Consider the following 288358-nt stretch of genomic DNA (forward strand, 5'->3'; position numbering starts at 1 on the left):
TTTCAAATAGGGTAGAATGAAAATCCATAATGCTTTGCCACTTTAAAAACTTCTTCCTTCTTCAAGAGACTCCCAGCAACTAACACTGGGATCCCGCTGTCACTGAGGGAGGAATGACAGCTGGGCACGTCAGTAATTTGATCGCTCCTTAAATTCTGCCTCGAAGAAGCAGGGATGGGATTCTAATCTCTCAGCCACTCTCCCTGCTTGCAAACAAAGTTGGAAGCTTCCTTCCTGAATGTGAAGTCCACCCTTCTCCACTCACGCCCTGTGAAGAAAGGCTCGCTCCAGCACTTCCTGTTGAGGGTGGTTTATCTTTACTGTATTCCCCAGTAGGAAGTCAATCTGAGAGAGATATAAACAGAACAGCTCAGAGAGAAGGAATTTCTCCAAGCAGAAAGAACAAAGCACAACAGCCTGAGCAGAGATTATTCCTGTGCTGATCGTCTATTTTGAGGTAGACCCTGGGTTTTGTTTCAGAGATTGAAAGACCATCAGCTACTGATAAAGATGGAATGGGGAGATCCATTTCTCTGAATTCAGGAGCAGAAGAGACTCTGCTCACATGTCTCACGCACCCTTTGTTTCTTTCCTTTATTCTTGTCCCCTCTTCCTTCATTTCTTCCACAACTGTTGAGGTAGAGTCGGATCATGTGACCTGTTCATGGCCTCTAATTCTCCACCTGCAAAGTGGCAAGAGGGACATCTGAGGGTTTCAGATATTTGCCTTGTTCAGTGTCAGCAGAATCCCTTGATCTGAAAGGTCAAAGTGAAGAATAGAATGGCCACTGACACCTGTCTTGGATACAAGGCAAGAAGTTGATCTTGAACTCACAAGTCTTAGGTCAGCCATTCAGCAAAATGGGACGATGTCCAATGTATCATTTTGCAGAAGTATGGCAAGGTCATCAGAAACCTAGACCATTTCTTTGGAGGGAGGAGACCACTGGCTCCCACCAAACTGGTCCAGAGCTTTTGAATTCCCTTCCACAGGTGGCTTCTCATCTACACGTTCACATCTTCTCCATGAAGCCTTCCCTGATTAAGCCCTTTTCCCCCCGCTCACTCTTCCTTCTGTGTCATCTATGCACTTGTATCTTTGACCTTTAGACATTGGATACTTGGCCCACCCCCAACTCCACAGCACTTATGTACATAGCTTTAAATTATTTATTATAAATTATTTATTCAAATAAATATCTGTCTCCACCTCTAGGCTCTAAGTTTATTTTGGGCAGGGAAGGTTTGTTCTCTTGTACTCTCCCAAGTGCTTAGAACAATGCTCTGCACATAGTATGGACTCAATAAATACCACTGATTGATTGAGTCAATGTTGGAAGAGGACAGGCTCAGGTGAAAAGAAATAACAAGGCAAACTGAGACTAAAACCACAGAGCAAGAAAAGAAGCAGTACATTATCCTTAAGGGACCAGAGTCCCTGGTTTCTCATCACTTCAGGTTGTTGCCTTAAACAGGCACACAAGCTTCCAGATGGTCTAAATATTGCTCAAGGGCCTCTGTCCACCCTGTTCTCACCGGATGGGGCTTCTCCTGGCAACTGGGGGTAGCAAACCGTGGTCTCAACGTGGCCCAGGGGGCCTTGAGACTTGGTGGCCTTCAGTGATGTCTGGGAACATTTCTTGAAGAGGATAGAGTCCTTAAGAATATTTTGGGCAGACCACCAATCACCCCACCTTCAAAGCTCTTCTAGAATCACACCTCTTCCAAGACGCCTTCCCTAACTAAGCCGTCATCTCCCCCGCTCGCTCTCCCTTTTAAATTGCCTATGCACTTCGATGTGTACCTCTTAAGCACTTGACATTCACTCCACCCTCAGTCCCACAGTACTTATGTACTTATCTGGGTAGTCTGCCGTTTCCTTTATCTATTTATTTTAATGTCTAGAAAAAGCTCTTTGCGGGCAGGGATCATTTCTACCTATTCTATTGCATTGTACTTGCCCAAGGACTGAATACATTGCTCTCATCTATCACCCTGCCAACCTCTCGCCCATGCCCTGTCTTCCTCTTCATAGCAGATAGACAATCACTCTCCCAACCTTCAAAGCCTTATTAAAAGCACACCTCCTCCAAGAGGCTTTCCTCGACTAAGCCCTCATTTCTTCTCCTCCTACTCCTATTGTGGGGCCTTTGCACCCTTCATTTACCACTTCCTCAGTTCCACAGAACTTATGTACATGTCCATGATGTATTTATTTACAGTAGTGTCTGTATCCCCTTCCAGAATGTAAGCTCTTTGTGGGCAGGGAACATCTCTACCAACTCTGTTACATTGTACTCTCCCAAGCACTTGGTACACTGTTTGCACAAAGAAAGTGCTCAATAAATGCAGTTGATTGCTCTGCACACAGTAAGGACTCAATTAAAAAAAAGATTGATTTGTATTTCCTAATGCACCCCCCCCCCAATTCCCTTCACGAGGAGAAAGTAGGAATCATCTTCTGAAATGTTGATCATTCTGCTGGGGCTGACCCTCAGCTCTAACTTCATTCAGAGGATCCTTTTAAAGAAACACTCTAGATTAGTGTACTTAGAGGAACACTTTATTATGACCAATGAATGAGAGTCCTTTGGAGGAATGTTAATCCTCAGAAGGAGGGTGAAGTGGAATTGGAGAGTGATTTAGACATTTGAAGTGGCCCTTGGAAAACATTTAATCCTTAACCGAGTTGTTTCATCTGAGGAATTTTTTCCTCTGTGATTGTGTCCTCCTGCAGAATTACTCAGTAGTGATCATTTATCCAGTGGATTACAGTCCTTGTGACACTTCTGGAAGAACTCTGATCCTTGGAATAGGGTCCTAGAAGACTGGTCAGAGACTAAGGACTTTGTAAACGGAACTCTGAAATGGCTAGAATCAAAGCTGCAATGAGGGCAGTTTGAAAAATGTGGTACAAGACAAGCTTGTCACAAACACGTTTTCTCATTAAGGTTCATTAATTTTTATTTGTAAATTTTAGAGACCCTGTTATACAAGAGCAAAATGAAACCATTCTTTAAAACATCTATGCTTTGAAACACAGAATACATTTTACCCAATGTTTGAATGACCTTCTTTTATCCATCTTATCCACTTGAAATCCTCGTGTTTCTGAAATGATCAAATAGAGAGTACTTTGTTTAATAAATATTTCTATCCAACACACTTATGAACTTTCTCCAAGGCTCTTTTTTTCTTTCCTCTTTGTGAGCGTTTTCAACTTCCCTCTGTATTTGTTCATTCATTGTCTTCATCTTTTTGCTAAAATCTTCACTATTTCAACTTTTCTTGACATTTCCTCCCCCTCGGAGTTAATTGTTTGTTGTCCCCCCGCTTTGCCCTTCATGGCTTTCCTCTATAGAACAATACCTTTGCCTTCTGTGGAAAATCTCTGGGCTCTACAACCTTCGCCAGTTGCTTCTAGGAGACACAGTTCACTCCATATAGGCGAGTTGGTGACTTACACTATGAGCCCCATGTGGGACAGGGATTGTGTCCAACCTGATTACCTCGCAATAGGTACAAAGTGGAAAGTGGCAAGTATTAAGTACTATGCACTTAGAACAGTGCTTACTTAACACCCTATTAAAAGCTGAACAAATATTTTAAAAAACTGGCAAAGCAGATCTCAAATGGTTCTGCAGCCTACCCGGTATTTTCAGCAAATGTTTTATTCTTTATGCTCAGGAACTATTACAAGCAGCTTCTAATTTTGCACAAGCTTATAATCACCAGATATTTTACAGTTTTAAAGTGTCTTTATTATTGCTGGTACTTATTTTGGTCACAGCCTACTTTCTGTTTGCCTTGGGGTAGGGTAGAGGCAGGTAGGTAAATGAGAAGCATCCTTGACTGCAAAAATGGAGACTTCCACCGAGACTGACAAATGAACCTTGATCCTGTGATTTCAGGACTGAAAATCTGCTCCGAGGATTAGATTAAAGCGTTGGTGGTTTGCCCAGGGCCTCTCCCACTCTCTCATCCCTCTGGTCATGTTCGCACTGGTCGAGGTCATGGGTTCTGATACCAGATCCGCCACTTGTCTGCTGTGTAACCTTTAGCAAGTCATTTCACTTCTCTGTGCCTCAGTTACCTCATCGATAATAGGAGGATCAAGACTGTGAGCCCCCTGCGGGAGAGGGTCTATGTCTGCCCCGTTTCACTTGTATCCCCCCCAGCACTCAGTACAGTGCCTGGCACATGGTAAATGCTTAACAAATACCACGATCATTATTATCATCCGGTGATGCCCAGGGAGAAGGTAGGAAAAATCCTTGAAAGACCAACCCCGCAGAAGAAACCAAAAAAACAACTTTGGTTTGAATCTGTCTTTCTGATAAGCACATTTAGAAATGAAATTGCCATTCAACATTTTCTGTATCAAATCATTACCTCTATGTTCCATCAGCGATCCTGCAGGAATCTGATGTTAACTGAGGAGGTATCCATGGGCCTTGTTTTCTGGGGGAGTCTGATCTGCTGCCCTTGCGTCCACTTCGGTCTTTTTCCCAGCCCTTTCTGCTCTGGCTTGTTAAGAGGTGTCCCTCTGCTGCAGTCTTTTGGAACTTGCTGTGCCGAAGCCGACTTCGAGTTTGGGAAAGTGGAGGGTAAAGGGAATAAATGAGACAGAAAAAAACACATCATCGTTAAAAACATAAAAAGACACAAATCTGTCACATGGCAGAAATGATCCCTTCATTGTTATGGTGATTTATTGAGAAGCTAATTTTAAACAAGCTTTTGCTTCCAAAAGCACCAACACAAAAACAAACAGGAAAACAGCCCAGTGGACAGAAGCTGGTAGCTACTGAACTATTAAAGCAATAATCTCATTTGCTTTGTAGTATAAAAAGCAATAAATGGCTGTTTACCGTCTGAGTAAACGCAGGATGAATCGGGAAAGCGGGTTATTGTTTATATGCTATAAAGCCGTGAAGATTGTGGCAATCATACAATAGGCCACAAGTCGAAAATTAAACTCAGTGAAATTAAACACCAACAAATTTAAAACAAATAAAGAAAATACTTTCATTTTTCCCACCCCCACGCAGCACATAATTAACCTGAGGAGGGGAAATTATTGAGGCAACCAGGATAGTAAATTTGAAAAGAAGGACTCAACATCTCTGTGAATGAATGGGAAAACAGTCATCAGTCACACTAGTGTAGCCCAGCACAATAGCTTGGGTGTTTGTGTCTGGGGCCCAGGGCCTGAAAGTAATTAGACCAGGGCTAAAAGAAACCATACTGGGGGAAAGTAGGCATTTTAATTAAAGTTGAAATTATGACCCACCAAATTAGTACTGTGTTGTTGTGTTTGAGGGGACTAATGTGCACTGCCATTAGCTAAGTCATCATCCTAGTGGTGGAAAGGGTAGAAGGACCAGTTAACGTCTGGGAGTCCAGTCCTAATTCTCCAAGATTTGTGGGAGAGCCTCAGGCGGGACTAGGCGGGCAAAGGTAAGGGCCAGAGACACTAAACTTGTTCATGAATGCTCTTCCCCAGCTTCGCGCAACCCTTCTATCTTCTCAGCACTCCGTGAGTGAAACCTTGGAGACAGCTCTGACTCCTCCCTCTTCTAGGGTCCCTAAAATCAAAGGATCATCAAGTCCTGCGGACTCTCCAGGAGTGTATTCCTCACCTTCCCTTTCCCATTGCTATCCTAGCCATTCGCTAGGCTCTAGTCTCCTCACATCCCTAGAGTCAGAACCATCTTCCAAATTCTGGACTTTCTGCCTCCAACTTCTCTTCTCTCTATTCTATTCTTCACCCATGGGGAAGAATCACCTTCCTTAAGTAACAGTTGGGTCGGCTCTGAATCTTTCTAAGGCCGTCTGTGTGTAAATCCTTTATGGATTGGGTCGACCATTCCGGGTTGACCATTTCAAACCAAGAAATTTTCCCAAACCGCCGGGAACTCGGAATAGTTTCAGGATGTCTAGCTGAACAGTAATATAAATATGTTACAGATACGTACATAATTTAACTAGCATAACTTAACAAATACCACAATGAATGAATCAATCAATCATATTTATTGAGAACTTACTAAGCACTTGGGAGAGTACAATACAAAAGAGTTGGTAGAAACGTTACAAATGAAATATCGTTAAAGCACCACCCCCTTTTTCCATATCCTGGAAGCCTCACTCTGTTGCCACCCTCTCCAGTGGACTTCCAGTAACCCCAGGTTCACTGCTAGAGGAACTATGCTCTCCCTGTAAGCTAACTGTGGGCAGGGAATGTGTCTCTCTATTGTACTCTCCCAGTTACTCAGTACAGAGCTTTGCACACAGGAAACACTCGATAAATACAATTAAGCGAATGAACGAATAACAAGGACAAGGGTGGCAACTGATCGGGCAGGGTACCAGTTTCTTGGACTCCCATTCAATCCCAATCTTTTCTTATTGCTCCTCATGGGGGCAACCTAGGAGTTTGGTATGCCTAATCGACCCTACCCCTGGAAAACCCCTATTAAGAAGCTAAAATACCCTGTACTTATATAAAGGGCCATATGAATATGTTGATATTCTCTTGAACTACTGGGCCAGGGTGTTTGGGATAAAAGAGGGTGTAAGTGTCCACTCCCCTCAACGTAGGGCAGGGTTACATCCTGCTGGTTTCCTAGTTTATACTCTGGGGAACACCCAGTTGGACGCTTCACAGAACAGAGAAAGAATGGGTTGGGTCCAATATAGTAATACAGTAATGCCAGAAACATCTGCCTTGTGAACATGTCCCAAGTACGTGTGTAAACCTATGCAAGGAACTCTACTATAAGCAATGACACATTCCATTCTTGGATTTAGCACTGAATTAGGCTGAATCATTATCTCTGTAGGCCTCCTCTGTAGGCACCATTAATTTTTTTTATGGTATTTATATGTGCTCGCTATGTGCCAAGCACTGTACTATGCACTGGGTTAGGTATAAGGATGTCAGATTGGAAAAAGTCTCCGTCCCTCATGGGGCTCCGAGTCTTAATCCCCATTTCACAAACGAGATAGCTGCGGCACAGAGAAGTGATTTGCCCAAGGTCACATACCAGACAAGCGTGGAGGCGGAATTAGAACCCAGGTCCCTCTGATTCCCAAGCCCATTCTCTATCCACTAAGCCTCACTGTTCTACACGGTTTAGCCCTGGAGATTGGAATCTACGGTGTGCAGGATTGGTATCTATGCTAGCGTGGCTCAGTGGAAAGAGCCTGGGCTTTGGAGTCAGAGGTCATGGGTTCGACTCCCGGCTCTGCCACTTGTCAGCTGTGTGACTGTGGGCAAGTCACTTCACTTTTCTGTGCCTCAGTTCCCTCATCTGTAAAATGGGGATTAACTGTGGGACCACCTGATTACCCTCTATCTACCCCAACGCTTAGAACGGTGCTCTGCACACAGTAAGCGCTTAACGAATACCAACATTATTATCATCATCATCATCAGGACTACCCCAGGAATGAAGAGGGTTGGTTAGTCAAATCTGAGAGATAGAGGAGTCCAATCTTCCCACCAGGGGGCATTACACAAAAGGAGAGAGGGCCGGAGGTGGAGGGCTGTTTCCTGATCAGATTAGGAGATAACCTATAGCTCAAACTATCAGAGGGAGAGTCCCCTTTGCTTATCATATTAGCAGAAAGGGAGAGAGGAGGCTTGAAAGCAGGGAAATAGACTTGGATAGAAGAAGGACTTTGAATAGTTGATACGAATAATATGAATAATATGAAAAGGAACTTCATTCCCCGATAATTTGAAGCCGATAGTAATCGGATGAGCAGAGAATTTAAGAAAGAACCCAAGTTCTCCTCGGGGGAGAATGCAAACCGGGCTTCAGTAGTCAAAGTGGGGCGACGCTCAGAGATGCCAACTTCTTGATCTCTTCAGTTGGTAAAGTGCCAGCTCACAAAACTTTTATGGTTTGTCGTGGTTCATCTATTATTCCAGATTAATAAGAGGCACAAGCATAATTTCTACGATCACCCATTCCCCGTGTTTTAAGGGTCATATTAGGCGGAAAGAGATGGCATCCTGAATTCTAAAAAAATGAAATCTGGCAATCCTGCAGTGATAAGAGTTTGAACAGGCTGATCTAAAAATGATGAGAACATAAGGCCCGTAATTGTTTGAGACAGCAAAATATCAAGATGGTTTAAGAAAATAATATGACAATGTTATGGGAAATTTCTTGGAAAAAAAATCACTGAATTTCTAAATGCAAATCCTTCAGCTCAGAGTGATGGATCGATCCTATGAAACTCTACTATAAACACGAAGCGGGAATGGAGAGGGGCTGGCGCTGACGAGAATAGAAAGGATTTTGTTGGTGACGGTTCCTAATATCCTTTGAAGGTTTATTTGCGGACGGACAGGGCTCGGGTATTTTCAATTTGATTCTTTGGGCGGGTGGCCTCTGTAAACACGTGCCCTGCCGGGGAGAATGTAGGAGTACTGACCCTTGAGATCGAAGCCATCGTGGGCCAGACCCTGTTTCTCAAAGTAAGATGTGGTTTTGGCTGTCCTGGGGAAACCACTTACACCTGGTTTGCTTCAACAGCGCTGGGCAGGATATGGTTTAAGACCTGGCACATCCTGACCAAGCGTACAGATGTCCTTGCTCTCAGCACAGGCTTCCACAGTGAAAACCAGGCACAACCCTTGCCCTGTTTCACCCTCCCAGCCACGATTCAACGATCTAAGCGCAACATTATTTTTGACGTCAAGGGGGCAAAAGGGGGTTGGGGGGGACTCTTTGGCTGCCTTTTTTTAATTCTCCTCTGTCTCATATCACCCCCACCACCGTGACTAAATCCTGCTTTTTCTCAATTCCCCCTTCTCCCTGAAATTCTCAGCAGAAACATTTTGGATTATTGATTTAGTTCACAGGTTCAACAACTTGTTTTTATACATATTTCATTACATCTAGTCATTGGCGGATTTTCCAGGGGGAAAAATCAGAAATTATCACGAAGACTGTTTGTTTACCTTGCCTTTCAGCTTGCCTTTTTCCCACATGCTCCTCTCCAAACAGGGAGCTTCTAGTCGGGGCCATGAGCTGGCTGAAAGCTGCCAATGGGCGTGGGTGAGAAAAATAAGAAGGGAGAAAGAGATTCTGTCTCATGAAATACACCGCTGGACTCTAGGGAAACAAATTCAGGTTCACACAAGAGTCTTCTCTTGAGCTAGTGGACAAGGGAGAGTTGGATCAAGTGAGGAGGTCAAGGTTTTGGGAAGCACGCAGGTCTCTTTAGGTTTGTGAAGTAACAAACCTGAAATGAAAGACAAGGGTCCTGGGATAAGGGACCTCAAAATATCAATTCCCCAAGCCTGGTGAGGGCAGGGAAAGTGTCTGCCAACTCCACTGCAGTGTACTCTTCCTAGCGCTATGTACTGTGTTTTGCACATAGTGAGAAGCAGAACGATATAATGGATAGAGCACGGGCCTGGGAATCAGAAGGTCACGTGTTCTAATCTGAGATCCACCACTTGTCTGCTATGTGACCCTGGGCAAGTCACTTAACCTGACTGTGCCTCAGTTCCCTCATCTGTACAAAATGGGTATTAAGAGTGTGAGCCCAATATGGGACAGGGACTGTGTCCAACCTGATTAATTTTGTACAAATCCCAGTGTTTGGAGCAGTGCCTGGCACATAGTAAGCACTTAACACATAGCATTTTTAATAAGTGCTCAAAAAGTATCACGGATGATGATGATGGGATTTATCTGCTGTCACATGAAAGATTTACCCCACCAAATGCTACAAAGCCAATGTCCTCTAATGGATGGATAGAATGATGCTTACTCCCTCCCTTCACCCTGCAAAAGCCAGATGCATTTCTGTCTTCAGAGGGAGCTTATGTGTGCCTGGAAAACAGTGTGGGAAAACCAAGGCAGAGAAAATAGATAACTCATCTTTGAGATCTGAAAAGTATTTCCAGAAACATAATAATAATAATAATGATAATAATAATAATAATGGTATTTGTTGAGTGCTTACTATGTGCAAAACACTGTTCTAAGCGCTAGGAGGGATACGAGGTTATCAGGTTGTCCCACTTGGGGCTCACAATCTTAATCCACATTTTACAGATGAGGTAACTGAGGCACAGAGAAGTTAAGTGACTTGCCAAAGTCACAGCTAGTGAGCGGCAGAGCTGGGATTAGAACCCATGACCTCTGACTCCAAAGCCTGTGCTCTTTCCACTGAGCCATGCTGTTTCCCCAAGGCCAGGGTATACTTCTGTTGTTCATTCTAAAATTTGTCTGCATTTTACCTCTATTTCTGCCTACCTGTGTATCATTTAAATTGCATATTTTTGTGCAACCAAGGATAAACACACCCACAGTAAATTTTAAGTAAAGGAACTCTAAGTATGTGTCCAAGAAGATATGCTACTTTTTGTTTATCAACTTTGTTTTGTTAAGATGTGAATCCCTTTCCATGTATGTGTATACATATATACATATGTATATATATATATATATATACAATTGTGGGTTTTTGAATCCCAGCTCTGCCACTTGTCCTCTGCGCTTAAAAAATACCATCATCATTATTTTATATATATATAATATAAATACATATATTTGTATATATGCATATACATGGCACTCCCCTCCTTAGATGAATTTCTTAGAAGTACATTTACAGATAGAAACCATGAAGAAAGAGGCTGAGGAGACTCAGTGTATTAAATTTTCTTCTCCACTTCAATAAGCCAGACGATTTATGAGCGAGATATGCACATCATCTGAATATGAATTGAGGAACTGATTAATAAGTTCCCATACACCGAAACTCAGACAGCTGTTTAGGGAAGTGCCTGCTCCCTTCACTTGAAGCTAACAAGGACATATTCGTACCAGAGGGTCTCCATGTAGATCCTTAGATTCATTCCATTACTGAAGATTGGTTTAAATTGCAGCTGCTTTTGGATGGTTAAGAGCTAAGCTTCATCGTGTTCTCACTAATCTCTTCTCTAATGCTTGTTGTTTAGTGTATTAACAAAGTTGTGTTCAGTGTAATTTTCTAAACAGGATCCCATAAGTGAGCTGAGAAAAGTCTTTGTACGTGTCGAATTCATTTTGTCTTGGCAGTGTCTCTCTTTGTAGGTCTCAGTGGATCTCGATAGATGCAGTTAATCCCTTGCTCTCTCTGTCTCTCTCCCTCCACGTCTCCCCATTATTCTCTCCTTCTCAGTTCTCTCTCCCTCTCTCTGTTTTGTTTTTCTCTTCTCCACCCACTGGCTAATTCAGCCTCACTTCCTCCGTCCTCACAGGCTGGCTCTGGAGCTCAAGCACAATTTACTCTTGGCCGCTGAAAGCTGCAGAATCGCCAACTTTGGCAAAGGGAGTCACTTTTCCCAAAATGAAAATCAGATTCTGAGGGTCAAAACAAGGTCTTCCTCCTGCCAATTCCTCATGAGGCTTGAGTGGGGAAAAGTGGCCACTACAGGACTGGGTATTTCGTTTCATCTTGGGCCTCAGCAGAAAGGCCAAAGTGTAGAATTTTTCTTGGGTTTGGGCAGAGGAGCTGTGATGGAGCCTGAAATGATCTGAAGTAATTGAAAGGAGCCCTCCTCAGGAAACCTGAGGGCCCTTGCCTCCACCTGACATTACTATAATCCTTGAGTTTATTTATGCCTTCATTTTCGTTGATTGATTTTTCTCTCCGCTTAATTTACGTATCTCATAAAAGTGGGGCACATCAGAGATTCTCTCAATTAATCAATCATTAGCCTTTACTGAGTACCTACTTAGGACCAGGCACTGTATTAAGCACTTGGGAGTGTACAAGTCCCCTGTCCTTAATGAATGTACAGTCCAATTTCTTTCTCTCTTCCTTTCTTCCTCTCTCCCTTTCTTCCTCTCTCCTCTCTCTATTTCTCTTTTTCTTCCTCCTTTTTTTATTTTTGCCACTGTCTCTCTGCTCCCAAAAGACGCACAAACAAAGCTGTTGGTTGTGTTGTCAGTGTCCCCAAACAAATATTCCAAGTTAATCCTGGTATGTTTTCAGTTTCCTGGTTTGTCTTGGGGGTGAAAATCTAGACTCTCTCATTTTTATCTTCTGTAGGTGTCAACAATAAAGAGTTTGGTCTTTCCAGAAAAGAAAGACCAGTGACATTACTTTGTTTCTCTGAATTGGACTCAGAGAAAGAAGCATTGCAGCCTAATGAAAGGAGCGCGGGCTTGGGAGTCATAGAACCTGTGCCACTTTTTTTATGGTGGTATTTGTTAAGCGCTTACTATGTGCAGAGCACTGTTCTAAGCGCTGGGGTAGATACAGGGGAATCGGGTCGTCCCACGTGAGGCTTCCAGTTTATCTCCATTTTACAGATGAGGTCACTGAGGCACAGAGAAGTTAAGTGACTTGCCCACAGTCACACAGCTGCCAAGGGGCAGAGCCGGGATTCGAACCCATGACCTCTGACTCCCAAGCCCGGGCTCTTTCCACTGAGCCACACTTGCTTGCTGGATGACCTTGGGCAAGTCATTCAACTTCTCTATGCTTCCATTTCCTCATCTATAAAATGGGTATTACTTGCACTCCCTTCCCCTTTGACTGTGAGGCCCATATGAGATAGGGATTGTGGGCAACCTGATCATCTCCTATCTACCCCAGTGTCTAGTATGAGCTTGGCACTCAGTAAGCAGCTGAAAAAAAAATTGCAATTATTATTAGAACAATTAATTTATGAATTCCCTTTAAAATGTAAATGATTCCAGGGGAAATGCTAAGACTTGACTGTATTCTTTTGCCAAACTAGTATTTGCCAGAAATGCTAAAGTTTTCATATTTTTGCCTCCGTATTTAACTTGGCAGTTCAGATCTTAGTTTACCACGATGTAGATGAAAAGGGTCCGATGTAGTGTATTTATGAAAAACACAGTTATAAAACCTGATAACTTGTTCTCTCTCCTACTTAGGCTGTGAGACTCACGTGGAACAGGAACTGTGTCTAATCTGATGGTCTAGTGAATAGAGCACAGGCCTGGGAGTCAGAAGGTCATGCGTTCTAATCCCGGCTCTGCCACTTGTCTGCTGTGTGACCTTGGGCAAGTCACTTCACCTCTCTGTGCCTCAATTCCCTCATCTGTAAAATGGGAATTAAGACCGGGAGCCAGAGGTGGGACAGGGACTGTGTCCAACCCAATTATCTCGTACCTACCCCAGCGCTGAGAACAGTGCCTGCCACATAGTAAGCCATTAACAAATACCATACTAATTATTATTATTATAGTAATTGTTAAGCGCTTACCATGTGCCAAGCACTGTTCCAAGCACTGGGGTAGATAGAGGGTAATCAGGTCATCCCATGTGGGGCGCATAGTCTTAATCCCCATTTTACAGATAAGGTAACTGAGGCACAGAGAAGTTAAGTGACCTGCCCCAAATCACACAGCTGATAAGGGGCAGAGCCGGGATTAGAACCCATGACCTCTGACTCCCAAGCCCGTGCTCTTTCCGCTGAGCCACGCTGCTTCTCCGATAATAATCATTATCATTATTATAATCATTATTATTATTATTATTAGGACGGTGCTCCGCTCACGGTACGCTTATAACAAATACGATAACAGCGACGTGAAAAGACCACTCGGACGGGAGGTGGGAAAGAGAAAACATACTGAATTGGCTTGCCCGGACGGACACGGGTGAGACCGTAACAAGGCCTAGGCAACATTTATAACTTATGTCTCGATGCTCCTGCTGCATTTGCTGCTGCTAGGGATTGAGGAGGTATGATTGGCAGAGGCTGGAGGCTGGCATAGTAACCCGGAGCAGGGGAAGAGAGAGTGATCTCGTTGAAACTCGTTGGAAAAAAGTCAGTCACGAAATCGGTGCCCGAGCCAAGACAGATAATACCAAAATCAGTCCTTTCCTCTCCTTTAAAACTGCAACCGTTAATCCAAGCATTTATCCTATCCCGCCTTGATTACTGTATCAGCCTCCTCGCTGACCTTCCTGCCCCCTGTCCCCACTCCCATCCAAACTGCACTCTGCTGACTGAATCACTTTTCCACAGAAACATTCAGACCAGGTTTCCCCACTTGTCAAGAACCTCCAGTGGTTGCCCACCTACCTCTGCATCAAACAGAAACCTTACCATAGATTTTAAAGGACTCAATCACCTAGCTCCCTCCTAACTCACCTCGCTACTCTCCTATTACAATCCATCCCACGTACTTCGCTCCTCTAATGCTAACTTTCTCACTGTACCTCGATCTCGTCTAACTCACTGCTGATTTCTCACCCACGTCCTGCCTCTGGCCTGGAACTCCCTCCCTCTTCCTGTCCTATAGGCAATTTACTTTCCCACTCTTCAAAGCTTTCTTGAAGGTACATCTCCTCCAAGAGGCCTTCCCTGATGAAGCCCTTTTTTTCCTTTGCTTCCACTCCCTCTGCATCATCCTGACTCATTCCCTTTATTCATCCCCCCTCCCCTTTCAGCCCCACAGCATTCATGTACATATCTGTGATTTTTTTTATTTATATTGATGTCTGTCTCCCCCTCTAGACTGTAAGCTCATTGTGGGCAGGGAATGCGTCTGTTACATTGTTACATTGCAATTTCCCGAGCACTTAGTACTGTGCTCTGCACCCAGGAATCGTTCAGTAAATACAACTGACTGACTGATTGTCTGACACACTGTATGGTAGAGTTGAGCCTGAGAAGTAATTTAGGACTTATAACACTCTCCCAATAAGAAGTTTCCATGAGAAGGAGGAACTCTGTGTCTGTGTGTGTATCTATGCATTTGTGAACTCTGTGGTGGAGAGAGGGCCAGAAAATGGCCCAATAAAAGCTTAATCCAGCAAGATGGAGAAGCATGTGCCTAAGGCTTAAAGTAAATTAGACTGGGCCTAAAGAAATTTAATAAACTCTGCCCTTCCTTTTCTATTTTCTTCCTGTTAAGTTTTCACGGGAATTTGTGGAGAAAATTGAATAATAGGTCTACACCAGGTGAGCGTGTTTTTCCCGAATAAAATTTTCAGAAGACACGACTTGTTCTGCCGTGGTAGGCTGAGGTAGGCTGTATGCTTAGAAACTAACCAATGGTGAAACAGAGGTAGGGATACCACAATTGTTCAGGGAGGCCTACACCCCCAGGCCAACCTCCGTGCCTCATTTTCCCAGGGTCTTTTGAGCCATCTCTCAGTCTCCCATCAACCCTGTCACCCACAGAACTTAAACAGTAACATTGGTGGGTTGAACCAATGGTCCTTCCCATGCAGGATTCTGCCTTCAACAGTGTCAAGGGGTTTTGTTTGAAGGAATCAACCTTCAGGACGCCTACCCTAAGAGGGATGGTCATACCACTTATCATCTCTAACTCCCCTCCTCTTCTCTGCCCTCCCTCCTAATACCTCACTGGGAACTGAGAAGCAGTGTAGCCTAAGGGATAGAGCTCAGACCTGGAAGTCAGAAAGACTCGGGCTCCAATCCTGACTCCGCCACTTATCTTCTGTGCAACTCTGGGCAAGTCACTTCACTTCTCTGGGACTCGGTTACCTCATCTTTAAAAAGAGGATTAAGACGGTGAACCTTGTATGGGATAGAGCCTCCCTCTAACCTGTTTAACTTGTATTTAACCCAGTGGTTAGTACAGTGCCAGGCATATAGTAAGTGCTTAACAAATACCATAAAAACAAAACGAAAAAAGCCTGCTCGTCCAACTATTTATTCAAACCCCTTTTGAATGTACTTCTATTTTCTGTTGCCACAACTTTCTGTCGTAACAACTTCCACATGCTTGCCGCCCAGAGCGTGAAGTGTTTCTTTTTTTTTATTTTCATCTGACTACCTTTAGACTCCGATGGATGTCCCATTGTCCTGGTGTTGGGGATTTGGTCAACAACAACTCCGGGTTTCTTCTAGCCTCCCCCTTCCTGTGACCAGCATAGGTAACTTAATCCAAGCAGTTGATGTTAAGATTATAGGGGTGGAAGACGGAAAGGGCAAGTCCACCAATGCCCCCAGCAGCAATTAGGAAACGGGATTGCAAGCTCCTTGAGAGCTGGGATTGTCTCTATCAACTCTACTGTATTCTCCTGATCGCCTAGAGCAGTGCTCTCTACAGAGTGAAAATTTGTTTTTGTAATGATACTCGTTAAGCATTCACTATGTGCCAGGCACTCTAATAAACACTGGGGTAGATACAAGGTTGTCTGGTTGAACGCGGCCTCTGTCCCGCGTGGGGCTCACAGTCTTAATCCCCTTTTTACAGATGAGGTAACTGAGGCACAGAAAAGTGAAATGCCTTGCCCAAGGTCACACAGCAGGCAAGTGGTGAAGCTGGGATGAGAACCCAGGCCCTTCTGATTTCCAGGCCTGTGCTCTCTCCACTAGGCCGTGTTGATGTTCAAAATATGTCGCTGACCGATTGATCAAATAGTCTTCGAGCATACCTCTGCCGCATTCAGTAGCTCTGCCACTTGTCAGCTGAGTGACTGTGTGTAAGTCACTTAAATTCTCTGTGCCTCAGTGACCTCATCTGTAAAATGGGGATTAACGGTGAGCCTCACATGGGACAACCTGATTACCCTGTATCCACCTCAGCGCTTAGAACAGTGCTCTGCACATAGTAAGCGCTTAACAAATACCAACATTATTAAATACCATTAGGGTTAAGTTTTCTGAGTTAGAAAAAGGGTGGGGGAAGTATGACGATCCATTTGGTTGAAGTGAGGGATAGAGCGTGGCCCGGTGGATAGACCATGGGTCTGGGAGTCAGCAGGACCTTGGTTCTAATCCCGGCTCTGCCCGTGGTCTGCTGTTTGACCTTGGACAAGTCACTTCACTTCTCTGTGCCTCAGTTACCTCATCTATAAAATGGGGGTTAAGATTGCGATCCCTAGGTTGGACAGGGATTGTGTCCAACCTGATTGGTTTATATCGACCCCAGCGCTAAGTACATTGCCTGGCACCTAGTAAGCACTCATCAAGTACCATAAAAATAAATAAAAAGTTTGGTCAAGTACAGAAAGCACCACTGCATAAAGACCAGCTGCCTTGACTCCCAGATTCTCGGTTAGCAGGAGTTTACTACAGTGCAGCAGAGTTATGACAAGTTATGATAGGTAAAGTCTGTCTGCACTGTATACATTTTAATGGTCAAAGAAGTATGTGCTCCTTCATTAGATCATAAACATTTTGATGGTAGAAATGAAGCCGACCAATTATAACGGAGAAGCAGCGTGGCTCAGTGGAAAGATCCTGGGCTTGGGAGTCAGAGGTCATGGGTTCGAATCCCGGATCTGCCACTTGACAGCTGTGTGACTGTGGGCAAGTCACTTTCACTTCTCTGTGCCTCAGTTACCTCATCTGTAAAAATGGGGATTAAGACTGTGAGCCTCACGTGGGACAACCTGATGACCCTGTATCTTCCCCAGCGCTTAGAACAGTGCTCTGCACATAGTAAGCACTTTACAAATACCAGCATTATTATTATTATCATTACTAGAATAGCCATTCATTCAATTGTATTCACTGAGCGCTTACTGTGTGCAGAGCACTGTACTAAGCGCTTGGGAGAGTACAATAGAGCAATAAAGAATCACATTCCCTACCCACAACAGGCTTCCAGACTAGAGTGGGGGAGACAGACATCAGTACAAATAAATGAAATGACAGTTATGTACATAAGTGCTGTGGAGTTGGGAGGGGGGGAAGAGCAAAGGGAGCAAGTCACGGTGATGCCGAGGGAGTGGGAGTTGAGGAAAAGTGAACCTCAGTCTGGGAAGACTCCAATAGCCCTGTCAACATTTGCGGCTCCTGTAAGCCAATCCTACCGTTTGACCGATTAAGGTGCATAGACTCCTCATTATTAGGAAAGAGGAAGCTCCTCCCCCAGGGACACCGAGAAGGATGTCTGGCGAGGTGATTTTCTCCTGACGGTGCCACTGTCTAGCTGCATGATTTATGGAGAAAGGATAAAGCTAATGATGCCTCGCAGGATAGTGCACCTTCTTCAACGCCCCAAATGCTTTGCAAATCCAATCTTGATTCCCCCTCTCAGCATACCTCAGATAGGGGCTGGGCATCCATTAGTAAACCCATTTTCAAGGGGCGCAAATGAGGCACACGGAGATAAAAAGATGTCAAAACCGCGTATCATTTCAGTGCTGGGCCTAAGCTCCCAAATTCGGTATTCCCTAATTCACAGACCTGGGATGAATATGTAAGTGGGGCTCTAGGAATGTCTGAGGAATCCACCACGCCTATATGGCTACAGAGTCAAGCCCAGAGGGTTCAAGAGCAAGAAAACCTGAATGAACTCCATCTCTGGCCATACTGAGACAGGAACTCAGGACGTTCAACGCTCCCCATCGACCATTCATTTTCCTTGTGATCTCAAAGAAGTCATTCAATCACTTGTCCCGTGGTGATACATTTAAAGTACCAATGTGGCTCACACTTTCCTATCCATCCAAACTGTTACCACATTAATCGAAGCACTTATTCTATCCTGGGTTGATTACAGGATCGGTTTCCCCTCAGCCTCCTCCCACTGAAATCCACAGTTCGCCCTCCCGCCCAGATCATTTTTCTACAAAAACATTCAGTTCATGTTTCCCCACTCCTCAAGAACCCCCAGCATTTGCCCATCCACCTCCAAGTGAAACAGAAACTCCTTCCCATCGGCTTTAAAAAACTCCATCGCCTCTCCCACTCCTACCGTATTTTCCTGATTTCCTACTACAAGCCAGCCCTCACACTTCACTCCTCTAATGTCAACCTCTTCACTGTACCTCAGTCTTGTCTATCTTGTGGGCAACCCCTCACCCATGTCCTGTCTCTGGTCTGAAACTCCCTACCCCCTCCTATCTGACAGATGATCGCTCTCCCCACCTTCAAAACCTTAAGGAGGTTTTCCCTATTTAAATCCTCATTTTCTCTTCTCCAAATCCCTTGTCACCCTTGCTCTTGAATTTGCACCCTTTATTCACCCCACCCTCAGTCCCACAGAACATCATGGCTCACTTGATAGGGCACAGGCCTGAGAGTCAGAAAGTTGAGGGTTCTAATCCCGGTTCTGTCTGTTGTCAGCTGTGTGACCTTGGGCAAGTCACTTCACACCTTTTTGCCTCAGTTACCTCATCGGAAAATGGGGATTGAGACTAGGACCCCAATGTGGGACAGGGACTGCGTCCAACCCTAACTTGTGTGATTCTACCCCAGTGCTCAGTACAATTCTTGGCCTACAGTAAGCACGTAACAAATTCCACAATTATAGATGCAATTTATTTATTTATTTTAATGTCTGCCCCCCACCCCAACCCCTAGACTCTAAGCTTGTTGTGGGCAGGGAATGTGTCTATAAACTCTGTATATTGTATTCTTCCTGTTCTCTGCACATAGTAAGGATTCAATAAATAAGATTGATTGATTGACCCTTTACTGACAAGAGTGAAATCTAGACAGGGAGAAGGGGTGCTAGGTAGGATCCCCATGCCAAGCAGCTTCTCCTCCCATTTGGAAGTTCTCTGGCACCTGAGAAGAGAAGGGGAAGATGGATGGGGGGGAAGAAAAGAGGAAAATGGGGCAGGGAGATTTCCCAAGCATAGCCTTTCTTATAAGCATAATTCACTTAAGGATCTCTACAGCTGTATTTCTACAATCTGTCATTCACCTGCAATGAAACACAGCCTATTTCCTCATGTGGACTTCCAAATGACACAGAGACCTTTGGGTAAAAACGCTCTGATTTCCTCATATGTAAAGGTTGGGCATTTCCTCGGTCTACTCTTGGAGGGATTATCATAGGTAATTAAACATACTTCATTAGCAGAAATATCTGGTGCCAAATCTCTCTTTTAGTAATGACTTTGGAATTGAGAATGCAGATGAAGCATTAGGGCAGATACACGGCAGACAAGTGGCAGAGCCGGAATTAAAACTCACTACAAACTGAGTTCCGGTTGCTCAGATCTGACACCACTAGAATCAAAGGATTGAAAGTAGCATGCCAGAAGTTGTGATCCTCCAAAGGTGAGGAAAGGGTTAAGGCAATATCTATCCAAACCCTGACTCTATGGCCCCAGGGAAGAAGACCTGGATTTGTCAGGACAGACTTGACCTCAGTGAGGGATCATTAAGCTTACCTAGTGAGGACCTCAAGAGACTTGAACACATAGTCCCATCCCTTGGGGTTATGCCACTGGAGTTAGACTTTTAGCTAGTGACCAGCTGGGATTCCATTTCAGCTTTGGTTATGGATTAGTCCTTGGAGCTCTTGGCCACGTGATTCTTTGCAGATGACTCTTGGCTATGCTAAGAATATGGAGCCAGAGAGAATCAGTGTGGCCTAGTAGATAGAATGTGGGCCTGAGAATCAGAAGGTCCTAGGTTGTAATTCTGGCCTTGCGATTTGCCTGCTGTGTGACCTTAGACTTATCTATACCTCAGTTCCCTTATCTGTAAAATGGGGATTAAGACAATGAACACCTGTGGGACATGGACTGAGTCCAACTGATTAGCTTTTATCTCCCCCCAGCCCCACACACATGTGCTCAGTACAGTGCTTGGCACCTAGAAACCACTTAACCAATGCCATCAAAAGAGCTTCCTAAGTAGTCTGAAAGAGGTAAAAGAGATCAGTGATTGACTCCTGTCTTCCCTCAGGACTTAAGCTCATTGTTCTTTTAATTTCCAAGCCTACAGATCAACGGGGACCTTCAAACCATACCCGAATGGATTGGCCATTTTGCCCAGGACAGTTTGGTTGCTCCTTAGAAGTATCTCCATCAGCCTCATTCACTTCACCTCCTCCAACTGGAGGGTTTGCCCTGGTCGGTGAAAAGAAGCAGAGTTCCTTAGAGTGCTGATTCAGGCCACATACCATCTGGCTGGGCCCAGCTGGCACCCTGTGAAAGTTCTGGCATGGACCATTCACGTTGGGAACACCAGCCTGGCTTCTGAACAATTTGTAAAGCACGTTGTCAAGATGGAGAATTCAATTTTGATTTTGATTATGGTTATTACTGCATTTAAAAAGCCTGAATCCTTCCAAGATTTCTACCGATTGTCCCAGAAAGAAAACATTTTCATTGTGTGGCCATGATTGGGAACACATGTACCAGACACACCCCACTTAGCTCGGCTTGTCTCCCTCTCTTTCCTCCACTCTCTTCCTTCTCCTCTCCCTCTCCTTCATCTTCCCTTTCTCCAACCTCTTTCTCTCCTTTCAGCCCCACCCTGCCCCGTGTTACCAATTAAACAGAAACCAAGCCAAATTTGGCGTTTCCTTTCCGGACTTGATTGCGGAGGCCGGGTGGATTAATTACCTGAAGAAGCTCTGAATTCCCTTAGGAGCAATCAATAGTGGGATGTGGGGTCAGGCTGCTTGAGGAGACATGACTAATTTAAATCTCCACCCAACCAGGAAAGAAATTAATTTTAATGGAAGGCAGTGTGGTCTCGGGTTGGAGGAGGAGTACGAAGGGGAGGGTAGGAATTTGGGAGTCCTGTTTTCTATTCCTAGCTCTGCTACTAACTTCTCTGTGAGACACTGGGGAATTTTGACTCGCTTATTGAGGGATGTTGGTAGGTTCCTCACATGGAATCTTCCTCCAGGTTTAGAGGGTTTTTCATGGTCCTTGCGGGGTAGGGAATAGGTAACAGAGGAGACCTAAGTTCTTGCATTAATTATCACCATGGGGTGTTACCAGCATCAAGTTGCAAAAGAAAGGGGTGCATTGTTCTCATTTTTTTTTCTGCACAGAGTTAGCTTGAGGAGCTAGGTTCAGTAGGAGAAATTCTCACTGGTAGCCAAAATGCCAGTATTTTAATAGTTACTTCATCTGAGGTTCTTAGACATTAAGTTTAGGATGGGATTTATTGCTGGAAATGGCAGAGATAAGTCCATGTAGCCTCGGCTAATCAGACACACACACACACACACACACACACACGAATATATTGAGAGAGCAAGAGAGAGAGAGAGTTATATTTTTTTAATTCCCATTTACTTAAAGTAAACAAACAGAGAAACCAGGCCCTCAGCCCCATTACTTCAATAAATAATTGTAGGTTTCTAGATTTAGAATATTGATTTAAGCAGTCCTTTTCTTCTAGAAAACTCTGTAGAGTAACCACCCACATGCCCCCTTCCTACTGAGCTAACCGGTGCAGAATCCCCTCCCGGAAGTGGAAACCCACAACGCCCATAAGTGAAATGGGTCTCAGGCAAGGAGATATCCTGGACTGGACTAGGGTTGACCTTCAAGTGGTTAGTGAAGAGGAGAAACTCACTTGCCACAAACAGCAGTAAAATTCCAGCTGCCCTACAAAGGGTCAGTTGATCGGTATTTTCACTCAACTGTGCTTTTCTTTTTAATGGTATTTTTAAAGTTTTTACTTTGTGCCAGGCACTGTACTAAGCACTGGGATAGATACAAGCAAATCAAGTTACTCCCAGTTCATGTCCTACATTGGGCTCACAGTCTAAATCCCCATTTTACAGATAAGGTACCTGAGGTACAGAGAAGTTAGGCAATATGCCCAAGGTCACTTCTCTCCCTTTCTATCCCTCTCCCCGTCTCCCCGGAACTTGATGAAATCGGTATCGTTAGCCTGGGAGACCCACGAACTTTGGAAAAATAAACAGCATGGTTTGGGGTGGGGGTTAGAAGTGGCTTAGTGGAAGACAGAGTGAATGAGAAACAATCATAGATTGCAGGTCAGGATATTATATGCCCCCATTTAAAAGAAATTTTATGGAAGATGGTCTTCATGGGCCTAAAACCTATATCCTAAAGAAAGGATCAAGGAGGCTTGTTCCAATCATCTTTCCTTGTTCTGTAATAAAAATGTATTTTTTTCCCAAGAACAATTTAGTATGGCCAATAAAAGCCAGGCTAATTTCTAAATCAGCATGTAGCCAAGTCAGCCACCCAGTAGCTCTGTCCTTGGGCAATATAACTGAAGTGCACACAATCTATACTAAAGCGATCAGCTTCTCTCTGGCCTGCCAAGGGGATGCGTTAGCTGAGCCCAAAATATGACAGGAGGAAATTTATGTGCAACTTTTACACATAATATCTCATTATGACTCTTCCCAATCTTTCAATTTTAAAAATAAACGGCCTTTGTAATGATTTTACCAGGAGGACGTTGGAAGTAAGATTGAAAAGGAAAGAGGAAAGTGGCTTGGAGACTGTTATTTCTTTCTTTTCTCCTCTTCTCATTTTTTATGGGGTTTCCCTACCCCCTCACCCATTTTTTTTTTCCTGAAGATATTTCCACTCAATTTAGAAAGAAATGGAATTTTTCTTGGTCAGGGTTTTCAAATCACAGAACGACCAACTTAATGAGGTCTCTGGCAATAGCAAAATCATTTCGACTGGTTGGTAAATAATGAAAGTTTCCACCTAGGTGGCAGTTGCATTTCAACTCAACCTTGGGAGTTTCAAGTTAGGCCCCAAGTCTTCCTCATTCTCTCCCCAAAGAAAAGTTGAGGGGGACCACTGAGGCTGAGGGTTAAATGACCAGGGTTTGCCATGATATAACCAAATCCCTGTTGGCCTTCCACCCTTTTCCGTCTATTCTTGACAGAGAACAGGCCACGGTCAAAATGAGGTGCAAAGATCAAGGGGCAAGACTGAAGAAGCAGTCAATCCCCTCTGCCCCCGCCTCCCAAACTGGGCCATTTTGACCACTGGAAATCACATGGGTTCTGTATGTTGTTTTTAAGGTGGTACACCGTGTTTTTTTTCTTTGGATCTCGGCGGAAATATGTCATTTCCTTTCTTCCAGAAGAATCTCCCTTCCTTTTGTCCACTGGCTCTCCCACCCTCACCCTAGGCATCTCCCTCCTCTTTATCCTCAGTTCTAGTAGAGACGTGGGTATACCAGGAGTTAAATGTGCAGTTAAGCAGAGACTCTGGTCTCTTGTAACCCCAGAGACTATTTCTGCCCTTGGGAGTGGCCGTGATTTATTCACTTAAATCACAAGGTGGGAGAGGAGGGAGGACAGATCAAAAGTCTGACCCAGCTCCCTAAGTGGCCAAGGTAAATTTCCCTCTATAGCATATTTAGCAAATGATCCTATAAACCCCAGACGAATCTATCAGGGAAGGCAAAAAAATGGTCTCCATTGTCTGGTGAGGAAATCGCAGCATGGTAGGCTCTGGGAGCCCCCTCGGCGGAGAGGGGTAATTTCCTTGGCTTTACCCCTCTCTAATAAATCACTGCTGCAGAGTCTGTGTGGCCTCTCTGGTTGGTCTAGGGAGCAAGTAACCAGAACTAAAAATCCTGTAAGGTGATGCCAAGCACTGGAATGCCACCACACCCCTGGGCAAGCTCTCCACCAGCTTTCTGTGGAAATGAATTCCGTCTGGAAGCAAATATCCCCTAAATGCCCAGAAATATGCACATTGGACCCGAGTGTGTCTTTCTTGCTTTCTGGCACTAAGGTCCCTCAAGTGTAGTTGGTTACTCAGAATTTTATAAGATACAGCACACATGGTTTCATCATTTTTACCCACGCCGAAAAAAAACACATACCTTCTCCACAAGACGTCCACACCCAGGCACAGGGCCCAAAGGACCACACTCTCCAATTGTTCTGATTTCCTCTAACTGCTATAAAAGTGAGTATGTTTGAAATAGCATGAATTAAACCTTTTAAATGTAATGTTTCATTTATTTAAAATGGATCCGGTTTCATGGCCTCTATTTCTTTCACTGGAATTCCTGCCGATGCAGGGGCTCACAGATTTCTTTCCCTCCCAGATTCCAATCCCTTCCTGACAATGGAGAAAGTTTACCCAGGTTTGTCTCTTCTGGCCCTGGTCAAGGTGGTAGGGAAATTGTTGTTCGGAATCATCAGTATCGTTATTATTATTATCATGTGAGAACCAGAGTGGCATAGTGGATGGAGCATGGGCCTGGGAATCAGAAGGACCTGAGTAAAATCATGGCTCCACCACTTGTCTGATGTGTGACCTTAGGCAAGTCACTTCCCTTCTCTGTACCTCTGTTACCTAACCTGTAAAATGGGGAGTAAGACTGAGAGAGCCCCATGTGGGACGCAGACTGTGTCCGGCTTGATTAGCTTTTATCTACTTCTGTGCTTGGTATAGTGCCTGGCACGTTGTAAGCACTTAATAAATACCTTAAAATAGTCAATGTCTTAAACGCTTACTTTGTGCTAGAGCACTGTGCTAAGACAAGTACACAGTTTCATTTCGGACTCAGTTTCTATTCCATACAAGGACAGAATCTAACAGGTAGGGAGAAGCTGCTGTCTCAGTTCTGCTGTACATGTTAGGAAACTGAGTCACAGAGAGGTTGAATGACTTACCCAAAGTCACCCAGCAGGCCAACGTCAAAGTTCAAGACTAGAACCTGGGCCTCAATTCCTAGTTCCATTAGGTCATATTGCTCCCAAAGTATTTTTATGCCGTTGATACAGTGTTCCCTGACAGTAGAAACCCATTTCTCCTTGTTCTCAGGGGCGAACACTTACCTCTGGGACTTATTAGCCAATGGATAACCCAGCCAGAGACTCAGAAACTTGTTTCTGAACCTTTTCGCAAAGGTCAACTGAGAGATGGAGGAAAAAGGGAGGTCACATTGCAGATGGCCAAGTTTCAAACCCACTTGGATCACATGAATCTGAAGAGTCAAACTGAACTTGAGACCCTGGTGAGGTTCAGCTTCTATTTACAGCTGGCAAAACACCACTTCCTGTTTCTAAGAAAGAGCAATGTTTAAGGGTACTGTGGACATCTTGCACAACCTCAGACTGAGTTATTAGAGGCTGGTGGTGAGAAGTTTGGGGTCAGGGTCAGGAATCCAAAATGATAATGATAATAATAATAATAACATTTGTTTAGTGCTTATTTTGTGTTCTAAGGGCTGGGGTGGATACACGCAAATCGGGTTGGACACAGTCCCTGTCCCACATGGGGCTCACAGTCTTAATCTCCATTATATAGGAGAGGTAACTGAGGCACAGAGAAGTGAAGTGACCTGCCCACAGTCATACAGCAGACAAGTATCAGAGCTGGGATTAGAACCCAGATCCCTCTGATTCCCTGGTCTGTGCTCTGCTCCACAGTGACTCTTTATCCACCTGGGTCCGATGACTCTTTATCCACCTGGGTCCGACTAGTCACGGGAAGAGTGAGAGCGATAGGACAATAGTCCTAACCACCTCCACATGGCTTCCGAGTGTGTGTGGAAGAAGGAACTGAGCCAGTTAGTTCAAACAATAAGGTTTCCTGGAGAACCGATCCAGATTTCCCAGGTTACTTAGGACAAGGGTGACCCATTTAGAGAACCATCCTAATCAATAAATAAGACTGTGAGCCCCTCCTGGGACAAGCTGATAAACTTCTATCTCCCCCAGTGCTTAGAACAGTACTAGTCACATAGTAAGTGCTTAACAAATGCCATAATTATTATTATTAATAATAATAATAATAAATCCATAGTATTCATTGAGAGCAGAGGACTGTACTAAAACTTTGGGAGAGCACAATATGATAGAATTGGTAGATTTGATCCATTCCTTCAAGGAACTTACACTCTAGTAGAGGAGACAGGCATTAAAATAAATTCCAGGAGGAGAAGCAGCAGAGTACAAGGATATGTACATAAGTGCTGTCAGGGTGGGGTGGGTAACTAAAGGCTAAAGGATACAGTCTCAGTCATTCAATCATATTTATTGAATGCTGACCTTGTGCAGAGCACTGTACTAAGTGCTTGGAGAGTACAATATAACAATATAACAGAGTAAATAGACATATTCCCTACCCAGTCTAGATGGGGAGACAGACATTAATAGAAATAAATAAATCACAGAAATGTACATAAGTTCTGTAGGACTGAGAGCAGGGGTGGTGAATAAAGGGAGCAAATCGGGACCATGCGGAAGGGAGTGGGAGAAAAGGAAATGAGGTCTTAGTCAGGGAAGGCCTCTTTGAGGAGGTGTGTTTTGAAGGTGAGACTTCAAAGGATAAGGTTCTGAAGACGAGGTAATTGTCTCTCAGAGGTGAAGAGAGAGGGCGTAGTTTGTAGATGATGCAGAAGAGAGGAAGGATAGAGCAGGGAAATAAGAGGTTAGTCAGGGAAGGTTTCTTGGAGGAGATACCATTTTGGAAGGACTTTGAAGGTAGGGGGAGTGATGGTCTGTACGATACTGAAGCGGGAGGGAGTTCTAGGTCAGAAGCAGGACGCTGGTGACAGATCAGCAGCGAGATAGACAAGAAGTTGGTGTTAGAAAAGCCAAGTGAAAATTTTGGGTTGTGGTAGAAAATCAGTGAGGTTAGACAGGAGGGGATAAAGTGATTGAGTGCTTTTAAGCGAATGGTAAGGAGTTTGAAAGGGTGGTGGATAAGCAACCACTGGAGGTTCTTGAGGAGTGGGAAAACACTGATTCAATGGTTTTGTAAAAAAAAAAAAATGATACAGGCAGCAGAGTAAAATATGGATGGGAGTGGGGAGAAACAAGAGGTCAGGAGGGCAGCAAGGAAGCTGATCCACTAGTCAAGGTGGGATGGGATAAGTGCTTGGAACAATGTGGTGGCAGTTTAGATGGAGAAGAAAGGGTGGATTATAGCATTATTGTGAAGGTAGAACCAACAGGATCTGGTGACAGATTGAACATGTGGATTGAATGAGAGAGATGAACTGAGGATAATGCCAAGGTTACAGACTTGTGACGCAGGGAGGACGGTGTTGCTGTCTACAATAATGACAAGTCACAGAGAGGAAAGGTTTTGGGTGGGAAGATGAGAAGCTCCAATTTGGACTTAAGTTTGAGGTTTAGGTGGGACTTCCAAGTAGGGGTATCCAGAAGGCAGGAGGAAATAGGACACTGCAGAGGAGGAGAGAGATTAAGGCTGGAGACGTACACTTCAGAATCATCTGCACAGAGATGGTAGTCGAAGCCATGGTAGCAAATGAGTGTTCCATGGGAGTGGCCGTAAATGGAGAATAGAAGGGGTTCCGAACTGAGCTTTGAGGGACCCCCACGGGGGTAAAAGGCAGAGGAGGAGCTCACGAAAGAAACTGAGAATGAATGGCGAGAGATACAGGAGGAGAACCAGGAGAGGACAGTGTCAGTGAGGCCAAGGTTAGATCACGTTTTCAGGAGAATTCATTCATTCATTCAATAGTATTTATTGAGCGCTTACTATGTGCAGAGCACTGTACTAAGCGCTTGGGATGAACAAGTCGGCAACAGATAGAGACAGTCCCTGCCGTTTGACGGGCTTACGGTCTAATCGGGGGAGACGGACAGACGAGAACAATGGCACTAAACAGCGTCAAGGGGAAGAACATCTCGTAAAAACAATGGCAACTAAATAGAATCAAGGCGATGTACAATTCATTAACAAAATAAATAGGGTAACGGAAATATATACAGTTGAGCGGACGGGTACAGTGCTGTGGGGATGGGAAGGGAGAGGTGGAGGAGCAGAGGGAAAAGGGGAAAATGAGGCTTTAGCTGCGGAGAGGTAAAGGGGGGATGGCAGAGGGAGTAGAGGGGGAAGAGGAGCTCAGTCTGGGAAGGCCTCTAGGAGGAGGTGATTTTTAAGTAAGGTTTTGAAGAGGGAAAGAGAATCAGTTTGGCGGAGGTGAGGAGGGAGGGCGTTCCGGGACCGCGGGAGGACGTGACCCGGGGGTCGACGGCGGGATAGGCGAGACCGAGGGACGGCGAGGAGGTGGGCGGCGGAGGAGCGGAGCGTGCGGGGTGGGCGGTAGAAAGAGAGAAGGGAGGAGAGGTAGGAAGGGGCAAGGTGATGGAGAGCCTCGAAGCCTAGAGTGAGGAGTTTTTGTTTGGAGCGGAGGTCGATAGGCAACCACTGGAGTTGTTTAAGAAGGGGAGTGACATGCCCAGATCGTAGGGGTGGTTGAAAATATCAAAGGCAGCTGAGACGTAGAGGAGGATTAAGATATAGTAGAGGTCTTTGGATTTAGCGAGAAGGTGATAATAGGTGAACAGGAGACCTGTAATTCAGAGTCTGCCTTGGGAGTCATCAGTCACTCTGGTCAAACAGTCAATCAAGCAAGGATATTCACCGAGTGCTTGCTGTGTGCAGAATACTGGACTAAAGAAACCGAAGTGTCAGTGTGGGCGAAACACTTTGGAAAGATTTCTTTATAAGAAGTAACACTTTCTGAGGTCAGATCGTCAATGAGAAAAGTGGTTTGGGTTTGCAAGTTATTCATTTGTTGAAAAAATGTCAATGCCTTTTGGGGAAATTTGTAGGGGTGATTGGAATTATCTGGTGACTTCACTAACAGTGCTTTTTGAGGGGCCGGCCAAACTTGCCAGTGCTTAAGGCCTAGCACTCTTGCTCTGGGATGGCTGTCCCTAGTAAATAATGGCAGAGAAAAAACTGTGCTCCAGATAGATGACCACTTGCCTGCTGTGTGACCTTGGGTAAGTCACTTTACTTTTCAGTGCCTCAGATTCCTCACCTGTTCTCCCTCCTACTTGAACTAGGAGTCTCTTGTGTGACAGGGACTGTTTCTTTATCTACCCCAGCGCTCAGTAGAATGCTTGGCCCCTAGTAAAGATGAGTCAAATACCACTATTATGGAGCTCGCTTCAATTTAATGCTATTGAAGTTGAAAAGAATGTGTGTTTATCAGAGAGAAGCAGTAAGGTCTAGTGGAAAGAGAATGGGCCAGGGAGTCAGAGGACCTGCATTCTAATACCAGCTCCACCGTATACTGCTGTATGACCTTGGGCAAGTCACTGAACTATGTCTCCTTTCCTCAGCTGTAAAATGGGGATTCAATACCTGTTCTCCTTCCTATTTAGACTGGAGACCCATGTGAGACCTGGTTATCTTTCGACTATCCAGTGCTTATGCAGTGCTTGAAACACAATAAGCACCTTCAAACACAATAAGCACTTCACAGATAGGATTACTATTATTATTACTATGGGAGATCCTTTCTAAAGCACCTAGACTCACCAAAGTTTAGAAAGGACCAAGCCTACCTCATTCCAAACACTGCTAAATACAACAAGACCCTACATTCCTTATTTAAAGAGGGGGTAATAGAACACCACTCCAATTTTCTTCAACAGGACATATTGCCAAGTGAGATGGCAGGAATGAAGCAAAGTGATTCACTTATGTTTCCTTGTTGAACTGCCAGGCAGACCTTGGGCTTTACCAAAAATGACCTCGGTGAATAAAGTTAGGAAAATAGCTCTGATTACAACATTGCTTTTTTACAATTTTTTTTTTAAGGGAAAATCAAATAAACTTAACCTAGGGTTTCTTGTGGGATGTTTTATGTTCTTGTTGTTGCAGTGTAGACTGTTTGCCAGTGAAAACATAGAAGGGACACAAATGTGATACTAGAACGAGTCCTTTTATTAGCCCGATGGAGAAAACAATAACAGAGCTTTGGGAACATCAGAGGTCCTTCCCTCTTGCTTTCTCGGGGCAGAAGGCAAAACCGCAGTTTGTATATTCCCAACCATCCTAATCTTGTTAGCAGCAGGGACTCACGATACTGAGCTTTCATTCGACTTCTTCCCCCGCGAAGAAAGAAAAAGCTTCGTAAGAACCGAAGCATCTGACATCCGGCCGAACAAAGTTACATTTTCATTTGCATTTTCTTGTTTTATTGGAGGAAAGGAAAAAGAATTGGGTGTGGCTGGGGCACTTAATTTTGTTGGAGTCACACACCAAGATGTTTCTTACAAATAGCTATTCTCATTTATTTTCTATACATTAAAAAGTAGCATGGCCAAGTGGAAAGAGCACAGGCCTGGGAGTCAGAGAACTTGGGATTGAATCCCAGTTCCATCACTTTGCTTCTTTGTGACCTTGCGCAAGTCACTTACACTCTCCGTGCCTCAGCTACTTCATCTGTAAAATGGAGGTTTAGACTGTGAGCCCCATGTGGGACATGGACTGTGTCCAAACTGATTGTCTCGCATCTATCCCAGAGGTTAGTACAGTGCCTGGCACATAGTAAGCGCTTAACAAATACCGTTAAAAAAATGTTCTTTCATCTTAAATGCCAAAGGTAACAAACATATAAGTAGAGAGTAAGGAAGCTGACAGAGGAGTGGGAAGACGTTTCTGTGATTTCAGGATCACGGGAGTGCCTGGGAGAGGGACCAGTGTCAGAAGTGGTTTAGGGCCATTGGAATTGAGATCGGAGTTCAAACGTTATGCATGGCTAGGCAGATGATGCTCTGGAGATGGAAAAGACAGAAATGTGAGATGTTGGATAGGAAGTGCTCAGTTTCCAAGGGAGACAGAAGGGCATCTTTTGCCAAATAGTTATTTCGGGATCCAGTTGACTATTTCCTCCAGGAAGGGATTAATGGATGCAAATTTCTATGTCAAAGCCCTCTACTACAATTCCTTCTGGGACCCTCATGACAAATATGGGATAAGGTGATCATTAGTCCCAACTGTCAGATAAGGAAGTTAATAATAATAATAATGTTGGTCTTTGTTAAGTGCTTACTACGTGCAGAGCACTGTTCTAAGCGCTGGGGTAGATACAGGGTGATCAGGTTGTCCCATGTGAGGCTCACAGTCTTCATCGCCATTTTGCAGATGAGGGAACTGAGGCCCAGAGAAGTGAAGTGCCTTGCCCACAGTCACATAGCTGACGAGTGGCAGAGTCAGAATTCGAACCCATGACCTCTGACTCCCAAGCCCGGGCTCTTTCCACTGAGCCACACTGCTTCCCCTAGCCACATTGCTTCCCCTATTAAGTTAAATTATCTATTGATCTATTCAATTAAAGACCAGGAAGGCTAATAATCATATTATACAATTAACTAATAAATGAGGCTTCTGCCAACTACCCTTGCCAGAGAATGAATCCCAGAATGGGGAAAGATGGTCAAGGAGTGATGTGGTAATGGGAAGCTCAACGGTCCAGAGATTGAATCGAGCAACATGGTGTATTGGATCGAGCACAGGTCTGGGAGTCGGAAGGTCATGGGTTCTAATCCCCAATCTACCACTTGTCTGCTGGGTGACCTTGGACTCGTCATTTCAATTATCTGGGCCTCAGTTACTTCATCTGTAAATAGGGGATTGAGACTGCGAGCCTCACATGAGGCAGGGACTGTGTCCAACGTGATCCGCTTGTATCCATCCCAGTGCTCAGTACAGTGCCTGGCACATAAAAAGTGCTTAAATGCCACAATCATTATTAATGCCTTCTTAATCACTCCTACAGTAGGATGAGTAAGGTCCCATCTCAATGTTCACAGCAACCGGCCATCAGGACAGGGCTCAACAGAGGCCGTGGGAAGAGCAGGGGAACCGAGAGGCAGTTCGAGAATTGACATAGGCCCTGCTATCGATCAATCGTTTTTATTGAGTGTTTACTATCTGCAAGGCATTGTACTAAGCATTTGGGAGAATACGATTCAGCAGAATTAGCGGACATGTTCCCTGTCCATAACCAGCGCTTAGAACAGTGCATAGCACAGAGTAAGAGTTTTACAAATGCCATCATCATCATTATTATTATTATAACAACTCCTGAAGGTGGTGGTTTTATATACATACATTGCACCATGGATTGCTATTTGTACTTGAGCTTTCTTAGCCGCACATGCACCCACCATTTAGATTTCACGTTCAGAGGGCAGATATCAGTCAGTCAATTGTGTTTCTTGAACATTTTCTGTGTGCAGAGCACTGGACTAACCACTTGGGAGAGTACAGTATAACAATGTAAAGACACATTCCCTGCTTACAATGAACTTACACTATTGCACCTTTCCACACACACGTGTAGAGAAGAGCATGGGTCTGGGAGTTTGAGGATCTGGATTCTAACTCCAGCACCAACTGCTTGCTGTGTGACTTTGGGCAAGACACTAAACTTCCCTGGGCATCAGTGTCCTCAACTGTAAAAAAAAAAAAAAAAAAAAGGAGATTGTTCTCCTTCAATCTCAATCATTTATTTAGCAACTGTTGTGTGCAAAGCACAGTACTAGGAGTACAGTACAACAGAGTTGGTAGATAACATGTCCTCTGTCTACATTCTTGCTTCCTTGCTCCAACAAAGATGGAGAGGAACTTGCACAAGGCAATGGATGGCTGTTCCGCTCCTCCTGGTGTGCTAACAGCTACTTTAATAATGTGGCATTGGACCCATAATAATTATGGCATTGATTAAGAACTAACTAGGTGCTAAGTGCTGAAATTCAACACTGGACCTGTTGTACAGGGGGCTCTTGGAAAAATCTTATGCCCATTTTACAGATGAGGAAATAGACGCCCACACAATAAGGCAGGGGCAGAGCCGGGATTTGAACTCTGCTCTCCTGATTCCCAGGGCTTTCCATTAAGTCACACTGCCTCACATCTCTACAGTAGGGACACTGCTGCATGAGGCTATCACAGCAGGGCAAATCAGACAAACGTACTGCTAAAAGGAGAGAATCGGAACGGTGAAGAAACAGAGCTGGGGGTTGGGGGGTGATTATAAAGTGGTCTTCTGGTACAGTGGCAGGAGGGCCACAGGAGAGCAAACAGTTAGCTAGACTAGAATAGGGAGGAAGTTATTTTAATCAGCCTTCTGCCCTGCTGCCGTTCCCAAAGAGCTATTCGGGACTCCCTTTTGGGGTTTCTCGCACCAACATTGTTCGGGAACCTTTGAACACTCATACCTTTCTTCAAAGCCAAACTTGGACACAGTGGTCGATTCTTCTGGAATATGTATTTTTTGATATAGAATGAAAAGCCCTTTAATTGAATATATTAGAAACCTGGGGATCATAACCTAACTTGGAATGGGGCAAGACGCTCATAATGTCAGTGTTTGATCCACGGTTTTACTCAGGAGGCGCTGTAAAAGGACATCAAGTTTTCTTAAGGAGCCGGGGATAAGGGAGAGTGGTGGCCGAGGAAGCGGGGGATTCTGGGAAAGGCCTCAGCCCTTGACCTCCAAGAGGGCCGGCAGTGCTGTTCCTGGACAGAATAAGGAGCCATCCGGGAGTTGTTTCAGAGAAGGTCAGTGTCAGGGTCTCAGGAAGACGGGAAGTGATGATTTTCATTATTCGTGAGAGACTCTAGGTAGAATCCAGATTCTTTCTTGGCTAATGCAGTACTCGGGATAGATTAGTTCAAGATTTTGTGCAGTCCGACCACTTGTTCTGGCAAATAGCCAAGAGTCCGCTTGAGCCCTTCCATCCACCCTTGGGTCTCAGATCCTGCTCCTGCACCAACCTCCCCAGTAGCCATTTTTTAAGGGATTCGCTAAGCGCGTACCGTGTGTCGAACACTGTTCTAAGCGCTGGGGTAGGTACAAGTTAATTAGGTCGGACGCAGTCCCCTTCCCTCATGGGGCTGACAATCTGAGCCAGCCACCACTGTGGATGGTGACCTAGTTGGAGAGACCACAGACCTGGGAGATAGAAGATCTGGGTTCTAATCCTGCCTCCACCACTTGTCTGCCTTGTGTCCTCAAGCAAGTCGCTTACCTTCCCTGGGCCTCGGTTTTCTCATCTATAAATCGAGGACGAAATACGTGTTCCTCCTCGATCTTGGATTTTCAGTTCCATGTGGGACAGGACTATCTAGAATCAACCCCAGCACCTAGTACAGTGCTTGGCACAAAGCAAACCATTAGTACATTTCCCTGTTATTATTATTACATGCACAATAGATCATGACGCTCCTGACACCCTCCTTTGAAGATGGTGAGGGAGTGGGTGCTAATTACAAAAAGTCTAAACAAGTCAGAAAGAAATATTTCTTGGGCCTTGGTTTGGAAACACTCTGGTCGCTCTATTCTGCTTGCAAATAAGATAGACAAACGGTAATATAGCGCTGCGATTATAGCCATCAGTGAGATAAGAATAAAATCTGCCTCATTTCTCCCCGACAGGGCTGCGTCTCGGGGATGGAAATGATTATTTCAGAGCTGGTGCTTGCTTCCTCTTGCGAAAGCATAATGGGACTTAATCAAGCATCGTAAAGTATTTCAAGATCTTGGAAGGAAAGATGCCAGAAAAACGCGAACGAGTAATACCCAGCCCCGACTGCCCCCTTCGCATCCAGAGGGGTGACCGCGACCTGCCCCGTGAACCCCAAGGGCTAGGTTGTCCTGGAGTCAGCAGCCTCTGGGAATGGGAAAAAGAGTCGGCACCCTCCGAAGTAGGGCTAGGAAGTTCGGCTTGGTGGTAACAGCATAGGAGAGGTGGCGGAGGAGGAGGAAGAGGGAGCACTTTGAGAGTAGTGATCATTTCTACTTACTATTGTACTCTCCCAATCGTTCTTCCCAGTGCGCTTCCCAAAATGCTCAAGAAATACTACTGACTGATTGACAGAATGAGGGATGGAAGGAGACATAGAGGAAAAAATGATCACGGAAAAGGAGTGAACATGTGGCTTGGTTGGAAATTCTCGCTAGACTAGAAGATCGTTTAGGGGAGAGATCACGTCTCCCAGCCACGGTGTAGAAGCAGCGTGGCCGAGTGGAGAGGGCAAGAACCTACAAGTCAGTAGGACCTGGGTTCTAATTTCGGGTCTACCACTTGTCTGCTGTGTGACCTTGGACAAGTCACTTCACTTCTCTATGCCTTTAGTTCCCTCATCTGTACATTGGGGATCAGCACCATGAGCCTTATGTGGGACAGGGACTGTGTTCAACCCGATTATCTTTTTTCTACCCTAGAGCTTTAGTACAGTGCTTGGCACATAGTAACTGCTTCATAAATACCCGGTTATTACAGTTATTAGTGTATTGAATTCTCACTAAATGCTTAGTATAGTGCTCTGCACAAAAGTAAGTGCTCAAATACCACTGATTCACTGATAGATGGCGAAGCATATGTTCTAAAGGTATTCCTTCACTTTCCTTCTCTGAGACGCTTCAATCAAACTGGTAGCCACTGGTCATGTCATAAGCCTGAAAAGGGAAAATGGAGGGATTTGAAGCCTCTAGGGTCCCTGTAGCCTGGATCAGATTGACCAAAATCTTATTCAGCAAAGACAATTCCGGTGACGTGGTGAGTAGTTTCCTACCGGGGCATGGTGTCCCGCAAAAGACTGTGAACATCAGGAAGCAGTGTGTCCTAGTGAAAACAGCACAGGCCTGGGAGTCAGGAGGACCTGGGTTCTAATTCTGCCTCTGCCACTTAATAATGCTGGTATTTGTTACACTTTTACTCTGTACTAAGCACTGTTCTAAGCACTGGGGTAGATACAAGGTAATGCCCATTTTACAGATGAGGTAACTGAGGCACAGAGAAGTGAAGTCAATTGCCCAAAGTCTCACAGTTGATAAGTGGTGGAGCTGCGATTAGAACCCACTACCTCTGACTCCCAAGCCCAGGCTCTTTCTACTAAGTCAAGCTGCTTCTCTGCCACCTGCCCGCTGTGTGACCTAGGGAAAATCTATTCACTTCTCTGTGCCTTAGTCACCTTATCTGTCAAATGGAGATTAAGACTGTGTACACCATGTGGGACAGGGAATGTCTCCAACCTGATTATCTTAGTACTGTGCCTGGCACCTAGTAAGCACTTAACAGATACTCTTTAATTAAAAGGAAAAAAAAGAACCTGTTCTTGTATCTCTTCGGTACCGTTATTGTCATCATAAATGTGAACCTCCAAGGCAGTTAGACCATCATCTTTGAGGAAAGCCTCCATCTCTATCACATTAGTAGAATATTAGAACCCCCTCCGTATGCTTTCTTTCTTTTTTTTTCCTAAGAGGAGAGAAACTTGTTTCCCTCCCCTAGTCTAGTCAGTGGCCATCTCTCTGGTCTCCCCTGCAGACCTCCAGGTAGGTCTGTGAAAGGAGTGTGATTTGCACAAGAGACATTTGGTTGGCTTACAAATTTGTGTGTCCCATCAATTCTACCAATCCTGAGGTGAAGGGTTTAAGCTACCATCCAACCTTGATATACAAATTTCATTCAATTGTATCTGAGCACTTACTGTGTGCAGAGCACTGTACTAAGTGCTTAGGAGAGTAAAAAATACCAATAAACAGGCACATTCCCTGCCCACAACAAGCTTACAGGGTAGAGATTTGTCTGAGTGTCCTATCAATTCTGCCCATCCAGAGATAAAGGGGTTGAAATATGATCCGATATGGAGTCACCACCCCCCTGCCCATCATATGATGCAATCTGATGCCAGTCTGTGCCCGCCCCTGGCATCCGGCCCCTCTGAGCCGGACTGCGGCGCTTCCTGAGCTGGGGTCCGCCCATGCCTTGGACCACTGCTGGCCTGCGGGACTTTTTGATCATTTTTTTTTGTTAATAAAAAGAAATCCAACATGAGGCTTCTCATTTTGTCTCCCCCACCCGTCCCACGGGCAGCAGGACCGTTCTGAGGATCAGGGACAGAGCCGCTTTGATTTGCGCTGCTTTCCTGCTCAGAGGGGGAAGGAAAGGGCTGACTGGTGAGTAGACAGATGCCGTCTGGCCCAGTCGGATGGACCTTTCTGTCCCTGGCTCAGTGGTGGAATCTCCTTTGACTCACCCAGCCCTTCTCTGCGACCAACTGGGGGAGCCACTGCTGCAGAGGCTCAGAATGGAGGTCCCCTCCATCCCCGCACTGGGTAACAGTCTGGGAAAATGGGCCACAGTGAAGAAAAATGTGGTTTCTTGCTTCTCCCACACCAGGCCACTGCTCTGGAACCCAGGAAAATGAGCCAGGACAGTGGAGGAAAACACATTTTCCTGCTTCCCCAGTTCCTGTTACAGTTCCAGAGCCTGGGAAAATGTGAGCTGGGACAGTGGAGAGGAGCACACACGATTGGGCTGTGTTATTATTATTATGGTATTTAAGTCCTTACTCTGTAGCAGGCAGTGTACTAAGCGCTGGACTGGATACAAGCAAATCGGATTAGACACAGTCCTTGTCCCACGTGGGCTCGCAAGTCTCAATCCCCATTTTAGAGATGAGGTAACTGAGGTCCAGAGAAGTTAAGTGACCTGCCCAAGATCACAGCAGGCAGGTGGCGGAACTGGGATTAGAACCCACGACCTTCCGACTCCCAGGCCCGTACGTTCCTTCCTCTTGAGCTTCACGGAATGTTCCACCTCCCCCTTCTCCAGAGCGACCTTCTGCTTGGAAAAGTAGGCGCCCGAGCATTTCAAACTATGAGACAGATCTAACAGTAACCTTGAGAAGATGCCTGTTCGCCATCTCATCTTTTTTTTTTTAAATGTTATTGGTTAAGGGCTTAATATGTGCCAGGCACTGTATTAAATGCTGTGGTTGCTACAAGGTAATAGTGTTGGACACAGTCCCTGTCCCACATGAGGCCTCAGTTTTAATCCTCATTTTACAGATGCCATAACAGAGGCACAGAGAAGTTAAGCAACTTGCCCAAGGTCACAAAGCAGGCAAGTTGCAGAGCCGGGATTGGAACTTAGGTCCGTGCTCTTTCCACTAGGCCTGCTCTTTCAAAATCCTTCATGAAGGATTTCACCCAAATGACATTTCTTAGAACAAAATGTGCCAACCTGTCATGGAACACTGACAGTAATTGGTGGAAGCTGGACGCTGGTTCTTTCTCTTCCAAGAGTCATCTTCCAATGTGCCCCCGGGTTTTTGTCTGGCTTTATCATTGACACCGCTTCCCTTCCTAATTAGGCATCTTCTCCTGGAAATGTTAAATGTAGCTGGGAAAGAAGACTTTGTTTTGCATTTTTCCACTTGGAGTTGTTGCACTTTGAAGACAACATTGTAAAAATTCAGTTTACCTAAGGACCTTGTGGAACCCGTGATGCTGAAATATTTCTCCCTCTGGTCCTGACGTCAGATAGCAGTTATCCTGCAGGACTCCTGTTCCTGTATCTTTGCTCATGAAGCTTGTAGATTTAGCCCCTTCGGAATGCCACCCTGAATCACAGTTGCAATGACCTCGGGAAGTTAAGGAAGCAGCGTGGCCCAGTAGAAAGACGCTAGGCCTGGCAATTAGGAGACCTGGGTTTTAATGGCCACCACGTGCCTGTTTTGTGTGATCATGGGCACTTTTCATCATATGAAAAATGCTAATTAAATTCCTGTTGCTATTCTTAGAATACAAACTTTGTGTAGGACAAGGACGGTCTCTGATCTGATTGTGTTATTTTTTCAGGACTTTGCTGGACACATAGTTAAGGCCTTAACAGATATGACAAAGTTTATCTGTGGGAAAGGCTCCTTCAGTCTCTCCTTCATCCTACCCCTTCACCTTCAGGTGAACTCATGGTGTGGGTCATGCCTTACACACTCTCCCTTCCTCTCCCTGGTTTTCCCATCACTGTAGGCAGCACCATCATCCTTCCTATCTCACAAGGCTGTAACCTTGGAGTTGTCCTTGACTCCTCTCTCTCTCTCTCTCTCTCTCTCTCTCAACCCCCATATTCAATCCATCACTAAATCCTCTCCATCCCACCTTCACAACATCGCTAAAATCCAGCCTTTCCTCTCCATGCAAACTGCCACGGTGTTAATACAATCACTTATCCTCTCCCACCTTGATTACTGGATCAGCCTCCTTCCTCCTGTCTCCTCTCACTCCAGTACATACTTCACTCTGCTACCTGGATCACTGCTCTACAGAAAGATTTAGTACGTTTCCCCGCTCCTCAGGAAACTCCAGTGGTTGCCCATCTACTTCTACATCGAACAGAAGCTGCTCACCATTGGCTTTAAAGCACTCAATCACCTCACCCTCTCCCACAACCCAGCCTGCACACTTCACTCCTAATATATTCCTCTAATGCCAACCTTCTCATTGTACCTTCATTTTTATTAATCTTGCCGCTCTTTTGCCCACAACTTGCCACTGTTCTGGAATGTCCCCCCATCCTCATATCCCACAGAAAATTACTCTCCCCCACTTTGAAGCCTTCTTGAACCTCCTCCAATAAGCCTTCCCTGACTAAGTCCTCTTTTTCTTTACTTCCAACTCCCTTCTGCACTGCCCTGACTTGTTCCCTTTATTCATCCACCCTTCCCCCCAGTCCCACAGCACCTATGTCCATATCTGCAACTCCTTTATTCATATTAATGTCTGTCTCTCCCTCTGGACTTTAAGTTTGCTGCGAGCAGGGAATACGACTGTTCATTGTTATATTGTACTATCCCAAGAGCTTAATGCTGAGTGCACTAAATACGATTGACTGACTGGCTGACAAAAGCCACCTCTTCCTTTAGACAGTGGAAGAGCATAGCTAGGTGCTTCTGCTCTGATTAGTGGGGATGTGATTCTGAAAATGGAAATCTAAATTTGGCTGGAAACATTTTTGGTGAGAGGCAGCAGAAGACCCAGCCAACGCCCACATTACAGCCCTGGAGGTGTCAACAGGACACTGACCTACAAACGTGAACACAAAGAAATCAAACACCCATTAACTATACAACTCCAGGCAATTTGTAAGGAACAGGGCGTGCCTGGGATTCACATGGATGGGTTTATATTTGTTTAAAACATTAAGGAGTTTCAGTGGATAGAGTATGGTCCCGGGAGTCAGAGGACCTGGGTTCTGCCACTTGCCTTTGTGACTTTGGGCACCTGGAAACTCGGCACTGTTCAAGAATGAACGTGTCCCGGGAAAAATGCAGAGATCTGAAACAGATCTGTAGTTCCAGGTTTTGCCTACTATGGCTATGCTGGCCAGTTGTGTAGATGGCTAGCAACTTCAATAGCAAACTATCTTGGTAATTGTTATTAGAATTTAAGCACTTACTAGGTGCCAGGCACTGTATTAAACACCGGGGTAGATAAGAACTAATCATGTTAGACACACTGTGTGTCCCACAGAGGGCATACAGTCTTAATTTCCCTTTTATAGATGACCTGAAGCACAGAGAAGTTAAATGACTTACCTAAGATCACACGGCAGACAAGTGGTAGAGCCAGAATTAGAATCCAGATCCTTCTATTAGACCTGTGCTCTTTGCACTAAGTCACAGTGGAATGAACTTTCTCAGGACGCTAAGGTGGCTGGCAATAAATTCCTCACTAGGGCACGCCACACACCTTATTGTCCTGAAAGAGTTAATACATCTTCCCAAAGACCTAATTTATCCCAGGAGACACAGAAAGGCAATGTGGCCTAGGGAAAAAAGAATCAGGACATTTTAGGCACTAAAACTGCACTTTTTCTTCACCCTGTCAGGCTATTACCGAGTTAGGGAACTAAGGGAGGTTGAGGTGAAGCATCCTGGGGTGGAGGCAGAAATTGCTAGTTAGGGAAGACGTCTTGATTTCTGTATTCCAAAGACAAAACATAAATACAGTGCAGAAAGTTAAATCTCATAGGTGATGCAATGTCTGATGTAAGGATGTTCTTCTCGGGATTGCAAAAGCAGGTATAGATAAGCGTGGGTGTGGCAAAATACAGTAGTGATTTGCTCAGAACTGTTGTTTTGAATCGGTCAGTACCACCTTTTCTCTCTCTTTCTTCTCTCCCTCTCTCCCCCACTCTCTCTGGCTCTTTCTGTGCTTATTTCCAGGAATCAGCCTCTCATTAACAGCCAACAATTAAAACTGATTCCAGCCTAGGCTCCAACATTGGCCACTCTGGGATTGTCTTGGGCTCTCACCCTGTGATTTGCTTTAGCAAAAGAAATCAGAGAAGTAAAACTTTCACTTGATCCATAAACCATTCAGATACCACCTAAGGATCCCATGCAGCATTAATTTCATTTACGATTCCGTCTCTCAAATTAATTACCAAGATAGTTTGCTATTGTAATTGCCCTCCACCTATAGATCTGGCCAACACAGCTTGAAGCTATAGATTTCTGTATTTAATCTCTGCATCTGGGGAAGCAGCGTGGCTCAGTGGAAAGAGCCTGGGCTTCGGAGTCAGCGGTCGTGGGTTCGACTCCCGGCTCTGCTTAATGCTGAGTGCACAGTAAGCTCTCAGTAAGTACGACTGAATGAACATATACCATAATTCATATTATTTTTGTACTTACTGAGCACTTACTGCGTGTGCCGAGCATTGTACTAAGAGCTTGGGAGAGTGCCACTTGTCAGCTGTGTGACTGTGGACAAGTCACTTCACTTCTCTGGGCCTCAGTTACCTCATCTGTAAAATGGGGATTAACTGTGAGCCTCACGTTGGACAACCTGATTACCCCGTATCTACCCCAGTGCTTACAGCAGTGCTCTGCACATGGTAAGCGCTTAAATACCAACATTATTATTATTTTTATCTGTCCTGGGTCACATTCATTCTAGTAACCTCTTGACGAATAAACTAATTCTAGACTATAAATTTGTCATGGGCAGGGAATGTGTTACAATGTCCTCTCCCCACCACTTAGTACAGCGCTCTGCACACAGTACACACTTAAATTTGATTAAGCACAGCGTTTTCAAGTGCGCTGGTATTAGTGAGGAGAAACTCAAGTGGGATGTGGGATTCTCCCTTTCTCTTCATTCACTCAATCATATTTGAGAGCTTACTGTATGCCATGCACTGTACTAAGTGCTTGGGAAACTACAATAAACAATGACATTCCCTGCTTGCAATGAGCTCACAGTCTAGAGCGGGGGAGGCAGACATCAATATAAATAAATAAAATTACAGATACGTACATAAGTGCTTTGGGGCTGGGAGAGGGGAAGAGCAAAGGGAGCAAGTCGGGGCAATGCAGAAGGGAGTGGGAGACGGGGAAAAGTGGGGCTTAGTCTGGAAAGGCCTCTTGGAGATGTACCTTCAGTACGACTTTGAAGCGGGGGAGAGTGCTCGTCTGTAGGATTAGAGGAGGGAGGGCGTTCCAGGCCAGAAGCAGGACGTGGGCTAGGGGTCCGTGGCGAGACAGGTGAGATTGAGGCACGGAGACAGGAGAGATTGAGAGGTGGCAACTAGCAGTGCTGTTTTTAGGGTGGAGTGGAGAACATACTCCCAGATTCTCTCCTGCCAAAGAGCATGCGAGAATCATTATTAATATTAGTCACTAGCAGAGGAGTTTCATTCTGGTCACCAGATGGATATCTCCAGTCTTCCTACCAACTTCCACAGCTGCACCAACAGGCTTCAGAGACAGTGGCTGTTCAAGGAATCTTCTCCAACACTGACTGAAGGTAGAATTATAGCAAAAGCTACGGTTAGCATCTACTTGGGAAGCAGCGTGGCCTTGTGGAAAGAGCATGGGGCTGGAAGTAGGACCACTTAGGTTCTAATTCTGGCTCCACCAATTGCCTGCTTGTGACCCTGGGCAAGCCACTTAAACTTCTCTGTCCCTCTCTTTCTTCAACTGTAAAATGAGGATCCAATTCCAGTTCTCCCTCCTACTTAGACTGTGAGCCCCATGTGGGACAGAGACTATGTCCAACCTGATTAACTTGTACTTACCCCGGTGCTTAGAACAATGTTAGACACAGAGTCAGCACTAACAAAACCATAAACTATCTATTTCTATATTCTGTCTCAGGACCTTGGACCATGTCTCTTGGGAAGCTTGTCACAACTTTGATATTGAACACTGTGGTGAGTTCCCCCACCCAGATTGTAAACTCATTATGGGCAGGGTACAGGTCACCTAATTCTGTTGCACTTGCACTCTCCCAAGGGCTTAGAACAGTGCTCTGCTCATAGTAAGTGCTCCGTAAAAATACAACTGATTGATGATCATGTGTGACTCCCTTCTCTTCCTTCCCTATAACACAACACAAGGGCATTCTACTTCTCTACCACTAGATCTAAACTTGCTCTTTCCTCCTGCATTTGAACTATATCATATCGAAATCAAATGTTATATTTAGCCAAGCAAGCTGCCTACATTCGAACGCTTACTGAAGAACTGCTTTGAACCTTCAGTGAAACACTTATGGACCATCACAAACCCAAGCAGTAAGACAGATCCTTCAAAAACAATTTTCCAAAAACCACTTTCTCACAATCTTCAGAAGATAAGAAACCAGTGTCATTCCTAAAATAACATTATTTGTGATGTTCCTTTCAAAAAATGAAAACTGCAGGGAATGTGTCTGCTATATTGTTATATTGTACTCTCCCAAGTACTTAGTATTGCTCTGCACATAGTAAGCATCCAATATGATTAATTTTAGAAATCAATGTGTTTTTTTTAAGATATTCTGTTGGCTTACAAACGGCAGGGTGGGGAAAAAAATCACATTTGCCAAGTTCATAGTGTAGAAGGATCAAAAGGGATAAAATGCTACTTGCACATTTCTCAAAGAAAACCTAAAGATGATGGACCTCTCTACCACATAGAGAGCTTAATTTGGTCTTCTCTAGGATGGTTACTGAGGATTTGGCGGAGAAGTATTCCCTAAATGAACACTGGAATCCATTTCTGAAAGGACATATCTGCCTCATCAATTGTATGAAGGAGATGATTTTCTTTTCAGAAACACAACTCAGAAGATTGGGTCCACTCCTCTGTCCCCTCACCCAAATCAGATTCCAGGAGAGTGTGGGAGGAACAATGGGAGAAAGATAGCATCTGATTCTTAGAAAAACAAAAAGAGCAAGTGACCTACAAGTAAGAAATAGCCTGTCATTGTTTTCATTTCTGTCACTGGATGGGAATGCAAATCAAGGATGATTTGGGAGTGAAAGGGGAGGGAGAGTGGGAAAAGGAAGGAGGAGAAAAGAGATAACCTTATCCAAGTCCTGTTCTTTTCAGTATCCTTCCTCTGCAAGGACAAATGTGGGGGAAGGAAGTTGCCAATTAACAGATTTATGTTCTTCCCTGAAAAATATAGACAATTCCATCAGGTCCGCATTCCATATTTGTTTGCTAAATAGTTGAAAGGTGAAAGTGTCAGCTCTGAATCTGGAGTGCTTAGGCCTTGGCCTCCTGCCATACCTCCTACGGCTATGAAATTATCCTGCCTCAGGTTTTGGGTGAAAGGAGATTGAGCAAAGAAGGTGGTTGAGGGAATCTCCAAATCCCTCTCAGGTTCCCAAAAGTCTGTGGTCAATGCAATCATGGGTGGTAAGGGAGGGTCTCCCCTAATTGTTTGGAATTACTTGAAAGTAACATACAATTGTACCAATCAACCAGTCAGTGGTATCAGTTTATCCATGATTAAAATATGGAATTGAATTATAATGATTAAATTATGAAAAAAGTCTATGGTCTAAAAGGCAGCAGGCACAGAGTGAGCTTCTAGTTGGCAAGGATCATGTCTACCAACTGTACTAAACTGTACTATCCCAAGTGATTAATTCTATATCTGGGCACAAACCTAGTTGGAATAAAGAGGGGAGGGGAGAGAGAACGGAAGTGGGGAAGAATACAGAGAAAAAGGTAGACTAGGGCCTAGTCCATGCGTAATCAGCACGAGGAGGTTGGATAAGACGTGCTGAAATATGTATATATATATTTTAACTACTCTGGATTTTATGTATAAAATCCAGAGGACTTAACAGGAACACGCCCCAAGACTCTTCAACCTTGCAGAGCCACGGCTGAGAGGATGAGGATAGTGCGGTGCGGTACAAGCCATCCGGAGAAGTTGACCCGAGATTGTACCTGACCCACAGCGGCATCACCCTGACGTTTTAGCAGAATGGGCCCGTCTTGAAAGATAATGGGAAAAAAGAATTTCATCCCATTTGGGGAGGGAAGGAAGATTCTAGTGTGTCAGTCAACCACACCAAACTCCCTGTGGGTTTGCTTTCGACTTATTCACCTCTTTCTTCTAAGTAGATCGAGTAGCTGAATACTTACGGCAGGTTGCAGGAAGAGGGAGTCAATTAATTTTCTCCACGATATATACTTCTAAGAGCAAGAAACGTGGAGCCTGAACTTTTGATTGGAGCTTGGCTCATGAGCTGGGAGAAAGTTCTGTGGTTCAGGTGGTATCCAGCCCATTTTGTTCCACCAATTATTAAACATTTAATAGTATTCACATGGCATGGAAATGTGCTTATAAACTCCTGGTAATGGACTGTAACTTCGAGCCGGCTTTCAAACACTGGCTACGTTTCTCTTGTCCGGCCCTGCGATATTTACCAAGCAGTGTCGATCACTCATTTCTCCTGAGGAAGGTTGTGTAAACAGGTTTACAGGCATTTTCTTTCAAAGTCAATCGGCAAATTCTACACGATATTTTGCATACATCATGTAAACCGATTTTTACATCTTTGCTTCCTCGTTATTACATGGCATGTCCAAATAAATACACTGGACAATTACAAATCATGTGTAAATCATTAGTTTACATATGGAATGTAAACCTCATCCTTCACACCATGTCAGAAATTTCCTTTCCCGTAGCACTTTGTGATAGCCGTCTGTGAAAGGAAAAAAAAAAATCCCGGACATTTTCATGGTCTGCAACTCGAAAAGAAACCGATCTCTTCAAAGACATTCACACTCTTTTCAGTTTTATGGCGAGATAAGCCACCTTCCGAATGTCACTAATGCTTTCATAAGTCATTCCATCTCACCAGTAAAGATAAATGTCACAACAGATCAGCGACTGGCTAATAGCCTGTTACATGTTGTACATATCCAGTCCCTGTGTCATACAAATACCCACAGAAGGTCTCTCCCGGCAGGAAGTTGGGTGATAAATTTGAACTCTTCCCTACCAGCTGAGACACCGCCCTCTCTCTCACTTTATCATTCTTCACCGAGCACTTGTACTGAAACTGTTTCATAACTATGTGCATCGAGTTTTTGCTTTATCCCTGTTTGAAATGTAGAGCCTGGCACCACGACAAGCATAATAGTGTATAAAAGCACAATTAACTTATGTTCTCACCCCATTTTTTTTTCCCATTCTAAGGAAGGACTAGGGTTTCAGAGGGATCGTTTTTACTACAGTGCCAACCAGGTACCAACCTTCACTTTATTGGCAGTTCCCATCCAACAGGTTGCTCAATACCAATCTTGCCACTGTCACACAAATCTTGCCACCTGCCGGTGCATTTATCATGTCCTTAATAAAATAGTGCGAAGAGAGTCACTTCCCCAATGCCACTCTGCATTAAATAGCCAAAATAGTTTTCAAATGTCGAGATTCAATTTCCTGTAGAAATGCCTCTCTCCCATTAGAAACTATGCTGGCACTAATCTTTAAGGAATTTCTAAAGTTTATCTATGAAAACAGAGGGATAGTTAAGTTGCCCACCATCTGTTGAGAAGATTTTTTGTCAGTCCTCCTTGGTGTGCAGACAGACCAAATCAGTCAATCGAAGGAATTTATTGTATGCTTAGGTAATGCAGAACATTGGAAAGCCCTTGGAAAAGTGTAACTGAGTTAGTTGGTAGACATGATCCCTGCCCTTGAGGAGATTAAAATAGAGAGGGAGACAGAAATTAAAATAAATCATAGAGAATAAGGATATGTTCATTTAAGTGCTGCGAGGCTGGGGTGGAGTGAGCAAAGTGCTTATGGGATACAGACGTACGTACATAAGTGATGCAGATGAGAGGGAAAATAAGGTGGGGAGATGAGTGATTAATCAAGGAAGGTTTCCTGGAGGAGATGTGATTTTATTAGAGCTTTGTAGAGGGGGAGTTGGGGTGGGTGGATTGCCTGTCGAAAAAGAAGGGAAAGGGAGTTCTAAGCAAGAGGGAAGATGCAAGCAAAGGGTTGAGAAAGGTGAGACTGAGCCACATTGAGTAGCCTAGTGTTAGAGTTACACATTACTACTCAATCAAATAATAGCAATTGAATGTCACAGGAGGCTTAATCAGTCCTGCACTTTTAGGGAACAGATTGAAAAGTAATAAACAGCACCTGTCCTCAATTTTTTTAAAAATTTAGATAGGTATAAGTCATTCATTGGAATGCATTGATAAGTCCATATTTGTGTTTATATCCATTACTTTAGATAGTTACAGTTTCTCTGTGTGGGCATATATACATATATGCACAGAGAGGGAGGCAAAAGTTCTACTGAAATTAAATTAGACAAAGATTTTGTTTACCAACTCCATTGTATTGTATTTATACTTTCCCAAGAGCCTAGTGCAGTCTGCATTCAATAAACACAGATAACATTGGACACATTTCACTCAGATTTCCAAAAAGTAGAATCAAACTTTCACACAGGTTTATTAGAAGTACTGTGAGAGTTAGGATTAGAGTTAGGGCTAGGGCTGAGTCCAGGGTGAGAGGAGAAACTAGAATTTGAGTTCAGGAATAAGGGTTAACCTGACAGAGCCAGTTTCAGAATCCAGGTCCTGACTCGGAGGCCCGTACTCAATCCACTAGGCTATGCTGCTTCTCTAAGTACTGTGGGGTTGAAGGTGGGGCAAATAGCAAATATCCCATTCCCTCAGTGCCCTGCCCAATAGATGGCTTTTAGAGAAGATTGCATGGTGATCTAGAACTTATCCCAAATCACTGAGATGAAAAAAATGATACATTATCGAGAAATAGCAGTGAACAGTAAATATGAGCAGTATTCTGTGTTCAGAAGAGTGAGATCATCAAATTACTGCCATATCTTTACAACCTGTTAATTAAACCAATGCTTATCCATGTTACTGTCACAGCTCCCTTGAAGGAAAGAAATAAGCCGCAACTCCAAATTTCAGGAGCTGTAAATAAGAAAACACTGAGCAAAAGCCTGAAGGTGAAAACAAAAGCCACGAAACCGAGTTTACGTTTCACATTTTTGTTTTACAGTTTGGCCCTGTTTTATGCTCATAAACTTATTTCGAGCTACTGAGAGCTTTTATTGATTGTGAAAGATCGAAGAGCCTCAATTTCTCATATCACAAGTAGTTTCCTGATCACAGAATGTAAACACTTACCAAAAGAACTTGGGTAGATAATAGCACACATTCTTTATTTGCAAGTGAGCATTGTTCTAGGATTTTAGAAAGATGATAAAATCCAAAAATAAATTATTAACAAGAATTTCTGTTCTCGCCCTAGATTGTGAGCTCCATGTGGGACAAGCTCTGTATCCGATCTGATGAAATTGTATATACCCCAACACCTAGTACAGTGCTTGATGCATAGTAAGCACTTTACAAATATTATTAATAGCAATAATAATAATAATTATTATTAAGAGGGGAAGCACTCCCCTGTACCCCAGTTATGCTATCCTTCCCCAAAATGCTTTTCAATACACAGTTCTCTACACAAAGTAAACATTCAATAAATGTCACCGATGGACCGACAAACATTTCTTAAGCACCTATTGGTGTGTGGTCTTAAGCTAATATAGTCCTTTCCTTTTAGGGCAATATCGATGGGGTTATAAAGGACCCGGAAGCAGAGGCACAGATATCAACACCAACCACATATCAGTTAAACAAATTAAGCATTTATAGCTTGTGCCAGCCAAGAAGTAAGTGCACTTAAGGAAGGCTGGAGAGCAAAGAGTGAATCATGGGTAATGTATGTCAGTGGAAGATCATCAACTCTTTTGAGTTTGTCTTCTTGAGGTGGGAGTTTCTTTTGACCAACTCCCCTCACTCTCAATTCTGCCTCTGACCTATTGGTGACATCTTTTCTTCTGCCTGGAACATGTCTCCCCTCAGCTTTCCCAAAACGCATCCTCTCCTTTCTTTCCAAGGCGCCCAACGAGCCACCTGCTTGAGGAAGTGCAGTCAGATTAATCTCTCAATCTTCCTGGCTACATCATCCCATCAGACAGTGCAGCTACTAAGTCCCTTGTGTAATGATCTGCTGATTTAGTCACCTGTGCCTTTTTTATTTTTAATCTCAAGTCTCTCGCTCTTGACAACGGTATGTCAATTGATAACTATCCATCTCCCTCAGATTGCAAATTCGTGTAGGGTTGGGTTGCATCTTCTATTTCTTCCCTGTGTTCCCCGAGTCTCCAGTACAGTGACCTGTGTCCAATACAGTACACGTCCATCACGGTACGGTCTCGATAACAGTACATTCTGGCAAGCTGGAAGGAGAAGGATGTCCTGTGTTCAGGAGGCTCAGAAGCAAAAGTGAGATAATTGCATGATAGGGAGACTGGGTAGATTTTCACATTACCCAGTGAAGAGTTACTCGATGTATTTTTGGCCCACATCTTTTTATTTGGGGAAGTAAGTGCTTCTGCGACTGGGCTGAGGCCAACATTTTAACAACATTTTCATAACCTATATAAATGGTTGATATCTTGAGATCATGGTTTAGTCTGTCAATGACTATTTCAAGTAAATATTCATAGACATGTGCTATCTGCTTGCCTAGTGGCAGAGAGCCCATTTGGACAGCTGATCATTCCACCAATCCAAACATAGTAAATACATGCCAACTTCATGCATATGTGACAAGTCTAATTTTTTGTTGTGATAGTCTCATCCCTAGGGAAGCAGTGTGACCTAGCAGAAGGAGCACGGGCCTCAAAATCAGAGGACCTGGGTTCAAATGCTGCCTCTGCCACTCTTACTGAGAGACCTTGGGCAAGTTATTTAGCTTCTCCATATGTCAATTTCCTCATCTGTAAACTAGGGAATCAGTGTTTCTTCTCTCCAATCTAAGACTGGGAGCCCCCTGTGGGACAAAAAGTATGTCCCATCAGATTATCTTGCATCTACCCCAGTGCTTGGCACATAGTGTTTGTCAAATACCACAGTTGTTATAATTGAATTCAGCTCAAGAAGGCACTTACTATGGGTCAAATTCAGGCAGTGTGAAGCTTAAATTTTGGCAAGTTATTTAACAGTCCTGTCTAAAGGCTTGCTGGCTTTCAGGGAGTATGCTTTCTAGGACTAAAATGGGAAATCTTGTATTATATACCAGAGATAAACTAAATTATTATCACAAAATACTGGATTTGTGGGACTTGATGAAGCAATGTTTACTATAGTCTGGCTTTCAGCAGCAGGTGGCTTTATTCCCAACTGAACTATTTCAGTAGAAACTGCCATAAACTGAATTTTTCTGTAAAACCTGCCATTTTCACCGTGCTTCAATAATCGACCAAACTCGATTCGCAGAATTTGGGGCTGTGAAGACACTTAATGTCAGGGAGGCCTGTCTCCTTGGGGCCAGCTCTGAGCCACCCCAGAAAACCAGTTATCATTCCCCGATGTTCTCCCTCCTGCTTGGACTGTGAACCACTTGTGGAAAACCTGGTTATTGTGCATCTACCTCAGCGCTAAGAACAGTCCTCCACACCAAGTAAACTTTTACCAAATACTGTGAAAACAGTCGCTGACTTGCAACATCTCAAACTTTGCTGACACTCTTATGCCTCTCCCTCCCAGTAACTTGCAGCATCTCAACCTTTGTTTACATCCCTCCACCTCTCACTCCCAGCCTCCCCATTCTTGTCTACCAATCCTACTGCCAATCTGGCTGGCCTCCATCCTATTTTAGAAGAATTCAAGGGCAAGCCTGCTAGCTCTCTTCGACATATACACAAAGGACATCGGGAAGCTGTCAATCAATAGATATTATTTATAGAGCAATTACTGGAGGCAGAACACTGTTCTAAGCTCTTGGGAGAGTACAATTGATTTGGAAGATAGGATCCCTACCTTCCAGAAGTTTATAATCTAAAATGAAGTATTCTCAAAATGAAATGGATTAGACTGGAACCAAAAAAAAAGCCAATTTCAAATGTCCTTTTCACCAGGGCTTTCTTTGCCTGTTAAGTGGTAGATGAAAAAATGATTTGTATTTTTTTCCCCCCTCAAACTCCAAGCAGTTTGCTGGTCCTGGAAATGAATCCTGTGACATTGGTAATTCGGTAATCCCTTAAGGCCAGTATGTTATGGTAGGTTTTTGCAGTAACTCTTTTGGGGTGAAGGGGTGGGGGTAGGGGACTCATATTACAACTCTGTTTCTCATGCTATTGGACCATACCATCATGTTTTTCCTCCCCTTTCAAGCCTTGAGCAACCTCAACCTCTATCGTGTTTGATCTTATATGGGCTGTCATCAAATTTGGTGATCCATGGTGGCTTTTCTAAGTCATTAACCTTAATCAGCCTTTACCATCTTTCCATGTGATAATCAAGATGGCTGCTTTTCTCAGCTGAGAGAAGACTGGAGATGACCCGATTCCTTAACTGAATGCCATTTCATTTTTCTTTCTTTTAGAAGAAGATTGTAGGAATGTCTTTCTTTTTGGGTGTCTTTTTTTTCATTATCAAGTTTTTTTTTAAGTTTTTAAGTTACCAGGACTTTGGTTGAACTTGAAACTCCAGTACGAGTGGGACCCTTTCTAAGTTTGGCAACCAAATACTAAAGGATTTTTCTTTTGTCAGATTCCCTAAAGAGTGGTTTGTGAAATTTCAAAATTATAAACTAATAGGACTATTTTCAAGGAAATTCCAGTAATAGTGACTCTGCTATATTATATTCTTGCAAGTGCTTAGTACAGTACTCTGCAAACAGTAAGCACTCAATAATTACAATTGATTGATCAACACTTGGGGTAAGCCTCAGTAGGATATCCATGGAGAATAGAATGATAAGTTCTACTACCAGCAGGACAGGAGTTTGAATTATTTTTCAATAGTGGTGATGGTTAGCATGCAGCCATCCTCACTCTTTCTACTCATTACCCTGCATTGCAGGTGGCAAGAAGAGCACTGGCCATCTGTGTTCAAGGAGCAGATTATCTGTGAGATTTCAGCAACATCAGACATTACTGTGCCCTCCCCCATCCCCATTATATCAAAATCCATCACTGAATATGATGGAAAAAGAGAATAAAACTTGAGAGTTTCTTTCCACTTTCTTACAAACACCAGGGGGAAAAAAAAGAACAAGGATTTGCTAAAAAAAAACAAAAAAACCAGAAACAAAACAAGTACAGTTGTCCTGTCAACTTCTTTCTAAACAGTAAACCCACTCCACCTCAAGTACTGAGCATAATAATTCTACTTTCTTTATTCTCCCTCTTTACACAAACACACATTAATTTGAACACTAATCCCATAGACTACATCTTGCCAGCCTTAATCTTTCAGACTCATGGGCTGTAGAGAGAATTAAAGAAAATACACTGGATCCACCTGGTACCAAACAGTAATCGTTATTTAAATAAAGAAAATAGAGGAAACTGCCTTGCCAATAACCATTTAGAATTCCAGAGGCACTTACCACTTTTAAGCCCTTTTTTTGAAAAACTGAAAATCCATATGACATTTATACAAGGAAAAATTATTCTCTGCCAGTTGTACAGAGAGGAGCGTTAACCCTTCAGAGGTTACCGGCTGGTCATACAATGAGTTAACGGTAGGACCTCTGCATCTTTGACCCTCATGTCCAGTCACATCAGAGAAGCATTGTGTCCTAGTGGAAACAGGACGGGCCCGGGAATCAGAAGGCAGGATTTTTACTCCTGGCTCTCCCCTTTGCTTCCTCTGTAACTTTGTACAAGTCATTTAACTTCTCTGTGTCCCAGTTTTCTTATCTGTAAAAGGGAGGAGATTCAGTACCTGTGTTTACTCCTATTTATATTGTGATGCTCCTTGTGGGTCAGGAAATGTGTCTGACCTGATCATCTTGTATCTGGTACATTGCTTAACAGATTCCAAAGTTATTATTATTGACTGTAAACTCTCTGAGGGCCGGGACCATGTCTTAGAAAAGCAGCGTGACTTAGTGAAGAGAGCAAGGGTCTGGGAATCAGAAGCACCTGGGTTCTAATTGGGGCTCTGCCACATTAAGCTGTGGGACCTTGGACAAGTCAATTAACTTCTCTGGGTCTCAGTTACTTCATCTGTAAAATGGGGATTGAGAGTGTGAGCCCCATTTGGTACAAGGACTGTGTCCAACTTGAGTAACTTGTATCTACCCCAGTACTTAGAGCGGTGCTTGGCACATAAGTGTTTAACAAGTACCATAATTATTTCTAATGAACTCCTAAACACTACCCACAACAGGTGCTCAGTAAATACTGTTGATTTATTGATTACCATGGTGGTCCAAGCACTTGGTCACATTCCACCTGAACTAGCGCATGAGCCATCTTGCTGACCTTCCCAACTCCAGTGTCTCCCTAAACCATGCTTCACTAACCTTTTTTTGAAAATAACATTCTGCGCATGTCTCCCCACTCCTCAAAAATATCCAGTGATTGCTCATCCACTTATGCATCAAGCAGAAACTCCTTGCTATTGACATTAAGGGACTTAATCGGCCTTCTCCTTTCTACCCAACCTCGCTAATCTCCTGCTACAACAGCCCACCCACTTCACTCTTCTAAACACCAACCTACTTAGTGTATCTTGATTTCTCTCTCATCACTGATCTCTTGATCAAATCCTCCCCCTGGCTTGGAACTCCTTCCCTCTTCATATCTTGATAGAACTATTCTCTTTGCTTTCAAATTACTACTACTAATAATGATATTTCTTAAGTGTTTACTGTGTGCTAGGCGATGAACTAAATTTTGGGGTGGATACAGGCAAATTGGGTTGAACACAGTCCCTGTCCCACATGGGGCTCACAGTCTTGATCCCTATTTTACAGATGAGGTAACTGAGGCTGAGAGAAGTCAAGGGACTTGCCGAAGGTCACATAACAGACAAGTGGCAGAGCCAGGATTAGAACCCATGACCTTCTGACTCCCAGGCCTGTGTTCTATCCCTTATGCTGTAGTGAGCCCCACCTTTCCTGACCAACTGCTCTTTTCCTGCCTCATTTCATTCATTTATTCAATCATATTTATTGAGCATTTACTGTGTGCAGAGCACTTTACTAAGCACTTGGGAGAGTACAATAAAAAAACAGATCCATGCACTGCCCACAATGACCTTACAGTCTAGAGGAGGAGACACATTAACTTAAGTAATTAAATAAGTTATGGATATGTAGATAAGTGCTGTGAGCAGGGTGGAAGGTGTGAATAAAGGGAGCAAGTCAGAGCTTTTTGCCCTCCTTTACATATTTTAGTGACCTAGGTGAGTACCTCTTAAACACTTTGATACTCACTCCACAACATTTAGGTACGTATCCTTTTACGCTGCTTCCTTTATCTTTATCTGTAAATGAATTTCTCTCCCCCTAGATTGTAAATTCCATGCTACAGTACATAGTATAATCCAGTAGAAATAATATGGGCCAGGGAGTCAGAGAACCTGGCTTTTAATCCCACCTTTGTCACTTATCTGCTGTGTAACCTTGGCCAAGTCATTTAACTTCTGTGTCACAAGCCCCCAGTTCATACCTTCCTGGACCGGGCGAGCCTCGTAGAATTCAAACGGCATCTCTGATCATCAAGGTGATTGTGAAAAGTTTTTTACTTACCTTTATTGACACGTAAGGGAGTGACACATATACAAACTCACCCAACCAAGGGTCCAGTATCAGTCTGTGGTCAAAGGAGTCCATTCTGTTAATGCTTCTTCTTTCCGCTTCCAAGTCCTGCTGCCTTCTGCTGCTGTCAAGTGCTACTCTCATCCTGCTTCTGCTACTCTCAGTGTGCTGCCTTCATGCTTCTCTGCTTGCTCCTGCTCCTCTCCATGCCTCCAAACTACCTCCAGGTGCCCACTCAGGTGGGCCCTTTGCATGCCTCAAAGCAACCACCTTTTAACTAGCTGAGGAAGGGCAGCTATGGCTCTACGTAGCAGTCACTGATTAGTCCAGATCCGTTACCCGGTGGAACGGGGAGAGAAAGCCATACCTCCCTCCGTAATAATAATAACGTTGGTATTTGTTAAGCAGTTACTACGTGCCAAGCACTGTTCTAAGCGCTGGGGTAGACACAGGGTAATCAGGTTGTCCCATGGGAGGCTCACGGTCTTAATCCCCATTTTACAGATGAGGCAACTGAGGCACCGAGAAGTTAAGTGACTTACCCAAAGTCACACGTCTGACAGGCGGCGGAGCCGGGATTAGAACCCATGATCTCCGACTCCTAAACCCGTGCTTTTTCCACTGAGCCACGCTGCTTCCATGCTCCACCCCGTCACAGGCCGACAATCGCCCGTCTCAGAGAGAGCCCGTTAGTGCCTTAGCAAAGACTCTCCCTTGGTGTTGTCCATGGGCATCACAAACAGTCACTAACAAGGCAGCTTGTTGTGGGCTCACCACACTCTGTGCCTCATTCATTCAGTTGTATTTACTGAGCGCTTACTGTGTACAGAGCAACTTAGACTCTGAGCCCCATGTGGATAGGGACTGTGTGCTACTTGATTAATTTAAACACTTAAATATCACTGATTGGTTGATTGACAATTGACATAATTGGATGAGAAACCTGCCCCTTCCTCACCCTTTAGTTATGCTGCATCTTGGAACTGAAGATCAAAAGCTCAGCACTCCACAGTGAGTCTGCATTTTAGCACATTGAAAACTCCTATGGAAGTTAATAATAACGATAATGATGTCGGTATTTGTTAAGCGCTTACTATGTGCGGAGCACTGTTCTAAGCGCTGGGGTGGATACAGGGTAATCAGGTTGTCCCCCGTGGGGCTCACAGTTAATCCCCATTTTACAGATGAGGTAACTGAGGCACAGAGAAGTTAAGTGACTTACCCGCAGTCACGCAGCTGACACGTGGCAGAGCCGGGATTCGAACCCGTGACCTCTGACTCCCAAGCCCGTGCTCTTTCCACTGAGCCACGCTGCTTCTCTACCTTCTTGAACTTCAAGCTCCTAAATTTGCACTGTTCTCATTAAATGGACCTAATGAGGATTAAGCTTTCATAGCAGTTGCTTCCTCTCTGTCACTTCATGTGTTCATCATACCCAAGTAGGAAAGGTTAAACTGCCGAACATTTCACTGACAACTTTACGAAGGTTTGAAGTGTTTTTGAGAAGAGGGGCCGGGACCCTGGCTATGATCTTCCCCGCGACGAGCCAGCCCGGATGGAACTCACACCCATCTAAATCACGGAGGGGAAAGAAACAAAGGAATTCCATGTAAACTGGAAGAAGAGTAAAATGATGAACCATGTCTATGGTTTGACCACAACCTTTACTTGAAATAAGTTTTATTTCAATCATATGGTTTGAAAATTACACTCAAGGCCTGTCAGACATTACCCTCCTTGGTTTTATAGACAGTTAGTTCCACTTTAGCCAACTTTCATGGTATGATTATGGGGCATATGGGATCCATGTGAAGTACATGAGCATGTGATATCAGCAACTCTCACATGTTTCCCTTAAGCTGACAGGCAACTCCAGCCTTTGGCTACCACCGTTTCGGCTCTCTTTGCTTCAGGCCCTACAGAAGGGGCTGTGGCACGGTAGCTTGAAGTTTCAGCCCAAGAGATCATCTTGAACAAAGGGTATAGAGAGTCACTGATAAAACTACATTTCTTGTCTTGCCCTGTCTTCTCTCTCAACTTCCTTCTCCCCAGTAGTGAGGGAGATGTGTGCTGACGCACAATCTTACTCCTTCCACAGCCTTACTCCTTTCAGATAACTTGCGTGTATATCTCAGCAGACCCTCATCCATTTTCTTTTGTTTTTTCAAGACATCGAGAAGCCTTCTCTAATCCCTCAATTCTCGATTCACTCTTCCTTCTGCATCTTTTAATGTTATTTGTTAATGTTAGTTATGCATTTTTAATGCATTCTTAATGTTAAATATTAAGTTCTTTCTATGTGTCAAACACTTTCTAAGCCCTGGGGTAGCTACGAGTTAATCAGGTTGGACACAGTCCCTGTCTATCATGGGGCTCACAATCTAAGCGGTAGCCCCACAGCGGGTGCTCGGTAACTTCTGCGATTGATTAGTATGCTATTGTACTGTCCCAAGCACTTAGTACAGTGTTTTGCACCCGTTAAGCACTTGGGTTGAGTGACACCTTGGGCTGGTCACATAACAGACATGTGGCAGAGCCAGGATTAGAACCCAGGTCCTTCTGACTCCCAGGCCAGTGGATAGAGCACTTAGGAGAGCATGTGGAAGCAGTTTTGATCCCCGTCCTGGCATGCAAAGAGCATTCTGGGAGGAGGGACCCTCCGTAGCAGGAGGGAAGGTGACGTTTCCCACAGTTCTCTTTGAGGACAGAGATCGAGTCTACCAACTATCGTATCGTATCAATAAGTCAAGAAATCAAGGGTGTTTATTGAGTGCTTAAGGAGGGCAGAGCATTGTAAAACTCTTGGGAATGTACAATACAATGGAGTTGGTAGACACGAACCCTGACCACAAGGAGCTTATAGTCTAGAGGGCCAGACAGAAATTCACAGAAGCATGGCTTAGTGGAAGGAGTACGGGCTTGGGAGTAGGAGGTCGTGGGTTCTAATCATGCCTCTGCCACTTGTCAGCTGGGTGACTTGGGGCAAGTCACTTAACTTCTCGGTGCCTCAGTCACCTCATCCGTAAAATGGGGATTAAGACCGTGAGCCTCACGTGGGACAACCTGATTACGCTGTATCTGCCCCAGCGCTTAGAACGGTGCTTGGCGCATCGTAAGCACTTAACAAATACCAACATTATTTTAATTCTTATTATTAAATGAATTACAGCTAGGGATACTGTCTCAAGAGCTGAGTCCAGGGTTCTGCATACAGGAAGCTCTCAATAAATGAGATTCACTGACTAAGTGATTGACACAATGTGTCCCAAAATGGAATGCAGGATAGAGTCTGAAATTGGGGATTGTCCCACTTAATTGAGAATAGATGATGACAATGATGATGATGAACTTATTGGTTAAGCACTTACAGCGTACTAAGCTTTGTACCAGGTGCTGGCGTAGTTACAAGATAATCACGTCAAAAAGAGCCTCTGTCCCACATAGGGCTCACAGTCTAAGCGGGAGGGAGAACAGGTATCGAATCCCCAGTTTATAGCTGAGAAAACGAAGGCACAGAGAAATTAAGTGACTTACCTAAGGTTACACGGCAGTCAAATAGCAGAGCCGGGATTAGAATTCAAGTCCTCTGACTCCCAGGCCCACGCTCTTTCCTCTAGGCTACACTGCTTCAAATATAAGGATCGGAGCTAAAGAGCAGTACCGTATTCCTCAGACAGCACCTACAGGTGGAGGATAAATAGTAGTTTTTAGAGGTGGGTAGTGGAAAATGGGTGCCTCATCGCACGTAACTGTCCAGGAGGAATTGCGATTTTCAACAGTGCCACCTTCAAAGGCAAAGTAAACCTCTAAGCACTGTCAATTAAACATTCCTATTTATTGAATGCTTACTGTGTTCAGAACACTGTCCTAAGCCCGTGTCTTTGTTTTAAAAAGAAAACTAGGCAGCAAATAGTTCTGAGAGGAAGGAACAGACGAAGAAGGCTTTCCCCGAGTTCACCTCCGCAGAAGAGTCGAAGGACTATTTGACTTCCCTGGTCCCATTTTACACAGTTGTGGGTCTTTGTGAGACTATTGTCATGAGGAATGAGCCAGAATGAAGAAGTGATAATGATGTATGAAGTTTAATTGCTCATTTAATGAAGAAATTAGACACTTTTCAACTTTATGTTAAGCTTGCAATTTATTGCTGTAGTGTAGACTAATGTTCTTCTGGTAGAAAATGCACATATGATGGCCCCTGCATTTTTCACGGGCAAATGTACAAAGTGATGTCATTGTAAGCATGGCTTCCTTGTTAATGGTCCATCAAAAAGAAGACTCCTGGGCACCATCAGTGACTGATATTCTCAGGAAAACACTTTAAGACGTGCTATGAAATACCTAAAGACCTGCTTATATCACAAATAAAGGAAAAGGGGACAAGAAATGATTCGACTTATCAACGTGAAGCCGCAGGAGAGTGTCACGGAGTTGACTGTCTGGATCGTCAGTAGTCACTGTGGCGTAAAATGCATTCCACGCACTTGACAAACACAAGAAATTCTTCCAACGGGAGGAAAGCAGGGAGCTAACTGGGTATAGTCTATATGTTCTGAAACAAAGATCAATCGAAGCAGTGGTTCCTCGTGAAAAGATCACGGGCCTGAGGATCAGGGAACCCGGGCTCTAATCCTGCCTCTGCCACTTGTCTACTATGTGATCTTGGGCAAGTCACTTCATGTCTCTGTGCCTCAATTTCTTCATCTGTAAAATGGGGATTTCGTATCTGTTCTCCCTCCTACTTAGAACGTTAGCTACCTGGGTGGGACAGGGGCCGTGTCCGACCTGATTGGCTTGTATCAACCCCAGCTCTTAGAACAGTGCTCGACACCTAGTAAGTGCTTTACCAATACCAGCATTTCTGTGATTATCCGCATTGTTTTGATCCAGGTCAGTCCCTTGCCTATCCCCACAAGATCCCACAAACCTCTTGGCCCTGGAAAGTTTGGGCTCAGATGTCAGGCTAGAGGCTGGGGGTCTGAGACCCGGCCACGACTGGCCCTGGGCTAGAGCCCAGACTGGGACTTGGACATCACCTCTCCCACAGTTTACCGGACCATTTCTTCCCCGCACTCCGGTTCGGTCGCCAAGCCACAGGTTGCTCAGCTCTGACCGTAGATGGTCAACAGTGAATGTGAAAAAGACATCTTGCAGGGAGTCCACAAAGGGATCGGTTCGGACCGGGGCTCCTCCAAGCATCCTGAGAGTTGCCGAGTTCAGTTAGGAGGCAACGCAGCAGTTCATGGAGGAAGCCATCAATCTGAGAAGCAGCATCGTCCGTCAGTCAGTTATATTGATTGGGCGCTTACTGTGTACAGAGCACTGTACTAAACACTTGGAAGAGTACAACATAACAATAAACAGACATGTTCCTTGCCCGCAGCAAGTTCACAGTACAGAGGGAAGGAGCACTGGCCTGGGAATCAGAGGACTTGGCTTCTTTGCCTGCCACTTTCCTGGTGGACTTAACTTCTTTGTCCCTCAGTTTCCTCAAATGTAAAAAGGGGATTAGGCTGGAAGTCCCACGTAGGACAGGTACTGTGTCTGACCTGAGTAACTTGTATCTACCCCAGCATTTGGAGCAGTGCTTGACACATAGTAAGTTCTTGACAAATACAATAAACAAAAATACTACGGGCCAAGGCATCCAACTGAGAATCGCCCGTCCCTGAGGTAAGAGGCTGCTCGGCTGGTTGGGTGGGGCAAGGTTGGTGTGGACACTCCTCTCCACCTGAGGATAGGGAAGGGTCTCTCTGGTGAGTGGGGGGAGCAAGGGATGACAGATTTGGGGATTATTCTTTTTTTTCGGATGCCAGGTAGGGAGACCTCTAATGCCTCGCCCATTGCCTGGCATTGAAGAGCACCCCATTTCACATTCTCTGGCACTGAGGAGCACCTCCCCTCCTCAAATTCCCTGATGCTGAGGAGCACACCCCTCCTCATATTCCTTGGCACTGAGGAGCACCCCCTCCTACATTTTGTGATACAGAGGAGCAGTCCCCCACACACATTCCCCGATGCTGAGGAGCACTCTCCCCCCTTCTAATTTCAAGGTTCCGAAGGGTGCTCCCTGGCGTTTTCTGGCAGGGGGAAGATGTGACAGAGCAAAAGGGGACGAGTGCAGGGAGGAGGAAGACACAATCAAACATCTTAAGGGTTCACTGGAGTCTTAATCTGGCTCTACACTTGGTCCTGCACATGAGTTCCCTCTGCCTCAGGGAAGTCTGGGGGTACTGTGATGTCCATCGCTGGCCTGTTTGAGAGACGACACCTTTTACTCACCAGTTTCTCCTTGTCCTGCCTTGGAAAGACATTCTTAGTTCAGTCTTTTAGCCATTTATTTAACTGGGATCTTTATGTTCCCCAGATCATTTCTCTTCTTCCTACCTCCTTCTTGCCATCTGTTCTCTAATACTGAAAAGAATGATGATGGCTGCATTTGTTAAATGTTTACTACATGCCAAGTACTGTACTAAACACTGGGGTAGATACGTGATGATCAGGTTAGACACAGACCTTATCCCACTTGAGGTCAAGCAAGTTTCAATCCCCATTTTCCATGTGAAGCAGTGTGGCCTAATGAATGAAGCATAGACCTGGAAGTCAGAAGGACCTGGGTTCAAATCCTAGCCTCACCACTTCTTTGCTGTGTGACCTTGGGCAAGTCACCTCACTTCTTGGGGCGTCAATTACCTCATCCGTAAATTGGGGATTAAGAGTGTTAGCCTCTTGTGGGACAGGGACTGTGTCCACCCCAATTGATTTATATCTACCCCAGCACTTATGAGGGGACTGTTGCTCACGTGACTAGGCTCCTGGTTGACCCTTGGTTCTGCAGAATGGGTTAGTGGAAAGAGCTCGGGCTTGGGAGCCAGAGGTAGTGGTTCTAATCCCACTCCGCCACTTGTCAGCTGAATGACCTTCCTGGCTCTGCCGCTGGTCAGCTGTGTGACTGTGGGCAAGCCACTTCACTTCTCTGTGCCTCAGTTACCTCATCTGTAAAATGGGGATTAAGACTGTGAGCCCCACATGGGACAACCTGATTACCTTGTATATACCTCAGTGCTTAGAACAGTGCTCGGCACACAGTAAGAGCTTAACAGAACCCATCGACATTATTATTATTATTATTAAATACATACAAGGGAGGCCACCGGGACTACAGAGTCCAAGCCCTGATCAGAAATGCAGAATCAAAGCAGAGAGAACTGTGAGGTGGGAGGTGAGAGGCCAGAAGGATGAACCTACCCGGTGAGTCAAGCTTTCTTCAGTCTCCTGACTCTTTTCAATCCCCGTTCCTCTGCTGGACCGGTTGCTGGATCTGCATGTCTGTTTTCGGTGGTTTGGGGTCTTTAGGGAGCACTTATTCTGTGCGAAGCATCACGTTAAGCTTTGGGGCAAGCACAGGTTCATCAGATCAGACACGGACCCTGTTCCGTACGGGGCTACCCTAGGTGAGGGAAAATATATCAACCAATTAATCAATCAGTAATACTTATCGAGCACTTACCATGTGCAGAGCACCGTACTAAATGCTTGGAAGAGTACAACAGAATTAGCAGACCTGTTCCCTGCTCATTCCGGACTTACAGTTTAGAGGGATGCAGGTACGTGGGCCACGTGTCCATAGATTCAGTTATTTTATCATCATATTTCATTAAGCATTTACTTTTTGCAGAGCACTCTACTAAGGACTTAGAGAGTACCATACAGTGAGAAGATTCAAATGACAATACAGCCAGTAGACTCTCTCTGAACAGATGTTTTTTTAACCACAGCCGTGTTACTGATGAGGTTTTTTTCTTGCTTTGTTCCCCCCCCAGACAGGTCTTATGGGCAGTCAAAGTAGAAGGAGAAGAAGCAGCACGGAAGCCAACTAACGCAAGTCCATGTAACCCAGATACGTGCGGCTCACATTCACGTGAGCCAGACACTAGGCCCCCTCCCTTTGCCTGCCGTGGCCACGGGCTCGAGGGGCTCGGCACTGAACAGAAAAGAGGAGCAATGGTTCATCGTTATTAAAATGATGTGAAAGGTATTACCCAGCTCTATCTTTCTTCACTCTAGCTCGGAGTGAGTGTCAGATCACAGTGTAAACTTTCCCATCTGTGTTATTCTATTAACTGAAAAGGAAAGGATTAGCATGTGGTCTTGTCACATCTTGTGACCTGGTGCACACTGAGACTGGAGGTAATGTTAAAGCAAACAGCATTCTTTCTTGCAAGCCTCTCACTCAGGGGGCTCTGAATTTGTTAAAAAGTCAGAAATTCAGATATACATCAAACGAACCTGTACCTTTCCTCCCCTCATCATCGGTGCCCCCTGACCCGACTCCCCCCAAAAACCCAATCTCTGAAACTTCAGGCTCCTAAATACTCTACCTTAAAGAGGAGAGCAGAGAGAAACAGAGGGGAAAAAAAAAATTCAAAGGAAATTTTCCCTCTGTGCCAAGCTCCAGATGGAAGGGCCTTCCCACGGAAATACTTACGGGAGAAAGATCGCTGACAGAAAATGTTGCCAAAAGAAAGATGTCCTGCTCAGTGAGCTGGTTCCAGCTTAGTGGATGAGAATATAATACTTATATTAAAGCCCACGCTTCAGAGAGAGGCTGGAATGTGGGAAAAGGTCTTTAGTGGCATTGTGCGCAGTGTGGATCAGGGCTCCTTAACTGTGTGAATGAAAGGAAGTCAGTTGGCTACGCTTACTGGCATCTTTCACCTAGATTTTGAAAGAACTGGAAAGAGCAAGGGGCACAGCAGAGGGCCTTTCTTTGACCTTGGGGACTTTCTCTCATCTCTTTTTTTTCCCCTTCAACAGAGCCTTTTCAAAGACCCAGGCAAGACAGCTTGCTGGGTGTGGATGCGGGTTGGAGAAATCGTTTGGGTTCAAGCTGTTGGAGTGAACTAGGTACCAAGAGAAACTTTTCCCTGATGGCTCAGTTTCCTGCCAGTTTGCCTTGGCACCCGCTCTGTTTTTTCAAAAAAATTGAGAAAAGTTTTTTTTCTTTTTTCTTTTAGTTGTTGGTCTCCAGTTTCCTTTGAAAATAAGCAGCCGTGCCTGGGATGGATCAAAGAAACAAACACACACAGTTAATGTGGGGCAGTCAAGGCGGGCAGACAGCTTTGCAAAGTGAGGAACCAGGGTTTGGAGATCAAATATCTAAGGCTCCAGGAGGGCCACTGGGTGCCTTGTGTCAAGGATTTGAATAAGCAGGAAAACTGTCAGGCCAGTAAACTTTGCCAACCGGAGTCCATTTCCCCAACTCTTAGCCTCATGAGGTCTCACACCTAAAATGAGTCCACAACCTGACAACCTGCTGCGTGACCTTGTCTCCTAACTCTTCTCTGGCTCAGTTTCCTCCTCTTTAAAATGGGAATTAAACACCTGCCCTCCCTTCCCGGGTGGGTCGGGTACCGTGTCCGTCCTGATTTTCTTCTACCTGCCCTAGCGGTTGGTTCAGAGCTTGCCACGGACTCAGCGCTTAACAAGCACCACGATTATTGTTATTACTTTTATTGATGCTGCTATTAGTATTATTATCATTCTGGGAACGTCCATTTGAAGCCCCTCCCACAGGAAACTTCACTCCCCAAGAGAGCCAGAGCCTTCATGACTGCATCATGCTCTTCCTCAAATTTGGGTGGAGTCTGTTTCTGTTCTAACTGTTGCTGAACAAAAGCAGGAAGGATGATAGGCTCACTTTAATCCATCCTCCCCTTTGACCGCATCTCTTTCCTTAAATCTGATTTATAGGATACAAATATCTGGATGGTTACACCCTCCCCACGCCGTTGATTATTTCCGGGTATCCCCTCGGCCCCTCCACCCGATTTCTCGGCCAGAGAGGCCTGCCCGTTAGTGAGGTGACTATTTCTGAAGGGATGAAAAGATGGTAATTGCTTTTTGACCTCTTGTGGTTCAACTTGAACTAGGTGGAGGATGTAGCCTTGGGTTCCATGTAGCCTTCAGCATTCTCTCTATGGGCTTGAGCTTTAAAAAGAGGAGGAGGAAATGGGTGGCGCGGGGGCGGAGAGGAAACCCTGGAGAGGGAAAAGAGAGCACTTCCAATCTCCTCCAATCTCCTGTTTACGCAGCAATAGTTCAGATCATTAGCTATTCTGCTGGATTGTTCGGCACACGGATAACAGTTGAAGGACTGCTCTTACCCCCCTATAATTCACTGCTCGACCAAGGTTTATGGCTTGCTGTCATAATAAATGCAGACACTGTAATGTATCGAGGGTGTAATTCTTGGCTAAACAGAGAGCATTTTGCGAAAGGCCATGTGGTACAGGTTGTTGTAATATTCAAGACATAACCCAGGCTGTGGACCCACCCACTGAACTGGATTTTTCTCTTCTTCTTAGGCCAGGAATGAGGAATGGAGCTAGCAGATACTGTTAGAGCTTCAGGCACCTGGTCCCTGAGCTGAAATGGTCTCCTGCAACGCTGGCCCAGAAACATCTGGGGGACAGAGGCTGCCTGTTATGACAAGCTGGGTGGAGGCATCACGCTGAGGACACCAAGCTCATTTCCATGTGGAACCGGGGCCCGGTTTAACCCGCTGAACGCGGCCTGCTTCATTCGGAACGTTGGGCTTGGCTTCAGGGTGGGTCCGGAAGCCTGGGCCGATAATAATCACGATAATAGTATTTGTTAAGTGCTTACTGTGCGTCACTTCGTTAAACATTTACTAAGCGCTAGGGTAGATACAAGCTAATCAGGTTGGACACAGTCCCTGTCCCACATGGGGTTCACAGTCTTAATCCCCATTTTACAGATGAGACAACTGGGGCCAGGAGAAATGAAGTGACTTGCCCAAGGTCAACCTGCAGACAAGTGGCAGAGCCGGAATTAGAACCCAGATCCTTTTGACTCCTAGGCCCTGGCTCTCTCCGCTAGGATGTGCGAAGGCCCACTGGATGCTGGCAGCACAGGTAACGTACTTTTTTTTTTTCCTCTCTGCTTTATCTAGCAGGGCCTGCTTTGCTAGTCTAGTAAATAATCTACACTTGTTCTCATTTTAGGGTTCTTGAAATTCATTCTCACTACAGTTCTGAAAAATTGTACACTCCTTCAAGTTAACATGCTCCTCACTAGATTGCAAGCTCCTCGAGGGTAGGTATCATGTCTAACATCTCTACTGTAGCATGGCCTAGTGGCAAGAGCATGGGTTTAGGAGTCAGAGGTGGTGGGTTCTAATCCCGGCTCTGCCACTTGTCTGCTGTGTGACCTTAAGCAGGTCACTTAACTTCTCGGTGCCTCAGTTTCCTCCTCTGTAAAATGGGGATTGAGACTGTGAGCCCCATGTGGGCACTACCTGATTACCTTGTATTTACCCCAGCGCTTAGAACAGTGCTTGGCACCCAGCAAGCGCTTCATAAATACCATAATTATTATCATTATTATCCTCCCAAATGTTTAGTAATCTATTATTTATATTAATGCCTGTCTCCCCTCTAGCCTGTAAGCTAGATGTGGGTAGGGAATGTGTCTGTTTATTATTACATTGTAATAATAATAATAATACTCTCCCAAGTGCTTAGTACAGCACTACGCACACAGGAAGCACTCAATAAATATGACTGAATGAATGACTGAATACAGCCCTCTGCTCATAACAAGCAGTCAGTAAACAGCGTTGCCTGAGAAATGCAGTTATGCGTCTCATATGCACAGATAGGCAGAGATCATGTTATCAAATGATTGGGAGAAAAGTGGCAAAAGGAATGAGACAAACTGCTCATCCTTGGAAAAATACTGCCCAAATAATGACCTGCCCAGAGTACCTTCCTCCCGCAAACCAATGGAGAGCAAATACAAGTTCAGCACCAAAGATTAATAATAACAAATAATAGTAGTTTCATTCATTTCATTCAATTGTATTTACTGAGCACTTACTGTGTGCAGAGCACTGTACTAAATGTTTGGGAGAGTACAATACGACAATAAACAGACACATTCCCCGCCCACATTGAGCTCGCGGTCTAGACTTCTGAGTTTACGGTTGCCACCCTTCACCAGGACTCTCGGGATCATTGCGGATCGGGCCTGATTTTCAATCTTTAGCTTGGGATTGTGCAAATACAAGAGGTTCTTCATGAGCACAAAGCAAGAAACGGGAGAGGAATGACTAACTTGTTCCCAATATATGTCAATGAAATTACAGTTCTAATGGACTGTAAAATCCCAGAGGGCACAGAATAGGTATGAATCAGTGATATTTACTGAGTGCTTATTGTGTGCAGAACACTGCAATAAGTGCTTGGGAGAGTACAGTAATACAGAAATAGAGGACATGTCCCCCGCCTCTGGTGATCTTAATAATAATGTTGGTATTTGTTAAGTGCTTACCACGTGCAGAGCACTGTTCTAAGCACTGGAGGAGATACAGGGTAATCAGGTCGTCCCACGGGAGGCTCACGGTTAATCCCCATTTTACAGATGAGGTAACTGAGGCCCAGAGAAGTTAAGTGACTTGCCCACAGTCACACAGCTGACACGTGGCAGAGCTGGGATTCGAACCCATGACCTCTGACTCCCAAGCCCCGGGCTCTTTCCACTGAGCCACGCTGCTTCTCTTACTATAGTCTAGGTGAAGGTATCATTTCTGCTTTCTGATTGAGAAATGGTCTGTTTGTTGTTGGGGGGTTTTTATGGTACTCATTTTTGTTTGTTTGTTCTGTGTGTTTTTTAATGGCATCTGTTAAGCACTTACTATGTGCCAGGCACTTTACTAAGTACTTGAATAAATAGAAGCTAAAAAGGTTTGGACACAGTCCCTGCCCCACATAGGAGTCACAATCTTAATCCCCGCTTTGCAGATAATGTTAAAGGAGGGGACAGAAAAGTGAATCGTCTTGCCCAAACCCAGCAGACAAGTGGCAGAGTCAGGATTAGGACCCCGGTCCTTCCGACTCCTGGCCCGTGCTCTATCCACTAGGCAACACTGCTTCTCTATGCACTTACTCTATATCAAGCAATGTTCTTAGTGTTGAGGTAAATACAAATTTATCAGGTTGGACACGTGGGCCTTAAATTCGTGGGGCTCCCAGGTTAAGGCTGGTTGATTGGCCATCTTGTAGATAGTCTAACCTAGAAAGTTCAGGCCCCAAAGTGGATTTGAGGAGGGCAATGTTGCCGTGAATGCTTGTCCCAGGTAGTCTGGAACTCAATTTGGGGAGATTTTAATGAGGAGGGAAGAAGGCTCAATCTAACAGACATTACTCTGTCCTAATCCTCCTTGACCTGTCTTTGACACTGTGGATCACCCCGTTCCCCTGGAAACATAATCTAACTTTGATTTCTCTGACCCTGTTCTCTCCTGGGTCTCTTTTAACTCTGACCACTCCTTTACATTTTTGATTTGTTTTTTCTCTGGTTCCTCCTCTGCCTTCCATTGCTTAACGCTTAGAGTCTCTCATGGCTCAGTTCTGGATCCTCTTCTATTTTCAAGCTACACCAACACCCCTGGGGCACTCATTCATTCTCACAACTCAAGATGATAAGGTCTAGGAGGGCAGGGATTGTGCCTGCCACTTCTATTGTATTGTACTCTCCCAAGTGTAGAGAAGGTAGACAAGCAGTGTAGCCCAATGGATAGAGCATGGGTCTGGAAGTCAAAAAAACCCTGGATTTTAATCCTGGCTTCGCCACTTGCCCTCTGTGTGACCTTGGGCAGGTCACTTACATTTTCTATGTCTCAGTTAACCTCATCTGTAAAATGGGGATTAAGACCGTGAGTCCTATGTGGGACGCGGACTGTGTCCAACCTGACTAACTTGTATTTACCCAGTATTTAGTACACTGTCTGGCATTTAGTAAGTGCTTAACAAATACCATTTTTTAAGTGTTAGTACAGTGCTCTGCACACAGTAAGCACTCAATAAATATCATCGATGAATTGAATGATTATCACCTAAGATTAACACTTTCAAATCTACGTCCTCAGCTCTGACCCTGTCGTCTTCATTGCAATCTCACCTTTCCTCTTCCCTCCAAAACATCTCTAGATGGATGTCCCATCAGGAACTCCAGCTCGACATGTCCAAAATTGAATGTCTCATCTTTCCTCCGGATCCTCTCCTCGTTCTGACTTTCCCATCACTGTTGACAACACCACCACCCTCCTTGTATCTCTGACCCATGCCTTTGGCATTATTGATGACTCCTTGCTCCCTTTTGACTTGCATATTCAGTCAGCCATCGGACCCTGTTTTTTTTTTTTTTCCTTCACAACATCTCCAGTACCTGACCCTTCTTCTCCATCCAAACTGACACCTTACTGGTCCAAGCTGTTGTCATGTCCTGACTTGAGTACTGCATATCCTGACTTGACTCCTCGCAGACTTCCCTGCTTCTGGCTTCTCCCGTCTCCAGTCCATATTACACTTCGATACCTAGATTATTTTTTCTAAAACATCTTTTTATGCATATCTCCATTCTCTTAAAAATCCTCCACTGGTTGCCCATTCCTCTCGGTATCAAGCAGAAATTCCTGACCAATGGTTTTGAAGGACTCAATCAGCTCCCTCCCCTCTAGTTATTTCTCTCTCCCCTTCAACTACACCTCAGTTCACCCCTCTTCTCTAAAGCTGATCTACTCACTCTGTTTCATTTTCATCTCTCTAGCTCATTTTCTCTCTCCTGCCAGAAACTCCCTCTCCCATTGTTAAGCAGACCATATCAGTGCTTAGAACAGTGTTTGACACAAAGTAGGGGCTTAATGAATATTATTTAAAAAAAAAAAAAAGACCACTGCTCTCCCTATCTTCAAAGCACTTATAAAATTATAGTCCACCTAGAAGGTCTTCCTTGTTTTATCTCCCATCTTCCCAATGCTACCTCAATACATCATCAACTGTGTTCTTTAGTCCTCAAGCCAAAGGATTTGAATCCTCATTTTACCCCCCTCTCACTGTGAGCATTTATGTGCTGGGAAAGTAGAGTGGCTTGGGGCGAGGGCACCGACCTAGGAGTTAGGGGCCTGGAATACTAATCTCAGCTCTGCTCCTCACCTGCTATGTGACCTTGGGCAAGTCACAATTTCTCTGTGCATCAATTTCCTCTTCTGTAAAATAGGGATAAAATACCTGTTCCCCCTCCTACTTAGACTCTAAGTCCCACATGGAACACGGGTGTCTGACCTGATCGTCTTGTATCTATTATAATTCTAGGCACTGTTCTAGTTCTAGGCATAGTTCTAGTGCTTAACAAATACGACAATTATTGCTCTGTATGCTCACTGAGGGTAGGGATTATGCATACCAACCCTATTGTACTCACCTAAGCACCTAGTAATAATAATAATGTTGGTATTTGTAAAGCGCTTACTAGGTGCCCAGCACTGTTCTAAGTGCTGGGGGAGATACAGTGTAATCAGGTTGTCCGACGTGGGGCTCACACACTTTTAATCCCCATTTTACAGATGAGGGAACTGAGGCACAGAGAAGTGAAGTGACTTGCCCACAGTCACACAGCTGACAAGTGGCAGAGCCGGGAGTCGAACTCATGACCTCTGACTCCGAAGCCCAGGCTCTTTCCACTGAGCCACGCTGCTTCTCCACAGTGCTCTATATAAAAAGTGCTCAGGAAAATACTTTTAATTGACTATTGGATGTATATTTTTAAACTCATGTGCTTCCCCCTACCTGTAACTTATTTTAGTACCTGTCTCCCTTGCTAAACTGTAAACTCAATGTGGGCAGGAAGCATGTCAATTAGCTCTTTTGTTCTCTCCCCAGTGCTTAGTACAGTGCTCTGCACAGACTAAGCACTCAAAGAATACTATTTATTGATTGACTGAAGTTTGGGAATGGGAAAGGCAGCAGCTGGGATGGGGAAAGGTGATGGGAAAAAGACTTTCCACCCTCCTGATGTGCACCAGTCCTGGAAAAGCCATCTAATGTTGCCCACTCCCCAAGGCTAATGCTCTCCAGAACACCAGTACTTAGGTAGCAAGTTGTCCTTGAACTTGTAGAAATAATTACCTTTCCGTGTGACTAACCAATCACAGAGGGTTAATGGAGCACTATACTCAACATCTGGTTGAGTGCCAGATTTGGGGAGAATTCTGGTACTGGTTGGAGGGGGATGAGCAGAGATCATTCGGTGACTTTGGGAGGAATAATTTTGTATTTTAACGTATTTCCTTTCCTTTTGTTTCTGACTTTAGTTTTCTTTTTCTTTTTTTTTTTTCCACATCTCTGAAGAGTCAGGTTACCAGTGTGGATGTGTTCCAGGTTCTTTCATTCACTCTTCTGGGTGGGGGAGGGAGTTTACGAGCTGAACTCTGGCCCCCCAATTAAATTGAATGGAGCCTGCTGGGGCACTTCCCCCCTTTCCTTTGGTTTTCCCAGTCATCCTCAGGGCAACCGGAGTTGGCAACATGTGAGCAGATACTATTCAAGACTCGACTGGGAAATCCTGCCAGGGCACCTGTGTCCTGAGCTGGAGAGTTTCCGGCAAGGCCCTTCCGACTAGAATATGGAATGTGTCCAATTAATAGAAAGGTGATACTCAAGGTCAGGCCCTTATCAGAACGATCTTGGCGCTCGGGAGCTGGAAAATTGGGGCGCTATGGCTGTGTCATCGTCATAATCGGTATCAGTGGCAATTTTTGAGCACTTCCTATGTGCGGAGCACTGTACTAAGCGCTTGGGAGAGTACAGTGCAATAGAGTTGGTAGATGTGTCCCCCCACCCACATGGAGTTTATAGTCTAGATGGGGAGATACCCCAAGCAGCCTACTTCTGGTCAGAAATCATGTGGGAAGACCAGAACTCCCTTTCTTCTTGCCCTCTGCTACTTCCACTTGTGGTAAAGTTGGAAGCCAAAAAGTGCAGAGGCTTGTGAAAATGGAAATTAAAAAAACAAACAAAAATGAGTCATTTTGTTTGTCACATCATGAAGGTTTATGAGGGTTCACTGTGGCTTCTTGAGAAAACGCTCACACTGACTCTGATTTGTCCAAATCAGGTCCCAGTTCTCGAACACTAATAGCGTCCTGCTAGGTTTAACATAAAGACGTTGGAGAATTTAAAATAACCAACCTAAATAAGCTCTCAAATTCCCGTGTAAACCGGGTTTAAGAGTGGAAAATTTCTTTTACCTATTCTTTGGGTGGTACAGAAACCTAAAATTCCTATAGACTTGCTTCTCCCAGCCAAGTCAAACAAGGATATTGTCCTTTTAATGTCTTAAAGGCTCTGTTTTCTTGTAATGCCAAATGCAATATTTTTTTGAAAACACTACACCAGAAGTTTCCCAGCTGAGAAAACAGGCTGGTGAAAAATGGTTTCAGAAAACGAAATAAACCATGCAAAAGCTTTTCAGGGTGTGTGTATGAAACGAACATCTGGAACTGGGTTGTTAAATTGCCTCCTTTTCTCCCCCCCCTTTTTCTCACAGCTGTTTGAAAGAGTCCTGAGGGCAAGGAGATAGGTCAGGGGACTGAGTGGCACCTTTTTCCTCCCCATCCCTCTTGCACCTACGCAAGGAATCCAGCCCACATGTGTGTTTAATAAGTGGGCACAAATACAAGAAAAAATTATCTCAATTCCTGGTGGCTCTCTGCAGCTACACTAAAGGAAAAATAAACTCCGGATTTCAAAATTTCTCAAACAAAAACTTATGTTTCCAATAAAATCTTCCTTTCAACTGATGGTGGTGGTGGTGCATGCGTGCATGTGTGTGTGTGTGTTTATCAAGAACTGAACCGACTGTGCATTTCTCTTCATTTCTTTAAAAGGGGGCACCGGGGACTATTACATTACACCTTAGAGAAGGTGCCAAAAAAATCCTGCATTCACTGAACTGTGTCTTCCCATTGAGCTACAGAACCAAGGGTTTATTTTTAATGTGCTTCGATTTAGTTTCTGGTCACAGTTCTTTCCTCCTACTCAAGGAGCATGGTCATAACAAACCATTAAGAGGAGGACAGTTTATTCTTTGGGTCATACTACAGAGTTGACAAGAGGAGGGGAGATGAGGGGAAAGGTGATTGATTAGTTATTGTATCCATAAAGTGTTACTAAGTGTGGAACACTGTGCTAAGTGCTGGAGTAAAGATCACAATAATTGTGATAGAAGCACAGTTCTTGACAGTTATGTGCCAAGAACTGTACGATGCACTGGTTTAGGTACAAGATCCTCAGATCGACCATAGTCCCGGTACTACGTGGGGCTTACAGTCTAAGGTGGGTGGCAAAAAAATGGTATTTCATCTCCACTTTTTTAGATGTGGAAACTAAAATACAGATAGGTGACTCACCCAAGGTCACACGGCAGTTGAGTGACAGATCTGGGAATAGTACTCCAGTCCCAAGACTCCCAGGCCCAAGAAGATGTGAAGTGTTGATTCCTATAATTTCAATCAAAGTCCTTTAGAGAAAGGACTTTTCAGACACAGTGTCATTTGATTCTTGCAAGGAAGGAAGACCATATCAATTTCAGTTTTAGTTTTGTCTTCAAGAAACTGCAAATAATGTACAAGAATCTGTGTTTAGCCACCTTTACTATAGACATCAGTCCACCTTAGTTTTGTCCCTCTCCTCCTTCAAAGAAATCCTTAAAAAGTCACCACCTCCTGGAGGCATTTCTTGATCATTATCCCCACGAATCTGAGCATTTCATCCCCTCAGCCTCCTCAGCCTTCATGCATATCTCTGCCTATTTATATATTACTTATAATTTTATTGGGTATATTACTTTTATCTCTTATTCTCTCAATCATTACTGATTCAATCATTTTGGTCTGCTGTCTCGGGTCAGCCTATTGTGAGCTCCTTGAGGACAGGGATACCAATTAATCGATAGCATTTCTGGAGCACCCAGTGGGTGTAAAGCCCTGGAATAAGCACTCGGGAAAGTGTAATAGAGTTAGTAGGCCCTCTTCCTGCTCTCTAGGAGCTTACACCCTAGTGGAGAAGCCTAAAATCTAGTAGAGTAACATCTTTGAGTTCTTTTGTGTGTTTCCTAAGCACCTAATGCTCTGTAATCAGTACTGCTCAGTCCATATTATGATTTCGTCTACTCAACCACTGCGCAAGCCCTTCAAATCTCAGCAACGATACCCTAAGTGACTCAAAGGTCTAAAAACCTCTGCTATGTCCAAGGGAGTAGAGTTCAGGCCAAAATGTTTCACCACCCCCCAGTCATCCACATGACTTCCTGGGGGCTCAATCAACCATGTTTTCAATCAGTGGTATTTACTGAGTGCTTACTGTGTGCAGAGCCCTGTACTAAGTGCTTGGGCGAGTACAACATATAAGACATACTGCCCTAAATGTTCATACTGGAGGAGCAAATCTCACTGGTTAGGAGAGTGTCCAATAGAAGGCCAGGACAGGGTCTTGGTAGAGTAAAGAAAATGAGAGAGCTGGATTTTCCCCTGTCTTCCCAATGCATGTAACCAAGTGTGATGCATGTGGGAGAGTCCTCAAGAGTTGAATTTTTACCTCCTGATCATTTGCTTCTGGAGTCAGAGACTTGGGAAACCTCTGGATGATATTTCTCCATGGTCTCCGAGGTGGTCTAGAGGTCAGATGCAAGAGAGAATTGCTTAATCTTCTGGAGAATTTCAGCGGGAGGACACGGGTCATCTTGATCCGACTCCCTTACCCCCCACCCCAGTTCCTCAATTTCTCTATCGGCAAACTTTTGTGGGAGCGGTGTTAAGGCGAGGAGGTCCGACGATTCCACAAGTGGCCTCTGGAAAGCACTCAGTGATGCTGAGGAATAGACCGCAGGGGTACAGAGGGCGTTAGGTCAAGGGTCAAAGGTTGAATCAGGACTTTTGCGGGCAGCAAAAACAGCAGATCTGTCAGGTGAGCCAAGAGGAAGTCTGCTCCTGGCCCAAGCAGTAGGAGCTGTGCTAAGCTGTTCTCGGCTGGCATTGCTGTTACAGACATTACGGTCATAATTGCTACTTAGAAAGGAAATGGTGAACCATGTGTCAGAGTCCTAAAGCTTAAATTCCTTAAACTGACCCCACTGTTTGGCTCTGTTTCAGGTCTTCTGCCAAGCCGAGGGGAGTCCATACTGTTTGTGGCCCACAGACATTTCTTCTTGAGACTTCTCCCAAGTCCCTTTACCTGAGAGATGGTGATACATTTCACAAATAGGGGGGGAGGGGGGTCTATTTTTTTTCCTTTAAGAGGGGAAAGTTAACTCCACCTGGAAAACTGCTGAAATAAGAACCCTGAAAAACCTCCCTTTAAAAATCGCAGGCTCTCGGCTGCCAGGAAGGTGAAAGGAAATCCACATTGATTGGGTCTTAGTGCCTTACACGAAGAAACGCTGACTGAACAAAAAATGGGCCATTTGGGCCAGAAGTTCAAAGTCCTCTGTGAGTTTACACACTAGTGTCTTCTCACCGCCGGGTGTCCAGATGCAGGTTTTGCAAAGAACAATCCATTGCATTTGTAGAGTTTCTTTATTTCACATCAATTATCTCCTGCACGACAACCCTTTTCGGTAGGGAGAAGGTGTTTTAAGCCCTGTTTTACAATGAGAATACTGAGGCACGGAGAGGTTACTTGACCGTATGTTTTTTTATTATTTTTTTATGGTATCTGTCGAGCACTTAGTGTGTCAAGCACTCTTCTAAGCTCTGGAGTAGATGCAGGTTTATCGGGTTGGACACAGTCCCTGTCCCATATGGAGCTCACAGCCTAAGTTAGACAAATATAAGACTCGCCTAAGGTTACGTGACAATAGGTCAGTGGCAGAGCTGGGGTGGATCTTGGCAGACAGAAAAGATTGGGTCTTAAAGGGGTCTATCCTGTCCCTGTGAAAGGTGGCAGTCATTGGGAACGTTAATCTCATCGAGAGAGAATCAAAACTTTGCTAAAACTTTTTTGTTGTCAGCACATTATGAAATTGGCCAGGTCAGATCCCAACTCTTGAAATGCAGTGTCTTATATATGATTATGGAATTTATTTGAAGATGAACTCTCCCGTTGGGAACAATGGATGAGCCTCAGTCCATTAAGGACCAAGAGTATTCCAGAAGAAGTGACCATAATTCTATCTGTTTGTTCACCATCCCCCCGCATCCCTTCATCTCTGCCGGTCGTGTTTCCACCGGGGGGATGGAGTGCAATGAGGAAGTAGGGGGGCAACACACTGCAAAGTGTAAGTGTGGTTTTTTGCACACTTTAGTCAGCTGCAGACAGAATCAGGATTAGAATGCAGGTTTCCAGATCAGTGTTCTTTCCACTGAACTGAAAGCAAGCTAGTATTTATTAAGTGCTTAGTATGTGCAAGTGATAGACCTGAGAGAAGTAGATCGGACACCAGCCCTTCCCATCCAGGACTGGCAGTCTAGGAGGGAAGCAAAGCATGGATCTCCTCTCCTTTTTATAGAGGAGAAAGCTGAAGTCCCATTTTACAGAGGAAGACATTGAGGAGGGATCTTACTCGTGGTTCCAAACAGGTCAGTGGGACAGCTGGAATTACCCGAGGGGAGGTCTTCTGACTTCCAGGTCTGTGCTATTGCCCCCAGGCCATGAATTTCAGTCAGATAAGGCCGGATCACTGACTTGATAACCTTTCTTCCTGATTACTGAACAGATGCCGGGCTCCAACTGTCTCAGCATTTGGACTCAACTTTCTTACTTCTTCAATGAGGCACAGCCCCTCCCCTTTCTGCCTTCAAATAGACCTCAGCAAAGTCAACCAAATTCACAACATTCAATCTCAGGAACCTGTGCCCTAAAGCAGCCTTGAAAACAAGCAGTGGCCCATGAGCCCCGGGCCCGGCGAAGCTTGGGAACCAACCGAAAAGATAATTTCCTCTGCCTCTCTTTCCATTACCGCTTGCACGGTTTTCTCGAGCCTCTGTATTTGTGGAAGGCCTCAGAACATAAAGTACAGACAGGTGAGTAAGCTTCCTGGGTAGGCACTCGAGGAGCGTGGCCTAGTGGATAGAGCACAGATGGGAGTAAGAAGGACGTGGGTTTTAAGCCCAGCTCCTTCACATACCTCATCCGTGACCTTGGACAAGTCACTTAACCTCTCTGTGCCTCAGCTACCTCATCTGTAAAATGGGGATTAAGACTGTAAGTCCTATGTGGGACAGGGATTGAGTCCAACATAATTACCTCGTAACTACCTCAGCAATTAGTATAGTGCCTGGCCCATAATAAGCATTTAAATACCACAATTATCATTATTATTAACAACTATATTGCAGGGGGACCCTTTCATTTGACCTGAATTATATGTAAATTTGCTAGGGTTGCCCTGGTTCTAGCCCTTTTTCAACCAGTAGAAAAGTATGCCTAAGGTAGACACAGTCTTTACCGTCATCATCATCATCAATCGGCCTGGACTACTAGAAAGAGCATAAGCCTGGGAGCCTAAGGTCCATTTTTGATCTGAATCTGCGTGGAGGAATTCTGACTCATTACCTCTGGGCAGGGCAATGCTCGCTGGTGTTATCCTAGAACTCAAAGCAAAACGTGATTTGGGGCACTAGGAGAGCATTGGCAGACACGGCGCTGCCTAGACACAATGTGAAAGCTACCAATTTCACTGCCAAGTCTACACAGAAAACTCCAATGGCAACATACTGGACTGATGAATAGGTTTTCCCTGAAATTCCTCAACTTGTTGCCCAGCATGGCATAATGGAGAGAGAACTGGCCTGGGAGTCAGAAGGTCATGGGTTCCAATCCCCGATCCACCGTGGCTCAGTGGAAAGAGCCCGGGCTTGGGAGTCAGAGGTTGTGGGTTCGAATTCCGACTCTGCCACTTGTCAGCTGTGTGACTGTGGGCAAATCACTTAACTTCTCTGTGCCTCAGTTACCTCATCTGTAAAATGGGGATTAAAACTGTGAGCCCCACGTGGGACATCCGATCATCTTGTATCCCCCAGCGCTTAGAACAGTGCTCTGCACATAGAAAGTGCTTAACGGATACCAACATTATTATTGTCTGCTGTTTGACCTTGGGTAAGTCGCTTCATTTACCTGTGCCTCAGTTAGCTCATCTGTAAAATGGGGATTAAGGCCGTGAGCCCACGTGGAACAGGGACTGTGTCCCACCCAAATTGCTCGTACCAACCCCAGCACTTAGTACAGAACCGGCACATAGTAAGTGCTTAAACATATACCATAATTATTAGAGAAGCAGCATGGCATAGTGGATAGAGTTTGGGCCTGGGAGTAAGAAGAAGGGCATGGGGTCCAATCCTGGCTTTGCCATTTGTCTGCTGTTTGACCTTGGACAAGTCACTTAACTTCTCTGTTCCTCAGTTACCTCATCTGGAAAATGGGGATCGTGACCGTAAATCCCACGTGGGACAAGGGACTGAGTCCAACCCCATTTGCTCATATCCACCCCAGCACCTAGCTAAGTGCCTGACACATAGTAAGAGTTTAACAAGTGCCATAATTATTTCCCTACCACCATCTTGATGGGCTCTGAGGAAAAAAAGAATGAGGTGCTGTTAAATTGATGATGATAAATATAGGCGAAAAAGAAGAATTTAAGGGAGAGTTACTTTGTTTATGACCTTAAAGTTCCTGTTAATAACAGTGTTGAAAACCCATGGGGAAGGAACTGTTGATAACTTGATAACCAGGTGAGAGGGAGCTGAATGATCCTACCAAAGGAAAACAAAATTAATTCTTCCAAGGGGGAAAAAAGAAAAAGCCACTTCTCCCCCAGTGGGAAAACATAAATAATAATAATAATTCTTCTATTCACATGTGGGTTCAGCTATCTAAATTACGAATGCCAATTCTCATTCGGGTTTATCTGATTAGAACAAATGCAGAAATCTATTAGCATTACAGAGGGCTATCTTTTTGTTTATGTTAATAAAATACATTGTCACAAAGCTATATTATTTTCAACTTCACTCACTACAGGAATGAAATTTGTTAGCTGCATCATCTACAAACATGATGCAAGATCTCTTACTCGGTTCTTCTCTCCTCAGTGTCTCTCTCTGTCCCTCTTTTGTCTTTGGAGTATTAATTTCTTGATGAACAACTATTTTATATTAATAAAAAATCTAATACTCCAGGCAGCTGCTGAGAATTGGATGAACTCTTGCCCCAAGACATACTTGAGAAGACCCATTATCTCAGAAAACAACACAAACACCTTCATTCTATATCACAACAACCTAATAATTTTCAGGCATTCTGTGTAGCTTCCAAGAACATCTCCCTCTTTTTGGGTTAGTAACGAAGGCAGAAATGCTGGAGCCATTAAGAAACATGTGGAATTACAATTTTTTTTTCCCAAACATTTTTTTCCCTCTGCACAGGCATGGCCTATATTTTCTATTTGCATTCTTTAAATACTCTGGAAGGAATGTAATATGCAATGGTTTGGGACTAGATCATTGTGCTCCTACCATAGCATTTCCAGAACATTGAGATGATCTGTTCCTGTTTTAATGTTACCTGAATAGAAAATACTGCTAGCATCTCTGCCAGTGAGTTCCTTTTTTAACTTTCCATTTGTAAGTCTGGGTGTCTGAAACAGTTTTTGACACGCAAACAGTCACTCAGTGAAGAATGAAGTCTTAGTTCGTGTTACCTAAGGAAAAGACTTTTGTGAAGTGCCAAACATCTATGGTCAGGTTTCACTGAAAGCCAATTATATTTTTAGATGGATTTTATTTTCCCAGACATCAATAGAAAATATTCGTGGCATAGTGGATAGAGCACAGGTCTGGGAGTCAGAAGGTCATGCGTTCTAATCCTGGCTCTGCCACTTGTCTGCCATGCTACCTTGGGCAAATCACTTCACTTCTCTGGGCCTCAGTTATCTCACCTGTAAAATGGGGATTGAGACCATGAAACCCAGTTGGGATGGGGACGGTGTTCAACCTGATTTGCTTGTATCCACCCCAGCGCTTAGAACAGTGCCTGACAATTAGTAAGTTCTTAAATACCAAATTAAATGTTTTGCACTTATTCTTGCTTCCATGTCCCAAGTAAACCATTGAACGGGGTGAACTGTTGGAGGTGGGGAAAGAGACATCTGGGAAGGAAATCACTCATAGCAAGCAGCTGGTCTAGTATTCAACACAGTCTTCATCATCATCATCATCATCATCATCAATCAGTCTGGACTACTAGAAAGAGTATAAGCCTGGGAGTCAGGGGATCTGGGTTCTAATCTTGGATTCGTCACTTGCCCGCAGTGTAGTCTTGGGCAAGTCACTTCACTTCTCTGTGTCTCAGTTTTCTCCTCTGTAAAATGGGGATTAAGCACCTATTCTTCAAGCCTGTGAGCCCCGGGCGGGCACACTGCTTAGTACAGTGCTTGATCCATAGCCAGCATTAATAGATACCAAAATTATTAATAGCCATGATTGTCTACTGCTTACACAACACTGTTTCAGCCATCTGGGAGAACATGGCAGAACTCAGACAACTTGCCTGAACTTGATGAATTTGTACTCTTACTGGGGAAACGAGCTGATACAAATTGCCAAGCATATAATAAGTAAAAGAGAAAGAACAAGTGAAAGAAAGGAACCAGATGAATAAATAAATCATGGTTATCTACACTCATCTTATTGGTTGAATGTGAACAGTGTGCTCAGTATTATATAAGTACTTGGGAGACATACAAGAAACTTAGAAGACCTAGTCCTTATCCTTGTTGAGCTAGATTGTAAATTTGTCATCTAGACTGTAAAATTAGTCACTCGGGCAGGGAATGTAGCCGTTACATTGTTATACTGTACTCTTTCACACACTTAGTTCGGTGCCCTGCACACAGTAAATGCTCAATAAATATGATTGAATGATTGAAGAAATAAAAAAAAAAATGAAGGTCAAGGTGGCTAATGGGATGGCATAACCAGAAAGGTACAGATAATTATGGTTTTTGTTAAGCCCTTACTATGTGCCCGGCACTGTACTAAACCCTGAATACTATACGAGCAAATCAGGTAGGACACAGACCCTGTCCCATATGGAGCTCAGAGTCTCAGTCCCCATTTTACAGACAAGGTAACTGAGGCACAGAGAACTGAAGTGGCTTGCCCAAGGTCACCCAGCAGACAAGTGGAGGAGCAGAGATTAGAACCCATGACTTTCTGACCTCCAGGCCCGTGCTCGATCCACTAAGCCACGCTCCTACAGATGAATCAGAAATGCCTTTTGGAGGAGATAGTTTAGGAAATGTAATAATAATTACGGTACTTGTCAAGCGCTTACTTTGTACCAAGCACTGTTCTAAGCTCTGGAGTGGATTCAAATTAATCAGGTTGGACATAGTTCCTGTCTCACACATTTTACAGATGAGGCCCAGAGAAGTGAAGTGACTTGCCCAAGGTCACCCAGCAGGCAAGTGGCGGAGCAGAAATTAGAACCCATGACTTTTTGACCCCCAGACCCCGTGCTCTATCCACTAAGCTGCTCTGCTTTCCCCTTTATCATCTTCTATATCATCAAAGGTGGTTTAAATATTTATGCATTCAGTCACCTACTTCTTATAGTGAAATGCTCTCGACGTTTGGAGCTTCTATCAACCGGTTAAAGGTAGTCACTGAGCACCTACTGATACAAAGGGCAGTATTAAGCGCCTAGGGGAGTAATGTAGAAATGAGACATTCCCTGCCCTTAAGGAGCTTACGATCTGACGATTTTTGAAGCCTTATTTTCAGCCTTGGTGTCCGTGTTTCTTAGATGGAGAAGAAATGCTGAACCTTAACATGCAATGGTCCTTTGGGGTGGCGTTGAGAAGCACACATGAATTCCATTTCAGAAAACCCAACAGAAAGACGTAATAATTAAAGTCCTTTACCTGGACTCAGATATTCACAGTGATACAGATATACTCAGGGGCTTGGGGGAGAAATCAGTTTGGTATTTACCATCAGACACTTTCCTCTTCTGAAGCAATTTAAAGGTCTTGCAGCTTCTAAGTCTCTGTTAGGGGAAATGAGATGGCCAGTCTTCTTTAACATTTTTTTTTAAACACATAAAGTGACAGAAATGAATTATTATTTTTAAAGCACCTAATAAAAAATACTAGAGGGAAATAATTACTGGAAACATCTCACTGTGTAACTGTAAATGACTAGGTCTGGCCTGCTGATTAAATAGGCCACAGCTTCAGTCAGTTTTGCCTTGTTGTATTGATCTGAAGCTCCCCTGCCTTCCTATTAAGCTGAATTTGATTTTAATTTTCTAAGGCTCAGTCAGTGGCAATTTTCTTGAGGTTCCTACTGTTGGCTGGGCTACCCGAGATCAGGAAGAAGTGTTGAATTCGAGTCCCCTGGACCAGCTCTGGGGGATATTTTTGGGATTCCCTACTCTGGCCCCAAGAGAGATGAACCATCCTTCACAACTCCCTTAGATTCTTGTACCCAAAGAGGCTAAAGTCAGATTGAAGGGAAGGCTCGTTTCATATTTGTTCAGCACTTACTATGTGCTGGGGACGTTAGAAGATTATCACATGGAACACTTTCTCTGCCCCACATGGATCTAATGGTTAATTAGAAGGTAAAACACATATTGAATTCCCATTTTACAGATGTGAAAACTGAAGCACAGAGAAGTTAAACCATTTGTCCACAGACATTTAACATAGAGAAGCAGTGTGGCACAGTGGAAAGAGCGCAGGCTTGGGAGTCACGGGTGATGAGTTCAAATCCCGGCTTTGCCACTTGTCAGCTATGTGACTGTGGGCAAGTCACTTACCTTCTCTGTGCCTCATCTCCCTCATCTGTAAAATGGGGATTAAGACTGTGAGTCTCATGTGAGACAACCTGATTTCCCTGTACCTACCCCAGCGCTTAGAACAGTGCTCTGCACATAGTAAGCACTTAACAAATACCAACATTATTATTATTAACAGGCAAGGGGCAGAGTTGGGATGAAAATCCAGGTCCTCTGTCTCTCAGATGTCTTTTGCCATTAGGACACACTGTTTCTCAGTTTGCCCCATCCAGACTTGGCCTAAATATCTCCCTAATTTTCCTTTCCTGATAATTCAGTTCCCAGATTCATAAAAGACAAATTCACTCCCTTTCAGACTTGGCGTTACTAACAAGGAGACTTTCACCCATTCATCAGCAGTCTCCGATACTACTGAGCCATGGGGTTGGTCTTTATTTTCAGAAAGCAAAAGCAAGCATCTGCTCTCAATTAGGGGGTAATTAGGAGAGTTGACAACAAACCTGTTTGCATTGGCGATGATCTTGAACATAATTTGTGAGATGTCAGGGCAGGATATTAAAATGTTAATAATCTTGTGTGTGTTTTTTTTAACTACACTGTGCTATCATGTCCTTTTGTTTATCTCTAACATGTTCTAACCGTCTGACTGGTTGACTTTGGCAAGATTAAATTACCCTTGGAGATTGGGTTGGGTGAGACAGAGAATTCAGTTCCACGGGCAGGTAAAGCTGAAGACTTGCAGGTATAAAAATACCCATAATATAACAGAAAAAGTTTCAAATAGTCGGGAATAGGACTTGAATTTCCCAAGCTTTAAGTTCTGAAGCACTGTCCTCTGTTTATGTCAGTCTGGTGTCTGATTACCTGGGGCTGGACCAAATCAAATAGGATAATTGGCATAGAATTGCCAGATATTTTGAGGAACGGTTAGATTTTATTCAATACTCCTTCAATTTTCAGTGTTAAGTGGATAATCATATCATAAAACAACCCTGAAAGAGGGGAACAGAAGACTGACTCCTGTCCTCTCCCTCTCCCTGCCTATAAATATTCCCTTGATCTCAGAGATTAGCTGTAAATTACAGCCCTTGATCTGCTATCTACTTTTTAAACATCACCATATTTACTCCCCCCCACAGCTGTCCTCTGGGTATATATGTAATGCTCACCACTCTTTTGATGGATTTAAAAAAAAAAAAAAGCGATGATGGATTTCTTATAGGACCTGATACAGAGGAAAAAAATAAAAATCCTGAGAAAAACCCAACAAAACTGGGATTCCCATATCAGACATATTTAATTCACTGCAAGTCTCTACCTATCATTCATTCAATCGTATTGAGTGCTTCCTGTGTGCAAAGCACTGTACTAAGCACTTAGGAGAGTACACTATAATAACAAACAGACACATACCTGCCCACAACAAGCTCACTGTCAATCAGAAAGGCGTATATATCTGTTTGGGCTATTTTTAACAAACTGAGGAGGAATCTGGCTCATTTTGTACATGGAAGCTGGCCAGGCTTCTCTTATAGTTCATTTATAGTCAATACATTCCATGGTTTCTGTATAGTAAAATAAACGGCAGTTCACAAAATACAAAATGCACAATATATAAAATGGTAAACTCCTTACTAATGGCTTTCAAGCACTCCATCACCTTGCCCCTTCCTACCTCATCTTGCTACTCTCTTACTACAACCCAGCTCACACACTTTGCTCCTCGAATGCCAACCTACTCACTATGCCTTTATCTCGTCCATCTTTCTGCTGACCTCTTGCCCATGTCCTGCCTCTGACCTGCAACGTCCCCTCTTTTTATATCTGATAGACAATTACTCTCTCCACATTCAAAACCTTATTGAAGACACGTCTCCAAGAGGCCTTCCTTGACTAAACCCTCATTTCCTCTTTACCTGTTCCCTTCTGCCTCGCCCTGACTTGTTCCCTTTATTCACCATCCCCAGCATTTATGTATATAACCATGATTATACATTTATATATAATTTATTTATTCATAGAAATGTCTGTCTCCCTTTCTAGACTGTAAGCTCCTCCACTCTTTTACCTTTTGGTAGCCCAACTGCTGGGCTTACTGCCGTGACTGTCAACGTTTATTGAGCACCCACTGAATGCTTGTCCCCTCACCCATTAAAGGATGTCTTTTCCCTTGCCTCAGGCTAAACCGAAAAGCTGTGTGTGTGTGTCTGTGTGACCCAGGAGCCGCTCTACACTGGCAACTGCAAACTAGAAAACACAGAGATGTTTATGAATTATGCTGCAGTCAGCACAAAGTTTGGACTAACAATACATCTGAAGAAATTCAGGATTACGTACCGCTTTGCAAAAGGGAATTCCCGCTATATTTTTTCACAGGAGATATGAAACTTAATATTGTCGCCTACCTAATTCTACGACTTAAGCAGTAGGAGTCAATAATGCAGGAACAATGGGCATGGTTATAGAGTGCAATACAGCTAGCAGTGGTGGAGCTGTCTGAAATGCACGATTGCAAATTAAACTCTTACCCTGAGTGCTGAAATGCACTTAAAATCCTTGAACTGAGTGAGATCAGGGGAGAGTAGATGCAGGATGGATTGCCAAAACACCTGCTTCCTTGGGAACTTTCCTACTCACAGGTGCTCGGTAAACATCAACAGTTCCAGCAGGAGCCCAAGCAGGTAGAATAGAAAAAGAGGGGTCAGAGTTGGAAAATAGGAACAGTGAAGAAATAATCCAGAAGAAAAAGAGAGGAGTTATTTAGCCAGAAAAACAGAAAGGTTGAAGACTTTGGATTGGGAAAGTGAGAAAGACTGCAGAATATCTTGGAAATTGATTTAGGGTGGTCAGGCTAGGGTGAAAACGGTTGCATTGGAAAAAACAAACGAAAAACACCTACTAGCCCTAGGATTTGAAGCCTTTGTTTTCTGGTCTGTCAGCCCCGGCACCTTTCTTTCTCGTCCCCAAATCAGAACATCCATTTCCTTTCTGTCCTACCCCTATTGTCGCAACCTTGAGCTGATCTCTGAAAATCAAGTCACGCTTTCTCTGCTTCATACCTCATCACTCCCCCCTGTGAGGATTCTGGAATCAAACCCAAACTTGGCAGTCTTGTAGCCAATCCATGAGGCAGAACAGAATGCAACTGGCACTACCCCAGCTCCAGTAAACTGGTCCTGCAGTGCTGACAGGAGTAAAAACTTGTTTTTCTCAGAAAACGAAGCAGATATGACTCAGACGTTGACACACACGGGGTGCAGTTTAGCTTATGTACAGTAACAAGGTGCCGTATTTAGAGACTCTGACCATAACCACACTTTCAGAGAACGGGATTAGATCAGATGTTGGTTTCCCGGAGCTGCACCCCCTTGTTTCTTCCGTGAGTAAATGACCCCAAAACTCCTATCGAGTTTCTTTTCTGTTGGTGTTTTTCTCAAGGAGAAACCAACGAAAAGGAGAAGCGTGATGTCAGGCATTTACCAGAGTGTAAGAAACTGGAAAACTTTCACAGGCCACTCACGGGTGAAAAACACTCCCTCGTCCATGGTGTAGCCAAAGCTGACAACTGGAAGGACTCAAGTCCCCCAAATATGAGGAATAAAAATGCTTAGTTCCAGAGACAACCCATGCAGGGTATTTTTTTAAACATATTTCTATACTTAAGGACCTTAAACGGGCAAAATGTTTCCCCTGGAGATCTTCCCCACGTTTTGGTCCAGGGTCTGGGGTGAGAGTCAGTCCATCTGGTCCCATAATAGATGAACAGTCACCTGGCTGGTAGATCTGGATTCCATCTGAGGAGGGGGTGCATTAGGGGAGAGGTCCTGCTGGACTTCACACTCGCTCCTGTGGCTTGTGGAGGAGATTATGTATGATTTACAGCTGAGAGATCGAATCCTGCCTTTAGGCTGAAGAGGTCTGGCTTCGTACTCAGTTACAAACTCAAAATAGCTAGTAAGTTGCTAAAAACAGCTCAGCAAACCTAAAGCAGGTATTGGATGGAGGGAGCACGGGTCTGGCCTGAAGCAGGGCTTGGGACCAAGTGAAAAGTGGTCTTTGAATGACAACAGGGATAGCAGTGGATTTATAGGGTGGCATTCTTTGCAGTCTAGTGTGAATCAGCAAGTACTTATTATGTGCACAGCACTATTTCAAATTCTTGGTAGAGTGCAATAGAGTTTTTTTAATAATGGTTTCTGTGAAGCGTTTACTATGTGCCAGGCGTAGTATTAAGCACTGGGTAGGTAGAAGATCATCAGTTTGGACACAATCCCTGACCCATATGGGGCATCCAAGTCCATTTTGTACAGATGAGGGAACTGAGGCACGGAGAAGTTAAGTGACTTGCCCAAGGTCACACTGCAGAAAAGTGGCAGAGCCAGGATTAAAACCCAGGTCCTTCTGACTCCTGGGCTCTACCCACTAGGCCATGCTGATCCCCTGCTCACGAGGAGCCTGCAATCTAGTTGGGGAGACAGAGATTAAAGTAAATTACAGATAGAGGAAGTCACGGAGTCTAAGGATAAATGCTGTGGGGTGTTGGGTAAATATCTAAGTGCTTAGTGGGTATGGATCCAAGTGCATAGGCGATGCAGACAAGAGAGAGCGTAGGATGAGAGATTAGAGGCTAGTAAGGGAAGGCTTCCTGGAGGAGATATGAAGAGTTCAGGCCCCAGAGAGTTCAGACTGACACCTCCGCAACTGAGGAAAAGGTGATGCTTATTAAGGCTTGAATTATCCTGATTGAATTTCTTCATTTGGCAAATTCACCAGATCACCGGTCTTCTCCCCACGTGGGAAAAATCTCTACTATTTTCCCAAAAGGAGAAATGCAACTTTCAAGCAAAATTAAATTAAATAATAACAAAATGCCATTGGCTTATCGATATTATTTAAATAGGAGTTCAGGAGGCCATGCAGTCTGACCCCTGATTCCAGAGAAACCAAACCATTTCCAGATGGACAAGTTTTCCATTCTAGTTTTGAAGACTTCAGGAAAAGGTGATTTTACCTCATCCCTCAGTAACCACTTTTAGCGCCTTCCTTGCATAGACGTTTCTAAGGACCGAAAGTACCGAGAGCCTGTTTGTTCTATTTTGTTCAAAGACTTGATTTATGTTCCATGTACACCTTGAGAAGGGCAAGATCCACGTTGGGGTTTGATACCATCTTTAACCATCCCTAGCCTTGAACCCAGAACCTGAAGCTCTGAATCATGATGGTTTATTTTGTTACATTGCTGTGGTATCCCGTAGCTCCTTTATATTTTGCATCTGGATCTTAAGGAGGACCTGGATGTAAAAGAGAGTGGTTCCTTTATGATAAGTGCCCTAAGAAGTCGGTAATACTGACGCCTGGCAATCAAGATAGGGTTGCCAAAAGCTCATGTCTGTCTGTAGTTCTTTCCAGCCTATTCATGACTGAATATTAGAGTCCTCTCCTGCTGCTGCCTTGTGTTTGCAATATCCACATATGTCTCTGTTAAAGTGGTCCCTTCCCCCCTAGACATTGTCTCCGTAAGAGATATTAGAAAAAAGATAAACATAAAACCACTAGAGGAACTACCCCATAAGCGGCTTGAACTCCCTGGACCCCATTTCAACTCACCAAAGCCAAACCTGCATCCTGGTGCCCTCATTCTTCTTAATGTTTTCTAGGGGAGAGGGCATCCATCTTCCTTAAGAGGGTTCCCCTTGTTGGAGAAGCCGGACGCAAATTCATTCCGGGAACGCTACGGTGGGTAGACATTAAAAGCCATTTAGAGGTTTCTATGGAAGCCTCTCTCTCGGCTTCTGCGAGTCTAGTCAGACTTAGACTGAGTCTGAACTTGCTGGAGACAGTCGGGAGAGACGAGGAATTCTAGGTCTGCAGTGGATGGCGGGGACATGCTGGATTGCGATAGGTAATGAATGGGGGGGAGGGGGAATTGGGTGTGTGTGTATTTGTGTGTGTGCGTGCGCCCGTATGGGAAAGAGAGCACAAATTCGTCCATTTTTTAACCCTTTCATCACGAGTTGACATCAGTCTCTGACCCTCTCATCAGTGGATCAATGGAGATACATTAAAGTGTTTCTGCGTGAATACTCTCTGAGTTCTTTCGGCAAATCAGACTCTAGCTATTCTGGTGCTCTGCAGCACTATGTATGCAAATATAAATGCCTCATCATCGTCATTACCATCATCAGCTTGGATGGAGGGAGCTGCTACTGGTTCTCAGAGCAGGGTACTAGGGGCCCGGGAAAGTCCAATCAAAGGGAAAGATACAGTGGCTGCCTTTAAGGAGCTCCATTTTGACTCTTCTGGAGAAGCCAGTATCAACCACGTTTCTGCTTTACCTCTCAAAGAAGGGTAATCTGAAGCTGGAAAATAGCCCTAATTCAAGGAAGCAAAACAGAAGTATAATCTAAAAATATTAAACAAGATAACACAACAAAGGACTAACTTTTTGTGTACACAAGTTGGCCAGGAGCTCTAATTTCCAAATGGGCCTTTTCAGCCACACTTACATTCCTAGGTGAATTTCACACCAATAGTGCCTTTACAGAATATGAAGTTTTCTCCCGATTGGTTGTTTCCGGGCAGGGGACAAGTTAAACTGAGTAAAACCTACTTGGGATTGGACAGTGAGACAGGGTTAATAAAAAGGTTGTGATAACTCCCATGAAAATCATAAAAGCCAGTCCATCAGTGGTATTTATTCATTCAATAGTATTTATTGAGCGCTTACTATGTGCAGAGCAGTGTACTAAGCGCTTGGAATGTACAAATCGGTAACAGATAGAGACAGTCCCTGCCCTTTGACGGGCTTACAGTCTTACTGTGAGCAGAACAGTGTATTTAGTGCTTGGAAGAATAAATTTCAACAGAGTTGACAGACACATTGCCGGTCTCCAAGGAGCTTACTGCCTACCAAGGGATCCTGTAGATAGTAGTCTCCAACGACTCCTTAGAATTCAAGGAGGGATAAAGTCATTTCCAGACTTCATCCAGTCATTTCCTCTAGCCCGTAAGCTCATTAGGGGCAGGGAATGTGTCTGCTTATTATCTTATATTATACTCTCCCAAGCGCTTAGAACAGTGTTCTGCACCTAGTAAATGCTTCATAAATGCCAATGATTGATTCCAGAAGTCTTTCCGGATTTAATGATGACCATGTTGCCTGCAGGCCAAAAGAATCTTAGGAAAATTTGGGTTATGGCCAAAAGCTGTAACAAACATGCTCAAGACCTCACTGTGTACAAGACGTAGTAGTTGTTTGTAGGGGCTACGACATCATTCTCAACCTCTACAACACCTAGATGGAACTCCCAAGGAGTGTAAAAAGCGTGGAAAGATGATAGCATATTTAAATTACAATGACACCTTTCCTCACTGTTACCCTCTATTAACGACACTGCTAAGTAAAGTTCCACTATTAAATGAAATAAAGAAATGGTGATCTATCTTTTAAAAAATACAAATACTAGTGGCATGTTAGCCAATGAAGGCAAGTTCTCAAAGCTTACCAGCCCAACGGAGAAGTTGATCAGCCTGAAAATTTCAGCCCTTCCCCAGATACTTAAATAACTGCGATTCATCTGAAAATGGAGGGCACTCATCGCTTGGTAGTGTTGTAAATCATATTTTTTATTTAAATTCTCATTTACTCATGGGTCCGGTGTACCTATGAACCAAAGAAAAATGGCAAGTCTGCTATAAATCTAATAAGAAAGAGAATGTAATTCTATATAAGGTGTTCTTTTAGTTACACCCACTGACTTAGTAGTCATGTCCAAACTGAGAAAACATAATGGCAGGTGGAAATTATTTTATGGGAAGTAGCATAGCCTGTAGTAAGGTTTTATCTTTTTTTTAAATAGTATTTATTAAATCCGTATTATGTGCTAGGTATTGAACTAAGCTCTGGGGTAGATACAAGCTAATCACCTTGGACAGAGTCCATGTCCCTAATGGGGCTCACAGTCTTAATCCCCATTTTACGGATGAGGTAACTGAGGCACAGAGAAGTTAAGTGATTTTTCCAAGATCGCCCAGCAGACAAGTAGCAGAGCCAGGATTAGAACCCAGGTCCTCTGATCCCTAGGCCCATGTTCTTTCTAGCAGGCCACACTGCTTCTGGAGCTCAGTGGGATACCCATAGAGCTAGGAATCCATGTGTATTAATAATAATAATAATAATAATGTTGGTATTTGTTAAGCGCTTACTATGTGCAGGGCACTGTTCTAAGCGCTGGGGGAGATACAGGGTAATCAGGTTGTCCCACGTGAGGCTCAGTTAATTCCCATTTTACAGACATGATAACTGAGGCCCAGAGAAGTGAAGTGACTCGCCCACAGTCACACAGCTGACAAGTGGCAGAGCCGGGAGTCGAACCCATGACTTCTGACTCCGAAGCCCAGGCTCTTCCCACTGAGCCACGCCGTACACTCAGTCTCCCTCTAAGAGTGCCGTTGTTACTTCTGGAGGCAGAACAGGGGGCTGGACGGGCCATTGGTTTGACCCAGGAAGGTTAGTATTCATATCTTCACAGATCCTTTCTTTAGTTTGAAGAAGCCTCCAACTCCACATAGCCGCTCTTATTATTACTACTGTGGCATTCGTTAAGTGCGTACTATATGCCCGGCACCGTACTGACCACTGGGATAGATACAAGCGTATTGGGTTGGACATAGTCCCTGTCCCACCTGGGGCTCACAGTCTTCACCCTCATTTTACAGACGTAACTGAGGTCTAGAGAAGTGAAATGACTCATCCAAGGTCCCACAGCAGACAAGTGGCAGAGCCAGGATTAGAACCTAGGTCCTCCTGACTCCCAAGCCTGTACTCTATCCCCTAGGTCACGCTGCTTCTCTATGCTCTGAGCTACCTCCGCAGGATTCTGAAGTTCGGTGACCCAGCAAGAGAACATCTGTATACGGGAGATGATACTCCTTTTCCCCTACTAAGATTCTTAAGGATTAATGTCTCTGGGTACTTAAACGACCCCTCTTGCCAAACGTCACTTCCTGTTCCCGAAAATTAATATGGAACCAGCAGGGGATGATCCAACTTCCCAGGAAAGTTTCAAGGATATATGTTGAGCTCCTTCGAGAAAGAAACTAGAGGCTGTGCTAACAAAGCAATATTAACATCTTCATCTATTAGCCGTACGATTTGGTGTGAACTCCTTCGTATACTTTTCCTTGAGTAAGAGATAGTCTGTCCATTTTATCACATAGTCTTTCCAAGTATTTTCTGAACCACGATAACTCAGAATCGACAACCGGATTTGAATCCATTTTGATGAATATCACCTGGGACCCGCTGAACATGCTCAACGTATGGAGGTCAAATGAACGTGCTACTAAACTTTCCAGTAACTTTAAAAATACATATCAATTCTGTGCTTTTATTTTCCGGCTATTGTGGATCTTCGGTACAGTGAATCTCTTGATATAATAAACATTTCCTGAAGACTCAACTTCCTTCCTATGTGCTTGGAAGTGGAGGAAAACACCTCGTCCTGGTGACATACAATACAGAATTGGGGGGTTTGACTGAACTCAGCGGCACCTGAAACCAAACGTTTATCTAAGACGCAGTCAGCTCGCAAAGCAGACGTCACACAACACGCCTGACCGTCGATCCGCAACCAAGTCTAAGACCAGGGTGTTGGTTCTTTGGGGACAGGAGAAGATCTACAACCCAACGTCCGTGACCATTTGATCCAGATGTTCTGAATACTCTACCGTGGTGAGGAAGTCTACGAGAATCGAGCTCTGGCTCCTAGCCTGATTGATTCTGCCATTCCCCTACCCCGTCGGCCTTTAAACAGGAAAATAAAATTATCCAGATGGACAGGAAGGAAACCTGGATCTTCGACATAACCAGAGTGAGGTGAGGGTTGAAAGACAGCTCAAAGGGAAAAGGTGAACTTGAACAGGGCAACATCGTGGCAGGCTAAAGGGGAAAGAGAAGCCAACCGGACCACAGTGGAAGCACTACTAAACTACTCGTCAGATCCGTAAGAAGCAGAAAATCACCGAGAACATCCATTATTCAATGACAAAGTGATGTCCATTAGTGGGCACTTAATGGGCTTCGGCTGGGCGGCCGACAGGATTCCACTCGTTGATCGATCAATCGATCAGTGGGATTTATTGAGCTCTTACTGTGTGCAGAGCATTATAATAAGTACTTGGGAAAGCACAACAGAGTCGGTAGACGTGTTTCCTGCCCATGAGGAGCTTACAATCTAGAGGGGGCATTCAAGGTGGAGTGAGTGGCCTGTGGATGTTCTGTACGTATCTGTAATCCATTTACCGTTCTTAACGTCTGCGTCCCCCTCTAGTCGGAAAGCTCGATGTGGGCTCGGTTATAGTGTACTGTTCCAAGCGCTTAGCACTGTGCTCTGCACACATTAAGCGCTCAGTACAGTTAACTGACTGACATGGTTTCCGCTCCCTGCCTTGTCCCATAACTCCTACTGATGCCAAAGGAAACAGTTGAGAACAGAATGATTTGCCTCTTTTGCAGCGAGGCTACTTCAAGAGACCCTCTGCGTTGTGGACACATATGAGGAGGTTGAATTGGATGTTAGTAATGCCATTCAGGCCAGGGGGACGCCTGAAGGTCAACTAAGATTACCTCCTTGGAGCAGGTGGAGAAAAATGAGAAGCGGTGTGATGCAGTGGATAGAGCAGGGGCTTGGAAGTCAGAAGGTCATGAGATTCATTCATTCTTTCAGTTGTATCTATTACTGTATGCAGAGCACTGTACTAAGAGCTTGGAGAGTACAACTCAGCGACAGATAGAGACAATCCCTACCCAACAAAGGGCTCACAGTCTTCCCGGCTCTGCCACTTATCTCGGTGACCTTGGTCCAGTCACTTCACTTCTCTGGGCCTCGGTTACCTCATCTCTGCCACCAGTCAGCTGTGTGACTGTGGGCAAGTCACTTAACTTCTCTGTGCCTCAGTTACCTCATCTGTAAAATGGGGATTAAGACTGTGAGCCCCCCGTGGGGACAACCTGATTCCCTTGTGGCTACTCCAGCGCTTAGAACAGTGCTCGGCACATAGTAAGCGCTTAATAAACACCAACATTATTATTATTATTATTATCTGTAAAAGGGGGATTGATACTGTGAGCCCCATGCGGGACAGGGATAATGACCAATCTGATTTGCTTGCATCCACCCCAGGGCATACTGGGTACTGTGTCTGATACACAGTAAATACTTAAGAAGCACCACAGTTGTGATTATTACAAGGATGTTATCAAGAATTTTAGGAGTTTGCATCAGCAGCAGCAGCATTCATCGGGTACTTACCATGTGTGTAAGACTAAATTAGGCCCATGAGAGAGAAGAGTAGAAGAGTCACAGTCCCCACCCTCAAGGAGTTTACAATCTTGTGGGAGTGACAAACTAACCCAAACTGCTCTCATAGAATAGCTAAAAGGTAAGATCATAGCTACATATAAAAACAAAAGAAAACAAATCAATTAATAAAAAAGTCAACCGATTAGCACATTAGTGCTAATCCTAACCTTCTCACTGTACCTCGATCCCATCTATCTCATCTATCTCACCTCTGACCTCTCGCCCACATCCTAACTCTGGCCTGGAAAGTCCTCCCACCTCATATCAGGCAGATATTTGGTCTCACCCATTTCAAAGCCTTATTGAAGGCCCATCTCCTCCAAGAAGCCTTCCCTGATGAAGCCCTCTTCTTATCCCACTCCCTTCTGTGTGGCTCTTACTTGCTCCTTCACTCATCCTCCCTCCCAACCCTACAGCACATATGTATAGATCTGTATAGATCTATAATTTATTCACTTATCTCTTTGTTTATTCCTTTAGTAATATTAATGTCTGTCTCCCCATCTAGACTGTGAGCTCACTGTGAACAGGAATGGATTGTTTCGTTGTTATGCGGTACTCTCCCAAGCATTCAGTACAGTGCTTTGCCTGCAGTAAGCGCTCAATAAATATGATAAGATGAATGGAAAGTGCTTAAGGAGCTAATGGGAGGTTACGACCATAAAGGTAGAGGATTAATTACGGAAGGCCTCTTGGAGGAGGTAGTTTCAACAGGTAGGGTGGGTCCTGGTTTCGAACCGAGCCGGCTCCGGAGAGACACGCTGAAGTCTGGTGTCTGTATGATGTCATTACTCCACACCGTGTACTTAAATGAAGAGGACAAACCACTGCAATTTCTCTGCCGGGGACCCAACAGAGCCTTGTCCTATCTGGATCACATGACTTTAATTCACCCCGTGAAATATATGGGACTGAAAGGTTTGTGAATTCTAGCATCCCAATTTCCCTCCAGCCTCGACTGGGTCTACAAAATCGAGCCCTCAAGGTTTGCACAGCCAGTTGACTTTGAGATGGCAAAAAATGCAAATCTGTGAGCCTAGCCGCGGTAATTAGAGGGAGGGTGTAACATCCGGATGTGATTTACAAATACCCAGATTCCAGTTGCGTCTTCGGGCAATTGTAGTTTAGTGCTGGCAATTACCTTGGCCCCTAAATTGGAAGTGTAACTAATGGCAAACAGATTTGGTGGAGGCTGGCCCCCGGGTCCTTCAGAAGGAAAGGAAGGTGGACAATTACAAAAGAGGTTGTCTGCTGATATCACAGAGCAGCTTATCCTTCATCCCCCTGCCCTTCCGCAGCTGCCTACACAACCCCTCTGTGAACTCGACTGGGTCCCGATGTGGGTCTAGACCTTTTGTCTAGAATCCGTTAGGGAATTTGGAAACATTTGTCTGACAACACGAGGTTGCTTGGGAAAAGCGTATCTCAGGATCAGAAGGAGCGATCTGTGCGCGAGCGGCATCGGACGCGGTGAGTGCTGTGAATAAGTTGAGGGTTTTAATGTGGGGTCTTGCAGGGTTGTACCCCTCACGTCAGATTTGAACTTGGAATATTCGGGTCTTCCAGGAAATTGAGCCGTCTTTGAGCTGTCTCGGCTCTCAAGTCCTCAGAATTCACCGGGGCAAGTTATTAACGGAGAAGCCAGCCGGGGTAAATTGAGGAGTTAGAACCGGCAGCCCCATAAACAAGTTTCCCCTTGAATCTGTGGGCTAGAACCAACAGATAATTCTGGTAGCAGTCCCTGGACCTGCTGAGATCCTCTGATACCTAAGGGTTGAACAGATGGTTGGAGATTTAGTGCCTTTCTCCACCTTGGTTTGGTCCAACTTATCCTTCACGCTCTGAATGTGAGGTCACATCCCCTCCGAAAGGCCTTCCCCGATTAAGCCTCTTCCCCCCAGCTCACTCTCCCTTCTGTATCGTTCACGCACGTGGATCTGTGACCTTTGGACATTTGATAATCGCCCCAGACCCACACCACTTAGGTACGTCTCTTGAAATTGCATATTCTAATAATAATAATAATAATGTTGGTATTTGTTAAGCGCTTACCATGTGCCGAGCGCTGTTCTAAGCGCTGGGGTAGATACGGGATAATCAGGTTGTCCCACGTGGGGCTCACAGTGAATCCCCATTTTCCAGATGAGGTAACTGAGGCACAGAGAAGTGAAGTGCCTTGCCCACAGTCACACAGCTGACAAGTGGCAGAGCCGGGAGTCGAACCCATGACCTCTGACTCCCAAGCCCGGGCTCTTTCCACTGAGCCACGCTGCTTCTCTATTCTAACTTATTCGTTTATATTAATGTCCGTCTCCTAATCTGTTGCTTGTAAGTTTGTTGTGGGCACGGAACGTATCCATTAATTCCGTTGTACTGTACGCTCACGCCGTGAGAAACAGAATGGTCTAGTGGATAGAGCACGGGCCTGGAGTCAGCGGGACCTCGTTCCTAATCCCGGCTCCGCCTCTTGTCCGCTGTGTGACCATGGACAAGTTACTTGACTTCTCTGTACCTCAGTTACCTCATCTGTAAAATGGGGATGAAGGGACTGGGTTCAACCTGCTTATCTTATATCTACTCCTGTGCTTGGTACAGTGCTTAGCACCGAGTAAAGGTAACAGATGGAGAACAAATAGACAATAGAGAAGCAGCACGGCTTAGGGGCAAGAACCCGGGCTTGGGAGTCAGAGGTCATGGGTTCGAATTCAGCCTCTGCAGCTTATCAGCTGTGCAACTTTGGGCAAGTCACTTCACTTCTCTGTGCCTCAGTTACCTCATCTGTAAATTAGGGGCTAAGTCTGTGAGCCCCACGCGGGACAAAGTGACGACCTCGTATCTACCCCAGCACTTGGAACAGTGCTTGGCACATGAGCGCTTGACAAATACCACTGAAGTAGCCTGGCTCAGTGGAAAGAGCCCGGGCTCGGGAGTCAGAGGTCGTGGGTTCTAATTCTGTCTCTGATACTTTTCAGCTGTGTGACTGTGGGCAAGTCACTTCACTTCTCTGTGCCTCAGTGACCTCATCTGTAAAATGGGGATTAAAACTGTGAGCCTCATGAGGGACAACCTGATTACCCTGCATCTACCCCAGCGCTTAGAACAGTGCTCAGCACATAGTAAGTGCTTAACAAATAACAACATTATTATTATTATTATTAATAAAATGGGGATTAAGACTATGAGCCCCACACGGGACAACCTGATTGCCTTGTATCTACCCTAGCGCTTAGAATAGTGCTTGGCACATAGTAAGTGCTTAACAAATACCATAATAATAATAATAAATATCAGGATTACTCTCCCAAGTGCTTAGTATAGTGCTCTGCACTTACTGGATAGGAGTTTGGCGTGCACAGTTAACCACGTCTCACGGTTGCCTCCTCATTATTCAGATCTAAGGGAAGAATCAGTGTTCAAAGAACCAGCATTGAATCAGTCATATTTACTGAGCACATAATAATAATAATAATAATTATGGCATTTGCTAAGTGCTTACCATGTGCCAGGCACTGTACTAAGCACTGGGGTGGTTACAAGCAAATCAGGTTGGACACAGTCCCTGGCCCATTTGAGACTCATATTCTCAATCCCCATTTTAAAGATGAGGGAACTGAGGCAGAAAGAAGTGAAGTGAATTGCCCAAGGTCACCCAGCAGGCAAGTGGCAGAGATGGGATTAGAACCCATGACCTTCTGACTTCCAAGTCCAGGCTCTCTCCACAATGCCATGCTCCTTCTTGATCTGTGTAGAACACTGTATTAAGCCCTTGGGAGGATCTAAATACCCAGAATGTAGGGGATGATTGACACAACTACCTAGTAAATCGGTCAAGGGTATTTATTGAGCACCCACCACGGACTCGTGTTAGGGTGGGGAGTAAAAAAGATGCAAGCTTACAACCTAAGAGAAAGAACATACCAGGTGTGCATGTCTTCAGAGAAAATGCTATTACAGCCTCCTGCCCTAATATAGGGATCCCACTGCTCTCTTCCCCCAAGTCACTCAATCATCGATTAGACCGTAAGCCCGTCAAACGGCAGGGACCGTCTCTATCCGTTGCCGACTTGTTCATTCCAAGCGCTTGGTACAGTGCTCTGCACATAGTAAGCGCTGAATAAATACTAGTGAATGAATGAATCCCATCAATCAGTGGCATTTATTGAGTGCTTTCTGTGTGCAGAGCACCGTACTAAGCACTAAGAAAAGTACACAAGCACAGAGTGAGAAGCAGAGTGGTCTAGTGGGTAGAGCACGGGCTTGCGAGTCCGAAGGACCTGGGTTCTAATCCCTGCTCCGCCACTTGTCTGCTGGGTGAACTTGGGCAAGTCGCTTCACTTCTCTGTGCTCAGTTCCCTCGTCCGTAAAATGGGGATTAAGAGTGTGAGCCCCGTGTGGGACAGGGACTGTGTCCAACCTGATTAGCTTGTATCTACCCCAGAGCTTAGAAAAGTGCTTGACACATAGTAAGCACGTAACAAATGCAATCATTATTATTATTGTTATTGCTATTACGATACAGAGGAGTGGACAGTCACATTCCTTGCTTATAATGAGTTTACAGACTAACGCTGTTTTCCAGGGCTACTTCCTTTTTATAAACCCCTATTCCCCACCTGCCTCTCCCTGTCATCCTCTGCTTTCTTCTGAGGAAAAATGAGAACGATATTCTTATTGCTTCCTCCCTTCTCAAGCATGGAAATCCTGATAAGTGGCATTGTTGCTGAGCATCAACAGACACGATAGGGAGATACAGGAGAGGCTGTGGGGCATCTTATGTTCAACACAAGTACATTTGAAAACTAGTCCTGAACAGTAAAGGGAGCATAGAAATCAAAGGAAAAACATTCAGGGAATATATATGTGTAGCGTGGCTCAGTGGAAAGAGCCTGGGCTTGGGAGTCAGAGGTCATGGGTTCGAATCCCGGCTCTGCCACTTGTCAGCTGTGTGACTGTGGGCAAGTCACTTCACTTCTCTGGGCCTCGTTATCTCATCTGTAAAAATGGGGATTAAGACTGTGAGCCCCAAGAGGGACAACCTAATTACCCTGTATTTACCCCAGCGCTTAGAACAGTGGTCTGCCACATAGTAAGCGCTTAACAAACACCAACATTGTTATTATTATTATCTCTAGACTGTAAGTACATTGTGGGCAGGGATGTGTCTTTTAAATTGTTACACTGGACTCACCCAAGTGCTTAGTACAGAGCTTGGCAGACAGTAAAAGCTCAATACATATGACTGACAGAGGCTGACTATAAATATATTTATATATACATGCACACACTGGATAGCGGCAAAGGTAAGAGGAAAGAAAGAAGACCAAAGCCACACAGAGAGAATGATACAGAGAGATGGAGAGAGACGGAGACAGAGAGCGACCTAGGTACGAGGCATTCCTAGCATTTCATCGTCCTCTTGAAATCCCTCCGGAAGCAACCTCAGAAATCCATCAGTTTCCTGCGTGACAGTACATCTGTGGTTTCTATAGCACCACTATATGCCATTAATTAGAGATAATGCCAGCTGGTAGGACAACTACCATAGATGAGCTGGGTAACGCAACACTAGAAATGTGTGCCCAGCAAACACTGAACCATATTCTTAATTTATCAGAGGCTTGTTGAGCATTTGTGTTTGCACGTGCATACTCCTGTGCATATATGCAGAGCACCCTATACAGTGTACACAGGCGCTGTGAACACAGAGATGTCGTTGGACGGTTATTGCCTAGGGCTTCTCCCTTGAATTTTAATAGGAGAATATTCGTCATATTACATCATGGGGGGTAGGGGGGGCGGAAAGAGAAGCTAAGAATTTAGTTTCTCACTGTCACTTTGATGTTTTCTCCAGAGTAACTTAGACTTGTGGAAATTTCTAAGCTGTTGGTTCACCTTTTTTTTATGGTATCTGTTAAGCATTTGCTTTATGTCGGGAGTTGTTCTAAGCACTGGGGTAGATACAAGTTAATCAGGTTAGACACAGTTCCTGTCCCACATGGGGCTCACAGTCTAAGTAGACTTCACATCAGAAGACTTGGTAAAAGAGAAAGAATTAGTGGATGCTTAACTGGAAAGTTAAAAGAAAGCAAATTGCTGGCTGATTTTCTCTCAGGGAAGGGAAATATCTAAGTCTTTCTCCCCATGGAGACTGGGAAAAGACCAAGCACTAAGTAATGGTGTTGGAAAGTTATCTGACCCGGTGGAAGTATTCCTTTTTTATGATTTTTGTTAGTACGTGCCAGACACTGTATTAAGCACTAGGATAGACACAAGCTAATCAGGTTGGATACATCCCTTGTCCTACATAGGACTCACAGTCTTAATCCTCATTTTACAGAGGAGATAACTGAGGCAGAGAGTCACACAGCAGACAAGTGACAGAGCTGAGATTAGAACCCAGGCCCTCTGACTTCCAAGCCCGGGCTCTTTCCACTAGGCTGCACTGCTTCTCACCCACACCTCTATACAGAGATTCCATTTTGAGTCTTTCCAAGTGCAGAGTTCCCACTGATTTTAATAGGAACAGCTCACTCAGGACTCAGTCAATCAATCGGTCATATTTATTGAGTAGTTACTGTGTACAGAGCAGTGTACTAAGCATTCGAGAGAATATAATGCAGCAGAGTTGGTAGAAGAGTTTCGTCCTCACAGTAGACCTTCCCAGATTAAGCCCCCCTTTTCTCCCCCCACCCCCAACACCCTGACTCGCTCCCTTTTCTTTCCACCCCTCTCCGACCCACAGCACTTGTGTGTATACATACGTATTGATGATTATAATTCTATTCATTTTTATTAATGAAGTGCATATATCTATAATTCTTTTTATTTATAATAATGCTACTGATGCCTGTTTACTGGTTTTGATATCCGTCTCCCCCTTTGTAGACTGTGAGCCTGTTGTGGGCAGGGATTGTCTCTTGTGCTGCTGAATTGTACTTCCCAAGCGCTTAGTACAGTGCTCTGCACACAGTAAGCGCTCAATAAATATGATTGAATGAATGAAAGGAGTTTACAGTCTAGAGGGGGAGACAGACATTAATGAAAGTAATATCCATAATAATTTTTGTACCCCAGATTAGACTGTGAGTCCATCCCTGGGCAGGGATTGTCTCTATCTGTTGCCAAACTGTACCTTCCAAGCGTTTAGTACAGTGCTCTGCACACGGTAAGCACTCGGTAAATACTATTGAATGAATGAATGAATTTGTGAGCCACTTACTATGCGCCAGGCACCGTACTAAGCGCTGGGGTGGATACAAGAGAATGAGATTGGACCCAGTCCCTGGCCCTTGTGAGGCTCACAGTCCCAGTCGTCATTTTACAGATGAGGGAACTAAGACACAGAGAAGTGAATTGACTTTCCCAAGGTCACACAGCAGACGAGTGGCAGAGTCCGGATTAGAACCCGTGACTTCTGACTCCCAGGCCCGTGCTCTATCCACTATGCCATGCTGCTATCCTGGCTACGTACAAGTAATGGCTTTGTACACAAGTGCTGCAAGGCGGAGGGTTGGGTAAAATAAAGTGAAATACCAAGCCTGTATCCACACCCTTCACCAAAACAGCCATTTCTGGTCTGACCTAACTTTTTGGTGCCTAATCAGAACAAGGACAAGAAGAGTTATATGAGGAGAGGTAACATAGTTTGTTGAAATAGCAGAAGAGCAGAATAGCAGAAATAGCAAATACTGCTATTTCCCAGGTTGAACCTCAGAAAAAATACCTCAGAAATAAACAGAAAAAAAAAGACCCTGCATGATGAAACTGGACTTTCACGGCACAGCGAAAGCAGTGAGAAGCAGTGTGGACTAGTGGAAAGAGCATGGACCTGGGAGAGAGAGGACTTGGGTTCTAATCCAGCCTCTGCTATTTACCTGCTGTGGGGCCTTGGGAAAAACACTTAACTTCTCTGTGACTCAGTTCCCTCATCTGTAAATTGGGGAATCAATACCTCTTCTCCCTCCTACTTAGACTGTGATCCCCCTGTGGGACTTGATTATGTGCCAAGCACTGTACTAAGTGTCGGAGTAGTAATTAGTACAGTGCTTGGCACTTAGAAAGCGCTTACGGAAAAGCCACATATTATTATTCCAAAGCCACATAGCTCACGTGACAATTTCTTCTCTAGGAGTTTCATTACTTGGTGCATTTCATATGCGCCAAATCCTAAACCTGGGGCTTCTCCTATTCTACCTACCTCACAATGTTGTGCCGTAGTTGTGACCGCTGCTTGTTGAGCTGTGCGCTGGAATTTGCACCGCTGCGCGTATCAGCAGCCGCGGCTGCTACCTTAGCGTTGGAGCTGTCTGCTGGGGAATCTCAACCCTTGTACGAACTGAAGTGGCAATTCCACCTTGGTGCTTTTGAAAGAAAGTTGGCCACCAACAACACCAAATGGGCAGGGGGAGAGGGAGAAGGGGGGAAAAAAAGGAATCACGCAGCAGAGTTCACAGAGCCTTAGACGCTGCAACGGTGAAGAATTTAGGTAGGGAATTCCCCATCCCCCTTTCGACGGGCAAGTTCATTTGTTTTTGTTTCCAAGCTCCCTTTACTGGCCACTCTCAACGCTGAGGTGCTTTTGTCTAACTAATCTGGATCCCCAGTCTTCATACAACCAACTCTGGTGAAACTCCGTAAATCTTTTTACTGCCCCTCTGCCTCTGAACTGTAAAAATAGGGCCCGCTTGCAGCTGCCGAAAGGGGCCATAAATCCATCCTTTCTATGGAGGGAGAAAAAAGGTTTTTAAGGGAAAGAAAAGAAGAAACAAAAAAGCAGGCCAGTGAGGTTGGCGGGACCCAGGGATAAATAAAAATCCATGGCCGAATGGAATCCAAATAACATTTTAAAGGGAAAATATTAGCAGAGGAGAAAAGTCCGTGATATTTCTGGACAGCAGATGCAAAATAACTCTGGGGTGTCACCCAACTTCATTACCGTCTGTCAACTTTGTTTTCCGCTACAGGTCCTAACACCCTCAAGGCAGGAAAGTTACTAAGAAAGAAGAGTAAAGAATTTGGAAAGAACAAATGTGGAGTTGATAGAACTAATGGGGGACAGAGTAGCATATTTTTGCACTCCATGTGGCTTCTGAGCTTGCCTTTCATAGAAATCAATGTTGTGTGGGAAGGCCGGTTGCATCCTTAGACTTCTTCAAGGAAATAATACACACAGTCCAAGTGCTCTGTCCCTTTTTCTCTCTCTACTCCACCATCCCTGAAGCCCCGCACAGCTGTGTTTTAGGATTAACTGCTACTGGATTTAACCTTTGAGTGTTTACAATGTTTGCATTGCACTTTGAACTCCCAGGCCTATGCTTCCCTGGGTTTGGTCTGGAACTTGGCATGGTTAAATAATGAGCCATTTAAGGGCTCTCAGATTGGAAGAAAATAAAAATAGATTTTCAAGTATTCATCCATAGTGCCGTCCTGACCGCCTCAAAAGCTGAGGTGCAGCCTCAGCTCCACCCTCTACCTAGTTTGGTCGCCGCACTTAGTTTGTGGTCTTTTACCTTCCTATGGTCCCCAGTCTAGCCTCACTCAGCAGTTCACCCCAATTCCCACCATCTCTGACCATCCCCTTGTTTATCTTCTGGCCCAACCCCCATACTTAATTCCAACCTGTTCCCTCCGCAACCCACCACCCTACCCTACTTCACACAGCTCCCCTTGACTCTCTTGGCTTCTGCGAATTTGCCACGAATGGCGTGTTCGCCGTCTCCACAGAGGTCTTCTCTCACACGGGGAAAGCACTTTCCGGTGGTAGACTTTCTGTGCTAGCAAAACTCCCTTCCGGGCCCCAGGGAGGGTAAACCCTCTCTCCGTTTCTCTCCCCTGTGTGCTTGGCTGAAAGGGAGAAATCGAGGTCAGAGTGCAAGTCAATGGAAAAAACAGCAAAAGAACCCAGGAATTTTGGCTCCAACTTCTTCTCTGTAATGTTTTAACCACTGAAACACTGACCGCTTGTCCAATCCCACACCTGACTCAGCCAAGTATTAGGCATTTAAAAGACTGCACGTCAAGGTGATTTACAGCGGCGATGGGCATGCAGGCCCCGTGTAACGATGGGGCACGGCGGTGGTTGGTAGGGAGGGATAAGTAAGAACTGTGACAGTGGGGAGCCACGGTAGCAGTGGCAATATCTGTTGAGGGGCGGTAGAAAGGGTGACCAAAGAGAGCCAACCCAACGAGCTCAGGAGAGGCGAAGCAAGAAGTCTAGTTAGTGACCTGGCGGTGTGGAATCGAGCTTCGCCAGTGTTTCCCAGATTCCTCTGATGTTCCTCTCCAAGGCTCACCTGGGCTGTCTCTCTTTCCTTGAACCTAGTGGTGGGCGGTGGGGAGAAATGGCAGAATGGAAGGTGATTGCTGAGAAATCTTGATGCCTGACAGGGGACCTGGGTTCTAATCTTGCCTGCTGTGTGATGACCTGGCCAAGTCATTCAACTTTGCCTGTGCCCCTATTTCTTCATCTATAAAATGGGGACTCAATGCCTGTTGTCCCTCCCGCTTAGACAGTACACCCTGTGCGTGACCAGGATCTGAATATCTTGTATCCGTGCCAGCGTTGGTATATAGTAAGTGCTTAACAAATACAAACACCATTACTATTATTATTGTTATTATTATTATTATTCGTGTCTGATAACCCTCAAGTTCCATTGATGTGTTAATATTGTAGATTTCAGAGATAGAGGGAAAATGATACATGTCAAGTGAATGTAACATGTTTTACACAGATGTGTCAAAATAAACTCCATGTTCAGTTCTCTATCCCGCTCCTTTAACATTCATTCCTCCCCATCTGTCTTCCTAAATGAAATATTTTTAAAACCCAAAATTTCCTGTCACCATTCACAGAGACTGTATAATCAGACTGGTCTGCTTTAAATGAATCTAACCTAGTAGAGGAATTTCAGAATAGCTTACAAAAATAGACTTTGAGATTTACTTTTAAATGCATACTTAACACACTTCCACGGTTCCCAAGTAATGAAACTTGAGGGAAAATAATGTTTCCTGAAGCTAAAAATGACTTTACCAGGTTAGTTTCTTTAACAGGTAGTAACCACAATAATGGCGACATCGGTATCTGTTAAGCATTTACTATGTACCAAGAACTGTACTAAGTCCTGCGGTACATACAAGATAACCAGGTCCCACAAGGGACTCTCATTCTAAGTAGGAGGGAGACCGGGTATTGGAATTCACATTTTGCAGGTGAGGGGACGGAGAAGTTACGTGGTTTGCCCAAGGTCACTCCACAGATAAAAGGCGGAGCCGAGAATAAAACCCAGGTCCTCTAACTCCTAGCTCTGTGGTCTTTCCACTATGCCACGCTGCTTCCCAAAGGAACCGCACTGTAGATTGGAAAGAATATGAAGAAACTTAATGACACCCAATTGCTCCTTTTTGGCAGTAGCATCGAGAGAGTCATTTTCTGTCCAGTGTAAAGGACATCCTTTTGTTGTACTGAGAGTTCCAGAATGGGCTTGCTCCTCTAATGCTAACCTTCTCACTGTACCTCAATCTAGTCTATCTCGCCACTGACCTCTCGCCCACGTCCTGCCTCTGTCCTGGAACACCCTCTCTCCTCATATCTAACAGACATCTACTCTCCCCCTGTCAAAGCCTTATTGAAGGCACATCTCCCTCCTCCTCCTCCTCCCTGCCTTAGCCCTCTTTTCCTTTCGTTCAAATCCCTCCTGCGTCACCCTGACTTGCTTCCTATTCAACCCCACCTCGCCGCTCCCCATCACTTATATACATATCTACAATTCATTTATTTATATTAATGTCTGCCTCCCGCTCCTCCACTTGTCAACTGTGTGACTGTGGGCAAGTCACTTAACTTCTCTGTGTCTCAGTTACCTCATCTGTAAAAATGGGGATTAAGACTGTGAGCCCCACGTGGGACAACCTGATCACCTTGTATCCTCCCCAGCACTTAGAACAGTGCTTGGCACATAGTAAGTGCTTAACAAATGCCATCATCATCACCTAGACTGTAAGCTCATCGAGATCAGAGAATGTGTCCATTATATTGTACTCTCCCAAGCACTTAGTACAGTGCTCTGTTAAAAAAAAAAGGTACTTGTTAAACACTTACTATGCGCCAAGCACTGTTCTAAGTGCTGGGGCAGATACAAGGTAGTGTAGGTTGGACACCATCCCTGTCCCACATAGGACTCACACTCTCAATTCCCATTTCACAGATGAGGTAACGGAGACACAGATAATTTAAGTGACTGGCTCAAGGTCGCACAGCAGACAGATGACAGAGATGGGATTAGAACCCATGATTTTCTGACTCCCAGGCCCATGTTCTAACCACTAAGCCATGCTGCTTCTCTTACTCTGTACACAGTAAGTGCTCAAACATATGATTGACTGGTTGTCTGACTGACAAGGCAACAGATCTGTTTTCTCGTATGGGCCTCTGGAGTGGCCCAAGACTACACCCATTTGAAAATAGAGGCCCTTGTCTGCATTCCCAAACCTGAGGCTGACAGTGAGATTGAGGAACAAATATTAGGGGTTTAAGGACACATACAGGGAACAAATACTCCCTCTAAACCTGTTGCGAGCCGGGAACGTATATACCAGCTCGTTAAGAGCCAGCATAGCTTAGCGGGTAGAGCACAGGCCTGGAGTCAGACAATTCTAATTCCGGCTCTGCCACATGTCTGCTGTGTGACCTTGGCCAAATCACTTATCTTTTCTGGGCCTCAGTTCCCTCATCTGTAAAATGGGGATTAAGAGTGTGAGCTCCATGTGGGACAGGGGCTGTGTCCAACCTGATCAGCTTGCATCTACCTCAGCACATAGAACAGTTCTCAGCACATAGTATGCACTTAACAAGTACCGTAATTATCATTATCGATTATTTCATATTAATACTCTCCCAAGCATTTAGTACGTTGCGCTGCACCCATTAAGCGCTCAATAAATATGACTGACCAACTGGTAGGAGTTACAGGACCAAGTTAGCTGTGTCAATCAGGTGGTCATGCCAACATCAGAGGTCCTCGGGTGGGTGCAACAGAGGGATGAATAGTTGTGTCTCTTTTAAAATTTGGTGATGCAGCCGGGCTCTCCCTCCTCTGGTAATGGTTGGATGAGTGGTATCAGGTTGAGTCCATGAGGCTTCGTGGTTGAATGAGGAAACACTGACTCCCTACCTTCTGGCTGTCACGTCTGTATCTGCTTCTCTCCGTCTCTGCATCTCTCTCTCTCTCTCTCTCTCTTGCCGATCCTGACGGCGGCTACCGTTTGACCATCTCGGGGGCTCTGTCGCCAAGGAGGGGCTCGTGAGAAACACGATGCTAGGGGATCACTTTCTCTGTCGGGTTTCTTACACTTCTTCCTCTGCCTCCCGAGCACAGCTACACATCGCCTCTTTGGAGAGAACCGACCACTCCCACACTTTTCTTCTCATCGCCCCCTTCAGAAGGATGTGGACTTCTGCCCCCTCTCACAGGATCAGCTTGATGAAAAGAAGCTGCTGTTGACAAGGCCTTTAACCTCCCGACCTATCACCTTTGACCTGTCTCCTCGTGGGTGAGGTGGGAAGGGGGAGACAGGAGGACGGAGAGCAAATCAGGTGCAGAATGCAAACAGACTTCTTCGGAATGGCATTCCATTCCCAGGCAACCCTCACAAGGTACGGCAGGAATTTAAATTTCAATATTAAATGCCAAGAAAGAAAAAAGGGGAGGGGAAAAAAAATGGATGGAGCCAAACTCAAGGTCCACATTCTATTGTGTTGACCTCTTCTAGGGCATCCTTAAGAGTTTGGAAGAGGGGAGGGTGGGTCCCAAGAACGCATCTGCTAGGAACACTAGGGAAAGGTGCAGCTTGAGCAAACATCTGGAAACAATCTGGGGCCATAAGTGACTGCAGAGAAACTAGTCTCGTGGAATATTATGAAACATCTAACAAGTGCTTGGAAAATATACCCCATCTTTTTCCATTGAGAATCACAGCATACCAGGCTTTCAGGAAAAGTTTTCGTTGCGTGATTAAAAAAAAAAAAATGAAGTGGGCAGGTAAATGAAAGATAATGGTCCCAGAGAACCCATACCAGGTGCAGAAACTTGGGATCCTATTTAGTTTTGTTTCTAGAAAACCAGTGTAATTGGGAAATGACGTCTTCTACCCTAGTTCCACTCCCCTGTCTCCATCCCTGACTCGGAGAGCCGGCGGTTGGGAACACTGGCAAGAGATCATCTCTGTGAGCAGCTGCAGAATCCCAGTATTGCTTCTCTGAAGGGCTCTACTGGCCTCTCTCTTACCTTGGTTTTCTCTCTGGGCATGCCAGACTGAATTCTCCCAGATGAAAACAATAATTCTGTTTGAGCTAGGCAGCAGTGGGGAGTGGGAGAGAGGAGTGTGGGGGGGAGATAGATATGGATATATATATATATATATATATATATCTATGTACACACACACATATATGAAAGGGAGGGGTGAACCAATGAAATCTCTTCGCTGCATATACCCACATTAATCCCAACATCTTCTGGGAAGCAAACAAGTCTCCCTCTTGCAGAGGAAATTACTCTTGACTCTTCCCCCACTAAAAGGAATCTGAGTGCTCATGTTTCCCAATCAGGGAGAACCAGTATTTTAAGTGGCTTCTAGTTGGAGGCAATCAAGTGGAAGTCAGTGGCAAGCAGAGAGTGAAAATCCAGAGGAAATCACATCCCAGGCATATTTGGGTTGAATTTATGCCTGACTGCATGTGGATCCCGTTAGACCTACACAGCAAATAACGAAAAACTGAACCGCCCTTTGCCATTCATGTTACCGCCTCATTCACAAACATCCTAGAAATACTTTATGAGGTATCAGCCGCAGATGTGATCAGGTCTGGGGAAAGGTTTATTTCACTACCTTCACCAAGGTGATTAAGATAACGATAATACCTTCCTTTTTTTATAGCTCTTTCTAACCCAAAGTGCTCTTTTTAATCATTTTTCTAAACATTTAGCATGTGTCAGGTAAGGTACTAAGAGCTGGGTTAGCTACTAGCTAATCAGGTTGGATACAGTCCATGTCCCAAATGGGGCTCTCAGACTTGATCCCCATTTCACAGATGAGGCAACTGAGGCCCAGAGAAGTGAAGTGATTTGCCCTAGGTCTCACAGCAGACAAGTGGCAGGTTAGAATTCAGGTCCCTCTGACTCTCGGGCCTGTGCTGTATCCACTAGACCACACTGCTTCTCATTCTAGCCCTGTGAGGAAGATAGGAGAGGTGGGCACCATTATCCCCATTTTGCAGATGAAACTGAGGCTCAGAGCGGGTAAGTGGCCAGCCCAGGGTCACAAAGCAGGTTCACACTCAACCCCGGGTTCGCCACCTAGCAGACTGACACTCTTCCTCTAAGTCAGGGTGCCTTTTGGGACTGTCTCCCTTTCTCTCTGTCTCTATCGGAGCCATCCCAAGCTACTACATACTCGCCGTAAGACTCACGAGTGACTCCATTCCTGGCTTGGCTCACAGTGAAGTTGGTAACCTCCCTCATTACTCTGGGCCTTTTCTCATTTCCTTTTTCCTTTCATTTTGTCATCCACTCATTTCTCTGGATTACCTAGTCGGACCGTTTAAAGCTGCGTTTTAGTCTTTGGGAAATATTTGCGGTCCTTTTCTAAGCTTTAAAAATCAAATGAACACAATGAAGGCTTCAGCTGTTTTATAACTATTATTTCGAGGTAGGTAGGGTTCGGGGTTCTTACCTGATGGACTGGTCAAAGCACTGGTTTTCTCCCTTCTGACTTGGCCATTTCTCAATTGAGTGGATGCATCTAAGTCAAACCTTGCACAAGACAGTCTAATAAAGAAGCACGTGTGCTGAATGACAATGAATCTTTGTGTGTGAATAAGGATGCTCCCCATATTTCCTCAACTTTTCTCGCTTATCATGTGAGCAAGTTCTCTTATTGCTTAAGGGCCTTCAGATCTTGCGCAAGATTGTGAGTTTAAGTCTTTGAGCAAAACTGAATCCCAAGCAACTTTGAGAATTCATCCACCCATCTGTATAAGTAAGGATATTTTCTGGGTGAGGGGTAAAGAACATTTCTTTTATTCCTAACGGGAGGCCTCTCAGTCCAATTTCATATTGATTGTATTAAGTGTTTTTGATGTAACAAGTACAGACTTAAGTACTGGGATAGTACACAGAAATCAGAACACCAACCATGGCTCACAGATTCTAAGAGACGGAAGGCAGACACAAGGTATAATTGAGGATATATCATTGTATCTCTCAACTCACTGATATCTCAATTTATCTCTCTCATTCAACCCACATATTCAATCTGTCACCAAATCCTGTCAGTTCAATCTTCCCAACATTGCTAAAATCTGCCCTTCCCTCTCTATCCAAACTCCCACCACGCTAATCCAAGGATTTCTCCTACCCCACATTGATTACTGCATCAGCCTCCTTGCTCACCTCCCTTCTTCCTGTCTCTCCCCACTTCACTTTATATTTCACTCTGCTGCCCAGATCATTTTGCTACAAAAACTTTCAGTCCATGTTTCCACACTCCTCAAAACCCTCCAGTGGTTACTCATCCACCTTCCCAGCAAACAGAAACTTTTTATCATTTGCTTTAAAGCACTCAATCGCCTTGCCCTCTCCTACCTTACCTCTCTGATTTCCCATTATATCCCAGTCCACCCATTTCGCTCCTTTAATGACAAACTACTCGCTGTACCTCAATCTCATCTATCCCTAGACCACTTCTTGCCTTTGGCCTGGAACTCCCTCCTACTTTGTATCTGACAGACCATCACTCTCCCCAGCTTCAAAGACTTATTAAATGAACACTTCCTCCAGGAGGCCTTTCTCGACTAAGCTATCGTTTCTTCTACTCCCACTCCCTTTTGCGTCACCTTTGGACTTGGATTTGCACATTTTATTCATCCTATCCTCAGTCCCAAATTACTTACCATCATTTACATGATTTTTAAAATTATATTAATGTCTGTCTCTCCCTCTAGCTTGTAAGCTCATGGTGGAAAGGGGATGTACCTACCAACTTTCCCAGGCACTTAGTACAGTGCTCTGAACACAGTAAGTGCTCAATAAATATGATCATTTGATTGATATGAGCAGTGAAAGTGGGTGAAAAATTAATGATTCCAAAACATCAGCGATAAAAACTGTCAGTAACACGCTCATTGGAAAGGAGAATCACTGGGGGCCTTATCCCTCTGGCCAGACAGAAATAGGTACAACATTCCCCAGTCAATGGATCAATCAGTGGCATTTATTGAGCACTTACCATGTGTGCTGAGGATTGTACTAGGCTCTTGGGAGAATACAATACAGTAGAGTTGGTAGATATGATCCCTGTATCCTTAATGCAGCATAATAATAATGTTATCGGTTAAGCGCTTACTATGTGCAGAGCACTATTCTAAGCACTGGGGTAGATACAGGGTAATCAGGTTGTCCCACGTGGGGCTCAAAGTTTTCATCCCCATTTTACACATGAGGTAACTGAGGCACAGAGAAGTGAAGTGACTTGCCCACAGTCCCACAGCTGACAAGTGACAGAGCCTGGATTCGAACCCATGACCTCTGACTCCCAAGCCCGGGCTCTTTCTACTGAGCCACGCTGCTTCAAGGATAAGCATAAGGATGTTGCACAGTGGAATTCATTCACTCATTCAATCACATTTATTGAATGGTTACTGTGAGTAGAACACTGTATTATGGGAGTGGTCTTGGCCCTTAAGATGGATACCAAGGGATGGGGAGAGACAATACCTTACTGAGCAGGACACCCTGGGTCTTCCAGTGATTTTCCCTTCCAGTACTGAAATTTATGGAACTCCCAGTTGAGAGTAGGGAAAACAAGTTTTCAGCTGAAGATATTTGTGATTAATGCAGGCCTAGGACCTACTGGGTCGGGTAGGTGAGGGGTTGGTTGGTTGGTTGGGCTGACTATGGCATTTAGTAAACCTCTACTCTGTAATAATATCAATGAGAATGATAATAAGAAGAACAGTAATAAAGTATCATATTGACTATGTGCTTATTACGTGCTGAGTGCTAAAATGAATACGAGATGGTCAGGTTAGATGAAGTCCATGTTTCACATGGGGCATACAGTCTAAGTAGGAGGGAGTAATGATATTTAGGTCCCATTTTACAGTTGAGGAAACTTGAGACAGAGAAGAATTAAGTGACTTGCCCAAGTCACACAGCAGACAAGTGGCAGAGCTTGTCTTCTGATTCTGAAGTTAGTGCTCTTTCCAAAAGGTCAAGCTGCTTCTAGAGTCAACATTAGAAACTAGGTCCTCTGATTTCCAGACCTGTACTCTTTCTACCAGATCTTGCTTCTTCCTATATGTATTGAGCCACTGTGCTAAGTTTTGGGGAAGATAATCAGATCAGACACAGTCCCAGGATGGCCTAATGGATGGAGCAGGAGCCTGGAAGTAAGAAAGATTTAGGTTCTAATCCTGGCTTCACCACCAGAAAATCCAGTTAGGACATGGGGATTTGGAGAGAAAATAGCGGGCCCTGGTGAATGTCAGGTGAAGAGAATTGATATTTAAGACGATAAAGACTGATGGAGTTTCTGGGCATCAAGGCTCTGATCCGAGGGTCCGACGACCAAAGCAACACATCTGAGAGAGATGAGAGAGAGAGAGAATGGGCTTGGGAATCAGAAGACCTGGGTTCTAATGCTGACTCTGCTCCTCGTCCACTGGGTGACTTAAAATAGGGATCTAATTATCTGCCCTTCTTCCTTCTTAAACTATGAGCCTCATGTGGGACTAGAACTGTGTCCAACTTGATTGTCTTGTATCTACCCTAATGTTTGGGACACAGTAACTACTTAACGAATGCCACTGTTATTATTATTACCGTTGTTATTATCAAATGCCGTCGAGTTGTTTCTCATTCATAGTGACTCTATGGATATATTTTCTCCAGAAAGTCCTGGCCATAATCCATAACCTTAACAGTTCTTCCGTTAACTGTTATGGTTTTTATACATCTAGCTGCTTCCATGTTTTCCTAGCATTAGTATCTTCTCCCGCAAATTAGTCCTTCTGATGAAGTGTACAAAATATGGTGATCTAAATTGAGTCATTTGGCTTTCCAAAGACCACTTTGGCTTAATTTGTCAACTGTGTTAAGCTTTTTGAAATGTAGTGTCAGAGGAGGCTTTTGCAAATACCGTGGACTGCTCAAAAAAAAAACAACAAATGGGTTTTGGAGCAAATTATTGTTATTACTATTACTATTATTATTTGCCCATTACCTCACTATAAAATGGGGATGGAGACTGTGAGCTCCATGAGGGGCAGGGACTGTGTCCGACCCGATTCATTTATATCCACTTTGGCTCTTAGTACGGTGCCTGGCACCAGAGTAAGTGCTTAACAAATACCACAGTTATTATTATTATTATTTGACAATCTATTAGCAGGGCAAGTGAGAGATCACGCTGTATGGCACATTTCATGAGGCTTTGAGAATGTCCTTTAAGACTTTTTTTAATGGTATTTGTTAAACACTTAATATGTGCTAGGCACTGTTCTAAGTGCTGGGGTAGATTAAAGGTAATCAAGTTGGAAACATTCCATGTCCCACATGGGGCTCATAGTCTTCATCCCTATTTTATAGATGAGGTAACTGAGGCACAGAGAAGCGAAGTGACTTGCCAAAGGTTACACAGAAGACAAGTCCACACTAAACATAGAGCAGAGGCTTTCTGATTTCACCCTGGGCAATTCAAGGCTCCCGGAAAGGCTCGGCCATTAACTGTGAGTTCTCACTCATTAGGAGCCCAGAAAAGTTTTTAAAAAAGGAATTTTTAAATGCCCTCATGTCGTCCTCATGAAACTGACCGAAGAGGACAGAGAATTGTTTGGCTTAGGCCCAGGAAAGGGCAAGTTGTCCGAGCTGTGAAAATCTCCTCAGCCCTCTACGTTTGAGGCATTTTTTTTTTAATTGACAAATAGGCTTTTCATTAAATTGTAATGAGAAATTCAGTGCCTCAAAAGGAGTGAATAATTCAGGCTCTGAATGTATTCTTTCAGAAATGCCTTAGAAATAGCCCTTCTCAATCTGTCTGCCCAGAGCCCAAAGCATTCTCCATGACCACTTAGATTAGACACCCAAGATTAGAAATTCTGAGTTAACAGCACGTGCTTTTGCTGTCTCAGACAGTGGGGAGCAGGGGGTAAAGGGTCTTGGAGGAGAAGGACGACTGATATCCTGCCTCTCTGTTTTATTTCACAATGAGAAACTGTTAAGCCCGACTGGGGCTACATTGCAACAGCACAAAACCACTGGGTCAGGGAAATGTTATCCCAGACTCCTCCACTACCCACCTCCCTGCATTAAGACATGGAAAGGGAGGGAGAGAGAGAAAAACAAGCAAGATAGAGAAGTGACTTAAGAAGGGAGACCGAATGTTGTGTAACACTGTTAGAGAGGTATCGTTTCCTGTGTTAAGCCCTGAGCCAGGAGAACTGATCTCTCATGTGCAGAGAAACGAGGGAGAAGCAAATTAGGGCTGCCAAGTTTTAAGCCCACTCAAAAATGTCAATTTAGTTTTACACTAAACCTGACCCTTTGAGGATCTGAATGCAACTGCCTCCGACCAAATCCCATCTCCTCTTGGTTTCTTTCTTTTTTCTTTTTCAAATTTCTTGGACATCAAATAGCTCCTTAAATATTATTTTGATGATATAAGTGTAAATGAATGAAAAACACATGGGTGACATTTCCCTCGCAATATACATGCTTTCGAATGAACATGTTTTGGGTTTCCTGAACTTAAAGCTCTTGAAAAATAGTTGGAAACTTTCAAAGGGCCAAAATGCAGCTGGTTCGTGCCCATGCTTAAGTGAAACCATCAAAATGCTCCACGTTGTCTTGGAAACTTACTGTATGCAGCATGGAGTGGATATCCATTGTACTGTTTGCATGACATGGAGTCTGCTAGAGTAATATTGTTTGACTGTACTCTGCCCTTTAGAGACCTTCATAAAAACAAGATGTGAATCTCATGAGGCCACGCTAAGTAAGGAAAAGTGCTTAAATAAATAAAACAAAAAACTAGGAATGATAGTTTGTTTGAATTTTGCCGAGGGATGACAGGAGACTTGCTTAGATATATGGAACTTGCTTTTTTGACACTGTACTCATCCCAGTATCTAGAAAGTGTATTGTGCTTGGTAAAAATCAGCATCACTTCACTCTCTGATGCTTACGGGGATTCAGGTAGGAAAGACTAGTCGCCAGTCATGAGTTCAGTGTTGGCAAAGGCCATCAGGGCAAACTTCTGTAGCCTGGTCACTTCTGGAATTTCAGGTAGCAATCAACTGTGTTTATTGAGCACTTACTGTCTGCCAAGCACTGAACTAAGCACTTATTTCTGTAAGGTGTTCGTTAAGTGCTTACTACTTGCCGGGCACTAAACTGAGCACTGGGGTAGATACACGTCGATCAGGTTGGACGTAGTGCCTGTTGCCACATACGTCTCACAGTCTCAATTCCTATTTTAGTGAGATTAGAACCCAGGTCCTTCTGACTCCCAGGCCCACGCTCTATCCACTAGACCACACTGCTTCTATGCTTGAGTGAGTACAGTGTAACAGAGTTGATAGGCAAGTTCCCTGCCCACAACCAAGCTTTCATTCTGAAACTTCAATCAGCTTGAAAGTCTGGAGAGTGCTGCTATGGGGATTTACATTTCCTATGTTAAAAGTTAGGCTGGGAGGGAAATCCATTTTGCACACATTGAAACCATCAGATTCTCCTTTTTGCTTTGCAGGTTTTGAGGGCATGATGAAACAAACCTCTTCTCACCCAGGATCAACTCAGAAGTATGTAATCTTCATGGAAAGTGACAGATGACAGGCTCTTGGAGACTGACCCCGTGTCTTCCCCAATGTGAAAACACGGATCAGGTTGCCGCTCCGGGCTATAATTTATGGTGGGAAAGGGGAGATCTGGCTGTGTTCACTGGTGGGTTTGGTCACAGGGCAGAACTAAGCACTGAGCACATGTGGAATGCACTGTTCCCACTATGATTACCATCCAGAGAGGTATCAGGTCCAAAAAGCTTTGCTGATTTGCACCTGGGACTGCTATATTGGCGAAAACTATTCAGAATCAGGGTGCTTTTTTAAAACTAATTTTAGGTCTTGGTAGGATCAAAATAGACTCATTTTCAAAGTAATTTTGGGCAGAATACATATTTCCCTTATAAATCCAGAAATAATGATAATAGTAATGACGATAATAACAACAATAATTCTGGGTACTTGTTAAGCGCTTACTATGTGCCAGGCACTGTACTAAGCATTGGGGTGGATACAAGCAGATCGGGCTGGGCATAATCCCTATCCCATATGGGGCTCACAGTTTCAATTACCATTTTACAGATGAGGTAACTGAGGCACAGAGAAGTAAATGACTTGCCTCATGGTCACACAGCAGACAAAAGGCACATCAGGGTTTAGAGCCCACGACCTCCGACTCCATAGGTATTATTATTTGAACACCCACCACTTTCTGCCACAGCTCCATTGTCAAGTCCCATGACTCAGGAGAAGAGATTCCTGGAAGAGAACTCATCAGTTCTGGAATAATGGAGGATTGAGAATTCTCCCCAGCAAGACGCTTAAGGTCCCACAGGGTTTCGTAAAGCAGTCGCTAGTCTTCCTGGAGTGACTAGATTATGGTACCCGATATAGCGTATTTCCGCTGCTCAGCGGTTGGCACGGGGATTTTAAAGTTCTTGAATACGTACGGACAGTGGCCTCTGTGCATCCAGCTCTTGGGTCTTTATGTGTGTCAGATAGCCTTCTTCCAGCCTATTCCTGTAAGGCCCATTTCCTGTTCAGCCACGTGCTCAAAATGAGGAGTTGACATCTGTATTTTTTAGTGTCCCGGAAGTGTTCATGGACTCACAAAGTTTCTGTTTTCTGGATAACCCCTTCTGCATATATGAACGTTGTGTGCTTGGAACTATGAATATGTAAGTTCATTCAATTGTACATTCAATTGTCCTTATTGAGCTCATACTGTCTGCAGAACACTGTACTAAGAGTTTGGTAGAGCATCATATAAAAATAAACAGATACATTCCCTGCCCATAATGACCTTACATTTTAGAGGCATGAAATAATAATAATAATAGTGGTATTTGTTGAGTACTTACCAAACACTGTACTAAGCGCTGGGGTAGATACAAGATGATCAATCAGGTCCCAGATGGGACTCACAGTCTGAGTAGGAGGGAGAACCGGTTTTGAATCCCCATTTGGCAGATGAAGCAACTGAGGGACAGAGAAGTGAAATGACTTGCCCAAATTGATAGAGCAGACAGGTAGCGGAGCAGGGAGATAAGTTTGTTGCGGACAGCGAATATGTCTGTTTATTGTTACATTGTACTCTCCCAAGCACTTAGAACAGTGCTCTGCACACAATAAGCACTCAATAAATACGTTAGAAGGAATAAACGGATGAGTGAGTGAATGAAGGAATTAGAACCCGGGGCTTCTGACTCCCAGGCCTGGGGCTCTTTCCATCAGGCCACACTGCCAACTCTGTCTTCGATCATGTCCATCTCCCCCTGTATGTCCCAGGAGCAAATCATTAAACTCAGGAATTCAGCTGGAAAGCAGATGCCACTGGAGACACAGATAGGAGCTAGCCATCCAGTGGCAGTTTTGGGCCTTGTTCACTGATGAGTGGACAGGTGTTGAAATATGTGGGGGGTGAAAGGAGGTGGATGGGAGTTGGCCATAATTAATTGAACAATTTAATAGGTTTCACTCCTCTGATTTCAATTAACCTTTGAACTTTCTACTCGCCAGAGCTGGTGGTGACCAATGAATGATTGCTGGAGTTAGAGATTGTTGTTGAAAGCGGCCGAGCATGCTCAGAAGGGCCTTTCTGAGCGACTGTTTGGCAAATGATTAGATCCCAGAACCTAAAATGGTGTGCTTTAAAATAGGTCAGTGATCAAGGACAAACAAGTCCATCTTGGGAAAGATGATTTAATGCTCTCCTCTAAGTCTGCTGTCCTGAGCTGAGCAATGGAAGATAAACAAATAACTCAGTCATAAGAGCCCTAAAGACTGAATCAGCAATTTCCACACATCAAAAAACCCCACTCTTTCTATTTTTATTTCTCTCTCCCCTTTTGCTGCTTCTTTTGTAAATATTCCATTTTACATATCAATTTTTCCCCCGATCCTGCAAATCCTAGAGAGGATATTTTCTCCTGAGTGATGAGCAACAGCTTTTCTATGCTATTTTTGACACGAAAGAAAATGTCATTTTACCTTTTTGGTGGTTTATGGAAGCTACAAAACAAGGAACCAAAAGAAAGCAGCACTAAGGTCCAAAATCCTCAGTGTAGTAAGGGTGGGTTAGGCAAGTTAATCTTTAACAGTCAATAAGAGTCCACGCTAGGTCTTCCACAGTGGAAAAGCATTCCACTGTATTAAACCAGAATTTATGGTCAAATTGGTGTGTTCCAGTGAAGTGTATTCCCGATCGGTGTAATCCAGATTGGTGCATTCTAGATTGCTGTATTGTAGCGCAGTGTTGTTCATTGTTCATTGAAGAAATGGGGTAAAACCCAGCATTGAATATGACCGGAAAATACTTTTGTTGCTATATGTTTTTAATGGAACTTATTAAGTGCTTACTGTGAACGAAGCACCGTTGTAAACACTATAAAACACAATTTATCAGAAGTAATTATTCAGAAATTCTGGAAGCAATCTATAATCTGAATTGTGAGTCTCCTCTCACTATCTGCTAGTTTTTAAGCTACGGTAAAGTGGATAACCTGGACCATGATATATGTGCCACAGTTTACTGATGTGGGCATCCTGTAAGGCAGAATGAAGCCGGTGCTATAAAGTCAAAATAGTTTCTATCTAACACTTCCCCTAAACCTATCAGTCCGGTACTGTGTCAGGAAAGAAAACCGGTCTGACAGAACCTCGCAAAGGCATTTTGGTAGTGACCCAATATATTCTCTGAAGTATTTGAAAGCTGACTTTTTGATGATTTTTCATCAATAGTATCACAGGTAAATAAACTACTTTTTCTAGACTGTTCTTTCAAGGTCATTCTTTTTCTTTCTTAAAAAATATAATGAGTTCGCAGACCAGTTTCCAAGACCTTCCCGATCCTCTCCGAAATGAGAGAAGATGGCAGGTTTGCAGGCTCTCTGTGGGCAGGATTATGTCTACCACCCCTATTACATTGCACTCTCCTAAGGGTAGATCTGGCCAGAGAGTATTTAGTGCTGCAGAGCAGTATATAATTCTCTAGTGGTGGGGGGGAGAATCAGTTTTTGACCCAGGGGCAACTGGTGAATAAAGCATGGACTAGGGAATAGCGCATGGGCACGGGTGTCAGAGGATCCAGTTTCTAATTCCCACTCACCATTTGACTGCCGTATGGCCTTGGGCAAGATATTTAACTTTTCTGAGCCTCTGGTTCTTCATACGTATAATGGGTATTAAATCCTACTCCCTTCTACTTTGTAAGCTACATGTAGGACAGGGCCTGGGTCCAACCTGATTATCTTGTATCTACCCCAACGCTTAGTACAGTGGTTGGCACGGGGTAAGCACTTAACACATATTATTATCATCATTGTTATTATTCCTGTTAAGCACTTACTATATGCCGGACACTGTTCTAAGCACTGGGTTAGGTACAAATTAATCAGGTTGGACATAGTCCCTGTACATATGGGGCTCACAGCTTAATTATTATTACAATTATTATCATTACCATTATCATTAATCATTGAAAATGTGCTCTAACCATCTAAAGACCAAATCAATTTGGGGAGAACCCTTGATATTGCTTCCCGTTCTCTAATCGGGAAAGCTTTATGGAAGACCTGTAGAATTGTAAAAGCTAGGTGTATTGAGAAGCAGCATGGCCTAGTGGATAAGCACGGGTCTGGGAGTCAGAAGGTCATGGGTTCTAATCCCAGTTCCGTCATTAGTCTGTTGGGCACTCATTTACCTCATCTATAAAATGGGGATTAAGACCGTGAGCCCAAGGTGGGACAGGGACTGTGTCCAACCCGATTTGCTTGTATTCCCCACCCAGTGCTTAGTACGGTGCTTGGCACACAGTAAGTGCTTAACAAAAACCACAATTATTATTATTATTATTATTATTATTCTCGGTTCTCTAAAAGTACACCGTTGGACACTGGGCTGCGGTTCTGACTGTGGTCAAGGGTCACAGGGCTAGAAGCAGTCAGTTCACCCTCCTTAATCAATACTCTTTAGCAGATGCTCCGACACTGCCCTTCATGATCAGATATATGTAAATAAGACCACTAATGTTAATTGCTGGGATTGATTGATGATTAATTTTTGGATTGTAATCAATCATGCCTCCTGAATCTTAATAAGACATCAAAGCAAGCTGAACATTGATAATAAACAACGTTCCTGATCTTCTCATGTCCCCACTATTGGCCAAAAAGTGCTCTTTTCACTAGAAACAGCATTTTGAGCGTGCTTGCCCCATATCCAAGGAGAAGATCAAATCCAGCAGGGAAAAACACATTGGATAGGTCATAATTCTAGAGAAATGTACTGGGGAGATGTAAGGACTCACCAATATTCAGAAGTTAATCCGATTTCTAAACAGCATCATGGTGGCTGACATGAATATATGCCCCATTCAAGGATAAAGAGAAGCTATGGACTAGACCCCAATCCTTGTCTTGGTGCCCCCAGAACACTGAAATCCAGTGAGGCCACAAACACACTGCTAGAGCAAAGCAGAGTAGTTGAACTAAGGGCTGTTGTGTAATCCTGGAGAATCTGTGAATTTCAGATGCAATGAAAGCTTCCTGAAATGATAGACTAAGCAGTAGCTCACGTTGCTCTTTTGAAATCTGAAATTTTGGTTAGCTTTGAAAAACGAAATCTCACACTTTTAATTCCATCCAGGAGGCTGGGTTCCAGGATTTCAGAAATGTTATTGTGCTGAGAATGTGCCTTAAACGTATCAAATCTATTTTGTTTTTAAAGGCTTTCTCCCAGGACAGCATGGCCCAGTGGAACGAGCAAGGGCCTGGGAGTCAAAGGACCTGAGTTCTAATCCCGACTCAGACAATTGTTTGCTGTGCGACCTTAAGCGAGTCACTTAATAGCTCAGTGCCTCAGTTACCTCATCTGTAAAATGGGCATTAAATCCTACTCCCTCCAATTTAGACGTGAGCCCAGTGCAAAAAAAAAAAAAAGGGGGAGGGTGGTGACATCTTTTGTTTTCAAATGAGTTGCATCTGCAAGAATGGCCTGCCTAGTCCAGCCCAACATCTGTGGAACTATCCTAATCATAATAATTATGTGCTTACTATGTGCCCAAGCACTGTTCTAAGTGCTAGGGTAGATGCAAGCTAGCAAGTTTGGACACAGCCCTTGTCTCACAGGGGGCTCACAGTCTTAATTCCCATTTTACAGATGAGGTAACTGATGCGCAGACAAGTGAAGTGACCTGCCCACTGTCACACAGCAGACAAGCGGCAAAGCCGGGACTAGAACCCAAGACCTTCCGACTCCCAGGCCTGTGATCTAAAGTGGTTAACCCCCATCGTGATGACTTAACTGCCTTAACTAAGTGCAACAATAATCTGGTCAGGAGACTCTAGGACTCCCACATTGCAAAAACTTGCCTTTTAGTTTCTCGTTTGAGGATCTCCCAAATTTTCTGGGCACACAGGCCCTCCTCTCGAGATGTGACTTTGATCAGGTAATAAAATCACCACTGACTTCCATTTAGCAAACCAAATCTAGAGCTCAAGTCAATACAGTGCTCTGAATGCAGTCAGCCCTCATTACATACTAACACTACAAGCAAGATGACAATGATTACTACTACATTAGAAGCAGCACGACCTAGTCAAAAGAATTTAAGAATGGGAGTCAGGAAACCTGGATTCTAATCCCTGTTCTGCCACCTGTCTGCTGCGTGACCTTGGGCAAATCACTTAGATTTTCTAGATCGCAAGTTCCTCCTCTATGAAGTCAAAATATCTCATCTCCTCCCCTTGAATGTGAGCCCCATGTGGCTGGGCCAGGGACTGAGTTTGGTCTTTCATTCATTCATCGTATTTATTGAGCACTTACTGCGTTCAGAGCACTGGACTTGTCAGCTGTGTGACTGTGGGCAAGTCACTTAACTTCTCTGTGACTCAGTTCCCTCATCTGTAAAATGGGGATTAAGACTGTGAGCCCCACGTGGGACGACCTGATTCCCCTGTGTTTACCCCAGCGCTTAGAACAGTGCTCTGCACATAGTAAGCGCTTAACAAATACCAACATTATTATTATTATGGACAAAGTGCTTGGGAGAGAACAATATAGCAATAAACAGACACATCCCCTGCCCACAACAAGCTTACAGTGTAGAGGTCAGATTATATGATCTCTCTCCCACTGCTTGGGGCATAGTAATTAACAGATAGACAATTATTATTATTCCCATTACTGACTCTGAGGAACCTGCTGACCTTGCACAAGTCACTTAACTTCCCTGTGCCTCGGTTTCCTCAACTGTAACATGAGAATTCAATACCTGTTAGCCCTCCTATTTATACTGGGAGTCCATGAGGGACAGAGACTGTGTCCAACCTAGTTAATTTGCATTTACCCCAGTACTTAGAACAGTGCTTGACATAGGAACTGTGTCCAACCTAATTAACTTGCATTTACGCCAGTACTCAGAATAGTGTCTGACATACACTACTGCTCGTCTTGCCTTATGCCGTCAAGTCGTGTCCGACTCATAGCGATACCATGGACACATCTCTCCCTGAACGTCCCACCCCCATCTGCAATCGTTCTGGTAGTGTATCCATAGAGTTTTCTTGGTAAAAACGCCTGCTTCTGCACGGTTAGCTTGAGTCTCTGCCCTTGACTCTCTCCCATGCCGCTACTACCCAGCATGGGTGAATATTATTATACTAATGAAAATAATAATGGTAAGTGTGGGATTTGCTAAGCATTTATTATATGTCAGACAGTGTACTAAACTCTGGAGTGGATACGAGCAAATTGAGTTGGACACAATTCCCTTGCCACTTGGGGTTCACAGTCTCGATCTCCATTTTACAGACCAGGTAACTGAGGCAGAGAGAAGTGAAGTGACTCGTTCAAGGTCACACAGCAGACAAGTGGTGAAACCAGAATTAGAGCCCTTAACCTTGTAACTCCCAGGCCCACATGCTATCCCCTAGGCCACACTGACGGAGTAATTATTACTATTATTATTCTTTTCTCTACTACTAGATCTCACAGTCTGTCATCTCTGGAGTCTTTATTCCATGGTAGACAAAGGGTGAAGGGATTGAGAGCTTCCTTTTTTATGGTATTTGTTAAGCGCTTACTATGTGCCTGGAACTGTACTAAACGCTGGGGTAGATACAAGCTATTCAGGTTGGGCACAGTTCGTGTCCCACATGGAGCTCACAGCTTTAATTTCCCTCTTACAGATGAGGGAACTGAGGCACAGAGAAGTGAAGTGACCTGCCCACGGTCACACAGGAGACCATTGGCAGAGCTGGGATTAGAACCCAGATCCTTCTGACTCCTAGGCCTGTGCCCTAGCCACTAGGCCTCGCTGTCAGTCAGTAAATTGTATTTACCGAACACTTTCTCTGTACTAAGCGCTTGGAAGAGTACAACACAACCAACGGACACATTCCCTGCCCTCGCTGTTTCTCATCTGGGAGATGTAAATCCAGGGGCCCCTTCATTAAATGCAATTTAGGATGGAATAACTACTGCCTGTGTTGAAAGGACCAGCTGAATTCCACATCTCCTTGTTGCGAGATAACATTTCCATCAGGTCCCTAAGCTGCTTCTGTAATTCACCATGCAGTAAGGGCCAAATATGCCCATTAACTTGCCTGCAAATAAAACTGTCAGTTGGGGGCAAATCTCCTTGTGTACCAGTTTAGTGAAATATGATGATCCCAGCTGTAAAATGGATAAACCTATTAAATTAATAAATCCTCTGCCATGCATTGTGCTCACTCTGTCAGTACTGTACCTATGAGGCACTCCTTCTTAAATGAATACTTGATACAGGAATAAATCTTTTAAAGAAATGCAGTAAAGCATGGCATTCAAAAGGCACCCTCTGCTACCAACGGTAAATAACCTTTATTGCCATGGATCCGAATGGAAGGAAAATGCGGTGGGAATCCTGGAAACGCTCCACCATTCAAACGGTGAGGGATCTGTGCTCTCCGTTAAGTAGAGAGGTAGGTCTCTCTCTGGGTCCCGAGACGAGGGAAGGGTAAGCTCGTTGTGGGCAGGGAATGTGGCTACCAGCTCTGTTGTACCGCACTCTTCCGAGCACTCAATCCACTGTTGTGCACACAGTAAGTGCTCGGGAAATATGTTTGGCTGAAGGAAAAGACAGTTCACTGCAGCCCACCCAGTGTTGCTTCACCCGAAAAATCCAGCGCTTAGAGCAGTGCTCGGCACTTAGTAAGTGCTTAACAAATACCATCATCATTATTATTATTATTGTTATTACCACCAGTATGGCTGTTCAGTTGTCAGTTGGATCAATTTAGTCTGTTTTAGGCTCCTCTCCTGCCGTCCGGCCTCACAGACTCCTGGGCTGAGACTATTAGCTCTGAAAGGCTTTTCAAAGTGAAAAGAAAAGAGGAAAAAAAATCCTGAGATGTTAGCACTCACACCCAGACTCCGTAAAACACATAACTCTGCAAACACCCCCATAACTCCAAAGCAAATTTGTTCAAGGAAACAGGAAATGAAAACAAAAGGGGACAGACATGATTACAGGGTGTTAATAAGAAAAGACATAAGCCAGGAGCCTTGATGTACAACTAGACAACAAGAGGTTACCTTTGGAGTCAGGGCTATGCTAATTTGCAAACTTGGGTCCATTTCATTAAGTGAGCTAAGAGACAGGCTGTCTCAGTCCAACAGAGAAGGATCTCATTATCCATGTAGGGAGCAAGAGATAAGAATCTTTTAATAATTGCTGGGAATTTTTTTATTATTATTTGGAATGCCAATTTAGGCCCTTTCTACACAGGTTGGATAAAAACCAGCCTCCTTCGTAGTTAAAACCAATACCCCCTGGCTGTGGCTATTAAGTACACGGAGAGAGCAGAGATTAATATGTTTGCTGAGGAGAATAGTCAGGGGCAGGAAAGCTCTATTAAAAGCATTTCACAGCAGAACCAGGTTTCAGGGCAACTAAAAACTTTGCAGTCAGATTTTCGTGGGAGTCTTTTGGGACAGGGGAGGTGGAAGTTGGGGGGGGGGGGTGATTATCTGGAGAATTATCAAAGACGTTTAACTTGAGGAAAAGCTCTAGTTTCCTGGGGCTCCTGTTTGAAGAATGGAAAAGCCCACAAGAGTCCAACATGGGAACTCTACAGTTCTGAAGGAGTGTCTGAGGCCTAAGGGGTATTGGGTTAAAGCCTCTTTTAAAAGGCTGGGCTGCTGGGAAGGGGGAGGGGAAATAATACAAGTTAATGTGTCTTTCTAAATAGCTGTTCTTCTGTCCCCAGGGTGCTGTCTCCTTCCCCGTTGTTACCCCGAGGGCTCTCCTTCCCACTAGTCGAACCACTTAAAGCAGAAAAGTTCTGAGGACTTCCCACTGGCTCCTTCCTTCCTCCCTTCTTTCCCCGTTCTCTCTTTTTTTTTCCCAAGAAAAAGCCCACGTAACACTGCTTTTTTTTCTCACCAGGCTCAGTGGAGACCAGCAACCGAGTGCGATTGATTGGAGGTATTCGGAAATGTGAAAGGCATAATGGAAAATGATGAGTCTTCGAACCACGCGATTCTCTCTGTTTCCATCTCCATAATTATTTGTATAATGTGGCCTATTATTGGCACCCTCATGCTTCTGCAGCAGAGTTTAGGAAGTGAGACAGATCACTACTAAGAATTCGTGGGCCGCAAATGTTGGATGAATGGGTCCCTAATGAGAGGTATTTCCTCTGGTCTTAGAACTGCCTTATCTCCAGAGGCATATACATATAACTGTGTTTCAGGTACAGGATGGTTCCACTGTAGGGGGACAATGGATGGGGCTGATAAGAACAATGAATGACTGCCAACTCTTGCACTGTGCTTTTGTTCCCCTTAATTATTATTATTAGTAATAATCATAATAGTGGTATTTGTTAAGCACTTATTAGGGGGTCAAGCACTGTTCTAAGCTCTGGGGTAGGTACAAGCTAATCAGGTTGAACACAGCCCCTTTCCCACATGGGGCTCAAAGTCTTGATCCTCATTTTACAGATGAAGGAACTGACACAGAGAAGTTAAGTGACTTGCCCAGAGTCACACAGCAAACAAGTGGCAGAGTCAGGACAAGAACCCAACTCCTTCTGACTCCCAAGTCCATGTTTCCTCCACTGTGCCAGGCGGCTCCCAAGCTCGGTTTGTATTTTTCCCTCCCAACGTCCACATCTTCCCCAAGTCTGTCCTCAGGACAGCCGCCCCATTTCTGAGTGGCATAGTTAGGCCACAGAGCTTGAGATCTTCCTTCTTTGAAGCACGGCTTTTGTCTACACTACTTATGATAACACCTGTTCCAGTTCCTTGGCTATCCTGCTGCCATCCATTTCCCTCACAAGCTTTACCAGGTGAAACTTTGATGAGGCAAGCATATCTTCAAATAGTCTACATTCCAGGACCTCAATGTTTGCGATCCCATTTTACCACTGGAGATAAGTGTCCAACCATCTCTGGGGCTGGAAGACCTGGATCTAACATACACGCACCCTGCTTGAGTTCTACAGCAGGTCCACTAAGTCCATCTCTGTTCCAACTCTAGGCTTCTAAGGTACCATTCAGTGTAACCTGGGAGTTCCTTAAGGGCTGGGATCGTGTCTCCCAACTCTATTGTATTGTACCTTCCCAAGCGCTTAATACAGAGCTCTGCACACAGTAAGCGTTCAATAAATACCATCGATTGATTGACTGATTAATCGTAAAGCTTCCTGATTTTCATTTATTGGGGTCGACATCCACCTTAGGTCACACATTCCCTGGGCACTCTCCTCACAATCTTGTTGAGCAGGAGCAAGTGTTTTATGGTGTTAATTGATCTCAGGTATCCAAAATACAAAATAAACTGCCCTTCCCCTCTAATGGTCAGATCCCAGGTATATGAATTCCTTATTTCATTTCTGGAACCTGTTCTCCCAAAGGATCTAGCAGAAACTCATCATTATCCTGAATTTGAGTAATAAAACCCCTCCCTCATGACAGACGATGTAAAATTCTCAAAACTGATATCTAGAAACCCCCAAATAGGAACTCTTCGTAACTCTTTTCTCATCAATAAAATCCAATCCAAAAGAAATTGCTCCTTCATTCAGCATTAATAATAATATATTCATAATAATGATGGTACTTGTTAAGCACTTAATATGTGCCAACACTGTTCTAAACACTGGGGAAGACACAGGTCAGTCAGGTTGAACTCCACCCCTGTTCCACATGGGGCTCACAGTCTTAATTCCCATTTAACAGATGTGGTAACTGAGGCCCAAAGAAGTTAAGTGATTTGATTTGCCCAAGGTCACAAGGCAGATACATGACAGAGCTGATATTAGAACCTGGATCCTTCTGACTCCCAGATCTGTGAAATATACACTAATAATAATAATAATTATGGTATTTGTTAAGCGCTTACTATGTGCCAAGCACTGTTCTAAGCACTGGGTACAAGTACAAGGTAATCAGTTGTCCCAGGTGGGGCTCACAGCCTCAATCCCCATTTTACAGACAAGGTAACTGAGGCAGAGAGAAGAGAAGTGACTTGCCCAAGGTCACCCAGCAGACAAGCAGCAGAGCCAGCATTAGAACCCATGTCCTCTAACTCCCAAGCCTGGGCTCTTTCCACTAAGTCATGCGGCTTCTCATTGAATTAACCCCGGGAAATAGTCAGGGACTATTCTGGTACTGATAGTCAGGGACAGTTTACTGGTCTGGTCATGCTAATCTGCCACCATGGGGCCATCATGCAGCTAGGAGACCAAATTGTTTCCCTTTTTCATCAAATATGTCATTGACACTGATACCGATTCTGTTTCCAGTGACTGCTCCTGCTATCGGAAGGACTGGGCCTGGGTTGGTGCTGATAATTCTACTTATCCAGTCTAGCCTCTCCCTGGCATCCTATGTTACAATAATAATAATTACATTTGTTAAGCACCTGCGATATTCAGTCATATTTATTGAGTGTTTACTGTGTGCAGAGCACTGTAGTAAGTGCTTAGGAGAGTATGATACAATAAACTGACACATTCCCTGCTCACAGTGAGCTTATAGTCTAGAGGGAGAGATGGACATTCATAGAAACAAATAAATTACAGATATATACATAAGTGCTTTGGGACTGAGAGGGGGAATGATAAAGAAGCAGCGTGGCTCAGTGGAAAGAGCACGGGCTTTGGAGTCAGAGGTCATGAGTTCGAATCTCAGCTCTGCCACATGTCAGCTTTGTGACTGTGGGCAAGTCACTCAACTTCTCTGTGCCTCAGTTACCTCAGCTGTACAATGAGGATTAAGACCGTGAGCCCTCGAGGGACAACCTGATTCCCCTGTGTCTACCCCAGCGCTTAGAACAGTGCTCTGCACATAGAAAGTGCTTAACAAATACCAACATTATTATTAAAGGGAGCAAGCCACGGCAATGAAGAAGGGAATGGAAGAAGAGGAAAGGAGATCTTAGGGAAGGCCTCTTGGAGGAGATGTGCCTTTAATAAGGCTTTGAAGAGGGGGAGACTCCTACATGGGGCTCATATATTAAGCAGGGGGCAGAACAGGTACTGAATCCCCATTTTGCGGATAGAAGAACTGAGGCAGAGAGAAATGAAATGACTTGCCCAAGGTCACACAGCAGGTAAGTGGCAGAACCGGGATTAGAAACCAAGTCCTCTGCCTTCCTGGCCCGGGCTCTTTACACTAGGCCATGCTCCTCCCCCAAATGAAATAGGTTGCTGACAAGGATTACGTCTATCTTACGATTCCTGATATTTCTCCCTAGGTCTTCAACAGACCAAACTAAAAGGGTGAAACAGTTGCTATGCCCACTTACTTCTAGAACCTGGCTGAGAAATGGAACTTCTGTGGTCAATAAATCACTAATACACTAACTGGAGCCTATTTCAGGAGGCTAGAAATGATCAAAAATGGGGGGGGGGGTGGGCAGGAGAAAAGTTTGAGGTGATGGAGAACATAAGCAGAGAAGGTATAGGTGAAATAATGGAAATATGGGAAGGGAAAGGGGAGGTGTTTGACAGAACTTCATACCCACTGCAGGGTCAATGAACACTCATAGGGCCTGAGGGTTATTTCCAGGCCCAGAAAGGTTTACTTGGCAAATGTTTTTGCAGGTCCAAGGAAGCAGTGTGGCCTAGGGAAGGAGCTCAAGCCTGGGAGTCAGAGGACCTGGGTTCTAATCCCTCTTCTGCCAATCGCCCGCTGCGTGACCTGAGGCAAGTCACTTGACTTTTCGGTGCCTAAATTTCCTCATCTGTCAAATGGGGTTTCAACACCCATTCTCCCTCCCATTTAGACTGTGAACCCCATGAGGGACAGGGACTATGTCCAACCTGATGATCTTGTAAATACCCCAGCACTTAGTACCGTGCTTAGCACTAAGTGCTAAATGAATACCATTATCCTTATTCTCAACCTCATCATTTACATCATCATACCTATCGACTGCCTAACCTTGGAGAGAGAATGCTTAGAAGTCATCCTGCTAGAAAGGCCTGATAACTAAACAAGTCTCATCTTTTGTTTTCTTCGCCTTCAACTCCATACCTTTGATTTCCCCTATAGCAGAAAGAAATATGAACCAAACCTGGAAAGGAGCATATCAGCCCACATTAAACAGAGCTCAGATTAAATCAGTCTCTCCGCTTCGGGTTACAGACTGAAGACAACAAAAGATGATGGAGCTGAAAGTTACACTCGACTGAGAGAAGTGTTGACTGTTCTCTTTGCCTTTGCTAAATGTCATTTAGCATTATGAATCAGAGGGAAAATGCTCAGCACTTTTCTTCGGTGTATAAAGTTGTTTGAGTTGGGGTATTTAGGAGAACTGGGACTTGAGTTCTGGGAGAGGGAGACTAAGGAGCTGGGTTTTGACAAGGCAAGCACTGTTAGCCTCAAAATGTTATTTTCCCTGCAGATTATTTTGGCCTACAAGAGATAAAGGGCTGGAAAATGTCCTTCTAAACAGATTCTGTGATACAAAGGAAGAATCAAGGGTGAATTATTGGCATTGATGAGGACTATCCATAACCACAGGGACCCAGAGGGTGAATAGTAATAATCATAATTATTGAATTAATAGTAATAATCATAATTATAGTGTTTATTAAGCACTTACCGTGTGCCAATCGGTGGTATTTATGGTGTGTTTGCTGTGTACAGAGACCTGTAATAAGGGCTGGGGTACAATATAATCAGGTTGTACATGGGACTCAAAGTCCAGGGGAATGTAGAATGAGTATTTAATCCCCATTTTACAAATGGGAAAACTGAGGTACAGAAATGTTCAATGACTTGTCCAAGGTCACGTGGCAGGCAAGCGAAGGGTAGAGAAGTAGCGTGGCCCAGTGGATAAAGCCCAAACCCGGGAGATAGAGGACCTAGCTTCTAATATCAGCTCTAGCACTAGTCTGTTCTCTGGCCTTGGGCAAGTCACTTCAATTTTCTGTCTCAGTTTCCTTATCTGTAAAATGCAGATTCAGATTATGTGCCCTTTGTGGGACACGAACGGTGAACAATCTGATTAACTATTATCTAACTCAATGCTTAGCACAGTGTCCGGTACATAGTAAACACTTAACAAATGCCACCAAAAAAAGAAAAGTGGCAGACTCTAATGACTTTGAGTCCAAAGATCTTGCTTTTCCCATTAAGCCACACTGTGTCCCTGACTAAATATAAAAGTGCTGCTGGAGAGTCTCAGCCAGAGTTAACTCTAGTCCACTTCATATCTCCCTGCCCTTGTCTGTGGTCAGAGGCAAAACGGTCCTGTAGGAGGGAATGGAGTTGGGATTCCGGAGACCCAAATTGTCGCCTCAGCCCCCCTGCTCTCCCTGCTTCTTATACTGCGAAGCCAGGGTGAGGCAAGGACTGTGTCCGATCTCATAATGTCAATTCTACTCCACTGCAGGTCACCTAGTCAGTCAGTCAGTCAGTCAAATTTCCTGAGTGCTTACTCTGTGCACAGCACTGTACTAAGAGCTTGGGAGAGTACAGTTGAACAAAATAAAAGACACATTCCCCACCCACAACAATCTTACAGACTAGAGGGGGAGACGGACATTATTACAAATAAATTACAGATATGTACATAAGTGCTGGGTGGCTGGGAGGGGGAATGAATAAAGGGAGCAAGTCAGGGCAACGCAGAAAGGAGTGGGACATGAGGAAAGGTGGGCTTAGTCAGGGAAGGTCTCTTGGAGAAGGTGTGCCTTCAATAAATCTTTGAATGTTGGGGAAAGTAATTGTCTGGCAGATATGAGGAGGGAGGGTGTTCCATTCCAGAAGCGGGATCTAGGTGAGAGATGGGCAGCAAGAAAGACAAACTCGAGGTTCAGTGAGAAGGTTAGCATTAGAAGAGCGAAGTGAGCAGGCTACGGTGTAGTAGGAGATTAGAGAGGTGAGGTAGGAGGGGGCATCGGTTTTGAGTGCTTTAAAGCCAATGTTGAGGAGTTTCTGTTTGAGGAGGAGGTGGATGGGCAAATGCTTAATAAATACCACAATTCACTGGGTTCAGGGAAGATTGAAATCCAAGTAACTATTCACTCTCAGCACTTGTTCTTACTGGAGACCCTGAGATGAAAGGATTTGCATGATATGAGCTTCCTCTGAGACCAGATAGCTTCACTCAGGCATGAATAATTCCCCAAATGACTCCAGAACCCAAAGAAGAGGGGTAGCGGGACAGTTCCATTAACTGCAATAATTATAGTGGTATTTGTTAAGCACTTACTCTATTCCCAGCATGCACCAAACAAATATAAAATAATATTAAGGATAATAATCTCTGTTACAAATACTGAGGTAGATAAAATATAATCAGATCAGACAGTGTCTGGCTCAAATTGATTTCACATTTGAACGGGAGGGAGAACAGGTATTTAATTGACATAGTTTAGCTGGCGTAACTGAGGCACCGAGAAGCTAAGTAACTCGCCCAAGGTTACACAGCAGACAAGTGGCAGAGCTAAGATTGAAACCTGTATCTCCTGTCTCCCAGTTCTGTGCTCTTCAGACTAGGCCAAAAAAAAACCCCAAGCAGCTCCTTATTCCTAATGCCAAAGGTTGGAAAGTTCCACTCTCCAGCACTGGTGTCTGGGTGGCAGGACCAGGGATCACACAGAATGAAAAGTTTTGAAATCTCAAGGATAACTGTCCCCCAAACATAGTAAACTTTGGAATTTCGCCATTTGCTCATTCTCACTCTAGGTGTTAATGTAGCAGTAACAGAGAGAAAGGGTCCTGCATGGGAGAGGGAACAGAATAGCACCAGCAACAGCCCTGAAGCTTCTGGCCTCAGTTTGCTTATTTGTAAAGTGGGGATTGGGTACCTGTTCTCCCTTCTGAGGATGAGAAGTCAGTGTGGTCCGGCAGCAAAAGGAGGAGGAGGAGGAGGAGGAGGAGGAGGAGGAGGAGGAGGAGGAGGAGGAGGAGGAGAAGGAGGAGGGGAGGAAGAGGAGGAGGAAGGGGAGGAGGGAGGAGGAGGAAGCGGGAGGAGGAGGAGGAGGAGGAGGAGGAGGAGGAGGAGGAAGAGGAAGGAGGAGGAGGGAGGAGGAGGAGGGAGGAGGAGGAGGGAGGAGGAGGAAGCGGGAGGAGGAGGAGGAGTAACAGCAAAAGCAGCAGCCATCTTGTGTCTTGGCAGAAGGGATTCCTCCCAGGTGCCTCATCTGGGCAGTCCACTAGGAACTTCCTAACAGGGAGTAGTGTAAGCAGTGTGGCTTAGTGGAAAGAGCACGGGCTTGGGAATCAGAGGACGTGGGTTCTAATCCCAGCTCTGCCACTTGTCTGTTGTGTGACCTTGGGCAAGTAACTTCTCTATGCCTCAGTTCCCTCACCTGTAAAAATGGGGATTAAGATTCTGAGCCCCACGTGGGACAACCTGATTATCCTGTATCTACCCCAGGGCTTAGAACGGTGCTCGACACCCAGTAAGCACTTAAATAACATCATCATTATTAGTATTATTATTATTAGTGGAAAGAGCACGGGTTTGGGAGTCAAAAGACCTGAATTCAAATTCCAGGTCTGCCACTTGACCACTTGGGCAAGTCACTTGACTGCCCTAGAGAAGCAGCCTAGTGGATAGTGGACGGGCCTAGGAGTCGGAAGGATGTGGGTTCTAATTCTGACTCCGCTGCTTCGTTGGTGTGTGATCCTGGGCAAGTAACTTCACTTTTCTGGGCCTCGGTCACCTCATCTGTAAAATGGGGATTGAGACTCTAAGCCCATTATGGGGCAGGGATTGGGTCCAACTCAATTTACTTGTATCCACCCTAGCGCTTAGAACAGTGCCTGACACATAGTGAACACCAAACAACTACCCTTATGATGATGGTTATTATTTTTTTCTCCATGCCTGTCTTTCTTCATCCGCAAGATAGGGAATAAAGACATTTTCTCTCTCCTCTTTAGACTGTGATCTCCATATAAGACGGGGACTGTGGTCTGATATGAAAATCTTTCATCTACCTCAGTTCTTGGCGCATGTTAAGCACTTAGCAACTACAGACTTTTTTTCTTGATTCTTAAGTTTGACCCAATTAAGGACTGAAAAACCCGGTGCCATTGTGCATCCGAGAAGGATGCAAGACTGTTTCTGTGGATTATGGGTCGCAGTGACTTCTTTTCACGGAAAATGCATATAGGGATTCCAAAGAAACATCGAATCCGCTGAGCGGGCAAAGTGACCAGGGCCACTCCAGGTATTTCTGCTATGAATTCTTGAATTCAGGCACTATGTCAGGCTGCTAGACTTGCCACCCTGCCCTGCTGGACCAGGATAACCCCCGACTTTCCAAGCAGGCTTGGGGCACCTCAGAATCACGGGGACGTCCGGCTTGTTCCTACGGCTGAATAGGAAGGGGCGGTCTGAGAACAACTGGAATTCCAATTACCTCCTGGAGGTCGTCCCTACAAGCCTGGTTCGTGGGTTAGGTGTTCCTTCTGTGGAATTTGCAGGTAATAAGGAATTTGCTAAGTTCTACCTAGGAGCTGGGTTAGTCATAATGTAAGTAGATCAGACACAATCGCTGTTTCACTTGAGCTCGTTTTGGGCAGGGAATGTATCTTTTGTGTTGTTTTACACTCTCCCACCTGCTCAGTACAGAGCTTTGCACAGAATAAGCACTCAATCAATACGACTGAATGAATGAATGAGGTCCCAGTCTAAGTGTGAGGGAATACAGACAACCAAATGCTCATTTTGTAGAGGATTAAACTGAGGCACAAAGAATCGATTAATCATATTTTTTGAGTACTAACTGTGAGCAGAGCACTGTGTTAAGTGTTTAGGGGAGTACAATATAATAGAGTTGGTAGATATGTTCCCTGACCACAACGAGCTTACAGCCTAGAGGTGGATAGAGACGCTAATATAAATAGATTGCGAATATGTACAGAAGGACTGTGGGGCTAGCGGAGGGGTGAATAAAAGGTGCAAATCCAATTGCAACGGTGACACAGAAGGGAGTGTGAGAAGACAAAATGAGGACTTTGGCGGAGAAGGCCTCATGGAGGCGAAGTGCTTTTAATGAGGTTACGCGACGCTGCTTCCCTAAAATCATCTTTCGATCCTATCGGTGGGGCAGGAGGTGAAGAACTATAATCTTCACTCCAGACTGGCCCTGCCAACTTCACCATTGGCGTTTCCTCCGTGCCCTGGGATTACCAGGGGACTGTGGATGCTAGCACTCCTGCATATACCTGGACCATCTCCCCACTCCGCCTTCATGCAGCCTGGCATTCCTTCGGATTTAGGCATACAACTGTCCGTTTGCCCACATGGATTCCAGTGAATTTGAATTCTTCAGGAACAGCTTCTGCCTTTGTGCAAGGCAAGCTGGGAAACTTTGACAACAAGCCTGTTTTCCCTTTTTTTTTTTGCCCTCGCCCCACCTTTCCACCCAGGCCAAAACCAGGCAACTCCATTCCAGAAAGCCTCACTCCAGCCCCCTGTGCTGCCTGAGGAAAGCATCTGAGAGTGTTTATGGGGCAGTTGAAGTGTAATGATTTAGTGGATGTTTATAAATGTTTATACTGTTCAGATTAACATTCCCCAGGGGGCCTGTAATGAACAGCGAGCTCCAATTGGAATCAAACCAGCCAGTCCGGGCTGGATGTGTATGAATGAATCTACCGAGCCGCACTCAGTGGCTGTTTACTTAGTTTGAGTGGATTTCCTATGACGCTGCTTTTTCCACATTGTGTTGGGGAGGGGAGGAAGGGGAGAAAGAATAGTCAAGTCTTCAGCTCATTTTAATAATAATAATTATGGTATTTGTTAAGCGCTTACTATGTGCCAAGCACTGTTCTAAGCGATGGAGTAGATACGAGCTAATCAGGTAATCAGATGAGGTAACTGAGGCACAGAGAAGTTAAGTGACTTGCCCAAAGTCACACAGCTGACAAGTGGCAGAGCCAGCGTTAGAACCCACAACCTCTGACTCCCAAGCCTGTGATCTTTCTGCTAAACCACGCTGCTTCTCTAGGAAACAAGACTTTTCCGCCCACCAGAAAGTCCAATAAAATTACAATCCAACTCGGACTTCCAAAGGGAAAGCTCGAGGTCTAAGAGAAAACGATCAGGCCATAGGAGACTGTCTTCTCCTTACTGCTATATCCCAAGTGGGTGCCAAGTAGCTCATTCAATGCTCTGCACACCTTAAGCACCTGATAAATACTATTGACTGCCTGAGGGCGGGTAGGGAAAATGAAGGATTTTGTGTTAGGGAAGACCTCTTGGAGAGGGCAGAGCATGGGAGCAAGTGACTGCTGGGTATTCAAAGGCTCCTCTGGGTCTTTTGATACCTCGGGGAATTGGGGGAGGGGATATGGGCTGGCCCAATTTCAAGACTAAACCCCGAGTCTCACACATAAAGCCTGTTGCCAGGTTGGTGGGATCGGGAGCTGCGTTCAAATTCTTCAGTTGAGTTCTAAGTAAATCTTCCTTCATGAGTGGAGTGGGGAATGAAGGAAACATGAAAACAATTTGAAAATCCTCCAGGAAAGAACTCGGAGGGGTTTTGAAAAACACAAAAAACAGAATCAGGAGGAAAAATTGCTTGGCATTGGTGTTACAAAAGTGTGCTCTATAGGATACAGCCCGCCTGGAGTTTAAGGGATCTTGGTCCTAATGCCTGCTCTGCCCTTGTCTGCTGGGTGACCTCGGGCGAGTCAATTCACTTCTCTGGGCCTCAGTTACCTCATCGGTAAAATGGGGATTGAGACTGTGAGCCCCACGTGGGACTGGGACCACATCCAACTCTATTTGCTTGTACCCATCCCAGCGCTTAGTACAGTGTCTGGCTGTACTTAAGTACTTAACACATACCACAGTTATTATTATTATTACAGCAGAGGACAGACCCTATAATAAGGGAGAGCAGGGGGTGGCAGGTGACAAAAGCAGTACTCAGACCAGCCTGGTGGATAGCAGTCAGGAGAAGGGTTGCTGTCCATGGGGAAAGGCTTTGGGAATGTCAAGAGACAGAAGTGACAACAGGAACAGGGTCTACAAGTGGTAAACAAACTTCAGGAGTAAGGAAATGTCTCTTTGTGTCCCCAAATGGAATGGACTCTCCATCACACAGCTATCTTTTCAGCCACGACCACAAACTCGGTTAGGATGGCACAATTGGTAACTTTGCCGGTGAAAACATAAACTCTACCCGGATGCTCTGTTCTCCTCTAATTTCGGGATTATATTCATCACAAGCCCCACCCAGGACCAACACCACGCACGTACAGGTAACCATCTCTTCCAATAGCACACCACACATTATCCAGACATATCACCCTCAGTGGGATTTACCGAGTCCTTACTATGTGTAGAGCACTGTACTAACTCCTTGGGAGAGTACAGTGTGACAGAGTTGACGGACACATTCCCTACCAATAATGAGCTTACAGTCTATAGGGGGAGACAGACATTGATATCAATAAACAATTTATAATATATAATTTTGAGATATATGATAATAGATGCCCAATGTTGGAACACTCCCTAATTCTCTAATGGCATCCTATCCAAACTGTGTAATGAAAGTATGTGCTACAGGAGAACTGAATGTACACAATGTTTCATACACTGTGTGGTTGTTCAAGAAGAACGCTTCTGGGGTCTTGGGGTACATATCATGCCCCGATTCTTGACTCTGCCCGGGGTAAATGATCTGAGGCGCCAGGCATTGTTGAGCACAGCTGATCTCGGTGTCGGATGAAATCAGTCTTTGAAAAAAAGTCATTTTTAGCACCAGTAGCCAACACTCAAACCTCATTTTGAATTCCAAATTGGTTTAACACAGACCACTTCTTGTTTTCAACCAGTTGGTCCGTGTCTCTTCCTCTTCAAAAGGGTTGAGTTGATATGGCTTTCATGGTGGTAATTTATCACACAGTGATATGATCTATGCCTATCTATATTTATGATATGCCTAAATGCAGCAATCAATCAATGGTACTTAGAGAACGCTACTGGGAGCAAAGCACATTCTACACACTTGTCTGAGTACAACATAGTTGTAAAATTGTCAAATTGAACATTGCTTTTTTCTGACTTTTCCTCTTTGAATAGCAAGATTTCCACGTGAGCCTAGACTTCACTGCAATGACATGCCATCTTTGATGAGGACTTGAACACACTCCCCATCCAGGGAAAAGCCATTTTGGTAGAAGGACTTTCATAATGGTTCTTCTGGAATATATCCAGTTTTTATAGCCTAACCGTTTTAGGAATGAACAAATATGATACAGATCAGAGCCCCAGGAAACTTATTCTGATATTTTTAGAGCCAAATGACCTGTGCCTAATAGAAATAAATAAATTTAAAATAAAAAACCCAGTTTAGGATGGGAGGGAGTTCATGGTGGAAGGAGAGTTTTTTTATGTTCTTCTGAAGTTAAATTTTGTTGGCCTCGTTGCTCTTATAGACAACCACACCTTGGTTTTCAAACATTTGAATTGCAAGTGTTTTTCCCTTCAAAGTCTTACTAAATACAGATTCCTTCCCCAATGTGAGATTTCTATATTGACTTTGGTTCTAACTTAGGGTTGTCAGATGTCCCGTCCCCATGGTATCGCCCCTTACGTCAATGCCTTCTCCCGCTTTCCGGGAAAGGTCAGTCGGTTTCTCCCTCAGAGTGACACACGCCCAGCTTCCCTACGAGTGCAGAGACCGGGGTCACCTAGACTATCATCAGTGACCCGTAGCTCCCGATTCTCACTGAAGGATGCAGTTTACCTCTCCTTAACTTCTTCCACCTCCAATACAAAGCTCTGATTGTAAAAAAAAAAAATAATCTTAGAAGAAACTTCCCCTTATTTTGCCATGAGTGAATATTGGTCTTTAGTAGTGGGCGTGCTGGGGAAATAAACACAGGGCTGAAAAAAACACCTCAATTGAACCCCAAATCCATACCTAGGAATCATAAAAAGGAACTTTATTCAGTAGCATCTCCACTCTGATTTTTGAGCAGGAAGAGCTAAGATAAAATTACCTGTCTGGTGCCAACCAAAGCATGGAAAATCAGGGATCCCAAAATCAAAAATCAACTTGAACAGCATGGTGTAATGGATAGAGCACGGGCCTGGGAGTCAGAAGGTCATGGGTTCTAATTCCCACTCTACCATTTGTCTATGTGACCTTGGCAAGTCACTTCACTTCTCTGTGCCTCTGTTCCTTCATCTGCAAAATGGGGATTAAGATTGTGAGCCATATATGGGGCAGGTCTTGTGTCCAACCCAATTACCTTGTATCTACCCCAGTGCTTAGAACAGTGCCTGGCACACTGTAAGTGCTTAACAAATACCATTATCATTATCACTTCTCTCTTTGCCTTTCCAAGCTGCTTGCCTCATAGCTCTGGAAGCCCTGGAGATCTCCTGAGCCCAGATGACATTGGCATGTCCAGAACAGCCCTGACTCAAGACTGGTGTCACTGAGGGACAGGAGTTGGGATGGTGGGAGGGGCTGGTCAGACCAGACAGCAAGCGCGACAGAAAGCAACTCGCTCTTGTTGCAACACTGGCTGATAATTTTTCTTTCTTTCTGATTTATCTGTCCCCTTTGCTAAGATTGGGTGAAAAATGCAGATATGGGCCAGCCACATGCAATGAGACATCATATTTGGAGGAGCATTTTCAGAGTTTTGGGCGATGCAGGGCACAGGAACTCGACTAGAATGACTTGGGACAGGAATCAAGTGGGAGAGCAGAGAAGTGGAAGATTGTCTTTCTGCTTATGTTAAAACTTCCCAACCATCTTTAAAACGTAGGCATTTGCATTATCTTGTCTTCTGCCCCATTCTTTTCTTCTCCATGGCTTCAGTTATGCTTCCAATTTCTCTCTGCTTATATCCTCTTATCTCAGCCTCTTCTTCTCCCTTCTCTTTCCCCATTAAATCATCGAGTGAAAGTCCTGGGATTTGTTGCCTCTTCTTGATTATTAGTCAATCGATCAGTGGTATTTATTGAGATCTTGGCAGCATTTTCTGGGAGATTAGATAAAGTAAGGCCTGATATTATTCTTCCCATGTAACCACCATATTCATTCATTCTTTACCATCCCTCCACAACCTGAAGCCAAGAATTTATCTGTCTGGCACCAGTGTTAGACTTGCAGTGGGGAAAGACAGACTAGACACAGTCTCAGGTGGAGGAGAAAACATCCAAAGAATACCAGAAATAAGCCTTTTCAGGTCCAGCACTTAAACTGAACCTCCCCTTTTTTGGTTTTTCTTACTTTCACCAGATAACCCTCAGTCTGAGTCTCCTCTATGGCTGAGTTAACCTGACTGACGATTATAGTAGAAATAGTATTGATTAAGCACTTACTGTGTGGAGAGTACAGTAGTAAGCACTGAGAAAGAATCCAGAAGTGGGAATTAGATGTAGTGCCTGTCCTTCAGGGGGCTCAAATCCAAAATGTCTGTGAGGAGGGGTTCAAATAAAAAAATGGGGATGAAATGATTTTGTCAAGATTGCATTTCCTACCCCTCTAATCTCAAAACGAATCAGTGTCTGGGCTCCACTGGTGAAAAGCGTATGCCTGGGAACCCCCAAAGAAGTTTTCTAAAAGCTGGGCAAATCTTTAGACAGAAAAATGGGGAAAATTCTCCATCCATGTCTCTCCATCTAGACTGTAAGCCTGTTGTGGGCTGGGAATATGTCTGTTATATTGTTGGGTTGTACTCTCCCAAGTGCTTAGTACAGTGCTCTACGCACAGTAAGCACTTAATAAATACAATCGATAGATTGACTGATGTGGGTGAGAGGTCGGTGGCGGGATGGACAAGCTCAAGGTAGAACACGTAGGTTGGCATTAGAGGAGAGCAGTGCGCGGGCTTTGCTGCAGTAGGAGAGCAGTGAGGTAAGGTAGGGGTGGGCAAGATGACTGAGTGTTGAATCACCAGATACAGCTCTGAATCTCCATTCGACTACGGTAACGGAAGGAGAGTCCAAGAATCGAGTAAGGTCCTCAAAGGCAAGGATTGTGTCTACCAACTTAATTGTATCGTACTTTCCCACATGCTTAGTAAAGTGGTCAGGACAAAGTATACACTCAGTAAATACTATTGATCGACTGACTGAGAATATAAGGTTTATATAATGGCTTAAGGTTTGGAGGGCTTGAATTCTGGTTTTCACACAGAGCAATCGGAGAAAGCGGGCATCTAAGCCTGCCCACCCATTGGTGAAGCGTGATGGGAAGAGAGTGGGAGAGCTCTTGGTGCAGAAGAGAAGCACAAAAAGGAAGAGGAAACTCCAAAGTGTCAGCCTGAAGCCTTCTGTTGCAGGCCTCTTAGAAAGGGCAGACAGCTGACCAAGACTGTGAAAATACTAAATCACCCAAATAGGGTAGTGAACCCCCGCAAACCGAAAGCAGTGGGTTTCAGAGAGCTCTAGGGAATCGGGGCTTTGTGCCAAGCTTCCACTTCAGCTCCTGCCAGGGCCCTTTTGCAAGTTTTTGTCATAAATAAAAGGCATCTTTCACCTCCTAGAGCCGGGAGATAGTCTGAATTGACTGACAATTCACAGCTCGGGGCTAAGTTTCCATAATTTGACAAAATTACAGGAAACTTCCCAGTGCTCTGGCATTGTGAAACTGTCCAAATGTGGCAGCTTTTCTGTGGAGAGCTTTCTCTTTTTTATCAACACTGGTACCGCTCCTGCCCACACACACTTTACACGGGGAAGCGGCCAAGGAGCTGAGTTCTCCGGAAGGCGAGACAGAGCTGACTAGACTCTGTTTGTTTTCTACTTCGTCCCGGGTTAGGTGATGAAACGGCCTCCCTCGTCTCTGCTGCATGAGCCATGGGGCCCGAAGACCCCCCCCACCTCTACGGTACTGGGTAACGGCTGACCAGACTCTGAGACCTTCATTTCAAGCAGAGGATCAAATGACTGTGTGCAGAGCACGGCACTAAGCACCTGGGAGAATGCGGTATCAATACAATCGATAAACACGATCCCTGCCGACAAGGAGCTTTCAGTCCAGAGGGGAAGACTCAAAGCTCCCTTTAGATTGTAAGTTCGTTGTGGGTGGGAAGAGCTAACAGAGAGTCCACAATATCAGGAATGATATTTTTTAAGCATTGATTACGTGCCTTCCCCTCCCCTCAGCACTGTGCTCATTTGTATATATTTTTATTACCCTATTTATTTTGTTAATGAGGTGTCCATCCCCTAGATTCTATTTATCGTGATTCTGTTGTCTTGTTTTTGTCCATCTGCCTCCCCCGATTAGATTGCAAACCCGTCATTGGGTAGGGATTGTCTCTATCTGTTGCCGAATTGTACATTCCAAGGGCTTAGTACAGTGCTCTGCACATAGTAAGCACTCAATAAATACTATTGAATTGAATTGAAATTGCTAAATGCTTAGTGGAGATTGGGGGCAGTCTGAAACTCCAGAGCATTTCGTATTTACTGGGCAGCGAGCTGGGGTGCGGGAAGAGCGGCCTTGTGGAAGGTGCCAGCTTGTCTTCGGGTCAAAAATTAGTAAAATGAAGGCAAATTAGGCTCTTGAAGAAATGGTCCCGCAGATCTGGTTGAGGACAATGGACTCTCTTGCCCTCTGGTGGGAGGACCAAATTCAACAGGGAGGATGCCACCCTATCACGGGGGTCTTTACTGAGCCTCTTCTGGGGGTCATTCTTTCCTTACTGCTCAAAAGTACACTCGGTCATCTTCTAAGGCAGGTTTTCCATTCACCCTCTGGGACTTAGGTGAAGTTCTGCCACGTCAAGCTTTCGGCGGAATTGCTCGTGCACGTGTGCTCTTGTGTGCAATGTTGGAAGAAGTGAGTGCTACGTTACAGATTTTCCTTACGGCGAACTATGGCAAGAGACCATCCCTTCCGGTATAGAACCGAATCTTCCAAAGGATTGCTTTATGGGAAAGTCAAGTATAGTAATCCAATAGGTTATCAATGGATTATTAAAAGCACCTCTTTCCCCAACTGAGCCCTCATTTCCTCTTCCTGCGTTCCCTTCTGTGTTGCCCTTGCATTTGAATTTCCACCCTTTAATAATAATGTTGGTAGTTGTTAAGCACTTACTATGTGCAGAGCACTGTTCTAAACTCTGGGGTAGATACAGGGTAATCAGGTCAGCCCACATGAGGCTCGCAGTCTCAATCCCCATTTTACAGATGAGGTAACTGAGGCACAGAGGAGTTAAGTGTCTTGCCCACAGTCACACAGCTGACAAGTGGCAAAGCTGGGATTCGAACCCATGACCTCTGACTCCCAAGCTTGGGCTCTTTCCACTGAGCCACGCTGCTTCTCTGAAGCATGGCACGGTGGACAGAGCACGGGCCTGGGAGTCAGAAGGTCACGGGTTCTAATCCCAGATCCGCCGCTTGTCTCCCGTGTGAACGTGGGCAAGTCACTTCACTTCTCTGTGCCTCTCCTCATCTGTAAAATTAGGGATTGAGACTGTGAGCCCCATGTGGGACAGCGACTGTAACCAACCTGATTTGCTTGTATCCACCCCAGGGCCTAGTACAGTGCCTGGCACACAGTAAGCACTCAACAAATACCATAATTACTATATGACTCACATCTGTAGGTGAAAACTCTAATAAGAATAATAACAATACCATTCGTTAAGCACTTACTATGTTTTAAGTGCCGGAGTAGGTTTAAGATAATCAGGATGGACGTTATTGTTACATTCACCAAGAGCGGAGTGCTTTAAACGCCTGCCCCTCTATTCAGTAGTAGAAACTTTCAAAAACCCAAAGTGCTCTATGGCATAGAACCATAAAGCCGAGTTAGAGGATGAGAAATGAAAAGGCATCTCACCTTGACCATGGCCAATTTCATGGTTACGGACGTTTCTTCCTACACCCCACCTACTTCTGCCAACTTGTGTTTCATATCGTCCCCAGCGTGGACTTATATTGCACAAATGGTATTCCCCGATCTTTCCTTCTTGTTGTGCCCTGAACCACGTGAAGAAAACACACATTATAGCACAAACAAGAAGTAGTGTGTCCTAATGGACAGATCACGCGCCTACGAGTCAGAAGAAGTTAGGTTCTAATCTGGCTTCTGCCATTTGTCTGCTGTATGATCTTAGGCAAGTCACTTCACTTCTCTGTGCCTCAGTTACCTCATCTGTCAAATGGGGATTAAGACTGTGAGCCCTATGTGGGACAGGGGCTGTGCCCAACTTGATTAATTTATATAATAATAATGATGATGATGGTATGTGTTAAGAGCTTACTACGCCTCGAGCATTTTTCCAAGCGCTGGAGCACGTTATATCTACCTGAGTGAATTGTGGTATTTGTTAAGCGCTTACTATGTGCAAAGCACTGTTCTAAGCGCTGGGAGATACAAGGTGATCAGTTTGTCCCACATGGGGCTTACAGTTTTAATCCCCATTTGACAGATGAGGTAACTGAGGCACAGAGAAGCGAAGTGACTTGCCCACGGTCACACAGCTGACTAGCGGCGGAGCGGGGATTAGAACCCGTGACCTCTGACTCCCAAGCCACGCTGCTTCTCTAACTTAGTGCAGTGCCTGGAATTCAAAAAAAACAAAACAAAAAAACCAACTGACTACACTCTGAAATAAAACCTCCGGCAATTAAGCTTCACTGCAGTCAACCGAGAGAAAGCAGCGGCAGGCGGACTTGCTTGGCACGTAATAGAAATGAGGGGAAGCGGTAACTACGAGAGCAGAAACTCCTCAAAGATTGAGACGCAGAGGGAGACGGGAAAAGAGCATCAGACACGGACGTGTAACACATGTTAACATGCAATAAGAATTTATACGTTCCCACTCAATACATCGAGTCACCAATCACACTGTCAACACCCTCCCAAAATCCCACCTCCTCCAATGATCAATCGATTCATTAATCAATAGTATTTATTGAGCTCTTCTGATGCGCAGTGCACAGCACTAAGCACGTGGGAGAGCACAACAGAGTCGGTTGGCACATTCCTCGCCCTCAGTAAACTTACAGTCCAGAGTTTTACAGTGTACCTCCATTTCATCTATCACACCTACTACCTGTCGTCCACATCCCGCCTCCGGCCTGGATCACCCACCTCTCTTTATGTCTCACGGACAATTACTGGCCCCAACTTCAAAGCCTTACTGAAGGCACATCTCCTCCAAGAGGCCTTCCAGTAATAAGCCCTCATTTCCTTTTCACGCACTCCCTTCTGCCCCACCTTTATACATGGAGTTCCACCGTTCACCGACCCCTCTCTCAGCCCCACGGCACTTCGGCGTGGCTCAGTGGAAAGAGCCCGGGGTTGGGAGACGGAGCTCATGGGTTCGAATCCTGGCTCTGCCACTTGTCAGCTGGGTGACTGTGGGCAAGTCACAACTTCTCGGTGTCTCAGTTCCCTCATCTGTAAAATGGGGTTGAAGACTGTGAGCCTCACGTGGGACAACCTGATTACCCTGTATCTCCCCCAGCACGTAGAACGGTGCTCTGCACATAGTAAGTGCTTAACAAATACCAACATTATCATGTATGTATCTGCAATTTATTTATTTCTGTTAATACCTGTCTCCCACGTAGACTGTAAGCTCCTTGTGGGACGGGACCATGTCTACCAACTGTGTTCTACTGCACTCTTCCACGTGCATAGTACAGTGCTCTGAACACATTCGGGGCTCAATAAATATGACTGATCGATACATTTATACACAATGACGAGACTGCCTGTGGTATCCATTTAGCAGTTAGATGAGCCGAGCACCGTTCTAAGCACTGAGGTAGATCCCAGACGGTCAGTTCGGATTCAGTCCTTGCTCCTTGTGGGAATCACAGTCTAAGAGGGAGGGAGAACAGGTGCTGCATCCTCATGTTACAGTTGAGAAAACTGAGGCGCAGAGAAGATGAAGGACTTGTCTAAGGTCACCGGGTAGCCGGCCCCCAGAGTTTGGCAATGATACGGTGTTATTTCTCAGTGTGAACGAGCATTCCTGATGAGACCAATTCAGTATCTTCCACATCGTGTGCATGTCAGTGGTTTCTCACTGCACGGATGCATTTGCTTTTCGAAATGCCTGACGGAAAGCTCGTTCCTCTGTTTGCGTCACGATCGTCTCAAAGCCTCCGTTTTGAGAAAGTCATCCCATTTCTATTCACTCTTGCCCAGGCTCATCTGCCATCTGCTTCTCAATAATAATTATCATTATTATCACTGTGGTGTTTGTTAAGTGCTTATTATGTTCCAGGCACTGTAATAATAATAATAATAATGATGATAATGATAATTATGGTATTTGTGCCAAGCACTGTTCTAAGCGCTGAGGTAGATACAAGGTAATCAGGTTGTCCCACGTGGGGCTCACGATCTTAATCTCCATTTTACAGATGTGCAACTGCACTGAGCACTGGGGTGGATACAGGCAAATTCAGTTGAACACAGTCCCTGTCCCACATGGGGCTCACAGTCTCAATCCCCACTGTACAGATGAGGTAAGTGAGACACAGAGAAGCCAAGTGATTTGCCCAAGGTCACACAGGAGACAGGTGCAGAGCTGGGGTTACAGCCCAGATCCTTCTGAGTCCCAGGTCCGTGCTCTTACCCACTAGGCAGTGCCGCTTCTCTAAACTCCTCACTATTTACAGTAAACCCTAGAAGATATAACCGGACAAGCCATTCTTTAAATGTGATAATTAATTAGTACCCCTAAAAACCAATTCAACAGTACTTTTGAGACTATCAAGTAGTGCATACTTAGAACTGAGAATGTGATAGTATAAGTACATTTTTATAGCTAAGCCAACTCTTCGTGATTATTTTCACTGCTCCACTAAAATGCAAAATGATCCTAGCTTGCCCCCTGCTTATAAATCCTTTGGTAACTGGTGATATTAATAATCTTTATTTGGATAGGGTGGTAGCGAGTGGGGGAGGAGATGGCTAAATACACAGCTTGCAGAGAGCAGCCCAATCTAAAGTGGTAATTTAATGTAAGTGTCTAACCTCCAAAGGAACAACCTTCCTGCGTTTTAGGGAATCAGGAGGCCAGGGAAGGCATACCGAATAAACCCTCCTTCTCGGTGACTCTCAGGGGAGTTTCCTTATGTAAAATCTTCGGGGGATTGTGACATGTTTCCTGAAAATAGAAGCCGAGACGGGAGCTACTAACTCGAAGTTTAGGATTTCACGGCGAGGGAATGAGAGAGGGTGAGAAAGTGAGAGAGCAGTCCGTGCCTTAGCCTGTTTCCTCCGAAACGAAGGATCTCTGATTTGTTTTCACCCGATGGACTTGGAAGGTTTCAGAGGCCGTGTGAGGTGTGAGTGGACGTGGCCGTGTACAGCGGTGTGGGCTGTTGTGAGGCTGTTTGTGTGTGCTGCTGTGAGCTTGTGTGTTTGTGGGTGAGTGAAACAGAGTCTGGGAGGCTTCAAGGATCCAAGGGTGCAGGAAGGGGTGCGTGAGGAAGAGTAAGTGTGCTTGTGCATAGACTTGATATCCAATCGAGTGCAAGGTAAAAGCTTACTTTCTCCTTGTTTATTTACACGAGGCCCCGTTTATGTTTAATTTGGCAGTCAGCAGGGTCATACCTTGTGCCAAGCACTAATTCCTAGACTGCCCTGACAGGCCCTGGCGTGCACACCTGAAAGTCATTAGCTCTTCCACCCATTTTGTTCTCACATTTCGAGGTAGTGACCCACAGCCGCGTACAGCTTCAGCACACACTTTATCACCCCCCGGCTCCCCTCCTCGACCCCCCACCCCCTCATCGACAGCCTGCAGCTCTGAGCCCGGGCACTGCCAGATCACAGCATGCACTGAGTTAATGAGCGTCGGATCTTAGCAAATGACTCTCTCTTTCGCTCTAAGATGCTGTTGGTTTCAGTGGAATCCTGGATCTGCAGAATTAGGGCCACCATTTTGGGTGGGGTGGAAGAGTTTTGTTTTTTTTTCAGTTATTTTTTCTAACAGAACGAAAAGGCAGGAAAAAGAAAGGAAGAAAAATGGGGCAAAAAATCAGACCACCCAAAGACAAATTTCAGAGAAATCGACTGAATGCCTCAGTCTCAGTGATAAAGGTCCAATAAATACATAATTAAGTGATTTAATTGGAGGAAAAAATAGTTACTTCTATTTTTATTTCAATCACCGGCAGAGAGTTCTGCTTCCATGAGATACAGAGGATATGATTCCCTCCGAAGCACGGTGATGAGGTTGGATAGAAAGGATGAAAGTAACTGGATGCTATGGTAGGGGTACATCTTGCATCTGGAAAGGTTCCAGTCTCCACATATTTTCCTTGTCAGGCTCCACTCTCCTGCTTTCCTAAGAGATTTATCTCGTACTGGCTTGTTTTTAAGTTTTGAATAATTTTAAGTCTGTAACTGAGACTATGTAGTGTGTACTTTTTTTTTTTAAGGTCAATCTGTTCAAATATGGTAGATGAATCATTCAGTGGTATTTATTGAGCGCATACTGTGTGCAGAGCACCACGTTAAGCATTTGGGAGAGTACAGTGCAACAGCTAAAGCCTAGAGGATGCCACACGCATGCATGATTTCGTACACGCATATACGTCTCCTATGTCTCTAGAAATTCACGTACGAGTTCTCCCATTCATTTCTCTCTGGAAAGACACAAACATATGATAGCAGTGTGGATTAGTGGAACTGGGGTAAATAACAGACATGGGATGGCAGACTTGGCCTTTTTCAATTGTTCCTTTGGCCTGGGCTCAACTGGGAGAAGTGGGGAAAGTCTGTGGGAGGAGTTGGCTAGAAATCATACCCTAAATTTAGTCCTCCCTCACCATTACTGAATCGATGAATGAGAAGCACATCTTTCCAGGCACACACATGTACACACCGGATCACCAAAGCCCAACTGGAATGTCATCTTTCTGATGAAGTAGATGCCAATACTCAATAGGGCTATGGATTATGAAGAGGATCATCATCAGGTAAAATATACAGATGGAGAGTCGGAAGACTGGTGAGGAAGAAAGAGATTAATTCTCCAAGCAAAACAGTTAAAACCATTTTATCCTCGCCATCTAATTTTTTTGAGCACCATCTAATACACCTTCATTTATGTAGGGTCATCTTAGTTTTCTTCTGTAGATGGTGAACTTCAGTTCTGGTAGCGAGGTTTCCTTTGACTCATAAAGCAGCATGGCCTAGTGGAAAGTGCATGGTTCTAATCCTGGCTCCACCACTTGTCTGCTGTGTCACCTTGGGCGAAGTCACAACTTCTCTGTGCTTCAGGTGCCCCATCTGTCAAATGGGGATTAGGACTGTGAGCCCCATGTGGGACAGAGACTGTGTCCAACCTGATTAGCTTGTATCTACCCCAGCACATAGTACAGTGACTGGCAAAGAGTAAGCGCTTAACAAATTCCATAATAAAAAATGATAGGTAATCCAGTTTTAGCAAATCCGTGGTTCAACTTAGAACGCTTTTTTTTCCCTTACGATGGTTCTGCAAAATGGGGGAGAATGTGAAGAAAGAAAAGTACTTTTTTTCAGGTGGAGAGGGAAGCGGCGTGACTCAGTGGAAAGAGCCTGGGCTTCCGAGTCAGAGGTCATGGGTTCGACTTCCGCCTCTGCCACTTGTCGGCTGTGTGACTGTGGGCGAGTCACTTAACTTCTCTGTGCCTCAGGTACCTCATCTGTACATGGGGATTAACTGTGAGCCTCACGTGGGACAACCTGATTACCCTGTATCTACCCCAGCGCTTAGAACAGTGCTCTGCACATAGTAAGCGCTTAAATACCAACATTATTATTATTATTCAAGGACATGTGTTGTTCTTAAAGGCTATCTGCCACATCAGGAGTCCAATGCTAATTACACACTTCTGCATTCATAGCACTGCTGTATAAATCAATTTACATACACCACTATTTAATAGTATTGTTTGAATGACTGATTGACCTCCAAGTATTAAGGAAATATAATTTTGCACTGGGACTCCATTCTGGTTATGATTGTGTCTCCTTACATGTCCTTTGCTCGGGGCCTCCCTAATCTTGGAGAGAGAAGGGGAGACAATTGGTGGGGGGAAGAGGAGAGAGGGAGAAGGAGAGGGAGAAAGAAAAGCGTCCTAGCGGAAAGAGCACGGGCCTGGGAGTCAGAAGACCTGGGTTCTAATCCCCTTACACCATTTGACTGCTATGTGAACCTCAGGCAAGTCACCTCACTATGTCATTTCTCTGTGTCTCAGCTGCCTCATCTGACAAATGGGGATTAGCCATTTCAGCCCCATACGGGTTATGGACTGTGAGCAACCTTATTATCTTGTATCTATCCCAGAGCTTAATACAGTGCCTGGCATATAGTAAGTACCTATCAAATACCATTAAAAAAGAGACAACGGCTGAATCACCTCGAGAAAGGTAGACAGAGGCTTAGCAATAAATACGGAGGAGTCAGGTTCAAACTTGTTCTCTTTCTTTCACCAACTACTTTAAGGAAGAAAGCCAAATCTTTTAGAAGTATCTTGTCTTTTAGATGCAAATACTAACAAAATAATGTATTGAGAGGTAAGAAAGGTCAGGTATTTATGATCTTAATAATAATAATAATGTTGGTATTTGTTAAGCGCTTACTATGTGCCGAGCACTGTTCTAAGCGCTGGGGTAAACACAGGGGAATCAGGTCGTCCCACGTGGGGCTCACAGTCTTAATCCCCATTTTACAGATGAGGGAACTGAGGCACAGAGAAGTTAAGTGACTCGCCCACAGTCACCCAGCCGACGAGTGGCAGAGCTGGGATTCGAACTCATGAGCCCTGACTCCAAAGCCCGTGCTCTTTCCACTGCGCCACGCTGCTTCTCTATTTTGATCTATTTTGTAGATGGGGAAACTGGTTATGTAACTCGTCCTATATTATTGTTAGTATTATTATTATTATTAAGTTTGAATCTCTGGCTCCCTCACTTTCTTGGTTCCCAATTGTATCTTTCTTGGTCCTCTTTTTATCAAGTTAGATAGGGAGGGCAATTGCTAAAGACTTACATGCTAAGTGTTGGAGAAGATAAAATGCAGGATAATAATAATAATGTTGGTATTCGTTAAGTGCTTACTATGTGCCAAGCACTGTTCTAAGCGCTGGGGTAGACAGAGGGAAATCAGGTTGTCCCACGTGGGGCTCACAGTCTTAATCCCCATTTTACAGATGAGGTAACTGAGGCACCGAGAAGTTAAGTGACTTGCCCAAAGTCACACAGCTGACAAGTGGCCGAGCCGGGATTCGAACCCATGACCTCTGACTCCAAAGCCCGGGCTCTTTCCACTGAGCCACGCTGATAATCAGATCAGAAACAGTACCTGTCTTAAAAGGATCTCACAGTCCAAGAGGTAGGAAGAGCAGATTCTTATCCTCATTTGAGAGATGAAAAACCCGAGGTCCAGAGAGGCTCAGTGACTTGCCCAAGGTCACACTGCAGCCTCAAGACAAATCTGGGGTTAGAACTTGGGTCTCTTGATTCTTAGTCCCATTCAGACCCTAAATTCATAGCTCCGGGCAGATAGCAACAGATAAAATAAAATCATAATAAGAATTATGCTATTCGTTAAGTGCTTTCTGTGTGCCAGGCACTGTACTGAGCACTGAGGTGGACACAAGCATTTCGGGTTGGACACAGTCCTCGTCCCACATGGGGCTCAGAGTCTCAATCCCCATTTTACAGATGAGGTAACTGAGGCACAGAGAAGTTAAGTGACTTGCCCACATCACACAGCAGGTGAGTGGCAGAGACAGAATTAGAACCCATTACCTCCTGACTCCCAGGCCCATGCTCTATCCACTGTGCCATGCTTCTTCCTGGGAGGGAGAACTCAGGTTTCAGTACAAGAAGAGAGGTTTTTAGACTAAAGGCAAGTGACCAAAAGTTGCTTAAATTCTGGGGAGGCCCACCTGGACTACCATGAATTGGCTCAGTCTGAACTGTGAACTGAGAGATATGTCCATACCTGTAATTTATTTCTATTCATGTCCGTCTCCCCCTCTAAACTGTAAATTCACTGTGGGGGGGGCAATGTGTCTTTTAACTGTTGTATTGTTTTATTGTATTGCACTCTCCCAAGCGCTCAGTGCAGTGCTCTGCACAGAGTAAGAGCTCAGTAAATACGTTGGACTGACTGAGAGATGAGGGCAGTCCACAATGTCCGGAGGGTCGGAGCTCAGCCCGGGAGGAACTATTAGTCAGGGAAAATTCAGAAGGAATTTTCTGGGCAGTGTGACGGAACCATTTTTCACATTTCACACCATCAGTAGGATGGTGTCTGTGTCAGCCCGTAACAGGACTGACACTGTCCTGTTTTCAGAGGAAAAGAATGAATCATTGCCAAGGACTGGGCAGTTTACAAAGCTGGGCCACTAGCCCTTCCACATCTCTGAGCCCCACAGGAAATACTCTGCTCTTTTTAGGTAGTTAAACAAGCCCCCAGTGAACTGGAGCTAGTCCAGGTGTCCAAAGTGGATATTTTAGGCAAAGGCTTACATATCTTTGGTCTGCACAATCTGGACGGGCCCATCGCAAGCCGCAGTGGCGTGTGTTTCTGGTTTGGTTTGGCCGAGTGGCTCGGGTCCAAGTCTAAGCTTAGGTAGCCTTCTGTAACAGCAATCAGTTTTGTCCGACCTAGCAGGTCACAGAACCTCCTCTGGGGGACTGCCCAAAGCCGGATGAAGGACTGGGATGGTGGATAAGGGCCCAGCCACCCACTTCCAGCCCAGAAGACCCCCGGCCCTCTCTCCCCAGTCCCGTTTTTGGAGAGGGACTAGTGGGAACCCCTGAATCCACTGCAGGAAGGATAAACACAGGTTTCCCAGTCAGTCAGTCGTACTTATGGAGAGCTTACTGTCTGTAGATTCTTGTACTAAACGCTTGGGAGAGTACAACATTCACATTCCTTGCCGACGGCATGTTTAAAGCCCAGAGGGGAAGGCAGACGTTAATATAAAGTAAATAAATTACAGAATTCCCAACTCAGAAGATCACGCACAAAATCCTGGCCTCGGGTCCATAGACCTGGTTGGGAGGTAGGTATTTATGTTAGTTCCCCCAGCCCCTCTGAAGCTGCTGAAAATCTCTCCTCTGCTCCCAGGTCTTCCCGAGAGTCCGCTGGAACTCTATGATGCAGGATCAGGAGTCATGTCTAGGGTCACTGGTCTGCTTTGTGGGACGGGGACTCGGTCCAATCTACCCTGTTACTTGTTTTGTCTTGTCGTCTGTCTCCCACCTTCTATAATAATAACAACAACGTTGGTATTCGTTAAGCGCTTACTAGGTGCCGAGCACTGTTCTAAGCGCTGGGGTAGAAACAGGGTAATCAGGTCGTCCCACGTGAGGCTCACAGTTAATCCCCATTTTACAGATGAGGTAACTGAGGCACAGAGAAGTGAAGCGACTTGCCCACAGTCACGCAGCTGCCAAGTGGCAGATCCAAGATTCGAACTCATGACCTCCGACTCCCAAGCCCGTGCTCTTTCCACTGAGCAACGCTGCGAGCCCGTTGTTGGGTAGGGATTGTGTCCATCTGTTGCCGAATAGTACTTTCCAAACGCTTAGTACAGTGCTCCGCCCTCAGTAAGCGCTCAAGAAATACGATCGAATTAATGAATGAACAAATACCACAATCATGATGATGATGATCAGACTACTGGAGCCACCCAAAGACGGTCCGGGCTTCCTTGTGGCTCTGAAGGGACTGAGGCTTAAGGCAGTGTTGGTTTCTGTCCAGAGGCCCATGGGGAGTACTCTCCCAAGTGCTCAGTACAGTCCTCTGCAAGCGGGAAGTGCACAATAAATACGATTGACTGTCAGCCTGGATGTGGCAACTGGAAAATAAAACCCGAGCCCTTGACTTTCTAAATGAAGAGTCAACACAGCCTCTTGGTGTAGAAAACTGCCGACGACAGTTCTTAGAAGAAAAAAGAGGGCCAGTGAGACCGTAGAATGTTTTTCTTCTTTCCAGCAGTCCACTTGGTGGTTACAGGGTGGCAGCTGGACTTGGTATATTTTACATCAGCCCCCAATGACCGGAAACGCCTGCCGGTTTTAATTATAAGGTACCTACTCCTTAAAATATCCCGCTTCCTGTCAGCTCTGACTGATACTTCTTCCCCGCTGGCTCCCAAGCATTTCCTTTCCATCTCTGATTCATTCATTCGTTCAATCATACGGATGGAGTGCTTACTGCGTGCAGAACACTGTACTAAGAGCTGGGGGGAGTAGGAAATAACAATAAACAGAGACACGTTCCCTGCCCACAGCGAGTTTACAGTCTGATCTCTGCCCGCCTTTCAAGCTCAGTATCTCCCCAGTAAGAAAAGGGCCCGGGCTTAGGAGTCAGAGGTCATGGGTTCTAATCCCGGCTCCGCCACTTGTCGGCCGCGTGACCGCGGGCAAGTCACTTCACTTCTCTGTGCCTCACTTCCCTCATCCGTACAATGGGGATTAAGACTGTGAGCCTCAGGTGGGACGACCTGATTACCCTGTATCTACCCCGCGCTTAGAACAGTGCTCTGCACCTAGTAAGCGCTTAACAAATACCAACATTATTATTATTATCCCCTATATTTTCTACCTAGGTCTCTCTAATGGAGTCCTTCTAATGGTCTCTTTCACTCCCCAAAGATGTCTCACTCCAAGGTCACCGATGACCTTTTTCCTGCCAGATTTTACAGACTCTGGTTCATTCTACTGCTCTTCATGACCTTTGATACTGGGGACCACTCCTCGCTTTGGGAATAATTATCTATCCTTGATTTTTCTGACACAGTTCATTCCTGGTTCTCTAGCGTGGCTCAGTGGAAAGAGCCCGGGCTTGGGAGTCGGACGTCACGGATTCGAGTCCCGGCTCCGCCGCTTGTCGGCTGCGTGACTGTGGCCAAGTCACTTCGCTGGGCCTCAGTTACCTCATCTGTAAAATGGGGATTGACTGTGAGCCTCACGTGGGACAACCTGATTACCCTGTACCTATCCCAGCGCTTAGAACAGTGCTCTGCACATAGTAAGCGCTTAACCAATACCAGCATTATTATTATTATTACCACCACCCTGGTTGATTCTTCACCAGCTTCACCGGCCTCTGATTCACTGTTATGTTCTGGGACCCCTTCTCTTCTCAATGTACACTCACTCTCTTGGAGAACTCATCTATTCCACTGGCTCCAGCAACCACCTCTATTTGGATTGATCTCTTCCCTCGTTGATTTTTTTCTCCGCCACATCTCCAGAATCTGCCCTTTCCTCTCCATCCGAGCAGGGTGGCTTAGTGGAAGGAACACGGGCTTGGGAGTCAGAGGATGTGGCTTCTAATTCCGCCTCCGCCACTCGTCTCCTGTGTGACCTTGGGCACTTAACTTCTCTGCGCCTCAGTTAACTCATCTGTAAAATGGGGATTAAAAGCGTGAGCCTCAAGTGGGACAACCTGATTACCCTGTACTACGCCAGTGTTTAGAACAGTGCGTTACACATAGTAAGCCCTTAACAAATTCCATAATTATTATCATTAAATGGAAACCACATTGTTCCAGATACTTGTGATCGCTCGATTCCTCTTCACTGACCTCCCTGGGGGGACGAACTATCAATGAATTGCATTTACTGAGTTCTCACTGCCTCCAGAACACCTTACTAAGCACTCAGAAGAGTTTAATATAACAACAGAAGAGACACAGTTCTAGCCCACAATAAACTTACATGTCTGTTATATTTTACTCTCCCAAGCACTTAGCACAGTTCCCTGGACACAGTAAGCTCACAATAAATGCAATTGATTGCCTCCAGTTGCTCCTCTTTCCAGCCCTTAATTCACTTTGCTGCCTTGATAATTTTTCTAAAATATAATTTTGTCCCCATCTCCTAACTCTTCAGAAACTTTTAATGGTTGCCAATTCCTCTCTGGATTTGGTAGAAACTCCTGGCAATTGGCTATATGGCACTCGATCCTCTCTTCTGTTGGACCTTCTCCACTCTCGTCTCCCATTATACACCAGCTCGAACTCTTCTTTCCTCTCAAGCTGAAGTCATCCATTGTGTCTCGTTTTCTTCTCTCCCTCTCTCTGGCCTGGAACTCCCTCCCCCTTCACTCTCCTTGGGAGAATATGTGATCTCTGGCCTCAAGAGACTTACAGTCTAACGGGAGTCAGGCTTAAATCAACTGGACTCTTCACGTCCTCGAGTTTTGTTTTTTCGATCTTACGCCTTGTGGCTTTTCCCCTTTTTGAAAGCCCTTCTGCGATCGCATCTCCTCCAAGACCTTTGCTCGGATTCCCTATTTATATTCTGCCATCTGTCACTTCAGCACTTATGGGCCACCTATACTCTTATGTACTCAGAAATTCCCACAGCCCTTATGTACATTTTTTTTTTACTCTATTTCTTCCTCCTATCCATCATTTATTGAAGCATTCATCTCCCCATCTTAATTGTTAGCTCCAAAGGGCAGGGGTCATGTAGACTAATTCTATTATTCTCTCCTAAGTTCTTGGGCCCTCTCAGACTCGCACCTGGAGAGTTTCCAGTACTCTACCAGTCTTGACTATGGGAGGGAGAGTCGAGCAGAGGCCGACCCATTCCATTCCTAGCTTGGGCAGGGACTAGTGAGGGGAAGGCAATCTGCTTTAAGTCTGAGCTCGCTCACCTGTACTGGGAATCAGCGGCATGGGAGAGAGTCGAGGGTGGAGGCTCAAGTTTACTGCGCGGAAGGAGGCAATGATAAACCACTTCCAGATTTTGACCAAGAAAACTCCGTGGATATGCTACTGGGATTGATTGATGTTGGAGGTGGGGTGTTCTGAGAGAGATGTGTCTATAGCGTCGCTATGGGTCAGAGACGACTCGACGGCATAAGACAGTCCTTGGGTGTGCACACAGTAGTCACTTTGTAAATAATATTGATTGATTAATCAATGCTATTTAGTGAGCACTTACTGATAATGGATTGATGCTTGATGGAACCTTTGCCGCTCTTTCTCAGCCTGATGACTAGCTACATGTTAGGTTTCACGCTTCCTTGTTCATTCATTCATTCATTCATTCAATAGTATTTATTGAGCGCTTACTATGTGCAGAGCATTGTACTAAGCGCTTGGAATGAACAAGTCGGCAACAGATAGAGACGGTCCCTGCCCTTTGACGGGCTTACGGTCTAATCGGGGGAGACGGACAGACAAGAACAGTGGCAATAAATAGAGTCGAGGGGAAGAACATCTCGCAAAAACAATGGCAACTAAATAGAATGTTTGGTATCTACCTCTCTAATACCCTGGCTTCTTTTTGGTTTGAACTTTTTTTTTCCCCCTCCAATCTCCCCAGGCATCATTTGCTCCCAGACAAGCTCTTTAAGCAGGAACTTGGAAAGAGATCCTGGTGAAGCAGTTTATATCCAGAGAGGAGTCGACTCTCCTTGGCTCCAGTGAAGATCAAGCTCGTAGTTTACATATCTTCCTGTTTTCTCGTTAAGATGTGCGTGCTGAGCATTGTACCCAGAAAGCCCTCCATCGAGTTGCCAAAGAGTTTGAAGAGCTCATTCCAAGATGCATAAAAACCTAGATGGACCCTGCACAAAAAACCATTATCCAGAGTGATTTAAGAAATTCACAATTTGAAAGAGAAAAGGCAGTACAGAGATCTATAAACTCCTGTCAACAATTCCGGGCCTCTGTTGTTGCTTTTTTTTCCAACACTAGCATCTTCTGTAACTGCAGTTCCCCAAGAATATCCCAGGAATGATGTAGTCTGTAAGCTTTGTTGCAATTACTGCTAATGTCGGAAATATATACTGTACACTTCCTGTAGGTTGAGGTTTGTATGCAAAGAGAAAAATCCCTATTGAAGGGAATTTCTATGCAAGCTCCGCAGCGGGGTGAGATTGTGTTACAGCTTTGGATTACTGATTCGAGCTTCTTTTTTTCCCTGATAGCATTTAAACTTAAATAGCTATATAAGTTCAAATGTTCTTTTATAGGGTGAAATAAACAGCTTTTATGGGCTCAAAAACTGCAAGCTTAGAGATCAGCCATTTACCATTAATTCTTGCAGGTTCAAACCAAAGAAATGGATTGACATTTTCTTCCCTGCAGTTATTTATTTTTCCCCCCCAAAATATAAGATTCTTTGTAAATTAGCTGCTGACTAAATTGAGAGGGGATGGCAGCCTACCTTGGGACATTTTGCTACAAGGGTGCCACCCTCTGGCTCCCACCTTCACTGGAATCCAGGAGGAGTGAGTGAAGGGGGAATCCGGGAAGGAGCATGGCCTAGAGGAAAGAGCACCGGCCTGGGAGTCGGAGGACCTGGGTTCTAGTCCTGACTTTGTTACTTGCTGTGTGACCTGGTGCAGCTCACTTAACTTCTCTGTGCCTTGGTTGCCTCATCAATAATACTAATAATAATGATGGTATTTAAGCGCTTACTATGTACGAAGCATTGTTGGGGATACACGGTGTTCAGGTTGTCCCACGTGGGGCTCGCAGTCTTAATCCCCATTTTACAGATGAGGTAACTCAGGCACAGAGAAGTTCAGTGACTTGCCCAAAGTCACACAGCTGACAAGCGGCTGGGCCGGGATTAGAACCTATGACCTCTGACTCCCACGCTGAGCCATGCTGCTTCTCTAAAACGAAAATAAAAGGAGATTCAATATCGGTACCCACTGCTGCTTAGACTGACTGGCCCATGGCCGTCCGAGTATGAATCCAACCTGAAGATCATGCATCTACCACAGAGCTCAGTACACTGTTTGGAACATAGGAGATGCTTAACAAACGCCATCGTTTTTGTTATTTATGAGCAGAATCTGGATCCGATGTGATAATAATTGTGGCATTCATTAAGGATTTACTAGGTGTCAGGCACTGTACTAAGTGCCGAGGAGGACGCAAGCAAATTAGGTTGGACAGACTCTTGTCCCACGCAGACCTCAAAATCTCAATCCTCATTTTACAGATGAGGTAACTGAGGGACAGAAAAGTGAAGTGATTTGCCCAAGGCCACTCAGCAGACAAGTGGCAGGGTCAGGATTAGAACCCAGGACCTTCTGACTCCCAGGCCCGTGCTCTAACCCCTAAACCATGCTGCTACATCCAAAAGGTAGGTTACCATTCTTCTCCTGGCTGACCCTGTCCCTTCAAATACAAGGACTATCATACTGCCAATTAACAATTTGGAGAATTATGGCCAGTCAGCCATCTTGAATTAAACATGGCAAGATCAGCAGACACTTTCCAACTGGCTGATGACATAACGAAGCCAGGTGAAACAAGATGGGAAGTGAGCCCATAGCAAGGTGGAACTGTTGGGAGGGATTTTATTATCTGTTCTGATAGCTCTTCTTTCCAGTCCTTGCGCTACACTTTCCATTGCCTGGAGAAGTTTCCAATTATGAAAATCCTTATGGATGGAGCCCTAGTCATCAGATGCTTATCCAGACCCGTTTCTCAGTCTAATCCTCTCAGGATTGGGAGCTGCCTTTAGGCCCTGGGTTGGGTTGGACTGAGGATTTTCTGATGACAGTTTCTGCCGGAGCAGGTCAGATTTCGTAAGCTCTGCAGTTCTCCCGTCACGATAGGCTAGTAGAGAAGCAGCATGGCCTAGTGGAAAGAGCAGGAGCCTGGGAATCAGAGGACCTGGGTTCTAATCGGGACTGTCAGTTGCTTGCTGTGCGACCTTGGGCAAGTCACTTCACTTCTCTGTGCTTCGGTTTCCTCAACTATAAAATGGGGATTGAATATCTGTTCTTTCTCTTTCTTAGACTGTGAGCCCCATGTGGGACAGGGGCTGTGTCCAACCTAATTAACTCGTGCCTAAGCCAGAAGAGTGTTTGACACACAATAAGTGCTTAAAAGGGCCGTAGAAATTATAAAGGTGGACTCAAACATCTTTTTATGCAATTACCTCTCCATCATTTAGGCTATTGTTGTTGACAGGCGGCTGTAGGTTTGGAAGCAAAATTCATGCCTAACTCCCCCCCAGACCCCCAAAACCTTATCATCCCACAGTTTCTTCTTCCTCTCCCACCCAAATTCTTATCAGAGGTGTTACCAAATCGCAAGATGAACATATCTCCCCCTGCCCAACCCTACCTACAATTTGATGTGGGTGCTGATGAAACAGCAGAAAGCCTGGCAGACCAAATGGAAAACAGGTGAAGTAAAGATTTGAATCTTCCACAGATCAGATAATCAGCTCAGGATCAATGGACTGCTTCCATAAACTAGTCTTCCCAGATGACTTCTCTAAGCTAAAACCTCTACTTCCTTCTCTGATGACTTTTCTCTTGATTTCCTCTCTTCTATTCCTTTTTGCTGTTCACTTTCCTTTTCCTGCCTATCCTCAGCCTCTCATCATTTACGTCTTTCCAACACATATGCGTTTCTATAGGTGAAGTGCCAAAACATACATATACCTACTTTGGGATTATATTTATTTTGCTTATGCATGTGAAATTGAAAATATTGATGCAGCAGCACTGAGGGAAATAGGGAAAACTGAGTGAGTGTCAAAATATTCCTAACCCAATTTATAGCCTCTCAACAGTTGCTCGGGTTATCATATTAATCTGAGAATGAACATTTATTTGATTTTGATGACATAATGAGATGCACAATTGCATCTGAACAGTTTACATTGTATTATTAGAAGCCAGTAGTAAATATGGGGCTGCAGTTACGTTTCTTAAGACAGCTCCCAGAGGCCCGTGCAACCTAAGCCAATCTCATGCTTGCATTAGTGCAGTGGAAAACTTGGCAGGTTCGATTCACGGGGGATTCAGAAAATGCAAGCAGCATGTGAGACTCATAAGCTCTTACATGAAGAAACTCCTGATTGCGGGGCAGAAAGAGTTCTCCAAGTTTGTCAGCCCCAAATTAGATGTCAAACTGTGGGGTTTATTGCTGTCTTGAAAAATGAGGGGCGGGGGTGGGTGGCCCTTTAAAATCATTTCCCTGAGGCACTCTCAAACGTGTCACTGAACCTATTGGGCAAATTCCTCATTCGGTTTCAGTTTATGGGAGTTTAGGAATTTTAATTTTAGGGAATGAAGACACACAGAAGGTTGAACGTAAAACCCAGTCATCACTGTATGGTTTGGCCGGGTATGTACCTGAAGGAGTAAATCGGAAACCTGGCCCCTATTTCTAAGGGAACATTTCCACGCAGTGGGTTAGTCCGTTAGATCCTCAAGAGACCTGGAACGAGGGAGATTTGGCACGGTCTAGAGTCTGGTTGTGACTCTTAGAAGGGACTCTAATTGCGATAGCACAACTCTCCAAGGTCCGGCTATCTTTCAGAATAGGTCAGTCCTCCCAAACGCTTCCCAGTCTGAATGGAGGAAGAAAGAGAGGAGGAGGTAAGTAAGAAATAGCACACCTTGCTCTCCCTAGAGGATTAATTCATTCAAGTACAGTGCCTGGCACATAGTAAGCATTTTAATACCATAATTATCATCATTATTATTTAGCAACACTATTCGTTAAGTGTTTATACTTGCTCAGCACTGGGGTAGATTCAACATCATCAGGTCAGAACGGTTCTTATCCCACATGAGGCTCCCAGTCTAATTAGGTGGAAGAACAAGTACTTAATCCCCATTTTACAGATGAGGAAACTGAGGCGCAGAGAAGTTAAGCAACTCGCCCTAGGTAACGCAGAAAGCAAGGAGAGGAGTCAGGATTAGAACCTAGGTCCTCAGAACCCCTGGCCTGTAATCCTTCCACTAGGCCATACTGCCATCCTGAGCTGCAACTTTTCAGGAAGCACTTTGGAGAAATCAATCAAAGCAATAATCCAAGGTATTTATCGAGGGCCTAATGAGGCCAGAACCTTTTTTGTAAGCCCATGTCAGTCAGTCAGTCGTATTTATTGAGCACTCAATCGTATTTATTGAGCACTTACTGTGTACAAAACATTGTCTAAGTGCTTGAGAGAGTACAATACAACAATAAACAGACGCATTCCCTGTCAACAACGAGCTTCATTCCAGAATGGAGAGTGAGTGATCCCTAGCCTAGAGGGGCTTCCAATCTCATGGGAGATGGGCTTAAACCTTTCAGGTCCAGAGTTTTGTTTTTAGATCCTGTGCCTTTTCGAGGAAGGCATGGAGGTTCCCTTTCTGGGAAGCCTCAGCTGTCTAGAGAGACAAGGAAATCTATTATCTCTTTCCCTCATGAAAGCCCTGAAGTAAATGTGAATATGAATAATTTCTCCTCTTGAGAAACACATTTGGGGACCAACTTATCATTAGAAAGATTATTTTCAGGTGCAGAAAGGAAGCGCTTGGTATTCTAAAGGCTGTGCCAGGTACAAACGATTATTGCTGTCACATGGAAAATTACATATCTAGAGTTGATGACAAAGTGCTTTCTTTGGTTTGTTTTTTTGGTTCCTGCCTCGGTTTGCATTCTCCCCACCTCTTCATCTCCCCCTCCTCCCCTTCTCTGCCTAATAACAAAAAACACTGTTCCTGAGTGTAACTTCAGGGTAGCGCCGTGAGAATTCCTTTTCATCTTTTTTTAATCTTTAAAAGTTTTATTCCCCCATTTCAGACTGGGACACTAGGTTTCGCAGACACCCCAGATTCTTAGGGGAAGTAATAATAATAATAACGTTGGTATTTGTTAAGCACTTCCTTTGTGCAGAGCACTGTTCTAAGCGCTGGGGTAGATAGAGGGTAATCAGCTTGTCCCACGTGGGGCTCACAGTCTTCATTCCCATTTTAAAGATGAGGTCACTGAGGCACAGAGAAGTAAAGTGACTTGCCCACAGTCACCCAGCTGACAAGTGGCAGAGCCGGGATTCGAACCCATGACCTCTGACTCCCAAGACCAGGCTCTTTCCACTGAACCACGCTGCCTCTCTGTATATAGAGGTCAGATTGACATTAGACCAAGCAAAGGAAAGGGAGAACCCCTGATCTAGAGAATTGAAACTCTTCATACAGGCGCCTCAGTAATAATAATTACTACAGTATATGTTAAGGGCTTATAATAATAATTACTACAGTATATGTTAAGGGCTTACCACGGAGCAACCGTTGTAATAAGTGCTTTACCAAGTCTATCCTCTTTTTTTTTTGGAACGGTATTTGTTAAGGGCTTTCTATGTGCCAGGGACTGTACTAAGCATTAGTGTAGCTATAAATTCATCAGGTGGAATACAGTCCCTGTCCCCTAAGGGGCTCACAGTCTCCATCCCCATTTTACAGATGAGATAACTGAGGCCCAAAGAAGTGAATCGACTCGCCCAAGGTCGCACGGCAGGTAAGCGGTGGAGCCGATATTAAAACCCAAGTCTACGAGAAGCGGCGTGGCTTGGTGGAAAGAGCACAGGATTGGGAGTCGGAGGTCGTGGGTTCTAATCCCACCTCTGCCACTTTTCTGCTGTGTGACCTTGGGCAAGCCACTTCACCGGGCTTCAGTTACCCCATCTGTAAAATGTGGATTGAGACTGCGAGCCCCACGTGGGACAACCTGATAACCTTGTATCTACCTCAGCGCTTAGAACAGTGCATGTCACATAGTAAGCGCTTAACAAATACCATCATTATTATAAGTCCTTCTGACTCCCGGGGCCAAGTTCCATCCACTAGACCACGCCACAGCCACTAGCCCAGCCCATGTGAGGTTTTATATATATAAATATGGTATTTGCTAAACATTTATTGTGTGTCAAACACTGTTCTAAGCTCTGGTGTAGATACAGATGAAGTTGGACACGGTCCTTGCCCCACATGGGGCTCACAGTCTAAATAGGAAGGAAAACAGGGGAACTAAAGCACGGAAAAGTTGTGACTTGCCCAAGGTCAACCAGAAAGCAATTGGCAGAGCCAGGATTAGAACCCCGATCCTCTGACTCCTACGTCCTTGCTTTTTCCATTAGGCTGTGCTGCTTCTAATTGAATTAGAATCATTGCCATGCTCCTGTCCCTCTAAAATATCAGTACTTCAGTCCCTGCCAATGACAGGTCTGAAGGTGTACTTGGTTCTCAGGAGACTGCATGCATACAGTTGAGTGAAAAGCAACTCTCAAGTGGTTAAAACATCCACTTTGTTTCCCAGCAAAGTAGACTGCAGCTGCGTGGGACAAACCAGCTTGATAACTGTGGCACATGACAACGTAATCAGCCGCACAAGGAAATAAACAACTCTCAATTATTCCAAACCAAAATTTTGAACATCTTGTAACATTTTTTCCTTAGGCCCTAAAATTACTAAGTTGTTATGGTCTGTTGCTTTGTGGTGAATAAATCTAGGATAATTCCCTGGAAAGAGTGAATTGCAGCTTATGTGCTGTTAAGGCAAAAGACCACAGTATTCAGCTTGCCTTGACATTCCCAGCTAGCGGGGAAGACACACCACGTTTTCATCATGCGGGGAAGAGGGAAGAACGGGTGTGATTCAGTGTCTAAGAAGCAGAAAGCAGTTGCAAAATCTATGGAAAACAGGCAGGAGAAGGGAGCAAGAAAATAATCCAGCAGCGTGGCCTAGTGGAAGGAGCATGGATCTGGAAGTCGGCGGACCTGGTTTCTAATCCCAGCTCCGCCTCTTGTCTGCTGTGTGATCTTGGGCAAATCACTTAACTTCTCTGGGCCTCATGTTTCCTCATCTGGAAAATGGGGACTAAATTCCCATTCTCCTTACTGATTAGATTGTGAGCCCCCTGGGGGACAGGAACTGGTTTCAACCTAATTATTATGTATATTTCAGCACTTAATACAGTCTTGGCACATAGTAAGTGCTTAATAAGTACCATAATTATTATCCATCTGATGGGGGTTAGGGGAACTTCCTCTAGTAGAAACAGCAAAATGACCAGTTTACTAGGCCTCAGACTGACCCTGAAGCGAGGCCATGAAGGCGAGCTCTGTCACGACTTCCTTGGATCTATTTTCTCCCCTTTCTCCCTAGTCTGCTGTTTCTATCGGCGATAAGGCAACTTGCTTAGGAAAATAAGGGTGATGTGGAGATACAGGTATGAGAAAGGGAAGGAACACCTGGGTGACTGTTTTTCATTAGAAGTTTTAGTTTTATCTCAAAGACCAAGCAGCAAATCTGATAGGATGGGGTCTTGACCCTAGTCTTTCTCACCCTGCTCTGAGAACTGGTAGAGTCGAGTCAGGGCTTCAGTGCTTTATAAAAGGAAAACCAACTTTAACTCTCCTTTCCACCCTCTGCCCTCCCACCTCATTGAAGCCAACATAATTCCCAGATCCCTCTTCTTGTGTTATCAGTATCAGTGGTTTTTGTTGAGCACTTACTGTGCGCAGAGCCATTTACTAAGTTAATAGACAATTCCCTGCCCACAATGAGCTTATAATAATAATAATAATAATGTTGGTATTTGTTAAGCGCTTACTATGTGCAGAGCACTGTTCTAAGCGCTGGGGTAGACACAGTTTATCAAAAGTAACATCCAGGGAGAAACCTATGAGCCCACGTTTGTCCAGACCTCAGGCTCAAGGGTAGGGGGAACTGTTTTCTTCACCTTCAAAATTGTTGTCATTTTTGTGAATTAACCCAGGATAATTATATTCCAACAAAACCTAAATGATTTCTAGAAAGAGTAAAACACAGATCACCTAGAGGAGACTTTAGATCCTTTTCATTTTAATGGCATTTTTATGGTATTTGTTAAGCACTTAGTAGGTGTCAATTACTGTTCTAAGCACTGAGGTAGATAGAAGATAATCAGATCCAGCTAGTTTCCTGTCCCAGAAAGGGCTCACAGTCTAAGTAGGAGGGAGAACAGCAACTGAATCTCCATTTTACAACTGAGGTAACTGAAACACAGCGCAGTTAAGTGACTTGTCCAAAGTCACAGAGCAAGCAAGTGGCAGAGCTAAGGTTCCCCGAATTCCAGACCCATGCTTTTTCCATTAGGTCATCCTGCTTCATGTTCTTCAGTGCACTGGGTAAGTTCTGACAGGAAAGCAGTGTGGTCTAGTGGAAAGAGCATGGGCCTGGGAGTCGGAGAAACTTGGTTAAGAACCCAGCCGTGCCATTTGCCTGCTGTGTGATCTTGGACGAGTCACTTAACTTCTCTGTGCTTCAGTTACCTCATCTGCAAAGTGGAGATTATAATTCCTCCCTTCCATTTAGACTGTGAGCCCCATGTGGGACAGGGACTAAGTCCAACCTGATTATCTTGTATCTGCTCTGGCACTTAGTACGGTGTCTGATGTATAGTTAGTGCTTAACAAGTACCATAATAAGCAAAATCCTGACTTGTCCTCCACAGAGCTCTCTACTTGTTTTTATCTCCCCTCCAAAATGGCTCCACTGACTACTAGAATAAAAGAATGTTAAACCCATGTTTAGAGCATCGACTCCCTGAGGAATCCTTGTTCTTTTCAGAGGCACGAGAACATGTCTGAAGTTTCTTATTTTAAAGCCTTATTGAAGGCACATCTCCTCCAAGAGGCCTTCCCTGACTAAACCACCCTTTCCTTTTCTCCCACTCCCTTCTGCTTCACCCTCACTCGCTCCCTCTGTTCTTCCCTGCTCCCAGCCCCACAGCACTTAAGCACATATCTGTAATTTATTTATTTACATTAATATCTGCCTCCCCACCTCTAGACTGTAAGGTCATTGTGGGAAGGGAATGCGTCTGTTTATTCTTGTACTGTACTCTCCCAAGTGCTTAGTACCGGGCTCGGCACACATTAAGCAGGCAATCAAATCAATTAAATGAATGAATCTAATGAAACTAAACCGGCAAGCAACACCAACACCTCACTGAAGGCATCCCTCTACCTTGGAATTCCCTCCCCCTCGGGCAGACCACCATTCTTCCCATCTTCAAAGTCCTATGGAAATCACACCTCCTCCAAGAGGCCTTCCCTCACTAAACCCTCCTTTCCTCCATTTATCTTCCCGTCTGCCTGGCCCGTGCATTTGTAATAAGCATTTTGATACTCAACCCACCTCTGGCCCTTTATTCTGGACCTTCTGGCTCTTATTGAGTTTACTGTGTGCAGAGCACTTTAAGTATATGGGAGAGTATAATATGACAAAGTGGGTAGACCGATTTCCTGCCCACAAGTAGCTTACAGTCTAGAAGGTATACATATCCACCTATAATATATTTTAATGTCTCTCTCCCCCTCTAGATTATAAGTTCCTTTGGGCAGGGATTGTGGCCACCTACTTTATTGTATTGTCTCTCCCAAGTGCTTAAAACAGTGCTCTGTCCACAGAAAGCGCTTAATAAATATAATTGATGAGTGATGATGGAAGCAGAGAGACTTATCATTGTGTTTACCTTTGCCTCCTCATCTTCCTGAAGTAAAATATGCCGCTGTGGTGTTGGTATTGCTCTTGACATATTCTATTGAAACTGTTGAAGTTTTTCTATTTTATTCATTCATTCAGTAGTATTTATTGAGCGCTTACTATGTGCAGAGCACTGTACTAAGCGCTTGGAATGTACAAATCAGCAACAGAGACAGTCCCTGCCCACTGACGGGCTCACAGTTTTAGAGTGTATGGATCATCTATTTAGCAAGCCAAGCTAACTGTGGATCCACTACATTTATGCATCTATCCTTATACTCAAATAATAATAATAATGGCACTTGTTAAGCACTTATGTGCCAAGCCCTGTTCTAAGCAATGGGGTAGATATATGTTAATCAGATTGGACACAGTCCCTGTCCCCCGTGGGCTTCGCATGGTTATCCCCATTTTACGGGATGAGATAAGTGAGATACAGAGAGGAGCTCAGTGACTTGCCCAAGGTCACGTACGTTACTTCCCTTACCTGTAAATTATTTTAAAGTCTGTCTCCTCCATTAGACTGTAGGTTCCTTGAGGGCCGGGGTCACGCCTGCCAGCCATGTTGTGCCCTCCCAAGTAGGGCTCTATGTTCATTCAATAGTATTTATTGAGCACTTACTATGTGCAGAGCACTGTACTAAGTGCTCGGAATGTACAGTTCGGCAACAGATAGAGACAATCCCTGCCCAGTGACGGGCTCACAGTCTGTTCAATGTAAGAGCTCAAGAAATACCACTGATTGATTGCCACTACTTGTAGACACACCTCTTTGTCTCTCATTAGACCTCTCCTTTGAGAAAAGCTCCAAGTACTAGACAAAACACTTGTCAGCTGTGTGACTGTGGGCAAGTCACTTAACTTCTCTGTGCCTCAGTTCCCTCATCTGTAAAATGGGGATGAAGACTGTGAGCTCCACGTGGGACAACCTGATTCCCCTGTGTTTACCCCAGCGCTTAGAACAGTGCTCTGCACATAGTAAGCGCTTAACAAATACCAACAAAACGTTTTAGTTTCTGCATTTAATGATGGCGACTCTGCTCCCCTAAATCACCCAGTTGTTAGTGAATCTAGAATTACGTCAGAACAACCTCCAAGCCCACCAGCAGAGCCCTTTCCTTATGTATGCAGGATCCTTCAAGTTGCACGATTTAAAAAAAAAAAAAATCCAAGAATGACATAGGAGATGATGATACTTATAAAAATGAGGGCCACAAGGTGTCATGTCTAAAACAGCCAAAGTAAATCGTTTTGTTGGTACCAAGCTAAGGCAAGACTAACGATAAAACTCTCCGGTTGTCCTGTTTCCTCAACCGCCAGAGCTCTTCGCAGGGTCTTTTGCTGATAATTTCAAGTCATTTCAAGAAAACATGGGCTTTTGTTTTAAAAGCTGAAGAAATACTAAATAATTTTTCTCACATATTGAAGGGCTGAGAAACTCCCCCAATCCCAAATACCCTAAATCATTACATTCCCTGAACACAAATGGATTGTAAACAGAAACATTATACTGCATATTTGAAGGCCCAAAATGGTTCCGGGGCAGCTCTCTCAAGCTTCCAGATTGTCTAACAAATGTCCCATATATCTGCCAACATCAGGTCCATGAGCATTTTGGACCTTGAAACTACTTCTTTTCCCTTTCATTATGATTTACGGAGTTATTTATTATTAACGTAATTCAGCAGCCTCCATCTCCTGAGGATTGAAGAAAACGTACAGCATTTCACCTGTGACTGGCTTACACCTTCTACCAGTTTAGGGACGGCTGTTCTTTAGGAGGCATTATAATGATTGTGGTATTTAAAAAGTGATTTCTATATGTCAAGCACTGTATTAAGCGCTAAAGTAGATAGGGCAATGACATTTGTGGTATTTAAATGCTATGTGTTAGGCCCCGTACTAAGAGCTGGGGTAGATATAGAATTATCAGGTTCAAAACAGTCTCTGTTCTACATAGAGTACACACTCTTAACCTCCATTTTACAGATGAAGAAACTGAGGAACAGAGAAGTTAAGTGAATTGCCCAAGGTCACACAGCAAACAAGTGGCAGAGGCGGGATTAGAATCTAGGACCTCTGTCTCCCAGGACCATGTTCTTTCCACTAGACCACTCTGCTTCCATAAATGCTAAGGTAGATACAACACGAAAAGCAGCATGGCTCAGTGGAAAGAGCACGGGTTTAGGAGTCAGATATCATGGATCCCGGCTCCGCCACCTGTCAGCTGCGTGACTGTGGGCAAGTCACTTAACTTCTCTGTGCCTCAGATACCTCATCCGTAAAATGGGGATTAGGACTGTGAGCCTCACGAGGGACGACCCGATGACCCTGTATCGACCCCAGCGCTTAGAACAGTGCTATGCACATAGTAAGCGCTTAATACCAACATTATCATTATTATTGTTCTAATCCCAGCTCCTCCACCTGTCAGCTGTGTGACTTTGGGCAAGTCACTTGACTTCTCGGTGCCTCAATTACCTCATCTGTAAAATGGGGATTAAGACTGTGAGCCTCACGTGGGAAAACCCGATTATCTACCCCAGCGGTTAGAGCTGTGCTCAGCACATAGTAAGCACTTAAATACCAACATTATTATTATTATCATTATTGTTAACTGTGGTATTTGTTGAGTTAATTATGTGCCAAGCACTGTACTAAACACTAAAATAGATACAAGAAAATCAGATCCCACATAGGGTTCACAATCTAAGTAGGAAGGAGAGTAGGTATTGATTTTCCATTTTTCAGTTGAAAGAACTGAGTCTCAGAGTTGCCCAAGGTCATACGGCAAATGAGCATTGGAGCCAGGATTAGAACTCAGTACCTCTGACTCCCAGGCCCATACTTTCTGCTAGGCCACACTGCTTCCCAGGTGAGTGAGGAAAAGGAGATGGGTGCAAGTCTATTTCCCCAACATTACTGGCCATTTGTCCTGAGGGAACCTGGAGTCCCTGACACATTACTGACCATGGAATGCAAGGCAATGGAGCAAGAGGGCAAGAAGTACGTTGTCGCTCAATCTGAAGATTCGGGGAGAGTCGACCCTTGGCGGCATTCATCATTATAAGATCTGGATGGGGAAATCTTGGAAATCTTTCTGGACATCTCTGGGTGTAGTTCTGAGACAGAGTCTTCCTGGGGCTCAAACCAGATCTCATTTCAGTCCCGATTTTTTCTCTTTCTTTCATTAAATTGTATTTATTTAGCACTTGTAGTGGGCAGAGTACTGTACTAAGCACTTGGGAGAGTGCTACATAAAAATAACAGACTTATTCCCTGCCCTTCTTCTCCTCATGATGTTGTACTGTGGGCATAAATAAGACTGTTTGCAGAAGGCAGTCTTTTTAGCCTAGTTCTATGGGAATCACATCTTGGAAGTAGTGTGGCCAAGTGGATAGAGCACGGGCCGGGGCATCAGAGGGCCTGGGTTCTAATCCTGGCTCTACCACATGCCTGCTGTGTGACCTCGGGCATGTCATTTCTCTGTGCCTCAGTCACCTCTTCTGTAAAATGAAGATCTAATACCCGTTCTCCTTCAAATTTAGATTGTGAGCTTCTGTGGCACAAAGACATATGTCCTGATTATCCTGTATCTTCCCCAGCACTTAGAACAGTGCTCGACATATAGCAAACACTTAAATATGACAATTACTAGGAGGCTGGGATGACAAACAGAAGGCTCTAACAAAGTGGATGGGGTTAAGACAAATTTTGCCAAACCAATGAAAATTTGCTAATTTAGTGTTAAAATGTTTAGGATGCAGACTCTTGTGTCTGAAAGGGTCCATTCTTCTGCCACTCAAATCGATCGTATTTACTGAGCGCTTACTGTGTGCAGAGCACTATACTAAGCACTTGGGAGTGTACAATATAAACAGTTACCCTGGAAGTATTGGATATGTTCACCAACTGGGTCCTTTCTCCCCCTGCTCTAACATCTCCTTTAGTGGGGACAGAGACATATCCAAAAGGTGGAAAATGGCAGGGTTCGGGGATGAGGAAGGTTGAGCTCATAGATCTTGTTTTTAACCCGAAAATAAAATTTGCTTTGCTTTTGCTTTGGATCAAAACTTTTCTCAAGATTCAAAATCCACTCACAAAAATTCTGAAATAATAATGATATCCATTTCTCTCCCACTGCATAACATTGAAATGCACAGACATCATTGGTGAACTTTTCTAGAACCTTTATTCAAATGATAATGTATCACTTAGAGACGTAAGGTGATTTAAATGCTCAGGATCTCCTTAGAAAAATATTTAGGTTTATAAATGGTTGCAAAATGACTAATGTTTACATATCATGCTTAGAAAATTTTAAGTCCTTTCCTGAATGGGGCTAGCTAAAGTATAAGCTTCAAAAGGATTTTCAAAAAGCTTTGCCTATCTTAAATTTCAGGTCTAATCAGAACGGCGACTGTGAGAATTTTACTCTGATGAGGATTCCATGATTTATCTCTCTCTGTGTCTCCTGTTTACAAGTCAAACATTGTTTTTCTAACTTCCACAGTGGCAAACTTGCCCTAAAAGCTGAAAATCCAGCTGTGTTCTTTATTCTGCTTACGTGCCTAGAAATAACGATTCTGCAATCAAAAGAAGTTGTGATGAGTTTGTTGATATTTCAGGCAGACCTGTACCCGGCTATTCTCTTCCACTGATCTAGTGAATGTGACAGAATGAAGGAAAAAAAAGTGGTATCAATAAAACAAACAGCTTCAGTTAGAAAAAAAAATCCAGGGAGCTAAAATTGATGGTAATTTTTATCCAGTCATATTCTTTATAATAACAATAATAATTGTGCATTGGTTAAGTGCTTACTATCAATCAGTTGTGTTTTTTGAGTGCTTACTGTGTTCAGAGTACTGTACTGAGAACTTGGGAGAGTCCAATATAACAGAGAAGTAGCATGTCCTCATAGATGAAGCACGGGCCCGGGAATCAAAGGACCTGGGTTCTAATCCTGCTCTGTACTTGTCTGCTGTGTGACCTTGAGCAAGTCTTTTAACTTTACTGTGCCTCAGTTACAACATCTGTAAAATGGGGATTTAGAATGTGTGTCCCATGTGGGACGTGGGCTATATGCAACCTGATTAGCTTGTACCTACCCCAGTGCTTAGTACTGTGCCTGTCACATAGTAAGGACTTAAATTCCATAAAACAAACAAACAAAAAACAGAGATGGAAGATGGTAGACATGTTTCCTGCCCACAAGGAGTTTCCATGCCAAGGATTGGATGAGATGCTGTAGTAGATATAGTACAGCCTCAATCCCTGTTCCATATGGGGCTCACAGTCTAAGAAGGAGAGAGAACAGATAATTCCCATTTTACAGATGAAGAAACTGAAATACAGAGAAGTTAAGCGACTTGCCCACGTTTACAAAGCGGTCAAGTGGTAGAGCCAGGATTAAAACCCAGGAATACTGATCCCCAGACCTGTATTGTTTCCACTTAGGCCACGTGGCTTCTCAATTTTCATTTCATTCATTCAAGAGTATTTACTGAGTGCTTACTATGTGCAGAGCACTGTACTAAGCACTTGGATTGTACAATTCAGCAACAGATAGAGACAATCCCTGCCCATTGACGGGCTCACATTCTAAACGGGGGAGACAGACAGGAAAGCAAAACACAACCAAACAAAACAGAAAGCACTAAATAAACACCACGGATTGACTCGACAGCCTATTGGAGGTGGTTTGATTTCAGAAAGGCTTTGGTTATGAGAAGGGAGACTCTTCAGGCTGGAGAGGTGAAGGTTGAAAGGGGATGTAGTTCAGGTTTAATGATCATGAAAAATAATGGCTGGGTAAACCTAGGATTGCTGGTTTTCAGGTCCCTCAGCAAGGGAACTGGGACAGCCCCTTCTCTTGAAGATTGCAGGTTCAGATGGAACAAAAACAAACTCAAGGAATCACTTTATTAGCCAGTGGGTACTGCCTGTATGACATTCATCATAGGAAGTTGGGCAGGCCAAAATAATAATAGTAATGTAATAATGACAATAACTAAAATTAATAAAGTATTAAATGCTTATTCTGTGACAGGCACTGTGCTAAGTTCTTGGTGCATTCAAAGTAAAAGAATCATCTACAGTCCCTTGTCCCATATGGGGCTCACAATTTTAGTGGGTGGAAGCAAAAATAATAATTATGGATATTTGTTAAGCACTTACTATGTGCCAAGCACTGTTCTAAGCATTGAGGTAGATACAAGGTAAGCAGGTTGTCCCCCGTGGGGCTCACAGTCTTATTCCCCATTTTACAGATGAGGTAACAGACACAGAGATAATAATAATAATGTTGGTATTTGTTAAGCGCTTACTATGTGCCGAGCACTGTTCTAAGCGCTGGGGTAGACACAGGGGAATCAGGTTGTCCCACGTGGGGCTCACAGTCTTAATCCCCATTTTACAGATGAGGGAACTGAGGCACCGAGAAGTTAAGTGACTTGCCCAAAGTCACACAGCTGACAAGTGGCAGAGCCAGGATTAAAACCCATGACCTTTGACTCCCAAGCTCATGCTCTTTCCAATAAGCCATGCTGCGTCTCATGATTTTCTTATCCCCGTTAGACACGTGAATATTTAGGTCCAAATTTACCCAGTCACATTTCAGGCCAGTGAAGACCTGGGACCAGAATCCAGGCTTCCTCATCCCTAAACCCTTGCTTCCTTCCCCTCGACAATGATAGGTTTAGTAAGAATTTAGACAAATTAACGTACAAATACGCATAATGGTTTGCTAAAGAAAATGCGTGGGATATAAAGGGGAAAAGTTAGGAATGTTAAATGTTTCATCCATACTCACGGGGATGAATGTTGAAGAGGGGAATCACTGAAATCAATCCAATTAATATAATTTATTGAGAACTGACTGGGTGTAGAGCTCTGCACTAAGTAGTTGGGAGACTGGAATAGAATTAGTATACATGATCTTTGCTCTCCATCAGGGAAGGCCGACACCAAAATAAATTCCAGAGGAGAAAGAAATGTGCATGCAAGATATGAACATAAGCACTCGAGAGACGCTGAAAAAGCTGAAGCGTCAGTTGGGGAGACAAAAGGGGAGAGATTAAAAAAATCAGTGGGGCAAGGCCTCCTGGAGGAAGGAAGAAAAATAGAAAGGAAAAAATATGTAGATGAATAAGTACCTAATATGTAGATGAGTACCTAAGTTCATTGTGGGCAGGGAATGTATCTGTTTATTGTTGTACTGTACTCTCCCAAGCACTTAGTACAGTGCTCTGCACACAGTACGCTCTCAATAAATATGATTGAGTGAATGAATACCTAATAGAAGACGATGTGTACAGAAATGCTACGAGGATGCAACTGCGTCATTGGCATCAGAATGTAGAGGTGGCAGAAGAGAAATTAAGCAGAGAAGACCTCTTGGAGGAGTTGCGATTTCAAAAGGTCTTCGAAGATGGGGAAAGCAGAAGTAGGACAGATTTTAAGGTGGAGGGAGTACCAGACAGGGGGAAGGAGGTAGAACAAGGGGTCGGAGATGGGACAGCAGTGAAGCAGCATGGCCGAGTGGATAGAGCACAGACCCGAGAGTCAGAAGGACCTGGGTTTAATCCTGACTCTGCCATTTGTCCGCTCTGTGACCTGGGCAAGTCACCTCAGTTCTCTGTGCCTCAGTTACCTCTTCTGTAAAATGGGAATAAAAACTCTGAGCCCCATGTAGGACAGAGAGTGTGTATAGTATGATCACTTAGTCTCTACCCCAGCGCTTAGAACAGCACCTGGCACATAGTACGTACTTTACAAATACCATTAAAAGAATAAAAAAAGAAGCACAGAGCTCAGTGACTGGGTAAGACTGTGAAGAGCAAAGAATTGCAGTGTAGTTGGAGAACAGAATGGATAAGTAGGAGGGAGAGAGATGATTAAGTCCTAAAAGGCTTTGGCCAGGAATTTGTTTGATATGGAGAGCAATAGGTGACCACTTAAAATTTTTGACAATCATACACTTTCTCCAAGAATCCTGTTGTCACTAGCAGAGACAGAATATGGGTATGGATAAGCTAAAGGTCTATTCTATTTACCACATTTCTTTAGGGTTTATGAACCTGAAATAACTTACTTTCCATGCTTTACCTTCCCCCTGCTTTTCAAAACCTTATTGAAGACACATGTCTTCTAAGAGGTCTTCCCTGACTAACCCCTCTTTTTTCTTCCCCTCCCTTCTCTGTTGCCCTGACTTGCTTCTTTTATTCATCCCCCTTCCCAACCCCTCAGCACTTGTTTACATATCCGAACTTTATTTATTTTAATGTCCATCTCCCCCTATGGACTGTAAGCTCAATGTGGGTAGGGAAGGATACTCTCCCAAGCACTTAGTACAGTTCTCTGCACAGACTACGCGCCTAAAGGAGCTGGCAGCTCAGTCAACTGAACAATCTCTTGGCAAGAGGACACCCAGGCAAGCAGTGAGGGAGAGAAACAAAGATGAGGTGGGGGGCAGGGTGACTTGCTTTCTAGAAAAGATTTCAAGGTCAGTGGGATGGCTTCAGATTCTTCTCTAAGCTAGCATCTACTCTCCACCCAGATTCTTCAAGTTACAGTCCTCCTCTCTGGGCTGTTACTACCTCGAAACTCCTAAAAATGTCACTCCTTCAGGAGGCCTTCACTGATTAATCCTCTCACGAGTCACACCAGCCCTCTGTCTTCCAAGAACTTCCCTATTGATCTCGGTTTTTTTAAATACCATCTAATTTTCTGCTCTTAAGACAACCGCATAGATCCTCGGCTGCCCTGACTTTTATTTCTGTTATATGTACACCCAACCTCCTCGAACCAAGTTCTACACTGAAGAGGTGCTCTGTAAATGACATGATGGGATGAAGACTGCTAGAAGCTGTAGCGATACTGTTTACTGATGCCCCGTGAAGTGCAAAGTGGTGAATTAAGTGCTTGGGAAAGGAGGACAGAAACACATGACGTGCTCTTTGCCCACAAAGAGATTACAGTCTAACGAAGGAACAGGCACAAAAAAATATTCACAAAGAGTAGAACCAGAATAAATAATTGAATGCCCATTTCAATATACACACGAGTGCTGAGGATTAGTGTAAATAAACGGGTATAGGTTAGTTGTGGCTGTTGGGTTGATTCAACTTGCAGAGTTGGGAATTCACTAGGGAAGGTAGCTAGCCAATATTGAACACTGATAAATACCAATGATTGATTATCTGAAGAATTATATATACGTTGGCTCTGGGATTTTCCCCAACACCCTTCTGGGCTACAACTCTTTCCCCAGTTGCCTTGGCCAGAGCGTTCTCGTTTAAGAAAAGGCACCTTTATAAAACAACGTTTCCAGGGTCATTTACAAAGCCCTTTAAGGGGTGGTCTGGAACGAGGACTTATCCTCTCATTTTTTTCCAGCTTCTCCTTCCCTCTTTACTGACATTCATTATGACCTTCGGTTAGTCTGATTTGCATAAAAAATAGGATACCTGGAGCAGGCACTTATTATACACAGGGAAAAAAATCCTCTCAGCATGTTTTCTTTTTAGAAATGGAAGATTTCTTTAAGATGCATAAGGAGAAATTTAAACAGTCAGAAGGAATAAAATGATTAAATGAAGAGTAAAATCTCTGGAGCACTCTCTTTCCCTCTGCAGCCCCCCTCTGCTGCCCCCTCCCCCTTTTCATTCGCAGACAACGGAGGTTAGTTAGCATTGGCAGCCACGCCAGCCGTGGAAATCTTCAAGACTGTTGTGGGAACTCATCATGGCCACTGAGACACAGATCTAATCAGCTGGGAAAATATCAAGGGTTGGTTCCAGCAATCATCGTAAGATTAAGATAAAAAAAGATTCCTCAGAATTAAGCAAAAAAAAAAATCCAAAATGAAAACTTCAAACCACCAATCACAATTTTGTTAACCCTTTCCCTGTTCACCCTCTTCTTGCTATTTCTTTTTGTTCAAAAGGTGACTGAGGAAACGTTTCTCTTCTTTGTCCCTTTCTTGAACATTTCCGCATAGCTGTGACCTCTCTTTTCTACGAGCTGGGTTTACCTTTGGGTAGCATGGTGTAGTGAATACAGCACGATCTGGGAGTCAGAAAGTCATGGCTTCTAATCCCGGCTTTGCCACTCGTCTGCTGTGTGACCCTGGGCAAGCCACTTCACTTCTCACTTCACTGGGCCTCAGTTCCCTCATCTGTAAAATGGGGATTAAGACTGTGAACCCCATGTGGGACAGGGACTGTGTCCAACCCAATTTGCTTGTATCCACCCCAGTGCATACTATGGTGCCTGCCCCAGAGTAAGCACTTAATACCATAATTATTATTACTATCTAGCGGGAACTATGAGCATGACACTTTATAGAACGTGAAGGGCTAGCTAAAATGGAGCCAAAGGTCTTTAATGGTCATGAAACAAAGAGGTAAAAGCATAAACAGCACCATGCATGGCAAACAAAAAAACAACACATTTAGGACCAGTCTTGGTGTGTGTAAAATGTGGGCCCTGCACTTTTTCTTTCTTTTTTCTCTCTCTTCCTCATGAATTCCAAGTATGAAGAACAGTTCTAAATTGTATTTGCTGGCATACTTGTATCCACCATATAATTCTCTGCCCCCCTCCCTCCCCTAGTTTTTGAGGAGGAAATCAAAGCTTATTTTTTGTAAAGAGTGATGATGATAAGAATAGGGATAGGAAGAAGGAGTAGGGTTAGGTCACCGGCAGATATGAGAACTCCAGGCCAGGAAAAGAAGGGTTGAGGTACAGGTTCAAGGAATTGAGGGAATGCAGGGTTAGGAAAAGGAGAAGGGAACGGGGGTTAACATATTTCACTGAGTGCCTATTCTATGCAGGACTTGGGAGGGTGCAAGAGAAGTGAGAGGTACAATCTCAAGTGTTGTTTTAGCTTTCTTTTCCTTCTCCCCCTTTAACTCCTTTTTTCTTCTCTTTTGTCTCCTATTACCCTAGTCTAGATTTCATTTCCATTTAATAGCCCCCTCCTTGTTTGGGGGTTGAAAGCTTTTGCAAAAAGAAAACGGGGCAATTATGAGAGGAAATATGGTGCATACATACGTGTGTTTGTGTGTGTGCGCATGTGGTGTGTTCCTTAATACAAATTATAATGATAATTGTGGTATTTCCTAAGCACTTACTATGTGCCAAGCACTGTACTAATCGCTGGGGTGGATACAACAAGTCTGGTTGGACACAGTCCTTGTCCCACATGGGGCTCACAGTCTCAATCCCCATTTTACAAATGAGGTAACTGAGGCACAGAGAAGGTATTTGCCCAAGGTCACATGGCAGACAAGTGGCAGAGCTGGGTTTGGAAGCCAGGTCCTCTGACTCCAGGCCCATGATCTAACAACTTAGGCCAGGTATAGTCTTCCCACACTGAAGGTGGTTTGTTGCATTCTGTTAGCTTTTATATCATTGGGGAGAGAGAGAGAGAGAGATTCCTGGGTGAGTCTGTTCAGGTTGGGGATCCCATGGGGTGACACTGGCCAACTGATATTGTGTAGACCCATATTCTACATTTCCACACTGCTTTTCCTAAGCCAGAATATGTACTGTCCAGAAATTGGAGAATGGGAGATAAGTATTGGGATCACTTTGGACAAAATACAGCTCCTTGAAAAATATCGTGAACAAATGTTACAAAGATCAGGATACCTAGAGGCAGATTCAAAAACAGATAGGTCCAATATGGGACAAAGATATTAACAGCACAAAGAACTCCCTTTATCTACAAACATTGCAGGAGAGCATGTTGGCCAGTGGACAGCTTTTTCAACTTTCCTCACCTACATGGACAGGATCTCCCTTTCTGCAGTAACAACTTCAAAAATCTAAGGATATATATACATGTTACAATATAAAATGTTTTATATATATGCATATATATATATAGAGAGAGAGAGAGAGCACGCTAAGCAAGTGTTCTATGGGGTTTTTTGCTTGAAATCCCTGATAATTATTTGGAGGTACTATTTTCCTGTACTAGAGTGTCATTCATTCAATCATATTTATTAAGCATTTACTGTGTGCAGAGCACTGTATTAAACACTTGGGAAAGTACAGTACAACAATAAAGTGACATTCCCTGCCCACAGTGAGATCACAGTCTAGAGATGGGGAGGCAGACATTAATACAAATAGCATCGGTCATCTTAACATTAAAAGTTTCAGGTCAATGAACGGACCATCACTGTCACCACCAATAGCTATTCCTAAGCCCCAACAAGGTGTGAGACATGGGGTTACTTTTGTGTTGGAAGCGGGAGGAGGAGGAGGACAGGGCTTCTGAGGGAAACGTAATGATTCCTGGTATTTCCCTTTAAATAAGTGGAAAAAAATATGTCACATGCAGTCAGCACAGCCAATGTGTGGTTTTCATTTGCAAGAATCAAAAACATTTGAATGGCTCCCTTGAGTCATCGTAGACACATTCAAATATGGGGGTGGTGGGGAAGAGAGTGGAAGAACTGCTTAAGTGGTTGCCAGGTATTTATTTCCCATGCCGTTCATGCAACCCCTATGAAGTGAGTCTGAACTCATGGCCAACGAGCTCATTTACAGCCATTCTCATTTCCCCATGGTGTAGACCCGTTCCAGAAGGATCTTCATGAAACCACATTCTAGCACACTGTGGCTCCTCTCAGTCTCACTGCACCCATTGGTCTGTGAACTGATTGAATATAAATAATGCAATACCAAGCACGGGCTATTAGATCAGATGCGATGGAAAATGTCTTCCAGGTTGTGTTCTCATTTCAATATAAATTGCCTGCTCCGATTCAGCTTGGGATGACAACCTAGGGATGGAAAGCCAGGAATGGACTTTTCCCCGCTTTTTCTTTTCCTTGGCCTTCTCCCGTGGCTCAGGGCTTTGGATGACCAGGGAATTAGCCTAATGTTTGGAATAATTAATACCCCGAGGTCTGTCAGAGTATGGGTCATGACTACACGTTCTGGCTTCAGTAAGGTTAGGGAGTTTGGGAACACTCATCTAACACCACAATGCAATAATACTAAGAATGATGGTGCTCGTTAAGGGCTTATGTGCTAAGCATTGTGCTGAGGACTGGGGAGGTAGGCTACCAACCAGACACAATTGCTGCTCACAGCCTAAAGGGAATAGAGAAGAGGTATTCATTCTCCATTCTACAGATGAGGAAACTGAAACAGAGAGAAGTGACTCATCCAAGGTCACATAGCCATCAAATGGTAGAACTGGGATTTAGAAAGTCAGACCTCCTGACTTCCAGGCTCATGCTCTTTCCACTAGGATGCTTTGCTCCTGTGGCTTGCTCCAAGTGAGTCTGTTTGGATCCAGGATGTTAGAAGTAGCTTGGGCCCAAACACACGTGGTCCTGCTAGAGACGCTCGAGCAACGTATATGCATCTTTGTTGATGTGGATGTTGTGAGAATGCCATCCCCACAATATAGGAGAAGCAGCGTGGCTCAGGGGAAAGAGCCTGGGCTTCGGAGTCAGAGGTCATGGGTTCGACCCCCGGCTCTGCCACTCGTCAGCTGTGTGACTGTGGGCAAGTCACTGAACTTCTCTGTGCCTCAGTTCTCTCATCTGTAAAATGGGGATTAACTGTGAGCCTCTCGTGGGACAACCTGATTACCCTGTATCTACCCCAGCGCTTAGAACAGTGCTCTGCACATAGTAAGCGCTTAACAAATACCAACATTATTATTATTATAGGAGAACTAGGCATGTTTGAAAATGAATTTAAAATCTAAGGGAGATGGGTGTCTTTATTGTTGTATTGTACTGTCCTCCCAAATGCTTAGTACAGTCCTCTGCTCAATAAATACAATTGAATGAATGAATTATGAATGGCCTAGTGGGTAGAGGATAGGCCTGGTTTCTAATCTTGTCTCAGCTAATCGTATGACCTTCGGCAAGCCACTTCATTTCTCTGTGCCTCAATTGCTTCATCTGTAAAATGGCGATAAAACTACCTGTTCTCCTTCCCTCTTAGGCTGTGAGCCCCATGGGGGACCAAGACTGTATCCCGACCTGCTTATATTGTATCTACCCTAGTGCTTTGCACGTACTAGATGCTGAAGAAATACCACAGTTATTAATCCGGCATTTAGCGTCATTCCTCAATGGACAAAGCCGTCATATTGGACGTCTGTTGCAGAGAAGCAGCATGGCAGACCGCATAGAGCACAGGCTTGGGAGTCAGAAGGACAAGAGTTCTAATCCTGGTTCTGCCACTTGTCTGCCGTATGACCTCGGACTAATCACTTCACTTCTCTGGTCCTCAGTTACCTCATTGATAAAATGGGCATTGAGGCTGTGAGCCCCATGTGAGACAGGAACTGTGTCTAACGTCATTTGCTTGTATATGCCCCAGTGCTTAATACGGTGGCTGGCCGATAGTAAGCACTAAATACCACAGTTATTATTAATTCTCGATTGGGAAGAAAGCTTGAAACTGCAATGTACTGCCCACACATCTTGTCCCGTCATTGCCAATTCAATTCCTCATGTCCATAAGAGAAATTAGGGTATATTCCTTCAGCACCTCTAGGATATGGATTCCTGCAGAGAGGGTTCTTTAAGAACAAATCCCATGCCCGGAGATGAAATGTGCACCCAAATGATGCACTGGCTTCGGTTTCTGCAATTTGGCTTGAAATCCATTTAGGTCGTTTGCTGTTCACCCTAAGCTGGGAGCTGTTGTCACTCAGGACTGGGCACCAAATAATAATGATGATAGGATTTGTTAAGCACTTACTATGTGCCAAGCATTGTTCTAAGTGCGGAAGCACCATTTAGTCCTCAAGACTTTGGGGCTCAACCATGACCTTCCTAAACCTCCCCCTGTTCATTACTTCAATCTCACCTATCTCACCGCCGACCTCCTGCCCACATCCTGCCTCTGGCCTGGAAAGCTCTCCCTCCTCATATCCAACAGACAATTACTCTCGACACCTTCAAAACCTTATTGAAGGCACATCTCCTCCAAGAGGTCTTCCCGACTAAGCCCTCCTTACCTCTTCTCCCACTCCCTTCTGCATCACCTTGACTTGCTCCCTTCATTCACCCCCCACTCTCAGCCACACAACACTTAGGCACATACCTGCACATTATTTATTTATATGTCTGCCTCCCCCTCTAGGCTGTGAGCTCAGTGTGGGCAGGGAATGTCTGTTTATTGTTATATTGTACTCTCCCAAGTGCTTAGTACAGTGCTCTGCACACAGTAAGCACTGAATATGACTGAATAAATGAATGAATCCCATCCTCAGTCATTGCAGCCTGAACGCCTCCCACCACCCCTACAAAAAAGTGAAAAAAAGATACACTTTTCTTGAAGATATAGGAAGAATAACAGGGATTACTACATTGCTCAAGATCTAATTAAGCAATATTGTTTTCAGAGTATGGAAAGATCATTTCACACTTTGCTCTACCACTCCCAGGTAAACATAAAAACATGTATCTATTTCCTATGATGGAGTCAAGGGCATTTAAGAGGGAAAGGAGCATCTAGTTCTATGCAAAACACAGCTTTTCAAGTTCATCTATTTTCCTCTGAGCTAAAGGCTGCCCCCATTGTCCAAAGGGTTAAGAACAATTAGTGCAGGGCAACTCAGGAAAAGAAGTGAAAAGCAGGAATGGGGTAATGTCTATTCCTCACAAGGTCTGTCCAAGCTCTGTAAGCACTTCCAGCTCTATGGTAATGTCATTGGATGGAGAGACAAGATCCGGAATACCACCACCATTTTTTAGTCTTCCTGTTTGCCCTTTCCCTAATGCAGGTGGCAGAAAGAATACATGTGTTGAAGCAAGAATTTTCCACTGATTGACATATGTGCATGAGGAGCTATACCTCTGAACTCACTGAGAAAAATTTGGAAGAATAATAATACTGGTATTTATTAAGCATTTACCAGGCATTATATTAAGCACGGGGCGGATTCACGTAAATCGGGTTGGACACGGTACCATGTCCCATGTGGGGCTCACCGTCTCAATCCCCATTTTACAGATGAGGTAACAATCTCAGAGAAGTGAAGTGACTTGCCCAAGGTTACACAGCAAATGACAGAGTGGGATTAGAACCCATGACCCTTGTATCTTCCCCAGCGCTTAGAGCAGTGCTTGGCACAGAGTAAGGGCTTAATACAATAATCATTATTGTTACGACCATCTGACTCTCAGGCCCACATTCTATCTACTATGCCATGCTGCTTCCAGTCGCTTGCCAGGTGCTAATTAAAGTGCCTTTTAATAACCACTAAGCTTTCTTCCGGGGAGCCGCTCTGTCCTCTGCAGACTAATATTAGCTTTGCTTTTTGACCTGGCTGCATTACCTACTACATGTTGGCCACAGCTGAGCTTATCTTCACAGTCATCTCAAAGCGTCTGGGACAATCAAGGGGAAATGTGAAGCTCTTCAAAAGCTGTCCATCACCTAGCCCCCTCTTACCTCACCTCCCTTCTCTCCTCCTACACCCCAGCCCACACACTCCGCTCCACTGGTGTTAACCTTCTCACTGTGCCTTGTTCTCACCTGTCCCATGTCCCTCCTCTGGCCTGGAACTCCCTCCCTCCTCAAATCTGCCAAACAATCACACTTCCCCCCCTTCAAAGTCCTACTGAAGGGTCACCTCCTCCAAGAGGCCTTCCCAGATTAAGTCCCCCTTTTCCTCAGCTCGGCCTCCCTCCGCATCACCCCAACTCGCTCCCTTTGCCCTACCCGCCTCTCCCCTCCCCACAGCACTTGTGGATGTGTACATATCTATAATTCTATTTATATTTATGCCTGTTTGTTTCGATGTGTATAAATCTATAATTCTACTGCTTCATATCGATGCCTGTTTACTTGTTGTGACGTCTGTCTCCCCCTTTTTTGACTCTGAGTCCGGTGTGGGCAGGGATTGTCTCTCTTTATTGCTGAATTGTACTTTCCAAGCAGTTAGTACAGTGCTCCGCACACAGTAAGCACTCAATAAATATGACTGCATGAATGGTTTTGTGTCTCAGGGCCAGCATATCAAGCGGGGGGCTGGGGAGGGGACAACAGAATGGGTCAGCTGCCCAAACTTTCTAATCCACACAGGAGGCAGCAGCTTCATTTCTTCCAGGGCTGACTCAGGGCTCTTCCATCCAAGATAGGTGAATCACTGTAACTGACTCTACTCCATAGGGGGGTGTCTTAGGAATGGACTGTAAAACCCAGGCTCACCCTAGGTATAACGCAGAAAAATAAGAGCTTGCATTTGTGCCTTTTGCTGACATGCACCCTGTCTTTGCCAGTTCCACAGCAAGGTCCATACTCATTAAAAGTTTTTTTTTTTAATAGCCAGCCAGATTAAAGCAATGCACTCCCTAGTATGGGAGGATGCTGTGGCCTTGGACAGCAAACACACACTGTAGCTTTAAAACAGTTGCTGGGTGAAGTTCTATTTAAAAAAATAACAAAAACCTGACTGTACACTTTTTCATCACTCTCCTCCTCTTTCTCTACATCCTTTGTGTTGGTTTATCTGTTCCTCTCTCTGCTTCCCTGTCTCTTTACATAGCATGTTCTCTTTCTCTGTGCCAGTCTTCTTGTCCCCTTCTTCTTTGTTACTTGCTGGTTCTCTTTCTGCTGTTCTTCATCCCACTTCGGGCCCCTTTCCTCTTTTGTTTCTAACCAGTTAAGTGACCACCCCGACAGTCCCACTCTCCTTGGGTTCTTGGAATCTGAGAACATCTTTACTTCCTTTCTATTTTAGCAATTCTACCCTTCTCCAGGTTGTTTCTCTCATTTGCCCTACTGTCTCTTCCCCCAACTTTCTCTCTTTACCTGACTTCCCTTCTCCTCCTATCTTCCAGAGGACTGAAAATAAGAAAGACAACAGAAGCCATTCAGGGTGGAATTAAGACATTTCTATTCTTTGGCTCTTCACGCTGACTCTGTAATTTTTTGTGAGGAGACAATGTTTGCCCGTTAGAGAGTTATCTCCTTCTACCTATTATCTATCCAGTTATCCACTTCATTATCTCTGCCTCTGAGGCCTTGATTTTCCTGGAACAGTAGTTATTATTATTCCAATTACAGTATTTGTTAAGTGCTTGCTATCTGTCAAGTACTGTTCTATGGGCTGGGGTAGATACAAGTTAATAAGTTTGAACACAGTCACTGCCCCACATGGGGCTCACAGTCTAAGTAGTTTGCAAAATAAACAGAAGGAAGGTTTATCTAATGTTAGAGGACTTAACACATGAGTTTATTTCCACGAAGAAGAAAGATTTTTCTGGGTCAAATTAATAGTTCTATTTAAAAGAAACATTTTATTCCAGAGAGTCGAAATGCCCTAACAGTCATGTTGTCTTACATTTCGGTAACTTTGATCTCCTTCCCAACCAATCAACATCGCCCTGACCCCACTTTATGGTGCTTCTATTAAAAATGTGTTTATTCGGACAATTTGCTGTTCTCTTATGGAAAGGCCAACAGGCAGTAACCTATCCCCAAACCTCAAGGCAGCGAGTCACATTCTGGCTGCTGGATCAGTTGGCTTCAAATAAAATGTAGATTGTTTGACCAAATGTTTATTTCATCCTGAAAGTATGCACGCGCACCCTGTTTAAAATATACACACGCACACACTCATACTCCCCCACAACTAAATATTAAGAGCTTTGAGTGGATTTTCAATCTGATCTTGTGACCAAGGTGTCAGCTGTTTCTGTAGAAGTCAGAGATGAAATGGAAAAAAAAGGAACACGAGGCTGCTGAACTGAATTGAACTTCAACTCTTATGTGGTTAATTCTAGGTTTTCCTCATCACTGCAGAGTCAATGAGGTTATGGAAATAATGAATTGACAAGAACACAACATTTCTAAACAGGATAAGTATTAAAAGCAAAGAGAAAGAAAGAAAAACAACGAGACAAAGAGACGAAGACCCAGACAAAGACAAAGACTGACAAAGACAGACAAAGATGGACAAAGACAGACAGACAAAGATGGACAAAGACAGACAGACAAAGATGGACAAAGACAGGCAGACAGGCAGACAGGCAGACCGGCAGACCGGCAGACCGAGCAATATAGGGCAACACAGAGAGAGAAAAAGAAAGAGGGAGAGAGGGAAAGAGAAAACAAGAAAAGAAAGAAAAGAAAGAGGCAGAGTGGTCAGAAAAGATTCTCAGTGCCTTCAGGACATTTGATTTTCTTGGCCAACCAGTGGATCCTGTTGGACATGAGCCTCTTTCTTTTGTGTGCATTGTAATGATGGGTGTCGTAACTTTGTCCCAGGACAAATCACATCCATCACCACTCTCTTTTCTGCCTGTAATTGAGGGCTTCTTCCAAATGAACCAGACGAAATTGATGGTCTCTGTGGAAATGTTGTATCTACCTGACACCAACACTCCATTTCTCAAAGGAACAGACCAGTTCATACGGGCATGGGTGATGTATTCAAGGAGAAACCAGTCTGTCTCAGCAAGACGTAGCACTGACATTTTCCACAGGAGTTTGTCTCTATAAAAAGGGCTAAGCATGCAACTGTGATTGGATGGTGGAGGCTGGGGTAGTTACAGAAGCAACCACTGATAACTCAAACCTTGGTTTGGGAATATCAACAACTGCCTGTGCGTCTCAATTCTCCAGGTGGCTTAAAGGTAGAGACCAGGCAGGTATCACTCAAGAAAAGTTACTTATTTAGTGTTTGCTGTGCGAATTATAATAAGCAGTTGGGAGAGTACAATGGAGTTCAGTTAGAAAAGAGCCAAGACAGGGAAGGGAACCAGGAGGGAGGGAGTGGGAGCTGGTGGAAGTATCACCAGTTCAAATGACTTATAATAATTGTGGTATTTAAGTGCCAAGCACTGTGCTAAGAGCTGGGCTAGATACACAGTCTAAATAGGAGGGAGAACGGGTATTGAATCCCCATTGTGCAGATGAGGGAAGTGAGGAACAGAGAAGTTAAAGGGATCTGTTCAAGGTCACACAGCAATTAAGTGGCGGAGCCTGAATTAGAACCCAGGTCCTCTGACTTTTAGGCCCATGGTCTTCCCACTAGGCCACGCTGCTTATCTATCATAATCAAACTCTTTGAGTCTTCCGCTCTCCCCAGGGCCACACACTTTCTCCCCTTTTCTCCCATAATACTCCTACAAGAAGCTAGTCAGTGCAGTCATATTTCATGGCTTGACCGAAAGGAGGCACTTTGACCCGTCAAAGTATCTGGGATATTGAAACATGGTCACCCAGAGGCAGGGAGAGACACAAAGTTCACAGGAGACAGAAAAGCATTTTATGATTATATTTTAGGTCATCAATTTCCATCCAAAGATTCTTTCAGGTAGGACCTCCACTGGATTGACAGCTGGGCAATTTTTCAGTTCCACATCTATCTCCAAATTTTAAAGCTGCTGCCACCGGATAATAAACCTCTTTCAGAATCATTTAGTTACGCTGGCAACTATACTCATTTACAACTATGTCAGTGATAAAATGAGGTGGTCATCGGAAATGGATGCCCAGATATTAGGGGCTTTTCATTCTGTTCAGCTAGACTTTCTCATCCATAAAACAGAAGTAATCTGGTTGGGGGCCTTCAGCTCTCAGATGGGTGTCCTGCTGATTGGAGAGGCTTACAGAGTGATGAACGATGGATCACTGTCAACCTGGGGCAAAGTGAGGGGTGAAAGCAGGTAATCCATATGTCCTTGAACATTTTCATCTGCCACGTGGGTGTCGGAATACATCATAAAGACCTAGATGTTGCAGGTGACAATTTCTATAGGGAGGATTTCAGGGTAGCCAACGCTTGGACTTGAAAAATGTTCACAAATGAAAGGGAAACTGGTAGAGAGGCATCAGAAAAAAAAGTTCTCTCAGGACAAGTTCAAGGATTGAATTCCTAAACAGGAAAAGAAACTTCCACATTTCAGGAAGAAATGACAATTTACAGAAATAATAATAATAATAAGGTTGGTATTTGTTAAGCGCTTACTCTGTGCAGAGCACTGTTCTAAGCACTGGAATAGACACAGGTTAATCAGGTAGTCCCATGTGAGGCTCACAATCTTAATCCCCATTTCATAGATGAGATAACTGAGGCACAGAGAAGTTAAGTGACTTGCCCACAGTCACACAGCTGACAAGCGGCAGAGCCGGGATTCAAACCCGTGACCTCGGACTTCCAAGCCTGGGCTCTTTCCACTGAGTGTCACTGCTTCTTAAGAAATCCCGGCGTCACAGAGGACCACCACCACCAAGTGAGCTCTGCAGCCCTGTGCTTACAAAAGTAACTGATGAAACTGGGACCAAATGAGAGTGTAGTGTATGAAGAGCACAAGGAAATCCTGCCAATTTCTCACGCATGACCAGAGGCTTTCCAGATCCCTAACTCCAAACCCCAAAAATGACAAGGAGTAAACAAAGAGCACTTCCTCTTCACATCAGCAGAAGTACCGTCATGAGCCAATAGAAAGGTAAGGAGGGAAAAAAAAATGTCTAAGTGTTTTGAGCCAATGTGTTCTATTAAGTTGAAAAGGCCTCAACATCAAAAATCTGCGAGCCTCAAATGGCGTATTTTTGACTCCTCCCCTAATCACTCGGCACCCTCCCTTCAGTCCACTTAAAAAAAACAGCTCAAGCCACTCCAAGTCTTGGATTCACCCAGAGTCCAAATGCCAACCCTTGGGGACATCCCCGGACGGGAAAGGTTGGCAACTAAGACCAGTGAGGAAATGGTATTATTCATCCTGAAGAAGCAAAGACTGAAGGGAAACTCAACAATGCTCTTCACATACAAGAAGTGTGAGAGTAACTGGCTCTTCTCCATTTCCTCTGAGAATTGAAAAAGAGGAAATAGGATTCAGCTGCATCCTGAAAGGATCAGGTAAGGCCCAAGGAGGAATTTCCTGGCTATGGAGACAGGTGACCAGGATATGTTTGGGGACCCTATCTCAGAAGAAGAACAGGATGGAGGAGGAAGAGGAGAAGAAATAATTATAGTTAATAACTTCACCTTTCACCCAGAATGTTTTACAAAGTAATTCCACATATCACCTGAGAAACACAATTTAATATTATTACTAGTCTTAATAACAATGGTGATATTTGTTAAGCCTGTACCCTATGCCAAGTACAAAGAACAGGAGGAGATTCAAGATAATAAAGTTAGACACAGTCCCCGTCCCGTGTGGATCTCCCATTCTGAAGTGGGAGGGAGGACAGGAATCAATCCCCATTTTAATAATAATAATGTTGGTATTTGTTGGTATCTGTTAAGCGCTTACTAGGTGCAGAGCACTGTTCTAAGCGCTGGGGTAGACACAAGGGAATCAGGTTGTCCCACGTGGGGCTCACAGTCTCAATCCCCATTTTACAGATGAGGTAACTGAGGCACAGAGAAGTGAAGTGACTTGCCCAAAGTCACACAGCTGACAAGTGGCCGAGCCAGGATTCGAACCCATGACCTCTGACTCCAAAGCCCGTGCTCTTTCCACATTACAGATGAGGAAACTGAGGCACAGAGAAGTTAAGTGACTTGCCTAAGGTCACACAGCCAGGAAGAGGCAGAGCCACGATTAGACAGATCTAAATTTTCATTTATATACATTGATTTGTGTGGATTAGAAACAAAGAGGATCCCAACCTCTAAATGCCAGCCTTTGACCAACTGGAAACAGTCAACATTCATTAAGAAAAGCCAGGCAGAGTTTATCACCAGTTCAATCAATGGCTTAATAAAGACCCCCTGATTTTCAAGATTCCTCTGCAGACTATCTATAGATTGGTGTCAATTCCTGATGGTGCTTATGTCTAGGCTTTCTGCCACTAATAGGAAGATAAACCACAGCGGTAAAAACGATAAAAAGACAATGAGAATTAAAAAAGAAAAAAAAAAAGAACACCCTCTATGTTTTCTTTTCTCAAAACTGCCAGAATCCAATTGGCTTCTCTTTATGTGTGAAAGCTTTCACACAGGGTCATGATTAAGACAAGATGTCTGTTGCTGCAAACCTCCCATCTCCTGGCTGCACTAACTAGGGCCATTGGTGACCGGTCCACCCCAGGCTACGTCATATGTCCAGAAAACTGAGAATCTACCAAGATTTGTAATGGCTGAACTTGGCAAAGGATCAGTCACTGAATCAATTCAGAAGCTGCTGAGACGTAAATGAGCGACAAAAATCAGACAGCGCGACAATGACTTATAAATTTGCTAACCGAAGGAGAATACACAATTTTCAGTAGACTCCGCCTTCCTGTTTGACAGGTCATTATTGGCTCTGAAGGAAATAGGGGTGAAAGGGTTTATGGCCCCACTGAGATTTGACATTGCTGGTTTTCCAGGGGTAGGAACTTACTTTGCAATAAAACTATTCAAGTCACCAACCCTTTCCTCAATTTCCAAACCAGACAGCATTCTTCCTCTTAATCACCCTCTAAAATAAAAGCTCAGGAACACCTAATATGAACAGAGAGACTGTCTTCCTGCTCCTATTTGGGAGCTTTCTACGTATATATAAGCCGCCTTTCATTTTTGAAGATGAAGCTTTTGACGGTAAGAGCTTATCTATGCACGCAAGGGGGGCAGCCAAGGCCCATGAGGAACAGACATTCCCTGATATCCTCCTGAAGTGCAACCAGATGCCAGCTGAGATAATGGATCTACCTCTGTATCTGAGCCTGCTTCTTGATGACTTCACTTCCGGAGAAGATTCCCTCTCCATATTGCTGTCTACCAGGCTGATCTGTCTCTGGCAATCATCTCCCAAAAGTCTGTTTCTATTTGCAATGTTTGAAACTGTGTTTTATTAGGTTTTTATTTTGTTTGGTTTTTCTGCCTTCCTGGCTAGCCTAGGCCTCCTTCGTGCTCAAGAGGCATGTGCGTACAAGTGAGAAGATGACGTATTACACGCCTTACAGTGCTAAAGAAAATGGACATTACATATCAGTCTGTAGCTGGGAAACCCTCTCCCCTTCTCACATGGAGATTTGCTTCAAAAACACAAGCTTTCCAGAGGATATTGATTCCAACCCAAAACAGTGGCCTCAGGCTTTGACTTTAATTAAAAAGGTTGTTGAGATTCCCCTTCCCAAACACCTCTGGTTCATGGCTTCTAACATTCCCTCAAAAAACATAGAAAAATTGAGCACAGGACAAAGATTTGAATAGGGGACTCCAAGGTAGTTTTGACCCTGCCAGGAAAGGGGTTGGGAGCTCCTGAGAAAATGAATCACAGAGTCCGTGGGAATCCATCTAAAAACGGTCATGGAAATATAGAGGGGAAGTGTGTGGGAAGTCCATGGATAAGTGCACCAGTAAGCTTCTATCTCAAAGCTTCTGGAGTGGCTTTGCTTTATCTGGGCTGGTAAGTGAACCACTCATTCCCTGAATTTGTCTTCCACTCATTCCTCCCAGTCAATTCTCATCATCTATTTCCTGTACCCACAATAGAAAACAGCAATGCATTGGCAGGAGCATGACTCTGGTTAGCAAAGAACCAGTTTGGTACTGTGACAAGCCAATCTAACTTCTAGATGGACTGTGGAAAGCTCATTCCCACAAACCCAGAGTTTGTAAAGCTCAGCAGAGTTGGGGTAGCAGGTGACATCCCTACCCAAACATCTTGCCCCCAAGGAGACCTACTTTGGTCTGTGTTAGCTTTGGGCCCAACCGGACCACAGTGGAGGAGGGGGAAGATTATTCCACCCAGCTCTGCCTGAGGTTGGGGGGGGGGAGAAAGAGAATGAGAGAGAGAGAGAGAGAATGAGAGAATGAGACAGAGAGACAGAGAAAAGAAAGAGAAACAGAGAGAAAGAGAGAAACAAAAAATTGTGTGACCTAATCTCACTTCCCTACTGGCTGGGAGCAACCATTAAAGGAGAGCTACATTCATTCTAACCACACCCTCCCTGCCATTTTCAATTTCTGATCACACAGTAACTACAGTGTTTGTCCTCAGGCCCAGTTCTATAAATCATACAAGCCCCTCTTTTCCCTTGAGGGTCAATAAACAGCATTTGAGTGCTTACTATGTGCAAAACACTATATTAAGCAATTGGGAGAGGGTCTTTCTTGTGGCTCTCTGGGAAGGAAAAGGGGAAAAGAGCGCCAATCAATGCCTTGCTGGTAAGCCAGACATAACTATTCAGAGACCATTCATGGAAGCCAGAAAAGGCAGAAATGGGCATACAGGTGGCAAATTCTCATTTCAAGTTCAAGGGCATAATGGAGGGGAACATGAAGGATTATGGAATTTGGAAGAGAAAAACAAATGGAGAATAAAACAGCAAGAAATACCTGCTTTTGGATCTTTTCAGCCCTCTTTGGATGCTCTCAGACCTTGATGAAGGCCAGGGATATGCCAGACTGCAAAGCCGGGTCTCAAAACCCATGAAATTGGCACCTGGTCTTTTAACCTTCCCCAAGACACTTAAGCCTGCCCCTCCCTTCCCTCCACCACCTGTGCCAACAACTGTTTTGGCTGCATTGAAAGGCCAATCACAGAGTTCGTAACAAATGACTGGAGAAAACACCCATTTCCTCTCAGAGTCTTTCAAGTTAGGACCAACTGAAAAGCTAAATGAATATCAGCTGTTCGAAACAAGCCAACCCCTATTCCACCTGCATGGTGGAAAGAAATGACCCGAATAACTCTGATCCCTCAATCTTTATTTTTGAGATTAATGTGCTGTGTAAAACAACAAACATAACTTGAGTCTTGGCTGCCGGAGAGACCTGAAAGAGAAAAAAAAAAATCTTGTTTGGACTTGTGTTCTAAAGAAAATTCATAGAGCAGAAAGTCACTGCCGAAGAGCCTGAAGTGAAGAATGAGGGAGTATTGTTTTTCACATACTGTCGTGGCTCTAATGAATCTAACTTTGTTTTAAAGAGTATTCGTGCTGCAAACATGTCATTGCGAAAGAGACACCAGTTATTAATGATCTTGCTTTAATTTTGAAAAGAAATTTCATGCTCATGAGGTGTCAGATTGACAGATTTGACTGGATTATTCTGAGCTCTGTGGTTAAATAATTGGAGTTGTCATGTTTTCTAACTGCTTGTTTATTATTGACTGTGGGGTGTTTTTTTCCTATATTATATATAGTGCTTGGAATATCAAACAGATAAACAAAAAGGACAACAAAGTCACCGTCTGCCTATTTTGTATAGACGCACCTTTCCCTAAACTTCCATTATTCATATTAGGTGTCTGTCATGGAAAGGAGAGGCAGAGGAGGGGGAGTCTATCTCGATCAAGCTGCATTACTGAGCCAGATTCAACCATGGTTTAAACTCCTCCCCATTAAAAATCAGGCTTTTTCAGACTTTCAAGGTGCTCATTTGAATTAGTGCTCCCTCATCTGTGAACTGAAGGAAAACTCTGCTCCTTCAGGAAACTTACTGGTTCCCCTGCGGATTCCCAAGGAGACTCACCTACTCTCCAGAAGGACTTCATGCCCTAGACAAATCGGGATGAGGAACACCTTCATTTTGCTTAGTTCTGAGCAAAGTGAAAACAGTCAATCCATCAATGGGATTTTTTCAGCACACCCTGGGTGCAGAACACTGCATTAAGAGCTTGGGAGAGTACAATCAGATAGAGTTGGTAAACATGAGCCCTATCCTCTAGGAGTTTACAATCCAGTGGGGGAGGTAGATATTTAAATAAATTACAGGTAGGGGAACCAACCTTGAAAAAGTTATGAAGTGTGCTGATGTAACAATTGTCACAAAAATACAAATTGTCAATTCGGTGGTGTTTCCAGTGACAGTGTATGGATCTGAAAGCTGGACAGAGAAAAAAAAAAAACAGGATAGAAAGAGCACTGATGTTTTTGAAATGTGGTATTGGAGAAGGCTTTTGCCAATACCATGGACTGCCCAAAAAACAAACAAATCGATTTGGGAGCAAATTAAGGCAAAGTGGTGTTTGGGAGGTCAAATGACTCAACTTAGATTAGCATATTTTGGACCCATAATCAGGAGGACTGACTTACTCTCTGGAAAAAACACTAATGCTAGGAAAAGTCCAGGGAAAACATGGAAGAGGCAGACCAGCAGCTAGATGGATAGAGAGCATAACAACAATAACGGAAGAACAGTTAGCAAGGTTACAGATTACGGCAGAAGTCAGGATGTTCTGGAGAAAATATATCCATAGAGTCGCTGTGAATCAGAAACTACTTGAAGGCACTTAATAATAAGGAAAACCAACAGAGTGTAAGGAGATATACATAGTGCCATGAGGGTGGGATATCAACGTGCTTAGAGAGTATTACCCTCAAGTACATGGCTGACACAGAAGGGAGGGACAACAGGGTGAGGAAATAGGTGAGACAGGGAGGAATTCCTACAGGTGAAATAATTTTAGTAGGGCTTTGACAATCACATCTTCAATAAACAAAAACCGAGATACCTAAGCTCAAGTAAGAGAGAAGGATGACCCAGATGCAGACATGAAACTAGGTTCTCTTACCAAAATACCTTGGAAAGGAAAACACGCACAAATACTAACATGGATACGTAGCTTTCTACCACTGAAGACTTAGGCAATGAGTTCGGTCTAGGAGGAGTTCTAATTTTTCTCCTTCTGCCCATAGAAACCTGTCCTTTATTTTAAATTATCACAGTATTAATGGCAAGTTCTTACTCATTAATGTCTTTTCATAACAGTTCTAGACACAAAAATGATTGCGTGCACCCATTATGCCCCAAAGGGCATTATCATCATCAATGGTATTTCTCCCTTTCTAGACCATAAGGTCGTTGTTTAAATTCTATTTGTTTACTTATTGGTATTAGTTAAGCTCTTGCTATATTCCAGGCACTGTTCTAAGCACTGGGATAGATATAAGCTAATCAGGTTGGACACAGTCCACGTCCCATGTGAGGTTCACAATCTTACTCCCTATTTTACAGATGAGGTAACTGAGGCACAGAGAAGTTAAGTGACTTGACCAAGATCACAGACTAGACAAGTGGTAGAGTCAGGATCAGTACACAAGTCCTCTGATTCCCAGGCTCCTTCTACTAAGCGACGTTGCTTCCCCAAATACCAGTGAATTCATTCATTCATTCATTTATGGAACACTTCCTATTGTTAGAGCACAGTACTAAATGCTTGGATGACTACAACACGATAGAGTTGGCAGACATATTCCCTCCTCACAATGAATTTACAGGGGAAAAAGACATTCATATAAATATAAAATCATAATATAAAACTTACAGATACATACATATGTGCTTAAGATTTGTACATAGAGAAGCAGCATGGCCTAATGGAAAGAACACCGGCCGGGGAGTCAAAGGCCCCGGGTTCTAATCCCAGCTCTGTCACTAGTGTGCTGGGTGACCTTGGATAAGTCACTTAACATCCCCGTATCTCAGGTACTTCAACTATAAAATGGGGATTAAGACTGTGAGCTCCATGTGGGGCACGGACTTTGTCCATCCTGATCGGTTTGTATCTACCCCAGTGCTTAGTACAGTGCCTGGAATGTAGTAAGCGTTTAACAAATGCCATTAAACACCCCAGCCCCCCAAAGGGAAAATAAAACACAAGTGTTGTGGGGTTGAAGATGGAACGAATATCAAATGCCCAGAGGTCACAGATCCATGTGCACAGACAACACGGAAGGGAGAGTGATCTGGAGAAAAGAGGACTTGATCTTAATGTATAAAGCGGCCATCATAGGAGTATAAAACAACATCTTTGTCCTTGAGTCATTTGCAGTCCTTATTTTTTTGCAACAACTTTTATTTGAATGCCTCATGTGTTCAGAGAATTGTACTTAGCATTTGGGAAAATTTAGTAGAAATTTAAAAAGATGGTCCCTGCCCTAAAGAAGTTTGTAATTTAATAGGAAGGGCATTGGGTACAAATTATCTAATGGGCAAAACAGTACAGTTACACACAGTAGAACCTCACAAAATTAAACAACCAAATACACTCATTTCCCATCCTCTTGAATAATCCTGGGATTATTAGGTTTCAGGAGACCTGGTTCAAGTTCTGTTCCGTTGCCGGTCTTATGTGTGACGTCAGGCAAGTCATTTAACCTCTCTGGGCCTCAGTTTCCTCATCCGTAAAAGAGGATTGCGATACTTCCTCTCCCTACTAAGATTATGAGATTGTAGATTGTAATAATAATGATAACTGTGGCATTTGCTCAGCACTTAATGCAGGCCAAACACTGTACTAAGCACTGGGGTGGATACAAGCAAATTGGGATGGACACAGTCCCTGTCCCACATGGGGCTCCATATGCTTCTTCCGTGAAGTAAACCTGAGTCTCCCCCTCCTACCCTCTCCCGTGCCGCTGCTGCCCAGCACAGGTGAGTTTTGACTTGTAGCCGATTGCCTTCCACTCGCCAGCCGCTGCCCAAGCTAGGAATGGAATGGGTAGGTGGGTAGGCCTCTGCTCGACTCTCCCTCCAGTAGCCGGGACTGGGAGAGTACTGGAAATGCTCCAGGTGCCATCCTGAGAGTGGGCTGACACTTCAGTCATCTCTAAAGGTCTCCTCTCTCCCTAGTCTTAGACTGTGACTGTCATCTGGGGAAAGGTCTGGCTCTGAACTGATTACCATGGCTTGGTAAATAGTATGTTTTTTGTTTGTTTGCTTGTTTTAAGGTATGCGGTAAGTGCTTCCTATGTGCCAGGCACCGTTCTAAATGCTGGGGTAGATACAAAGAAATCAGCTTGGACACAGTCCATATCCCACGTGGGGCTCACAGTCTTAATCCCCATTTTACAGATGAGGGAACAGAGGCACAGAGACATTAAGCGACTTGCCCAAGTTCTTAATAAATACCATAATAATACGATCGAAGGTGGATCACTGTTCACCTTTGGAGCGCTGCAGAATTCAGCTCATTTCCTTAGCCTAAGGGATAGATTTATTCGAGGAAACAGAGTCACAGTAGGAGAGAGAGCTGTGGACCAAGAACTAAAAGCCCTTCAGAGGTGTCCACGCATGCACGCACACTCCATATCATAAAGCATTTGGGGCTCTTTGCGGATGAAAGGCTCTGGGCAAATATGGTGTATTATTATTCCTTTGCAGCTATGAAAACATGAGCGTTTTCTAATGAACACAATCTCCTCTTTCCTGGAAAGGTACATTTGCCTTGGAACTTCTTTCAGAATCTCAGCTCCCTTCAGGACTGTAGGTCGGGGTGGAGCTCAGTCTTTATTCCCTCTTCTCTCAGAAGGGTTGTGGCTTTCTCTCTGCCCAAGTGCATTTTTTCCATAAACTGTGGCCACAGACCTGGGAATGAGTACATCTGACATTCCCACGTCCAGGATCTGGCACTCTGGGTAATTCCCAGGAGGAATTTACTCCCAAGCCACCAGATTCCCATCAGCCTCTATTCCAGTCTGGAAAGGATTCACCCAACAACATCAGTGGAGGTTTTTACTAGGTGCAGGAGGAGGAGGAGGAACAGGAGCAGGAGAAGGAGGAAGAAGATGAAGAGGAGGAGGACGATAATGCCAATGACTTATTCTAATAATAATAATAATAATAATAATAATGTTGGTATTTGTTAAGCGCTTACTATGTGCCGAGCACTTTTCTAAGCCCTGGGGTAGATACGGGGTAATCAGGTCCCCTGCAGGGCTCACAGTCTTAATCCCCATTTTCCAGATGAGGTAACTGAGGCACCGAGAAGTTAAGTGACTTGCCCAAAGTCACACAGCTGACGTGGCGGAGCCGGGATTGGAATAATGTTGGTATTTGTTAAGCGCTTACTATGTGCAGAGCACTGTTCTAAGCGCTGGGGTAGACACAGGGGAATCAGGTTGTCCCACGTGGGGCTCACAGTCTTAATCCCCATTTTCCAGATGAGGTAACTGAGGCACAGAGAAGTTAAGTGACTTGCCCACGGTCACACAGCTGACAAGTGGCCGAGCCGGGATTCGAACCCATGACCTCTGACTCCTAAGCCCGTGCTCTTTCCACTGAGCTACGCTGCTTCTCATGCTTCTCAGACTAGTCATTCTAGACTGCGAGCCCCTTGTTGGGTAGGGATTGTCTCCATTTGTTGCTGAATTGTACTTCCTAAGCACTTAGTACAGTGCTCTGCACACAGTAAGCACTCAGTAAACACGATTGAATAAATGAATGAATATGGAGGAGCAGCACGTCTAAGTGGAAAGACCAATGGCCAGGAGGTCAGAGGGCCTGGGTTTTAATCTCAGCTCCTCCCTGTACCTGCTGGGTGACCTTGGACATGACACTTAACTTCTCTGTGCCTCAGTTGCCTCATCTGTAAAATGGGGATTCAACTCCTGTTCTCCCCTCTATTTAGACTGTGAGCCCTGTGTGGTACAGGGACTGTATCAGACCTGATTATCTTGAATCTACCCAGTGTTAAGAAGAATAATAATGGTGGCATTTGTTAAGTTCTGTGTGCCGAGCACTGTTCTAAGCGCTGGGGTAGATACAGGGTAATCAGATTGTCCCACGTGAGGCTCACAGTCTTAATCCCCATTTTACAGCTGAGATAACCGAGGCACAGAGAAGATAAGTGACTTGCCCACAGTCACACAGCTGACAAGTGGCAGAGCCGGGATTTGAACCCATGTCCTCTGACTCCCAAGCCCGGGCTCTTTCCACTGAGCCACGCTGCTTCCCACAATAATGCTTGACCTATAGTAAGGGCTTAACAGTACCACGATCATTAAGGGCTTTCTGTCTGAAGAGCACCGGATTTACGTCGAGGTGAGAATTCACCTCCATGACGGAGCTCGGAAATGATACCTTTAGACCGTGAACCCCATGTGGGACAGAGACTGTGGCCAACCTGATATTTTTCTATGTATCGGGAGCTTAGACACATAGTAAGCGCTTACCAACTGCTATTATTTTTCTTTTGTTTTTCCAGTGCAGAGAACTGGGCACTATAGTCAAAAGCTCCTAAACTAGAATGAATAAATGAGAGGAAACAGCGGACCCAGCCGTACCCCCTTGGCACACATTGGAAGCTCCCCAAGGGTCAGGGCTGTTTCTTGTCCCTGTTGTATTCTCTCTTGGGGCAGTAGCCCACAGACCCAGGGTTCAAATACCACTGATTGATACAGAAGTTAGTGCACAGTTTGGAACATAGTAAGTGCTTAATGTATATCTTATTCGAAAAAATAAGAATTGGATAAATACCATTTGTCGATCACTGAGCATTTCTGTGTTCCCCGGTTTCTTCTTATTCCTCGCTCCACCCCCTCCCGTCTCAGAAAATACTGAACTTTGCATTTCAAATTATTGGCACAAAGTCTCGGGTGGCCAGAATGATCCTGTCCAAAGGCCTAGTTCATTTGATGGGGAGGATAAGCAAACCCTCATAAACACCGTGTGCTCCGTCTCATTTGGTTTCACCACAGGCTGCTGGTAACAGTCAAATCTAAGTGAGGAATAGGTGACGTGAGGCAAACGGCCCACTTTGCTTTGCTTGGATCCACTTCCATGTGCAGACAGAGCCTCTGCATTCAAGAATTACGCGGTTTAACCAGTTTGCAAATAGCGCAGCTTCTTTCCCCAAAATATAGTTGTTTTCTTTTTTTAAAATTAATTTTAAATTCTGGATCGGATTGTACAAATCTCACCCAGAGGATAAAAGATTTTGATCAAACGTGTTGTACTATGCGTATTTTTACTTCTCTTTATGGGTCAAATTCAGCTGTGGTAAACATTTCCACCAGCCATTTCCCTTTCCCGATAATAACAACGATAACGGTGCTCAGTGCGGTGCTTGGCACATAGTAAGCACTTGACAAATACCTCAATTATCATTATTATTATTTGACACGGGACACCCCAGTTTCCAGCCGGTTTGTTCCCTGTCCAGTACAGGGCTTTGCACTTAGTGAGAGTTCACTAAACATCGTTGATTGACTGACTAAGTGACAAAAGAGGGTTGAATGCCCTCCTTAAAGGTGCTTTTCACTGTGTCATACAGGGCAAGGCATCAGTGGGGTGACACTTCCAGGGAAAGATCAGAACCTTTTCTTCCATGTGACTGACTGCCATCCCTCCCTAGGGAACCAACATGGTCTAGGGGTAAGAACGCAGGCCTGAGAGTCAGAGATTTTAATTGCGGCTCTGCCACTTCCCTGCTCTGTGACCTTGGGCAAGTCACTTAAGCTTCTCGGGCCTTCAGTTTCCTCATCACTATAATGGGTAATAAAGAGCTATTCTCCTTCCTCTTTAGACTGTAATAATACTGGTATTTGTTAAGCGCTTACTATGTGCCGAGCACTGTTCTGAGCACTGGGGTAGATACAGGGCAATCAGGTTTTCCCACGTGAGGCTCACAATCTTAATCCCCATTTTACAGATGAGGTAACTGAGGCACAGAGAAGTTAAGTGGTACAGAGACTGTATTCTGATCTGTATATACTGTAGGTACCCACTGCTCAGTGCAGCGCTTGGCACATAGCATTTATAGTAGTAATGTTGGTATTTGTTAAGCGCTTAGTATGTGCAGAGCACTGTTCTAAGCGCCGGGGTAGATACAGGGTAATCAGGTTGTCCCACGTGAGGTTCACAGTTAATCCCCATTTTACAGATGAGGGAACTGAGGCCCAGAGAAGTTAAGTGACTTGCCCACAGTCACACAGCTGACAAGAGGCAGAGCGGGGAGTCGAACCCATGACCTCTGACTCTGAAGCCCAGGCTCTTGCCGGTGAGCCACGCTGCTTCCCCATAATGTAGTATTTATGAAATACTACAATCCTCATCATCGTCATTGTTACCGCACCTCAGCCTCCACCTTTTCTCCCTTCAATTACACTCCTTCTCCCATCTCTTGATTCCACATTTCCTCTCCACTCTTGCCCTTTTCTGTTGCCCCGGCACTGTTCTTCTTAAACTAGGAACAGTGAGAGAAGATCCAGTGGAAACCGTCCACTCAGCACGCTCAAGCATGTGGCATTACTAGTTTGACAAAAGCTACCGGAAAACTGGCAAGAAAGGGCAAATTCTCTGCCATGTGGGTTCCACCCAAGAACCAGGTGCTTCCCCAGAAGCTTTTTAATGTGACAAACTCCAAGATAAAAATATTGTGATTTTCCTACTTTTCCCATTCCACTTTTCACTTAAAATAGTAATTTTCGTGCGTCCCAAAAGTGGTCCCTGTATGGCAAATTTGCTGATTCATAACACACCTGAGTATTAACGGTAATAGCATTTATTAAGCTCTTACTGTGCGCAGAGCACTGTACTCAACCCTGGAAGAGAATAATAGGTGGGATTTAGACACGGTCTAATTAGAATATGCAGGTCCCTCCCCACCTTTTACCTCTCAGTTATTCTGGACTGGCCCTATTCCTGCGCAGAAAATTGTGTTTGGTTTTTTTTTTTGCTTTTTTTTTGCATCTTTGGTTCTCGTTAAGCACTTACTATATGCCGAGCACTGTACTAAGGGCCAGGGTAGGTACAAGGAAATCAGGTTTGACACAGTCCCTGGCTGACATAGGGTTGACAGCCTAAGAAGGAGGGAGGAGGGAGGATTGAACCTCCACTTTACAGATGAGGTAACTGAGGCACAGAGAAGTGGAGTGAATTTCCCAAAATCACGTAGCAGACAAATGGTAGAGCATGAATCAGAACCACAGTCCTCTGATCAGTAGGCCTGTGCTCTTTCCACTAAGCCACACGGCTTCTCCATTTAACGTTCTCGGAGCCTTGGGGGTGGAGGAAGAGGAGGTGGGTTTTTAGACAGATAGAGGGTGACCTTTGAGCTTGCAGGGGGATAGGAGAGCAAGTTCATTCAGCTCCACATTGCTGGAAGAGCAAGAGAAGGAGCAGTTATAGACAGGGCTTAACATCCCCTTTGTTAAGGAAAAATTAAAACGGTGTGGGGTAATGGCCTGAATACACTGTCGGTGAATTACTGACCCTGTAACAAGAGTGGCCTAGTGGATAGAGCATGGGCCCGGAGAAGTGAGGTTCCACAGCAGGTAAGGGATTGGAAACCAGGTCCTCTGACTCCCAGGCCAGGGCTCTTTCTCCTAGGCCACACTGCCGTGTCCATACCGATAAAGCCAGTAAATACGGCGGCACCAAAAAGCCCAGCTGTCCTCTGAGGGGCCAACAATCAGTCCAGGGAGAGAGGTTTTACTCCCCTGGGAGGGAGATCTGAGAAGCAGCATGGCCTAGTGGCTAGAGCACGGGCTTGGGAGTCAGAAAGGACTGGGTTCTAATCCCACTTCTGCCACTGGGTGAGTCACTTCACTACTCTTTGCCTCCCCTCACCTCATCTGTAAAATGGGGATTAAGAGTGTGAGTCCCACGGGGAACAAAGACTATTTCCAACATGACTATCTTGTATCTAGCCCAGCACTTAGTACAATATCTGGTCTACAGTAAGTGCTTAACGAATACCATAAAAAACCCAAACAAAACACACACACACGTAAAAATGCTCCAGCAGAAGCTGGAGGCTAGAGAAGCTGTAACTGAAGCCCGGCTGGGGGTTCACTGGTCAGCGCAGCCTAGTGGAAAGATGACGGGCCAGTGAATTGGAGGGCCTGGGTTCTAATCCCAGCTCCACCGCCTGCCTGCTGTGTGAGTTTGGGCAAGTCACTTCATTTCTCCCGTCCTCAGATTCCTCATATGTAAAATAGGGAGGTTAAAATGCCTGTCTTCTCTCCTTGGTCTGTGAGCTCCATGTACTGCACTCTCCCCAGTGCTTAGAACAGTGCTCTGCAAACAGTAAACTCTCAATAAATACGATTGACCACCAAGTGACTGACTGGTTCAGCGCTTAGTACAGGGCTTAGCCCAGAGCAAGGCGTACCACAAAGGAGCAGATCTCAAAGATCAAAGCCAGCAATGACTCCCTCCTTCCCTCCCACTTCTGCCAGGCAGCCTGAGGTTGGGGAAGATGAAAGGGGCAGACCCAGATAAGACTAGGGAGAGTAGATTACAGTAGATTTCCCTTATCTGGGTCTATTTTCTCTAATGGCTCTCCTGCTTCTACTTCTCCACTCTTCTTTTGTATTCCTCCCTGATAGACCTGATACAGGGTCTTTGAGGGTTATCTTGAAGGGACTTGAAGAAAGTTCAGCAAGAACTCCAGCTTTCTGTTTCTTCACTGTTTTTTCGGACCTCAGTGTTATTTCAGGAAAGAGCAGCCAGGGGTAAAACTTCCAGGAAAGCTTAACAAGAAACATGTTGTTTACAAGTCAAAGGTTGGAGAGGACGGCTTACTTGGTTTTGAAGGCCACCGGGTTAAAAGTGTTTGAAGTGTCCTGGGATACAGATTATCGGTTCAGAAAAGTGGATGAAAGCTCAGAAATCCAGCCTGGTTCCAACTTCCCACTTCTGGCACATACGGCTTTAGGCATCTGCTGAGCAAATTTCCCTTGGACTGTGGTGGCATCAGACCATCAGCTGGTGAAGAGAAAAGAAAATCCACATTACAGGGTGGGCAATTACAGTGAGGGCACCCCTGCTACTCGAGACTGTAACCTCGTAGTGGTGAGGGAATGTTTCTGTTTATTCTTGTATCGTACTCTTCCAAGGGCTTAGTGCAGTGCTCTGCACACAGAAAGTGCTCAATATATGAATAACGTTGGTATTTGGTACGCGCTTACTATGTGCAGAGCACTGTTCTAAGCGCTGGGGTAGATAGAGGGTAATCAGGTTGTCCCACATGAGGCTCACAGTAAATCCCCATTTTACAGGTGAGGGAACTGAGGCCCAGAGAAGTGAAGCGACGTGCCCACAGTCACACAGCTGACAAGTGGTGGAGCCGGGATTAGAACCCATGACCTCTGACTCCTAAGCCCGGGCTCTTTCCACTGAGCCACGCATGTTACTACCCCTAATAATAATAATAGCGATGATGACGATGGTGGTATTTGTTAAGTGCTATGTGTCAACCACTGTTCTAAGCTCTGGGGTAGATACAAGCTAATGGCGTTGGACACAGACCCTGTCCCATCTGGGGCTCACAGTCTGAAACCCCATTTAAAATATGAGGTAAATATGAAGCACAGAGAAGTGAAATGACTTGCCCAAAGTCACACAGCAGACAAGCGGCAGAGCTGGGATTAGAACCCAGGTCCTTCCAACTCCGTGCTCTATCCACTACCCCTGCTAGATCGTAGGCTCATCACCTACACTGTAAACTCGTCGTGGGAAGGGAATGTGACCGTTATATCGTCACATGGTACTCTCCTATGAGCTTAGTACAGTACTCCGCACACAGTAAGGGCTCAATAAATATGATTGATTGATTGCTACATTTCCGCAGGCCTCCAGTCAATCAAGCAACGAATCGGTCGTATTCACTGAGCAATTAATGTGTACAGATCACTGTGCTAAGCATTTGGGAGAGCACACACTCGGGTCACACACATTTCCTTCTTTCCTACGATTTGTCAGTAGGTACTTTCCAAGCTGTTGGAAAGTTAAAACATTTTCCTTCACACTTCGGGAACACAGCCGTGGAGGCGAGATAAAATCATTTAGGGGAAGGCAAAATTTTCAGCTTATCTTGAGGAAAATGATACCTAGGAAGCTGGCTGAAAAAAAGGCCTTCTGCTTAGCTCTGCGGTGCTTAGAGGGTATATGCCATCCCTGCTCTTGGTCACGGGGTAAAGAGAAGTCACGGGTTAAAAAAAGGATTATGGGGTTTGGGGATACTAGCATTAGAGCTGAAAATGTGGTGTTGGTGAAATAATAAAAAAAAGGATTCTGGCAAAATGGCCGGTGGGGGTCAGGCTTACTTCTTTACCTCCGGTATCTGAAAATTATCCAGTGAAACTGGTGTTCATTAAATGAAGAATTAGTCTGGCGCATCCTGTGGTGACATTGCCTGAATCATGCTAATTGATGACTAGTTTGGCAGTGTCATGAGGTGATGAAAACTCACTCCGAAAGGCCAAGTTGGTGCTTCCCAACCTACTGCGTTCTGAAGCTCACTGAAGCCCCTGTGGGAACAAACATATAGTCCTGCGAACATCCCAGCAGATAGTCCGGGGACAGGGAGGGACTGGGGAAGGGTTAGAGAGGAACACTCCCAAGACTGTAACAGAGCCATCTGAAAGCCCCGTGGGTCAGATGATCCCTTTCTTTTGTAAGCAACAAAACATTTCTGGTTTCTGAGAAATAAACATCAGATCCCAAGAGATGAAAGGCACAGAAGTTGAAGCAGTCTGGCTTATTGGGAAGATCAGGGACCAGGGGGTCAGAGGACCTGGGCTCTAATTACAGACCCACCACTTTCCCTCTGCGTGACCTTGGGTGAGTCACTTCACTTTACCGTTCCTCATCTGGAAAATGGGGTTCAGTATTTGTTCTCCTTAAATCGTGAGCCCCATGTGGGAAAGGGACTGTAACTGATCTGATTATATTACAACTACCCTAGCATTTGACACATAGTAAAAATGTAACAAATAAAAATAGCATCCCCATTCCTCCTTCCCAAATCCTGCATTCTGACTCACTATCTATCTCTGAGCCCGCCATAAGCCTGCTGAACGGACTAACTCCTCTTTCTCTTCTCACTTGACAGTGGAACTCTAAAGGGCAACATTAGTAGCAGCTTGTCCTGCCTCACGCCGTCGAGTCGTTCCCGAACCATAGCGATACCACGGACACGTCTCTCCCGGAACGCCCTGTTCTCCATCTGCAGTCACTCTGGTAGTGGATCCTTAGAGTCTTCTTGGTAAAAATACAGAAGTGGTTTACCGTCGCCTCCTGCGGTGCAGTCGACTCAAATCTCTGCCCTCGACTCTCTCCCAAGATGGTGCCGCGCAGCATGGGTGAGTTTCGACTTGTAGCAGATTGTCTCACTGGCCACTGGCCAAGCTAGGAATGGAAGGGGTAAAATAAAAGAAAATTGTGGTATTTGTTGAGCGCTTACTATGTTCGAAGCACTGTTCTAAGCGCTGGGGGATGGATACAAGGTGATCGGGTTGTCCCACGTGGGGCTCGTAGTTTTTTAATCCCCATTTGACAGATGAGGTAACTGAAGCATAGAGAAGTTAAGTGACGGCCAAGGTCACACAGCCGAATAGCGGATTAGAACCCGTGACCTCTGACTCCCAAGCCCGCGCTCTTTCCACTGAGCCACGCCGCTTCTCAAGCAGGGTAAACCTCTGCTTGACTCTCTCTCCCAAAGCCGAGACTGGTAGACAACTGGAAACTCTCCGGGTCCGACCCCGAGAGGGGGAAAGCTTGCTTACCCCTGACTTAACGGCTTTCCCTTACTGGTCTGAAAGCTTGAATTTATCACTGTTAGGAGTAGGGAACGCGTTTGCTGATTCTGTTGTATCGTCCTCTCCCAAGCCCCCAGTACAGTGCTCTCTGCACATAGTAAGCTTTCAATCCAGTGCTTGGAACAGTGCTTGGCATATAGTAAGCGCTTAACAAATACCATAATTATTATTAATAATGCCATTCATGGATCGACCGATTATAGAGGCGGGTCTAGGCAAGCGCAAATCTCTCAGACTGTGAATGACTACCAAAGAGCATCTTGGAAACGGCTGATTATGTGCTCATTACGGGCAGGGAATGTAAGAGCACAGGCTTGGGAGTCAGAGGTCATGGGTTCTAATCCCGGCTCTGCCATTTATCAGCCGTGTGACTTTGGGCAAGTCACTTAATTTCTCTGTGCCTCAGTTCCCTCATCCATAAAAGGGGGATTAAGACTGTGAGCCCCATGCGGGATAACCTGATTACCTTGTACCTTCCCCAGCGCTTAGAACCATGCTTGGCACATAGTAAGCGCCTAACAAATACCATTATTATCATTATTGGCATTCATTTAATCAGATTTATTGAGCGCATACTGTTTGCAGAGCACTGGACTACGTGCTTGGGAATTACAATTCAGCAATAGAGACAATCCCTGCCCTCAGTGGGCTCACAGTCTCTCCCAAGTCCTTAGAACGGTGCACATAGTAAGCACTCAATAAATACCACAAATCGAATGATTGATCTTCTAGACTGTAAACTTGTTGTGAAAAGGGAATGCGTCTACCAACTCCGTTGCCTTGTACTCTCCCCGGTGCTTCACGCAGTGCTCTGCACACTGTAAGCACTCAATGAATACCACTGATTGATCTCCGTGAAGCTGCAAGGATGCTATTCAACACCGAGAAGCAGAACTGAATAGGCTCGAGGCCTCGCTGACTGATTCCGAACAAGTCATGACTGGTTTCCAGTGGGCATCCGTGGGCATCCTAGAGGGTACGATGGGAGTTGAATTTACTCAGGCACCAGCAGGGGAAAATCAGCATGGCCTAGTGGGGAAAGCACCGGATCTGGGTCCTAATTCCAGCTCTGCCACTTGCCTGCTGCGTGACCTCAGGTAAGTCATTTAACCTCCCTGTGCCTCAGTTTTCTCACTGGCAAAATGCAGATTAAACACCTGCCTGTACTCCCTCTTACTTATATTGTGAGGCCCATGCGGGACAGGGGTTCTTCCCATCTGATTATCTCATACCTACCCCAGTGTTCAGCACATAGGAAGCACTTAGCAAAATACTCCAATATTATTATTTTTATTATCATTAGTATTATTTTTAGAAGGTGGTGAAGGAAATTACACCTCTGCTCCACAGCAGAAACTCTCCATCACTCCTCTGCCATCCCCAGGCAGCACTACCAACACAACATATCCTCAGAGGAAACCCACGATTGACAGTGCAGAGAAGGCTGTCCAAGAGGCTCATCTCTGTGCTGAACGCCCCCCTCCTCCCCCAGCACTCCCTCCATCACGCTGAAATCTTCTCTATGTCGAGGCCCCAAGATGCTCTTGGAATGGGGATTTCTTCTACTCCCTAGTTAGGTGCCTCCTGTCAGCTAGTCTCCTCTCATTTCTACTCCACCCCCGCGTCCCCCCACAACCCTGCCAAATCAAAAGCACTAGCTCTGAACCCAACACTATTTCTCGCTTGGAGTCTACTGTCTGGAGCCAACGTGGTTTGTCTGCTTCCCTGGGTTTGGCTAATAAATTGGGATCAGGGGGTCACTCGGCAGGGGACTTGGTAGTCTGTGAGCCTCTGACACCATTTTTATTAGCTTTTCCTCCACCTAACATTTCAGGAGCCAGGATGCCATCCCAGTGGAGCCCTCCCGATTGCTTGGTAACTAAGATTTTGTAATCTAAGTTTTGACAAGGTCATTTTTTACTGGGAAGGAAAAAAAAAACCAACATTAATTATACAAGCAAAATGGAGACAAGGCAATCAGAGCCGCTCCAGAGGAAAGGCACTAGGCAAGGAAAGCTCAGAGGAGGGATACGCTTGTTTTTCCAAGAAGGAGATCTGTGCCCTGTTGTTGTGCCATAGATGGGGTCAGAAATGGGGATTAGAGTTTGGGGGAATCCATCCTCCCAACTGATGCTCTTCCTACAATACCTCGGGCTTAGCAGGTGAGCTGTTAGATGTTGGTGCTGTGTAGAAAAGTCCCCTTCCCCCCAAAAGAGCTACCCTTCTTGTATACCCACGCTCACACACACACACACACACACACTCAAGCCCTGAATTTCCACGAATCCACATACCCAGATTGATTTCTCGACGAATCCCCCCACATGCCTGCTATCAGAGTTTGGAATGTGTCACTTCTTTTCCCTGCTCCCATTATTTGAAAATTTCTATGTCCGTCATTCTCCCAAATCCTGACTGTAAGCACCTCGGAGTCAGAGAGTGTGTTGCGGGTTTTTTGGGTTTTTTTAAGGTACTTCTGAAGCGCTCACTATGTGCCAGACACTAGACTTTCTGCTGGGGAGGTCAAAATAATCAGTCCAGGTCCCACATGGGGCTCACAGCTTTAATCCCCATTTTACAGATAAGGTGAGAGCAGGTAAGAGTCTTGCCCAAGACACACAGCAAACAGTAATAATAAGAACTGTGGTATTAGTTAAGCTCTTGCTAGGTGCCGGGCACCAAACTAAGAACTGGGGTAGATACAAGATTATCGGGTTGTACACAGTCTCTGTCCCACATGGGGATAACGGTCTTAGTCCCCATTTTACAGATGAAGAAATAGGCTCAGAGAAGTTAAGTGACTTGCCTAAGGTCACAAAGCAAACAGTGGAGCCGGAATTAGAACGCAGGTCCTCTGACTCCCAGGCTCTTGCTCTTTCCATAGGCCACACTCCTTTTTTATTTACCTTTGCTTACACCTACCGTATCCTCCAAGTACTTTAAATGCTCTGCCCTTGATGAACCGATTGAATCCTAAAGGCTTCTAACTAGGTTTTAGAGAAAAGCCCCTCAAAATCACTCTAGTCTTTGCCCTTACAGCTCCTCCCCTGAAAACCTAATAATAATGTTGGTATCTGCCAAGCGCTTACTAGGTGCCGAGCACTGTTCCAAGCGCTGGGGGAGATACAGGGTCATCAGGTTGTCCCACGTGAGGCTCACCGTCTTAATCCCCATTTTACAGATGAGGTAACCAACTTCTGCATCTTTTCAGGGAAAACCACACACAGGGCCTCGTCAAGTCTTCACTGTACCTCGACTGCATCTATTTCACTGCCGATCTCTCGCCCGTGTCCTGTCTCCGGCCTGGAACGCCCTCCCTCTTCATATCCAACAGACAATCACTCTCCCCATCTTCAAAGCCTTATTGAAGGCACATCTCCTTCATGAGGCCTTATCTGGTTAAGCCTTCCTTTCCCCTTCTCCCGCTCCCTTCTGTGTTGGCCTGACTCGTTCCCTTTATTCATCCCCCCTCCCGGCCCCACAGCACTTACGTACACGCCTACAATTTATTTGTTCATATTAACGTCGGTCACCCCTCTAGACTATAAGCTCATTGCGGGCACAGAATGTGTCTGCTTATTGTTATATTGTACTCTCCCAAATGCTTAGTACAGTGCTTTACCCACAGTAAGCACTCAATAAATACACTTGAATGAACGAATGAATGAACAACTGTCTCCAATGTTATTAACTTGCATCTACCCCATGATTAGAACGGTGTTGGACATGTAGGAAGCACTTAACGAATGCCACTGAGAAAGGGAAAAAAAAAAGCACAAGTCCTTTGATCACTGCCAGCTTTTCAGCTGAACTGAGGCGATTAGACCGTAAGCCCGTCAAACGGCAGGGACCGTCTCTATCTGTTGCCGACTTGTTCATCCCAAGCGCTTAGTACAGTGCTCTGCACATAGTAAGCGCTCAATAAATACTATTGAATAGAACAGGTGGACTGAGGTGAAGGCTCACACACCGAGGAAGGTCCTCCTTGTCTGGCCACTGCCTCGCCTGCCGGGTCCCGGAATGGGGTCTTTCTACAATGTTGGTATTTGTTAAGCGCTTACTATGTGCAGAGCACCGTCCTAAGCGCTGGGGTAGATACAGGGTCATCAGGTTGTCCCACGTGAGGCTTACGATCTAAATGCCCATTTTACAGATGAGGTAACTGAGACCCAGAGAAGTTAAGTGACTTGCCCACAGTCACCCAGCTGACAAGTAGTGGTCACTTGACAGACAGGGCTGAGCCACTCTATGAGAGAAGCCCTATCTCATGCTTACTATAGTTCATGGCATATAGTAAGCACTTAACAGATATCACAATCCCCTTGGTCCTCATCCTCACCTTCTTCCTCCTCTTTCTTCTCCTTCTCCTCCTCTTACTCCACTTTCTTCTTCTCCTTCTCCTTCCCCTTCCTAGTCTTCTTCCTCTTCTTCTCCTCATAGAGGGCCAAGCTGCGGCCCAGTGGCAAGAGCACGGGGTTGAGAGTCAGAGGTTGTGGATTCTAATCCTGGCTTCGCCACTTGTCTCCTCTGTGACCTTATGCAAGTCACTTAACTTCTCTGTCCCTCGGCGACCTCATCTGTAAAATGGGGATTGAGACTGTGAGTCCTACGTGGGACAACCTGATGCCCTTGTATCTACCCCAGGGCTTAGAACAGTGCTGGACACAGAGTAAGCACTTAACAAATACCGTAATAATAACTGCTGCTCATGAGTCTCATAAGGCTCTTCTTCGTGAACTCTGTGATTCACGGGTTTATTACTGACTTTCACCACCACAGAGAATAAGAGTAAGCCACTGCTTTGTCCCTGATAGGAATGATGGTGACTCCTACCGGGCATGGATCCAGGAGGGGTGCGATTCCCACCTCCATCCTCTTCCATCTATCCATCCGTCCATCCTTAGCCTTGTTTCCGCCGCTGACTTCCACCCCTCAGAGGGAAATCCTGCTGTCTTCCAGATTCCCCCCACCCAACAAACCGCTGCTTTCCACCCCTCACGCTTACCCTCCAACCTCAGCACACCTGCTCTCCACCATTCCTCCTCAACCCACACTGCACAGATTGCAAAAACTGCTCACCATTTTTCAGTCATTCATATTATGTTTGGGGTTTTCAGATCTTCAGTTCATGATCAAACATATTTCTTGAGCTCTTACTGTGTGCAGTGTACTGTGCGAAGTGCTTGGGAGAGTATAATATAGCAGAGATCATAAACATATTGCCTGCACATCGCGAACTAAGAGTCTAGAAGAGGAGAAAAACATTAATATAAATACATTGTGGATATGTACGTAGGTGATACGGGGTGACGGAGGAGTGAATTAAGGGAGCAAATGCAAGTTCCTGGACGAGGCAGAAGGGGGAGGGAGAAACATAAATGAGGACTTAATCAGTGAAGGCCTTTTGGAGAAGATGTGCCTTCAATAAGGCTTTGAAGTGGGGGAGAATAATTTTCAACCCTATCCCACATGGGGCTCACAGTCTAAGTATCAATCAATTGTATTTATAAAGAGCTTACCGTATGCAGAGCATTGTACCGAGTGGTTGGGAGACTACGATATGACGGCACTGGTAGATGAGTTCACTTCCCACAAGGAGTTTACAGTCCAGACGGGGCTTCTGGAAGAGGAGTACCTATAGACTCGTGTAATTTCCTATAGCATTTATAGACACATCTCAGATTGCGTACACGCCTAATTATCAAGTTGAATACGGTCTCTGTCGCACATGGGGCTCACAGTCTCTACCGATTCTATTATACTGTACTTCTCCCACAGAGAATGCTCAGGAAATACCAATGATGATGGACTGATGGTTTCCACTACCCTTCTCCCTGCTCAAACCAGGCTAATGACGGAAAGATGATTTTGATGAGCACACCTGACTTATACCTAAGTTGTCTGGGGTCTGAACTTTGTTCAACTAACGGTATTTATGAGCGCTTACTGCAGGCAAAGGACTGTACTACGTGCTTTAGAAGGTACAATACAACAGAGCTGGTATAGACATCCCTACCCACAAGGAGCTTACAGACTAGGCAGACTTGGAGAGATATACCATCAAGATGAAATTATCCTCTGTACTATGCAGTCACCCAGCAGGGGTTAAAAAAATACAAGTAATAATTATAATAATTGTCAATGACCAATTTTTGGAAAAAAAAAGATTACGTCTCCAAGTAGCCCAAAGAGTCAGGGTTGCTTACAGAGTAAAGGATTTGAGTGAAACTTCAGCATGTCGGCCAAGGACAGCACGTAAGGTAGAAGTCTGTGAAATCTAGAAAGAGGCCTCCGTTCCAAAAGTTCGATCCCTGGGGAAGAGAAGGATGAAAAGAAACTAAAGGAGAATGAAAAGCCCCTCTAGTCGGAGTCATCCGCTCACACATGGAGCTCTGCTGGGGGGAATGTTTTGTCTAGCTGATCCCTCCTGTTTCCTCCTCTTCTGGCACAGATGTTGGGATTGCTTTGTTTTTTCCAGGCTTCCCTTGCCCAGAATTGCCGCATTTTGCTTTTATCCGCCAGTTTCGGGAAATCTCCTTCCAGAAACCCATGTACAGAGGGTTTCGGTTGCGGTCGCTGCGTCTTTTTCAGCCGAGCTGAAATGGACCGAGGTGTCCTCCTCTGATACGGTTCATCGGTCCTCCTTGATGGGCCATCCGCTGGCCGTCACCTCAGCCGCCGGGTCCCGGGGTTGGCGGCCCAGGGCCGAGACTCGGGTCTGTCTCGTGGTCGCCTGATTGATCCAGGATGGCCACGACTGAGCCACCCCCACGGGAGAAGGCCAAGCACAGCAGGCTTAAGAGAGGGTGACTCAGTCATTTCATATATCGGCCGATGCCACTGGCATCGGGCCAGGCAGATCTGGAAACAGGACAACAAGTGTCTACAGTATGGATTTCCAAACCAAAACAGACAAGAAAAGGAAATGAAAAACAGCAAAAGGCAGGGATAGTTATGTCTGAGACTGAAGGAACTGTAAGAAAACTACTTGGCATTGCATGGCTCAAGGTAAACACTGCCCAATAAGATCCTTTTTTTTTTTTTAATAAAATGGAGCAGAAAGGGGACTGAGGCTTTGGGCTGACTCAGTTCCCTCTCTTTATTCCTTTCTCCATATCTCTTTCTCCCCCTTTATATACCTCTCTTTTCCTGTCTTTCTCTCTATCTTTCCCTCACGCTTTTTCTTTCTCTGCTCATCCTTCTTCCTTCCCTTTCCTTCTCCCTCTTTCTGCCTTTCTCAGACTTACCTCTTACAACGAGCTATAGAAACCCAGCACACCGCACATTCGTTTTTGTCTCTTCTGTTCATTTTTCCACAAAGGAATTGATGTTTGACCATTCCTCTCAAAGTTAAACTGAATGGACTCCAACTTTATAGCCCGCATCATTTACCACATAGAAAGCAACTTATGGGAAACACAAGCCAGACTTGGTCGTAAAAATGAAGTCTGGATCTTCCTCAAGGAAAGGAGACAAATCATATTAAAAAAGGCCCAGTCTCCTGAAACAATTTACGTGGTCCGGTCTCCTGAGAGAATTTACATGTGAATCAAGTTCTACACTGAATACACTGAATAAAGTTAAAAAAACCCACAAAAAACAAGCCATGTCCACCATGGAGTGGAGAGACCATGTTTCTGAGGCCATTAGTGTGTTCATTTTTCTTGTCCTGCCCTGTCCTTGGAGATTTATCATATTAGGGTTCAGTTTCTTAATAGATGAAATCATTTACTTACAGGCAAATAAGTCATCCATGCAATTCTTATCACAGAAGACTTTTTATTTATTTGGAAAACTGTGAGCTACAAAAACAAAACAAAGAGAACACTTACAGAAGAGGCTTCACTTAAGTTGAGCCATTTAGAGTAGGGAGGTATAAAGAGTATTCATTAGCCTGAGATATCCCCACATTTCTGTGATAATGTTAGTTAATCAGTAGTATTGAATGAGGGCTTACCACGTGCAGAGCACTCTACTAAGCATTTGGTAATAACTGTGTTTTTTGTTAAGCACTATACCGAGGGTTGGGGTAGATTCAAGATAATCAAATGGGACACGGTTCCTAACTCACATGGGGCTCTCAGTCTAAGCGGGAGGAAAGATGCATATAAACCCCAGTTTTAACAATCAATAAATGGTATTCAAGTGCTTACTTTCTGCAGAGCACTGAACTAAGCACTTGGGAAAGTACAATCCAACAGAGTTGGAAGACATGTTCCCTGCTCACGGTGAGCTTACAATCAAGAAGAACTTCCTACTTTCATTATAAATTAAGCCCAGGACACCATCATTGACTACTGGGCCGTGATAGTCTCTTCTGATTTTTATTTAAGACCTGACCAAGTCAACCGATTCCAGCAGAGGCCTCAGGTTTACTAAAGGTTCATAAGAGAGCAGTGCATTCCTGAGATATCAATCAATCAATCAATCAATCAATTATATATACTGAATGCTCACTGTGTGTAAGACACTGTACTGAGCACTTGGGAGAATACCACATAACAGTAGAACGGTCATATTCCCTGCCCATAGATAGCTTATAGTCTAGAGGGGGAGACAGGCATTAATATAAATAAATTTGGAATATGCACATAAGTGCTGTGGAGCTGTGGTGAATAAAAGCAGCAAGTCAGGGTGATGCAGAAGGGAGTGGGAGAAATGGAAATGAGGGCTTACTTGGAGGACGTGCCTTAAATTAGACTTTGAAGATGGGGAGAGTAATTGTCTGTCGGATTTGAGGAGGGAGGGAATTCCAGGCCAAAGGCAGGATGTGGGTAAGAGGTGGGCGGTGAGATAGGCCAGACTGAGGTGGAGTGAAAAGGTTAGCATTAGAGGATCGAAGTGTGCAGACTTGCTTGTAGTAGAATTGTAGCGAGGTGAAGTAGGAGGGAACAAGGGGCGATTGAGTGCTTTAAAGTCAATGGTAAGAAGTTTCTGTTTGATGAGGAGGTGGATGGACAATGACTGGAGGTTCTCGAGGAGTGAGGAGACATGGACTGAATAGTTTTGTAGAAAAATGGGCTGGGCAGCAGAGTAAAGTATAGATCGGAGAGAGGAGAGGCAGGAGGCAGGGAGGTCAGCAAGGAGGCTGATACCGTAAACAAGATGGGATAGGATAAATGCCTGGATTAACATGGTAGCAGTTTGGATGGAGCAGAAAGGCCAGATTTTAGCAATGTTGTGAAGGTCGGACTGATAGGATTTAGTGACAGATGGAATACGTGGGTTGAACGAGGGAGAGGAGTCGCGGTAGTTCCAACTTCGGATACTCAGCCTCCCGAATTTCTACTTTTGGAGGAGTGGCTGCCCAAATATCTGCCCTTTTTTTTTTTTTTGGTGGGGCTGCAGACCCACAAGATTACCTTCTATGGTGGGGATGACCACCTGAATCTCTGATTTTGCAGTGGCAGCCACTTGAAACTCGGGTTTTGGGGGAAGGGTCCTACCACCCCACAAAGGAGCATAATGTAGAAAACGATGGAATTATTTCATATCCCTGTGACAGAATCAATCCGTAGCATTTACTGAACACTGCATGAAGAGCACTGTACTGAGCGCTCGGGTGAATATCATACGATAGAGCTGGTGGACACCTTTCCTGCTCTCAAGAAGCTTACTGCAGATATGAATACATAGTGATGTCCTTCGGGTTCTAAGATGATGCTACAAGTAGTCAGGTTTTACCCATGGGTTTTTGTTGTTGTTGTTTGTATTTTTGCAGGTATTTGTTAAGTAATAATAATAATAATGTTGTATTTGTTAAGCGCTTACTATGTGCAGAGCACTGTTCTAAGCGCTGGGCTAGATACGGGGTAATCAGGTTGTCCCACGTGAGGCTCACGGTTAATCTCCATTTTACAGATGAGGTAACTGAGGCACAGAGAGGTTAAGTGACTTGCCCACAGTCACACAGCTGACAGGTGTTTACTGTGTGTCAAATACTGCTCTAAGCATTGAGGAATGTGCAAGTTAATAAGTCGGACACAGTCCCCGTCCCACATGGAGCTCACAATCTAAGTAGGAAGGAGAAAAGGAATCCCCATTTTACTTAGGAAACTGAGGCACAGAGAAGTTAAATGACTTGCCCACAATCAAACAACATCCAATTGGCAGAGCCGGGATTATTACCCAGAGATTCGTAGCGTGGCTCAGTGGAAAGAGCCCGGGCTTGGGAGTCAGAGGTCACAGGTTTGAATCCCGGCTCTGCCACTTGCCAGCTGTGTGACTGTGAGCAAGTCACTTAACTTCTCTGTGCCTCAGTTCCCTCATCTGTAAAATGGGGATTAAGACTGTGAGCCTCACGTGGGACAACCTGATTACCCTGTATCTACCCCAGCGCTTAAAACAATGTTCTGCACATAGTAAGCGCTTAACAGATACCAACATTATTATCCAGCGCTTAGAACAGTGCTCGGCACATAGTAAGCGCTTAACAGATACCAACGTTATTATTATTATTCTGACTCCCAGGCCCACGCTAGCTCCACTAGGCCATGCTGCTTGGATTGTCTCTGCTTGACAGAGAGACCCTTCCACACCAAGCACATGAAAGGATTGACCACTGATCTGTTGTATCTGCATTGGGCAAAGTTTGCTCCTGTTTATGCATCTCCCTCTTGGGATCGGAACCTGTTCAAAGTCGCAGCTTTGAAAGCGTTTTCCCTAATCCTGATCGTCATTCTCTAGGCTGGTTGGGAATTTTTATTTCCCAGCGGTCCACAGGTCTGCCATATTGTCTGAGATCGTGTTTCACCATAGCTTTAAAATATTTTTTCTGCTCTCCCTACTTCTCTACCACTGCTAGACTTCAAAGACAAAATCAGGAAAACCTAGGGGGAAAAAAAAAGAGAAACCACTAGAAGCAGCATGACCTAGTGGAAAGAGCAGGGGCCTGGGAATCACAGGACTTGGGTTCTCATCCCAGCTCTGCTGCTAATCTGCTGTGCGTTTTGAGGCAAGTCACTTAACTTCTCTGTGCCTCACAGTGGCCTCATCCGTAAAATGGGGTTTTAGACTGTGAGCCCAATGTGGAACAGCGACTGTGTCCAACCAAATCGGCTCCTATCTACCCCAGGCCTTAGTACGGTGCCCGACACATGAGCACTGAACAAATACCATTAAAAAAACAGACAAAGGAACAAAACTAAAAGTAATAAAAGCAATGCTCAAGATATAACCACTGAAAAAGCAGCATCGAGGAATCCATTATCACCTCATTATACAAGTATAGAAGTATTTAGTAATTTTTAGCCATAAATTGGGTGATGGGATAGAGAAAATAAACGTCATATGGATAATTCAAAGTGTGAAGGAATTATTATCCCTTGGTTAGTCCAGGGAAGTAACTCAAAGTGACCATAACAACTTGTTCATTTAAAACAGATTGAAGTTCAGGACTGATTACTGGAGGAGGAAAAGCAAATTAAGCTGATAGAAAGTAGTAAATGGATGAAAAAGACTTTAGCCCACATACTGATTGCAGACTAGGAATACAAATGCTGCCGATAAAAATAATCCATCATGACGCTGATATAATTGAACAATGCGATAAATATATGAGAACCGGGAGCTAATGTTTCTGTTATACTCAGAACTGGAAGTGTATTGTTAGATGGATTCACCCAAGTTAAACTTGCACATTTCATGAGGGAAAATTGCCTGATGGAAAGAGCACCGGCCTGTGATTCAGGAGACTGGAGTTCAAATTTTGACTCTGCCACTCACCTGCTGCGTGACCTTGAGTAAGTCCCTTCTCTGTTCCTCGGTTTCTTTATGTGTAAAACGGGGATTAAATACCTGTTCTTCTTCCCCCTCAGATGGTGAACGCTTTATGGGGCAAGGACTGTCTCCAAACTGATTAGCTTGTAAACTACCCCAGACTTAGTACAGTGCTTGACATATAGTGAGCACTTAATAAATACAACAATTATTATTATTGTTCCAACGAAGAGCAACTCAAAGATTACATGTTAGAAGCGGCACCAGGATCAAAGGGGAAGTATAAACAGATTATTATAAGAAGATCCTGCCATAACTCCCAATAGGTTTATCAAATTTTTTTAATTTTCTGCATTGAGAGCAGATGGTAACCCTCCCCGAAGGCAAGTATCATATGATTTCTGTCCTTTGTAGTTTTACCCTGTGGCCTCTAGCAGATTTCCAGGTACACTATGGATCCATCAAGTAATCAATGGTATTTATTGAGCACTTACTATGTGCAGAACATTTTACTTAAAGGTTTGGATGTGACTGTTCAATTATAGACTGCGAGTCTGTTATTGGGCAGGGATTGTCTCTATCTTTTGCCAAATTGTGCATTCCAAGCATTTAGTACAGTGCTCTGCACATAGTAAGCGCTCAGCGTGGCTCAGTGGAAAGAGCCCGGGCTTGGGAGTCAGAGGTCACAGGTTCGAATCCCGCCTCTGCCACTTGTCAGCTGTGTGACTGTGGGCAAGTCACTTAACTTCTCTGGGCCTCGGTTACCTCATCTGCAAAATGGGGATTAAGACGGTGAGCCCCACGTGGGACAACCTGATTCCCCTGTGTCTACCCCAGCGCTTAGAACAGTGCTCTGCACATAGTAAGCGCTTAACAAATACCAACATTATTATTATTATCATAAATACTGACACATGAATAAATATTTTCTTAGGGAACAAAATGAATTTCAATTTGACTCCAAGTGAGTAAAAGTTGGCTGATTCTCCTCAATCAATTAATCAATCAATGCTTTTTGATTTATTCCTCCTGCTGAGAGAGGGACAGTAGGTTTATGCTGACGTATCATGGTACAGTCATCAATGTGAGGGAGAAGGCTCAAGGGGTTATGACCCTGTTGGAGACATTATTGCTCAGGCTGGGTAGGAAAAAGAGCCACAGATGGTATGGTACAGTGCTCTGCATATAATAAGTGTGTAGTAAATACCATTGATTGAAGAGTTGATTGATGGACATTGAATGGGTTATATTGGGCTTCCCCTATAATTGAAAAATTGGGGCTCCCAAGAACCCTCTGCTAATCATTACCGCTAAGCACTACACGGACACTTGAAATTGGGAGGAGGAGAAAAATTGAGAGCTCCTTCGAAGGAACTTGACTACCGATTCTATTGCACTATATTCCAACAAGGTGTGAACACAGCGAGTCCTCTTTGCGCAGTAAACGTTGAAAAAATGCCATCGACTGATTGGATTGGGAGGAACTCAATGGCAAGTCTCCTTCAACCCTGTAGATAACCCTTGCTCTCCCCACTCTTACTCTGCCCCTTCAAACCCTCCCTCCCCCATTTCCATTCCACCCCTCTCGACCTAAAACTGGTGGTAGTTCCTTTTTGTTTGTATTTGTTAAGTTCGTACTATATGCCCGGCAATGTACTGAGCGCTGGGGTAGATACAAGCGGATCAGGTTGGACACAGTCGCTGCCCCACATGGGGCTCGCGGTCTTATTCCCGATTTTACAGAGGAGGTAATTGAGGAACAGTATTTTCCCAAGGTCACACAGCAGACAAGTGGAGAAAACAGGATTAGAATCCAGGTCCTTCTGACTTCCAGGCCCATGCTTTACCCACTAGGTCTCGGTGCTTCTTTTAAATTGAATTCTTCATGCTCATGGACGAAGTACAATTACCCAGGGCAAACCTAATGTTTGTTCCAGACTGGCCTAATGGATTCAGCAGAGGCCTGGGAGTCAGAGGACCTGGGTTCTAAACCCAACTCTGTCACTTACCTGCTGTGTGACCTTGAGCAAATTACTGTGCCTCAGTTTCATCTTCTGTAAAATAATAATAATGTTGGCATTTGTTAAGCGCTTACTATGTGCAGAGCACTGTTCTAAGCACTTGGGGAGATACAGGGTCATCAGGTCGTCCCACGTGAGCCTCACGGTCTTAATCCCCATTTTACAGGTGAGGGAACTGAGGCCCAGAGAAGTGAAGTGACTTGCCCACAGTCACACAGCAGACAAGTGGCAGAGCCGGGATTCGAACCCATGACCTCTGACTCCCCCGGGCTCTTTCCACTGATTCAACACCTGTTCTCACTGCCTCTTAGACAGTGAGCACCACATAGGCCAGGGACTTTGTCCAATTTCATTATTTTCAGTCTACCCCAGTACTTTGCACAGTGCTTGGTACCTACTAAGCACTTCACAGACACCACGATCATTACTGAAAGAAACAGTCAAACTGGACGGCAATGGATATTGAAATAAATGCCATGGAGAAAACAGCTCAGCTCCAGAAATATGATCCCGTCAGCAGATAACATGGGAAAATGATAATAAGCACTGGACCAGACAATCCCCTCCCTGTGAAATGATTTCATTCCAGATTCTCACTTTCTAAAAAACAACTGTCACGGGGAACAGTTAAAACACGAAACGGAGAGAAAAAGAGACAGAGAACGAGACAGGAAGAGTCAGAAAGCGGGTCCATGTCTTGGGGATGCTTTAGCTTATGCGATTTCCATTCACATTGAGCACAGTTCTAGACAGTAAGCGCTGTGTACGCGCCCTGAAGCGTGGCTCAGTGGAAAGAGCACGGGCTTTGGAGTCAGAGGTCATGAGTTCGAATCCCGGCTCTGCCACTTGTCAGCTGTGGGACTGTGGGCAAGTCGCTTCACTTCTCTGTGCCTCAGTTACCTCATCTGGAAAATGGGGATTAAGACTGTGAGCCCCACGTGGGACAACTGATTCCCCTGCGTCTACACGTGGGACAACCTGATGACCCTGTATCTCCCCCAGCGCTTAGAACAGTGCTCTGCACATAGTAAGCGCTTAACAAATACCAACATTATGTATGTGAATGGCGTGTGCGGGTGGGAGCATATGTGCTCCGTGTCCGTTAGCACCACTGTTCTCCCCCAAGAGCTTAGTATAATGTTCTGCTTAGAATAAGGGCTTAATAAATATTAGTTTATTATTACAGGGTAGGGGGAGGGCAGACTGTCTAATAAGCACCTCACGTCTCCGGCATGGAATTAAGTGAGAGAAAATAGGGGTGCATAATATGCTGACCTCTGCCTGGTGCACCATCGGGGTATAGCTGTAGATTGGATGGTTGACCAGCCCTCCTGGGATTCTGCCAATCCCATGGCTGCTTTTCCCTCTCTCCCCCGCTCTCCCGCCTCTCTCCCCGCAACTTCTCCCGAGCGCTTAGTTCAGTGTTCTGCACCTAGTGAGTGCTCAATAAATACAACTGATCGATTGATCTATCTCCTCACTGGCTTGAAGAGGCAACCGGGAGGAAATCGGGGAAGGAGAAAGTCGAAGGAGCGGCTTCCCTAGGAGTGATTTTCCGCTCAATTCTAGGAAACCCCTACTGCAAGTGGAGGGAAGGGAGAGAGAAGAGGAAGGCTCTATTCCCTTTGGAAGCCTTGGATTCTTTTCCCCAGCTAGCTCTCCCTCTGCTCCGTCCTTACACCCCAATCGGTGACCTTTGGACATTTGATATTCTCCCCAGTGCTACAGCACTTACGAACGTATCTTTAAACTATATATCACATATTATATTACGTATTACATAATACATTATATCACTTTTATTCACATTAATGTCTGGCTCCCCCTTTAGACTGAAAGCTTGTTATGGGCAGTGAAAGTAACTGCTAATTCTGTGGTCTTGTACTCTCCTGAACTCTGCAAAAAATAAGCTCTCAATGAACGCAATTGATTGATTGATCGACTGGACTCCACGTGAGAAGATGGCACGTGCCAATTCACACACACCGTAGAATTCTATTGTTCCAGTAAGGACGTCTCATGTTGAGCTGGAGAGAGTTTTTTTTTTCCATGTTTTGTATTTCCATTTATAAAGTTTTGCTACTCCTCTTTGTTTGCAATACTGCCTTCCAAGTATTAAAATAGCATCTCGTTTTCATTTTATTCTTTTTCCATTTGGCAAGCAGAGATTCATTTCCTGTCTTCGATATGAGGGCTCCAGCCAATATGGCAGAAGACTTTATCTCTCTTTGTTACTCTCTTTTTCTCACTCTTTCTTTCTCCTTTGTTCTGTCCTTTCTGTTTTTTTTCTTTCCTTCCATTCCCATTCTCTCTTCTTTTCCACGTCCCTTTCTCTTCCCCCTTCTTTTCTCTTTGTCTGAAAATTCCCGGGAGCAAAATGACAAATCTGGCACTGGATTTCCTTCCCTGTTCAGGTTTCCTCTCATGACTGATTCTGAGATCATATGTATTTCAGCCTCTTCCCTTCTCTCTTCCCCAAGTATGTGGCACTAAGGTACTCTTCCCCCACTAGGCAGGGGACGTTGGCTCGTTGATTCTGCCTCTGCAGGTGCAGACGGCCCTAAAGGCTAACTACTTGGAAAGCACCGCATAGTAGATAGAGCGCGGGCCCGGGAGTCAGAAGATCATGGGTTCTCATTCCTCCACTGCCACTTGTCTGCTGTGTGACCTTGGGCAAGTCACTTCACTTCTCTGTGCCTCAGTTACCTCATCTGTAAAATAGATATCCAGGTTGTGAGCCTCACGTAGGACAGGGAGTGCGTTCAACCCAATTTGCTTGTATCTCCGCAAGCACTTAGTACAGTGCCTGGCACACAGTAAGTGCTTAACCAATACCATCATTTTTATTATTATTACCCTTCACAATGAGTCGGGGATGAATCTAGGGTACTAGAAGACTCCCTGAACCTCCTCATGTTCCTGTCTACTCTCTTTAGGAGCAGTGTGGCCTAGTGGAAAGAGCACGGGGCCTGTGGGAGTCAGAGGACCTGGGTTCTAATTCTCACGCTGCCACCTGTCTGCTGCGTGACCTTGGGCAACTCGCTTAACTTCTCTGGGCATCAGTTCCCTCACCTGCAAAATGGGGAATCGATACCTGTTCTCCCCCCAACTCCTTAGACTGAGCCCCACATGGCCCCCGATCATCTTGAATCTACCCCAGAGTTTAGTACAACGCTTGGCACATAGTAAGCGCTTAACAAATACCGCAATTATCAAAAGCATTATCACAATACACCACTGCTGGTCCCAGCGAGGAGTATACAATTAGCTGTAATTATATAATAATAATGTTGGTATTTGTTAAGCGCTTGCTCTGTGCAGAGCACTGTTCTAAACACTGGGGTAGATACAGGGTAATCAGGCTGTCCAACATCAGGCTCACAGTTAATCCCCATTTTCCCGATGAGGTAACTGAGGCACAGAGAAGTGAAGTGCCTTGCCCACAGCCACACAGCTGACAAGTGGCAGAGCCGGGATTCGAACCCTTGGCCTCTGACTCCCAAGCCCGGGCTCTTTCCATTGAGCCACGCTGCTTCTTATGCTTTGGATCAACCTTACTGACTACTTTTTGAGGGCTGCCCAGGACCGTAGATGGCAAAGATTCCCCCCTCTATTCTCTGCCTTTTTCTCCACTGGAAGTTGGTTTCACCGTGATTGCAAATAATCACTAGTGGGGCAGCAGCAGTTCATCTATCTGTCCGTTCCACCGTCACCCTGTCGAAGAGGCAGAAGAGAGGCAATAGCATCCTTGATCGCTTCTCCCCAAATTGACCTCAAGAAAAATCTGGGGAGTCATGAGACTAGGGTTCTAATTCCAGCTCTGCCATTTTTTCTTTAAGGCATTTATTAAACGCTTACTATGTGTCAGGCACCATGCAAACCGCTGAGATAGATACAGGATAATCGGGTTGGACTGTCTCTGTTCCAAAATGGGCTCCCCACCTCAATCCCTATTTTACAGACGCGGTAACTGAGGGATGGAGAAATTAAGTGACATTCCCAAGGTCACACAGCAGGTGAGTGGAAGATCCGGGATTGGAACCCAGATCCTTCTGATGCCCTGGCCCGGGATCTCTCCACTAGGTCTTGCTTCTTCTCTAGCGCAGGGTGCGACCTTGGGTAAGTCACTTAACTTCTCTGGGCCTGAGTTACTTCATCTGTAAAATGGGAATTCAGTACCCATCATCCCACCCTTCTAGACGACGAGCCATCCAGTATGGCACAGGGACTATGTCCTATCTGATGGCACTGAATCTTCCCCAGCGCTAAGGACAATTCTTGAGCCAGATTAAACCCTTCACAAACAATGCAATTATGAGATTTAAGTCTTTTCTAATGCAACATCCCCATCCTGGGTGTAACTAAGGGATACACTGCCCCCTTCCCACTCCGCATTTACGCCCATGAAAATATGCCCGATGTTCCGTTCCGTCCTCTGTGGGGGAGGAAGAGAAGAGGCCCTTTATTTAGCCAGTGCACTTGGCAAAAACTTCCTTTTGCTTCCACTCTCCTTCCCCGACTCCCCCGTCCACATTTGTCTTGTGCAACAGCGAATGTCTTTTTTGAAGTGTCTGCACATTCGCTGGAATGAAAGCTGCTCTGGGGAAGCTATTTTTGCACAGGAGAGGAGGTTGCTTCACAATGACACTTATCTCCCCGACACCATGCAAGGCCCCCATATCTCTGTTCGAGCAGAAAAATCACACTTTGTCCCAACCGGCCAATTTCAGCGCGTTCGACCTGGATCTCGACCAAGAACGTGTTTGCTTCGTCCCGGCTGCCCCGGCGGAGGAAGTGAGTACCCGGCTCTTCCACGCTGGGCCTCTCACAGTGGAGGGTCACCCCCCAATGTCCCCCTTCTCTGACCTTTTGATCTAATCTATTTTTAAACCGCTCAAGAGGCAGGGATCTACCGCTTCCCAGGCAAAGCCAGCTCGGTTCTCTGATGTTTCTCACCATTAGGGAGTTTTTTGGATTTTTTTTTTCCAAAAAAAAATTTTCTCTTCCCTTATCAACATCCCATTGTGCCATGCAAAATCTGAGATGTGTCGGTGTTTGAACTGGTCCAATATCTGGGCCTCCTGACCCTATCCTCCCTCCTGTGTGGCTCAACTGAGTTGTCAGCTTTCTTCTTCTTTAATATTCCCTCATACATCAGTCCATCCTTGTCTTGATCATTTTTGTATGCTATCCTTTTTTACTGAGCCCACTAATTTTTTTACATCTTCCTGGGGTCGCGAAGCCCAACCTTCTGAATATTCTATCCAAAGACCCAGGACCTTGGAGCATGGCGTAGGGGATAGAGCACGGGCCTGGGAGTCGGAAGGTCATTCGGTTCTAATCCCGACTCGGCCACTTGTCTTCCACGTGGCCTTAGGCAAGTCACTTCATTCACCTCTCTGGGCATCAGTTACCTTATCTGTAAAATGGGGAGGAACACTGTGAGCTGCATGTGGGAGAGGGACTTTGTCCAACTCGATTTGCTTCTATCCACCCCAACGCTTAGTACCAGCGCCTGCACAAAGTGAGCGCTTAACAAACACCGCAGTTATTAGTATTAGCCCTGAATCATAGATTGAAGTCTACTTTACCTCTTGTCTTAGAGCCTGGGTACTGATTAAGCACTTATATGCCAAGCACTGTGCTGAGTGCCATGGCAGATAAGCATGAGACACAGTCCCCGTCCCACACAGGGCTTATAGTCTGAGAGGAAGAACAGGTATTTTAATGCCATTTTACACATGGGGGAATTGAGGCACAGAGAGGTTATGCAATGCGCCCAAGGTCACACAGTGGCACACCTGGGTCTAGAACCCAGATTTCCTCGTTTCCATTAGGCCATTCCGTGCATCTCTGATCCACTCATATCCCGAAAAGAGCATCTTAGAGCACAAGCCTGGGAGTCAGAAGGACCTGGGTTCCAATCCTGGCTCCTCCATTTGTCTGCTGTGGGACCTTGGACGTCACAACTACTCTGTGCCTCAGTTCCCTCATCTGTAAAATGGGGATTAAGACTCTGAGTCCCATGTGGGACACGGACTGTGTCCAATCTGCTTAACTCATATCTACCCCAGCGCTTAGAACAGTGCCTGGCACATAGTAGGCTCTTAACCAATATCAGAAAACAAACAAATCATTCCCTAGAGCAAAAAATGTTTAGCATCTCTTTCAACATTATTATTTTCTAGGTCTCGGTCATCTAACCCTCTAACCCTCATTCCTTCTTGAATATCTTCAGGTTGGATCTATCTTTCCCTGGTGCACGGATTGACATTTTTCCAAGTTGAATCTTAGTTTGCTGTTTCTGGCCCATATTTCTCCCTCCTTCAGTCCCACCGATCTCCATTCTCAGACCGTCATCTGCAAATTTCATTAACACGCTGTTTACTCCGTCTCACAGACCACAGATAGGACGTTAAACAAGCCTGAACCTAGCAGAACTCCTGAAATGCCTATGCATACACCCCTGCCCTTAGATCCTTGGCTATTTATCATTGCCCTTTATTTACAACATTTTAACTACTTATTCAGGCGTGAAGGAAGAGAAAGAAAAAGGACAAACGAAAGGAAACCTCACATGACCCTTGTTCCTCCCTCTTCTCTAGGTCTTTCTGCAAGTCAACTGGGTTACTATAGTTCAAGAGGATTGGGCTGGCTGACTGTTCTTGGCAAAGGGAAATCTGCTAAGTTTTGAACCGGCTTTAAGCTTGCCTGCTTCTGCAGAGCAACTCTGAGGTTGAGCAACTTCCTTGAGAGACGGAACCATTTTAGTCTTCAACTCTATGCAGGCGGCTGGGAAGGATGAAGAAAAAAAGGCCAGAGTCAGCTATGGTGACGATATTTCTCCCCTGCCTCTCCGCTCCCTCTAGACTGTAAGCTCCCGCTAGACTGTAAGCTCACTGTGGGCAGGGAATGTATCTGTTTATTGTATGGTTCTCTCCCAAGCGCTTAGTACAGTGCTCTGCGCACAGTAAGTGCTCAATGAATATGAGTTAGTGAATGAACGAAAGCACGTGTAGGGGGGTAGACGTAAATATTCGATAGATGATGGGCTCACAACAGTACGCGTTATGATGATGAATGCATTTGTGAAGTGCTTATTGTGTGTCAAGCACAGTACTAAGCACTGGAGTAGATACAAGCTAATCGGGTCGGACACGGTCCCTGTCCCACGTGAGGCTCACAGGCTTCACCCCCATTTTCCAGATGAGGTAACTGAGGCTCAGAGAAGTGAAGTGATTGGCCCAAGGTCACACAGAAGACAAGTGGCAGAGCGGGGATTAGAACCCAGGACCTTCGGACCGTGCCGCTTCCCTGGATTAGCCCTGAGTGGTCTTGCCTCGCCACAGGGCGACGCTGGGGGAAAAAGAGCCCTGTGAATCCAGTACGACCCCGGGCCCTCTCACCACTTCACGGTCGATTTTGGAATTTGCTATTAGCGTCTCTAGTATATGAAACCCCAGTACACACAGAGAAGCAACATGACCTAGTGGAAAGGGCATAGGCCCGAGAGTCAGAGGACCTGGGTTCTTACGCGGGTTCAGCTACGTACATACAGTGTGATCTTGGCCAAGTCACCTGTGTAGAGGACTTATGTACATAGCTGCGATTTAGCTCCCTCTCTAGACCGTGAGCTCATTGTGAGCAGGGAAAATACCCGTTATATTGTTACACTGTGCTCTCCCAAGAGCTTAGTACAGTGATCTGAACACAGTAAGTGCTCAATAAATACGACTGACTGACAACTTCTCTGTGCCTCAGGTCCCTCACCTGCAAAATGGGGATCCGATATCTATTTTCCCTCCTACTTAGACAATGAGCCCTACGTGGGACCTGATTATCTTGTATCCACCCCAGTGCTTAGAACTGTGCTTTGCCCATAGTAAGTGCTTAAAAAATGCCGTCATCATCATCATCATCATCATTATTATTATCTTGTATCTGTCCCAGAACTTACAGTGCTTGGCATATAGAAGCGCTTAAGAGATACCAGAATTATCATTTTGATTACTTTCATGGTTCTCCTAAAATAAGGAGGTGCGTTGTTGCCGAATCCTGCATTAAGGAAAATCCACCAGTCAGACATCATGCAATGTGCAGTGTAGCCTAGTGGATAGAGTACGGGCCTGGGAGTCAGAAGACCTGGCTTCCAATCCCAGCTCTGCCACGTGGCTGCTGTGTGAATCTGAGCACGTCACTTAACTTCTCTGTGCCTCGGATTCCTCATTTATAAAACGGGAATTCGATACGTGTTCTTCCTCCTAGTGAGCCCCATGTGGGACAGGGACTGTGTCTGACATGATTACCTTGTGTCTATGCCAGTACATCATAAGTGAATAACAAATATCATAAATATTATTATGTACCAAGTGTTCTTCCCACACCACATCATGCTATATCCAAACACGTTAGCGGAGATAGTAAAACCTTTCTTAATTCCCCAACAGCAATTTAGCCAAAAAGCAATCGATCGGTGGTGCTTTTTGAGATCTTACAATGTGCTGAGCACTGTACTAAGCACGTGGGAGAGTACAATACAAGAGAATTACAAGACCGGCTCTTCCCAGCTCACAGCGAGTTAACAGTCTAGAGGTAGGATATAGACATTAATATAAATCAATACTTTATAATATATGATTTAAAGATATGTACATAACTCCACGGATACACTACCAGAACGGCTGCAGATGGAGGCAAGGCATTCTGGGAGAGATGTGTCCGTGGCGTCGCTCCGGGTCGGAGAGGACTCGGCAGCCCAAGACGAAACGAGACAAAAGTGCTGTGGGGTAAAGGCTGGGGTGAATATCAAATGCTCCAAGGTCACAGAGTCACAAGTCACAGATGACGCTGAAAGGAGATGGAACCAGGAAAAAAAGGACTTAATTGGGGAAGGTCTCCTGGAGGAGATGTGACCTTAAGAATCGTAGTGAAAACACACGTCGGATTATTCAAGCAAATGATAGTGTTCATTAAGCCTTTGCTCGCTGTTGAGCACTGTATCAAACGCTTTGAGAGTACGACGCAGTTATTAGACATGATCTCTGCCATCAGGGAACTTACAATCTAGCTAGGGTGACAGACGCTAGACTGTGAGCCCGTTGTCGGGTAGGATCGTCTCTTCTCGTTGCCGAATTGTACTTTCCAAGTGTTTAATACAGTGTCTTGCACACAGTAAGTGCTTAATAAATACGACTGAATGAATGAATGCTAACACAAATTTCAGATAGGGGGAAGAAGAGTTTAAAGATGTGTACATTATGTTCTACTGGGGAAAGAACCGAAGTTCTTAGGAGATGAGCAGCTTAGTTTAGAGGAGCCATGGGAGTGCTGAAGTGGCAATAGATAGGGAAAGGAAAGTTCATCGGAGAAGGCCTCTCGGACGAGATGTGACTTTATAACGGCTCTGGAGATGGAGGGAGTAGTGATCAGCTACAGTGCTCGGTGATTAGAACGGTGCTCGGCACAGGGTAAGCGCTTCACGAATACCATTACTATTATCAGCTGGATGTGAAGAGGGGAGGAGTCTTGGCAAGAGGCTGTGAGCAAGAGATTGACAATACATGAAAATGAGAAAAGAGAGTAGGCTGGCTCTAGAAGGGCAAAGTGTTAAGCCTGGTGTCGGGGGCAGGGGAAAGGAGTGAGGCTAAGTAGTGGGGACAAAACCGATCAAATATTTTAAAGCTGAGGGTGAGGAGTTTCTGTTTGATGCAGAAGAGGGTTGGCGACCGTTGGGAGTTTCTGAGGAGTAGTGAGATTTGCGTTAGAAAAATGATCTGGGCAACAGAGTGGAGTATGGACTGGAAAGGGGAGGAGCTGGAGGTAGAGAGATGGGAGAGGAGGCCGATGGAGGAGTTGAGATAGGGTATGATGACGATGACGGTATTTGTTAAGTGCTTACTATTGCCAAGCATTGTTCTGAGCACTGGGGTAGACGCACACTATCAGGTTGGCGTGCTTGGACCAGACTAGTGGATGAAAAGGAAGGGGTGAAGGAGCATGGCCTCGTGGAAAAAGCAAGGATCTGGGAGTTAGAGGACTTGGGTTTTCATTTTGGCTCCACCGCTTGTCTGCTGTGAGACCTTGGGCAAGCCACTTAACTTCTCTGTGCCTCTGTTTGCTCACCTGTAAAATGGGGATTCTCAATCAATGGAATTTATTGAGTGCTTACTATATGCAGAGCACTGAACTAAGCATTTGGGAAAGTACAAGACAATGGAATTAGCAGCCACATTCATTCCCTGCCCATAACAAATTTACAGTCTGGAGGGATTAACCTGCTTAACTTGTAACTACCCCAGCACTTAGTACAGTGCCCGGCACAACGAAAGCGCTTAACAAATACCATAAAAAGCAAAACAAACCTCACTCAGCTATTTATGACATTGCTCTCCCACAACAGGCAGTTTCACACATCTAGTCCCGGCTACAACCCTCAGTTCTTTCTTGGTCATCTCTGGTATTGGCCGGGAAACAGCGCAGAGATCGGCTGATAATTTCTAACCCTCATCGGTGCCAACTGATTTAACTTTATCCACTCAAACTCCGAGGTTGTATGTTCAAAACAAACAAAAGGAAACGCTTCTTCACGCAGCCGGTGGAAAGCATATGGAATTTGTTACCACAGGAAATTTGGCAGTCCAAAAATAATCCCTTCAAGAGAGATTGGAGAAAATTCACGGTTGAGAGGTTCATAACTGGCTACTAGAGGGAAGGGAAAGTGGGTGTTTTAGGAGGGAAATTCAAGGTTGCATCCCAAACCGTGAAGAATGAATGGCAATGTTCAAGCCTCCTAGAACGTGGTAGGTGCTTAGTGAATATTTTTATTATTGTTGTTGCTATTTTGTTATCTTCAACATCATCATCATCATCATCCAGTGGACACAGTAAGTCAGAAGACTTGGCTGGAGAGACCAAAAATGTCAGGCCTCATATTTGTATGTCCTGCCTCAGAACAATACTTTACCTCAACTCCGAATAAGCAATAAAATGACCAGATCTGCACTTCCCAAAGTTTTGCTCTTCCTGTGCACCCACTGATGGAGGTGGAAATAAGCAACGGCATCACCAAAAAAAACATTAAGAGAAAAAAAAATGCAAAAGGGCCAGATTGGTTCATTCATTCATTCAATCAATCGTATTCATTGAGCATTTACTGGATGCAAAGCACTGTACTAAGCGCTTGGGAGTGTATAACAACCAATAGACATAGTGCCTAATCCTAATGAGCTCACGGTCAAGGTCTTTCTGATACCCAGACCTGTGCTCTATCCACTGGGCCACGATGCCCCTCCAGGAGGTTGATTTTAGGTTGTCACCCCACTGAAATTTCTTGGAATGAGGTGGTGGGAAATGTTATCTTCAATAAGCACACAAGCTACAGAGATGAGCTGTGCGTGTCTGTGTGTGTGTCTGAAAGAGTATACAGATCCTGAAGTGACAATCCTTTCGGGGCAGCCTTGACGTCTCCTTTTAAACGGGGCTAATTCGGTGGCACGTGGCAGGAGTGGCCAAATCATGGTACGGGAGCCACAGTCGTGGCCTAGAGGACTGAGCACGGACCTGGGAATCGGAAGGCTCCGCCACCTGTCTGCTGTGTGGCCTTGGGCGAGTCACTTCACTAATGATTAGAACAGTGTTTGGCACATAGTAGGCACTTAACAAATACCAACATTATTATTATTCTTCTTCTCTGGGCCTCAGTTCCCTGATCTGTAAAATGGGGATTGAGACTGTGACAGGGACCGTGTCCAACCTGACCAGGTTGTATCTACCCCAGCACTTAGAACAGTGCTTGACACACAGCAAGCACTTAACAAATACCATCATTATTATTCATCTGCTCTGCCATGCAGGTCATGCACATATGCTTTACGATTACTTTGTTTCTACTTTTCTATTTCACTATTCCCATTTATTCTCATCCTCTAGACAGGTAGCTCCTTCGGGGCAGGGAATCTGTCTACCTAGTCTGATATATTATACTCTCCCAAGTGCTTAGTACAGTGCTCTGCCTGGACTAAGCGACTGATAAATATCATTTATGGATTGATTATTTTGCCATAGCAGAGGTGGACTGCGGGGTGCCTTCGTTCCAGCCTTTTGTGCAGGATTGGCCCTCTTCCCTCCCAAGGTGGGTCTGGGCAGTGGGTGGAGGCGGGGAGGGAAGAAGAGGGTTAGGGGCTTCAGCCTGGGCCCCTCCCCAATCCCTTGCCCAGCTGTTTCTTCCTCTCTGCCCCTGCCAACCCAACAGGAACACCTGCTGTGTGCCACTTCATTCAGCTGAGCGTTTACTGTGTGCAGAACACTGTACTAAGCCCTCGGGAGAGTACAATATAATAACAGACACATTACTCCCCACCCACAACCCTTCCCTCCTACCACCCTCCCGACTGTTTTGTCACCCTTCCAGTTGAAGAAATCTCTTTGATCTGTGCTTCTCTGCAAGATTATGCTCTTGATTTTTCTCTCTTCCATTCATGAGGCTTGGCCATCCTCGTCCACCGTGACCTACCAGAATCCCATCGGTCTCAGCCAGATCTATCCCAAGCCCCGGCTCTTTTTTTCCTCCTTCTCATCTCCTTCTGTTGCTATCAATAGACTGAGACAGTCCAGACGTCTTCCCCGAGCAGGCCTACTCAGGCTTCAATTCCCTGCAAGACCAGCAAGCGATAGTAACGTCTTCACAGACAACGACTCTCCCCTGCTTCAAAGCCTTATCGAAGGCACATCTCCTCCAAGACTCCTTCCTTGACTAAGCGCTCCTTTCCTCTTCTCCCACCCACTTCTGCGTCACCCTGACCTGCTCCTTTTATTCATCCCCCCTCCCAGCCCCACAGCACTTATGTCCACATTCGTAATTTATTTACTGATGTCTGTCACCCCCTCCAGACTGTAAGGTCGTTGTGGGTAGGGAGCGTACCTGTTGACTGTTGTACTCTCCCAAGTGCTTAGTACAGTGCTCCGCACAAAGTAAGCGCTCAATAAATACACTTGACTGACACTGCACTTTCTCATTTGCCTCCGCTGCCTGATTTCCATTGGGCAAATCCCGATTCCTGGTAGGCCATGGACAAATGGACTGCTCGATGGGTTTGGGGGCTGAAAATAGACTCCCTGACTACATCGCAGAGGGTCTCCTCCTTTTAGATCATCTCACAGAAACCTAGCTGCTTGAGCAGCCTCCTGGTCTCTCGGTTTGCTCGGGGACAGTCGGGAAACGAGAGCTTCAAGTTGTTATTGCCAGAGAATGGGAGAGAGCCAGACCCTTCGAAAGGAGAAAGGACAGAGTCGGGTGCTTTTGGTGTGGAATCTTGGTCTCTGGCCACCCCACAGAGTGTCACGCTGTCTCGGATGCAGCTGGGTAACGGAGGAGGTGTCAGCGTACAGAGACGAGACCTTCCAGAGAAAAATTGCCAGCGTTTGATTTCTGCCGTTCTTCGATTCTTCTTCTCGGAAAAGTCAATGAGAATCTCATGACTAAAACCTCACAGAGCTTTTGGAAAACATTCCCCCGCATGTGCAGTCGAGGAGCAGCTGATGCCTCGAGGAACAATTTCCAAAGAGTCTATTTACCAACAGTCTCGCCTCCGTTATCTGTCTCGGGGTCAGAGCTTGTTGGGTGAGAGTCTGTGAAGGTTCGGTCTGTTTAAGTTTTGTTTCAGTGCATTGGTACTTGCTCTGTGACCTCCTCTCACCTCCTTCCTCACCTGGGTGGATCGTTCCCAGAACAAGTTTCCAGAACAGAAAGTGGACAATTAACAATAATAACAACCATTTATTGTTACTGTGGTTTTTGTTAAGATCTTACTATATGCTAAAGACTACTAAACGCTGGGGTAGACATGGGGCTCACTGCCTGAGTAGGAGGGAGAACAGGTGTTGAATCCCCATTTTGCAGATGAGGGAACTGAGACACAGATAAATATATAATAATTAATGATCGTCCTACTACAACGCAGCCTACTCACTTCACTCCTCTAATGCTAGCCTTCTCACTGAACCTTGATCTCATCTATCTCACCACCAACCTCTCACCCACATCCCGCCTCTGGCCTGGAATGCCCTCTCTCTTCATATCCAACAGACAATTACTGTTCCCACCTTCAAAGCTTCGTTAAAGGCGTATCTCTTCCAAAACGCCTTCCCTGACTAAGCCCTCCTTTCCTCTTCTCCCATCCCCTTCTGTATCACCCTTTCTCCCTTAATTCAGCCCCTTCCCAGCACCACAGCACTTACCTACATATCTTTAATTTTCTTTATATTGATGTCTGTCTCCCTCTCTAGACGGGTAAACTCACTGTGGGGAGGGAATATGGCCGATACATTATTACATCGTATTCTTCCAGGTGCTTAATACAGTGCTCTGCACACAGTGAGCACTCAATAAATATGATTGATCATCTAGATAATATCCCCTTGGATATTATATCCTTGGCCTTCTAGATAATATCCCCTTTGCAGTACTGTCCCTAGAATGAATCCTTTCTTCAAAATCATTTCGGGAGAGATATTTATTGAAGGTGCCTGAAGATACTCCAGAATGCTCTTTCCTGGAAGTACAAAAGAACGACAAGCCTCTGGGCTTGCCAATATGGCAATTTTCCCTACACAGAGGCCTCAATGGGCCTCTGTTCTGTGAGGACCAATCTTTTGGTAACAATTAGCTATGGATCTCCAAATTACATGAACAAGTATCAGGAGGCACATAAAAATCTCCAGCTGAACACAGAACATATGGGATTAAACTGATTCCATGGTTAGCTGTGCTTGAGGTTTAGGATAATAGTGGCCAACTCAGGGACCTGCCTCTCTGAAGAAAGAAGGATTTAATTTTTTTTCACCCAGAACCCAGTGGAATGTTCACTAGAGAAATCTCACCTCACCTTGGTTTTGATGTGTAAATATCTATAATTCTATTTATTCATACTGATGCCTGTTGACTTGTTTTGATGTCTGTCTTCTGTCTTCTAGACCGTAAGCCCGGTGTGGGCAGGGATTGTCTCTCTTTATTGCTGAATTGTACTTTCCGAGTGCTTAGTACAGTGCCCTGCAAACAGTGAGTGCTCAATAGATTCGATCGAATGAATGAATGAATGAATGGCTTCCTCTTGTTTCACAGGCTCTACAAGCTTACTTTTGGCAAACAAGTTCTCTTCACCGTGAGCACCAAATGGTGTCAGGTCAGAAAGAAGGCTGGGACAACGATAACGGAAGGCAGGGTAGCTTACTGGATAGAGCGCAGGTCTGGGAGCCACGAGACATGGGTTCTAATCCGGGTCCTCCACTTACCTTTTTGTGACTTTGTGCAAGTCTCTTAATTTCTCTGTGCCTCAGTGTCTTCATCTGTTGGATATCACTGTCTCCCTTGCTTTCCCTCCCTCCTAGACTGGAAGCTCCATGTGGGATAGGAACTGTTCTGGATATGATTAACTTGACTCTGCCCCAGAGTTTAGCAGAGTGCTTGGCATTTTATTGATAATAATAATAATAAGCATGACATTTATGTGCTTACTATGTGCCAACCACTGGGCTTAGAACAGTGTTGGCACATAGTAAGTGCTTAACAAATACCATAATTATTATACATGCTGGGGAAGATATAAGATAATCAGTTAGGAAACAGTCACTATCACACATGGGGCTCACGGTCTTAATCCCAATTTTACAGATGAGATAACTGAAGCACAGAGAAGTTAAGTGACTTCCACAAGGTCTTCCAGTAGACAAGTGAAATGAACTAATGTGAGAGCACTTTGGTAATAGATGCACTAAAACAAACCCGAAGAAGCGTGGCATAGTGGCTACAGCACGGAGTCAGAAGGTCACGGGTTCTAATCCCCGCACCACCACTTGTCTGCTGTGCCACCTTGGGCAAGTCACTTTACTTCTCTGTGCCTCAGTTGCCTCTTCTGTAAAGTGGGGATTGAGACTGTGAGCCCAATGTGGGACAGGAACTGTGTTCAACCCAATTTCCTTGTATCCACCCCAGTGCTTAGTAGAGTGCCTGGCACATAGTAAGCGCTTAACAAATACTATAATGATCATTATTATAATTATTATTAAGTGGCAGAGCCACTTTAAAATATGTTATCAGGAAAAAAGGATATGCAGTTTCCAACAGCAAAAGCACCAGACACATAGGAGGTACTATGGAGTGACCAGGTGTGGAACAGAGCTGCAAACTGACAAGACCCCAGCTATTTAATAACTCCCCCAAAACATTCCAACCAGGAAGTCAGGGACTCTGATTCGAGTTGAAAATTCTGGAGGCACCAGTGCCAAATTTACATTTTAGGAGCCGGGGTGACAAGGAGACAGGAATTTGAATGGGAATGAGGCCTGCAAAAGGATTCAAAGAGCTACTTGATCAGGAGTCACCAATTCAGAGTTTTTCATCCCTAATGGGAAGCTCTCCAGGACTTATCAGAGACCTAGGGTTATGGGAGACTGAAAGACGAGTTCAAAAATCTGTGAGGGCGCTAGGCCCTGTCACCTTTGTCGACAGCGAGCCTGAGGAAGCCTGAAGGGGAAGGAGAAAGAAATGAGCAAGGACTTGCATTTAAAGGACAAAAGTATTTTATTTAATGTTCACCTCTCCAACTAGATTGTAAGCTCCTTGTGGGCGGGAATCCGGTCTACCAGTCTAATGCATTTTCCTCTCTCAAGTGCTTTTTAATACTAATAATAAAACTCTGGTATTTGTTAAGCACTTACTATGTGCCAGACACTGTATTAAGTGAATACAAGCAAATCGGGTTTGGATACAGTCCCTGTCCCAAGTAGGGCTCACAATCTTCATCCCCATTTTAAGGATGAGGGAACTGAGGCCCAGATCAACTGCAGACAAGTGGCTGAGCCATGGTTAAAACCCATGACCCTCTGACTCCCGGGCCCGTGCTCTGTCCGCTACGCCACGCTGCTTCCCACTGTGTGCGGCACAATGCTCTGTACATAATAAGCACTCAATTAATACCATCCCTTGATGGATATGCATTTTATCTGTCTTTCTCATGTACAGCGGGTTTATCTTGGTCACCACCCAATTTTAAGCGACACATAAAACACTGGGGATCATGCTACAAAATCTACTTCCTCTAATATCAGCCACCCAAGAGGATAAAAGCCTGAAACCTTAGGAAGATCTTGAAGATCAACAGACTCAGACCTAGCCTGAAAAAAATAAGGAAGACGCACATGCCGACAAGGGCCCTTTTGGAAGAATTAAAGTCCACTGGATTAGCCAATCAGATTGCACGAGTCATATCACAGTATCACATTCAGCTTTTAATTTACTTTATTTACTCAAACATACGTGACTTTGTTGTCAGCTGGTTATTTGGCAGTGAAATTAAATCTGAGCCTAGTGTGTGGGTCAAAGTTGCTTGAAAGAAAAAACCACGGGCAACAAAAAAAGACTAAACCCAAATAAATAGTATGTCTCTAGCGAAATGTTACCTTTGATCCTTTCTTACTCCCTCGTTTTAATACGAGAGTAAAACAACAACAGTTACAATATGCTGTAAAATCCAAACGGCAACACGGAGGTTCCGGAATTAAACAAAAGCCCGTGATTAGGACAGGAGCCTCTAGGTTAAATGGTCCACTTTGGCCCAGAGTTCGGGAGGTGCTATTTGACTCCCAGAGAGGGCTGTGCTGTCGATACCAACTCAGCCCCACTGGTCTGACCCTTCGATCGATCAATCAATTGCATTTACGGAGCGCTTACTGAGTGCAGAGCACTGTACTAAGCACCTGGGAGACTACAGTAAAACAATATAACAGACACATTCCCTGGTCACCACCAACTTAGTCTAGAGGGGGAGACAGATATAAAAATAGTTGAATTACGAATATGTACATAAGTACCGTGGGGCCGGGAGGGGGGATGAACAAAGGGAGAAAGTCAAGGTGACCAAGATGGGAGTGGAAGAATAGAGGGGTTAGTCAGGGAAGGCCTCTTGGAGGAGATGTGCCTTCAATAGGCTTTGATGTGGGGGAGAATAATTGTTTGTCGGATATGAAGAGGGAGGGCGTTCCATGCCGGAGGCAGGACGTGGGAGAGAGGTCAGTGGCGAGATAGAAGAATTGGAGGTAGAGTGAGAAGTTTAGCGCTAGAGGAGTGAAGTGTGCGGACTGAGGTGTAGTAGGAGAGTAATGAGGTCAGGTAGGAGACGACTCCTCTGGGGAAGCACTTAGCACTCAGTACAGTAGTCTGCACCCAGGAAGCGCTCAATAAATACCGTTATTTAATTAGCAGGAGAGGCTGAACTCCCACAAGAGGGAGTGAACGTTGCACGAATGGAGATAATGCCAAGGGATGGGGACGAGGGGCCTCCTCTCTACGTCGAGAGCCCAGGCCGCAGACTAGAGCAGTGGCAGTAAACGCTCGGCTGTGGCAGCGCGCCCGTTACAATAATTGTGATCCTTGGGAACGGATAAAATCTTCACAGGGACTATCAAAGATACAACGGGCAGCCAAGATCAGGGCTAGGTTTCAGCCTTTACAAGACCCTCAGCTCGAAACATCAAAGACGCCTGCCCTGTCCTTTCATCCTCACCGATGTAGAGTCGGGGCTATTTGTGGTCTCACGCATCCGCGTTGCTCAAACAGAGAGGCAGCGAGTTTGACATCAGAAGCCCTCCCAGGCTTTTGAGGCACCATGGGAAAAGGAACAGGCAAGAGTGTTTCTTGCTGGTTTCAGTGGGAGAAACTGTATGACGTCGGGCGAGCCGCTTCCCTTCTCTTTGCCTCAGTTACCTCATCTGTAAAATGGAGATTGAGACTGTGAGCCCCACATGGGACAGGAACAGTGTCCAACTCGATTTGCTTGATCCACCCCAGCACTTAGTACAGTTCCTGGCACACAGTGGTAAGCCCTTAACAAATACCCTAATCATCATTATTATTATTATTATTCTGAGTGAAGGAAAAGCCATTTTTATCCCAACCCATGCTTTCTCCACTTTCAAGATGAAGCTAGTTGAACTCTGACCTCAGTTTTTTGTTTGTTTGTTTTTTCCCTGAGATGCCTGGTGCAACTTCCAGGGAAGAGGTTTTCTAGAACCCAGTAGATGTTCTTTGAGATCCAGCCAGCAGTGGATTTTCTCAATAAAACTGTTCCCCCTAAGTTTTATAAACATTAAACAGACGCAACTCTTTAGTTTGCAGAATGGGGCCTAGGAATGAGGAAGGTAGTACTTCTATCTGCCAGGCGGGTTAGTAAGTTCAGGAGAAAGAGAGGGTGGATAAGGGAGGGCAGTTAGAAGGGATAATGATTAGAAGCGCTCCTTGAGAAAAGGCTTGAGTCAGATCTGGGGTTGAGGAGGAACAAACGACCCCTCCATCAAACAACTCTCCATCTTCTAGGGCTTCCCCTCCACCTCGTTCATGCCAATTCCAGGACGAACAGTACTGAGCCCACTTCTGGGAATCGAAGGACCTGGGTTCTAATTCCCCTCTTTCTCACTTGCCTGCTGTGTGACCCTGGGCAAGTCATCTAACTTCTCTGGCTTTCAGTTTCCCTCATCTGCAAAATGGGATTCAATTCCTCTTCTCCCTCTCTCCGTGAAGAACAGGGATTGGGTCTGATCTGATTTCACTGTTCTTTCCCCCCACCTAAGAACAGTGTGTTAGCAGTTACTGAAGAGGCATATTAAATACTTATAATAATAATTATTATTATTTTTATCATTGCACTGTCTACCATTGCACAGGATTGGATGCCATAAGAGCTTTAAGAACAGGACCGTTGGTTTCACAGCCATCTTTCTAGTCAAATCACCAACAAATTGCATTATCAAATGGAAAAGATGAATACGTACCCACATATGCCATTCCATTGTTCAGTGTTTCTTCCAGTTAAGGAACTGTCCCACTTCCAAATCTTAACCTAGTTCTGAGATCAGGCAATGGAGAGTGTGAGTAACCTTCTTTAACAATAAAAATTGCCATATTTGTTATGAGCTCCCACGTGCCAAGCACTATATTAAGCTCCGGGGTAGATACGGTCAGATTGGACACAGTCCCTGCCCAACATGGGGCTCACAGTCTATATAGCGGGAGAAGAGGAATTGAATCCCCATTTTGCAGATGAGGAAACTGAAGCACAGAGAAGTGAGGTGACTTGCCCAGTGTCACACAGGAGGCAAGTGGCAGCTCCAGGATTAGAACTCACGTCCTCTGATATCCAGACCCGGGCTCAGTACTGTTCATCCTGGAATTAACACCAGGGAAGATGGAGGGGAAGCCCCTAGAAGGCCAAGGACTTTCCAATTCCCACCTATAGAGTTTCTTCCAGCACTTAGTACAGTGCTCAGCACAGAGTAATCTCTTTAGAAATGCAATAATTACTGCCATTACGGGAACCTACATAACTAGAACAGGGCACGTTTCTGAAAAAGCTTTCCTCTATTTGCCATTTCCTAGCCTGGGTTTGATCTTCTGCTGTTCAGGATAGATCTTTATTCAGCACCTTCTCTGAGTTTTTCTCTTCTTCCAGTAACAGAGAGGGGGAATCTGAGCGCGCGCGCGCACACACACACACACACACACGAATTGGCACATTTGTCTGGGCAAATCAAATAGGGAAAACAGCGTGGCTTAGTGAAAAGAACACGGACCTAGGAGTCGGATGACCTGGGTTCTAATCCCAGCTCTGTCAATTAATAGATTGTTGTGTGACCTTGGGCAAGTCACTTGACTTCTCTATGCCCAATTGTAAAATAGGGACTAACTACCCGTTCTCCCTCCTACTTAGACTCTGAGCCCCATGGGGGACAGGGACTGTTTCCGACAATTAATTGGACCTACCCCAACACTTAGAAAAGTGTTTGACACATGATGATGATGACGACAATGGCATTCGTTAAGTGCCAGGTGCTATGCACTCTTCTAAGCACTGGGGTAGATATGAGGTGATCGGATTGTCCCACGTGGGGCTCAAAAATCTTAATCCCCATTTTTCGGATGAGGTAACTGAGGCACAGAGAAGTTAAGCGACTTGTCCAAGGTCACACAACGAGCAATTGACAGAGCTGGGTATTAGACTCAGGTCCTCTGACTCCTAGGCCCGTGCTCTTTTCAGCAGCCCAACTCGATTTGCCCACGTCCCCGGGTGCTCTCGCCACTAGGTCAGAGAAAGCAGTTAACAAATCCATCAAAATAAAATAAAATAAAACAGACCTTGTCGAGCCGAGCATTAACATCTCACTACTGAAACTGATCTTGCAGTTTTCTCTATTCCTGGTGCCTGCTTGGATAGACACCAGTTGCATTCTCTTCCCTGAACACAGGAAGGTTTACTTTAGCCTTCAAGGGGTCATGCTAATGAGCTTACATTTTTCTTTGCTTTGTTTCATTTCCACATTCCAGTTATGTCCTTGCTTCACCTCATATGACCTTCCCCGGTATCCATCCCCAAGGACCCCCCCAATTTTATGGATACAATTATTTATGAACCCGAGAAGTTCATCAGGACCTGCAAAGCTTCAGCCTATATGTTTTAAGGAAAAAGGAGGGCAGAGGAGACAGATTCTTGGAACTAAGTTTACCCTGGTGCATTGTTCGTGTTTTGTATCCTTTATACCCTTCCTTGTTTTATTTTGGAATGGATAATCATGCTGGTTTGTTTTTGTGGCCTTTCAACTGTTTTCTTCTTTTGTTTGTTTTGTATTTTGGGGGAACAGTTGTTTTCAATAAATTCCTTTTGTTTTCTTTAAGTTGCTCAGTTATTTCAAGTTTTCTCCTCCACAGCCTTTACTTTGCATTCCTGTTACACATCCCTGACACTTTGATATTCTCCTTTACAGGAAGCAAATGCTAATGGAACGCACCCAATCACTCCCCCGGAACATACTCTCTGCTACCCAGAGAACTGATCCGGCTCAAGAAATACCATCCCCAGATTCTCTTGACTGTAAGTTCCCAATTAGACTGTGAAACTTGTTGGGGACAGGGAACATGTCCTGTCAATTCTGTCATATTGTAGTCTCCCAAACACCCAGTACAGTGCTGTTCTGTCATAATGTATTCTCCCCCAACACCCATTACAGTGCTCTGTGCACAATAAAAGCTCAATAATGATGATTTTCCCCTCAGAACCTTCATTCAAAAAGTCCAAACTGGGGCAGGTGTAACTTTGGGGCAATATTTTTTCACAAGAAAGACGCATTTTTGGGTCCTAATTGGCATGGGGCAAATCTCACCTGTATTGTCAGGCTAATGGGGCGGGACTAATAGCATATCAATTCCACCTCAGAAACCAGGAAGCTGATGCGTCCAGTTGATCGACAGGTAGGTCTTTGATCATTTCAGCTCCCAGTTCTGTTTTTCTATCCTTTACCATCCTGAGGAGTCTCCTTGGTTGACCCCAGTGGAGTTCAGGCAGCCGACAATAAAGTAAGGGGAGCAGTGTTCAGTTCCCAACACTCCTGGTTGGCAGCTGCCAACTTTTTTTTTGAATGGCATTTATTAAACTCTTACTATGTGTCAGTCACCGCACTAAGCACTGGGGTAGATGCAAGATAATCAGGTTGGACGCAGACCCTGTCCCACACAGGACTCACGGTCTCAATCCCCAATTTACAGATAAGGTAACTGAGGCCCAGAAAAGCGAAGTGACTTGCCCGAGGGTCACAGAAGCAGATAAGTGGTGGAGCCGGGATTAGAACCCAGGTCCTTCTGACTCCGGGGCCCACGCTCTATCCACTAGACCGTGATGCTTCTCGACTGGTCAACGGGGTTGATTTTGGGAGCAGTCCAGAAGCATGTTCCAGAAAGTATGCTCTCCATCTAAAATCCAAATCTGCTTGAGCTCCGGTGAAAGGCTCCCAGTCAATCTCTAATCTCTCTTTGAAATCAGAGCTGAAAATGTCTGTGCCATTCATAATAAGAAATTATGGTATTTGTTAAGCACTTACTATGTGCCGGACACTGTACTAAGTGCTGGGAAAGATACAAGATAATCAATTTAGACACAGTCCCTGTCCCCTGTGGGCTCACATTCTCAATCCCCATTTTCCAGATGAGGGAAGTGAGGCCCAGAGAAATGAAGCAACTTGCTCAGGGTCACACAGCAGGCAGGTCATAGAGCCGGGATTAGAACCCGTGACCTTCTGACTCCCAGGCTTGTGCTCTATCCACTACGCCATGCTGCTTCAGCTCATTGTGGGCAGGGAATGTGCCTGTTTATTATTATATTGTACAGTCCCAAGCGCTTAGTTCAGGGCTCGTCATAAAGTAAGTGCTCAATACATACAGTTGATGAATTTTTTGTCGTCGTTATTTCTTTTTATTTTTTCTAAAGGAGAGTTGATTTCTCTTGGGCCCAGCAATGAAAACACTATTCAGCCCCCATCCTGATTGCCCAGTAGAGGGACGGCAGGGAGGCAGTGTGGTCTAGAAAAACGACATGAGACGGGGATATGGGAGAACTGGGTTCTAGTCTCACCTTCGTTATTGACTTCCCGTGTGAACTTGACAAAGCCAATTCTCTGGGATTCTGTAAAATGGGGATAAGATACTCGTCCCACTTTTCCTTTTAGACTCTGAGCCCTATCTGCCTGACTTGATCTTCTTGGACCTACCCCAGCACTCAGTCCACCCGTGCTTTGCATCTAGTAAGCACTTGATAAATAGCTCAGACAAGGACTACGTGCTCAACCTGCCCGACTGCTCTCAAGCTTCGGCCACGGGATGGGGGCCAGGGGGGCCAGGTGCCTAAAAAGCGTCCTTGGGGGAAGCAGTGTTTCTCTAACTCTGATTTCTTGGATTCCAGAGCATTCCAAGGTTGCACTGTACCACAGTTCTCCTAAGTGAATGGGTCAGGAAAGATGTTGGCAGGGAAGACCAAATTTAGCGTGTCCGAGTATCAGGTGTGCTACTCCTGTTTTAAAAGCCCCCCGGAGGGGCATTTCTGCAGATCAGAGCGTTTCACCCATCAGCTATCAGATGGTGGCGGGTACCGGTGTCCGGAAATTTTCCCTCTGGATTCACTCCCGATTCTCAGATCCACCTGGCCTCTCCTCCTGACTTTAATATAAAACCAACATTTCAAATTGGCATTTTCTATCATTCTTCCTCCTTTTCTGCAGCTGCTTCTCCTTCTGGTTTCTGGTTTCCTGTTGCTAAACAACCTTTTTTTTTTTTCTCAAAAATCATTTCCCCACAACACGATTTGCTTTTACCTTTCTTCATGTGATAGGATCCCTTTAGTTCCACCTCATAGAGGGACAAGAAGCGTCGGCAAGACTGTGACTGTGAAACAGGTTACACTCTACCCAGAAGCTCTCCGGTGGCAGTGGCGTATCGATGGCCCTGTAGTTAAAAGGCATGTCTTTCCCTTGACAAACTCGGTGTTTCTGTTGGGATTTAATTTAGACTTAATAAAGTGCTTAATGGATCTTAATTAGACGCAAATTGAAATTAAAAACATTTTTAATGAAGTTGGATAGTGATGTGAAAGATCACCCAATTCCACTTCCATAAATATTTTCCTAATAACAAATAACCATTTCATTAACGGGGAAAAACGTTGTCGTTAAGTGTAAATTAAATTAATTTATACTTAATTTGCTCGCATACTGAACTGTATACACTAATGAAAAATATCAAAGGATTTTTTTTAAAGAGCTGTAACGGTTTGGGTAATCTTTAAAGGACAAATTAGGTTATAAAGCCCAGACGGTTTTAGTCGGTGTCAGCCGATCGGGGCCTCAAACAAGACCCGCACACCAAATCTGAATAGCCTCACCACCCTGAGAAGGCTGTGTTTCCATACAAAAAGTGATCGGGTTCACGTCAGTATTTCCTTCTGTTTGTCCCTGAAAGCACCATGTGTTCAATTCCCTGGGGTCTGATCATTTTTCCAACCCAGGAGATAGTACATTTCTCCCTTTGAGCTTCTATTCCCTTCAGTGGTAATTCTACTTAGATGGCTGCTGAGGTGACTTGGTGGAACTTTTATTTGGGGGCCATCCGCGACTGTGTATTAAAGTTGGTACCATCAGTCAGTCGATCGATCGATGGTATTTATTGAAAACTTACTATGCGCAGAGCACTGTCCTAAGAGTTTGGGAGAATCAACAGAATTAATTGACACATTCACCGCCCGTAAGCGGCTCACAATTTAGAGAACGATAGGCAGATGGGCAAGTCACTTAACTTGTCTGTGACTCAGTTACCTCATCTGTAAAATGGGGATTAAGACCGTGAGCCTCACGTGGCACAATCTGATGACCCTGTGTCTCCCCCAGCGCTTAGAACAGTGCTCTGCACACAGTAAGCACTTAACAGATACCAACATTATTAGTAGTAGTAGTAGTAATTAGGCTAGAAAGAGCTCACAATCTACGTGTGAGGTCAGGTATTTTAACCTCATTTTATAGATTTGGAAACTGAGGCTCAGAGAGGTTAAGTGATTTGTCCAAAGTCACCCAGCAGATGGGACAGAGACCCGAGGGATGGGTCCATGTCTAATTTCCCACTGTGTATTCTCTCCCAGCATTTATTACAGTGCCTGATACATAGTACTATTACACAGAAGGTCAGGGGAAGAGTTAGGACTAGAATCCTGGTGGTTTGACTCTGAGACTCATACTTTTTCCACTAGACCACACTGCCTTTCAGCTTAGTAAAGTCTGCCTTTCTCTACTTCACAGAGGTGTTGTGAGAAGAGAGATCATTGATGTGAAAATACTTTGCTTTGGTAAAAAAAAAAAAAAGTTTGAGATGAAGCCAAGCTATTATTATTGTACTGCCCAGGAGCAGAAATGAGCTCAGTGAACAACAGCTTAGAAGCATGGCCTGGTGGAAACAGCATGGGTCTGGGAGTCATAAGACCTGGGTTCTAATTCCACTCCGCCACTTGTCTGTGTATGACCCTGGACAAGTCGCTTTACGTCTCAGCGCCTCAGTTACCTCATCCGCAAATGGGGATCAAGACGGCGAGGCCAATGTGGGACATGGACTGTGTTCGACCTGATTACCTTGTATCTTCCCCACAGTACATTGTACAGTGCCTGGCATGAAGTAAGTGCTTAATAAATACCATTAAAAACTGATTAAAACAATAAGAACTCAATAAATTTGATTAATACAGTAGATGGTGGCTGGATCAGGAGGCAGTTTTCTAGTAGAAGGTTCAGTGGGCCTAGGGCCGTTCCATTGGAATTCTTACACTGGTCTAACAGGCCTCTCTGTGGGATTGAGGATCTCTGGCTAAGACCACTAAACTGTGTTCTCAGTTGGGCTCTTTTGCCCTAATTCTCTCAGAACTCCTCTGGTTCCGTAGATGTGGTCCTCTTCCTGAGGCCATGCTTCTGTTTGCAAAAGGAAATGGGCTATTTAAGGGACAGGGCTGGTGGGAAGAGCAAGGGCCTGGGACCTGGGTTCTAATCCCAACGCCACCACTTGCCTGCTCTCTGACCTTGAGGAGGTCACTTAACTTCTCTATGCCGCTGTATCCCCAACTGTAAAATGGGGGTGAAATACCTGTTCATCCATTCATTCATTCAATCATATTTATTGGGCACTTACTGCGTGCAGAGCACTATATTAAGCGCTTGGAAAGTTCAATTCAGCAATAAAGGGAGACAGTCCCTGTCCACACCAGGATTATGGTCTACAAGGGGAAAGAGAGACATCAAAACAAGTGAAAAGGCATCAATATAAATAAATAGAATTATAGTGCTGGGGGGTGGAAAGAGGGGGTAAGGACAAAAGGGAGTGAGTCGAGGATGTGGAAGGGAGGGGGAGCTGAGGAAAAGGGGGGCTTAGTCTGGGAAGGCCTCTCGGAGGAGTTGAGCCTTCACTAGGGCTTTGAAGTGGGGGGACGAGGGATTGTTTGGTGAATTTGAGGAGGAAAGGCGTTTCAGGCCAGAGGTGGGGCTCGGGCAGGGGTCGACAGTGGTACAGGCGAGATCGAGGCAGAGTGAGAAGGTTAGCGGCAGAGGAGAGGAGTTTGTGCAGGCTGGGCTGTAGAGGGAGAGAGGGGAGGGGAGGTAGGAGGGGGCAAGATGAGGGCAAGATGACGGAGAGCTTTGAAGCCAATCACGAGGAGTTTTTGCTTGATAAGGAGGTTGACAGGTAACTACTGGAGATTTTTGAGGAGGGGATGACATGCCCTGAATGTTTCTGCAGAAGGACAACCCGGGCAGCAGAGTGAAGTATGGACTGAAGTGGAGAGAGACAGGAGGATGGGAGATAAGAAAGGTGGCCGAGGCAGTAATCCAGTCAGGATATGATGAGAGACTGTACCAACGTGGTAGCGGTTTGGATGGAGTAGGAGGGACGGATCTAGGCGATGTTCCGAAGGTGAGACCGGCAGGATTTGTCGACGGACTGGATCTGTGGGGTGAATGAGACAGCGGAGTCAAGGATGACACCATGGTTGTGGGCCCGTGAGACGAGAAGGATGGTTTTGCTGCCCACAGCGATTGGAAAGTTAGGGAGAGAACAGGGTTTGGGAGGGAAGATAAGGAGCTCTGTCTTGGACACGTTGAGTTCTGTTCTCCGTCCCCCCGTAAACGGCGAGCCCCATGTGGGACGGAGACTGTGCCCGATCTGATTATCATGTAACCACCCCAGTGCTTAATACAGGGCTTGGCCCACAGTAAGCGTTTTACAAATAACTCCGTGACGGCTTAGACTCTAAAGAACCACAGCAATCTGAGCGGTCTGTCGTGCAGACAGAAGCCTCACTGTTGAAACCTGCCTCCCAACTAACAGATTCAGCCTGGAGGCATCGGCCTGGAAATACTGTCCGTGACCTTCCCCAAACCCAGCTCTGACCGTCCCCCCAATCTTTATCTCTGACTATTTCCAAATTTTCTGCCCACAGCCAGCCGTTTGGCTGGAATCTCCTCATCTCCCGTGAATCACAAACAGATTAGCACTAGGGCTACTGGTTTTAGGTTTCATCTCGTTTTATGCAGGATTTAAAGTGCCAACTTAGGTTTAAAGTAATTGGGCCGACATTATGCGGTAGTATTTTAAAGTGCAAGTTAATTAGGCACGGAAAAGAGGTGATAATAATTCATTCTCATATTGCTTTTCTCCTCGTGATATATAATATCCCCCAACATGTGACGAGGCACACACACACACCCTTACAGGAGGTTATATGTTCCCTGCCAACTAGAGATTGATCCTGAAAGCTTAGATAGATTAGCCTTAGAACATGAAGGATGGTTTTTGGCAAGCAAACTCTTCGTCGATGATGTGAATCCTGCTCACCATTAAATAAAAGCTCATATGGGTTCCAGTCTTCCAGTGTTGCGCGATTTGGTGTTGAATGTGACATGCCGGCTGAGACAAATGACTTGATTACAACTTATTAACATTGAAGCAGGGCTGACTTGATGCAACCTGACAGGCCCGATCGTACTTGTCACCCGACATCATGGTTAAAAAGAAAATATATTGTCTCCTGATCAGAGAGAAACTGCTAGTTGGGTTGGGAAATGCCCGCTTCACCACAGACATGGTGGACAAGACTCTACCTCATGGTAGAAAAACAGCATAGATTTATCCCTGTTTGTTTTGGCTACAGCGATCTCTCCTCCTCCATCTCATTCGCACCAGGGTGCTGGGAGGACTAGAGAATTCTGGAGACACAGGGAGAGAGTTCAATATCACTCCTCGGTGGATCAATCCTGACCTAGAGGAAGTCAGTTTGTGTTTCCAAACCCAATTTGAATTGGTGGCAGTGTTGCCTAGAGGATAGAGCTATAGGACTGGAAATCAGGAAATCAGAATTTGAGTCCCAGATCTGCCCGGGGCCTACTTGTGTGACCGTGGGTGACTCAACTTCTCTGGGCTTCCCATATCCTCATCTACAAAATAGGGATGAGAGAAAGAAAAAGAGTGTGAAAGAAAAGAGAGAGATTTGTGTGTGTGTATGTGTGTGTGTGTGTCTGTGTGTGTGTGAGAGAGAGAGAGAGACACACAGAGAGAGACAGAGAAATGGTAGGATAAGTTCTGTGTCCAATCTGATAAGCTTGCATCCACTCCAATGCTTAGGACATAGTAAATGCTAAAAAAAAGTCATAAATATTACATATCTCTACAAATCACTGCCACTGATATTGCGTGAATCAGCCTTGGCGGAGTCCCGGGAAGCTGGAGAGCAGGGATGTGGCCTAGTTCCAACAGCAGAGGTAATTTGCAGTCTGAACAGCTTTCACCCTCGCCAGGAATCTGGGGGTGTGGGAAAGATTTTCCCAGTGGCCGTTGGGTGGTAGAAAATCGAGGAATTGGGAAGAAAAGCCCTTTTTTTTTTTCCAAATGGATTCCCTTGTGCTCCTCCCTGATCATTCATTCATTCAATCGTATTTATTGAGTGCTTACTGTGTGTAGAGCAATGCACTAAGCACTCGGGAGAGTACTGTACAACAATAAACCTGGGGAGTGGACAAGACCGGCGGTAAACAGATTTTCACCCTAAGATATCCCAACATGTCCACAGACACCCTGGTGTCCACTCTAATACAGCACTCTTGTCCTATACCACCCTTATCTTAACGGGCTGAACTATGAAGAGCTAGGAAATGAACCCCAAGGACGCTGGTTGGGAGCTTATTGTGTGCAGAGCTCTGGCCTAAGCACTGGGGAAAGTGTAACACAATAGAACGCAATGGGATGTACCTTTTCTCTTGTGATCTTATTAAGAGAGACCAGGAGGACTGGGGAAAGAGGGAAATGGAAGCCTCTCCTTTTGAGATGTGGATATATTAGAAATATAGAAGTAGAAATATTCGAAATATTGAGAAGCAGATGGCTTAGTGGAAAGAGCCTGGGCTTGGGAGTCAGAGGTCTTGGGAGTCTTAGTCCTGCTTCTATCACTTGTCAGCTGTGTGACTTTGGGCAAGTCACTTCACTTCTCTGGGCCTCAGTTCCCTCCTCTGTAAAATGGGGATGAGGTCTGTGAGCCCTAAGTGGGACATCCTGATTACCTTGTATCTACCCCAGCCCTTAGAACAAAGCTTTGCACATAGTGCTTAACAAGTGCCATTACTATTATTATCAAACAGAAAAAGGGAAAGAGCGACTTTTTTTGGAAATGTGGGAGCGTTCTTCCTGGCTAATACCTAACTCCAAAGAATTAAAAAGCGACGCAAGTAAAGCCAGGTCTGAGATCATCTGAGCTGTCCTGCAGTGTGAAGTGCCGGTCAAATTCCCAGCCTGGGTTCTGAATCTCTCACCTCAGGAGTGAGGGGGCGGAGAGGCCCCCCGAGGCTGCCGGGACAATCAGGCCAAGTGGCCTCAGACCGGTGGCCTTTAGCCAGCTTGTCATTTCCTACTGGGGGAAAATAATATCAAAGCGTCTGGCCAAGAAAAAGGCCAAGTGTCACTTGCCTTCCCCCGAGACAGTCTTGACAATGGAGGGAAGGGGTCTGAGGTAAGACGGGAGAAAGACCGTAGGGAGAAGAGGAAGCGAACCTGCTCATTTGGCTGGGTTGAGGCAGTCTTCCTGGAGGCAGTGCTCCTTTAATGGGACTGCCAGATGCATCTGGATATTCTCCCTTTATACCTCCCTCCCTCAGCCCCACAGCACTTATGGACGTATATTATCCATAAGTGTCCATTAGGACATATTATATCGTACTCTTCCAAGGATTTTGTATACAGTATACAGTAAGCGCTCTGTAAATATAATTGACTGACTGACATATCTGTAACGTATTTAATGCTATTATTGTCTCTCTCCCCCTCTAAACTCTAAGCTAATTGTGGCAGGGAACATATCTACCATTTCTGTTATATTGCACTCTCCCAAGTGTTTATTTAGTACAGTGCTCTGCACACAGTTGGCGCTCAGTAAATACCACTGATTGATGGAGAGGGAGGCTGCTGCTGGAACGTGGGACTAAGGAGGTGACAGGGCGGAAGCTTGGAAGGTGACATACAGTGTCAGAGGGATGGCAAAATGGTTGCGCATAGAGATTAGTCTTACCGGAATGGAGAAGATGGACCCTGTAAGCGGGATTATACCTTCAAGGGACAGACGGACAAGGGCGAGGACAGGGCAGAAATTGAGATTGCATATGGCGGTCATGGAAGATTTGGCCAGTAGAGTGAATAGGTCAAAGTAGTCTGTGAGGTGCCTGGTCACCTCCCCGCTCTCTGCTGACTCTTCCAAGTCCCGTGGAAGAGATGAAATCCCACGTCTAATTCTGCATTCTAAATCAATCCTTTTTGCGCCACTGGTACTCGCACAGTTTTATTACTAACAGCAATGTTCGGAGCGTTCCGTAAAAGGAGGGAATAATGAACATAATCCTTGCCTCAGAATATAGAAATCACATCCTGGCAGCCTTAGAAGAAATTTCTCCTCTCCCAGGGACCAAAGAGGATGGACTGTGCCTCTCCAGCTACTTTCAAACTATCTGCATTCTAAATCAAGTTCCCTGACTTACTACCTTGGAAACAGGATGTCGAATGCGATTTGGGTGATTTTCCTTGCAAAGCGTTCCTGTAGCTGTCTGTTGGAATAGACTCCTTTGTTTAAACTGGAGACCGCCTCGCCCCATGTCTTTGAGAGCGTCACAGATGTACAAGATGGGATCCAACGTATTACACGCAGGATCCACGGAGACACGTGACAAAAGGATGCGATGGATAAGGGGGTCAAATTATTCTTATATTCCTCAATTATGTAAATTCCTTCCTTCTTGGAGTGTCAAGTGCTGGGGAGAACTTTTAATTTGAAACTTTAGAAGGGGAGGGATGGAATCGGGGAAGCAGAGGAGAGAGCAAAAGGGTGGATGGAAGAGGAGAGGAAAGACTGCTAATACTCATGGTATTTGTTAATAATGATGGCATTTGTTAAGCGCTTATTATGTGCAAAGCACTGTTCTAAGCCCCCGGGGGATAGAAGGTGATCAGGTTGTCCCACGTGGGGCTCACGGTCTTAATCCCCATTTTACAGATGGGATAACTGAGGCACAAAGAAGTTAAATGACTTGCCAAAAGCTGACAAGTGGCAGAGCCAGAATTAGAACCCATGACCTCTGACTCCCAAGCCCAGGCTCTTTCCACTGAGCCACGTTGTTAAGCACTTATTATGCAGCAAACACCGTATTAAACACTGGGGGAGAAACAAGATCATCTGGTTCGACACAGTCCTTGTCCCACCTGGGGCTCACTGCCCAAGTGGGAGAGAGCACAGGTAGTGAATTCCCATTTTATAGATGAGAGAACTGAAGCGATTTACCCAAGAATACACAGGGGGCTAGTGGCGGAGCCCAATTTAGAACCCAGATCCTCTGATTCTCAAGGCCCATGCTCTTTCCAAGGAGAGATGCAAAACCTAGGCAAACAGAGGCAAGATCGCGGCTTTAGAAAAACCTGCAGTTAACAGTCAAATAGAACCAGAAAAACCCCAAGAGGCTTTAGCTCTCGCCCTGTCTTTTTTTTTTTTTTTTTTTTTATGGTATCGGTTAAACACTTACTATGTGCCAGGCACTGTACTAAGTTCTGGGGGTAGACGCAAGTTAATCGAGTCGGACTTAGTCCAGATCCTACATGGAGCTCACAGTCTTAACCCCATTTAACAGATGAGGTAACAGGCACAGACAAGTGAAGTGACCTGCACAGGTCACACAGCAGACAGGTTTCAGAGGGAGGATTAGAACCCAGGTCCTTCTGGCTCCCAGGGCCGTGCTGTAGCCACTAGACCACGCTGATTCTCGGGTCTCCCCCCCCAGGTGAGTCAAACCTCTCTCCCTTGACCGGCTGTTGGCCCCTCAGGGTCTTCCGCTGTCGCCTTATTTACTGGTTTTACTTCTACGGCCGAGGCAGTGCGGCCCAGGGAAAAGAGCCCGGGCCTGGGAGTCGGAGGATCTAGTTTCCAGTACCAGCTCTGCCACTTATCTGCTGTGTGACCTTGGGCAAGTCACCTTAACTTCTCTGGGCTTCAGTACCCTCATCTGTAAAAGAAAGATATTCAAAATCTATTCTCCCTCCTATTTAGACTGTGAGCCCCATGTGGGACCTGATGATCTTATAAAATAATAACTGTGGTATTTGTTAAGCGCTTACTATGTGCCAGTTAAACGTAGGGTGGAGAGAAGCAAATCGGGCCGGATAGAGTAAATGTCGGATACGAGCGGCGTCCCTGTGCCACGAGGGGCTCACGGTCTCAATCTCCATTTTACAGATGAGGTAACTGAAGCACAGAGAAGTAAAGTGACTTGCCCAAGGTTACTCAGAAGAAAAGCGACTCTATCCCAGCACTTAATACGGGCACGGCAAATAGTAAGCACTTAACAAATACTATTATTATTGCTGTATTAATATCATAATTATCTTCCAGAATGGCACTCCTAGCCTTTTCCTTCCTTCAGGCACCTACGGTCTGTGGGATGCTAGGATGTAAGCTCCTACCCCACTAGACTGCAAGCACCTTGAAGGCAGGGATCTAGTCAGAGAAGCAGCGTGGCTCAGTGGAAAGAGCCCGGGCTCGGGAGTCAGAGGTCATGGGTTCGAATCCCGGCTCAGCCACTTGTCAGCGAGTCACTTCACGTCTCTGGGCCTCAGTTCCCCCATCTGTAAAATGGGGATTAAGAGTGTGAGCCCCACGTGGGACAACCTGATCACCCTGTATCCTCCCCAGCGCTTAGAACAGTGCTTTGCACATAGTAAGCGCTTAACAAATACCCACATCATTATTATTATTATTATTACCCACTCTATGGTACCGTACTCTCCCAAGAGCTTAGTCTCGTCTCGCCTTACGGGGTCCAGTCTTTTCCAACCCATAGCGACACCAGGACACAACTCTCCTAGAACGTCCCACTCTCCCTCTGCAAACGTTCCGGTAGTGGATCCATAGAGTTTTCATGGTAACAACATAGAAGTGGTTTCCCACTGCCGCCTTCCACGCAGTCGACTCGAGTCTCCGCCCTCAACTCTCTCCCAGGTCGCTGCTGCCCAGCACGGGTGAGTTTTAACTTGTAGCAGATTGCCTTCCACTCGCTAGCCACTGGCCAAGCTAGGGATGGAATGGGAAGGCCTCTGTTTGCCTCTCCCTCCCACAGCCGAGACTGGTAGAGTAGCGGAAACTCTCCAGGTGTGACCCTGGGAGGCCAAGAGCTTAGTATAGTATTCTGCATATGGCAAGAGCTCAATAAATATCATTAATTTGATGGAATGATGTCCCACGGGAAGCGGTGTCATCTAGGATCTAGTAGAAGAAGGTCATGGGTTCGAATCCCGGCTCGGCCACTTGTCAGCTGTGTGACTTTGGGCAAGTCACTTCACTTCTCGGTGCCTCAGTTACCTCATCTGTAAAATGGGGATGAAGACTGTGAGCCCCACGTGGGACAACCTGATTCCCCTGTGTCTAGCCCAGCGCTTAGAACAGTGCTCGGCACATAGTAAGCGCTTAACGAATACCAACATTATCATTATTATTATTATTATTAAAAAGCCCAGGCCTGAGAGTCAGAGGACCTAGGTTATAACAATGATGATGATAGTAATAATAATAATGATAATAGTGGTATTTATTTAGTGTTCACTCTGACAGATATTGTATTAAGCACTGGTTCAGATGCAAGACAGTCGGGGTTGGACATAGGTCTTGTCCCATATGGAGCTCCCAGTCTTAATCCTCATTTTACAGATGAGGAAACTGAGGCACAAAGAAGTTAAGTGACTTGGCCAAGGCCACACAGCAGACGAGGTGGAACCGGGATTAGAACCCAGGTCTTTCGAGTCCCAGGCCTGGGCTCTTTCCACTAGGCCATGTTGCTTCTCAACTTGGCTCTGCCATTTGCCTGCTATGTGACCTTGAGCAGGTCACTTCACTTCTCCATGCCTCAGTTTCCTCAACTGTAAAATAAGGACTCACTACCTGTTCTCCCTCCTACTTAGATCGGGCTCTCCGTGTGGTTGGACCGTGCCCACCCTGAGTATTTTGTATCCAATCCGGCATTTAGGACAGTGTTTGACATTTTGCTGTCTGTCTCCCCCTTTTGGACTGTGAGCCCGTTGTTGGGCAGGGATTGTCTCTATCTGTTGCCAAATTGTACCTTCCAAGCGCTTAGTACAGTGCTCTGCACACAATGAGCGCTCAATAAATACCACTGAATGAATGAATGATTATAGTCGGCACGTCGCACTAATAATGAGCGATAGTAATAATAATAATAATTATGAACATGAGCCTCACACTTCGGGAGGTTGGAATCTCAGCCAGCTGTAGCACCCCCTAATTTTAGGAGCCCCTATGTGCTCGGGGACCCTCTGTCTGGGGGGGGGGGGGCCATGACTTTTCCAGACCCTTCCCTCTCCCATCTTACCAGACACCCTCCTCTGTTCCCCTAAACCGAGCTGTGACATTACCATCTGACATTTACTCTCGTCGTTAGCGACCTGCCAATTTCAGCGACCTCTGGCAGCAGACACAGTAACGGAAAGCGGAGATCCCAAAAGCCAATGTCAAAGAAACATGTGCCAGCAGGGCGATCACTGCCAATTAGAGGAGGTCTAATCTGAAACAGGATGCCTTCTTCAGCGGGCAGATAGGCCCGCTGAGCTCCGCCAGGGGCCTCAGTCAATCAGGGAATGAACTGCTCCGCTGGCTGTTCATCTGGAGACCGGCAGATGTTTGGGGAAGAAGACTTGAAATGTTCCGTGTGTTTGTAAATGTCTGGATATACAGACGGGTCTATATGACGGCTGCCCCGCGATCCGGAACAGGAGAGGTGAAATCCTACCCAGGCATGGGAATGCCCGGCCTGAATGCCTGAATCCTACCCCAGGGCCCACGTCTACCACTGGCCTGGAACGCCCACCCTCCTCACCTCCGCCAAACTAACTCTCTTCCCCTCTTCAGGGCCCTCCTGAGAGCTCACCTCCTCCAGGAGGCCTTCCCAGACCGAGCCCTCCCTTTCCCTCTGCTCCTCCTCCCCTCCCCGTTCCCCCTTCTCCCTCCTTCTGCTCTTCCCCCTTCCCCTTCCCACAGCCCTTGTGCGTATATGTATCTATTATTTCTCTTTTTTGTTAATATGTATGTATCTACGATTTTATTTATCTTGATGATATTGATGCCAGACTACTTGGCTTGTTATGTTGTCTATATGCCCTATTTAGACTGTGAGTCCATCATTGGGCAGACATTCTCTCTATCTGTTGCCGAATTATACATTCCAAGCGCTTAGTACAGTCCTCTGCTCATAGTAAACGCGCAATAAATATGACTGATATGATTGAATGTGAATTGGATTGATGAGCCTGACATTCAAGACGGTGTTTGATTCCCACCTGTGGATTCTCTCCCGGCATTTACTACAGTGTTCCACACACAGTAAGGGCTTAATGCTATTACTGCTACTAAGGAAAGTTCCTGACGGTGATGATGTCTTGGCTTCGGACCGTCTCGTTGCCTCTGGTTATTTCTAGCTGGAGGAAAACTTCGGTGTCCTGAAACTTCCTGACAGTTGAAGCTAAAGGGAATCACTTAGGTGTTGACCAATAAAAACCGAGCCCCTGGGTCTGTTTCAGTATGAAATCTCTTAACGGTACGGATCTCAACCCTCTCCAGGACCGTCAATGCTCCCCGCCTCCTATCCTCTGTGGCCAGTCGTAGCAGTTGTTAAGCACTTCCTATACCGTGAGCCAAGCACCATACCGAGCACCGAGAGACAGAAGATAATCGGGAGGTGGGGGCACGGTCCCTGTCCCAAACGGCGCACGCTGTCTAAGCACCCTGGCCTAGCGGAGAGAGCCCGGGTCTGAGAGTCGGAGACCCTGGGTTCTAATCCCGGCAGACGCATCTGCTGTGCGGCCTGGGGCAGGTCACATCGCTTCTCTGGGCCTCAGTTTCCTCATCTGTAAAACCCCCTCAACCCCTGATTGAGACTGTGAGACCCGTGTGGAGCAGAGAGTGTGTCCAACTTGATTAGCTTGTATCTCCCCCAGGGCTTAGTACAGTACTAGGAACATAATAAGCACTTAATAAATATCTTTAAAAGAAGGAGGTTGAAGAAGAGGTATTGAATCGCCATTTTACAGATGAAGAAACTGAGGCTCAGAGAAGTTAAGTGACTTGTCCAAGGTCACATGGCAGGTGTTGGAGATGAAGCCCTCGAGCAGATGTATTCGGCCCACACATTAAAGGGCAGAGTCTCATGAGGCCAGTCAGGAGAATCATCTTGGCTGGAGGAAAGGGGGAGGAACAGAACACCTGCCAGAGATTTTAAATTATTTTTCCACAGCCTTTCTTCTGACACTTATCACTGTATCTTAGGCCGGGAGAAAGTGAGTGTGTGCATGTTGGTATGTTGGTATAAGATCTGACAACTCTGCAGATTTTCTGTTCAGCCAGGTTGATGTTTCCTTTGTCTTTTAAGACTGAGTATGAAACGTTTCCAGTACTCAAAAAAAAACAACCCCGAAACATAGGAAATGTCCCGATGTGTCATTTTTTCACTTCTGCTTAATGCTATATCTGGACACGGCACAACTTCGGCAATGTTTCCGGCCCCAGAAATTCATTTTCAAGTTCTCTAAACGACAAGCATTATCATCATCGAGGTGTATTCCAAATCCTTTCTAAGGACATATATTTGCCCAGTGGTTCTTGCCGCTCTAAGCTCGTTGCGGGCTGGGAACGTGCCCGTTCATTGTTATATCGTACTCTCCCAAACACTTAGTACGGTGCTTTGCACACAGTAAGCTCTCAATAAATGATTGAAGTGTTATAGTCTCAGATCTATTCTGGTCTGTGACCACAGCCTGCACCCCATCTATCAATTACAAAGTACAGTTCGGCAACAGAGACGATCCCGGCTCACACCGGGCTTACAGCCACCTTGCAATACGTGCCACTGAGCCTAGGGAGACCAAGGGAAAGAGCGTGGATGGCTCTGTGCAAATCATCACCACTCAGAGACGGTCGAGGACCGCATGTGCCACGAGTCTACCAATTCTGTTGTATTTTACTCTCCCAACGCTGAGTACAGTGCTCCGAATACCATACGCGTTCAGTACATTTCATTGATGATCGCATCACCCCCACGGTAAAGCGAGGTGGTCACTCACTCTGGTGTTGGAGAACACTCAGCCGCTCGGTAAGCCCTGGGAAGGTGCGGGTGGTCAGGTGCCAGACGTGGAAGGGAGTTGGGCACTAGACAGGGCACAGCAACAGTCATGCCAGGGAATCAGTTCACGTTTCCCTCCCCGCACTGCGCTCCGGACCCACCAGCCCCAATCACCAGGATTCAAAGGGCACAGAGCTACACCCACTTGGCTGCTGGCTCTCTGAGGGGTATCCCCCAGTACCCAGCTTCAAGGAGGGGCAGGCAGGCTGACACTTGTGAGTTCTCATGGGCTAAGGAGCAGTCTCTGGGGCACGCGACCAGAGCTCCCTCCAGGCTCCGTGACCAGGTCCCACGGGTCAGGGTTAGGGGCTGAGATGGGGCTACGCATGTCTATGTTCCTGCTCTGTCTGCCACTCACCGCCATCTCCCACTCACTCCTCCTCCCTTTTGCCCTGCTAGGTTCCGGTTTCCTCTGCCTCCTTCAGTCTGCCCATCCACTCCCCGTGGAGTCCCTTCTTCACCTGCCACTCACCGGGATCTTGTGGACTTTAGTTTAAAAAGGTGTAGAACAAAGAAAGCTTATAACAGAGAATTCTATTTTCAGGGATAACGGAAAGGGATGACTGGGAAGAAAGCAGCTCTGGAAAATGACACAGAGGTGCCACATATGTACAGCATCGAGGGGGCGGTGGGTATTCTGGGTGTGCATCGTTAGCCACACTGATGGGGTCACTGGTTCAGGGGCCATCTTGAATGTATCAGGAGGCTTCTCCATCACCTCTGCCATCTGCCACCCCGAGGAAACCACTCGCCTCCCTTACTGTCCGAAGTCGGCCCTGTCAAAACTACTAAAATCCATTCAAGTTCATATCCTACCGGTGGTAAAAAAATCTATTTTCCATCTCAACCACTGATGTCTGTGCAAACCCACTAAACAGCTGAGCTCTAGCACTGAGAATTCTTCCTGTTCTCACTCTGTGCCATCCTGGGACCTGGTTCCTAACCTGGCCTGCTGCAACAGGAAGGACACCATCATGGGCTGTGAGAGGCCACTGCAAATGGCCTCGGTAGACACATTCGCCGCCCGCAACAAGCTTACGGTCTAGTCTCCAGAATGGAGAACAACTTATTTGCGTGCAAAGCACTGGACGAAAGGAAATGACATGTCCCTACCTTCAAGGACCTTAAGATCTAAACAGGTCAAAATTTCACCTGCACTATTTAGAAAGGAGAAAAATGAATTTGCATGACTTCAGTTTTTGTTTTATTTACAATATAGTCGCACAAATACATCATGTTGTTTCAATAGAGTTTCTAAAACCATCTGTCACTTGCCTGGAAACACATTTACACTTTCTGACTTTTGTTCATTATTATTAGTGGGTCACGTTGCCTGAAAGAAGTAGATACTCCGTCGTAGGGTTTTTAACCTACAGGCATTTCAGATGTTCAGGTATTGTATTTTTAATTGGTCCGCTCATAAATGTGATCGTGGGAAATCATGTGATCTATTTCAAAGCAAACACGTGTAGTTAGAATTAGGCTTCACAACTTTGAGTGATTCCCAGGCTTTAGAAAACACAGACCCACACACACACACATACCTAAACCCTTCCTCCCCCACTCTCCCCCAGGGGGCAATTCTGGTATTCTCATTAGCAGTTATCGTGATCTCTCCAGATCTGAACAGCTTTCCTGTCTGCCAGTTTTTTTTTCCTTAATTTTCAGGCTTAGCCCCACCAGAAAATATATATATAAATAACAGTGAGATTTTCCTAAAGTGGACTTGTAAAAATGTCAACTCACCGGCGCAGATAAAGTTTACCATGAGACTGAACAAGCTAAGTGCCCTCCCCAGTCAAATGGCCTTCTGCAGATCAGGACTGAAAACACACCGAGATTTGGAAAAAAGGTCTTATAAGCTGCAAGAGCAGGGCAAAATGTTAAAGGCCTCTTGGGCTACATATCTTGCTGATGGAGAATCCCTGACCTTTCCTCCTTCCTGGTGCGAGGCCTTCTGGATTTCTCCAGTTTATTAACTATTTTTATGGTATTGTTACGCACTTGCTACATAATAACGTTGGTATTTGTTAAGCGCTTACTATGTGCAGAGCACTGTTCTAAGCGCTGGGGCAGATACAGGGTCATCAGGTTGTCCCACGTGAGGCTCACAGTCTTAATCCCCATTTTACAGATGAGGTAACTGAGGCACAGAGAAGTGAAGTGACTCGCCCACAGTCACACAGCCAGCAAGTGGTAGAGCCGGGAGTCGAACTCATGACCTCTGACTCCGAAGCCCAGGCTCTTTCCACTGAGCCACGTGACAGGCATTGTACTAAGCACTGGGATAGATAGAAATGAATCAGGTTGGACGCAGTCCCCGTCCCATTTAGGGCTCAAAGTCTTAATCCCCATCTTAAAGGTGAAGGAACTGAGGCATAGAGAAGGGAAGTGATTTAATAATAATAATAATAATAATAATAATGTTGGTATTTGTTAAGCGCTTACTAAGTGGAGAGCACTGTTCTAAGCGCTGGGGTAGATACAGGGTAATCAGGTGGTCCCACATGAGGCTCACACTTAATCCCCATTTTACAGATGAGGTAACTGAGGCACGGAGAAGTTAAGTGACTCGCCCACGGTCACACAGCTGACAAGCGGTAGAGCCGGGCGTCGAACCCATGACCTCTGACTCCGAAGCCCAGGCTCTTTCCACTGAGCCACGCTGCTTTCCCTCGATTTGCTCGAGGTCACACAGCAGACGAGTGGTTGAGCCGGAATTAGAATCCAGGTCCTTCTGACGTCCATGCTCTATCCACCAGGCTGCACTACTTCTCAGAGCTTTACATGGAGGAGAAAAAAGTTCCTAGAAAGATGGAGTTTGCAGACTGACAGTTCATGAACTTTACCCCAGGGGCTGGATTTTTTTTTTTAATTAAATGTTTGACGAACTGAGTATTTGCAGCAGAAAGGAAAGATGAGGCACTGAGAAACTACCTAGCAGTTAGTATCTGACGTTACTTACTACTTTTGAGTCAGGCAGCAATTTCTCAAAAATCATATCATATGTTGCAAATGAGCCTGAAATTGGATATAGGGCCCTTTTTAAACAATAATAACAATAATAATAATGGTATTCGTTAAGTGCTTATTATGTGCCAGGCACTGAACTAAAGCACTGGGGTGGATACGAATGAGTCGGTTGGACACAGTCCCTGCCCCATGTGGGGCTCACAGTCTCAGTCCCCATTTTACAGATGAGATAACTGAGGCACAGGAAGTGATTTGCCCAAGGTCACACAGCAGACACTTGGCAGAGCCAGGATTAGAACCCGTGTCCCTCTGACTCCCAGCCTCATGCTCTATCCACTATAACATGCTGCTTTTCTTTTTCCTCTTTCCAACTCAGAACTTACCTGAGTCTTCTCAGGAGTCAAATTCTTATCAATCAATATATTTATTGAGCATCTACTGTGTAATAAGCACTGTACTAAACTCTTTAGAGAGTAAAACAGCAGAAGATACAATCTCTGGCCACAGGGAGTGTAAAATCTACTGGGAATCTGACAAATAACAGATCTTATGAGATTCTAAAATCTTACCAATACCAGTTAGGAAAGTTAAACAATAGAATCAGAAAATTCATCCTCATGAATGTCTTGTCTTATGCTGTCGAGTCATTTCCGAACCATAGCGACACCACGGACGCATCTCTCCCAGAACGCCCCGCTCTCCAGCTGCCGTCGTTCTGCTAGTGTATCCATAGAGTTTTCTTGGTAAATAAACGGAAATGGTTTAACCATTGCCTCCTTCCGTGCGGTAAACTTGAGCCGCACCCTGGACTTTCTCCCATGCTGCCGGTGCCCAACCCGGGTGAGTTTTGACTTGTAGCAGATTGTCTTCCGCTCGCTAGCCGCTGTCCAAGCTAGGAATGGAATGGGTAGGCCGTAGCCGAGACTGGTAGAGTACTGGAAGCTCTCCAGATGCAACGCTGAGAGGGGCATGAATGTTTTAAGCGTGCGTAATTATGATTATTGTACTGATGTGGTGCTTACTATATGCCAAAGCACTTTGCTAAATATTTGGGTAGACCCACGATAAACACAAATGGGACACAGACCCTTCTCTGACACAGTGTTTAGAGAAGATATTTACAGAGAATTCTAGTTAGTATCTAGTTCAATTCACTACCTTTTTACGCGGGAGTGGATTCCACGTGGATCAGTCGTTCTTCTTGAGTGCTTACTGTGTGCAGAGCCCTGTACTTAGCTCTTGGAAGGGTACAGTGTAAGAGAGATGGTAGACAAGTTCCCTGAATGGAGATTAACCTCACACAATTGGGTCGTGATCGCAGAAATACAAGTACACTCCATTAAAGGTCATGTCCTGAGGAGAGGGACTCTGGAGCTACTTAGCTAGGCAGTTAGGAGTTGAAACGTTTACATTTTTTCATCAGACCGGACATGAAATTTAAATACGATGAACCTGGACGTATCGACCATTCCTTTTCCAATGTCTCCGATTATTGCGACACTGTTGGCGGTGATGGAATTTGGTCCATCCCAGCATGCACTTCAAAGTCGCTCCTACGCCTTCGGAATCTCAATAAGCGCTCCCTTTAATTATGATGTATAGTTGGTATGTTTTTAATTATCATCATTAAAAGACGAGCAGATAACCCCTTGAGATAATGAAATGCAAAAGGATGGAACAATAATTATTTCAACCCGTTCATTGTGTCCAGGTACCAATCACCCTGGAAATGATCCAGTAATGCATCTGTTGATGGTCTAGTTTGGAATTACCTGATTTTATCTGTCCTACAGGTCAAGAAGAAGAACATATAATGAGAAAAATAGAAAAAAAAAAGACATAATGGTAAAGAGCTGTATTAAATCAACAAGAGTCATGGAATCGCCTCGGCAATTCAGGTTATTGTGTCTGAGTCCTCAAGGGCCTTGAAATATATCATTATTATTATTACTATCATTACATTTGTTCACTCATTCATTCAAGTGTATTTATCCAACATTTACTGTGTGCAGAGCACTGTACTAAGTTCTTGGGAGAGTACAATATAAAAATAGACACATTCCCTGCCCACACAAGCTGCACTTACTTATATATATATATATATATATATATATATCCATCCTTTTCTAGGCATCATATATACATATGTATGATGCCTAGAAAAGACTTTGCCCAGTTTCTTGTTTTATTACTAATCATCTCGCTTTTGTTTTGTATTTGATACTAGCGTCCACTACTAGTAACTATTTGAAATACACTCGATTGAGAGATGGCATTAGTGATGATGAGAGCCTACTTGGCTGCAACGGTCTTCCCGTGATTTCCTAGCCAGTCAGCCAGTCAATCAGATTTCTCGAGCACTTACTGGTTGCAGAACACTGTAATAATAATAATAATGATGGCATTTGTTAAGTACTTACTTTGTGCAAAGCACTGTTCTAAGCGCTGGGGAGGGTACAAGATGATCAGGTTGCCCCATGTGGGGCTCACGGTCTTAATCCCCATTTTCAGATGCGGTAACTGAGGTCCAGAGAAGTTATGTGACTTGCCCAAAGTCACACAGCTGACAAGTGCCGAGCTGGGATTTGAACCCCATGACCTTGGACACCCAAGCCCGGGCTCTTTCCACTGAACCACACTGCTTCTCTACTAAGCACTTGGGAGAGTACAGTATAACGATATAACATTCTTACTTCCTAATAAGAATGCATGTGAATGGGGAGGGAGAAGAGGTATTGGATGGATGGATGGATTCGTTTCCCTCAAAATATCGATTCATTTTCTTTACATTCAATTTGAATGGGCATTTGCAAGCTCTCTTTTAAACAGGACGGTGTCCCAGAAAGGTGTATAATTATCTGCTATGGTTAGAGCAACCCCAGATGTGATTGGCTTTGGGGCAGCGAAGATTTGAAATGTTGTGATGCCAGCTGGAAGATCACACATTCAGACTACTGGAAGGGCCCCCATTGGCTGGGACAGGAGAGGGACAGCAAGGAATCCTCTAGTCAAAGGAGAAGCTCCTGTGACCAAAGCTCATTTATCCAACTTCCCCTGGCAACGGGCCCCAATTCAGCAGCCCTTAGAAGTTTCAAGAAAAGAATTCTACAGCAGAGTCAAATGTGCGAGGGATATGGAATCGTCCAGAAGGAGAAAGCTTGTCACGGCCTTTGAATATTGTCCACAAGGGGAAAAAACCCCAAAACACCAGGATTTCCTTTCCCTCTCTATCCAGTAGACCAGAGGCCCTCCCCATCTTCAAAGCTGTATGAAAAATTTAGCTTCTCCTGACTTTCTTTTGTTATATTTTCTGGGATCTGTTAAGCACTTACTATGTGCCAAGCACCGTACTAGGTGATGGGGTAGACACGAGCTAATCAGTTTGGACACCGTCATGACCCACGGGGGGCTCACAGTTTTAAACCCATTTTACGGATGAGGGAACGGAGGCTTAGAGAAGTCAAGTGGCTTGTCTGCGGTCACCCAGCAGACAAATGGCAGATCTGGGATCAGAACCCTGGTCCTCCTGACTCCCAGACCCACGCTCTATCCACTAGGCTCACCGCTTTTCATCTCCCCATGTTTTCACCACTCCCCATCAACTATGTACTTGTCTCTGTACCAAGTGCTTCGATACTCACTCCCACCCCTAGGCATTGATATAGCAGTAGTTTTAACAGTAGCAGACACATTCAAAAGTATTTACTGAGCTCTTACTATGTGCAGAGCACTGTACTAAGCTCCTGGAATGTACAGTTCGTAGCAGCAGCTATAGCAGTAAGAGTAACACTTGGAGGAATAATAGCAGGAATAGAATTCATTTATTTAGCATTTATTTAGTATTTATTCACCTATTTATTTATATTAATGTCTGCCTTCCCCTCTAGTCTGTGAGCTGGGTCGTGGACAGGGACGTGTCTGTTTGTTGTTATACTCTCCCAAGCTCTTGGTACAGTGCTCTGCACCCAGTAAATGCTCAATAAATAAGATTGAATAAATATGCATGTCTTTGGACTCTGTTACTTCCCTTACTTGTAAGGAGAAGCAGCGTGGCTCAGTGGAAAGAGCACGGGCTTTGGAGTCAGGACTCATGAGTTCAAATCCCAGCTCTGCCACTTGTCGGCTGTGTGACTGTGGGCAAGTCACTTAACTTCTCTGTGCCTCAGTTCCCTCATCTGTAAAATGGGGATTAAGACTGTGAACCCCACGTGGGACAACCTGATTCCCCTGTGTCTACCCCAGCGCTTAGAACAGTGCTCGGCACATAGTAAGCGCTTAACAAATACCAACAAAAAAAAATAATTTATTTTATTGTACGTCTACCCCACTGAATTGTAAGTTCCTTGAAGCCAGGGATAGCGTCCGCCAACTTTCTGGTGATTTTCCAAGCATTCAGTACTGTGCTCTGCCCAGAGTAAGCATTCAATAGATATAACTGATCGATCGTCAATTGATTGGAAGGGAGAGAAGTTACCAGAAATCTACCAGCCGCCGAGGCACTGGTCACTTCCTCTACGTTTGCTTCTTCGTGAGGTTGGAATGGGCACCCTAATTCCAGAATTGTGAGACACTGCTCCTTATGATGGAATTACAAACTGTTCTGCTCCTGCTCCTTTAAGGTATTTGTTAAGCGCTTACTATGTGCCAAGCATATTTGTTAAGAGCTTATTATGTGCTAAGCACTGTTCTAAGCCCTGGAGTAGATACAAGGTAATCGGGTTGGACACAGTTCCCGTCCCACATGGGCCTCGCAGTCTTAATCTCCATTTTACAGATGAGGTAACGGAAGCACAGAGAAGTGGAGGGACTTGCCCAAGGTCACACAGCCGACAAGCGGCAGAGACGCAACTAGAAACCAGGGCCCAGGACTCTCGGGCCCACGTTCTATCCAGTTGGCCACGCTGTTTTTCGAGTCCTCCTCCTAGACTCTTCACACAGTTACCTGCCCAGATCTCTCAGCACTTCCTGGCCTCCGGAGTTTGGAAAGGAACCAGGAGACAATACCAATTCATCTCTTAGTCTAGGCAGGATACATCAATCTCCTTAGGGCAAAAGCAAGAAGGGGAGGTCAGGTGGGAAGCATAAGAAAGTCCATCAATAAAAGTCAGTGGCTGAAAAGAAGTTGGAAACGTAAAGTGCTTTTTTTTTTTTTTTTTTCCTGAAGCTAGCTATGCCAGTATTTGTGGCTTGTTTGGATAAATGGACACATTTTTAATTGTTTTGAAAAACACTCTCTTCAGGATGGGTGAACAGCTCTAGTCATTAGGCGACACTGCCTCTCATCCATCTGTTCCGCCATCCATTTCAATTGTATGGCGGAACACTTATTCGAAAATCCTTCTAAGCTGCTTACCGAGTTACGCCTCCAACTTGCATAGGAAATGGGTTAAACAGTTCTGGAAAAAGAAGAGCAGACCAGGCTTGGGTGTTTATGGTTGGAACTTTCAGTTGCAACAACTTATTACCACGATGACACACGGCAAACAGCAATCAAACATACCCTTTTCCTCAAGCCTCCTTTTCCCAGATTCTTGGTTAGCTTCACATACAGTGTTTGCGTCAATTCGACTTAGTGGTCAGAGACCAAACCCCAACTCTTCCACATTTGTTCACCCCTTTAAATACCGTGGATATAATTTGGAGTAAATCAAAAAGCTTCAGAGGCACGTAACTCCGAGGTCGGTAATATCCAGTAAGTACACACCGGTTCTGACGGCTTTCTGATTAGTATGTAGAAATTCCATTTCGTAAAAGCTCACTGAGTAATTATTACCCCCTCGCCTCATGCCTTAAATATAAACTCAAGTGTGGTGCATTCACCCCCAAACCTGTTATTGATTAAACAGCTTGGGTGATTTTTTTTAAGACCCTCCCAACATAACTAATTCCTACAGCAAAACCGGGATAGTTTAGTGGTGAGCACTTGGCTACGAGAGTCAGGAGACCTGGGTTCTAGCCTGGTTTTACTACTGGTCTGCTGTGTGACCTTGAGAAAATCATCAATCTCTCTATGCCTCAGTTTCTTCACCTGGAAACTGAGATTTTAATATCCGTCCTTCCTTCCATACCTCACAGGGAGGCTGGCTGCAACAAATGATATGAAAAGACTTGGGAAAATAAAATAGCTAAAAAACATCCAAGAGAGCATAATATCATTAACTTTTTTTCTGTTATATCCACAATACAAATCTAGGTTAACCCTTGGCAAAATTACGTTTTTCAAGTACTTTAACTACATGAACTTGTTTCTAGGTTGAGATCTTACACGGAGCCTGTCCATTTTTCAGTTCTGCCACATAGCACGAGGCAGTGCTGTTATGAAAAACCTGATTCTGTCTTTGGTTTAATTCTGGCTACAAGCAGTTCTTACTAGTGGGCTCCTATTTCCAAGTATTGCCAGATCAGTGTGATGCGGAATCTGTAGGTATGTTGATAAAGCTAGTCCCCCATTCACTCAGTCCTCTATAAGGCAGCATGAAATGTTTGCCCTGGCAGACAGACAGATAGATAGGATTAGGATCTCTCTCTCTCTCTATCTCTCTTGCTTTTCTCTCTCATAATCCCCCCCTCCCAGCCCCACAGAACGGCATAGCCTTGAGGAGCAGTATAGCCAAGTGGCTAGAGCACAGGCTTGGGAGTCAGAAGGCCATGGGTTCTAATCCTGGCTCTACTATTTGTCTGTTGTGTGACCTTGGGCAAGTCATTTCACTTCTCTGGACCTCAGTTCCCTCATCTATAAAATGGGGATTAAGACTGTGAGCCCTACATGGGAAAGGGATTGTGTCCAAACTGATTATCTTGTATCTACCCCAGCACTTAGAACAGTGTCTGGCACATATTAAGTGCCTAACAAATACCATAATTAATTCTTATGTACCTATCTGAGATTTATTTATTTGTATGGATGTCTGTCTCCGCCCCTCTAGACTTTAAAGTCATTGTGGGAAAGAAATGTATCTATGGTTCTGTTGTACTCTCCCAAGTGCTTAGTCCAGTGCTCTGCACACAGTAAGGGTACTGACCGACAGGAATTCACAGATTGACAAATAAGATCAGTCAATCAATTGAAGGGACTTATTACACACTTATACGTTACAGAGCACTGTACTTGAGGGGAAAAAAAAAGCTTTTCTTCATAACCTGAATTTAGACTACCATGTGATGTGGTCTGCTGATGGTGAAAAATGCTTCAAGTGAGACCACTCTTCTCACTCACCACCAACATACCTGCATCAGTGTCCGGCCTTCTGAATCTTGGTCTTGTCTTCCCATACCACTAGCACTAAATGTCCCAAATTCGTAGTCGCCGGAATATCCCCATTCATAGTCACCAGATAGGGGAGACAAATTTTTTCCAGATTAAAAGAATCACGCTGAATTTTTTTTTTTATGGTATTTGTTAAACACCATGTGCCAGTCCTTATCCTACACAGGCCTCACAGTCTTAATCCCCAGTTTACAGATGAGATAACTGAGGCACAGAGAAGTTAAATGGCTTGCCCAAGGTCATATAGCAGACAAGTGGCAGAGCAGGGTTAAAAATCCAGGTCCTCTGATTCCCAGGCCCGTGCTCTTTCCACTAGGCCGCAGTGCTTCAACAAGGCAAATTCTTCCCCGATCCTCAAGATTCTTCTGGAAACCAAGCGGAAAATGTCATCGTGGCCAATGTACATAGGATTTCAGAATAAAACTGAATCCATCTTTTCTCATCCACTTTTCATTATTCTGTTTCTGTTCTATCAAAAGTCTCCAGTCTCACTGAAAAGGCAACTGGCCCATATGGTATGATTTCAAAGAGCCCCAAAGTAGATAATGTATCCACCCAAGCCTACTCTATACTGGAAATTCACAGAGAAAAAAAAAAAATGTTTCTTTATTATGTGGGTTCCATTTTTTCTCCCAGAGTCAAAAGTGTATCTATGGCTTGTTTTGCCAAATAGCTAGAGCATGATGTCTGTTTTTAGGAATAAGTGGTCAGTTGGCCTAGGTTCAAATAGAGCTTTAAGATGACACTCACATTTGCTTGCAGTTTTTATATATCAAAATCATTCGGTATCATTTCAGGTTTTTCAATCCCCCTTCTCACAACAGGATTAACTCTCAAAGTCTGAGATGTCATTTAGTCCACCTTTTTGTCGTTATCATTACTTAACGTTGAAACACCCACTGTGTCAGACGCTGTATAAGATGTATTCTAAATGGTCACGGACTTTAAGACTGTCAGGCTCTCAGCTCTTTAAGAGCAGGGATTGGGTCTAGAAACTGCATTGCACTCTCCCAAGCACTTAGTATAACGTCTGACAAAAAGTAAACTATCAATCCCTACCACTGATGGACTGACTGGCAGGCTACTGCATCCTAACTCTGTAATTAGCAGCTATGAAACACAAAGGGGAGAGAAGATTGGAGCACCTGATATGAAGAGGCACTATTTACTTAAAGTCTTTGCACTGTGGAAGTGAATTAATGGGAGCAATTTCGATCTTCTCTGAACCTTCATTGAAAACACTGGACCCATAAGGGGTTTGAAGGGAACCAGCATAACCTAGTGGGAAGAGCAGGGGGTTCGGAGTGAGAAGATCTGGGTTCTAATCCTAACTCCCTCCTTCGCCTGCCATGTTATCTTGGGCAAGTCACTTCGCTTACCTGTGCCTCGGTTTTCTCAACTGTATAAGGGGGATGCAATACCTGTTCTCGCTCCTACCTAGACCGTGAGCCCCTTGTGGGACAGAGCCTGTGTCCAACCTGATTAACTTGTATCTTCCCCAGAGTTTAGAATAGCGCTTGACATAGAATAAGTGTTTAGCCATTACCGTAGTTATTATTATTCATCACTCTGTACCGGGAAGGTTGGAATGATCGGTGATTTCCCATCTGAAACTTGGAACACTGGCTTTGCCAAAACGGACCGTTGCTACCTAACTGTCTGTGCAGGAGTCATATTTTATGGTTCTGGCATATTCTCCCACTCAATGTTTAGTTCAGTGCTCTGAACAGAGTAATCGACAAATGAATTCCGTTCAAACAATGGAAATCGCCCACGACAATCAGCTTTCAGATATTAGTGCCACCATACAAGCCGATCCAGATACAGTATTGGTGGTATTTGTTAAACGCTTACTGTGTGCCAAGCACTGTACTGAGTACAGGAGTAGGTCCGAGATAATCAGTTTGGGATATAGTCATGGTCCCTAATCTGGATCGCAGTCTAAGAGGAAGGGAAAATGGGTATCGTATCCTCATTTTATAATGAGGAAACTGAGGCAGAAAGAAGTAAAGTCAGTTGCCCAAGGTTACACAGTAGACAAGTGGCAGAGCTGGGATTAGAACCCAGGTGCTCTGACTCCCAGACTTTTGCTCTTTCAATCAGACAATCAATCAATGGTGTTTATTGAGCACTTACTATGTGCAGAGCACTGAACTAAGCGCTTGGTAGACTACAGTACAGCGGAGTTGGTAGACTCGGTCCCTCCACTAGGCCATTCTGCTTCCCTCGTAGCATCCTTATAGCACCTTTCTTTCACCTCATTTGTTTAGATCGTGTGGGATTTTTTGGGGGGTGGGGCATAGATACACAGAAAATGGGAGCTGAGCATTTCACCACCATCACCAAACCCTCACTAAGGCAACAGGGAAGGCTTGGAAGGAAAGAGTCGATCAACGGTCTAAATCAAATTCCTGATGGTATTTCCTCAGAATTTTCGCATTACCACAACCCATGAGCCAGTGAGGAATTACTTGAGAAGCAGCGCGGCCAAGTGGAAAAGATCACGGGCTTGGGAGTCAGAGGCGCTGGCTTCTAAATCTTGGATCTGCCACTTTTCTGCTGGGTGACGCTGAGCAATCACTTAACTTCTCTGTGCCTCAGATCCCTCATCTGCAAAATGGGGATTCGATACCTGTCCTCCCTTCTACTCACACCGTGAGCCCCACGTGGGATCCGGGTACCTTGTATCTACCCCAGAACTTAGTACAGTGCTTGGCACACACTAAGAACTTAAAAAAAATACTATTATTATTTGGAGAGAGCATTGGTCTGGGAGTCAAAAGGACCTGGGTTCCAATCCTGGCTCCTCCACTTGCCTGCTGTGTGACCTTGGGCAACTTACTTCACTTCTCTGGGCCTCAATTCCCCCAAACGTAAAATTCGATACCTCATTCAATACCTCTTCCCCCTCCAACTTAGAATGTGAAGTCTGTGTGGGCCAGGGACTGTGTCTGATCTGATTAGTTTGAGTCGTTCCCACCACTTAGACCGTAAGCTCTTCGTGGGCCGGGAATGTGTCTGTTCATTGTCGTGTCGTACTCTCCCAAGTGCTTAGTACGGTGCCCTGAACGTAGTAAGCACTCAATACACACTATGGACTGACCGACACGATAGCTTCGGCTTGGATACGGTCTCTGTCCCATGTGGGGCTCACAGTCTCAATCCCCGTTGTTCAGATGAGGTAACTGAGGCACAGAGAAATGAAGTGACTTGCTCAAGGTCACACAGCAGACAAGTGATGGAGTCAGGATTAAACCTATGCCATGCTGCTTCACTTCTGGATCTTCAGTTGTTTCCCTGCTGACTGGGGACTCTCCAGGGATGTGAGAGAGGGGCAAGATTTCAGAATCAGGGTCAAGTCCCAGCTCAGTGACACTCTTAAAATAAAAATAAAGGTTGGAAAACCCTGCCCCAGAAGCCATTGAAAAATCTTGCAACTTCTTGAAGTACCTGTCCTATACTAAGATAGTTATTTAGATGCAGAGAGAATCCGGCTCATTAGTCAAGATAATAACAGTAATAATGATAATCAATAACTATGGGATTTATTAAATGTACCACACTGGGGTAGATACAAGATAATCAGGTTGGACACAGTCCCTGTCCCACATGGGGCTCCCAGTTTAAGTAGGTGACAGTTGGATTTAATCCTCATAACAGATGAGGAAACGGAGGCACAGAGAAGCCAAGTGCCCAATGTCACACAACAGGCAAGTAACAGAGCCAAAATTAGAACCCAGATCCTCCATTCCCAGGCTATTATCAATCAATTGTATTTATTGAGTGCTTTCCCTCAGATTGTAAGCCCCCTCTAGACTGTAAACTCACTGCGGTCAGGGACTGTGTCCCACAGCTCTGTTATACTGTACTTTATCCCAAATATTTATTGCAGTGCTCTGCACACAGTAAGCACTCAATAAGTATGGTCGATTTATTGATTGCTTATTGTGCGCAGAGCACTGTCCTAGGCTCTTGGGAGACTGCCACTTGTCAGCTGTGTGACTGTGGGCAAGTCCCTTCACTTCTCTGGGCCTCAGTTACCTCATCTGGAAAATGGGGAGTAAGACTGTGAGCCCCACGTGGGACAACCCGATTCCCCTGTGTCTACCCCAGCGCTTAGAACAGTGCTCTGCACATAGTAAGCGCTTAACAAATACCAACATTATTATTATTACAGTATTATAGAGTTGGTAGGCATGATCCCTGCCCACAGGGAGTTTACAGTCTGGAGGGGAGCTTACAATCCAGCTCTTTCCACCGGGCCACGCTGCCAAGCCGACTCTTAGACGCGTCAAGGATTTAGAACGTTCGCATCTTTCTTCGAAGAGTGCCACTTTCGCCTTCAGCTTTGTCTGAAGTGATAGAGTCACACCCGCCGCGATCTTCTGCCCATACCCCAGAGGTATGTCAACATAAATAATAACCACTTCATTCATTCACTCATTCGATGGTATTCATTGAGCGCTTCATGTGTGCAGAGCACTGTACTAAGCGCTTGGAAAGTACAACTCAGAAAAAAGAGAGACAATCCCTGCTCACCTCAGGTTTACAGTTTAGGAGGGGAGAGACAGACATCGAGATAAGTAAAAAGGCATCGACAGCATCGATATAAATAAATAGCATTATAGATATATACACACCAGAACAGGTAAACAGGCATTGATCTAAATAGAATTATAGCTATGTACATCTGCATGCAAGTGTTGTGGGACGGGGAGGGGGGGTAGAGCAAAGGGAGTGAGTCCGGGAGGTGGGGAAGGGTGGGGGAGCTGAGGAAAAGAGGGGCTTGGTCTGGGAAGGCCTCTTGGAGGAAGTGAGCCTTCAGTAGGGCTTTGAAAGGGGCAAGAGTGATTGGAGGATTTGAGGAGGAGGGAGGGCGTTCCAGGCCAGAGGTAGGATGTGGGCCAGGGGTCGACGGCGGGACAGGCGAGAACGAGGCACAGCGAGGCGGTTAGCACCGAAGGAACGGAGTGTGTCGGCTGGGATGTGTAAGGAGAGAAGGGAGGTGAGGTAGGAGGGGGCAAGGTGATGGACGGCTCTGAAGCCAACGGTGAGGAGTTTTTCTCGATACGGAGGTTGATAGGCAACCGCTGGCGATTTTTGAGGAGTGCGTTGACATGCCCAGAGCGTTTCTGAAGAAAGATAATCCGGGCATCAGAATGAAGCCTAGACTGAAGTGGGGAGAGACAGGAGGTTGGGAGATCAGAAAGGAGCCTGATGCAGTAATCCAGTCGGGATAGGACCAGTGCTCTACTGGATCCAGCCAATGGCCCGTCCAGCTAATGCTCCAACCAGCCTAGCATTCGACCTCTAACAGTGGCAAGAGGGGGCTGGGGAGACACTTAAGAGATGCCCTCTTTGCCACCCAGTTTAAGGTTTAGGGATAGATCAGCTAAATCCCGATCTTTCCCTCTAATGATTATAATAGTAATAATGATAATGGTATGTTTAAGCACTTACTATGTCCTGAGCATCGGGGTACATACAAATAATCAGAATGTCCCACATGGGGCTCACAGTCTTAATCCCCATTTTACAGAGGAGGTAACTAAGGCACAGAGAAGTGAAGTGACCGGCCCCAAGGTCACACGGCAGAGGAATGGCGGAGCCGGGATTAGGACCCACGTCCTGCGACTCCCAGGCCCGAGATCTTGCCCCTAGGCCATGCTGCTTCTCTAGTCCATAGATTTATCCAAGGGATTCCGTCTCCTTTTCCAACAAACACCTGATGAGATCCAAAAAGCAACGGGGGGGTCTATAACTCGGCCATTTTGCCTCAAGACCCTGGGAGGATGGATCCTGAAAGAACATGAAATGACTAGAGATGGGATCACCTGCTAGGTGTTTGCCATTTCTGAGTGTCGTTGGGTCTGGTGGAATGGGGGTGCATCCAGACCTAGGGATCGGAAACTCCAAGATTGGGTTACCGATGAAATACGAGATCCCGGAGCGACAAAATCTTTGAAATCAGCAACCCGCCAGCTCGACTGGACCAACAGTAATGAAACAGACAGACACGTCTTTTTAAAGTTGTTTTTCTTCACCTTTCGGGAGTCATAAAAGATTACACACACAGGAATTAATGACGGTTACGAGTTTTCACTTCACAGTGCTTGAACCACACTCATCCTTCATTTAGCATAATACGCCCCTTAGAGACTCCTAGAGCATGATGGGATAGATTGGCCAATGGATAACACCTAGGCATTTGCCAACACTCATTTCTGGCTCCGGAACAAACAGAAACATGGTGCCTGTTTCCAAAGGGCAAGCGCTAAGGGGGTTTGTAAACACTGCTAATTAGATTAGAAGGAGGTCCTCTCCCTCTTTTCCCCACCAATATAGTTAATTACATTGGGTCTTGTGAGTCACACTTAACAGTTCACAGTTTATAGTTACACTGCTAAGTCTGTAATTACATTTCGGGGGATGTTAACCTGGTTAAATATTTTTTTTTTCCCTTAAATACTAGTGTGAGCCGAAGTAGTCGGCCTCCTTTCTCTTTGATCAGAATGTTCACTGAACATAAGGCTGACGTGTCTTTTTTCAGACTATTCTCTCCTGCACGCCTCACCTCTGTCTGAAAATCAACCGCCTGAATAATCCCACGTATTCTCGAATGCAGATAGGTGGGTAAATCTGAAATGGAGAAAGGAAAAACAGAACGCCACGGGAGATGTCTCTCCATTCAAAAACAAGGGAGAAACGTGTCAGACTGCACCAGAAGGTATTGATTTCCCTGGGTTGGGAATGTGTCAGAGTTATATATAGTGGCTGACCCTGGAGGGGAGCTCAGCAAATAATACCGTTCGGTGGTAATAAAGAATAACGATTACGTAAAGGAAGTGCCACACCCGATAGACCCCTTTTCTTCCTTTACTAAAAATCAAGACCTGAAGATGTCCCCTTAACTCCCTTTCTCCTAACGCACTAATCAATGCCACACGTGGAGAGAAGATTCCTTTCTTTACCCTGTAGGTGATTTCCGCCCCTTTCCTGAACATGACATTTTGGTTGCTCTTGTTACAGGCCATTTGCATTGCTGGCACAAATGTAATTAATGGGTCATAAAATCTTCCCAGTTCCTCTTCTGCAACCCGGGCCGTGCGTTTGTCCGGATGACCCCCCTGGAGCTCTGATTGCTCACCGCTTGATGAACATTAATCCTCCTCCCAGCTTCCTATACGAATAAGCGTGCCCCCCGTACAGAAGAGTAAGTTCCAAGCTCTAGAGCTGGTCTCCGTCTGGTCGCTTAGGAAATTTGGATCCCGCGGCTAAGGTTCATGGCTAGGTTTCACAAGACGCAGTGGGGCCTTGTGGATAGAGCCCAGGCCTGGGAGCCACAAGGACCTGGGTTCTGATCCTGGCTCTGCCACTTGCTTGCTGTGTGACGTTGGGCAGGTCCCTTCACACCTCTGTGCCTTATCTCATCTGAAAAATGGGGATTAAAACTGTGAGTTCCATGAGGGGCAAGAACAGAGTCCAACCTGATTACTGTATCTGTCCCAGCGCTTAGTCCAGTGCCTGGCACGGAGTAAGCACTTAACAAATACCATAAAAAAAACTCCCCAATGCCCAGAACCTACCTTCATGGAGTCAGCTGCTTACGTACCATTCAAAATGTTTCCTCTTCTACAGATACAGCTACTCGTTGTACCTCGATCTCGTCCTCCTCTACAGATACAGCTACTCGTTGTACCTCCATCTCGTCTTTCTTGCCACCACCGCTCGTGCCAATCTTTCCTCTGCCCAGGGACTCCCTCCCCACTTCAAATACCACAGACCCCGCTCTCCCCATCTTCAAAGGCCTACCGAAATCACATCTCCACCAGAAAACCTTCCCTGACTAATAGTAATAATAATTATTATGCTATTTGTAAGCGCTTATTACGTGCCAAGCACTGTAAATAAATAAGTGATGGCATTTGTTAAGCGCTATGTGCCAAGCAGTGTTCTAAGTGCTGGGGTAGACACAAGGTGATCAGGTTGTCCCCCATGGGGCTCCCAGTCTTAATTCCCATTTTACAGATGAGATAACTGAGGCCCAGAGAAGAGAAGTGACTTGTCCAAAGTCACACAGCTGACAAGTGGAGGAGGCAGAATTAGAACCCACGTCCTCTGACTCCCAAGCACGTGCTCTTTCCACTAAGCCACGCTTCTCCTATGTAAAGCCCCCGCCCGGGGCTCACAGTCTAAGTAGGAGGGAGAACAAGTTGTGAATTCCCATTGTGCATATGAGGGAACTGAGGCCCAGAGAAGTGAAGTGACTTGCCCAAGGTCACACAGCAGGTAAGTGGCGAAGTCTGGATCAGAACTCAGGTCTTCTGACTCCCAGACCTGTGTGCTTTCCACTAGGCCACGCTGTTTCTCAAGCCCTCACTGCCCCTCTTCTCCCTCCCTCTGCGTGGCCTATGCACTTAGGTCTGTACCCCTTTAGCACTTTGATTTTCACCCCACCCCCGCAGAACTTACGTTCATATCCATCTGTAATTTATTTTAATGTCCGTGTCCCCTCTATTCTGCAAGCTCTATTGTATTCTGCCGAGCACTTAGTACAGTTCTCTGCATACAGTAAGTACTCAATAAATACCATCCATCGATTGATTGACAGCACCAAAGGGCAGCGACAGTACTGCACTTTTAAATCACGTATATACCGAAATGTTTGCTATTGCTATAGGTGTAAGCGTTTTTCACAGTTTAACTGGCTTAAAATGAAATACTAAATAGTATCTTACAGACAGCCAAAAGAAAAGTGAGATCGAGCGGAGTTCTTGAAAGGACTCTTTCAGTTTCCGAATTTTCAAGATCACAGGGGCAAATTCCAATCGAAAGCATAGTGGCGGGGAGGGGGGGGAGAAGGGTGGGGAGGAAGTATTGCTAGAAAAGGGATCCAGATCCTTCATTCATCTGATGCAGCTTCTCCAAAGGGAATATCTGTTTTCACACTGGTCAAGTTCAGCTTGTCTAATCTGACTTCAAAATCATCCGTTCACCCCTTAAAGAACCTTGGTCGTATGAGACCAGATACTAAGCCTTTAGGAACACGGAGGGCGGGAGGGGAGAGGAAGGGAAGGAGGGAGACAGAGAGTCAACAGATCGATAAAAGCACTTTAGGATAATGGCCCTACCTAGAGAAGAACAGGTCTGGATTCCAGGCTAACTCCATCACTGACAGGAAATGTCCATTTGCCTACATGCGGTACTTAATCCATACTGTCACCGACGAAGACCAGAGTAGCAAATCTCACCAGGATGTTCCTTCCTAGGGACTTGATGACCTGTTCCCCTTGCGGCTGAGGCTCCTCTGCCGATTCCTTCCCTAATGTGCTTCTCAGAACCGACGTTGAACCTCCAAGTCAACCCTCGTTCTCGGTGGTGCACTTTCATGGGTAGACCCTTCAGGAAAAAAAACAAAAGCAAGTAGAGAGGATCTATTCTCTGCAATGTAGGCTTTACAGATCGAGAACGATATAGCCATACTGTGGCATTTGTATCTGTTGAGGGCTTACTATGTGCCAGGCACTGCACTAAGCACTGGGATGGATACCAGCAAGTGGGTTGGACACAGTCCCTGCCCCACATGGGACTCATCGTCTCAAGGCCCATTTTACAGATGAGGTACCGGAGGCACAGAGAAGTGAGGTGACTTGCCCAGGGTCCCACAGGAGACAAGTGGAGGAGCCGGGATTAGGATCCAGGTCCTTCTGACTCCCAGGTCTGTGCTCTATCCTTTAGGTCACGCCGCTTCTCGAGCCATATCTTCATAATCGATGGGAATGAAGAAATTGGGTTAAGATATATCCATATATCCTACAATTTTCAGTCGCTGTACTATACACAAACACACTCTATAGTTGCCCTTTGTAGTTGAAGAAGATATCACTGACAACGAAGGGCACGTAAGAATGCATGTCTGACCCGCACGGCCGATACGGGATCCATAATTCTGACCACACCGGCCACACAAACAAGTTGTCCCTTACTGTGCTGTCATAATCAAGGTTTCTAGCACCTGGTGTATTTTTTTTTCTTTCTTTCTCCTTCTTGTCTCTATTTCCCGTCTTGTCTTATGCTGCTGAGTCATCTTCTGACCCATAGCAACGCCGTGGCCACATCTCTCCCAGATCACCCCACCTCCATCTGCAAACGTTCTGGTCCATAGAGTTTCCTTGGTAAAAATACAGACGTGGCTTACAAATGCCTTCTTTCACGCAGGAAACCCGAGTCTCTGCCCTCGATTCTCTCCCGTGCCACTGCTGCCCAGCACAGGGGAGTTTTGACTTGTAGGAGACTGCCTTCCGCTCGCTAGCCTCTGCCCAAGCTAGGCATGGAACGGGTAGGCCTCCGCTTGACTCTCCCTCCCATAGTCTAGACTGGTTGAGTACTGGAAACTCTCCAGGTGTGACCTTGAGGGGCTTTCTTTCTAGGTAAAGTTTTTGCTCAAAACCAGCTATTCCCTTTTTGATGACAGTGTGCCAGGGAAGTCTATTGGCGGCAATAGTCTCACATTTTTCAGCTGGGATCCAGCACTGTCTGAGGCTTTGTTTTAACACGTCCTTAGAACAAACCTACACACATACGCACTCACACACACACACACAGCAAAGCACAACGAGGTAGAGACTGTGGGTTTAACACTGGGTTTTTCAGTCACACAGGGCCCCGTAGGTGGCTTCACGACCGATATCTTTGAATAGGAAGGGCAGCTGGATAGTTAACATATGTATTCATTTATTTCATTTTTATTTTATTCATTTATTTTGTTCATTTATTTGTATATATTTAACCTATATACATATGTATCTATTCTGTTAAATATATATGTATATCACATAGTATTTATAATGTGCCCTCTCAGGATCACACCTGGAGAGTTTCTAGTACTCTACCGGTCTCGGCTCCGAGAGGGAGAGTCAAGCAGAGGCCTACCCGTTCCATTCCTAGCTTGGCCAGCGGCTAGCGAGTGGAAGGCGATCTCCTACAAGTCAAAACTCCTCTGTCCTGGGCGGCAGCGGCACGGGAGAGAGTCCAGGGTGGAGACTCAAGTTTACCGCAAGGAAGAAGGAAATGGTCAACTACCTCTGCATTTTTACAAGAAAACTCAGTGGATACACCACCAGAACGTTTGCGGACGGAGAGCGGGGTGTTCTCGGAGAGATGCGTCCGTGGAGTCACTATGGGGAGGAGGCAACCCGACGGCATAAGCTGAGACAATATCCTGGGTGCTTACTATGTACCAAACACTGAACTGGATGCTGTGGTAGATATAAGATGATGAGATCAGGCACAGAACCTCTTCCACAAGAAGTTCAAAATCTAAGAGGAAGGGAACGGAGATATGTTTGACCCATTTTACAGATGAGGAAACCAAGGCATAAAGAAGTTAACGGACTTTCCCCAAGGTTATGCAGCAGGTAAGTAGTCAAGTCAAAGATAAAGCTCAGGCCTCCCGCCTTCCAGTACCACGCTCTTTCCACTGGGCCACACTGCCTTTGGCCGTAGGTATGTGTTTATGTGTATAGACTGCACACGCGGATCTCAGCTCCTTCACCTGACTGCTGGGTGACCTTGGACAAGTCACTTCACTTCTCTGTGACGCGGTTCCCTCGTCTGTAAAATGGGAATTAAGACGGTGAGTCCTCTGTGGGGCAGGGACTGTGTCTATTCCGATTTGCTTGTATCCATCCCAGTGCTTAGAACAGTGCCTGGCACAGAGTACGCGCTCAACCAATACCCTGATGATTATAGTATATACTATTTACATCATCTATTCTTAATGGTATCGGTTAAGTGCTTAATATATTCCAGGCTCTGTTCTAAGCGCTGGGGTAGATACAAGATCATCACACTGGGCAAAGTTTCTGTCCCACCTGGGGCTCACGGTCTAAGTCGCAGGGAGAAGGATTTTAATCCTCATTTGGCATATGAGAAACCTGAGGCATAGAAAAGTTAAGTGACTTGTCCAAGGTCACTCAGCAGACGAGCAAGGGAACCAGGATTAGAATGCAGGTCCTCTGACTCTCAGGTCCAGCTCTTTCCACTAGGCCACACTGCTTCTATTAAACAAACTATCTTAACCTACAGCTTCTGCCTCCTCGCCTGAACGTTTAGTAAGTGCACGTTGTTTGAAAAGCCCCGTACTAAATGCCAATGTCAGTCAGTCAATCGTATTTATTGAGTGCTCACTGTGGGTAGACCACTATACTAAGCACTTAGTAGCCATGTGAGAATTAGAAACAGTCCCTGGCTCCCGAGGAACTCACAATCTAAGATTAAGTGGGAAAACACTGGAGAAGGAGAGATAAAATGAAACACACACACGATCGCTCTCTAAGATTAGTTTGTAATTTGTTTGTAGTTTGTTTGTCACCAACTAAAAGGCAGGCAATGGGAACAGAAGTAAGCGACCTGAATGATTTCACAACGGTCGAATCATCTGCCCCTGCAAAATCCCAAAATGACCGTGGTGTAGTCTTTAATAAATAAGCTAGTTTGCTAGTAAAGCAGGGGCGATGCTATCTCTGCCTGCCTGGAAGGAGAAAAGTTGGCTAGCTCTCAAAATCCTCTTGTCATGCAGGAATATTTCCTGGATCTGTGGGGCTGACCGAAAGATCTGCTCAAACAGGCACTTGGGGGGAGCGGGAGGGGCGTGGGAACATATTCAACGCATACATAGATGTAGGGTTTTGGGAGGCAACATTTGGACTGGTTAAGAGTACTTTTCTTTTTTCGAGTCAGTTGGATTCCAAACCAAGATCCATTAGGTAAAGACTTACGGAGACATAGCTGGTCGCCAGGCATTTACTCACAAAGCCCCGTTCCTACTTTAGTTCCGAATGACCATATTAACTGTTCAACCAAGACTACGTGTTTGTTAGTCTGGGTTCCAACTTACTGAAAATGTGCTCCTATAATTCCAAGACAGAGGAAGAGGAGACTGAACTGAAACTTTTCATTTCCCATAAAAATAATGATTTCCAGGTCCCACTTATCTGTCCCGGAACCTTCACTTTTTTATGGTATTTGTGAAGCACTATGTTTCAGCCACTAAGTGCTGGGGTGGGTGTACGTTTAGCAGGTCGGACAATGTCCCTGTCACCCATGGGGTCTAAATTGGAGGGAAGAGGATTTAATCCCCATTTTACAGATAAGGTAACTGAGGCACAGAGAAGTTAAGTTAGAAGTTAACAGCAAGCACTTGGCAGGGCTGGGATTAGAAGACAGGTCCTCTGACTCCCAGATCCATGTTTTTTCCAATAGGCCCTGCTGCTCTTCCCTATTCAGCTGGAAACATTTTCTAAATCCATCATTAAGTACCGCTTCCCCCGGAGAACAACGGGGCAGGGATCAGACTGGTCAACTTCAATTCTGACTCAACTGACCACACCATCTCGGAGTAGCCTAAGGATCTTGGCGAACTTTCCAGGAAAGTTGAATTAGGGCCAGAGTCCAGGTCTGTTGATAATTTCAAATGCTTTTATGAGGCTTATCGGGAAGGCAGTGTGGTTTAATGTATAGAGCAGGGGCCTGGGAGTCAGAGGGACCTGAGTTCCAATTCCTCAGTTCCCATTCGAGAAGCAGGGTGGCTCAGTGGAAAGAGCACGGGTTTAGGAGTCAGAGGTCATGGGTTCTGATCCTGGCTCCGCCACCTGTCGACTGTGTGACTTTAGGCAAGTCACTTAACTTCTCGGTGCCTCAGTTACCTCATCTGTAAAATGGGGACTAAGACCATGAGCCTCACGTGGGACACTCTGATTACCTTTTATCTACCTCAGGGCTTAGAACAGTGCTCGGCACATAGTAAGCGCTTAACAAATATCAAAATTATTATTATTAAATCCTGCTCTGCCACTTTTCTACTGTGTGACTTTGGGCAAGTTACTTCAATTCTCTTTGCTTCCGTTACCTCACCTGTAAAATGGAGATTAAAACTGTGAGCCCCACAAGGGACAGAGACCGTCCAACCTGATTACCTGGTACTTAGAACAGTGCCTGGAACACAGTAAGTAAAATAAATACCATTAAAAAAAAAAGCCACCCATTATATTTTCATGGGCTCAGTGGATTGTCTCTTCAAGACTCTCCCAATCAACCAATCAATCAGTGGTATTTACTGAGCACTTACTGTGTGCGGTGCACTGTACTAAACACTTGGGAGAGTACGATACAGCAGAATAGGTAGACACATTCCTTGCCCGCAAGTGTACGGCTAGTTACATCCCCTACAGGGATGCAACTTCACTGACAACAGTACCGTCTTCGAACAAGAATTACGTAGTCAAGCAAGCAGGGGTATTTATTGAGTGCTGATTGCGTACACAGTACTTGGAAAAGTACAATACGGTAGAGTTGGGGGAAGTGATCCCTGCCCACAGGAGCTGGTGCATATCATGGGTTGAGTCCTTCAGCTGTTCACCAGCTCTGCTTGGGACTCGGTGGGGAGAAAATAAAGAGCAGTAGGTCACAATCTGAAACCTGGTTATATTAATTGCTTCGGGGAAACACCCTCATATGGAAAACTCAGGTAACACAGGAAAAGTTAATAATAATAACGTTGGTATTTGCTAAGCGCCCACTATGTGCCGAGCACTGTTCTAAGCGCTGGGGTAGACACAGGGGAATCAGGTTGTCCCACGTGGGGCTCACAGTCTTAATCCCCATTTTTACAGATGAGGGAACCGAGGCACAGAGAAGTTAAGTGACTTGCCCACAGTCACACAGCTGACAAGTGGTAGAGCCGGGATTCGAATCCATGACCTCGACCGTTTCCGATCTGATTATCTCGTAGCTGCTCCACGCTTAGTACGCTGCTTGGCACATAGTAAGAACTTAACAAACATTATTCTAAAACGGTAAGGTTAAATTCAATGTCTGGAAAGGTATTAGATTTGGAAAAATGAAGAGATGAACTCTGTGAAAGATAATTTTTGCCCATTTTCCGAGACTGGATGACAGTTGGGTTTCTGGGGTGCTTAGTACAGTATCTGGCACACAGTAAGTGCTTAAAAAATACTATTGTTGCTATTAAACTTTCATACTTGACTAAAGAAAAAATTCAAAAAAATCCTCCATGTCATCTACCCTCCACGTTCTCATCAACAGTATTAACTGAACACCTACTGCAGGCAGGGAGCTGTACTAAGTGCTCGGGAACATGCATTAGACATGAAAGCTCCTGCCTTCAAGGAATGTGCAATTAAGAAGCAGGCACGAATTGCCAAATATACAATAGGCATACGGTGAAAAAAATCAGAACTAAAGTAAGAAAATAAATAGGTATGAATTATAGAGAAGCAGCATGATCTCATGGAAAGAGCCTGGGCCTGGAAGTCAGAGAACCTGAGTTCTAATCCTAGCTCTGTCACTTACCTGCTGTGTGGACTTGGCAAAATCACTCAAGTTCTCTGTGTCTCAGTTTCTCAACTGTAAAATGGAGATTCAACACCTGTCCTCCCTCCTATTTGGACTGTGAGCCCCAGGTGGAACCCAATTATCTTGAATCTATCCCAGTGCTTTGGACGGTGCTTGACACGTAGTAAGCACTTAATGAATACCACAGATATTATCATTGTTATGTATATGGCATATATATTCAGTGCTAATTCTGTGCACAGCACTGTACTAAATGCTCGGGAGAGTAAACTATAACAGCGTTGGTAGACACATTTCCTGCCAACAAGGAGCTTACAGCCTAGAGGGGGACAGACGCTGAAATAAATAAATTGTGGATGTATTCATTCATTCATTCAATAGTATTTATTGAGCGCTTACTATGTGCAGAGCACTGTACTAAGCGCTTGGGATGAACAAGTCGGCAACAGATAGAGACGGTCCCTGCCGTTATATATACGAATGGCATGACCAGAAATATAGGGATTGATCCGAGATGACATCTGAGAAGCAGCGTGGCTCAGTGGAAAGAGCCCGGGCTTTGGAATCAGAGGTCACGGGTTCAAATCCTAGCTCTGCCACTTGTCAGCTGTGTGACTGTGGGCAAGTCACTTCACTTCTCTGGGCCTCAGTTCCCTCATCTGTAAAATGGGGATTAACTGTGAGCCTCACGTGGGACAACCCGATGACCCTGTATCTACCCCGGTGCTTAGAACAGTGCTCGGCACAGAGTAAGCGCTTAACTAATACCAACATTATTATTATCATCTGGGGGAACTGTGGCTTTTGAAGGCAGGAAAGGAAGAAGAGGTAAACAAGTTCCACTCAGGGACGGGACATGTGCAATAATCCCCCCTCAACAAAGGAATCTGTTTCTCAGTTTCTAAAGAGTAACAGCGTAAACGAACAAGAAGGAACTGGTACAAAGAAAACACTGGAGATTGTTTCCCTTTAATTATCCTCCCTTTGTTATCTTCATCATCAGCAGGAATTCCCTTTCACTTGCTGAAAAGTAAACAGAACGGTGGGTTTTCATAGTGACAAGTCATTTCTTCAGTTTGAGTAATTACCCGAACTGGCCATAAATTGTCATTTTGTGACATTTTGAATTAACCTTGTTTCTTCCTGTCAACATACATCTGTTTGAAAAAGGAAAAAAAAAAAATGGTTTAGCAGTAGTGTCTGCTGCAGGATTCAAATTCTGCCCCTTGCTGGGCTTGGGTCTGGATGGAATAATCTGTAGTTGGGAGAGGGAAAAGTGTTTAAAGGAAAAGAGAAGAAAGAATTCCCTCCAAAGGAAAAAAGGTGTACTGTTTTACAAGTCTAAGGTCCCTATGAAATGATTGGGCTGGTGATCGGAGAGTGGTTTTTTTTTTTTTTCTGGCATCTGTTACACATTCACTATGTCAATCGTTGTTCTGAAGTCTGGGATAGATACAAGTTTATCAGGTTGGACATAGTCCCTATCCCACTTGGGGCTCATGCTGTTAGTAGGAGGGAGAACTTGTACTGAATCTCCATTTAACAGTTGTGGAAACTGAAGCACATAGAAGTTAAGTAACTTTCCTGAGGTCACACCGTAGACAAGCGGCAGAGCTGGGACTGTGCTAAGCACTGGGGTAGACACAAGGTGATTGTGTTGGACAGAGTCCCTGTTCCACATGGGGCTCACAGTATTAATTCCTGTTTTCAGATGAAGTAACTGAGGCACAGAGAATTCAAGTGATTTACCCAAGGTCACACAGCAGACAAGCGGAGGAGCCGGGATTAGAAGCCGGGCCCTTCTGACTGCCAAGCTCTTGCTTCATCTATTAGATCATGCTGTGGTTGAAGCTATGGGCCGTAAGACAAAGTGGGGGGCCCCAAACGACCCACAATATTCAACCCCTACATGCAGGCTGCTGTTGCTCCTGCAATTCCCACCCAAAGCTGCCCTCAAGAGCCACTTGATGGAGCGTGTTTTCCTCCCAGTCACGCCTCGTCCAGGCGTGGAACTCCCTCTCCTCCCTGCAGATCTGGCCAATTGCCAAGGGCAGCGTGCAAGAACTGCACGGGAACGACCAGCCCCGTCAGAGCTGAAGCTCCAGGTGAATCTGGATGCGCAGGCCCCGGCTCAATATCGTTAAGATGGGAAGGAGCCCGGGGACACCGAGAGAGAGAAGCGGGAGGCAGAGGATCACCGTCTCAGATACCCTCTCCTCCCCTCCCACTGCTCCCCAAACCTCTGTCTGCCAGAGAATTAACTCAGGAGGAGTCCCAGCAAATCCTTGTCTTAGGCCGTTCAGTCATCTCCGACCCGTAGCGACTCCACGAACACATCTCTCCCAGAATGTCTCTCTCATCCCCTGCAATCGTTCTGGTAGTGTATCCACAGAGTTTTCCTAGTAAAAATACAGAAGTGGTTTACCACTCCCTTCTTCCACACAGTAAACCTGAATCTCTACCCTCGATTCTCTCCCAAGCTGCTGCCGTCCGGCACGGGTGAGTTTTGACTTGTAGCTGATTGCCTTCCACTCGCTAGCCACTACCCAAGCTAAGAATGGAATGCCTCCGCTTGACTCTCCCTCCTACAGCCGAGACTGGTAGACTACTGGAAACTCTCCAGGTGCCGTTCTGAGAGGGGCTGCGGCAAATATCAACATCTGAAAAACACCTGCCCCAGGATTGAACATACTAATCACTAGCTAATTGATGGGGATTAACAATTTTTAATTGGAGCAACATGAGGGACAAGAAAAAGAATGATCAGGCCCTAGAGGGCTGGGAAAGTGCCATGGAAGAGCCAGCACGGGACAAGGGAGGCTTCATATAGGGCTAACCAGTGAAGCTGGGAGACAACTTTATTATCTCTCCTATCCAAATCCTATCCATAGGATTATCCTATCCAAAGGAAATACATACTAATGAGTAAAGTATGTATCATGTGGGGCCCCATAAGAATGAACCGGTCCTGAGCCCACACTTAACATCTTCGTGGAAACAGTTCCCCCCTCCATTATCACCTGAAAACACCCAGGTAACCTGAAAAAGATCTGTCCCAAGCAGATCGAATTGAAATCTCCATGCATAATAATATGCACGTCATTTGGAGCTCAAACTAGAAATTTGTTTACAACCATGTCAAAGAAATTGGGGAATAGTAACTTCGAGATAGTACTTCATTTTTAGTCTCCAGAAGGACTTTTTACCTTCAGAACAATGTCCTGAGTAGCCCACTCCTTGATCTTAAGGAGTGGTAGGGACAAGGACCCTTTAAAACCTTCCTATGATCTTTTCCAAGCTCCTCTCATTGTTGCCTGCTTCTTAAGCAATTTTCTCAACATGAGTAAATGTAGATTCTGTGTTTCAAGTATATGGGTGGTTATTTCATAGGAGCTCCAAGCTGATCACCACCTTCACAGAGCATGCAACAAGACAGAATTGCTGTAAACTGGCAAAGCCAGAATTTGATTATATAAAAACAGAACTTCCCAACAGTGAAAAGTGTCATATACTGCATTGATGGCAAAGAAATGTGGATTTCCTGCCCCTGGAAACCTTTTCCAATAGGAACATTTCTGTTTGGGTGGTTAAATGATACTGTAACTGCAAATGATGGTGGGTGGCTGTGAGGGAGTTGGATTTAAGGTTAGAGTGAAGTGTTGGAGTGAAGTGTTGCTTTTTGACTTTTTCTTTTTAAGGAAAGTTACCAAAGTTGTATGTGACTCCTTTCGTTTCTACACAGTGACCCTGCAGAGGGCAAGGGGAAGAAATGCTAGACGTAATGTGGAGAACTAAGACAACAGTCAGAGGGATCAAGGAAACTTTAGCAGTAAACCATTCCTTTAAGAGTCCTAACAATTATCTAAGGCAAATGAATATGTAAACACATTATCCTCATCCTCCTCTAATTGAACAAACATTTCTTAAGGATCTTGGGTTGAGGGTCACCTGGAATCATTAAGTATCATGGATTTAGAAGCCTTACTCCTGCCTAGATCATTCTTTCAGAGCCAAGATTCTGAATAAAGGAACACCGTATGTGACAAAACTGGCTGGCCTTGCTCAACATTCAGCACTGAATGCTGGAAAGTTGACGTTCATCCTCATTTTGGGATTATCATTATCATTATTATTATATTTATTAAACACTTACTATATGTCAAGCACTGTAGTAATTGCTGGGATAGGTGCAAGGTAATCAGGCCGAACAGAGTCCCTGTCCCACACGGGGCTCACAGTCAAAGTAGGAGGGAGAATAAATATTGAAACCCCATTTTACAGATGAGGAAACTGAAGCACAGAGAAGCTGTGACTCGCCCAAGGTCACATGACAAGCAATAGGCAGAGCGGGGACTAGAACCCAGGTCCTCTGACTCCCAGGCCCGCGCTCTTTTCACTGGGACATGCTGTTACTCTATTGTCTCCCTCCAAACTCTAATTTTAGGACTTTTTGCATTTGGTTTGAGGTGATGAGAAAAGGACCCTGAAACTTAGTGAGTCCCAGTGCCCCATAAAGGTTAAACAACACAGAACGTGAGCAAC

The 288358-nt window shown here is 44.9% G+C and overlaps 2 long non-coding RNA genes and 3 other non-coding genes across 6 annotated transcripts; 3 read left to right on the forward strand and 2 right to left on the reverse strand.

The window, feature by feature from the left end:
- Positions 1 to 2946: 2946 nt before the first annotated feature.
- LOC114813672 lies at positions 2947 to 109926 on the reverse strand. Of its 2 annotated transcripts, none has more exons than XR_003761385.2 (4): positions 109851 to 109926; positions 62345 to 62546; positions 4393 to 4584; positions 2947 to 3111 (listed from the first exon to the last, which is right to left on the reverse strand). It is a non-coding gene; the product is annotated as an uncharacterized LOC114813672 (long non-coding RNA). The 2 variants fall into 2 exon arrangements; XR_003761386.2 differs by lacking the exon at positions 109851 to 109926 and adding an exon at positions 63585 to 64149.
- Positions 65861 to 126259, forward strand: LOC120638578. The gene is made up of 3 exons (XR_005660299.1): positions 65861 to 66033; positions 115923 to 115974; positions 125882 to 126259. It is a non-coding gene; the product is annotated as an uncharacterized LOC120638578 (long non-coding RNA).
- Positions 126260 to 156379: 30120 nt separating this feature from the next.
- Positions 156380 to 156517, forward strand: LOC114814020. The gene has a single exon (XR_003761763.1). It is a non-coding gene; the product is annotated as a small nucleolar RNA SNORA7 (small nucleolar RNA).
- Positions 156518 to 254045: 97528 nt separating this feature from the next.
- Positions 254046 to 254183, reverse strand: LOC114813965. Its single transcript, XR_003761709.1, has one exon. It is a non-coding gene; the product is annotated as a small nucleolar RNA SNORA7 (small nucleolar RNA).
- A 25109-nt stretch (positions 254184 to 279292) lies between these two features.
- On the forward strand, positions 279293 to 279430 carry LOC114813936. Its single transcript, XR_003761680.1, has one exon. It is a non-coding gene; the product is annotated as a small nucleolar RNA SNORA7 (small nucleolar RNA).
- The last annotated feature ends 8928 nt before the right edge of the window (positions 279431 to 288358 follow it).

This window comes from Ornithorhynchus anatinus, chromosome 8 (assembly GCF_004115215.2).
Source record: "Ornithorhynchus anatinus isolate Pmale09 chromosome 8, mOrnAna1.pri.v4, whole genome shotgun sequence".
Taxonomy (NCBI): domain Eukaryota; kingdom Metazoa; phylum Chordata; class Mammalia; order Monotremata; family Ornithorhynchidae; genus Ornithorhynchus; species Ornithorhynchus anatinus.